We start from the raw sequence: 244,073 nt of genomic DNA, 5'->3' as shown, positions 1-244,073 counted from the left end.
TGATTCTCACGTTCAAATTGAAATCATCTGATGCGTAGGATATCCAGGAGCATTATCTAATAGAAGTAAAATCTTGAAAGAAACGTCGTTATCTTTACAATATTTTTAAACCTGGGGAATGAAGCTGCATTTAAACCAATCCTGAAAGAGAAATATTGTTATCCATGCTCTCTGGTTCGATCGGAAATGCACGGGAAGGGTGGCTTTATCGATGCCCTTAAATGCACGAGGATTTCCAGAATGGTACACAAGCAGTGGTATTAATGTGTAATCTCCCGCTGCCCCAACCAAGAGCGTGGCCCTGTCTTTTGACGCCTTGAAACCTGGCTTTGTATTTTCCACTTTGGCAGTGTATGTTCGATCCGGCATTTTTTTCCAATACAGAGCAGTCTCGTCAACGATAAAAATTTGCTGCATTGAATAGCCGCCTTCATCAATAATATTTTCCAACACATCACAAAATTTCTCTGCAGCTGCAGAATCGACACTGGCGACTTTACCACATACTTTAACATTGTGGAAACCAGCGCGATACTTGAACCTATTAAACCCCCGTTGCTTGCCACGAACTTCGGTTGGGGTTCGCAGTACTTATCTTTATAAATACTTGTTGCTTTTGCTTGTATGGTCATTAGACTCTGGGGCACTCGCTTGTGAATATGATTTTCCATCCATATTATTAACAGCTGTTCCATCTTCGATATAGCACCTGAACGCTGTTTTGTGATCAGTGTTGATCTTAAGTGCGTTGATCCTTTGACATGTTCTTTTACACGTGCACTGTTCTTTAAAATAGCATTCACTGTTGAAACAGCGAGAGATCTAATTCTCGTGCAATAGATGACAAACTTTGTCCTGCTTCTTGCTTAATCATTTTCATCTTCGTTTCTAAATCAATTTTGTTTCGTTTCGTGGCACTTCCACCACTTGCACTTTTCTTTGGTTGCTTTCCCATCATCATTGGTTGGGGTTAATATGTAAATAGAAATGAAGAGAAGTTTCTGAGCGCTAATTTATTATCACGCAACCAAGTTTGTAAATGTATTACATCCTCCTGTAAATCTTTAGTCATTTTTGTTAACTTCTTTCCAATTGTATATAAGATTATATCATCTGCATAATTTTTTATAAAGGAGTTCTTAATTACTTCGAACATGTAATTTATATAGATATTGAACATGATTGGCCCTGCATGAGTGCCCTGAGGTACTCTTCTCTTTACATTATATGATTTTCCTTTTGTATTTTCTACTTCAACTTATTTTTCTTTTGGTTAAATAACATGCTAAGAGTTGATTGATTCTTCCCCTAATAATAATAAAAAATAATATTAAGCGAGGAGTCTCCCCCCACCCAGGAGGCACGTACGAAGCTAGAAGGATGGGCAGAGAAGACACTCCGTGGCAGACACTACAATGATATCCATTAAGATCACATAGATAAAATTGCTTCCAATGCATGGCTCACGAGCGGGACGCGCTTCCCCGAGACTGAAGGATTCATGCTCGCCATCCAAGACTAGGTAATCAACACCAGGAACTATAGAAAATACATCGCCAAGGAGCCTGGAGTGTTCTATGGCACTTGTCGACGATGCCACCTGGCCTGAGAAACGATCCAACACATCACCGCGGGATGCAAGGTGATCACTCAGACTGAGTACACTCATAGACACGACCAGGTAGCCAGGATAATACATCAGAAGCTAGCAAGGAAATACCAGTTGATCTAAGAAAGCGTCATCATCATCAGCCATTTTCAATCCACTGCAGGATGAAGGCCTCTCCAGCAACTTTCCAGTTCCTTCTGTTTTGAGCACTGGCCATCCATTTACTACTCAAAAACTCATGAATTTCATCTATCCCTCTCCGCCTTTGTCTTCCAGGTTTTCTTCTAGCTCCTCTTGGGTACCATTCTGTTATTTTCTTAGTCCATCTGTCATCATGTCTTCGAGCTATGTGTCCTGCCCAAGACCATTTTAATTCTTTAGTTTTGATAAGAATGTCCTTTACTTGAGTTTGCTGCCTAATCCATGTGTTTCTCTTCTTATCTAACAGTCTGATTCCCAATATGATTCGTTCCATTCTTCGCTGTGTAGTTCTCAGCTTCTCTTCCATTCTTTTGGTGAGTGCCAAAGTTTCACTTCCATAAGTCATGGTGGGGAGTATACATTGATTCATTATTTTACGTTTCAGACAAACTGCGATATTGCTCTTCAGTATGTGACTATATTTCCTGAATGCTATCCATCCAAAATTTATTCTTCTCTTGATTTCCAGCCATTTATCATTATTACAGCTAATAACTTGTCCCAGATAAGTATATGATTCCACCTTTTCAATTACTGCTCCTTCAATCATTATTTCCCTTTCCGTGGCATACTTGTTCATCATTACTTTTGTTTTAGCCATATTCATCTTTAGTCCAAAATCCTTACTAACTGTGCATAACTGATTAAGATTTTCCTCTAATTCTTTGGGATCGTGGCTTATGACCACAATGTCATCTGCAAATCGTAAATGGTTTAGGTACTCTCCGTTCACATTGACTCCTTTCTGCGACCAGTCTAATCTTCTGAAAGCTTCCTCAAGGGCAGCAGTAAACAGCTTCGGAGATATTGTGTCTCCTTGTCGAACTCCTTTCTCGATTTTAAATTTGCTACTGTCTTTGTCTAGTCTAATAAGGGATGTAGCACTCTCATATATTTTCTTCAAAATCATAATATATGGAGTATCTATGCCTTGTCTTTCCAGTGCCCGAAACATTGCCTTATGCTGTATGGAGTCAAATGCCTTTTCATAATCCACAAATGCCAGACATAATGGTGTTTTATATTCACTTGCTTTCTCCATTAGCTGTGATATTACGTGAAGGTGATCCATAGTTGAGAATCCTGTCCTAAAGCCAGCTTGCTCTTTCGATTGATTCTCATCAAGTATTCTTTCTAATCTGTTAGTAATGACCCTTGTGAACAACTTGTAGATATGGGATAACAAGCTAATTGGTCTATAATTTCCAATTTCTGATTTATCTCCTTTCTTATGCAGCAAAACTATGATTGCATTATTCCACTGCTTAGGCATCACACCTTTTCTAATGCACTTTGTGAAGAGCCTTGCCAGTTTTTGTGTTATGTCTCTTCCTCCCAATTTTAACAACTCTACAGTAACTTCATCTTCCCCCGGGGCTTTCCGATTCTTCATTTTCTTCAATGCATGTTCTACCTCATCAGGAAAAATATCGGGTATGTCGTATGTGTTGCTACTTTGCAATCCATCTTCCCCACTGCTGGTATCATTCCCTCGCTCCTTGTATAATTCTCTATAGTAGTCTTCTGCTACTTGAATCATGCCTTCTCTGCTGTTTATAAGTACACCATCGCTATTCTTCAGTTTCAGTATCATTTGTCTTTCTGTATTACTGCTCATGGCTGCTGATTTAAATCCTTTGTTTTCCCTTCATGCTTGTTCTACTTTTCTTGTGTTAAATCTTCTTATGTCCTCTCTGAGTCTCTTTCTAATGGCTTTGCATAACTCAGTATACTCAATTTTCTCCCTGTCAGTGTTTTTCTTGCTCTTCATTTGTCGTCTTTGGTTCATCATGACAAGTGTTTCTTGACTAATTTTTTCTTCTTTGGATTTCTGTTTCCCTATAGGTTTCTTGGGCTTTATCACTTTCAGAAAGTTGTAATATTCCTCGTCGATATCTTGGTCCTGAGCAGTCTGCAGAAGCTCAAACTTGTTCTTAAGTTCCAGTACATACTGCTTTTTCTCCTCCTCTGTTATTTCAAAGACCTTTGTATTATTTACTCGAGTCAGTTTTTTCCTTTCCTTTCCTACATCTATATCAAGTGTACATCTTACCATTCTGTGATCACTTCCAACATTTACCTTATTCAGGACGGTAACATCATTCACAATATATCTTCTGTTAGTGAGGATGAAGTCGATTTCATTAGTTGTTAATCCATTTGGACTCTTCCATGTCCACTTTCTGTTCACCCTTTTCTTGAAAAAAGTGTTCATTACTGACATTCTTTGAGATTCTGCAAATTCCACAAGTCTTTCACCTCATTTATTTCTTTCACCAATTCCAAAATTTCCTATAGTTCCTCTTTCTGCACTGTTTTGCTTTTTTCCAACCTTAGCATTGAAGTCCCCCATAATAATAGTGTAGTGGGTTTTCTGCTCATCTAGAAGACTCAATTTCGGTGTACATTTCTTCAACCTCTTCATCATCATGGCTCGATGTTGGTGCATAAATCATTATAATCTTTAGCTTGTACCTCTTAGAAATCTTGAGTATTAGTCTTGACACCCTTGGTGATGTACTTTTGAATTCCAAAATGTTGTTTTTAAAATCTTTATGGACCAGAAACCCAACTCCACCTTCACTCCTTTCACTGTTTCCATTGGTGTACAGCAGATTTCCACTTGATAAACTTATAAGTGATTAATTTCTTCTTCTTGTTTCAGCCAAACCGATGATATTCCAATTCACATTTTCTAATTCCTTTTCCAGCTCTAATATCCTGTCTTCACCGATGAGTGATCTTACGTTATAACAGGCCAAGTTCAATTTCCGTGCATGGCAGCCTGGTCGTACCCAGAGATTCTTAGCACCCTCTGCTTCCACTCTGATCCTCTCGCTGCCGTAAGAGGGAGAGTGAAAGCTGCTGGGGACTGAGGGCCATTTGTATTGTTGTGCTCTCATTGCTGGAGGGTTTGGTCTTTTCCTCTTCACGCTGACCAGGCGTCTTGAAGAGAACCACTCTACACGTTCGTTGCCACCTAAGTGACGTAACAGGGCTTACCATCGAGAAGGTGTGCATGAGTGGATTTTAGGGAGGCAGGCCAACCGGACTTCTCCTAAATCTTCTGTAATAGAGAGATATTGGATCCATCAGTGTTTTAGGCTGAATGTCTGATAACACACAGGATACCTGTTCCCCTCTAAGCCCCTAAGAAAGTGTACCGTTTACCGTACTACAAGTACGAACCCCAGGCAGTTCTAGAGACCCCAACCCACAAGCTGTACTGGAACCGCCCCATAATAACGGACAGGACAATCCCTCACAACAGACTGGACATAACCCTTGTGGACAAGAAGGAAAAGGCTACCTATCTGATTGACATAGCGGTACCCAACACTGGCAACCTGCAGAAAACCCATGGGGAAAAAATCAGGAAGTACACGAACCTATCTTAGGTTCGTGTACGATCAAAGAGATGTGGTATACGAAAGAAATAATGACCATCCAGATCATCGTGTCAACCACAGGTATGGTGCCAAAGACCCCATAGTAGCAATAGACTACATAGTAGTAATAATCACCACCACCACTGGGATGTGAAGACACTGGACTACCAGCCAGATGGCCTCGAGTTCGGATCCCGCCTTGGTGGAAACAAACGCGGCTCTATTACGCTGGGGGACCGATATAATAATAATAAAATGATAATAATAATAATAATAAACATCGCGAAAGTTGCTCCATTGGGTTTACCCCCAAGGTCTAAGTGATGGCTGAGTTAGATAGTGGCGCCATCTAGTGTCACTCGTGAGCACTAAAACCCACTGGACATATGCCGAAGCTAAACAAAACCCCAAAGCATGAAGTGGGGCATCGAAATGAATACGTACCCCATGCGAGCATATTATGAAATAACCAGGCTAGAGACAGATATGACAATGTACAGATCACGACTACATAGATGGATGATGTCGCAGAGAAATATTAATCATATTGCATCGAGTGTGGTGCACGATAAAGTCACTCGCGTTCAGGCCTTAGGTAGAAGGGCCGGTTCGAAAAGTTGGATACAGTGTCCTGAGCAAGAAAATGGAGCAAGTGGCGCTGTCCCCCATAAGGCTACCACAAGAGAAGGGCAAGACCATCCAGCCGCACCAACTGGAAGTGCTTCCTGCACAACTGAGCTAGTGACCACCCAGGACGGAACAAGATGCCGACGCATGAAGTGGAGCATCGAAATGAATAGGTACATCGTGCAAGCATAATGTGAAATAACCAGGCTAGAGACCGATATGACAATGTACAGGTCACGACTACATACAAAGTGGTTAGAATGATTCCCGGATATTCACGTCACCGTGTGGGGGTGGAATTCAAGAGAATGATTATGTATTTTTTTATTTTTATTTTATTTATTATTTTGTTTTTATTGTTCCCTTATATGAGTTGTTGTCCACCTTATTTCAATTTCCCCACTTACACATCTGACTTTACTTTACAGGAGAATTCCAGATTCAAGGGAACTTCTTAATTATTTAAGAATATTTACACTTATTATAATTCCCTTCGGACAGGCTGAGTGTTCAAGAATGACAAACAACACACACATTAATATATAACATAACATTTTATTTACACTTATATACACAATATAAAAATTAACAATTCTCAAGCACATATTATTATTACTCAAATTTGCCTATGTATTATCAGTTATATATGGCAATTAAATACATTGGTTTTACACTAGAAAGGTTATTTCTTTATACACAACAAACTTAGTATCTTTACAAAAACTGCTATAGCTTCTTCTTCACACATGAACAATAATTACTTAAGAGGATTAGGTACCCTTTTCTCCTATTTAAATCAAATCCTTACCTTATAAATTGATTTAGGAATTTCACTCTTAACTTCCGTTTAATTAGTACCCCATTTTGTCTTGGGGAATATAACTTCACAACTTTCTTTAATCAAGACAGATAGTACATTTGACACCAATTGCTGGACTAATGCTGGTCCCAAGGGTTAGCTACATTCATAAGGCTATTTCTTTCTCTGTATTTCTCTACCCTTCCCTTCCAAAATATATCATACCTATATGTTAGACAATAACAAATATCAAATTTCTCTCCTTTGCCTTTTTACATATGTCTAATTATACATTAATCAAAACCCAAAACTATCATCTGACTTATCTCTATATTTATGTATATATTTATACCTTTGTATATCCTTCCCTTAACATCTTTCTAAACATTATGCTAATCTGATATTAGAGTTCCAACAGTCCTTTATTTGTGAGGGAGAATACTATATAACTAGTCACTTACTTAATTTTACGAATCGGATTTCTCCGTTTTGGGGCCTTCAGCTCCTTGTCTGGGGATGGCATCATCGTTTACCAACTGCATTCATCTCAGAACTTCAAGTTCCTCCATGGGCTGTAGTCTACGTCTGGATAGGGCATCATTGTGTCTTTTAGGAAATCATGGGCTCGTCTTCGATACTGCTGCTTAACCTTCGGTTCAGCTATTCTGGCGGACTAGGAATTAACTTTATCTTCTCAGCTCACTTATCTGCGCCTTGCCTTTATCACTGCCTTCAGATGATGGACTAGGGTTATTTCTTTCCTTGGCCTTTATCACTGCCTTCTTATGATGGGCTAGGGTTATTTTTCTCCTTACACTACTTATTTTCACGCTGGCCACTTTCACTACCTTCCTATAACGGACAGGTTTATCTCTCCATACACTTCAGTCGTTTGCATACGGGCTACTACCCTTGCCTTTAGACGACGGACAGGCTTATTCTCCTTACACTTCATTCATCTGCATACGGGCCACTACCCTTGCCTTCCGACGACGGACTGACTCGACTGTTCTCTTCTATTATGAAACTCCACTAACTTTTCTTAACCTACTGACTGCACTTAACTTATCTAACCCTTCACTACTCCATCTTACCTTGTCAGATCTTTCCTAACTGGCTGACAGGACAGGACAGGACTTATCTAACGCCACACAACTTATTACTCAATTTTCCCACTAACACTGTCAAAAAACTCACGTCTGTCTTTCCTAACTCATCTCCACAAACCGCCAACAAAAGCCCAACTCTGTGTTCTTTTTAACCCATTTTCACAAAACACTAACAAAAACTGAACTCAGTAACTTTTAACTCGTTCTTTCCCTAACACCGTCAAAAACTCAACTCTATGTTTTTACTAACCCATTTCCACAAACACCAACGAAATCTCAACTGTGTGTCTCCCTTGTCTCTCCCCGTTCACTCACTTTTGTCATCTTAATTCAGCAACGCCCCTCATAATTCCTGGTCGCCTTTTTTTCTGAGTTTACCCAATCTTCTCATTTTGTCAACCTTCATCATTTCCTATTCGTCCTTTAAAATTTATCAAGCTGTATATTCAGAGCTCATTTTAATAAATTTCCAAATTTTTCCCAGGCAATCCGCTGCTTTGAAGTTCGCCGTCACCTTCGCCACCCCTCGTTAAACTTAGCAGATTTATTTTACATGCTCTAACAACCTTGCCATCGCCAACAGTCAGACGCCAATAGATTGCTAGCCTGAGTAATTTGACCTTTTTACTACCAGGCCGATATTTAGGTGTCACCGGACAAATGGATGTCCCACAATGTTCAGTCTACAGCCCTTCTGGCCATAGTTATTCGCACCTGCACGCCAGTAATCGCTGCCACCATTCCCGTTGTTATTGTTTGTTCTTTGCCAATGGTGGGAACTGAAATGTACCCCTAATTGCTAATAGCTTACCGCTCCCTTCTCTAATTCAACCTTGTCTAATTTTAATTCCTTGTGAGTGACTTAGAATAATATTAGTGACTGGTAATGTTTACTGTCTTATTTTGCCATTTCCTAAGCTTTATTTTAAATAAATCTCATTTTTTTTTTTTAAAATAATAACATGTAAGATTTTACATCTTACAACCGAACAGTGATTAGCGGACCAAAGAAGGACCATCGTCACGAAGAATCTAATAGCTCCTGCCATCTTGGAAAAAGTCGAGCAGGATGTGAGCGATCAACTACAAAGCACAAAGAATGGGATCAATATGGAACCAGAGGAGGAACAGCATACCACGGAACCAGAGGAGGAAGAGCAAGAAGAAATCTAACCCAGAGTAGGTGAAATGGAAAGAGACGAAGTCGTGATATCCAGAATAGAAGACGAGTGGAAGAAAGCCCTAAGAGTATTCGAAGGAATGGACCCAACAAGAATCCACGTGATACCTAAGTAGAGGCCAAATAAAACCTGTGGAGAGTAACAGACCGCCTCAATTGGCAAATAATGCCACATTACCTTGACAACAATGGTGCAACGCTGGAGGCTATCCACCCAGCCATAGTAGCCACTAGGATTAATGGAAAAGAAACAAGAGACCAGCAGCAGAAGAACCGAAAACAGAAGGATCTGCCAGCTTGGGAAAGAAGACGTCAGCAGAAGATAGAAGAATTAAGAGTCAAGATAGGTCAGTTGACCCAGTACCAACAGGGTAATAGAAGTAAGAAATTGATTGGAACGGTGAAGAGCATCCTCAAGAGAGACAGCGTCCACAGCAAACACGAGACCATAAATCAGAGAATATATGAGAATACTTGGACACACTGAAGCAGAACCTACTCACACTCAGCAAGAGACTACACCGATACAAAGAGAGCTCCCAGAGCAAAATAAACAACCGAATTTTTGATGAGGAACAAAGAGCCTTCTACAGGAAACTGGGAGAAGATGAGAAAGCAGGAAACGGACCACCCGAGAAGAAGATGATCGAAGAGCTCTGGAGAAATATCTGGAGCAGTGAAGTAAGACATAACAGCAGGGCCCCCTGCATAGAAGTAGAACGGAAGAAAACCAAGGACATACAAGAAATGAGAGAGTGGGAAATTCGAGAAGTAAAACGGGCGTTCAGGAACAACCACAACTGGCGAACCCCAGGAATTGATAACATCCACAACTATTGGTACAAGAAGTGTGTGCAGGTGAGCACACAACTGTTGTGTGTGCTCACCTGCCCATGCAAGCATCTAGCAGAGCAGTTCACTCGAATGTTAAGGCACCCGGAGACAGTTCCGAAGTTTCTCACTCAAGGAGTCACATATCTGAAGCCTAAAGACGAAGATACAAGAAACCAAGCGAAATACAGACCAATCACCTTCCTGACAACAATGTTCAAGATCCTGGCCAGCTGCATAATCAAGAAGATATCAGACCACTTAGAGAGTCAGAACATAATGGCCGAACAGCAGAAAGGATGCAAGTGGAGGAGCAAAGGATTCAAGGAGCAGTTAATCATAGATGCCGCAGTTAGGGAACAAGCCTACAAGAAGAACTGCAACCTATACATGGCTTACTTCGATTACCGCAAGGCCTTCAACTCCGTACCTCATAGTTGGCTAATAGAGACCCTGAAGATCTACAAGGTCAATCCAATAGTCACAAACTTCCTAGGAGCAACAATGGCGAAATGGAGTAACACCACTAAGATCGAGAACATCACAACCAGACCAATCCCCATCAGAAGAGGAATCTTTCAGGGAGATGCTCTGAGCCCACTGTGGTTCTGTCTAGCACTCAACCTACTATCCGCCATGCTTAACGGCAGCAAGTATGGATATAACCTCAAAGGAGGAAGAAAAAACCTGTACATCCTGATGTCTTATATAGACATGTATAGCGGCTCCAGGAACATAAGTTCATCTCCGCTCTGCGATGATATAAAACTCTGAAGAGCGGCCAGAAACGTGTAGTGTTATGTTTGTGTATATTATGTGTTGTTTAGTTGTTTCTAGCCTCTTTGCCACCGGGCAGGCGATCTCCTGAAAGCGTTCTCGATGCCCGTCTACACCACGAGGAGGTGGGCCACAACTAGATATGTCCTTAGTCAGGTGGAGATAGACCATTACAATCTTTGTCTGCCCCGAAGAGGGCAAAGTGCCGCACCCACTGGAGATAGTGCTATACCAGTGGGCGCCAGCAAATCCGGTACCCATAGAGGAAAAAATTAATAAATAAAATCATAATTATAAAAAAAAGTTAGTTAAAAAACAAAAAAGTAAAATAAAATAAATAAATATATAGATACAAAGTAAAAAAAAAAAAAAAAAAGGAAATTTGTAATAAAATAAATAATAAATAGATGGTGAAGTAAAATTATATAAGATAAATAAATAAAAAAAACAGTTGCCCAGACTTCCTTCTATTTTCTCTAGCTGGTACGACTAAAGAAAATAGAAGAAAAGAAAAAAAATTACGCAAAAGTAAAAATAAAAAATATATATAAAAAAAAAATAAATAAAATAAAAAAAAAAGAAGAGAGAAAGAAAAAAAAAGAAAGGAGAAAAAAAATATAAATAAATTTAAAAGAATTTAAAATAGATAAAAAAAATTAAAGTGAATTGTCTAAGATTGGACAAATCCCGCACCCACTGGAGGCAGTGCAATACCAGCGGGTGCCGGCTTCCTCAGGTTGCCCAGGCCTGAGGGGATGAAAGTAAAAAAAAAATAAAAATAAAAAATTTAAAAAAAATTATAAAAATAATAATAATAAAAAAAAACTGGATCTATGTGATCTAAGAGCTATTCAAGGTGACAATATTTTATCTTTGCAAGACACTGTTCACTGTTGAGGCTGACATTATTGAAGGTGCTGGAGGTACCGTAGGAGGTGAAGCTGAAGCAGGATTGGCCAACATAAGTTTTCTTCTAGCAAATAAATCAGAAGCGAATTGTTGTAGGATTCGAAGGTGTGAGGCAGATTCTACTAGATGTTTTTCGTTGCCAGGTGAGAAGGTGTTTATACAGTCTTGTAGGGATTTCCGTAGGTCAGCATAAAGAGGGCAGTGATAAAGCAGGTGGTTCCAGTCATCCAGTTGGAGACAAAGGCAAGAATCGGTATTGCTTATTCTGAACTGAAAGAGTTTGGAGTTGAAAGAGCCGTGTCCAGTTATTATAAATGATGTGTAGAGATTTGGAGGGAACCATAGGGAATTTTTCTTGTTGGCAGTAAAGGAGACATCTGGTATACATTTATATGTAGTTCTGCCTTTAGGGGTTGTATTCCAACGATCTTGCCAAATTTTTGTTAAAGCAGACCAAATCCGGGTTTTTTCAACTTTGGTGTCTACAACGACGTCATTCTGTATTTCATAGAATTCCATGGAGGTCTGATGTTTTTGAGAGTAGCAGAAGGCACGATGTAAAATGTGGAAGTCCAGAGGTAATACTCCAGCTATGACCTGCAGGGCATCAGTTGAGACAGTTGTGCAGGCACGGAGCGTTGTAAGAATCACGGATCTTCGCAAGGAGAGTGGTTTTGATTTCAGTTTGACCTTCTTAATTATGACGTTCTTAATAATGACGTTCCAAACCGGAGCAGCATAGGTTGCAATAGGTATGAATACTGCCTTTTAATATAAGAGAAGAATTGTCTTATATACAAAGTACAAAGTATGTTGAGGGTCAAACGGCACCGGGACAGTTACATAATTTCCCCTACTTGCTCAGGTCCTTTGATCTATCATAGACAGAACACCATGAGTCTTCCTAGCTAACCGCCTGTTTACACTGCGTGGAAAATTGTCTTACTGAATCGAAATACCTTAATCTGAATCACTCTTAACAATATACCCTTTGGCTTATAGATTTCTATTCTCTAAGTGTAAAGTCTTACATTTAGATGCAAGAAAGTTTAGTTGACATTTTTCAAACCATTTTTGCGATCGATCTTTTTAAAATTTGAAGCAAAATGACCTGGTTCTGGTCTTTTACCAATCTTTAAAGCTTCGTCAAACTGTCAACTTCCCCTACACTCCATCAGTTTCATTGAAGAAAATAGGAAACAATTGGCGGCAGCACTGATCCTTGAGCCATTCCACTTGCTGCACTGATCCACCCTGAGATATGGCCATTTATAGCCACTACTTTGTGACCCATCTTCAATTAATTGCCATTAATCCCAATTTGCTCCAGTTTATAAAATAGCCTTTCATGGGGAACTATATTGAAGTCAGAATAATGAATATGACGGTTGTTTCTTGCATCCAAGTGTTTTTTGACTTCGTCATAATAATTAACTATTTTGGTCAGGAAAGATTTTTAATTTGTGAACCCATGCTGTAATCTGTTAAGGAAATCATTCCTGTCGAGGTCCTGTACTGTATCCTTAATCAGAGACTATATGATCTGACTCGGCACTGAAATGAAATTCACTGGTCTGTAGTTGTCCATCACGTAATCTAGTCCAGGAAGATATTTCCAGAGTCTAATAATGATCTCATTAGCAACATCCCCAATGGGATGATGCACTTATCTGCAGCCTTTTTAGTATAACAGATGTATATTGTCAGCTCCTGGAACTTAAAATTCGTTCAGTGTCAGTATTTTTCCCCATGTACTCTTCCCCGAGATTAATATGTCACTGAATTTTACAGCATTTAACTCCTATGTCACTGATCCCTTCTGATTCGAACGGTCTTTCAACAGTAAAGATGGTAGTAAAGCACCTGTTCAACTCGTCTGCCATTCTGCTCGGCTTTCTGTGACTTTTCAAATTCGATCAAGTAAGGGACCTATCTGATTCACAAACAAAAAGGACTCTTTTTTTTTTTTTTTTTTTGTATTCTCACACGAAAAGAACCCTATCTCCATTTTTTAGCTCTTTCTTAGTAGTTTCTTGCCTGTCTTAATTTAGTGGTTTCTAACATACTGTATTTGCTTATAATACTCATAAATCAGCATCTTGAGATAGACTGCAACTGCGCCGTGCTTAATTTTTCTTTTGTTCCATTGAACTTTAATCTCTTTTGTCTTTCTTTTGCAAAACTTCCCCACTGGAACAGTCGCATTATAGCTTCTAGAATAAATCCCTTGAGTCCCACTTCCCATAATGAATTTGTATCCAGCAGCTTATAGTTGTCTCTCCTGTTAATAGAACCGAAAAAAAATACTTTAATCCATTATAGTCACCTCTCATAAAACTGAAGTTCTCCCCTTTCCCTTGACCACAGAAATCTCTTTGGACACACCCATTTTGTGACATTGTGGTTACTACCCACTATTAGTTTCTAGGCTACGACGTAGCCGAGTGGTCATGTCCTCGAATGCAGTGGCACGCGCTCTTTGAATGGACCGGGTTTCAAGCCCGTGACTACTAAATACGATAAACGTTTGCATTGACGTTGGATGAATGAAACACTAAAATAAAACCAAGAGCGTTAGGCCTGGCCAGCCGGCTTGTAAAAATTCGGCTGGATATGTCAACATGGAGGAACGTCAAGCGTTCCATCCATGTCGCTGATCCCTAACCGGGACAAACAGCGCGGATAATTTTCTTTTTTTACCCGCTATTGATTTCTCCACTGCGAAATTTTGGATATAGTTGATGAGAACTAAGTCGAGAATATTAGAGTCCTTTGTACTTTCACATGTAATAAATAATAGTCATCCGTATGGTTTAGAAATCTGTTTCCACGAGTATTTATATTACCCGTCCAGGATTTACAGTCTATAAGCGATAGATTAAAGTTGCCCTTATGGAGACAGTCATACTTGGCTGCCCATTCACGTTGCTTGTAAAGATTTTTTGTCATACTCCTCAGAATCTTGGTGTGTAACATACTCCTACTGTCATCTTCCCCTTTACCGCATGTCATCTTAAACCACCCAGATTCCACGTCTATCTGAACCTGACTCTGGCTACAGTCTAATCGTTTTCGGAGGGCTTTTCATCAGAAGCATAACCCCCGCCTTCCTTTCCAACCTCTATAAAAAGGTAAACTGCAGCCATTATCAACCCACTGCAGGATGGAAGCCTCAACAATTCATGTTGAGAGAAATGGACCATAATCTGCCATGCTGGTCCAGTTCGTGTTGGCAGATTGACATTTATCCGTAGCAGTCAGGGGCTTGAACCCCGGTCTACTCAAGGAGCACTCCCGCTCCTGACCACTCGACTACGGAGGCATTTTAGCCCTCCTGAACTCGCTCTACTCACTATAATGTCCATGTGGATAGCACAATGGTTATAATCACCATCCTTCCACGGGCTGAAAAATGCCCAGGATTTTAATCCTGTCAGTGACGCGAAGAACGTTTACGACATTTTTTGTGCTATTTTGCTAACGTTTCTGCGCAATAGCACAGTGGCATCGTCACTTTGTTCTTACACTGGGTGGAAAAGGGCTGAGTTCGAGTCCTGTCAATGACGCAAGGAACGTTTATGGGCTTTTTCTCGGTAGCTGAGTTAGTCGGTCATAGGCTTAAATAGCTACGTCCCCCCCAGAAACTCGGTTTTTTTTTGTCCAGCAAAACAGGAAAATCGACCAGTGAACACACGCAGTTCACGAACATAATACACTTGGGTAGCTAAATTAATATTTCCAGTGACCTTGGTGGGACATTTATATCTTCTGGCGTCTCTATCGTAAGTCTCTTACTGTTGCTAACTGCAGTAATCAGTTATATCAAGATATTAGAAATTACTTCCATAACCTTGATCGAGGTGATTTCAGAATAACACTTTTACTAAATCTCTCACAAGGGGGTATCCGCGGGGCACTATTCTGCTGTTCCCTCTTCTGAAATATTTGTAATCAAAGTTAACTCGTAGCTTTATTACAATCGTAATATTGCTTACCGACGTTCTCGTCATTTGTATCTACGGCAGATCTAGGAGGATAATAGAAGACCGAGCTTGTCTAATTAATTCGAATTTAACTTCATGTGCTTCTTTTCATTTCTTTTGAATCAACAAGCTAAATATTTGAGAATCTAAGACTAAAATTATGATTTTTAAAGGAAAATTAAATTATTCCTAAGCCCCGAGTATTAAAATCAATAAGCAAATTCCTCTAGTAAATTAAATATTTTGGAGTTATTACAGAGGATAAATTAAGCTTTTTACCACACATTAATAGTGTGGCGTCAAGATCAATTACGTTAATTAAGATTACGTTAATAGACAACAAAGCCTGAAATATTAAATTGCAGGCTTTGTGGTAAGATAAATTGGCTCTTCAAAAGTACTGAAGAATTTTGGGAAATGCCTTATGGTCTCAAATTCAGTGAAGGGAAAATCCCTACCTGTACCTCCAAGTGTGAGAAGCATTCTCCGGCGAAGAGTGGGCAACGTCTGTGGACGGTTAATGCAGGAGGGGACCGAGGGAAGGCCGGAATAAACTTTCAATTCTATCCTTGCGAGAGAACAGGGCACTCTCTTGTCCTCGGGGTGGGAAAGATGGATGACCCAGAGGTAAATGGTCAACGGCATAGAATGTGGAAGAGATGAGGGACCTCACCACGTTACACCTCCCGTAGTAAGAAGATAAATTGAAAAACATATCCACTTAGGGACCCATAACAAAGAACTTTCGACCCGAACAAACCTATTTTTGTCACGTTAGCGATACAGTTTATGTGATTACTTGTATGGAATGTAGGGCAAAGTACACTCCTGCCTAAAGGTTTGGAAGCACAGCATATGACAACAGTGTTAGGTAATTTTTTTGAAATTAGTTATGAAAATGTAAGGTTTAATATAATAAACAACGCACTACAAGGTATTTTAAGATTTTTATGAAGTTTTCGAAAAATTTACAGCAAAAATATTGAAATGATTAATATTAACAACTATACTGATTTTTCATCAAATTTTTCTCTACGAGATTTTATCACGGCCTTACACAGACGAGGCATTCTGGCAATTAATTTTATACTAGTCTTACCTAACATTATTCCAAGCGATCTGCAAGGTTTCTCATAAATTTTGTGAAAATGGAGTCTTCACGGACTTGGCGGTCGCTGAGTTAGTCGGTCTCAGGCGTAGATAGCAAAGTTTTTCCCCCAGAAACTGGGGTTTTTCGCCCAGCAAACAGACAAATCGACCATAGAACACACGCAATTAACAGACATAAGACACAGCACGGCAGATGAATTTAATTATTCGGGTAGCCTAATATAATATAATAGTTTGGTAGTTTAGTTTATTTAGTTAGTGCATAAATCATAACTCAGTAAGGGTAATTATTCCTGTTAACAATATGTATTCATCCTGGAGAGGACATCTCAACCATGCAGACGGCTCTTCAGACTCTCCGGGAGGGGGCGACTGTTAATAGCCATGGATGCAAACTACAGATCTGTGCTCTGGCAAGTCGCACTCCTGACAGATCTGCCTAAAGAAATGGTGCAAAACTAGAATTCGTCTTAGCCACAGGCCTCCAAGTAATAAACCGCCTAGATCAACTTCCAACTTACAGTAGCCCCCTTTGGGAGAACACCATAGATGTTACAACAGCCACCCCAGATATTGCCAACAAACTGGCCAAATGGACCATACAAGAAGCCTGGACCACGTCGGACCACAGAGTGATATCATTTTCTCTGGTTCGCTCTGTGGAACGGATCCCTCCGATCCCACGAGATGTGATACGATACAATTCAAAAAAGGCGGACTGGAAACGCTTTCGGACTGAGCTAGCAAGCAGACTCTCTGAAGACACTCCACTCCCCTGAAGCAATCCCTTCAGATGACTGCGCACGGATTATTACCACTGCCATAAGATCTGCATGTGATCTCTCCGTCCCACGCAGAAGGCCCTACCGATATGCAATTCTCTTTTGGAATCCCCAACTACAGGATCTCAGATGAAGAGTTCACCATGCAAGAAAAATATTCCAGCAGGCTCGATCAAGGCTGCCTCCCCATGAGATAGATGTCGCCAGGGAAGCTTGCCGCATTGTCAGAAATGAACACACAAAGGTAATACGCAAAAGTAAAAAGCAAACGTGGCAAACCCTGGTATCCACTTCTGGGAATAAGGACCCCTAGGGCATCGTTTTCAGGATCATAACAAACAAGCTTCCGCGAGAAGAGGTACTCGACACAACACTAAAGATGGAGGGGCTCCTTTACTTACACCTGTGAGGATAGCATTAACAATATTCTAGATACCATTTATCCCATTGAAGCTGCAGCTATGACTCAACAACAACAACAACAACAAGAAATAGTTGATGAAAACCACAACTACCATCCTGCCTCTGTGCAATCTCTCTACACTAACATTGAGATGGACTTGGGAATAAACAAAATGAAAGAAGCAAAAACACCCGGCGCAGACCTGCTGGAAGTGGATGTGGTTAAAAAATTTGCAGAATACTACCCTGTTACTCTCCTAAGCCTTCTAAATAGGTGCCTGACAGAAGGCACCTTTCCAACATTCTGGAAAACGGCAACCCTGAAGTTTATATTGAAAAATCCTGACAAGCCACCACAAATTCCAACCTCCTACCGCCCCACTGCATTGCTCTCTGTAATGGCCAAGTTACAAGAACGCCTTCTCCTATTTCGCTTAACCGCCAGATATTAAGAACAAAAACTTCCAAGTGACAAGCAATTTGGATTCAAAGCAGGTTGCAGCCCAGAAGATGCCATCAACAGATTAATCACTCAAGCAACCCACACAGCCTTTAAGTACTCTCTTGCAATCATGGTAGACTTCGCTGGGATCTTTGATCGACTATGGTGGCCCAGCGCTCTTCGGAGGCTTCGGCAGTCAAATGTTTCTAACAACCTTTACAACAGCTTAAGGTCATATCTAACTGGTAGAAAAGTCCAAGTTATCAATAGATTCCAGAGAGTGAGTAGGTACATTGATCGAGGCTGTCCGCAGGGCTCTGTGCTTGGCCTGTTCCCCTGGTCTGTTGTCCTGGACGAGTTCTTGGGCATGAACCTGGGGGGGGGGGTTGAGCCCTTGGCATTCGCAGATGATTTTGTCCTTTTGGTATATGCTGATACCCTGGAGACAATGGCAAACTGGTGAAACTCCAGAACTGAGCAGCCCTGCACAACCTTACCATTTCATGAGAGAAAACAAAATCCATACTCGTTAAAGGCAGGCTACAAATCAGGAGACCACCTACAATAAAATTAATCTTTATACCCATACGACTGCACACTGAAGTCAAGCTCCGAGGTATCTTCCTAGACTCGGGGCTTACCTTCCACCACCACCTAAAGTATCTAGCCAATAAAATTCAAAGGTACACTGCTATGATAAGGCTGGTCAGCAGGCCAGATTGGGGGCTTAAACACAAGGCTCTTACTCTCATATACCAAGCGGTATATGTGCCAATTGTGTGTTATGGTGCCTCCATCTTATACCGAAAAGCCAAACTAGCAAGAAACAAACGTAAGCTGGATTCAATCCAGAGGTTCATAATCCTTTCAGTTTGCAGGGCGTGCCGTACCGTCAGCACCGCTGTTCTGTTTAATCTTCAACTTGACATCGCAAACGGCCCCAGGCAGGAAGACAACAGATGACCCAACATCTACAATAGATATGGCAGCATGACTGGGACACTACAACAAAGAGGGCCATCACAAAACAATTCCTTCTATCTATAACTACAACTCACCCAGAACCTCCACCCTGGTTTTCCACTGGTCTCCATGTGACCTTTATCATCACCGGGCATGGATCCTTCCAACAAAAACTGACGGCCATGGGAATCTAGAATGATCCACGTTGCTACTGTGGCGAAGAGGAGTCCTGGGGGAACCTCATGTACGAGTGCCCCAGCTACGATAACATTAGGCTTAAATTCCTCATCACAATGCAGAGGAATCCTCCAATTAAGAATTCACTCTGCTACTCGACGAAGATACCTATACGGCATTAACCACCTACGCGCAGGAAACGTTTGCGCTTAGGCGAGCTAAAATTGGAGAACTCATAGCGGAAAAACTAAACCAGACCGCCGTGGAATAACTCTCCATCCTCCCAGAATAACACAGACAGGACCATGCTAACTCGAATTGGGTAAGATTTATTGCAGGCACCATCCAAGGTGCGGGAAGCTGGCACTCCTCGGAGTGCGGGATTTAAAAGTTATTGTAAACCCGAAATGGGCAGGATGTATTGCTGGCACCGATCTAGGTGCGGGATTGCGGATTGCTGGCACTCACCACAGTGCGGGATCTACAAGTACTATGCCAATGGCAATTACACAGGGGCGCCTGTTCCCTGTGACTATTAAACTCTCACCCTTTCCCTTACTTCGCCTAACCTAAGGTGGATTAATTCTTCCCTGTCAGTCCAGCCAAATTCATTTACCCCTTTCAGTCCTCTCTTCTAGCTCTGTTTTTTTTTTTTTTTTTTTTTTTTAAACTTGGTCTCCGTCAGGAAGCTCAGGCAACCCTGGCGGAGGCCAGCCAGAGTATAATGGGCAGCCTGGCTCATTTCCCAGTTGTGATGGTAGGCAACGAGGGGGGGTTCCCTTAGGGGCCCTGCGGCCAAGCAGCCAGAGACAACAACAGAACATAGCACTACTCTGCCACAAACCAGACACCACACGTTTTCTGCCTTTTACAGATTCTGTAATTCTTCACAAAGTACCATGGCGAAGATGTGGGAAACTACCGGTGGCGCCTTGCACAAAACACTATGCCACTATGTTTAGTAGAGGGCGCCTCCGTAGCCAGGTGGGAAGGAGCAGCAGTGCGTAGCACACGCTTCTTGATTAGACCGGGGTTCGAACCTGTCACCACCAAATACGGAGGATGCGGAAAGGTCAGGGAATGACCACCGCATATTCCCGGAGCAATATGGCCTTAGTTGCTAATGCTCCTAAAAACCAAATAACAACATAACAAAAAATAACAACTATGTTTAGTTAGTAGAAAGTCCCTGCACAGCTTGGAGCTGTACTTAAGCTGTGCTTTGGGTCATTGTCTTGTAATATAAAATTTCTTCCACAAAGTCGAAGTCCAGAGGTATTGCATTATGTTCAAAAATGTTTTTATAGCCTTCCTTTCTTAAAATTTCTTCAATTCTGACGATGTCACCTGCTCCAGAAAAACAAGCAAACCCAGTCCATGATGACACCACCAGCGTGCTTGGCGGTAGGCACTTGTGTTTCAAGGACTTACAACTTATAAATCGTGTTCTTTAAACAATTGAGTATATTGTTATTTGTGCAAATATCATCATCATTTATGTCTTATCGCATAAAGGTCGTACAGTCTTACTTGCCATAAAGGATAATTATCAAAACGAGAGATAGAAATGTGCAGAAGTGGACTGTTTTATCATTACCACCAATTCCCACTTTTTCCTTGTAGTTTGATAAAGAGCTTGGCTGGTATGTTTCTATAAAAAGGTAAACTGCAGACATTATCAATCCACTGCAGGATGATAGCTTCCTCAGCAATTCTGTTCAGGGAATGGACCATAATCTGCCGCGCTGGCAGATCGACGGTATTTAGCAGTCAGGAGCTTGAACCCCGGTCTACTCAAAGAGCGTGTGCTACTGCACTCCTGCCCCTGACCACTCGGCTATGGAGGCCGTTATGTTTCTATATAGGACTATAACTACCTTATTTACGAGTAATTTAGTTGAATATTTAATTATTTAAAAATGTTTTATCAGTTGGTCGACGTTTCCCAATATTGGGAAATTTACTAGTTGTTCTTTTATTAGTGTGAAAGAATTATCTGGCAGGCAAGTTTTTCATGCCTGTCAGATAATTGTTACATTATAATATCTTAGCAGCTTGTAAATCGTGCACGTCAAACAGTGAATGTTGCTATTTATGCCAATATTATTTGTCTTGTCACAAAGGTGATACCCTCATACTTGCCATAAAGAATATTTATCAAAACTAGAGATAGAAATATGTAGTTGGAATGTTTATCATTGCTACCAGTTCTGTTCTTTCTTCCTTAAGTTTCCTTGATGAGAAAAAAAAATATGGTGGTATGGAGACATTTTGTGCTGGAAATTACTACAAATTTTGTTGTAATTTCAGTTCAACGGAGATTTAGTAAAATTATTTCTGGTATCTATTTCTCATCTGTTTATAAAAGCCTGTTTAAAATATTGACGGGAAAAGTAAAAGGAACTATAGCTGCGACTGTATCTTTAAATAACTGAAACAAAATTAACATGGCCGTCCGTATTTTTTGTAATTTTTAACCCAAATAAAACTATAATTCATATCGAGGTCGAGATAGAGAGGGAGAGAGAGAGATGTTCATTTTCGTAACCATATTTTTCATGACTTACTATTCAAAAATCTGTGCATTGCGGAAGTGTTGGCTCTTGCTTGGCAGACGTTGGGTTTAAAGTTACATTTTGGAAAGTGACAAACTAGAACGCGGATGAAACAAAGCTCGCTCACGCACAGATTCCTTGAACCTCACTCCGAAGGTAAGGGAGCCACGGCATTGGATGTGATGGATGGGATTTGGCCGAGATAAATAAACATTCTGGGATGTGAAGAGTCACTAATGTGATATGAGCATCACCTCAGCGAATAGTGATGCATCTCAGGAAACGGTGCTTGGACACTTGGAGACAGGTGTCAGGTAGTTAGCAGTTGTTTCCCTGTTAGTACATGTGCACTTTAGCAACATCTCCCTATATATGGGTAAAGCAGCATGGGGTGGCGATAATATTAGGGGTTCATATGCGTTGGACGGGGTGTTATTGTATGATTACCTAATGAATTAATAAGCTAAACGTATTAGAACCTATACTTAATAGGTTCTATTACCTTTAGTGTTACTTGATTCAGTGCATGGGTTGAAGGCTGTGAAAACTGAGGATACTTGTTGACAATTAGACGCGAATTTCTATACTTGTCAATGTCAGGAAATACATGTGAAGGAAATATATGCCAGAAAACGGAAGGTGAAGGGATAAATGAGAAGAAAAGTTATTATTATTATTATTATTATTATCGTTATTATTATCATCATCAGTTTATTTCTCTTAGGAGAACACCCGGTTACAGCCACTGGCTAGAGGGTGATCATACATATACAACTACAGTATGTTACAATTATAAAATACATGAAATACATAATATCTGATTTATAAGTACACTTTATCTGGAATATAGAATATTTGAGTTATTAATTACTCGCAAAGGCTTTTACTACTGTAAACTGGTAAGAACATAATTGCGTTCAGTTGGGGTGATTCCGCATTCGACTGCCATTTCTTGTAAACACAAAGGCGAATAGTGCATAAGCGAATTCGGTTCGTGTTATATAAGATATCGTTCCCCTATTTATAAATCGTGTATGATCGAATTCGTGTAATGTAAACACGTGTTATACGAGGATTGACTGTATGTTACAATTATAAAATACATGAAATACATAATATCTGATTTATAAGTACACTTTATCTGGAATATAGAATATTGGAGTTATTAATTACTCGCAAAGGCTTTTACTACTGTAAACTGGTAAGAACATAATTGCGTTCAGTTGGGGTGATTCCGCATTCGACTGCCATTTCTTGTAAACACAAAGGCGAATAGTGCATAAGCGAATTCGGTTCGTGTTATATAAGATATCGTTCCCCTATTTATAAATCGTGTATGATCGAATTCGTGTAATGTAAACACGTGTTATACGAGGATTGACTGTATGTTACAATTATAAAATACATGAAATACATAATATCTGATTTATAAGTACACTTTATCTGGAATATAGAATATTGGAGTTATTAATTACTCGCAAAGGCTTTTACTACTGTAAACTTGTAAGAACATAATACCATGACAATTGAAGCATACCTTCTGCTTAAACACACACAAGTGGGAGTTTCGCCATATTTACATAAACACAAATATTTACAGCCAAACAACGTACAGCATACGAAACAACAGGAATGACCGCGACACAGCAAAATAAAAATTTGAAAGTTCTATTTTCCAGCAGTTGTCTTCTTCTGTAGGGATTAGAATTGTGTAGGTAGGACAATCCTGACACTTATTTCTTGATGAGGTCGGGTTTCCTAAAGCCCAGTGGCTCGTGCCTGGCCGAACGAGGTGCTGAAACTGTATCCTTACATCTGTATTTGCAAGTAAGAGTTTTCTGAGAACTTCCTTTCTGTAGGATTTCCAATTGCAGAGCTTTTCAGGATTGATGTTGAGGTTGTTAAATAGCTGGATGGTGTTTGCTGGAAAGAATCTTCCGAGGCTATCCAACTGCGTAAATGCCGCTTTCAGTTGTGGTTCCTTATCTGCAACTCGTCTTGGTTTTTTGCCGGGTATTATTATCCACTCTCGGGCTTTCGGTGCATCCAGTCGTCCCGTTAAAAGCTGAGCGAGGGTCATTATGTTTCTTGACATGATTATTTGTCTCCAGGGTGTGACCTCTAAATTATAGTCTAGTATAGCTCTTGTGATGGTAAAAGGCTTAGCTGAAATTCTGTTCAGCCATCTCAAGAGCCAGTATTCGAGTCCTAGAAAGGCTTTGATACTGCATTCGGGAGCTGAAGACCAGATTTGTGCCGCGTATAGGGGAATAGGAGTAACACATCTGTTGATGTATTGCTTCATCAGACCGGGGTCTTTAATACCGGTGAGCTCCTGCCTGGTTGCTCAAAGCGCCGCATATGTTTTGTTACGGATGTATGCGAAGTGCGGGCGGAAGGTCAGGCCTTCGTCCCACTTGAGTCCAAGATCAATGTGTGACTGCACCTTTTGAACGAGGATGCCGTTCACAAATATTTCCATTTTGTTTGGCTTTATTTTATTTGTGAATGTCATTTGTGCCGTCTTTTTTTCATTCAACTGCAGCCCGATACAATCTAGATACCCTTGAAGTTGTTTTATTTTAGTATTAGTCACTTGGTTGTGGTAGTCAGCTGATTTCTGATCTCCTGAGGTAGTAAAAAATTTTATATCATCGGCGTATGTGATGAAGTTCTTCTTATTCTGGGCTAAGAAGGGTTCGAGGGCTGTGGCAAAAAGTGTGGCAGACAAGATTCCGCCTTGCGGGACACCTTTATCAACCTCATACGTTGCGCACATGTTTTCGTTTGTTACCGCAATTTGTCTGCGCCGAAGAGTGCTCTTTAATAAATGGAGGGCATTTCCTGTAATGTGAAAGTAGTCCCGTAGAATGACTATGACAGCTGGGATGGATATGTTATCATACGCGGCTGCCACATCTAAAAAGACTACGTCCACCTGCTGCTTGCTGGATCCTTAGCAGTGTCCCCATGAGGTTGGTGATGGTCGATCTCTGTGGAAGTACTGAGTGCAGGTATTCTGGCCTGTGCTTAAAGCAATGCTCGATAATGGTGTGCAGGATTGTTTTTTCAAAGATTTTTTGCAAAGAGCATCCGATAGCGATTGGTCTGAAGTCTTTTACAGATTTTGGGTTTTTTATTTTGGGGATAGGTTTTACAAAATAGCTTTTCCACAGCTTCGGGAAGTTCGCCTCCATCAAAATTCTCTGGAATATGTGTAGTAGTAAATCGATGGTGTAACAGCTACAGATTTTGAACATAAATAGTGGGAAATTATTTGGCCCAATCATTGCTTTATTTGAGAGGCTGTTGATTGCACTTTTTAAGTTGTCTCTGCTAATATTGATTTCCTTTAGATGTTCATTGTTAGTGACAATTAGGGCATGCATAAAACCGAGAAATTTCAAAACCGAGTTTAACCGAAGTTTTCTCTTAAACCGGTTTTAAAACCGATTTTCTCAGACTTAAGGGTTTGGTTTGTATTGAGGTTTAATGGCGCATGGACTACTCGAGTCATAATGCGCCATCAGACTTAGGGAAAATAATTAAAAGCTACACAGGTATTTATTTTATCTTGGGTAGATTGTACAAATCATAATCAAATCTTATAAACAAAATCTATCACCTCTTATAGTAAAAAAAATAAAAAATTAAAATGCTCCAAAAAAGTAACCAGCTTGAGATTATACAAAATTACAAATTGTATTCAAATCCTTTGAATAAAAACTATCTTCTCGTATAGTAAACAAAAAAATAATAAGCCCTATAATAATAATAATAATAATAAATAAAATAATGTGAAAAAAAAAAAAAAAAAACAGCTTGGGGAAATTACTTTACTACTTATTGCTCAGCTTTTTTCTAAAAATGATCCTTTAAAAAACACAGTATATTGACCATTTTTTCTGATAGACTTGACCTTATTTTCGTGTTAAAGAGACCAGTGATCGAAAACACTCTCTCAGATTGGACACTTGTTGGTTTAATGGTCAGCAGTGCTCTATAAACTTTCTCCAGCTTTTCACTTCTACTGCTAGTTGCCTCCAAAATTTTAAATTCTTTGCTGATTTCCAATTCACTCGGATATTTTGAAGGCTCTTCAGTTAATCTCTTTATTACGCTATCATACTCTCGCATGAGTGTATCTCCAACATCGGAACTAGACGAGTTTTGCTTTCTTCTAAAAGAACAGTTCGTTTATTTTCAGTTTCTTCATTCAACGCTAAGACTCCTTCGGAATGTTTTGCAAATAATCTCTGATAAATCTCTTCAGCATGCTTTTTCAAAACTTGCTTACTTGGAAAATCAAAAGTTCTTGAACCTGAATCTTCTTTGCTAAACTTTTTGGGGTTGTGTAGATAGCTCAGAAAAGCCACAGTTTGGCAATTTCGTCTTGCATTGTAACGTTGCAAAACGCTTTGGTGAAACTTTAAAGCAAATGGGTTTTTTGCTGTATCAAGCAGAAATTCTATTGAAGACTCTGCTTTAAGTAAGTGTGTCTTCTGAAGTATAGCCTTCAGAATCATTTCAACTGGTCGCAAAGTTTCACATAGCAATTCAAGTGTTTTCCAGTCATCGTCAGACACAGATTCAGTTGACAGTACTGCACATAGAGCATTTGGAATGCAGTTTTTCAATTTCAAAAATCTCTCAATCATATAGAATGTCCATTCCCATCTAGTCTTGCAATCTAATATAAGTTTATATTCTTTCCCATTAATTTTGCTTTAACAATATTTTGTAATGTTATTTTTGGTAGGCGATTTTTGAAAAAGCTTGCAAATTTTTCTGACTTTGTTAATAGTTTGTGCAATATTGGCCATTGGATTGAAGAAACAAATGAGCTCATCGGTAAAGTCGATTTGATAAAACATGCCTTGCTGTCTTTCTTCAACTTCTTCATCATCACTACTTTCTTCATTTTCTTTGGGAGCCTCAGAGACTGTGGCACCATAATTGATTGCTTTTTCATAAAGTACATCTATAACTGACAGATGTATATAATGGGATATACATTGCTGATGATTAGGCGTAATTTGCTTGCCAAACTTAATCATCTTTGCTGCTCCATCGGTGGTGCAGGCAACAATATCCTCATCTAAGTTCAAATCAAATTCCTTCAAGTGTCCATTCACAATTTGCTCAGTTCTCCTGCTATCAAGTGAACCATTAATCTCAATAAGACCTAACGACCAATGATTGTGTTTTGAATGCATATTTATATTCATATACCTTTTATTTTGTATAGACGTATATTCGTCTAGAGTCAATGAATACCGTGCACCCAAAACCAATGAATTTTTGAAATGCTGAATGAGTTCTTCTTTCTTAGTTTTATAATAATTCAGAACCATATTTTTAATTTCATTCACTGAGGCTGGTGGTAATTTATCGTATTTATTCCTCTGAAGGTGAAGGCTTGATTGTATAAACTCACTCTTGGCAATTGAATTAAAAGAAAATCCATCCAAAGCAGCTAATTTTGAAATCTCTTCTTCCATAGATTTTTTAACGATAAAGTTTTCTAATGTTCTTACCATTTTTATGGGAGGTTCACTGTTATCTTGTTTAATGTCAATCTGATGCATTTTCTTTCAATGCAACATCAAAGATGATGTAGATCCTCCAGACGACTTCATTATCTTCTGACATTCCGAACATTGTGCTTCATCTTTGCTTTTTCGAGCAAAATAATTCCATACATTCGATTTCATCTTAGTCATATTAAGAGTAATAAATATTAATTAGTAGGAATTTATATCACCGACAATTTTAAATAAAAATATTGAAGACAACAAAGACACAATACTATGCGTCACTCCCGCAAGCACTGAATGAAGAGTCTAAACGAGGCAAGTTTCAAAATTTTCACGATAGAAATTTTTATTTTATTTACTTGCAATTTTTTTCCCCAATTAAATCTGTTGTATTTTCAAAATTACATAAAAACTAAATTTGGTGAAGCTGCTTTTTGGAGAGCATTTGATCGCAAATTTAATAGGAATAAAGAAGCAAGAAACTTTCTACGATTGAAATTTGATGCAATATTCAGCGAATCTGTTTCTAGTGGGTAACCATCAATAAGGCGCGTTCCATAACTTGCCCGGCGAACAAGATAGATGGAACGGAGAAATGTTGAGCATTTTCTTTTGCGCTATCGCTCCGACTCACTCAGTCGTAAATGAGTACATCTGCATCGTGCCATGATACAGGTGGGAAGATAAAAGGTACCCCTCCTAGATTTGGGCCACTTGCCCGTGAGATTCGTACCTAAACATAAAATAAAATAAAATAAAATAAAAAACATGTTTAAAACATAAAGCAGTTCAACGATCCAGACAAACGATTAAACAAAAGAAAATATGCGTAACAAAAACCTATATTCGAGAGCTAACTAAGAAAATATTCGAGGGCTAACTAAGAAAATATTCGAATCCGGTTTTAGAAGCTCGGTTTCGGTTTTAACAACTCAATATGAAAACCGATTTAACCGGTTTTATAAAACCGGTTTGCAAGCCCTAGTGACAATCCGATTACTATTGATAGCTGTCAATTTGGTTTTCCTTGAGGGGTGTTCCGAAAGTGGCTTCGGTCCATTCCTTAAAGGATGTCTCAGTCATTTTATGCGCGAGGCTTTTTTTTGCTGACAATTCTTTTGCCTTTTTTTAGTTTTGCTTTAGCCATATACAGTATATGTGTGCCCGTTTCTTCCCCTTCGTGAAACGTGCTCTTTCATGTTTGTACCGGGTGTGGCCAGTTCTTTTCCATTTCCTGAACAATTTTTGCTTATTTTTGAAGATTACTTTCAACTGTGAGTTGAACCAGGGCTTTGCCCTGTCTGATAATTTTATTTCCTTAGAAGCTCCTTCTTCAGCCATATGCATGAGTGATTGTGAGAGCGCTGATAAGGCATCATCAGTGCCCAAAAGGTATAGGTTTTCCAATTATATGCCATCAGATGTTTCAGAATGACGTCACTTTTAATATATTTTGATGAAAAAATTATCTTTGTATTACTTTTTGGATGCGGTTCAGTTTGACGGATGTCCCGGATTCTTCTTAAAGTGGCTTCACACGTGAGTGGTTGGTGATCCGAAGTGAATTTCATGTAGCTATTCCTCAACTTTATAACTGGGGTATTGTAGTATATGAGATCTAGGCACTGAGTTCCTCTTGTTGCTGGTGTTTTCAATTGGATCATGTTTAAAGCTTTCGTTGTATCGTCCAACTCGCTTTTTGCCTCCCAATGTTTTGGTAGTGGCATATTTAGGTCCCCCATTATGATTGTGTCTGTGTTCGTGCTCAGATTTGAGATGAGCCACGTAAGAAGCTCGGCCCTGTTTTCTTTAGTGTGCTCCGGTGGTAGGTATATTACGCATAATTGCAATCTCCTCGTTTCCGTACCAAAAGTGGCAATGATAGCCTCGAAATTTTCCGATTGCGCCGCGAGTTCTTTGACTACTGAGAATCCTTTCTTGAAAAGAATCATTACAACGCCTCCTCTTTTACCCTCTCTTCCATTTGCGATGCAGTTGTAACTGGAGGGGTGTGCAAGGGCGTCCAGGTGTCTGTTATTATGGAGCCATGTTCCAGGCCAGATGTTACGTTTTGCAAGAAGATAATAATCTGGTTCGATTCTTTTGCGAGAGAAAAATTGACTGTTGATTGCTATTGGGCTCTTCGTAGGTTCGCGGTGCTGTTCCTAATTGTGGGCCTCCCAGCCCTTTCTCTGTATGTCTTCACTAGCGTTCCTACTGGCCAGATATTTCTGTCCAAGAGCCGTCCTTCACTATTTAGTGGGCAGGAGAGTATGAAAGAGGAATATGCAGGATGTCTTGTGCGTATTTGCTTGACCTCTACGTCAATCCCTAATCCTCTGTCGCACATTTCTTTAATAAGATTTGGACCTGTCTGCGGGTTGAGTCTTGAAATAAATATTTTTCCTCTGGTTTGTACAGAGGATATGTTAAATCTATCGGCAAGCCTCTGACTGTGTCCCGCGACACGTTTCGTTGTGGTCTCGGTTCTATTATGCTCATCATTGATTTGATTTGTTTTTCAAACCCTATAGTCCGCGAGATTGTTCTCAAACATGGATTGATTTGCGTGGGAGGGTATCGATGGGGCAGATTCACTCGTCTTGTTTTGCTGCGATGCCTTCGGGCTAATGGCCGCAATCTGCGCAAAGGTAGGTTGTCTAGTAAACCCAGTACTTATTTCAGTCGTCAATGTGCTCTGGGGATTGTCATGGGTTGATAGGGAGAGGGGACTAGCTTTGGCGGGGTCTATTCTTGTTTCTGGCCTAGTCGTGTAGTTTTTCTCAGTGGAGATTTCAGATCCTGACACTCTTAGACGCAGTAGTGACTCACCTCCCTCATTTTTAAAGTTATTATTCTTATCATTCCTTGCTTTTCCCTTCGTATCCCTCTGTAATTTGGATGTCTGTGTATGCTGATCTGTCCGTGCCTTATCCGCATCCTTGTATTGGGCCCTATTATCTTGTTTTTTCATAGCTAGTACAGCAGTGTCAATTCTTCTATCCGTTAGTTGTAACTGCACTAATAGTGTGTTCAATTTTTCTTCTAATAACTTTTGACTTCTACTAATTTTAATGTTTTGCTCCCTTAACTCATTGTTCTCCTCTTGGAACTCCCGTAGGGCCCTGTACATCGCAGAGAGGAGCTCTGTTAAGTAATATTCATGATTGCTCGTGTAGGGTTCCGAGCCGCAGTGTTGGTTTTTCCCAGTTCCATTGTAATGAGGGCTTTCTGCAACACGCTGTACAACGAGGTTTGAAATTTTTTCAGTGTCTTGGGTTCCGCTGAGAATTCTCCGATGTTCGCAGTCATCTGGACATGCGTCGCACCCGAGGATTTCCCTTATCGAGTCACCAATGACATTAATTGGTTCTTCGGGTGTCCCAGAGCAGATACCCTGAGAGGAGTCCGTAGGCTCGCGTTCGCTGCAGGCGTCATCGACGACCCGCCTTCCCTAGACTCTTCTTTAGATGGCTTATTTACCTGTTCACCCCCGTCGTTCTCGTTCTTGGATTTACAAGTTAGACAAAGAAATTTCTTCTTTCTAGATCGATTAAGTCGAGATATGTCAACCGAGGAGCAACACCTCCCAATAACCGCCTTGCATCCGGTGCATTTAATAGTGTATTTGTTCACTTTTTTGGCATATATTACATATTTGATCAGTTGCTTCTGATCCCTGTTTTTCCATATTTTATAATCCAGACATGTGTTTTCCTTTGGCTTTTAATTAAGGTCGCTCTTTCCCTGAGGGCAAAAGAAGTCTAGTGAGCTACTGTAACTTTACTAAGGCCTTTCTGTCCACCTAATGACCTTGTAGTGATTTCGAAAGACTACCCTCGGTAAGCGGACACGTTGCGAATATAGAACTAGAAAATGTCCGATCAGGTATTCTCAGTTTTAATCTTTAGAAATAATATTTAACTGCATGCTTTAGTCTTCTGTTGGCACTTGTTTGAGAAGCTGGAGAAGAAAGCTACCCACTGATACCAAATACACTTAGTTTAACACTTTTAATCCATACTAAATTAAGGTAAAAAGCGGAGCACATAATTGCTCAGTTAGTCAACTTCTGCCACCAATTGGTTCTGTGGGTTTGGAATTGGACAGTATATGAATGCTGACTGATTACAGCAGGTGTGCGGATGGTTGGGAAGAGACTAGGGGAATTATAAATGCCAATACAGAAGAAAAATGCCACGGAAGTATCTATATAAAAGGCACGCATCAGAAACAGAATGTCTATGGGACAGACAGTGTAAGAGGCGGGTCGTTAGTTGACCTCACTACCCGGTGTTGAACGGAGTCTAGAAGCATGAGAGGTTTTGGGGGCCACTAGCCCAGATGTGGCAACAATGTTCTATGGGAGGGGGTTTTAGATTTGTGTAGCGTAGCGTGAGTAGTTTAGAAGAATAATAACGCCAAGAGCGAAAGACAAAATCCAGTGCAGAGGAAGCAATATTAGAGAGAGAGAGAGAGAGAATCTTTAATGCCCTTCACGGCCAAAAAGCCAGGGGTGTTTACATTTTTATGTGCTTGCCAAGAGAGATTAGAAATCAAGTTAATCCCTAACAAAGATATGTGATTTTGGCTAGAAATTTGAGTGTCAATCAAGATAAGCATAGGAGCAGTAAACTTTTTTGCGAGATACAAGACAGGACTTGGCTTTATATTTATGTCAGAGCCCATGGTAATGTGCACCTTCAGCATTGTTTTAGTGGTATAACAAATTTATTTTTGTCATATGGGTAAATTTGCATTTCTTTGACAGTTTCTGTGAAGGAAAAAAAAAAAAATCTCTTTAATGACGTAAGCTTGACCAGTCAATTATCTCTCTGCGAGCGTTGATTCGTTTTAGCCAGAGGCGCCGAGCTGACGCGCGAATTTTTGAACTAATGAAGTAACGCGTTTTATTTTCAAAGCTTGGATCTTGTTTTGCCGACATCAAAATTTAATAAATTGAAATGTGATCGTACATTTTTGCTGTTTTAGAGTGAATTAATAGTTTTTGCTGAGCGCTAAAGGTAGGAAATCAAAGAATATACTTCTGTTTATGTATATTGAGAGTTTCAATTTGGAAAATTGAGTAGAAATTATGAAAATTATTAGTTTTCTTCGGGGGGGAGCAACTTTCGAGTTAGGGTTAAAAATTAGACAAAAACAGTGCGGACTTTGACCGGGATAATCTTGCCCTAGAAACTGGAGGCTCGGTTGATCAGCATATCGAGAAACACATAAAGGTGTGCTCAACTTTTGTTGTCAACCAAAATTGAGAATTTCTTTAGAAAGGAGTAACTTTATGGGTTTTTATCACATAATAGAGTTTAGTCGGCAGATTTCTCATTCTCAAAACAGGCATAAGCTACTATATACTATACTGACGCCTTTTGGCCTTAGGTGCCTCAGTGAAAATTATAAACAGCAGCCGTGCTTCAAGTCATTTTTGCTGATCCTTGTCACTCAACTCACTGATATAATACATGAAGGCTTTCAGTTGAAGATCAACCTTCATGTGCTTTCTCATAGTCATTTCTTGGTAACCGAGTTCTGCTGACCTTTTGCAGAATGACTTCATTGGCGATCTCCCAATCGAAGCGGAAACAATGACGCATAGTGTTCCGTTATTTTAAAGGGTCGTCTAGTTGTCGAAAGTAATGTCTGTGGACATCAGCTGACGTACCCATCGTAATACGTGTATTATCATTTTTGGAGATGCTTAACGAAAGATGTTTGGTCATGTTTTATTGTCTTATCCTTTTGTTCTCTTTCATGGTTCCACGTGCTCACCACAACTTGTTTTTCGATGTTATATGGATATTGCAGCCACCTGCAGTAGGTTGCATATGAGTGATAAATGCCGATAAAGTAGAGGGGAGCAAGACGTCTGGTGCATCTGTGTAATTCATTTTCTGTTCAAAGCTCGCCATCGTTCGGAAAGATGTCATACGTACTTGGAAAAACAAAATTTAAAATTTAACAGATATTTATTTAAAGTATACCCAGTATAAAATAAAATAAAATAAAATATTTCCAGTAGCTTTCGGAACTCGTGTCCCTTCGTCAACTGACAAATTTGAATACATTACAAGCAAAGTGTGGCACGTTACTCATTCGTCATTGTTGTAGCACGGACGTGTGCTGCCTTGCGCCAGTGATCATCTATCAATAAAACGGTTGTCTCCAGGATTGGATGTATACGCATGCCTTTCTGGCGATTTAATGCCTTAGGGTTGTTCATTATGTTTAGTGACTCTAGCCATAGGCGGTGGCGAAAGTGTCGCGCGTGGTCCACTATCTCAAAGTCGCGCTTGGGGTCAAGATCGTGGTTGGTAGCCCAAAAATGTTCTGCAAGCGCGGACTGGTCAGTTTCGGCAAGCCGGATTGCTCTGTCGTGTTCCGTGAGGCGATCCTGGAGACGTCTCGATGTCTCACCTACGTAGCAACTGTTACAGGCCCTACAGGTGATACGGTACACTACATTGCTGCGTAAGACAGGTGTGACAGGGGTCTTCACACTGGAGACAAGTGAACGTAGGTTCCTACCTGGTAATTGTACACATTTTATGTTGTAACTTCTCAGGATCTTCGAGATACGTCCTGACACTCCTGGATAGTACGGAATGTAGGCGGATGATATGCCGACTTGCTTCGGAGGTCTTGGGTTGGAAGTAAGTTCTTGTGCCTGTAACAAGCATCTGTTTAGTACATGGGATGGATAACCGCATCTGGTTAGGTCCGCCTTCACACGGGAGATCTCGTTACGTCTAATTGTGTCGGTGCTGGAATGGCTCCAGGCCCTGGAGAACAGGGTGCGGGCAGTGCTATTGAGATGGCTTGGAGCGTGGCCGGACCCGTAGTTGGTGAATTGACCGCACCACATGGGTTTGCGGTATACTGAGGTCTCTAGATGTGGGCCTACGCGATGCACTAGCACGTCCAGAAACGGGAGCGAACCGTCCACCTCTGATTCTACGGTAAACTTGATGAAATTGGATAGAGAGTTGAGGTATTCTAGTAGTACGGTTTCAGAACCACGTGGTATTATGGTAAAAATATCGTCGACATATCTACACCACGTTGTAATAGGTGTAGGTGGGTTCTGGTGTATCTGCTTCTCCAGATCTTCCATGGCGATGTTAGCTACTACGGAACTGACAGGGGCACCCATAGCAGTGCCATGTACTTGTTTGTAGAGTGAGTCTTCAAAGGTGAAGATGCTGCTAGAGAGGCATAGGTTGAGGGCGGTACAGATGTCATCAGTGGATAGTGACGTAAGGCTTAAGTCGCTCTCAAGGAGCCTTCTGGCGCAGTGCACGGCCTGTTGGACGGGAATCGAGGTGAATAAAGAAACCACGTCAAATGATGCCATGACAGAGTTATCAGGGATTGAAATGTCCTTAATGGTGTTAATGAATTCACTGCTGTTTTTAACGGTGTGAGATGTATTACCTATAAGAGGCGAGAGGAGGCTCGCGATGTGTTTTAAAGTCTTGAAACGTCTGGAAGCAAATGTTAATAAACTTGTCCACGCATGGCTTAAAGATAAGAAGATCCCGACCGCGACTCACCATCTTCTGCGTGGTACTGGCTGCCAACTACCACAATTCTACGGATTACCAAAGATCCATAAACCGGGTATTCCTCTCAGACCTATAGTGTCTTGCTGCAGTGCCCCAACGTATGAACTGTCCAAACACATCGCGAGCCTCCTCTCGCCTCTTATAGGTAATACATCTCACACCGTTAAAAACAGCAGTGAATTCATTAACACCATTAAGGACATTTCAATCCCTGATAACTCTGTCATGGCATCATTTGACGTGGTTTCTTTATTCACCTCGATTCCCGTCCAACAGGCCGTGCACTGCGCCAGAAGGCTCCTTGAGAGCGACTTAAGCCTCCAATCCAGGACGTCACTATCCACTGATGACATCTGTACCGCCCTCAACCTATGCCTCTCTAGCAGCATCTTCACCTTTGAAGACTCACTCTACAAACAAGTACATGGCACTGCTATGGGTGCCCCTGTCAGTTCCGTAGTAGCTAACATCGCCATGGAAGATCTGGAGAAGCAGATACACCAGAACCCACCTACACCTATTACAACGTGGTGTAGATATGTCGACGATATTTTTACCATAATACCACGTGGTTCTGAAACCGTACTACTAGAATACCTCAACTCTCTATCCAATTTCATCAAGTTTACCGTAGAATCAGAGGTGGACGGTTCGCTCCCGTTTCTGGACGTGCTAGTGCATCGCGTAGGCCCACATCTAGAGACCTCAGTATACCGCAAACCCATGTGGTGCGGTCAATTCACCAACTACGGGTCCGGCCACGCTCCAAGCCATCTCAATAGCACTGCCCGCACCCTGTTCTCCAGGGCCTGGAGCCATTCCAGCACCGACACAATTAGACGTAACGAGATCTCCCGTGTGAAGGCGGACCTAACCAGATGCGGTTATCCATCCCATGTACTAAACAGATGCTTGTTACAGGCACAAGAACTTACTTCCAACCCAAGACCTCCGAAGCAAGTCGGCATATCATCCGCCTACATTCCGTACTATCCAGGAGTGTCAGGACGTATCTCGAAGATCCTGAGAAGTTACAACATAAAATGTGTACAATTACCAGGTAGGAACCTACGTTCACTTGTCTCCAGTGTGAAGACCCCTGTAACAGTTGCTACGTAGGTGAGACATCGAGACGTCTCCAGGATCGCCTCACGGAACACGACAGAGCAATCCGGCTTGCCGAAACTGACCAGTCCGCGCTTGCAGAACATTTTTGGGCTACCAACCACGATCTTGACCCCAAGCGCGACTTTGAGATAGTGGACCACGCGCGACACTTTCGCCACCGCCTATGGCTAGAGTTACTAAACATAATGAACAACCCTAAGGCATTAAATCGCCAGAAAGGCATGCGTATACATCCAATCCTGGAGACAACCGTTTTATTGATGGATGATCACTGGCGCAAGGCAGCACACGTCCGTGCTACAACAATGACGAATGAGTAACGTGCCACACTTTGCTTGTAATGTATTCAAATTTGTCAGTTGACGAAGGGACACGAGTTCCGAAAGCTACTGGAAATATTTTATTTTATTTTATTTTATACTGGGTATACTTTAAATAAATATCTGTTAAACTATGGACCCCAGTACTCCAGGCCCATTTGTCAAAATTTAAAATGTTGCGTGCGAAGGCATCTCTCTCTCGCCAGGTTTATCTCCTTTTTTTTTCTTCTTCTTTGAGAGAGGACAAATGCAGTTAGAGAATGTTGTACCAAAAAAGGATGTAATTCCCCATATGACTTTGAATTGATCCTCCCAGACTGTTCTATGCGGTTGTGTTAGTACTAGGGAAAATAAAGCTTGTACAGTATTAGCCAAAAAAAAAAAAAAAAACACCTTATTCATATATATTATTTTTAAACGTTTCTACTTCTTACGTGGAAGTTTATTCCAACAAATAATTACCCTCTGACTAAAGGCAAATTTCCGTATATATATCTCTTGCATTAGCCCCCATACTTTTTCTATTCACATTTATGTTAATCTTTTTAAAGAATCAGTGCCATTCTCTTTACCCTCAAAAAATACACCTTAATTCAGCTAAAGAATGTAGCAATTGCATTAGTAAGGAATCTGATGTGCGATTCAGTTTGTGCATGAATGGATTCTTATTTCCTCCTCATCAGCCTTCAAACAGCGTATACTTAGTTACCTTAGTGAAACGTGTAGTATATACGAAGCGAAGAATGAATTCGCGTTTCTTTCTCAGCGTTTAACAGGGTACAATTTCCCTAGTGAAAGAACTTGCTGCTGTAGATTCAGGGTAAGATATGTCCGTCTAATAGATCACTGCCAAGCGAAAAAAATAAACAAGGCGACATTTATAGGTTGCAACAATTTCTGACTTCCTCGAATAGGTTCCAAAAGCTACCGGACTAACAATAGACTAAGTAGCGTCTCTATATGTTGAAGTTTAAAAACGGCTTGCAAGTCTAGAGTTACATGATATATTTTCGTATTACACAAGTTGTAAAGGTTAACCTTGTACCTCAGGATTTTGACACATGCCTAAAAAGCGTTGGGTAAACAAAATCCCTTGTCGTGATTTTATTATATTATGGAAGTTACGTATGGTATTAGAGCAGTTACAATATGTAAGGGATTTTTTGCAGTTGGAAGATTTTGGGAATTTAATAAAATTCGGGCCAATTAAATATAAATGTTAATAGTCCCTTTAAGCGTAAATTTCAATTTGCATTTATGATTCTACTCTAATAACTACTTCGGTTTGATATGTACACTCCTAAAAGTGGTAAAGAGAAGTGATATTAGTCACATTCATAGCCTAAGTAATAATTTGATGTTATATTTATTAACTGGGTCTGTTAAATTCTAGCAGTTATTATTATCTTAATTGAATGGACTTTAAAGGAGTGGAATTCGTATTAAGAAGATGCCAATACAAGCTTTTTACAAAGAAGAAAGGTGGCTGTTAAAATAAATATTAGCGCATGCTGCCTCCACTAATGCAAATCTCGGGGAGTTCCGTTCTAATAATAGTCATGTTTGACATTGCATTTGTGGAAATGTTCCAGCCCACCGAATTCATGATCTTATCCACGCACCTCTCAAAAGCTTTATTCAAAAAAGAGCAGTGTATTTGACTCACACTGTGGGTCTTTGTACTACCCTTGCATCACTTAATTGCTCATGTTTCCGAAATAGCTTGAAATATGGGAGAATATTGATGAGAGAAAGAGGGAGCGAGAGAGTGGCAGGCACGTTTCTGACTGCTAAGAGGGCTTAGAGAAGAAAATTAATTCCTTGTGTTAGTATGGTAACAACATTTTGTGAATCTGTTTCCCATCGGTACTTTTTACAATTCGAGTAAATGTAAACATCTTTCAAAAATTTCTCATTGATCGTATATTGAGAACCCATCCATTTATTTGATGCACAAATCTTTTATACTTAAATTTTAACTTTTTTCTTTTTTAAGCATATTAACAAATATCCATAAAGCGCCTATTGTTTTCATTATGTCCGTCCGCATGTAGCAACTCGACTTCTAATTTGGCTCTTTTAGACAGATTTTCGGAGCCATTCCAGATTTCATTAAAATCGGTAGCAGTTAATAGAAATTAATAGAAATCCAGAAATTATTATTTCTTTGTTCGCCCGTCCATTTGTCTCCCTCGGGTAATAACTCGACTCTCAGTTGATGGATTTTCGTAACAACATTTTAGATTTGGCTCTTTTAGAACAATTTGTCGGACCTTTCCAAATTTCATTAAAAAAAGACCAGTAGAAATATGACAATCATTAATTCTTTCTTTTTCCCCCCAAAAAAATTTCATGTAGCCCATCCATATACCTCATATATTGTAGCTGAAGCACTAGATATTTGCTGCGGTGCGCAGATTGGAGGAATGTACAGTGCAGCGAATGCGCCGAAACGAAATTTTCTCGGTTTGCCCACAGAAGTCGTTGTTTTTTGCTCATTTTTTGTTATCAATCTACTAAATATATGGATCATGAATTGGTACTATTTCTAACGCTCCTGAATGTAACGCATTTCGTACATTAACTTGTTAGAGGGACATATTCAGGGGTGGGCAGAGGGGCCATATGCTTCTCCTTAACCAAAAATTTGAAATTAAAGAAAAAGAACGCAGGGCGTTCTAAAAAAAAAAAAAATAACTTATAAGCCTGGTCGCCGTGCCCCCACTTATTATGATACCTGGATACGCCACTGACTTGTTATAAACATTTTGTACGTACATTCGCAGTGCTTAAATCCGTCCTACATGCATGTTATATTTGAGTTAATACATGAAAACAGAACTCATATACAAGTTTTTTTTGGTAGTTGTTGGCGCATCGGCTTCTGTGGCCATAATGCACCTCCCAAGATTTTTGCAGTACTTTTAATCCAAGCCCGAAGTGGGATTCGAACCCGCGACCTTTGGGTTGCCAGGAAGGCACTTTACCCATCCTGCTAGCCAGGTCGGCGATATACAAGTTATGAGAGTGTATCTTTCAGTTCGAACCAAATGGCAGGACAGCTTAAAAATAAATAAATCTTCATTTATTGAAAAATATACAGGCAAGACTGTACTCAGCCTTGTGGCTCGAAGCAGTGTTGGAAAAATAAATATGTATGTGTTGTAAACAATGTACACTGAGTGGCTACGTTTATTAGCCACACCTACCTAGCAATTACCGCAGATACTCGAATATAAGTCGACTCCTAGTTTTATGACTCGGAAAGTTAGAAAATGTTCTGAGCACGTAATGGACTCTGTCCGGTTTTGATTGTCTTCTAGCCTGGTCCACAGCACCGTGCTAACCCTAGCTTCGCTAGGATGGGATGCTGACCCTGATTCTCAGGTTGGGATTTCTACCGATAACTTAGCTTGGTTGGGTAGGATTACATTCCGCCATATGCCACTGCTGTAGCCGAGTGGTCAAGCGCGAGGATGCACAAGTACACGTGCTTGAGTAAACCGGGATTCAAGCCATTGACTGCTAAATACGGTGCTGTTTCTCGTATTCTCTGTATCTTGTGAACTCCTCTGACCGTGGGGGTCGCCCCAGAGTATAAACAGAAAACTTAAACTCATATGGCGATCTCACAGGTCTCCCTTGGTGTGTGACTTTTCTTCCATCCTCTCCCATGCTCGCCTATGGGTGGAAATAATTATCACCTTTCAGGGGATGCCTTCCTGTACATCCCCTGACACTCCCCACTTTACCCTACTCTATGCTAATCTGATCCTAGGTTCGCCTGCTAACTCAGCCCCCGGCTGAGTTGGAATCTGCTCAAGTCAGAGTAGTCGCTAATGATCTACCAACTGCTACCTCCGATCTTTATTGGGGCAGGATTTGTTAACCCTGTCTTTTGACAGAGTATGATTCTAGTGGTGTTGGACCACTACCACGCCCTTGGCGATCACCACCCGGCTCTCTTACCGTGTGACTTACTTTCCTTTTTTGGGGCTTGTTTCCCTCTCCTCTTTTTCTCCTGGAGAATGTTATGGAGGCAGTTGACTTGCAATGTGCCGAACTTTTGCATGCGTCCCACATACGCGATCTACATTATCAACAGCAAGTGTCTGATTTTGCCCAGTAACCCATTTGTGTTCCTTTCATTTAATGTTCACCATGCTCGTGCACGTGCTTCACTGTCTAATATATGACCACGCCCGGCATCATTTGATGTTCCATTGTAATGTTTTTTGTATATTAATGTCAGCCGATGAAGGAACCCATCGTCCCGATATAGTAAAGGAATGATTGTAAATAGTTTAGTATTTTGTAAATATTTGTATATATGTTTGTTGTTTTCATCCGTTCAGTCGCAGCCGACTTTCGGAGACTGTGGGCGTGCTGCCTCCTTGCTGTCCGGTCTTCAACAGCTTCTTCAAGTCCTTCATGCTCGTGCCAGTGTCGCTCTTGATGGTGTCGAGCCAGTGTGTTCTTTGCTGACCTCTTCTTGTTCCACTGACCTTTCCTAGCATTACCGATTTTTCTAATGAATTAGATCGCATTACCTGACCGAAATACGTCAATCGTAGCTTGGTGATCTTCACTTCACGTGATGTTTCCGAGATTCTTGGGTTCGTTCATAAAATTTTCCGGTGAAAAATACTGGAGTAGGTCACCATGTTTTTCTCCAGCGGTGGCGCTATTATATGGCTGAATAAGGCTTTACTAATTAAAACTCAGAGTCTTTAAAAATCTATATATTTTCCGATAAGGCGATATTTTGTCCCAGAATTATATACAACTAATGAATGTGACAAATCCCTTCACCTAATTAAAGGTCTCTGCATTCGTAACTTGTAGAATTTAAAAAGCACCACTTTAAACTTTCAAATACCAGTGCTATGCTTAAGCATAGGCAGCTGGGATTGACAGTTAATTATAAAGTGATATTTAAAGATAATTATTATTATCTTTAAATATCATTATTATCTCTAAATATCACTAGGAGAAAAATTTTTTTTTTCTCCTAGTGATATTTAGAGATAATAATAATAATTAAATACATAGTTTGTTCGAGTTGGCTCAGTTTTATAACACTTCTGGTATCTTTAAAATCGAATAGGACAGTTGAGGTTAATGGAGGACAATATATTTGGTGTTGTCAAAGTAATAGTTTTAATATTTTGTCATTTAATTCTTTTGTATAGCAGAGGTTAATCTTTTGCTGTAATTTTCAAGTATAATTATGAATTACACCAATCACTTTATGGGAATCACAGTTTAATCCTCGTCTATAGTAGGTATTTGATAAAAACCTTTTTGAATTCTTTTGACTCTTGGCCAGCTACACGGGATGCCCAAATTTGAGATGCATATTCAATTATTGGAAGAACAGCCAAATAATATATTTTGACTATAGAGTTGTTATCATGAATTTGGTTAAATATGTATTGTATTTGTATGTATTTATTTGTCTTGGGCGGCACCTGGAACTTTAGTTCATCTCCGCCTCGTTAACTTATACAACTATACAAAGATTAAATACTGTACAAAAGAAAACCTCAACAGATTGAGGTAAACACAGATAATTTCAAAGTAAACAATGAAAGTAATCTTATGCATATTAACATAAAAAAAATAAATAAATAACAAAAAATAAAAAAAAAACAAGTTCAAAGAAAATAATTAAGGATAACAGTACCATTCAACCGATAAAACTTTACACAAGCCCAGAAGCAGGCGCAAACCTTATAAACAGTTGAGGTTAAATCCAGTAAGTCCTGCTGTCATTAGTAGCAAAGTCACAGTCAATCACCAATAACAAAGTCATAGTCAGTTAACAGCCATCCGAGCAAAGGAGCACAGGAATTTTCATCGCCTAATTGAGTTATAGTTGTAGGACACTTGTAGAGTTTCAAAAAAAACCAAAAAAAAAAAAAAAACCACAACACACAGAGCAAAAGTCAAGAATTGTAGATCTTGTTGAGAAAATAGACGTCATTGCAGTGAAGGTGAAGAGTTTTGAGCTGAATTTGAAACATTCGCATGTGTAGTCATTGCAGAAAGGATTGCGAGCCTTTTATTGAAGGTTGCCTTAGCAAAATCCTGAAGAGCGCGGTAACTCGTGGCATTTGATACAAAATTAGGTTCCAATCCTGATGAAAAGTTGGGAATTGCATTCTGCAGAATTACTCGAAATTCATTGTATGAGGGATAAGAGTACAACACGTGCTGCCAATCTTCCACACCGCCACAATGGCAGAGTTCCGTAGTAGACAAGTGAAATTTAAACAATTTCTTATTTAATGATCCGTGTCCTGATATCAAATAGGAGGTAAACAAGTCAAGGCTAAACCAGACTGTAGATTTTTTATCCGAAAGAGAGTCAACTTCAGGAAAAAAACTTACGTGTTACACTGCCCAGTGTTGTGTCATCCCACCTACCCTGCCACAAGTTGATCAACTCTTGCCAAATTCTTTGTCGTTCGGCTTTAACATCGACTTGAGTGTTAATAGAAATACCAAGGATCTGAGTGGGAATCTGACGTTTCAGGCGATAACATAAGCCTCTGAAAATTACGTAGAGATCGAGTGGTAACGTACCGGCTAAAACCCGTAAAGCAGGTGTTGAAACTGTTCGACAAATCTTCAAAATACAAAGTAACATTGTACGCTGGATTGTCATCAATTTTGATTGAAATTGTACAGTCCGCACCCTATGGAACCAAGCGCCAGCAGCATAGGTAACCATAGGGAGAAACACAGAGTTATAGTAGATTCTTAAACATCTTCTAGAAAGACCCCACTCAGTTCTAGAAACTCTGACTTGGTTAAAACTTGGTTAAATATGCGTTTAGTTAGTCCCAATACTAGAGCAGCAATTCTCAAACTGTAGACTCTAGAGCAGCAATTCTCAAACTGTACGTCGCGACGCCCTGGGGAGGCGCCATAATTTACCAGGGACGGCGCGGACGATTTAATAGTTGTAATAAATGTAAGATTTCCATGGCAAATATTAAAAATGTATTAAGAATGATTTTTTTTTTTTTTTTTTTTACTATTAGATATTTACTACATTTGTAGGCGCCTCCATAGCCAGGTGGGCAGGAGCAGTAGTGCATAGCACACGCTTCTTGATTAGACCGGGGTTCGAGCCCGTACCCACCAAATACGGAGGATGCGGCAGGTCACTGAATGACCACCGCATATTCCCAGCCCGGATAAAGGGTGAGGGTTGGCGTCAGGAAGGGCATCCGGCCTTAAAAATTGCATGCCAAAACAATAAAAACGCTGACCCCATATAATAATGGGAAAAGGCGAGGATAAAAAAAAAAGGAAAGATATCTACTACATTTCGAGAAATATTTTACAAAACATTTTGAAGCGTACATATGGATTAGAAAGCCCTTCAATAAAAAGTTCCCCTCAAATTTATCTACTGTCGAAGGAGAACAATTTATTGATCTCACATTCAGAGCAAAGTTTTCGTCGTTATCTTTATTTGAATTTTGGTGTTCAGCAAAATACGAATACGGAACGCAGCAATGTTGTTGTTTGTTATTTAGGAGCATTAGCAACCAAGGCCATATTGCTCCGGGGATATGCGGTGGCCATTCCCCGACCTTTCCGCATCCTTCGTATTTGGTGGTCACGGGCTCGAACCCCTCTAATCAAGAAGCGTGTGCTACGCACTGCTGCTGCTGGCTACGGAGGAACCAATGCAGCAATAAAGCTTTGCGAATACTTGTGCCATTTGCAAGTTCTTACCTTTGTGAAGTTGGATTTTCGGAATTGACAGTCATTAAATCTAAAGTACAGATCAAAATGACGCCTAAGTTTGATAAATTATGCAATAAAAAGCAAGCACAAACATTACATTTAATGTTTTCTAATAATAAAATAATAGCCCGATTATTATTTCATCTATTAATAATTATTGTATTAACATATTAAAAATAAGAAATTGCACAATTATAGGTGTTTTATTTCAGGGGAGGCAATGGGAAGATTTTACAGGTCAAGGGAGGCGGCGGGAAAAATTTATAGGCCAAGGGAGGCGCCTGGAAAATTTTACAGGTCAAGGGAGGTGTGGGGTCAGAAAGTTTGAGAACCGCTGCTCTAGAGTATTAACTGCCGAAGTAGATAATTGTCATTGACAATATGAGATACAATTAAAACGATCCCAATTATCTAATTCGGCAGTTCACTACGAAAAAAAAAACATGATGTATTGGCACTAACCCATTCACTAGAAGATCACTTTGTATACTGATGTTATTAATTTTATTTTTAGTAAAAAGAACCGAGGTTTCCTGAACTACAGTTATTTTATTAATCATATTTCAGCAAGTTCACAACTCATTGTCTTAAAAACAATAGCAGTAAAAGCCGAATAGCAATTTCCTACAAAATGGGAGAGCACATGGATGACGATGGATAAATATAGGTTAGTAGTCTTTAAAAAAAAAAAAAAAAACCTCTACCTTCACGGCTCCTGGCACTGTAGGGGAAAACAAGGAAAAATTCGATTTTTCCATTTGTTTTTTCTTGCTCAGTAATTTCTGAAGATTAAAAAAGTAATTTCAGAGAGACTTGTGAGTTGTTCGGCACGTGTTTTCGAGAGCCAAAAAAAAAAAAAAAAAGAAAAAAATCTTGCTAAAAATATCGTGTTTGTCAGGGTTAGGCGTGAGGTTTCCCTTCCTAGTAAAAGTGTCGCTTGTCACTCTCTTTCAGTGTGAACTGCAAACAGCTTGTTAAGCACCCAAAAGGAGTTTGATATTTAGTTATATATGGCTACAACAATCTATAAACAGAAACATAGATATAGCGCACCAGTAACACTGTTTCCATTGCAAGTTACAAAGTTACCTTAACAAAGTTTCAGAATGTTTTTCCTTTCTTTCTCTCCCCCACCCCAGTACGCCTTAGGGAAAGCAAGAGCTCTGACTTTGGCCAAATGGTCACTCCAAAGACGATTACGTTTAGATGTAGAAATACCAGAAATACTTCAGCATAATTTTGGAGTGAAATATGTTAAAAACACTATCTAAAAAGTGTATGTATAGTTAATTTGAATATTCATTTATATTGAACTGAATGTTAAATATAAATAGCTCAGCCCAAAATAATTGTCGGGGATGTGAGTACAACTATCGTAATGACTGTGTAAATAGGTCAATTTTGTCATGCTGTGTAAAACATGTAGCAGCGTTAGCATGAATGAAATATATATTCCCATTCATTAATTTCCGGATAAATTTTATGCAGGTCACATCCCCTTCTGATAAATGAGCGAAGTCACATTGAATGCTTAGTCTGTAAGATTTTCGTGCCATTGTAAAGGTGCTTGTGACCTCCTTTACATGTTCAGTATAGGTATGTTGAGGGTCAGACGCCTCCGGGGATTTCTCCCATCTCCGTGTATGTGCTATGTATCGAGTGACAGTACCCTGTCTGTGCCAGAGGTTTAAAATAATGTATGGCTCATGTGGTATATAGTTTGTTGTGCCCATTGTTCATCCGGCCTGTTGGCCCCCGGGCCCCTAGTGGGACCCGGCGTTACCATGCCTAGCGACGGGGACGCCAGCCGGGTGTACCAAGACACTAATTATACTCTGGTAGGTCCTGCCACTTACTTTCCTGGGATTTCGGTGACTAGGACCTAAATGTTCAGTATGGAGAGCTGAACGGGTGCATTACTTTATCAATTGTTTCAGTGCAGTGATGCTACATGAGAGATTTGTTTGTTTTGAGATAAAGCGCCAAGGCGGCTGAGGTCAGTTTTGACACTACTGGCTGAAAAATATGGGTTTCCGGGAGAAAGAAAGAAAACACTTAACCGCTTGAGACCAACTATCTCGGCGGGGAAAAAAAAAAAAAAAAAAAAAAAAATCTTCCCTTTTCTATAGGTTTCGAACTCGGTCATTTTCTATACGTTTGGGAGACAGCAATAATAACATAATCATTGTGCTTTCATCTGCCCTCCTGGCTGTCAGAGTGGTTTCGATAGCTCTGTGAACCATAGGCGATTATGAACTCCTATGGACATCTGAAGATTGAGTGTAACGTTTTCGAAGGAGGAGCGCCTCCGTAGCCAGGTGGGAAGGAGCAGCAGTGCGTAGCACACGCTTCTTGATTAGACCGGGGTTCGAGCCCGTCACCACCAAATACGGAGGATGCGGAAAGGTCAGGGAATGACCACCGCATATCCCCGAGCAATATGGCCTTAGTTGCTAATGCTCCTAAAAACCAAATAACAACAACAACATCGAAGGAGGATGTTCTGTTTGCTGTCACTAGTTTCTTCAGCGATTTCTACCGTCGTTTTTTTTTTTTTTTTTTTTTTTTTATTGTCTACTGGCACCTTTGTGTACACCCACATCACCCTCTTTCCATATTTTCGCTGAATTAGCTACAGTTGATTTTACAAACTTCAAACGTGTGTCTCAAATGTGTTTCTCACACATTAACAAATTGTTGATATTTTGTCGGACTTGAAGCTTGTTTGAAACGCTGTGAGCACCTTACGCGACTCATTTTGCTTGTCTGATATAGTGATGAGCATAATCAAATGATAGCATTCGAATGATATGAGTATGATCGAAAAATCTTTAAATATCAGTTTAGATGTACAGAATTTAAAATAGAAAAAATTACCAAATTTAAAATAAATTAAACTACTAAAAAAAAATTGTGGAACTTGCACTAAACTGTATGGCTAATCGAAATACCTTGTGCTTCCATAAACCATAGTAATATTGTGGCTTCTTGATAAGGTAATATGTACCTTGATTTATGATTATTTATTTTTATATTCTTTCTGTGTTTTCTATGTTATTAGTTGTGATTAATTAACCTCGTATTATCACATTAATTTTTAATTAAATCACTGAGCATTCGAAAAATATTTAAAAATTTTTACTTAATTAAATTTTACTTAATTAAAATCTTTACTTAATTTTTACTATTCGCTAAAAGTGTTTTATTTTACTGTCCCCTCTCGGCTATAGCTACTTAATGCTGGTCGCAGTACGGTCCTATACGTTTTACATATTCGCTATATTTTCATAACCAATCCAACTGTTAGCCATACTTTGTTTTTCCAATTAAAAGGTTTTCGTAGAAAGCCCTCCCAGGCCTTTGACCACCTTACCCAACGGTTCTTTACATTGAGGTAAGTGCATATGTGTCTCACTGTACTGAAACTGTAACTATTCCCCATTCTGAACCCATAAATTCTAAAAAAAATTAAAGTAGCAAGAAGGGAAAAAAAAGAGAAAAGAAGGGTAGGGGGAAAAAAACATATATAAAGAAATAAGTCAATATTATTATACATTTCTGAAGATTAAAAAAGTAATTTCAGAGAGACATGATTATACTGTCATATATCGCACAATCCTGGTGTAATTTTCAAGTAGCAACCGTTCATTTTCTAATTATGTGACTTTTTTTCAGATATGTTGATTACATGCGTGTTGAACTATCCTAATTTTCTCGAAGAATGCAGTTACCTATAACCCCAGAAACAGTTGTTAGAAAAAACCAATTCCTGTGACTTTTGGACTTGGATGTAAATGCGATAACTACAGTCTGGCTATTAACAGTTTCAGACAATTCTGTCTCAAATTGGATAATTTATTTCCTCTACCTTACCTCACACAAAATGCACTTTCATTTTCATGAAGCTATTAATATTACCATAAAAAAACTATTTTCAGATCAGTTTAGTCTTAATCAAATCATTAACTAACCCATCAGGTTCATTGACTACCTTTCCTATTCCTTCTTGTCCCTTTTGTTTGGTTATGTACACTGTGCTGCCACTTTATTAGGTACACCTACCTAGTAGCGTGTTGAGCCTCCTTTAGCCTTCAAAACAGCCTAAATTCGTCTAGGCATGGACTGAACAAGATGCTGAAAACGTTGTGCAGGATTGGAGTACCATGTACACATGAGTGTGTCACGCAGTTCCTTGAGATTCGACGGAGATGTAGGCCTGCAGCGAACAGCCCTTTCCAACTCATCCCAAAAGATGTTCAATAAATAAATTTACTGTTGATACTCCTGGACGACCAAACGGTCAGAGGAGTTCACAAGATAGACAGAATACAAGAAACAGCACCGTATTCAGCAGTAGGATTGAGATCCGTGGACTGAGCGGGCCACTGCAGCAAAGAAAAGTCATTATGTTCCTGGAACGATTCCATAGTGATTCGGGCTTTGTGCACCGGCGCATTATCCTGATGGAAGTAACCATCTGACTGAGGATAAACTGTCAACATGAACGGATGCACTTGGTCAACAACGATGTTTAGGTACGATGTGGCATTCAGACGTGAATCTATAGCTATCACTGGACCCAACGTGTGTCAAGAAAACGTTCCCCACACCATAACACTGCCCCCACCACCTTGCACAGTAGTCGTCAGACATGACGGGTCTATGGATTCATGTTGTTTTCGCCAAATTCTGAGCCTTCCATCAACATGATGCACCAGGAACTTCGACTCATCATACCAAGCAATTGTTTTCCAATCCTCAATAGTCCAGTGCTGGTGTTGCAGTGCCCACAGCAGGCTTGTTCTCTTGTTCTTCATTGATGACAAATGTACGCGATGTGGGCGTCGGCTGTTGTTGCCCATTCGCGACAAAGTGCGACTAGTGGTCCGTTGCGACATTTTATTCTGCGCACCAAGGCGCCTCCGTAGCCAGGTGGGCAAGAGCAGCAGTGCGTAGCACACGCTTCTTGATTAGATCGGGGTTCGAGCCCGTGACCACCAAATACGGAGGATGCGGAAATTTCAGGGAATGCCCACCGCATATCCCAGGAGCAATATGGCCTTAGTTGCTAATGCTTCTAAAAACCAAATAACAAACATCTGCGCAGCAAGGTTTGTATTCTGACGTAATGTGCGACATTGTGGCCCGTCTGTTTGCTTGCACAATTCTAGACATCCTCCTCTGACCTCTCTCATCAACAAACGATTTTCTTCCACAGGAGTGCCGTTGAGAGGATGTTTTCTGTTCATTGCACCATTCTCGATACACCCTTGAAACTGTGGTGCGTGAAAAGTTCAGGAGGACTGCCGTTTCAGAAATGCTTTATTCAGCACGTCTTGCACCTACTAACATGCCACGTTCGAAGTCCGTTAGATCACTCCTTTTCCCCATTCTTGCTACGGTTTGAACGCTTAACTGACACTAGAAAGGTTGTTCTGCTGCATTTATATCCACAACTGTGGCCATGTGACTTGCAATGTTGTGGGACAGACCATTTGTGCGCACAGCAGGGGTGTATCTAATAAAGTGGCAGCTCAGTATATTTCTATATATATATATATATATTTCCCACCTACCCTTCTTTTCTTTTGTTTCTTCTTTTTCACGGTTTACTTCTCTTATCTCTACAACGTTTATTTACTTATTTCTCTTATATCTACTATTGTTATTTAGAGATACAGCTTGCTTGGGTTTAATGAAAGTCCTAGAAGGAATGCTGTATTCAAACAACTATGTAGACTATTTCTTGATTTCGCAGTAAAATGAATGACACTTTAGTAAAATAAATGATAAATTAATTCTAATTACATACTAAGAAACATTGCACACCACGTAATTTTTTGGAAAAAAAATTATCGAATTTATAGTAAAAAAAACTTTTAAGAAAACAATTCAATAATTGTACCCTTCCGTTTTATACACCACTTTTGACGATGTTTCGAAATCCTTATGCATCTCGCTCTCAAGAGTAGAACTAATAAAGTTGTTACTTTCTTGCTCCTTCTAGCATGGAAGAAGTAATAAAATCCAGCACAGCATTTATCACAACTACTCTTTAATTTTCAGGGAAATAATCATAGGATCTACTTGGCTTTTCATACCAAATAAGAAATACTGTTCAAGGCTTAGACCTAAATGGATGTCAGGTGAACTGATGTCCCTGTGACAGAGAAGAAAAATGAGTGGGATGCATATAAATTATCAGGTGAAACAGAAGCCTACGGTAGATATAAACTACTCTGTAATCAAGTCACAAAGGAAGCTAGGCATGCTAAGGCACATTTAAGAAGTCTCTGGCAAACAATGACAAGAAAAGCAGCAAAGACGTTCTTATAATAACAGTAGAGGAAAGGATTCAATCATATTGGGCCACTTGATCTCAATGGTTTAAATGTTGTGATCCTGCTGCTAAGGTTGCTGACAAACCAGATATTTTGCATCTACATTCACACATGAAAAGTTCTTTAGGGGAGGGAATGCCAGAAGTTTATCAAACTCTAATCGAGAGCTAAATGATTTTGTGATAACTACAAGGAAAGTGGAAGAGAATTTGTAAAAGCTAAACATAAAAAAGGCGCCTGACATGGATGGGATCCGTCCAGTTATATTAAGGGAGGCAGCAAAGGAGGTAAGCAAACCTTTAGTCATAATTACGAGAACATCCTTGGATTTAGGGGAGACCCCCCTATGGACTGGGGATGTGCGAATGTATCCCGAATTCACAAGGGGGGGGGGAATCAGAAGGTGACATGAGTAATAATTTTGATATATAATATACTTGGACTTCAGGAATTATTTTGATATTGTTACACATAAAAGACTTCCTGGTTATTCCACTAATAATATTAGTCCACAAAGAGGAATAAAGGGATGGTTGAGTGGCAGAAGACAGAGTGGTTACCAGTGCGCTGAGCTCTGCTCTTTTTGGACTGATGTTATTAGTGGAATTCCCCAACGTTTAGTGCTGGGCCTACTGTTTTTTCAATATTTATTAATGACATTTTAGGAGGATAATAACCAGGCTCTTTTGTTTCATAACGAGCTTTTCTCATTGTGAAACAAAAACGGAAATCCTGTTATTTGAATTAAAATTGCAATTTGTATGAAATTTTTAAGAAAAGTATACACACATATATATATAAAAAAATGATATTAGGGTTCAACGTAAATGATTACATCTACCTATGTATTTATTTTGTCTGTAAATTGTATGTGTTTTCTGGTCGATTTGCCTGTTTGCTGGACGAAAAAAAAAAAACCTCAATTTCTGTGGGGGGGGGGAGAGAAACCTTGCTATGTACGCCTGAAATCGATTAACTCAGCCACGGAGTGAAAAAAAAAAAGCCCACTAAAGTTCCTGGCGTCATCGATGGGATTCGAACCCGGCGTTTTTCACTCGGCGTGGGGAGAATGGTAATGATACCACGCAGTTAAGAAAAGTATATAGTTTTTTTTTGTTTAAGTTGTTTTAAACGTCGAATGCTCAAAAATCGTAATTCTGAGAAAATCGATGAGAAAAATTTGACTTTAAAAATTAGTTTTTTCTTTAGAATCGAAGAAATTATATGTTTACTGAAATATATTGTGATTCATCTCAAAAATTAGGCTGGCTTGATCAACATTCCCTTATGGGTAACCAGAATTTCGAAATTTTAACCCCCTTTTGAGTTGTGCCCCTATTGCCCCAACAAACACAAAAAATTCGTGACTTGATTCTCCTAAAGATCGAAGGTAATTAGGATGAAGAAGAAGGGGGGGGGGAAATTAAACAAGAACTTTATTTATATTCATAAACTCAGGAACATGTATGACTACATTTTAATCTTTGAGAACATAATTATGGTAAAGCATAAATAAGAACAAGAAGTTAGTACGAAATTATTGGTATACAAACAAGCAAAATTTTGGAAAAATTTAGTCATTCTTAGAAAAATTTAATTCCTCGCAAATTAGCTTTTAGACTGTTATAAAAACCGGCATGGCATTTGGAATTGTGTTATTGTTCAACAAACATTGGAGGTCACTGTGCTTCTTTTTCGAAGTCGGATTGGAACTCTTGTAGGCTTTTTCAATTCGAAATTTACAAATGACTCCAAAGGTTTCTTGTTTTACTAGCTTTAACGTTAACTGATTTATAATCGTCCTGTTTGTACGATGTTTTATAAAAGAGTCTAAATGCTGATTTTTCTACTTTTAAATATAGAAATGTCATCAAATCTTTCAGGTCATAAAAATTGTAATGTCTTATTTCTGTCACCTTGAAAGGGTTTCTTGTCCTTCTGGCAGTTCTAGCTAATGTAACGTATTGTGATGGGACGAATACAGGACCAGACTTTAGCGATCTTTTAATACTGTATTTTTCCATATTAATGAGTGTGTACAGTCATACTCGTTTTGCGTATGATCTACAACAAGAAATTTGTGTGTAACGGTTTTGATTCGAAAGTGCGCCACAGCATACAAATCGGTTGTTATAATAAATTTTGAGTACAATAGCGGCTCAACCAAAATAATGCCAGCTGATATTAAAAACAAGAAGGTGTTGCATTACACTCCAATACTGGCACAACTCAAAAAGGGTCACTGTTACGTATTGACCGCGCCCCATTCACTCCCAAGGTTGGGGCACACTGAAGAAGTGCAACTGTTGACGCTTCTCGATGCAGTAAAAACTCAAATGGCATAACGACACTTGTGCTAGCTAGCGAAGAAAGATTGAACTAACTTTTTACTGTTATTGCGTAAATGTAGAGTCCACTATCTCAACCTTATTAGTTGTATTAACTCAAGAATTAAGAATTTTGCCACTATTGCAGCCAGTGAGCGATGTAATCAGCGTTTCTCCCATCGCAGGACTCCGCAACTGAAATGTTATATAATAATTAAATACGGAATACCACTATGGTAAATGACATAATTGAATATTTGCGATGTTTTCTTTATGCAACTAAATGCATTATGCTTAGCCATCCAAGTTTAGCTACATTCTAAGTAATAGAGGAGAAAAACTAATTAACTTTTTGCGTTAAAATGAAGAAAGTCAAATCTTGAAGGGCACACAATTTTTTCTTCTTCTCCCCATCGTGTTAAATATACAGCTGTCGTATGGCTCGATCGAGATGGTTGGCAATAACTGTTGGATATTTGGCGTGCCAGCTATACTCCCAAGAATATGGCGTGACTCAGCTTTCTGTGCGGTATTCACGTGGCTACGTCGACAGAGACAGACCGGGAAATTGATGGTGTACGGAAGATACTTGATGGGTGGGTTGGTAGGCTGTTAGGTAGGTAGCTAGCTAGCTGGGCTCTTTGAGTCACCTTTATCTGGGTTGTTAGCTGCACCAGGAAACTTCTAAACTGAACTTGGTATCATCCTCAGATAAGCGCCATCTGGCTGTTAAAAATGGGAGATAACTAATTTTTAAGGTCATAAACACTTGTCGTTTATTCTGAAGTGTGGATAAGCTAAGCTGGTAGGAGATAATAATACAATTTTCGTTTTGTTTCCTATAGAAAGGGCAAATTACAAAAAATTGTTAAGTAGTAATACCACTTATCAATCAACAAACAGTAGGTAACTAGGATTTTTGGCACCTATAGATATCAGAAATGTTTTTTCTTTTCATTATTTTATATTTAATAATTATTTAATTTATTTAATTATTAAATAACGATTTAATAAAAGTATTGCATATTATCATATTATTTAATTAATGTTGTGTTTATTAATAGATTAATTATAATATTAATATGACAAAACAATGAAAAGAAGTCAGCAAAGAAGGTTTTTGATCCAACAGCTGGGGAAAAAAAAAAGTTTTCTTCCAACTGTAGGTTTCGATGCAGCTAGCCACCGAATTTTTCTAAGTTATTGTCACAGCTGTTTATGGAGGAAACTCATATATATGATTAACAGTTTGCTGGCTAAAACAAAACTTCCTAACATCCACTCTGTACATCATCCCACTTAATTTGAATTTGTCTGCTGGTTCAAGCGTAATTTAATACCGTGAAAACTTCACCCTCATATTCTCTGAACTTATAAATGTCAATCATATAATCACTCAATCAACTGCCCAGGGGCTCACATCTAGTGAGTATGGGCTTGGCACACCCAGGGTCCTGAGCTGGATACCATCATTCTTCTCTTTCTTGGTGATTCCATTCTCTCTCTCTCTCTCAGGGTAACTCAGGAATTTTTTTTTTTTTGCTGGTGCAGCATAAGCCTCAGGCTTCCTTGCACTATATGGCTAGTAATAATAATAATAATATACAGTGGCAAACAAAAAAATTACAGCACCTTAAAAAAGTGACATTTGTAGTGAAGCGTATAAGATATTGATTACAGTCATTTTGTTTGTTGCAAAGTAAAGGTATTGCATCAGATAATGCTTCTATTGCATCAGACAGTAATTGCAAGGTATTGCTTCAGCTGTTTCTATAAATATGGCGTTGAAAAGGTATACACGCTCATTAGTATCCCGTTTTGCAGAGGTATAAGCATTGCTCCATATGTTCAGTTGACACCAAGAAAAAAAAAAGTGTACAGTAGCTGTTGCTCTGTCCCAGGAAGGGCTTTCTGTGTGTGCTATCGCTGATAAAATAGGCTGCTACAAGTCAACAGTATCCCGAGTGTTGAAAATTAAGCATGAAACCGGTGATGTGAAGAGAAGACCTGGATCAGGCTGTAAGAATGTGCCTATGCCTTCACAAGATTGATATTTGAAAAATGGCTATGCCTTCGTGATCGCCGTGCTAGTGCTCCTGATCTAAAACTGGACTCTGAGATGGCCTATGGTGTAGAAACAACTGCACGAACTATCCAAAGATGGCTTTCGGAATGTGGTCTGCATTCCTGTTGGCCCAAGAAGTCTTTGTTGACCCAACAAATGAGGAAGAAGCGACTTGCTTGGGCTAAAAAGCATGTTTCATGGACAAATGAGCAATGGGACACTGTCATCTTTTCTGGCGAATTGAAATTCAACCTGCATGGCTTGGATGGGAAGTGATATGTGAGAAGACAAAAATTGGAGGCATACCATTCTGACTGCATAACATCGACTGTAAAGTTCCACGCCAATGGTCTGGGAATGCATAACAAGCAAAGGGGTGGGGCGAATTAAGTTTATTAATGGAATGGTGAATGCAGAAACCTACACTGCTATCTGGAGGAGTGCCTGAAATCCGTTACTAGGGTTCACCACACAGACGTCCAAAACTGCATTTTTCAACAGGACTCGGCACCTTGCCACACAGCAAAATTGGTAAGTTTTATGCTGTCAGATTTAATGATTAGTTTGTCTTCTTGTCTTACAAGGCTTAAAACATATTTACATCGATGTTTTCAATCGTTTTTCTCCCTTAAGGTGCAGTCATACCCCAGAAATGCTGGCATTACAGTGTTGGACTGGCCTGGCAACAGTGCAGATTTGAACCCTATTGAAAATTGCTGGTACATAATGTCATCTAAAGTTGTTCAGAAGAAGCTAACAAGTAAGATTCAGCTTCAGGAGAGCATTGTAAGGTTGTAGTACCATGAAATTGGGCAACCATATATCCAGAAGTTGATTAACTCTATGTCAGATCATTGCAAGGCTGTAATTGTAGCTCAAAGAGGAACAACAAAATATTGAGGACTTATTTTGCTGATTTACAGTACATAATACTGTTACGTTAACATTTCAGTTTGTACACGTAAATGCAATAAAGTGTGTTTGGTTGTCATGATTACCTTTTGCATGATTTCTCATATTTCCATTAATTACGCATTTTACCCTTTGGGAAGATATTTATGGCAATTAAGTATATCAGGTGTAGTCTTTTTATTGGATTTTATTCACAGAGATATATATCCCATCTAACAAATGCATTTCGAACGTTTCTGCAACCCACAATGCAGTGCAAAACACATTATTTTCAAAATTAAAAGGCCTCCATAGCCGAGTGGGCAGGAGCGGGAGTGCAGTAGCACACGCTCTTTGAGTAGACCGGGGTTCAAGCCCATGACTGCTGAATACGGTCGATCCGCCAACCCTCACTGGACCATCGTGGCAGATTATGGTCCATTTCTCTCAGCATGAATTGTTGAGGAGTCTTCCATCCTGCAGTGGGTTTATAATGGCTGCACTTTACTTTTTTTTTTGCAAAATTCACAAGTGATGCAGTTTTTTGTCCCCCATTGTATATATAAAATAAAATGTGCATGCGCCGAGCGTGCATAGCGGAAGTTAAGTCAAACTTCTTTAGAATCTTTGTAAATTTAATTTTCTGTAGAAATATTTTGGTTTTTGAATTTTTAAAATCGAACTTCTAGAAGCGGAGATATAGCGATTTAAAAAGTAAACGTGACACACGTGCGAGTTACGCCATTGCCACTGCGTACGATGCTGGGTCGCTCGTGCCTGGTACTGAGTGTTATATATAATGGTTGGGAGCGAGAATCATTTCGTGTTGCCTCTTCAAGCACAATGCATGTGGCCAGTTAGTAGGCACATATTTCGGGAATACTATCTCTCTCCTACTGCAGATCTCAGTCTTATAATGGAACATGCATTCATGTAATAGCTCACTAACACTTAACAATGACTGAATCTCAGCTATTATACATAACAATGCTATAGGTTCAGAGCCATCTGTGAATCAGTTCATGTTATCACCATAGCAAGCTTCTACCAGCAAAACATTAGATTCATTTGCCTATGGGAAATGTTTTTCTCAGTTCCTTCATATATACTGTCTGTAAATTGCATGTGTTCTGTGGTCAATTTGCTGTTTGCTTGACAAAATACCCAATTTTCCAGGAGAAAAACCATGCTACCTTTGTCTGAGATGAACTTACTCATCCACGTTGTGAAAAGGGGCCATTAAAAATTCTCACTTCATCGACGAGACTCGAAATCAGGTCTTTTCCACACGGTGTAGGGTGGCTGGCGATTCTACCAACTGTGTTACCCACGATGGCGAACCTGTATTTGAACTTACTGGAAGTCCATACAGACATAAAGAAACAAAAGGCTTAAGCTAAACCTATTAGTTGAAAATGGCTGTTTCAACAAAAGATAAAGGGAAAAAAAAAAAAAAAAACAAATAGTACATTGATATTACACATCTACCAAATCTCTGGATTTACAACAGGGTCTTGTCTTTCTGATTTGTTTGCAAGGTGGATACATCCCTTGCACCTTAGTCTTCTTCCTTTTTTATCCCTGTCTGTAACTCCTAGTACACTCTCACAACTGTAGGTGGAAACAGTCCACTAGATGCACTGTCTTGGAGATGGATACACCTCCTGCCTTTTATTTACAGTCTCACCTCACTTAGTCCATCATACATGGCCTCTTTCTCTTACCACATGTAACATTACTTTCCAGTTAGAGAACCTTATTGATTCAATTCTTCTGGCCGAGCATTTACTTCATTCAAAGAATAGTCCATATGCTCCCATTAGGGTATTTGGGCCTATTTGGTGTCCTTTTAATGGAAGTATATGATCTGTCCTTAATGCAAAATATTTCAGTGCATTCAAATATTCAAAATATATTACAAGAGCAAGCATTCATCTCTGTGCAATTTCACAACTGGCATTATTGTAACCCTTGTAACGGTCTTCACCCACATTAATTTAGTGTGTTATTTTTAATTATTGCTAGGCTGTTGTCATCAATGCACTTTTTCTTTGCTTTAAAGTCTATAACATGTCATTTGTTATAGATTTTTACCAATCAGATATGCACTACCTGCCACTCCTCAAATTGCATGAAATTGTGTAACGAAATGTGCAGATATTTTGATTAATAAAAGTGGTCAACTGTTAGCAGGCATGGGTGATAGTGAGAAGTATATTATGCTGAATGGAGCTGAGCTTTCTTTGATTATGAACAATGAGTGCATGATGATACCAGATGCTTGCATAGTAGGTTATAGTGGGAATGAATATAGCTTTGTATAGCATTTGCAGCAAGCAGTATAATGCACTATATAAGGCAACTGTTAGATCACATTTGGAACTCTGTGTTCAAGTGTGGAGACCTCATCAGAAAAAAGGCAATGAGCTTCTTGAAAGGGTCCAAAGATGGGCAACTTTAAGGACAGATCGGCAGAAGGACAACTATATGAGGAAAGAATGTGTGGGCTACATAGCTTGGCAACCAGGCACCTCAGAGATGACCTGATTGAGGTTTATAATGCTCTGAAAGAGAGAGAGAGAGAGATTAGTAAAATGAATGAAGGTGGAATTCTCAGTTATAAAGAATTGCAGAACTAGGGGTCATAAATTCAAATTGCAGGGCTAGAGGTTTACATTAGTTTGTAGGACGTTTTTTTTTAGCCAGCAAGTCATTGATGGCTGGAACAAGTTGCCCTTACAGGTAGTTGAGGCTGACAGTTTGAATAAATTCAAAGGTCAACTTGTGTGAGGAGGGATGCATATAGTTTTTATTTTCTTATCTACTTGTTTTTTTTTGTTTTTTTTTACCAGTGCAGCAAAAGGCTGTGACTTCTTGCACTATATAGCAAATACTATTACTTATTACAGTTATATTTAACTGTATTAAGTAAGAGTATTTCTATATACTTTCTGTTAAAACCACATAGAGTCAGAGGTGTTCATAAGATTGAAAGAATACAAAACAGCACTGTGTTTACATTTACATGAGCTAAGACCACAGTTAACTCAAACACTTAACCATTACCCTCGTATTTAACAATTTCTAGAGCAGCTAGTTAACAGCAGTATACCTTTCTGAAACAGAAGTCCTCTTATTGAATCTACAACATGCAGATCTTGCAATTCTGTAGTTTACTGTTTAGAAACTTGCTTTGCTTTCCACAGTAAAGATTTAAAGTAAACTATTTTCAGAGTTATTCAAGAATTTCATGCTGTTATCTTGTTCTTCTTAGCCTTCTGTAATGACTTTTACAGGCACACTATAGCCAGTGTAGCTTATGCACCATTAAACACCCATAACGCACACACACATATGACTATTTTACATGGTTCATTTTGGAATATCACAGTAATAACTGATCTTGGTTTACTTTTTAATTTAATATCTGAAAGTATATAAAATCCTCTTTTTATTTAGATAATTTGTGACTTATCACTGATTGCTTGGATAATTGTTTCAAGATTACCAATGTTTGCAACAGGTAGGTCTGAATTTTCAGTAATTCTTAATCATTGTACTCAAATTTTCCATTCCAATTAATGCAGTCTATTATCATGTGATTTTAAAAATACATCCAAAGAAGATGTTTCAAAATAGACATCTTTGAACACTTGTAAAGGCATATAATAGTAGATTGCACATGATGATAATTGAATATTATTTGATTTATTTTAGCAATATTCTTCTGAATTTTGTCAAATGCATCTGAACTAAAATTCAAAAAGACTTTCATTTCCTCCTTGAATTTTTTAATAGGCATAATTTTAACAAATACCTCTAGCAAGTGCATCTCATTAAGATAATATAGAAAATTTTATTTTAATTTTGTTTTATATATACTTGACTGGATGATTTTTATCGACTTTCATATTATTATCATATAATTAATCTCCTGTAATGAGTGCATGATGATATTCATTAAGGTAGGTTTGGCATATTACCAGGGCCAAGCCAATTGGCAAGGCATAGAGAGGCAACAACTCCAGTTGCATATCTTATCGTTTCAGATACTTATTATTAATAAATTTGTTTATTGCAACATAAAGAAAGGTATATACTCATAAAAGCTGAAACATACACATCCCCCTTCATCCCATTATATTCAAGTGCATTCAGTCTAGCATTCAGTCCATAGGGTTAATGAATACAGGCTACGCTGTGTAAAATTCTACCCAGCGAGTCTTGCAATAATATCTCCAGGGCAGAATTCATTGACAAAGCATTCATTGTGAATTTCCTTCTGTCACACCTTGTCAAAATTCCAGAGACTTTAAAATGCAGCCTTATTATTGTTTGAACTGAGATATTTTATATAATTTGATTTGATGATATTGAAGATATTATATAATGTAATTTGATTTAATGATATTAGAGACATTGTTTAATGTGATATGAAATGTGAAAAGTAACTTTATTTAGTTATTATTATCTCTTTCTTCTTCTGACCAGAAAAAAGACTGAGCTTCTTGAAAGGGCCCAAAGATAGGCAATTTGAATGGTGAAATCAGCAGAAAGAAAGACTCGGATTATGTGGAAACTCGAACCATGAGGAAAGACTCGGATTATGTGGGCTACCTAATTTGGCAACCAGGCACCTCAGAGGTGACCTGATTGATGTTTATAAGGCTCTGAGAGGGATTAGTAAAATAATTGAAAGTGGAATTCTCACTGTTATAAGGAATTCTAGAACTAGGGGCCATAAATTCAAATTACAGGGATTGAGGTTTACATTAGATTGTAGGAAGTTTTCTTTTAGCCAGTGAGTATTTGATTGTTGGAAGAAGTTGCCCTTACAGGTAGATGAGGCTGATAGTTTGAATAAATTCAAAGGTCAACTAGATAGTTACCTGCGTGAGGATAGAAGCATATAATTTGTATTTTCGTATCTACTTGCAGGAGTTTTTTTTTTTTTTTGCCAGTGCAGCAAAAGCGTGTGGCTTTTGCTGCACTCTATGGTTCTTGCACTCTACGGCAAATACTATTACTAATATTTCACTCGATTCCAAGGACATTTTACAGCAATTTACTAAGAAAATGATAAAGGACATAATCTTTGCAGGAATTATCACCTTTCACAAAGCAAGAATTAACTATTGATTCTCAAATCAAGGAGGATGATAAAAAATTACAGGAGGTTAATGGAAAATTGGATCGAAAAAAACAGACGTTTTTAATTAATTATATTGAAGTATCTTGTTTTAAGTTATCAAACTGTACTGATGAAGACCATCTTTTACATCAAACAAATTTATTATTATAATTAATTTTGAAAGAAGGAAACATTATTAATTCTTACATCTGGAAAACAGAAGATTTCCAAATAAATCAACTTTTATAATACCGTTTTCGAGTTATATTATTAAGAAACCTTGGATGTATAGAGCCAAAATTGTAAAAGTAACTTCAGTTGATTACTTTCAAAATAATTCTTATAGCCTAATCTTCTTTAATTAATGATCATCTCATTGGAAAAATTGATTCTCTGTTTTGGAAGACCAAAACAGAGAATATAAACAGAGTTTATATGCCAAAAAAATAATAATAATAAATAAAATAAAGCATAAGTTTTTCAATAAGCAATAGCAGAATCTATATCAGGAAAGATCACACAATAAACATAATAAGAATTAATTGTGAAGAAGATCTTACCAAAATTAACTGAAATTTATTGAAAATCTGATGCTACTTTGTTAATTTTTTGTTAACTAATGGAAACAAATAACACTGAGTCAAATTCAATCTAGAGAATTACTAAACAAGACTTAAATAAGAGAATAGGAATCTGTCAATAAGTCCTTTTCTATTTTTTTTACTTAGTATCAGATTACTCAGACAAAATTGGTTTCATTTTCTGGAGTTAGTAGCAATTTGGAAAAAGTATGTGATATGTTTTGTTTTATTAGAAGTTAATATAAAATGTAATGAAATACTCAATGCCAGTTTTGTAAAGTAAGAGATAGTAAGGGGGGGGAAATGATTTTTTATTCACTCTTGTTGCAACATCAGGAGATTAATATTGCTTCTTAATTTATTGAAATTTGTTGCAACTAACAGTCAGAATAGAATTTCTTTGTATGTGCTTTTTATTGATCACCATCATTGTTAGTAAATAATTTCTTGAATGAATTCCAAAATTTATTATCTTCTCATTCTGAACTTACCATTAATAAATATTTTGTTGTTTGAGATTTAAATATTAACTTACTGAATGGTCATTTAGATCCTGCTATTTTAAATTACGTGTTCTATGTTAAATGAAAATGGCTCTGACCATACAATTTTTGGTGTTCCAAGGCAGCATTATTTGTCTGATGTATTGGTGAAATAAATCTTGCTTTAGAATATCTCAACCATTGCTAAACTTTCCATCACTTTCAGGACATTCAGTTATATTAGAATAAATAGTGGCTAATGATCCAAAAAAGCCAGCTTGTACACACAGCCAAAAAAAAAAAAAAAAAAAAAGTCCCAATATTTCCCATATCACCTGGCCATCGCTCTAACAGTTAGCCTAACTCTTCCTTGAATTTATTCAAACTACCTACTTCTGTAACATCAGATGGAAGTTTGTTCCAGAAATCAACTACCAGCTGGTTGAAGGCAAACTTCTGCATATCTATCCTACAACCCTTCTTCAATCTGAATTTATGACCCCTCACATGCATAGCCTGAGCAAGAGGAAAGATTTCATTGGCATTAAGTTTACTCAATCCATACAGAGCCATAAACATCTCAACTATATATCTTCACAGGAGCCTAGTCTCCAGATTCTGCAATTTACAGAACTGAAGCCTTTGTGTTCCTCTCGCTAATTTTGTTGCTCCTCTCTGCACTTCCAACACATCGACATCTAGAAGCAGACTGGGTCAAAAATTCTTACCGAGGAAAACCAGTAGCAGCCTCATACTTGTGTTTATGGCCAAAATCATATGGCCTTCAGCTCACTGGGGTTTCCCAGGTAAGTGTTATGGCCAGTCCACATCCTTCTACAAATGAAGCTTACAGACCTGTATGCAGTAATCAATATGTTGCCTAATGATTGTCTTATATAATGGGATAGACACCTCCTTATCTGTACTGGCAAAATTCCTGTACATCAATGACAAATTCCCATGGGCAGCCCTGGCTGTGTTTGCACTGCTCAAAAAACTTTGTATCTCACTGCACAATTACCACCAATCTTTTTCATTCTCCACTGCCCTAGTATGGTACCACACAGTTGGTATGTTAACTGAAAACATTATACTGAAAATAACAATGGGCTCAGCACTGAACCCTGTAGAATTCATTCCCCTAATAACATTTGCATAAAAGCAGTGCCCATTGATAACAACTGTCTTCTTCCACTCAGCTACTCCAATTTGTATAGCAGTCCTTTATGTGCAGTGGTATCAAAAGCTTTTTTGAAATCTAAGTATATGATGTCAAGATTATTTTTTATATCAAGTTCCTTTTGTCACCATGCTATAGTGTCCAATGAAATTGGCCAGACAAGATTATCCCTCAACAAATGCATGCTGTGACTGCAGTATAAGGCATTCCTGTCTAGATGGTCCTGCATTACCTATTATTTTTCCTGGAAAAGAAATCAAGCTAACAGGTCTGCAATTACCCATGTCATCCTCATCCTTTGAACTCCCTTGGTGAATTAGCAATACATTTGCTCATATTCAGTCGACAAAGACCTTCAATTTTTATCTAAGGGTGCTTTCATAATTATGTCTAAAGGTGTACTGAACACATTCTCCCTTAATGTACTTGGATAGACCCCAACCACTCCAGGCATCTTTTTTTATGTTTATTTTCCACATTTCTTCTCAGTTATTACAACGTTGTTCAACTCCCTGTTTGAATTTGATACACTTGCAACATCCCCTTCCAAAAAAATATTCTTTGTGTGCATATGAAGATGCAAAATATCTATTCAGTTTACCTCAAAAGAATTAACAGTAAAACCACTATATCTAATGGACCAGTGTGGTTAATTCATTCCCATCCTTCTATTGTTTGGCATTAGCATTGACAAATGATGCAAGAAAGTAAGCTTATACTGCATCAGCAAAAAAGAAAAAAAATAATAAATAAAAACAGATACCTCCCATTTCACCTATTCATTCTCTCCAATCATTTGTCTAGTTCTACCTTGAATTTATAACAGCTGTCAACTTCCACAACAACAGATGGATGTTTGTTCCAGCAAACAACCACCTGCTGGCTTAAGGCAAACTTCCACACATGTATTCTGCAATTGCCCTTTCTCGTTTTCAATTTGTGCCCCCTCATGTGTGTGGTCTGAGCAGCAAGAGGAAGAATTTCATCAGCATTAAACTTCTCAATCCATTCAAAGCCTTAAACACCTCAATCAGATCACCTTGAAGGTGCCCAGTCTCCAGACATGGCAATCTGCAGAACTGAAGCCTTTGTTACGAGCGCCCCTTTGCTTCCCCACACCAATCTCATTGCCCTTCTCTGTACTTATTCCAGCAGCTCCACATCCTAAAATGAGGCTTCCAGACCTGTATGCAATACTCAAGATGTGGCCTGACATTGCCTTGTACAATGGCCTTGTACATAATCACCTCCTTATCCCTGTTAGCAATATTCCTGTATATCATTGACAAAACCCCATGGGCTGTCCTGGCAACCTGTCTACATTACTCAGAGAACTTCATATCTGACCACACAATTATCCCCATGTCCTTTTCACTTTCCACTACCCTGATTGTAGTATCACATGGTTGTTATATTACTTTTTTTTTTTATTTTTATTTTTGGAAGTATCTGTAGAAGAGGCATGCAGCAGAAACAGTACGTCTATGAGAAAGCGAGTGGAGAGACTCTGGTAGTGGTAATGAATGAGCCTGGAGTACTGGGGTCCATAGTTAAATACATTTATAGTTATTACCCAGTTTATTAACAAAAACAAATTTTAATAAAATATAATAAGATAAAACCAGTAGCTTTCGGGACGCGTGTCCCTTTGTCAACTGACAAGTTAATACCAATTTTGAATACAATACAACGAGCAAAGTGGCACGTTAATCATGCATCATTGTTGTTGCACGGACGTGGGCTGCTTCTACGCCACTGATCATCCAGCAATAAAACAGTAGTTTCCAGGATGGGATGTAGACGCATGCCTTTCTGGCGATTTAATGCCTTAGGATTGTTTATTATGTTGAGTGACTCTAGCCATAGGCGGTGGTGAAAGTGTCGTGAGTGGTCCACTATCTCAAAGTCGCGTTTGGGGTCAAGATCGTGGTTGGTGGCCCAAAAATGTTCTGCGACCGCGGACTGGTCAGTTTCGGCAAGCCGGATTGCTCTGTCGTGTTCCGTGAGGCGATCTTGGAGATGTCTTGATGTCTCCCCTATGTAGCAACTGTTACAGTCTCTGCAGGTGATACGATACACCACATTGCTGCGTAAGACAGGTGTGACAGTGGTCTTCACATTGGAGACAAGTGACCGTAGGTTCCTGCAGGGTGATTGCACACATTTGATGTTGTAGCTTCTAAGGACCTTCGAGATGTGTCCTGACACTCCTGGATAATACGGAATGTAGGCGGACGATATACCGACCTGCTTCGGAGGTCTTGGGTTGGATGTGAGTTCTTCTGCCTGTAATAGGCATCTGCTTAGAACATGGGGTGGATAACCGCATTTGGTTAGGTCCGTCTTCACACGGGAGATCTCGTTACGCCTAATTGTGTCGCCTAATTTGTTTTTGTTAATAAACTGGGTAATAACTATAACTATATATGTATTTGTGGAGAGAGACTCTGTTAGAGATAAATCATTAATTAACCTAACTTGCCCTCTTCTGAATGGAATCAAGAAGCCTGAGAGAGGTTTTGGGTTGTTGTTGTTGTTCTTTGGTTTTTAGGAGCATTAGCAACTAAGGCCATATTGCTCCAGGATATGCGGTGGTCATTCCCTGACCTTTCTGCATCCTCCGTATTTGGTGGTGAAGGGCTCGAACCCCGGTCTAATCAAGAAGCGTGTGCTACGCACTGCTGCTCCTTCCCACCTGGCTACGGAGGCGCCTGAGGTTTTGGGGGCACCACCCAAGATGTGGGAACAATATTCCATGGCAGGGCGGATTTGCGATTTATACAGAGTGAGCAGCTGTTTGGAAGAAAAGTAACGCTGAGAGCGAAAGAGAAAACCAAGTTTTTTAGATGCAGAGGAAGCAATATTTGCAATGTGCTTGTGCCAAGAGAGATTAGAAGTCAGGGTAATCCCCAAAAGAGATATATCATTTTGCCTAGAAATCGGAGTGTCACTAAAGATAAGCATAGGAGCAGAAGAATCCTTTTTGCGAGATATAAGACAAGACTGAGTTTTAGACGGGTTGAAATCAACTAAGTTGTCTTTGCCCCACTGGAGAATTACCTGAAGATCGGCATTTAAGGAATTGGTAGCAGATTTTCGAGAAGTTGAAGCTGATTGAGCAGGACAAGGTTTCTCAAAATGGAAAGTTGAATGCAATGTGCTATCATCGGCAAAACTATGGATAGGATTTCCAGTCAATGGAAGAAGGTCATTAATATACAAGAGGAAAAGAGTGGGGGAAAGAACTGAACCTTGGGGGACACCGGCATTAGTGGAGAAGTTAGAAGACAGAGAGCCATCTACCATCACCCTCAGTGAGCAATCAGAGAGAAAACTGGATAACCAATTACTAAAAACAGTTGACAAACCATAAGGTGGAAGCTTGTTTAGAAGGCATTTATGCCAAACACGATCAAAAGCCTTTGAGATGTCAAGAGCAACTACTTGTGTTTCACCGAACCTTTCCACTGAATTAGTCCATAAATGGGTAACATAAGCCAGAATATCACCAGTGGATCAACACTAACGGAATCCATACTGGCGATCGTTGATCAGATGGAAGGTTTCTACGTAGTTTAAGAGTTGGCAGTTAATTGATTTCTCCATTACTTTAGAAAGAGTAGAAGTTTCAGGTGGTAGATGACTTTCATCAACCGGTGAAATACCACCACTTTGCTTATTGGAGGCTTGAAGTGGTGAAACCCATGTTTAGTCTCTAGAGCAAAGTTTCCGGCATCCCCCCCCCCATACTTCTCCTTCAACCCATGCACAGTACTAAGTACTATAGGTTTTTGATACCTTTCGTGTTTGGGGTTTTCATAAAAAAAAAAAAAAAGTAATTGCAATGGGACGATAATTGGATGGGAGGGATTTGTCACCCTTTTTACGAACTGGCTGGATATGAGCAAATTTCCAAGCAGAAGGAAAAACACCTTTGGAATAAGAAAGTGAAAAAAGGTGGCAAAGAATAGGAGTAAGTTCAGGAGCACAGGTTTTGAGAACAAGTGGAGAAATACCATCAGAACCTGGAGCTTTCTTAGCATCAAAATTCATCAAAATCCTTCTGATATCCTTTTGATGGAAGACCACAGGAGGCATTGAATGGAGTGTGTTGGGAATGGTGGGAGGTGTTTTACCAAGATCATTAATACATGAGCTGGAAAAAAATGGGATGCTAGCAGGTCAGCTTTATCCTTGGCTGAAGTGACAACAGAACCATCTGGTTTGGACAGAGGTGGGAGCAGAGATGGGCAAAAGTTGCGGCCAATAGCTTTGGCAAGAGACCAGAATGCTCGGCTACCATTAGGGCAAGAAGCAAGTTTTCTACTCTTAGCCTGTTCACACTCTAGTTTGGACTGATTAATAACTGCTTTACAATTGTTGCAAGCTTTGGTGTAGGCAGAAAATGAAACTGAAGAATTAGAAACAAGCCAATTATGATATGCAACATTCTTCTCTTGATGAGCCTTAGCACATTTATTGGAAAACCAAGGTTTAGATAAAGGATGAGATTTTAAAGTGGAGTGTGTGATAAAGGATTCCATTCCTGCAAGAATAATTTCACTGACATGATCTAAGCAAACGCTGACATCAGAAGTTTTGAAACAGTAATCCGACCAAGGAAAAGAAGAAAAGAAGTCTCGCAGGTCGTCCCATTTTGCATTCTTGTAATGCCAAACAACACAAGGTTGGGAATAACCATGAGATAAAGGTTCCATTGGAGAAGAGACAATCACCAAGTTGTGATCTGAAATGCCTAAAGGACCTCTCACTTCGACCGTGCACTTAGAAGAGTTGTTTGTGAGAAAAAGATCAAACGTATTGGCTGTATGATTAGGACTGTCCAGCATTCTTGTAGGTAAATGAACAATCTGTGCTAGGTTATTAGTAATTGCAAAAGCCTCAGCATGTCGACCTGCTGGGTCGGTGTGACTATAAAATGGAAGCCAGCTGGAGTTGTGAACATTAAAATCACCAAGGAAAATTACCTCACTGTTAGGAAAGTTGGACTGGAGAAAGTCAAGTTGCAAAGAGAGGAAGTCAAAGAGCTCCAAGTGATTAGTGAAGTTGGGAGAACGGTAGAAACAACAGATGAATTTGACACAATGAGGTAGAGAGATTTTAAGCCAGAGAAGATCAAAGAGAGGAGATTCCAAATTGCCAAGTCTCTGACAGGGAATATCAGAACGGACATATGGGTTACTTTGCATTTATCAGTGTTAAACTTTAGTTGTCACTTCTCTGCCCATCTGCCTAACACTCTTTTAGATCCTGTTGCTGTAACATACTGTCATTAACCATCCTTCCAACCTTTGTATCATCTGCAAACTTGGACTTTAAGGCCTCATATGGCTCATCAGTATCATTGATAAATATAAAAATCAACAATAGACCCAGTATTGAACCCTGGAGAATTCACTAATAACATTAATCCACAAAGAGCAGTGTCCATTGATTACCACCCTCTATCTTCTAACACTCAGCCATCCCTTTACCAATAGCAGCAACTTGCCCTTAATGAAGTACTGATGCTCCAATTTGTGCAGCAGTCTTTTATGTGCAACAGTATCAAAAGCTTTTCTGAAATCCAAGCATACGATGTCAAAATTATTTTTTTGAATTGAGTTCTTTTATGATCACATCGTGGTATCCAAACAAATTGGTCGAACGAGATTTCGATTTCCCCTGAACAAACGCATGCTGTGTCTGAAGTATAATTGCAGTCTTGTCTTGATGATCCTGCATTACTTCTTTTACCAATTGACTCTATTATTTTCCCTGGAACAGAAGTTAAACTCACAGGTCTCTAATTACTCCTGTCACCCTTTCATCCCCCTTTGTGAAATGGGGATGCATTTGCACATCACCAGTCCACAGGGACCTCCTCTGAATCCAAGGATGCTCCATAATTATGGCTCAGGGCAGGGCAGGCGCTAGATTAGCCGTCAGCAACTGGTGCCCTAGGCAAATCATGAAGTCAGCACCCCCAGACTCCAAGGGAAGTATAGGCTGAGGACAGTAGGCTGCTGCCTAGTTGGCCTAATGATAGCACCGGTCCTCTCTAAGGGTCTGTTAGGGGTGTGCTGCCTCCCTTCCACCCCAGGTGCCTCTCTTATGTTTAACTTCAACAATTTATTTTCCACTTTGCTCTCAGTTTAAGGAGCTCTCAGTCTAATAAGGAGCAAAATAATTTTGCTCCTTATTAGAGTTTGATAAACGTCCGGCATCCACTTCTCAGAAAAATTCTTAATCTTCATATGTTCATGCGCGTGAAGAATAATAACTTCATGATAGTTATTATTTGAGTGAATATTAACTTCATGATAGTTATTATTTGAATGCACGTTAACTTTATGATAGTTATCATTCATTCATTGAATGACCGCTATTCATATGTGAATGAAAGACCACTGAATTTGGCTCATTCACTCACACATGAAGAATTCCTCATGTGTGAATGTAAGATGCAAAATGCTCATTCAGTTTGGCAGCAACCTGAGCAGGACCAATTTGATTCATTCCCTTCCTTCAAGTGTTTACAGTGTTTCATTGCATCCTTTGCCAAAGATTTCTCATAATTTGCCTTCACTTCCTTGACCCCCCCCCCCTCTCTCTCTCTCTCTCTCTCTCTCTCTCTCTCTCTCTCTCTCTCTCTCTCTCTCTCTCTCTCTCTCAGTTTAGTTTACTATAGACTTCTGCATTGCCTGATAATTTATATGCATCCCATACCTTTTTATTCTCTGCCACACGTTTATTCAGTTCATGTGACATCCATTAGGCCAATTCCTTGAAGAGTATTTCCTAGTTGGTAGGAAAAGCCTATTAGCTTCTATGATTATTTTCTTGAATGTTTGCCATTTAGAACTTGCTGGTGGTAACACCATCAGTTGGTCCCACTGTATAGAATTTAAAAACTGTCTGAGACCATTGTAATCACTTTTATGAAAACAAAACCCATTCCCTTTACTCTTGATGGTGGTTACATCCCACAAATCCCACATGCATGAATTATCACTGCTATGAAATCAAGAGTATTACCTAGTCTTGTTGCCTCTGTAATGTGCTGGTGTAGAAAACATTCATCCGATAAATCCACAAAACTCTTGCCTGGCTGTGAGTGACCAACCCACAAATTACAGTTAATATTTGGAAAGTTAAAATCCCCCCCATTATAAAACATTCTGATATAGTGGCCCACTTCATTTCTCTGTACCGTTGTTCATTGTACTCATCAGAGTCATTAGGATTATAACACTTTAGGGATTTCAGGGACTGGGGAGGGGAGTCATCATGGATCAGGTAAATACATGGGCTGTGTTTGGGTAACTAACAGTAAGAACAGATGCATATACACCAATACTAGGAGTATAGTAGATGAATTTGAAGTGGTGGTCAAGACATCAAAGGCTGATATTTTTGGTATATCAGCGATGTGGTTTCACAAAGATATAAGTAGTGCAGAACTGGAATTTACAGAGTACAGTGGTACAGAAAGGATAGACAGGATAGGAAGGGAGGTGGGGTTATGCTCTCAGTTAAGAAGCACATAAAATCTAAGGCAGTGCATCCAGTTCACATGGGTGGGAAGTAGTGCTGTACAGTGTTCAGTCAGTTTGGTGTGACATAATCACTGGGAAAGTAAAAATTAGAGTAGAAGTGTGTTATAGGCCTAACAGCTGTACAGTGAAATAGAGTGGGCCAGTAAATCAGAATGCCTTATAATAAGGGATTTTAACTTTCCAGATACTGACTGGAACTTGTGGGTTGGTCACACACACACACACACACACACACACACACACACACACACACACACACACACACACACTAGCAAGGTTTTTGTGGATTTATTGGATGATTGTTTTCTACAGCAGCATGTTTGAGAGGCAACCAGAGGGAGTAATAGTCTTAACCCGATTATCAGCAGTGATTATTCGTGCATTAAGAATTTGTAGATAAAATAACCACAGTGTACTGGTGTGGTATTTACTTAAAGATGTAAATATGATCAGGGGTAAAGGGAACGGTTTTTGCTTTCGTAAAGGTTACTACATTGGTCTCTAACAGTTTTTAAATTCTATAAAGTGGGACCAACTGATGATATTACCAACAGCAAATTCTAAATGGGAATCATTCAGGGAATTAAGCATGGATCCTACTAGACTTTTTATACCCGCTAAGATATACTGTTCAAGGTTTAGGTCTAAATGGATGTTAGATGAACTAATGACACTCGTGGCAGAGAAGAAAAATGCATGGGATTCATATAAGTTATAAGGTGACATAGAAGCCTATGGTATATGGTAAATATAAGCTAGTCTGTAATAAAGTTACAAAGGAGATTAGGCAAACAAAGGCAGATTATGAGAAATCTTTGTCAAACAATGCAAATAAAAACAGTAAAGACTTCTTTACTTATGTAAATTCTAGAAGGAAGGGGTTGAATCAGATTGGTCCACTTGACATTGACGGTTCGATTGTTGATGAACCTGCCGAGGTAGCTGTAATTGAATGAGTATTTTGCATCTACATTCACACATGAGGAGGTCTGTAGGGAAGTGGAGGCCAGAAGCTTATCAAACTCTGGCAGGGAACTAAATAATTTTGTAATAACTGAAGAGTCAAGTGGAGGAGAGATCGTTGAAATTGAACACAAGAAAGGCACCTGGGGGTGAATAGGATCTATCCAGTTATATCTATCTAGGAAGCAGCAAAGGAAGAAAGCAAGCCCTTAGCTATAACCATGAAACCTTCCTTGGCCTCTGGGGAGGTCTTCATGGACTGGACGTGTGCAAATGTGTCCCCAGTTCACAAGAGGGGGATGAAAGGGTGACACGGGTAATTACAGACCTGTTAGTCTAACTTCTATTCCGGGGAAAATAATGGAGTCACTGGTTAAAGAAGCATTGCATGATTATCTACACAAGACTACAGTAATACATCAGACACAACATGGATTTGTTAAGGTGAAGGTTACTGGTCTTGTCTGACCAGTTTGATTGGATACTTTAATTTTGTCACAAAGGAACTGGATGCAAAAAGCAATTTTGCACTTAGATTTCAAGAAGGTTTTGATACTATTGCACATGGAAGACTACTGTACAAATTGGAGCAGTACGACATTAAGGGCAAGTTGCTACAATGGATAAAAGGTGGTTGAGTGAGAGAAGACAGAGAGTGGTAATCAGTGGACACTGCTCTTTGTGGACTTGTGGGGGGGGGGAAATAAATGTTTATACTTATATTTTTTTATCTTATTTATATTATTATATCTTTTGTAATAAACCCCTCCCCACTTGCGCATCTGACTACTATTTTACAGAAAATTCCAAGTTCAAGGGGAAAGCTCCTTAATGTGTTTAATTCCCTTTGGATAGACTTTTACTCAGAACAACAAAGAAACCACACAAATGTTGTATATACAAATCAGTTTATTAAACATATTTACATGAGCATAATGAAAACCAAATATTAATTGAATTTATACACATGACAACATGATTAGGTCTCACCTACATGTGTATATATATATATCATGTTCATACATTAGTAAAAATCATTTACAAGCTAATATCAATCCCATTCCATTCTAGAAATACTTAATGCTGCCTCAATTAAACAAGAAATATCATAATCCTTTCCATTCCTTCCTACATATACTTAATACTGCATTCTTTAAACACTATTAACAAGGGTTATCAATTCCATTTGCCTTTCATCCTACATATATTTAATACTGCATCAATTAAACAAGAAATATCAATTCTATTCCATTCCTTCTTACCTATATTTGATACTGCATCAATTAAACAAGAAATATCAATTCCATTCCATTCACTCCTTTCATATACTAATAACTCTTTTAGGAAATTTTGTTAATGTTACACCTTCAATACCAATCATTCTTACTCTGAAGATCAATTTGAGTGTCTATACTCGTATCCTCTGATTTATATAATACTTTCTTCTTGCCTAGAGATATAATTGACAGACTTTCTCTAATCAAAGTTAACTTATACAATTGAAATTATCTTTCAAACTAGCGTTTGTCCATTTGGTCATGACAACAACAACGTTAGGTCATTAAACTCTTACTGGACCCTTACATTACAACAGGGCCTACATACAGTAATATAATTATTCCTAATGTCTCTCCTATTCTTCCCTTCCAAAATTTCTTTAATTATACATCATCTAAAACAATACGATTATCATACAAAATTTGTATATCTATCTATTCCCTTTTGTTTAACGTCTTCCAACACTAATTCTTCACTAACCTATCCTTACATTATGTACTTTGTATATTTCTCACATTATCTTTCTTAAATTTCTTTTAATTCATTATCAGTGTCCTTACAGTCCTTTATATATGTATGAGGGTACTAATATAATCTAGCCACTTACTTATTGAACTCGGCGTGACGTTGCCCTATGTCTTTCCGTCTTTCCCGTCAGGTTCTGCTTATCTTTTTCTATCAGGGGCGACGTCTTACTTTTCTTGAAGAATTAGGCACTGGTAATTGTGCTGCGAGGTGGTTCCAGCTCCATTTTATTCGGCCCGCTTGATGCTCCTCTCCTGTTTCGGAATGGCTTTATCTCCTTACTCTTCCTAACACTCAGAAACTCAGGTGCTGCTACACATAATTTCCAAGACGACGTAACCCTCAATTTTTAACTGTTGCTCACTTCTTTTATTTACCCTGACCAAAATCTTAACTGCTGTGTCCGCTGACTATTTCCATTTCTAAAAAAAAACATCACAAAAACAACCCACACAACCACATAGCTCCACACAGGTCTTTCCTCGTCCTTCTCCTTTTTCCCAACACTAATCTTTACTACAACTCCTCAACTTACTCACACTGACTCACTATCTCATCTTCAACTGGTCAGCACTTGCTCAACTCTGACCGACTAAAACATTTCTCCCCTTCTTCCTCACACCGACAAAATTTTTACTTTTTCTTAGACCATTTTAGTTCACACCGCCAAAACTCAACTTAGTGTCTTAAACCATGTTTTCTCACCCCACAAAAAAATCTCAACTTTTTGTCTCTTGCCACACTTTCACTGCCTTTTTCCTACATCTTAGTGCCGATTTCGTCACGCCCATTTCCTAGTGACTTCACCAATCTAACATTTACTTTCGCTTTCATCTCATTTCATTTGTTGAAAAAACCCCTTATTCCGCCGGCCCAGTAGCACGTGATTCACAATACCCCTCTCCTTTTTTATTTCTTTGTTGACATCCGTTGAGCTCTTTCATGTAGGCCGAATGTATCAAAACAACTCCTCCTGTGTCATCACAGCTTGTCTCTATAGCACTTCAGAAAAACCACAAAATGTGACACTGCGTCTATTTTTAGAAACTACTGTGTGCGTTTTGCCGAATGCGTTTCCGGTGCGTGACCTCTCATAAACCTAAGTTGATTGTCGCACCGTACCCCCTGCTGGGTATTGCCATAGTATTTTCTGACAGTTCTCAGTTTTAACGGATGTAAAGCTAATTTTTCTGTTTACATTCCTACTACCTTTTAATTTTACAATTCTTAATGAATAATTCTTGTTATTGAAACTGATGCTATTACCATATTATTCTACCAACGGCAAGAATCCAAAAAGGAAAACTGACTTCCAAGGTCTAAAAAAATATTTTATTTTTGTAAGATTTTCAGATCTTACAATTGCCACTCCTTTCCCAAAAAAATTTATACCTGTGTAAATTTTTTCACTATACTCCATCACTTTCCCTGGAATTTAACCACCTACATCTATTTATTCACTCCTTAATATACATTAACTCTTCATTAACTTCTAACACCAAAAGGACTTACTCATTTTGATTACCCTTTGGAATGTACAAATATTTATAATTAAATCATAACAAAACTCACTGAGAATGCAACCTTTTATCTCCTTATTTTAATACTACTATTCTTACTAAAAATAATTTTGACTTTCTCATTTTAATAATAACCACTGTCCCACTATTATCCCACTCATTACCCTATTCCAAATCAGTGCTTAAACTCACCATATTTTCCTTAGAGTAGATTTAACCCTTACTTCTTAGAGTAGATTTAACCCTTACTTCTTAGAGTAGATTTAGAATAGATCTTTCTCCTTGAGTTCCCTTAATATCGTACTACAGTTTTTTTTTTTTTTTTTTTTTTTTTTTGTTAACCTACAGTATGTTCAAAAAATAAATTTCACTTAATTTAGATACCATGATTAGGTGTCTTCAAAAGGGGAACCTTCATCCAGTGTCTTCATTTGGACTCTTCCCTACTGCATTCCCAGGACTCAGCTCTACAAGGCTGCTACTTTTGGGCTCAACAAGGCTCCTACCTATCCGGGCCACTGCTTTCCATTCTCAGCTTCTTGGCTCCATTCGGGCCACTGGTATCCAGTCTCAGCTTGGCTCCATCTTGCGGGCCACTGGTTTCCAGTCTCAACTTGGCTCCACCTATTCGGGCCATTGGTTTCCATTCTCAACTTCTTGGCTCCATCTTTGGGCCACTGGTTTCCAGTCTCAACTTGGCTCCATCTTGCGGGCCACTGGTTTCCAGTCTCAACTTGGCTCCACCTATTCGGGCCATTGGTTTCCATTCTCAACTTGCTATAACCAGCTACTCAACTGACATGACAGACCTCCTGCTACATCTTAACTTAACATTTTAACTCTGCTCTGCCTAACCTTCTCCTTCCACTTTCTGGAGTTTGTCTCACTCCCTTACATTTTTTCGACCGCTCGCTACAACTTTTTTCTGCCTGATTCTCCTTCATACCCTTCCTTGTGCCCTTTTTTTTCGCCCCTTTTATTTTTGTTATAGCCCTTCTCTTATCACTAGCAGTTTGCTTAGGAAGTACTGTAGTCCACACTTTCCGATGCTTCTCCCCTAAAGACTTAAAAAAATTTACTCACTTTAAAAGATCTCATACTGTAGCTCTCTATACCGGGATTGGTTTCCACTGATTCTTCCCTTCCATTATTTTCTGTTCCTTCCGTATCTCTACTGGAATGTGCCCTTCTAGTAGCCATCTTTAATTTAATTGACAACTTAATTAATTTTACTATTAATAGTAATATAATTTACCTATTAAGTTTAATCTGTCGTAAAATGCTTCATCTCTTAGCTTAATAATCAATTCCTTTACATTTAAATATTCCTAATACTTCAATATTTCTCTCTTTATATTCACATTTATCTACTCAATTCAATTATCTATCTATTCATTTATCTACCTATTCATTTACCTATTCATTTATCTACTTATTCAATCTCTGATCAATTCACTAATTCATAATTAACTGTACTTCAGTGTTTAACTCTTTAAATCTACAATTTTCTATCTTAGAAAATTTACCTGATGATCAATTCAATAACACATAAATAATCATAACTTAATGCTTAGCTTTTATCTCCACAGTTATTTACCTTAATAAAATCTATCCTTTTCAACCAATACTCAATTTTATATTACACAACAATTCTCAATCAATATGATATGTATTCTGGCTCGCCAGCTGAATTTTTTCTCAGTTTCAGCAACTGGGCTTAACTTATTTCTTTGCTATTCTGGTACACTGCCTTCCGTTGGGAATTATATTCTGGCTGGCATTTCGCCAATTGTGGGGGGGGGGAAATAAATGTTTATACTTATATTTTTTTATCTTATTTATATTATTATATCTTTTGTAATAAACCCCTCCCCACTTGCGCATCTGACTACTATTTTACAGAAAATTCCAAGTTCAAGGGGAAAGCTCCTTAATGTGTTTAATTCCCTTTGGATAGACTTTTACTCAGAACAACAAAGAAACCACACAAATGTTGTATATACAAATCAGTTTATTAAACATATTTACATGAGCATAATGAAAACCAAATATTAATTGAATTTATACACATGACAACATGATTAGGTCTCACCTACATGTGTATATATATATATCATGTTCATACATTAGTAAAAATCATTTACAAGCTAATATCAATCCCATTCCATTCTAGAAATACTTAATGCTGCCTCAATTAAACAAGAAATATCATAATCCTTTCCATTCCTTCCTACATATACTTAATACTGCATTCTTTAAACACTATTAACAAGGGTTATCAATTCCATTTGCCTTTCATCCTACATATATTTAATACTGCATCAATTAAACAAGAAATATCAATTCTATTCCATTCCTTCTTACCTATATTTGATACTGCATCAATTAAACAAGAAATATCAATTCCATTCCATTCACTCCTTTCATATACTAATAACTCTTTTAGGAAATTTTGTTAATGTTACACCTTCAATACCAATCATTCTTACTCTGAAGATCAATTTGAGTGTCTATACTCGTATCCTCTGATTTATATAATACTTTCTTCTTGCCTAGAGATATAATTGACAGACTTTCTCTAATCAAAGTTAACTTATACAATTGAAATTATCTTTCAAACTAGCGTTTGTCCATTTGGTCATGACAACAACAACGTTAGGTCATTAAACTCTTACTGGACCCTTACATTACAACAGGGCCTACATACAGTAATATAATTATTCCTAATGTCTCTCCTATTCTTCCCTTCCAAAATTTCTTTAATTATACATCATCTAAAACAATACGATTATCATACAAAATTTGTATATCTATCTATTCCCTTTTGTTTAACGTCTTCCAACACTAATTCTTCACTAACCTATCCTTACATTATGTACTTTGTATATTTCTCACATTATCTTTCTTAAATTTCTTTTAATTCATTATCAGTGTCCTTACAGTCCTTTATATATGTATGAGGGTACTAATATAATCTAGCCACTTACTTATTGAACTCGGCGTGACGTTGCCCTATGTCTTTCCGTCTTTCCCGTCAGGTTCTGCTTATCTTTTTCTATCAGGGGCGACGTCTTACTTTTCTTGAAGAATTAGGCACTGGTAATTGTGCTGCGAGGTGGTTCCAGCTCCATTTTATTCGGCCTGCTTGATGCTCCTCTCCTGTTTCGGAATGGCTTTATCTCCTTACTCTTCCTAACACTCAGAAACTCAGGTGCTGCTACACATAATTTCCAAGACGACGTAACCCTCAATTTTTAACTGTTGCTCACTTCTTTTATTTACCCTGACCAAAATCTTAACTGCTGTGTCCGCTGACTATTTCCATTTCTAAAAAAAAACATCACAAAAACAACCCACACAACCACATAGCTCCACACAGGTCTTTCCTCGTCCTTCTCCTTTTTCCCAACACTAATCTTTACTACAACTCCTCAACTTACTCACACTGACTCACTATCTCATCTTCAACTGGTCAGCACTTGCTCAACTCTGACCGACTAAAACATTTCTCCCCTTCTTCCTCACACCGACAAAATTTTTACTTTTTCTTAGACCATTTTAGTTCACACCGCCAAAACTCAACTTAGTGTCTTAAACCATGTTTTCTCACCCCACAAAAAAATCTCAACTTTTTGTCTCTTGCCACACTTTCACTGCCTTTTTCCTACATCTTAGTGCCGATTTCGTCACGCCCATTTCCTAGTGACTTCACCAATCTAACATTTACTTTCGCTTTCATCTCATTTCATTTGTTGAAAAAACCCCTTATTCCGCCGGCCCAGTAGCACGTGATTCACAATACCCCTCTCCTTTTTTATTTCTTTGTTGACATCCGTTGAGCTCTTTCATGTAGGCCGAATGTATCAAAACAACTCCTCCTGTGTCATCACAGCTTGTCTCTATAGCACTTCAGAAAAACCACAAAATGTGACACTGCGTCTATTTTTAGAAACTACTGTGTGCGTTTTGCCGAATGCGTTTCCGGTGCGTGACCTCTCATAAACCTAAGTTGATTGTCGCACCGTACCCCCTGCTGGGTATTGCCATAGTATTTTCTGACAGTTTTCAGTTTTAACGGATGTAAAGCTAATTTTTCTGTTTACATTCCTACTACCTTTTAATTTTACAATTCTTAATGAATAATTCTTGTTATTGAAACTGATGCTATTACCATATTATTCTACCAACGGCAAGAATCCAAAAAGGAAAACTGACTTCCAAGGTCTAAAAAAATATTTTATTTTTGTAAGATTTTCAGATCTTACAGACTAATGTTATTCGTGGAGTCCCTCGGGGTTTGGTGTTGAGCCCATTGTTTTGTATAATTATCAGTGATATTGATGAAGATATATATCAGGCTTAATGTCAAAGTTTGCAGATGATATGAAGGTCGGCAAGTTTGTTAATGATAATAATGACAGTGTGCTACTGCAATATGATCTAGAAAAGTTGGGCAGATTGGCTGAGAAGTTGCAAGTGGAGTTTAAATTTGACAAATGCTAAGTACTGCATATGCGTAGCAGTAACACCAGAGAAATGTACTAGCTGTGTGATACTACACTTAGGGTGGTAGAGAATGGAAAAGACTTGGGGGACAGTAGTGTAGCCAGGATTTTCTGTCAGCAGGTGCATTCATATAAAAAGGTGCCAATTGCCTAATGCGAAAATGTGTCACGATACGAGATTTTAGCATTGGGGGTACAATGTACCTGCTAATCCTACCCTTGCTAACCCACTGCCTGGGGGTAATTGTGCAGTCAGATATGATGCTTTCTGAGCACTGCAGACAGGCTGCCCTAGCAGGTCATGGGACCTTGTCAGTGATATACAGGAATTTTCTAGTAAGGAAAAGGAGGTGATTATCCCTTAGGTTCAGGCCATGCTTTGAGTATTGCATACAGGTCTGGAGGCCTCATTTTAGGAAGGATGTTGAGTTGCTAGAACAAGTACGAGAAGGGAAATGAGATTGTTGAGGGCAACAAATGGGTCTTCTTACCAAGAAATGCTTAATTTTTGCAAATTGCAACATGTAGAGGCTAAGTACCTGCGAGGTGATCTGATTGAGGTGTATAAGGCCTTGAATGGCTTGAGCAGGCTCAGTACTGATGGGATTCTTCCTCTTGCTCAGATTACGCACCTGAGAGGGTATAAATTCAAATTGAGGAAATACAGTTTCCCCTCGATTTCACAGACCTCAGTTTCCCAGATTTTGGATTTTCCGGGCAAAATTCTGAATAATCGAAATTCCACTATACCACCATTTTCCGGACAGCGACAGTAATTCATGGGACATCCGCAAGTTAGCACGCACAGCGGCAGTATAGTTTTTGTTGTGCCTGGCCATGAACGTGAGAACAATGCACTATGTATCAATATTTATCCATTGTTAGTATTATTTCAAGTCATTTTTTTGACCAGCAATGGCTTCAAAACAAACAAGTGTTAAAAGAAAGAGTGTACATTTGAGTGTTGGTAAAAAGCTTGAGAGTGGTGCCTCGGTGGCCAGTGTTTATCAGCAGTATGGAGTTAAAAATCAAACTGTTTCTGATATTTGCATGCAAGGCCAAAGGAAAGATCCAAAGCTCTGCATTAAAGTATAATATTGAACGTATGGGTTCAGTGTGTGACAGAAAGCACATGAAAGTTAACAAAGATAAAGATCTAGAAGAAGCTATTTACAAATGATACATGCAGGAGCGATCATGTGGAGTGAATGTTACTGGTGTTACCTTACATACTGCAGCTGAGAAACTGGCTAAACGTATGGGCATTAACAATTTCAAAGCTAATGATTTGTGGCTGTGATGTTTTAGAAATCGCCATGGCATGTGTAACAGGAAAGAGCACGGTGAAGCTGAGTCTGCTGCAACACATTTAGTCGAGCCTTTCAGACTCCAACTCAATGACTGATAAAGAAGGAAGGCCTGCTGTTATCCCAGGTGTATAATAGAGATGAGACTGTATTATTCTGGTGGTCCCTACCAAAAAACGTAACTGACTGGCTAGAGGAAAGTAATTTAGATCCGTGCTACCAGATCTTGACACCAAAGGAGATTGCTGATGAAGTGAGAGCAGGTGTAGTTGAGGATGCTTCCTGTGATGAAGAAGAAGAAATTATTAACAAATCAAACAGGTCAGCAGTACAAGAGGCATTTGATCTTGTCATCCAGTATGTCAGCCTCTCAGACAACAGTGAAATCCAGCCTCACTACCACCATTTATGTACATTAAGAGAGGCTGTGATAAGGGAGGTAAACAGATGAATCTGGACACATTCTTCAAACCCGTTGCTGCTCCTGCCTGCCTCATCACAGCAGGCCATTTCAGTGGAGCTAGGGAGCTCCACTGACACAGAATAAATTATTCTGAGTCCCACTGTACGATCAAGGCACAACAAACTCAGTTTTATCTCCATCAAGGTAAGAGAAAATAGTTTTTGATTTTTGTTATATTATTTATTTATTCTAGTATATTTTTAATTTTACATATTGTACTACTTACGTTGCTTATAAGTAATGTATGTGCCTTGTGTGTACACTACCTATTATATTAATCATGTTTACTATGGGTACTATGCAGTTGAACGTTTCGTTAAATATTCATTCGGAAAATTCGGACGATCCTTTCCCCTATTAGTCCGCGAAATCAAGGGTTATTTGTACAGTTGTATAATAGATGTGTGGAAATTTGCCTTTAGCCAGTGGGTAATTGATTGCTGGAACAAACTTCCATCTGTCGTTGTGGAAGTTAATGAAATGGAAGGACTATACAAAGTTTTGGATTGAATGGATGGATGAAATGGGAAGGTTTTTACTCTCATTTTTGCTTTCTCCCAGTTCTTCTATCACACCAAACTGTCTTAACATTGCACTCTCCACCCATATTAACTTCATGCACTGCTGTAGATTTTATGTGCTTCTTAACTAACAGCATAACCCCTCCTCCCTGTCTATCTTGTCTGTTCTTTCTGTATACCTTGTACTCCCTATATTCAAATTCTGCATCACTTAAAACCAGTGGTGAGCTGTGAATATTTTAACAATGGGCTTGCACTTTTGCCAATGTTTTAATGTGAAACACCTTTGGGGGGGGGGTGTACCTACCGAGTAAATCTGATAGGTCACGGAAGTGACGTCATCTGAGGTGTCTGCCAGAGACGCTTCCCACGCTCAGACCACTAGTCTGTGTGGACACTCACTAGTAGTATGATTAGAGCGCATGACGCATTTTTCGTGACCAGTATGATGTCTTGAGTTCTAATTTGGAATTTTTGAATAGAATGACTTTACAATCATACTTCCTTCAGTTACTACTGCAGTAAGTATGATTGCAAGTATTTGTCATATGACTGCAACAATACAAAGATTTGTCAACAATTTCTTATTTCGTCTCACATTTTTGCATACGCAGCTGTTCAGCTAACATTCCATTGTTAGGTGCCCCGACATTTAGATATGTTGCAGTAGGAAATATATGTCTCTTACTTTAGTTAAAAGTTTACGAAGTTTTCACAAGCCCTCTTCACAAGATGGAACACCCTATTGCCAACACAAAATAGGAACAACCCAAACATCTGATCCTTACCTAACTGGCCAACCGATCTTAACCTGGATAGGATCAATTGGCGTATGGGCCACCTGATTCCTCAGTGGCAACTAACACGCAGCTCTCTTTCTGTGTCCTGATTATCCTCTTTCCTGGGTTCCCCTTTCACCTGATGGCGCTTATTGCTCCATTGATAATCTGGAGGATGCCATCGCCTACACCCTCCATATTTCTAGCTATATCCTTCTTTCTTGGGTACACTGTACTTCCCCGACTCTACCTTTTTTTTTTTTTTTTTGTCTCTGTCCAGGAAGCCCTGGCGGAGACAAGCCAGAATAATGGGCAGCCTGGCTACCTCCAAGTGGTGTGTGTGGGCAACGTGGAGTCCCACCAAGGGCCCTGCGGCCAAATTCCAGGACACACAACAGAACCTAATGCAATATATCATATACAACACACAACACTTTTTCTGGCATTTACAATAGTACCATATTCTTTACAGTGAAAATATGGCGCAGATGTGGGAAACCACAAGTGGCGCCTGACCCTAATACTATGCACACTATGTATATTGTCTTCCAGAAAATATGGAAATTTGTGAATGATCAATAAAATATTTACAATACAAAATCTCCTTTATTTCGTAATCAATATATACAAATCAAAATATCTTAATGAAATGCGAACCATGTTTCACATAAAACCATCTACGTACTTGGCAGATGCGAAACTTTTTTATTCTTTTTTTACAACTAGGGAAATATAATGGATACAATTTTTTAATGATAAAATTTTAATATTGCGAATAAAAAATAACATGAAAATATTTCCCATATCACAAATAACGAATTATCATAAAACACCACAGGGTTTGGTGTTGGGTCCACTGTTGTTTTGTATATTTATCAATGATATTGATGAAGGTCTTTCAGGCTTAGTGTCGAAGTTTGCAGATGATACAAAGGTTGGCAGGGTTGTTAATGACAGTAATGGCAGTGTGCTACTGCAACAGGATCTAGATAATTTATTTGCAGATGGGCTAAGAAGTGGCAACTGAAGTTTAACCTTGACAAATGCAAAGTACTGCATATGGGTAGAAGTAACTCCAGAGAAATGTACCAACTGTGTGGTACTACACTTAAGGTGGTAGAAAATGAGAAAGACCTGGGAGTCATTGTGCAGTCAGATATGAAGTTTTCTGAGCAATGCAGACAGGCTGCCAGGGCAGGTCATGGGGTTTTGTCAATGATATATAGGAATTTTGCTAGCAGGGAAAAGGAGGTGATTATCCCTCTGTATAAGGCAATGGTCAGGCCACGCCTTGAGTACTGCGTACAGGTCTGGAGGCCTCATTTTAGGAAGGATGTAGATTTACTTGAGCATGTGCAGAGAGAGAAGGGCAACAAGATTGGTGAGGGGAATGAAGGGATCCTCTTATCAAGAGAGGCTTAAGTTCTGCAAATTGCAGTGGCTGGAGACTAGGCACCTGCACGGTGATCTGATTGAGGTGTATAAGGCCTTGAATAGGTTCAGCACGCTGAATTCTGATGGGATCCTTCCACTTGTTCAGATTACGAACCTAAGGGGGCATAAATTCAAATTAAGAAAGGACAGATGTAGAATAGATGTGCGGAAATTTGCCTTTAGCCAGCGGGTGGTTAATTGCTGGAACAAACTTCCATCTGTTGTTGTGGAAGTTGATAGGTTGAATAAATTTAAGGAAGAACTGGACAGGCATTTGGAGGGAATGGTGTGATTTTTTTTTTTTGGCTGATGCTGCATAAGCTCATACATTTGCTTTCTTGCATCACATGCCACTACTACTACTACTTGGCAGATGCGCAACTTTTTTATTCTTTTTTTACAACTAGGGAAATATAATGGATACAATTTTTTCATGATAAAATTTTAATATTGCGAATAAAAAATAACATGAAAATATTTCCCATATCACAAATAACGAATTATCATAAAGCATTCTAGAATATAAAAACAAATATTGCATAACACAACAAACTGTTCTAGAAAAGGTACACAAAAATCACAGATTACATGAAAAAAATTATTTCACAAATTCAAGAAAAATTTATTCTAAAAATTGCCGTATGCAATTTACTTCTCTTTATTAATATTTGTTTTCGATCTTCTTTGCTCAATAGCTGAGCTATTATTACAGAGGAATGATTTGACATAATGATCCGGATCAAATTGAAGCAATGGTTTTCCGTTTAGATTTATGGTCATCATAATCTGCAACATGTTTAATTGTCACTATATTATTCATTCATTTATTCACACAATATTATTCATTATGCTGAAAGCTCGCTCAGCTTCAGCACTGCTAATCGCAGTGGTTTCAAAGATATTTCTGGCTTTCTTAATTGAAAAGGGAATTTCACTTGATTTTAAAGATAAATTGTCTTCGACAAAATCTCTAAAATCATTAATTTTTATTTCTTATTTTATCAGAAAACAAATTGCTTATTCGGTTTTCACCATCTTGCCACCAAGACAAAAGTTCTTTCATATTCCATGATTTCCGGTAGCATATGTTTAAAATTTCTTTCAGTTGGTGTAACTGCACAGACTTCTTTGCTACCATTTGGATGACCAACCCATAAGTTCCAGTTAATATGTTGAAAGTTAAAATCTCCCATTAGAAAATATTCTGATTTACTGACCCACTTTATATGTCTGTACATTTGCTTATTGTACCCTTCATAGTCATGATGCCTATAACACCCCCCCCTCCCCACTCTGTTTTGTTTTCTCGCTTGTTATGTCACACCATACTGACTCTACATTGCACTCATGTTGTGGCCACTTGTGTCAACTGGATGCACAGGCTTAGAATTTATGCTTTTTAACTAAGTGCATAACCCCTTGCCCTGTTGTGTCCTGTCTCTCCTATCCATACACATTGTACTCCCCATATTTAAATTCTGCATCCCTTATATTCTGCATCCCTTATATCTGAGTGACACCATGTCTCGAGTATCTCCAAAGTTTGCATTTTTGGTGTATATGCAGGTATACATTCACCTGTTTTTACTGTTGGTAACCCTAACATAACCTGTTTTATTTTCTTGTTCTATGTTTTAAAGACAAACTTTTCAGATTATTACACATACCTATGCTTTTTGCTCTCATACCGTTGATTTTTTTCACCCTAACTCTTCTTACAAATCATGTTGACTTATTTTTAAATCGGGGAGCAGTAAATCCAGCACAAGACAAACTGCTTTTATAACAAAATAATTTACCTAGTAAATAATTCAAGATTCAAAAATAAAGATAACCTAAGAAGACAGATTTTGGAAAAATGTTTCTGGCAAAATTAGGAAGCAAGATAAACCATGGATGACTGTGAAATCAGAACTTTAATTCTGAGATAAGTTCTTTAAATAATTCAAGAATTGCCCAAATAGGATTTCATATTTTTATGATTACAAGGTTTTAAGAAAAAGAAATAATAGTTTAATAGAAAAATAGAATATATATTGCAGAAATACTATTGGCAATAAGGATTTATAAATGAAAGACAAATGGTCAGTAATTAATACCTTAATAATAATAAAAAAAAACATATTAATTTAAGAATAATGATCTTAACCAATTAAATATGTGATACAGTAAGTACTAATAGACATCTTCAGATTGCTAACAATTTTGTAGATATATTTACTAATTCTTTAATGTGTAACAGTTGTTATTGTACATACACACTTTGTATTATTATTGCTCTTATATTATTTCTCCCTGATTGGGGGTTCCACCTCATGACAGGTATTGCTACCACGTACACAGGGTGGTTGTTGTTACGTCTGGTGTTACTGTTGGTCAAGGAACTTTGTAGGTGTTCACTGGGAGAACTATTGTTGCTAGGCAGTTATGTTAAGGTCTTTGGCACCATACCTGTGGTTGACATGATGATTGGGTTGTTCGTTTTTTGTTGCATATGCCACATTTCTTTGATCTCCTGTCTTAGGTTTGTGTACTTCCTGATTTTTTCCCCATGGGAAAAAATTATTATTATTAGCCATATGGTGGAAGGAAGCTTGAGGCTTTTGCTGCACCAGCTAAAAAAAAAAGAGAGAGAGAGAGCGAGAGCGCATCCGTGCACACATAAGCATATTTACAAGAAAAATTCAAATTTGCATTAAGGAAATGAATCCACACAAACACTTACTTGCATTACTTTAATTGCCAGAATGTTGGGAAAGGGAATATATATTCATCTTCTTTAATCACCTTCAGAATAACATCATTATATAAGACAGGGCAAAGCAATTATTGTAGAAATTATAGACCTAGGATGCTGAAAATTTCTGTTTCTTATTTGGGTAACTGTTCCTTCATGTAATCACTTTTGAGCAGAGATATATTCATATCAGAAAAATAAAGGTACAGTTATTGGAGAGTTAAGTGTCTCCTTCAGTGAAAATCTTAACTTGAATAATTTCAGTTTGGTGTTATTTTTTGGATATGTTAAAAGGATATGGTTTGATGGAATAAGAGGCAATACCAACACACCAATCTGTTCAATTTATTCCTGTAATCAAGCTATATACATGATTGTGTATATTCAAGAACTTTTGTAATATAATGATTTCTCCATTCTGATGTTAAATAACTTAAAATATGGTTAGATGTGCATTAACAAAGGGAAAACATATTTCTTAAGCCATAAGTAAATTAAGATTTTATTTATGCTTGTTTTAACATATACAAAACATTTATGTAGTCATTATTTCTGCCAAAGCTAATAAGTCATAACTTGACTCCTTTGATAAGTTATTAAGAAGAATATTGGTTTTGATCTTGGATACTCCCCTCCTCCACTATATTGTTAACAATGTATTAGGAAATATTGAATTTTTTTTATTACAAACACTACCCCAGGGGCTCGTATGGGCTTGGCACACCCAGGGTCCTGAGATGGATATCATGTCTCTTGGTGATTCCCTTCTACTTTGACTGACTGACACACACACACACACACACACACACACACACACACACACACACACACACACACACACACACACACACACACACACACTCGCTCGACTTCTTTTTTTTTTTTTTTTTTTGCTGGTGCAGCATAAGCCTCAGGTTTCCTTGCACCATATAGCAAATAATAATAATAATTTATTTTGTGTTTAACGAAATAGACTGTTAACCTCATTTTGTTTTGAGTTTTAGGGTTTTTTTTTTTTTTTTTTTTTTTTTTGGAATCAGTAAATTAGTTGAAGACCGTTTCCCCCCACTTCCGTGGGAGACAAAGTGGAATATAATTAAATTGGTTATTTGAATTATTGTAATTCAGAAACTTGTTGACAAGGGTTTACTGATCCTTAACAAGTTGTAAATGTAATGATGAAATGATAACAAATAAAGCATTGTATTATATTAACCCCAGGGCAGGAGCGGATTAATGTCGGTTGAGGCCCCGGGCGCAGAAGAAAATATTGAGTCCCTTAAAAAAAAAAGAGAGAGACAGGGAAAATAAAGATACATGTTAACCATTTTTTTAAATAAATAAAAAATATTATGTACTATTAATGTTTTATTTCCGATAAAATTTGAATATAATATAATTAATAATAGCATAATAATAATCACAAAGTTTTGAACTAATAGTTGAACATATTAGTTTAACTATTAGTTGAACTAATATGTTCAACTAATTTGTTGGGGTTTTTCGTGGGCCCTTCAGAAGTTGGGGCCCAGGGCGTGCGCCCGGTGCACCCGCCGTTGAATCCGCCTCTGCCCCAGGGGCTCACATCTGGTGAGTATGGGCTTGGTGCACCCAGGGTTCTCAGCTGGATATCATCATCCTTCTCTTTCTTGGTGATTCCCCTCTACTTCTGACTCTTGTTTTCTCTCTCTTAGGGTAACTCAGAAATTTTTTTTTGGCTGGTGCAGCATGAGCCTCATAAGGCTTCCTTGCACCATATGGCTAATAATAATAATAATAATAATAATAATCTCCACCCCTAATCAGTCCATTGTATTGTGTTTTATGATTAGTATTAAATTAGTTTCAGAGGTTAATGTAATATATATTTGTGAAGGTGAAATGCATGAAAGCATAAACAGCAAATAAGTTAAGCCATAAATTAGTTTTTTTTTTTTTTTTTTTATGTGAGCCCCAAACACGAGAGGTATTAGAACCTATAGTACTTTAGTACCGTGCTTGGGTTGGAGGTTGAGAAGACGAAAGAAGATATTTGTTGACATTGGTCTTGAACTTCTGTAGATTGTAATTTTCAGGAAATACGTATGAAGGAAGGTTGTTCCAGAAAACGGCAGTTGAATGAATAAATGAGGAACAGAGGCGGATTTAACAGCGGGCGCACTGGGCACGCGCCCTGGGCCCTGACTTCTGAAGGGCCCACGCAAAACCCAACAAATTAGTTGAACATATTAGTTCAAAACTTTGTGATTATTATTATGCTATTATTAATTATATTATATTCAAATTTTATTGGAAATAAAACATTAATAGTACATAATATTTTTTATTTATTTAAAAAATTGGTTAACATGTATTTTTATTTTCCCTGTCTCTCTCTTTTTTTTTTAAGGGGCCCAATATTTTCTTCTGCGCCCGGGGCCTCAACCGATCTTAATCCGCTCCTGATGAGGAAGATGAAAAATTGGTTCTGTGGGTTTGAAGTTGGACAGTAAATGGATGTTGGCTGGTGGCGACACGTGTTCGGACTGTTTTGAAAGAGAGAGCGGGAATTATAGAAGCCAATTCAGAAGAACAGTGCCTATGGAAGTATCTGTAGAAGAGGCATGCAGCAGAAACAGTACGTCTATGAGAAAGCGAGTGGAGAGACAGTACGTCTATGAGAAAGCGAGTGGAGAGACTGTTAGAGATGAATCATTAATTAACCTAACTGCCCTCTTCTGAATGGAATCGAGATGCCTGAGAGAGGTTTTGGGGGCACCACCCCAGATGTGGGAACAATATTCCATGGCAGGGCAGATTTGCGATTTATACAGAATGAGCAGCTGTTTGGAAGAAAAGTAACGCCGAGAGCGAAAGAGAAAACCAAGTTTTTTAGATGCAGAGGAAGCAATATTTGTAATGTGCTTGTGCCAAGAGAGATTAGACGTCAGGGTAATCCCCAAAAGAGATATATCATTTTGCCTAGAAATCAGAGTGTCACTAAAGATAAGCATAGGAGCAGAAGAATCCTTTTTGCGAGATATAAGACAAGACTGAGTTTTAGAAGGGTTGAAATCAACTAAGTTGTCTTTGCCCCACTGGAGAATTACCTGAAGATCGGCATTTAAGGAATTGGTAGCAGATTTTCAAGAAGTTGAAGCTGATTGAGCAGGACAAGGTTTCTCAAAATGGAAAGTGGAATGCAATGTGCTATCATCGGCAAAACTATGGATAGGATTTCCAGTCAATGGAAGAAGGTCATTAATAAACAAGAGGAAAAGAGTGGGGGAAAGAACTGAACCTTGGGGGACACCGGCATTAGTGGAGAAGTTAGAAGACCTTACATTATTAATCATGTTTTAAAAAAAATGTATAATAAAAAATCTCTAAATTCTAAAATGAATAAATTTCATTATATATATTCATGCTTAAAATATCAAAATAATACAAACGAATAAATATCAATGTTTAATCAGTAATATATTGCTATGTCTCACAGATTAACCACCACTTCCTCCTCTCTGGTCAATCCAAAAATTAGCATTAGCATTAGTAGAGGCATATGATGCAAGAAAACAAGCTTATATAGCATCAGCCAAAAAAAAAAACCCTTACATTTCACCCATCTATTTACTTCAAATGTTTGTCTAGTTCTGCCTGGAACTTATTCTACACTTGTCTTTCCTCAAATGTAATTTATGTCCCTTTCAGGTGAGTAATCTGAGCAAGAGGAAGAATCCAATTAGCATTGGGCTTGCTCAAACCATTCAATGCCATATACACCTCAATTAGATCACCTTGCAGGTTCTGAGTCTCCAGAAGCTGCAATTTGTACAACATAAGCCTTTCTTGAAACACCAACCCTTTGTTCCACTCACCAATTCCATTGCACTTCTCTGTACTCATTCCAGCTGCTTTACATCTTTCCTAAAGCCGCCGTAGCCTAGTGGTCAGGCGTGCGGGTGCATAAGTACACGTGTCTTGAGTGACCGGGGTTCAAGCCTGTGACTACTGAATATGGTGCTGTTTCTTGTATTCTGTCTATCTTGTGAACTCCTCTGACCGTTTGGTCGTCCCGGAGTATAAACAGAAAATTTATTTATTTGTTATTTTATTTAAAATGAAGCCTCCAGACCTATATACAGTACTCAAGGTGTGGCCTGACCATTGCCTTATACATGGGGACAGTCAACCCCTTATCCCTGCTAGCCAAATTCGTGTATATCATTGACAAGACATCATTAGCTACTCTTGCAGCCTGTCTGCACTGCTCAGAAAACTTCATATCTGACTGCACAATTACCCCCAGGTCTTTTCATTCTCCACTACCCTGAGTGTAGTGCCACCCACTTAATATATTACTCTGGGGTTACTGCTACCTATATGCAGTACTTTGTATTTGTCAATGTTAAACTTCAGTTGCCACTTCTGAGCCCATCTGCTCAACTTTTCCAGATCCTGTTGCAGTAGTGCACCATCATTGCTGTCATTAACAACCAGAGGCAGACTAGGTCAAAAATTCTTACTGGGAAAACTTATAGTGGCCTCATACTAGGGTTTATGGCCATAAACATTGCCAAACTTCGTATCGTCTGCAAACTTAGACATGTTAACGTTGCTATTGTTGTTATTTTGGTTTTTTAGGAGCATTAGCAACTAAGGTCATATTGCTCCGGGATATGCGGTGGTCATTTCCTGACCTTCTGTCCGCATCCTCCGTATTTGGTGGTGACGGGCTCGAATCACCGGTCTAATCAAGAAGCGTGTGCTACACTCTGCTGCTCCTTCCACCTGGCTACGGAGGCGCCGTATTAATGTTGACCATATGGCCAATAATAACAACAATGGGTTCAACACCAAACTCAGGGGGACTGAGTTTGGTGTTGAGCCATTGATTACCACTCTCTATCTTCTCCACTCAACCATCGTTTTATCCATTGTGGCAACTTGTTCATAATGCCATACTGCTCCAATTTATATAGAAGTCTTCCATGTGCCAGAGTATCAAAGGCTTTCGTAAAATCCGAGTATGTGATATAAAAATTATTTTTGCATCCAGTTCTTTTGTGACGACATCTTAGTATCCAATCAGATTTGTCACACAAGCCTTACTCATGCTGTGTGTGAACTATAACTGCAGTCTTGTCTAGATGATCCTACATCGCTTCCTTATTTTTTCTGGAACAGAAGTTAGACTAATTCTGTAATTACTTCTGTCACCCTTTTATCCACCTTTGTGAATTGGGGACACATTTGCAAAGCTCCGGTCCATGGGGATAAACCCCGAGTCCCAGGAAGCTTTCATAATTATGGCTAAGAGATTACTTACTTCCTTTACGCTTCCTACAACTTAAAATTTAATTTAATTATTTTTAAATTAAATTTTAAGTTTGTAGGAAGCGTAATATGAACTGTTTCCAGTGGGTACTTTTTTCTAGTTATGGCCCGGGTCCCAAACTATGTATCAGTGTATCCAATGATTCAGAGTGTTTCAAAGAACGTTTGGAAATAAGGCATTTTTAATGAAATCGTTAATTATTGCATATTTTTAAAGCTTTTATTGATATATTCTGTGCTTCGAAAATAAAATAAATATGTAAAATACTCCGTATAATCTCGGTTCATTCTCATTTAGCAAACCGAATAAAATATTGAACTGTTTGCCACCAGATGGCAGCACATAAAGTGAAGTATTTCATACATATAAGTAAATAATATATTATACATTTGGAGTAGATCATAGATCAGGAGAAAAACTAATAGCTTGATAATGAGGGATCCCCTCCCTCCTCTAGTCCCTATTTTGCATTAGGGTTATTTTTATCCTGAATCAATCATTCAGTATAATAAAAAGTAATAACAAGAGATACTGTGTGCCATTTTGATTTCTCAAAAGTAATATTAGTGTTGTGAGCAGTTGAAAGAAAATTTACATGAAATATGCAGTTTTTGCATTCAAATTTCGTTAATAAATTACTGTGTTTTAGTAAAAGAAAGGTTTGCACAGTGACATAATTCTGTGGGTCAGGTGGCGCATTAGCACATTATAGTAACTGACTTTTATGCGATTTTTAATCACATAAAAGTCAGTTACTATATACAGGGTAATTCAGGAGAAACAGTAAATATTTTGAGGTTATAGTATCGATTATTCTGAGTAAAGAAGTTCATATAAACATGTGTTCAATTCTCAGTGGGTACGGAGATACAGCTGTTTGAAACTGTCGCGAACTTTCACTACTATTGGAGGATGTTCCCTTGGTTATAAGAATTGGTATGAAATTTCAGCATAACGGAGCTCCTGCACATTCTGCTAATAAAACATTCTAACTTTATCTGAAAGTTCGATTTAGATATTGCTGTAGTGGTCCCGTTCATTGGCCATCAAGGTCTCCAGACCTCACCCCTTTAGATTTTTACTTGTGGGGGTGGATGAAAAGCGCAGTATACAAAGAAAATGTGAATACGAGACGAATTGCTCGCTCGCATTTTGGATACTGCTGCCCTCATAAAGGAACGTCAAGACGACCTCAGAATATTACCACAAGAGTCGCAAAGTGCATTGATCAATTTATTATTTATAAATAAAACCTATTCCATATTCCAAACCTATTTCGAAAAGGTTTTTCGAATAGCTTGGCAAATTTTCACCGCACAGTAACATTATATACTGAAACTGCAACAACCTAACGTAATAGCCAATGTGTAGTTGAAATGCTGCATTTTCTTGCTGTTAGCCGTAAAAGTAAGGGGCCATATTCACAATAAATGTTCGAAAAACATTTATTGTGAACTGTTAAGAAATTTATCATTTATTTGGTTTTGTATCATTCAAAAAGTTCAATAAATACAAATAATAAGTTATTTATCGTTCTTTAATACCTCCCAAAATGGCTTTGTGCGCACCAGTTTCAAACAGCTGTATCTCCGTATCTATTGAGAATTCGACACATGTTTATATGAATTTTATTACTCAGAATAATCGATGCTATAACCTCCCAAAATATTTACTATTCCTCCTGAATCACCCTGCATACGCAAGTGTGAGCTTTTCTATATTTCTTGAGAAAACTACATTTGGACTTTTAATATTTATTAAATTAATAAATATTATCCAATCATCAAGCCAAAACCTCGTTTTGGCTTGATGATTGGATTCCAAAAAGAATTCAGAAACACAGTGAAACTTCAGACTGTTTAGTAATTTTATTGCCTACCGGGCTAGCCGGGCGGGTAAAGTGCCTGCCTGGCAGCTGCGGGTTCGAATCCCGCCTCGGGCTTGGATCAAAATATAGCAAAAAACCTTGGGAGGTGCATTATGGCCACAGAAGCCGATGCGCCAACAACTACTACCAAAAAAAAAAAAAAAAAGAAAGTAATTTTATTCTACTTGACAGTTAAAATTAGCATTTAGTCATCAAATTTTGTCAGCACACATACCATTTGGTCGAAAAGAACTTTATACATTTACTTTCACTTCGCTGTGTTGGTTATTTGTGTAATTGACCAAGCATTGCAAATGAACTGAACTTTTTTTCATATACGTGGTTCGTTTAAATTAATTGTTAACTTTTTTTTTATGGAAAAAGTTAATAATCGCTTTGATGCTTTGTTTGATTCATTATTGCTTTGATTATTTTATTATTGTGTTATTACTTCAACAACAATACTCTGGCAATGAAATTTAGCTTAAATATTCATTGTGTTTTCTAATCATTAAAATAAAAAAGACGTTTTATTTTTCGCGCTAATGGATTATTTTACTTATAAAGGAATATGGAATTGGAATTTGACTCCCTGAATTAAACGACTCATGAGGTTTCCGGTAGTTTCATACAGAAATATACATATGGCATTGCTGATCGTTTGTCAAATTCCAAGTTTATTTATAAAAATAAACTTGGAATTTGACAAACTATTTATCAAACTATTATACTATTTGGAACCTTTTTTTTTTTTTTTTTTTTTAATTCTCGTAGCAGCATAACGGATTCGACGTAATATGAGCATTGATGACCACATAAGGAAATTCCCGAAATTTTTATGAATGCAGCAAGGGGCGGACTGGCCATAAGACTTATTTGGCCGGAGGCCGGTGTGATTTTGGCCATAAACACTTGTGTGAGGCAGCTCCCAAGTTTTCCCAGGTAAGAATTTTTGACGCAGTCCGCCTCTGCATGCAGCACTGAAAATTGACGGCAGATGTACATATTTTTGTTCTGTGAGTGCATATAATTAATTTGTAAGAAGTATGGCGTAATGCACTGTACCGGATCAAAATCCACGTATGCCAGACTTTAAATTTTTTGGCTCATATGCAGCTCTCACAGAACTTTTGTATGTCATGCTGTACTTGTGTGTGCCACAACGTAAAAAAAAAAAAGGTGGCAAAAAATATTCAAAAATGTGAGAAGCTTGCTACGAAAGTTGCAAATTGCGAGTTTAAATCTGATCTAGCGTGTCTAGAATCTATTGCAGTAGAAGATAACACAAGGTTGAGTTTGGCCCCACACAGCGAAATTTTCTCTTACTTTCTTTTACAAAATTTGACAACCTCATTTATAGAGTATTTATTTTTTTGGATGGCATTTCCACTGGCGCCTTTTTTTTTTTTTTTTTTATTATTCATAAAATCGATATCATTAATTTCATTGGCCGAACATGGTCTATTACGGTGTGTTGTGTCGAATATTCAAATTAAGATAATCTTGTGCTTTATTTTTGGATTAAAAAAAAAAATCGTGGTTTAAAATACGAATAGTATTTGTTTTATATGCTGAATAAAGTAAATGTTGAGGAGTTACTTCGTTAATCGTTACAATTAATTAAAATAGAGGTTGCACCCTGTGTATAAAACACACACACACACAAAAAAAAAAAAAAAAAACATGGCCCGTGTGGGGATCGAACCCACGACCTTCGCGTTATTAGCACGACGCTCTAACCAACTGAGCTAACGGGCCATGGAACGGCTGTTTCCATTTATTATTTATGAATTGTAAATTCCAAACCTATTTCGAAAAGGTTTTTCGAATAGCCTGCCAAATTTTCACCGCACAGTAACATTATATACCGAAACTGCAACAACCTAACGTAATGGCTAATGTGTAGTTGAAATGCTGCATTTTCTTGCTGTTAGCCGTAAAAGTAAGGGGGTAGAAGGGGAATCGGAAATACTATTCATACTGACAAGTGGTTACAAAAGGGGTTACATTGGGGAAAAAAATAATTAGGATATCATATACAGTACAGTAGTACAGTACTTGGATTTCAGGAAAGCTCTTGACACTGTTGCGTATGGAAGACTACTGTACAAATTGGAGCAGAATGGTATTAAGGTTAAGTTGCTGCAATGGATAAAACCGTGGTTGAGTGGGAGAAGAAAGAGGGGTGGTAATCAATGAACGCTGCTCTTCGAGGACTAATGTTATTAGTAGATTCGGTGTTGAGCCTACTGTTGTTTTGTATAAATATATATATTTTTTATGAAAACCCCAAACACGAAAGGTATGAAAACCTATAGTACTTAGTAACGTGCATGGGTTGAAGGAGAAATATGGGGGGAGGGGGATGCCGGAAACTTTGCTCTAGAGACTAAACATGGGTTTCACCACTTCAAGCCTCCAATAAACAAACTGGTGGTATTTCACCGGTTAATGAAAGTCATCTACCACCTTTATCATTTATCAATGATATTGATGAAGCCATATCAGGCTTAGTGTCGAAGTTTGCAGATGTTACAAAGGTTTGCAGGGTTGTTGTTAATGGCAGTGTGCCACTGCAACAAGATCTAGAAAATTTGAGCAGATGGGCTGAGAAGTGGCAACTGAAGTTTAACATTGACAAATGCAAAGTACTGCATATGGGTAGAAGTAATCCCCAGAGAAACGTACCAACTGTGTGGTACTACACTTAGGGTGGTAGAAAATGAAAAAGACCTGGGAATAATTGTGCAGTCAGATATGAAGTTTTCTGAGCAATGTAGACATGCTGCAAGAGCAGGTCATGGGGTTTTGACAATGGTATACAGGAATTTTGCTAACAGGGAAAAGGAGGTGATTATCCCTTTGTATAAGGCAATGGTCAGGCCACACCTTGAGTACTGCGTACAGGTCTGGAGGCCTCATTTTAGGAAGGATGTAGATTTGCTTGAGCGTGTACAGAGAAGGGCAACAAGGTTGGTGAGGGGAATGAATCCCCCTACCAAGAGAGGCTTAGGTTCTGCAAATTGCAGCGGCTGGAGAGTAGGCACCTGCGAGGTGATCTGATTGTGGCGTATAAGGCCTTGAATGTGCTGAGCACCCTGAATTCTGATGGGACTCTTCCACTTGCTCAGATTACGAATCTAAGGAGGCATAGATTCAAATTGAGGAAAGACAGTTGTAGAATAGATGTATGGAAATTTGGCTTTAGCCAGCGGGTGGGTAATTGCTGGAATAAACTTCCATCTGTCGTTGTGGAAGTTGATAGCTTAAATAAATTCAAGGAGGAACTGGATAAATTTTTAAGAGGGAATGGTTGTGCGAATTTATTATTATTTTTTATTTTATTTATTTATTTTTATTTTTTTTTTTTTGCTGATGCTACATAAGCTCATATACTTGCTTTCTTGCATCACATGCCTCTGTTACTATTACTATTAATTTGAATATGTTAAACTGAAGAGAACAGAAGAATACATCATTATTTATTACATAATTTATTTTCATTACTTCCCCGCTGTGGTAAAGTATTAGATCAGTGGCTGAACCAAGAAATGGGGGGGCCCATTCAGCAAACGAAAAGTGGGGCAACTGTTCCAACATAATACCAAAACGTGTAGTTTTTGTTAGGATAGATTATAATAATGAATGAAATTATCAATACAATATATCAAAGACTAGTAATTTACATTCAAAGAAGCAATTTTACATTTAGTATAACAACATAAAAAGTAGCATGTAGTACGAGGGGGCTTCAAAAAAGATTTGTATTTATCCATAAGTTGTTCTCATAGAAGATTGAAACAAACACCATCTTTTACACTTTTTTTTACATAGTCACCGAACAAAATGACACATTTTTACACCTTTCAACACTTCTACAGGCCAGTTTTGTAGAAGTCCTCTGATTATCCTTACGACTCGGCAGTAGAAATCACATTAGCAGCAGCGAAGTGTTTTCCAAGAAGAAAGGACTTTAGGACAGGAAAGAGGAAGAAATCCGAGGATGCAAGGGTAGGGGAATATGCAGGATGTGGTAGTATTTCAGTTTTTTCTGTCGCGTCGACAATATTGCATGTACGCATTGTGCCCTTTCTTTCTTCTGGTAAGGGGTCAGAAGTCTGAGAACCTATGTAGAAGACACTACTCATATGCAACTGTTGATGGATGATGTTCTCCACAGACCCTACATAGTGTTTTGGGGAAGGCGCCACCTGCGGTTGCCCAAATCTGTGCAATGGTGCTTTGTGGAGAAGTAGTGAACCTCTGTAAAAGCCAGAAAAAGTGTAATGTTTGGGTTTGTGTCAGAGTAGTGTTATGTTCTGTTGTTGTGCTTCGGCTACTTGGTCACAGGGCTGCTAATGTGAGCCTACGTTGCCCGCCACCACAACTGATATGTCAGCCAGGCTGCCCATTATACTCTGACTGGCTGGCCGCCGTCAGGGTCGCCTTAATTCCTGATAGAGGCAAAAAAAAAAAAAAACGTTTGGAAGGAGTGAGTAAGGAAATAGTGAAGAAAGATGGGTCAGAATGTACTTAAATAAGAGTGGGCCATGGAGAAGTGAGGAATGGAACTGTTTCCCCCGAGGGGTGAGAAAGTCCTAGGAGACATGCTCCCATATGAGCGCCATATGAAGCCCACATGGCAGGTATCAGTCTTGCCTCCAGAAGGGGTTAGCACGACAACATATAAATCGCACGACGGCGAGTTCTTCGTCAGCAGATGCTATTCGAGAGAGACAGCTCTAGTTTGCATTTAAATCCCACCAGGATGAGAAGAGTGTACCAGCTCAGCGAGGAGAAGAGAAATTGCAGGGAGCAGTGTAGGCTCCCTGCAATTTCTCTTTAGCAAAGGAGAAAGTACTGTCCTGAAGCTCAGAAATCCCACTACAGGGAAGCCATTGTCAGCAAAATCTTATCCATAAGTCAAGTCAAATACAGTTTAGTAGGAGCACACAGATGGCGTAGTTGGATGCCATCTGTGTGCTTCTGAATCCAGTGTTGAAGAGGTGACTCTGGAATGGGAACACATCGAGTAATGACTTAGTGAGGCAGGCTAAAACGTTATAGATGACTGGGAGCTGGTTGTGGGATGGTTTGTGGAGGAGTTGATGCCAGGATATGGCCTCTTGGCTTGAAACGAGAAGTAACAAATATGGAAAAAAGCTATGAAAGCATATTTGGAATTGATTAGGGCACTAACAGGTTGCATAGTAGTCAAGTTAAGTTCTGTGAGTAGTTGTTGCCAGAGAGCAAGGTAGATAGTGCGTGCAAGAAGAGATTAAATGTTCTGTAAGACACAAAATTTTACAAAGACTTCTGAATAAGAATAGCAATCGGAAAGAAAGTAAGTTTACAAAGAAAACATTTCAAAACAATTTCAGTTTAGTAGGAGTGGGCTGTTGGTACAGCACATAAAGCATCAGTGGCGTATCCAGGTATCATTGTAGGGGGCGGGGTTATGGCAACTAGGTCCAGGTAACATCGTAAGGGGAGCATGGCGAACAGGCTTTTGAGTTTTTTTTATAGAACGCCTCCTGTATAGTCCGTAGAGGGTCTAACGGTAGAAGATGAAAGGGTTTCGTTGTGGGGGGAGTAATGTATGAGAAAAATAAAGTTTGGAATCTGCCTAATGATTGGGTCTGTGTAAATTGATTAGACGGGAATATGTAAATTACAGGGAAGTGTATAGGGTTTTGGCACGCAGAAAAAGGTGGAGATAAAAGAAAAAGGATAACAAAGAAATTCTTTCCAAATGTAGGTAGATTCCAACCTGGTACGCACCTGGTCTGTTTGTGACGTACCTACTCCCAGGACATGGTGCCTTAAACGCCAAACTAACAACTCTGGGAATAATTGAAAATCCAAATTGCACTTGTGGCGCTCCATAAACTTGGTCGCACCTAATGTATGACTGCCACCAATACGACATCCGCTGCCAGCTGGTGACAAGACTACAACATTCACCCAAGGACCAGGAGCAATTCATCCTGGACGATAAAGAACCATATATGGCATTAACCGAATTTGCACCGAAAAAAAAATTTAACAGACGCCGAGCCACACTAGCCCAACAAGCAAATAACACAACTGGAAACTAAATGGAGTGAAAAATGCAGAAGGACCTGCAGACCAAAACGGTAGGAACAACTAACAAAAGGCAACTAAGAATGAAACAAGCAACATAACGACAATATAAAATGGGACAAGCTACTATTCCCACGACAAATTCCATACCTCCAACGAGAATAAAATTACATAGTCTACAACTCTGTGACTGACTGAACCCTGAATCTGCAAAAGGGCCACACGGACCTGAAACATGCAGCTTCGCTGCCATCAAGCCTTGTTGGGGATCAGAATCGAGCACCTGACTCGATTCCTTTCCAACCCTACCACGGCGGGGAAGAGACACCTTGTCTCCCCACACCGAACCTCCCTCTTTCTTCTCTGGTGAGGCATGGGCATGCCTCGCCGATCGGGCTAGCGGGGTGGGTAAAGTACCTGCCTAGCAACCCAAAGGTCGCGGGTTCGAATCCCGCCTCGGGCTTGGATCAAAGTACTGCAAAAACCTTGGGAGGTGCATTATGGCCACAGAAGCCGATGCGCCAACAACTACCAAAAAAAAAAAAAAAAAAAAAAATGGGCATGCCTCACTGACCAATTGGGGACACCTCCTCTATCGCTCCCGTACTTCTATCTTTACCCCCCAGTCTTCTGTCTCCCCTCCTATCTATATACAACGCAAACGCCCCACACACTAAATTTAACAACACTCAAAATAATCTTCGGCCAGTCTCAGCCTATCCATCTACATAATATCAAACCCCCGAGGGGTATGTACGGGCATACAACGTATGTTGTATGCCCTTAGATGACTTTCATCAACCGGTGAAATTCCACCACTTTGCTTATTGGAAGCTTGAAGTGGTGAAACCCATGTTTAGTCTCTAGAGCAAAGTTTCCAGCATCTCCCTCCCCCCATACTTCTCCTTCAACCCATGCACGGTACTAAGTACTATAGGTTTTCATACCTTTTGTGTTTGGGGTTTTCATAAAAAAAAAAAAAAAAAAAAGAGACAAACGAAATGAGTATATCCATATTATGATTTTTTTTTTTTTTTTTTTTTGAGGTCCTAGTCGCCGAAATCTCAGGAAACTAAGCGGCAGGACCTGCCAGGACCTATAGCCTGCAAATGACTCTACTTGTGTGGAGTCATTTTTGCACGCTATAGGTTGGACTTTTCTTTGGTAGTCGTTTCTCCGTGGGCCCTATGGCCTGTCAGGGAGTGAAAGTCAGGATGTTTGGATTCAGTCACAATGGGGAGATAGGGATTCGAGACTCCTATTTTGTTGTGCTGGTTATTCCGTAGGTCAGTACGGCTTGGTGTGGTCGTGCAAGTAGTCAGCTATGTTGGTTCTAGTTGCCCAGGGTTTACTGATAGTGGGAGGGTTTGCCGTCTGCCGTAGAGGCTCTGGGCAAATTTAAAGAATAGCTTGTAATTTGCTTCATTCGATAATGCCCCTGGTTTTTGGGGTTGAATTGTTTCTGTGTAATCAGGTGTCCACGTAGATCTTCATAGTGCTCACATTCATGCATTATGTGGTCCCATGTACCAGGGAGCCACACGTGCACATGGGATTATCTGTGATGCCAAGGAGGGTCAGTTTGTTGCGGATCGCTCCGTGTGGGGAGGTAAGTAGTGTATAATCTAGGGTTGAACCATTATGGATATTGTGGGTAGAGCTGTTGAAGATTAGGTAGAAACTTTCGAGTTATATCGCCTTTGGTCGAGTCAGTCCAACGTTGCTGCCAGATTGTTTGTAGATATGTTTCCAGTCTTTTCTTCTCTGCGTGTCTTATTTGTCGGATCTGTGGTGTGGTCTAGATACGTTGTGGCTTTTCTACGCCTGAGTTGCTCTGCATTCCTGTGCAGATTGCTTCCAAGTCGAGAGGCAGGGTTCCCGTGATAACTTGCAGTGCATGTGTCGATACTGTAGTTGTGGGACACTGGGTATGTTCGTGTCAGATGGCATCTGGGATTTCTCCCATCTCAGCATGTGTTCGCTGTATCGAGGAGAGTACACTGTCATGCCAGAGACTTGAAAGTGTGTGGGCCATTTCTGTGCAGTGTGATGTGTTGTGCCCATTGTTTGTCTGGCTTATTGGCTGCCAGGCCCTTGTGAGGCCGCGACGTTGCCCATACCTCGCCACGTGGAGGCTAGCCGGGGGTGTCCAGTATCACAACAAGTTGCTCTGGCAGGTCCTGCCCTCCACCTAGTTTCCTGGGATTTCAGTGGCTAGGACCTTAAAAAAAATCATGTGTTTTACATTAATGCTTAATGGGATTGCTGTTTGGAAATTGCTGGTTGGGGTTGAACGCTAGAGAGAGATGTGTTAAAAGGCCTAATAGGTCGGGCAACATTTTGATGTTATTAAATTTAGACGTGAGGCTATACGCTAAATGAAAGATAATAGTGTTAGTTGTCATTGGGACCACAAAAAAAAAAAAAAGTGTGTGTGTGGGGGGGGGGGGTGTACACTAGAATTTGGCCGAAAGATATTTACATGAAAGCTGTAGAATTTCGACGTTGATCACAATTTGGCGGGTTGAGGGGTGTACTTAGTCGTTTTAGTGAGAGAGGGGGAGACTGAAGACTGGGCGGGAAAACAGATAGAAGAATAGGGACGATAGAGTAGGCATCCCCTAAGAGGAGGTCAGTGGAGACGGGCCCCGCCAGGCGAAGTATGGGGGGGAGGCAGGGGATGAGGTATGAGGTATATTGAGGGTCTAGCAACTCCTGGGATTTCTACCATCCTTGCGAATGTTCAGTGTATCGGTGACAGTACCCTGTCAAAGCCAGAGATTTAGAAGTGTGTGGGTAATGAGTAGTATTATATGTTGTGCCCACTGTTTATCCGGCTTATTGGCTGCCAGGCCCTTAATGGGACCCGACGTTGCCCATACCTCGCCACGTGGAGGTTAGCCGGGTGTTGCCAGTGAGTCAATTGTACTCTGGCAGGTCCTGCCACTTACTTTCCTGGGATTTTAGTGGCTAGGACTTAAAATAAAATTGGAACGAGCGCGATTGATTTTAGTTCAGTTACATTAAAATGCTAATGTGGGGTTTGGTGCAGAAGGCCTGTTTCTGAAGTGCCTAAAAGGTCGAGGGCAAAAATTTTATGGTGTATTTTAAATTTGGACGTGAAGGGCTATATGCTGTGCAAGAGAAAGTGCTGGGAGGGGAGAGGGAAGGCTGGGGAGTGAAATAGGAAGACGAGGTCGAGAGGTTAGGCGACCCCCAATTATTCAATGAGGCATGCCCATGCCCCACTAGAGGAATGGTGTGGCAAGAGAGAGAGAGAGGAGACAGTGAGCCGTCACCTCCCCCCCCCCTGCCGGGTGTAGGAGAAAAAAGGGTTGCACTGTACAAGAGAGTGCAGAGCCTTGAGCCAGTATGGCTCCGTCAAGGCGGCAACTTGGAGTTTCTATATCTTTGTCGATCTTCTGTGCCATCAGTTTTAGTATCCAGGTTTGTCCTCCTCAGCTAAGAAAACTGGTCAGGTCCGTTGTCAGTCCGTTATCAATGGCTGCGGTTCTGTTCTTCATGGGAAGATCCGCATCTCCGTGGGGTTATTCTTCCATTTGCTAGGTATTAGATTATTAGTAATGAGCAGGTTCCTGAGGGAGGTTCACCTTGAGTCCTCTCCATGCGTGCTCTGTCTCTTTTTTTAAATTTTTTTTTTTATATTATTTATCTGTTTTTTCTGTTGATGGCTATCAGCGTTTTACGTCTAGCAAATAGTTTTTGGGCATATTCCTTTAGCTCCCTATATTCCTCTAGTGAGTCCAATAGATGTGATTCCAGGTTCTTGGGAAGGTAGTGTATTGCGGTGATCAGTCTGCACCTGAGGTCCTCATAATGTGTGCAGTCGTACATAATGTGCTCCCAGCACTCCAGCTCCCCACAGGTGCAGCTCGGATCCTCCTTAATTCCCAGCGCTGTCAGCTTGGCTTTAAAGGCACCGTGTCCAGTCAGTAAATAGTTGGTGTATAAGCCAGGTTGAAACCAAGTTGGGGGACTGGGACACATGCTGTCGATGTTCGGAATGAATTTCCTGGTGATATTTCCCTTATTTGAGTTGGCCCAGCGCTCCTGCCAAACTTGCATCAGGTGTTTTTGCGGTCTTATTTTTTCATTTTTGCGTGGTGCATTAACGTCCACAGTGTAACGTGTGTTTAGGGTCTAACGGCACCAGGGGTTACCCCCATCACCGTGTAGTCTACATTGTCACGTGTTACAGAACACTATAAAGGCCAGAGATTTAAAAGTGTATGGATATTGTTGGATGTAGTGTCGTGTACCGTTGTTCATCTGGCTATTTAGCCGCTGGACCCCTACTGAGGCCCAACGTTGCCCACACTTAGCCCCGTGGAGGCAAGCCAGGTACACCAGTATTTTTAAACAAGTACTCTGGCAGGTCCTGCCACCTAATTTCCTGGGATTTCAGTGGCTAGGACAAAAAAAAAAAAAAAAAGGTGGGGGGTGCGCTAGAGGTTGGGTCAGGCCAAGGAGTTTTAAGTTATACAGTGTGGAATTTAGAATTTTGGGTGTAGGGCTAGGATAATTTTGACATGGGATGAACGCTAGTTGGAAAGCTAGAGGGGGAGGGGAGACTAAAGGCTGGGGGTTGAGAGACAGAAGTATAGGGTCGATAGAGTAGATGACCCCAAAATCAGTGAGGCAAGCCCATGCCACACCAGAAGGAAAGAGGGGGTGGCAGGGAGGAGACAAGGGGACCTTCACCTCCTCCCGGCCAGCACAGGGGAGAAACAGGGCCGTGCAAGGGAGCACGGGTTCAGGATCGCCACGTGGCATTGGCAGCAATGCTGCGTGAAGTCATAGTTGGCAGAGTCCAGTCCGAGAAGGTAAGATTCGAGTAGTGCAGTCCTGGGACAGACAGGTCCCGTCCAGGTGGTGAAGTCATTTCAGTAGTGAGCTGCATGAAGATATATTGGGTAGAGTCAATCAGAGAGGATCAAATCCGAGTAGTGTCAATCCTGAGACAAAGAAGTCCCGTCCAGATAGTGGAGTCATTTCAGTGGTGAGTCAACTTGGTGGGAGGCGAAGCCGGAGCGGCAGTCATGGTAGATGAAGCTGATGTTGAGACTGCATTGTAAAGGCACAATTATTGTGCAGGTTGAAAGGCTTCACGGGGATTGCAGTATGCTGAAGCAAGTAGTGGTCTTTACACATGGCTGATTAGGCCGTTTCATTGTCTGGTTGGGTCTGATTCTGTGGTTGTGGTAGGGTTTTCCACCTCGTGAAGAGGCTCTGAGCAAAGTTCGAAAAGGCTGTGTAGGTATGGTGGTCTTCCAGGAGATGTTGCTCCTGATCTCTAGGGATGAAATGAATTTGTGTGATGAGAGAAGATCTGAGGTCATCATATAGTAGGCAGTCATGCATCAAGTGATCCCAGGTTTCCTGGGCACCACAGGTGCAAAGGGGGCTGTCGGAAAGTCCAAGAAGGTTCAGTTTACTGCGAAAGGCACCATGCCCTGTTAGGAGGTATGTGGTTAGACGGCCTGGGGAGAACCAGGATGGTGATTGGGATATACTTTGCATATGTCTGGTATAAATTTGCGGGTGATGGCCCCTTTGGTGGATTCAGACCATCTGGCTTGCCAGGTCTGTTGTAAGTAGGTTAGGAGTCTGCTTTTTTCGCTGGAATAGGTGTTAGCAGGATCCGTGGTAAAATCAATAAAGGTGGTAGACTTTCCTCTGCTGAGCTGATACAGCATCCCCACATGGGCCACCTCAAGGTCTAGGGGCAGTACACCGGCAAGGACCTGTAGGGCGTGCCTGCTGGAGGTGCAACATGCTCTGGTTATTGTAAGGAGAATTGGCCGTTGAATGATGTTCAGCTTTCTTCGTCCTACCACAGTGGAGGCTTTGTTGAACCATATGCCAGAACCGTAGGTGATAGCTGGTATGAATATGGCTTTGTACAGTAAAGCTAGAGTGCGTTTTTTGAGCCCCCAATCTCGGCGGGTCACCCTGGCAACCAGTGCAGTGTAATTTCTAATTTTCGTCCACAGTATAGCCACAGTATATCTACAGAGTATTCCTTTCTCTATTTGGTAGTTCATTCCCCTGCGCTTGATCTCTAAGTCAAGGGGGAGAGCGCCAGTCAAGACCTGCAGTGCGTGAGTACTGGTTGTTCTACAAGCACGTGCAACTGTCAGTAGGATGGTTCTTTCCGTTGCATCAAGGATGCGTTGGTTTACTACAGTTGCTGTTTTGGGAAACCCTATCGCTGAGGCGTAAGTGATGATCGGTAGAAAGGCTGTTTTATAAAACAATGACAGAGTGCGTCGGTTTAACCCCCAGTCCTGCCTGGCGATCCTAGCCACCAATCCAGAGTATCTTTTAATTTTGGCTCTGATATAAGTTAGATGGTGTTTAAAGGAAAGATTACCATCCAGTATAACCCCTAAATAGTTTACTGGGTCACTAGTTTTATTGTGGTAGGTCCCACCTTTATTTGTGGCGGCCTAGGTATATCAAGCTTGCCTTTTAGTAGGATGGAGGACGTCTTTGTTGTTGATATCGTCAGGCAGTGGGTTCTGGTCCAGTTTTGCAATATCAGCATTGCTTGGTTGGTCTTTTCCTCTAGCTGGGCCCTCCTATCCGCAGCAATGGTGAGGACCAAATCATCGGCAAAGGTCTGGGAGTGCACATCGCCGAGGTCCAAAGCCAAGAACCTGTCCAGAACCATGTTCCACAGGAGTGGCCCCAGAACAGAACCGTGGGGTCAGCCCCTGCGGACACCACGATTCACTCTACCATAAGGTGCTTCCACGATGATGCATCTCTCAGAGATATATGACCTAATTATGGAGTATAAGTTGATGGGCACGTGGGCCTGCCTTAGCCTTGCCAGGACACTCGGCCAACAAATGGTGTCGAACGCCCCAGCGAAATCAATGGAGATGACTAGAAAATATTTATTATTACAGTTTGTTGCTGATTACGATAGGCTACGCAAGGCCTCAGTAGAGGAACCCTGCTTGAATCCGTATTGCGATGTCTCTGTGAGTTTCGCTGCCTGGTAATGCTGGTATATCCTTGTGTAGAGTAATCTTTCTAGCAGTTTGCTTGAAACCGCAGTAGGGCTATTGGCCAATAGGAGTTTGGCCGGTGGGGTAGTTTGTTCGAATTTTTGAGGATTAATTTTACCTTTGCTGTCTTCCAGTTTTTAGGGAACATGCCCTTAGCCAAGCAGATGTTATAGAGGTTTAAGAGGAGGTCTGGAACGATCTCCACAGTCTTCTTAATAATTTCGGGTTCTAAGTAGTCCAGGCCTGGACATTTATTGTTTCTTATCTGGGTTGCCATTGTTGTAGTTCATCCTGTGTGAAGGGTGGCTCCTGAGTGTCTGTTGAGTAAGCTTTATTATCTTGACAGACGTTAAGTTGCTCTGGCAGTGTTGGCTATATAGGTTCCGGGAAGATGGCATCCAATATATTGTTTATAGATTGTTGCCACGTGGTGGTATAACCACCTTGTGGTGTCTGAGTGGTTGAAATGACTTCCTCCCCTGGGAAGTTTACTCGTTACAATCTTGTATACCACTTCCCAGGGTTCGGTGTTTCCTGTTGTGCTGACAAAAGTCTCCCAGACCTTGCGTTTGCTCTTAACGATCGCATTTGTGTAGCTGTTTCTAGCTTCTCTATATCTTTCCCTTAAAGCTTCAACCTCATGGGCCGGCCACGTGCGCCTTGCCCGTTGGAATTGTTTTCTTCTTTTAATTGTTTCCCGTCTGAACTGTTGAATTTCCAGGGTTCACCAGGGGATAGCCCCGCGGATCGGGCTTCTCCTTTTTATTGCTGCATTGCTGGCTTCTGTTATTATCTTGGTTACCTTAGTTTAGGTTTTATTAGGTTCCTCGAGCTGATTTATCTCAGTTAGGTGTTGGGCCGTCGATTTCCTTAAAACGTTCACAATTTGCTTGGCGAATGGCATAGCGACTTTGTATTTGCTTGGATACTGGGACTCTGTCAAGTGACCTTGCTATCTAATAGTTAATCACTCTGTGATCGCACACGCTTCTTGATTAGACCGGGGTTTGAGCCCGTCACCACCAAATACGGAGGGTGCGGAAAGGTCAAGGGAATGACCGACGCATATTCCCGGAGCAATATGGCCTTAGTTGCTAATGCTCCTAAAAACCAAACAACAACTCTGTTATCGGACATTGTCCACGAATCCCGAACAAGCCAGTCCTTTATATAGCTGCAACGTTCCTAGTGGACAGAGTGACGTCGATCGTGGCCTCCCACAGTGTGTTACAGAACGTGGGCAGTTGGTGCGGCCTATATAGTACCACGATTGGGGAGTGCGAAAGGTATTTGCCCCTTCCGAGTTCCACTTCTGTCTGGAGTCAGGCTGTGCCAGGTGGGGGAATTGACAATTGACATCCCCTCCTATGATTATTTTCTGGTTCAGGAGCATGTCCACTAAAGCTTCAAGGTATTGTGTAGCTGGAGTAATGTCCTCCCCGGTCTACAGTAAAGTGCTACTATGTAGAACTGGCATAGTGGCGTAAATACATGGGCACAAGCTGCCCATGACGAGCACAGCGGTTTAACTTTCGTGACTGTAGTCTGGGTTGCTCACCACTACCGCCGCCCAAGGGGTATCTTCCTCTTCGTGAACTATTTTATATGTGGTTGGGTATCCGCACACCCGTTTAGAGTGGGTGTACGGCTCCTGGAGTATGAGAATGTCTGCATTGATTTCGTCAGCTTTTATCCTTAGTTGTTCAGTCACTGCTCTGGCTCTTTGTGCGTTTTGTTGGATGATCTCTATTTTGGATGTATTATATTTCTTATTGTTTGTCTCCCTAGTCGGTTCTCTTTTGGTATTGACCCTTTGCTTTGATATAGACCAGGCAGTTCGGATCTCTGATCGAATGTGTGTATTCCATTTTGGCTGCTTTACAATTGGCACAGGTTGAATCCTGTTCCCTATTGGGACAAGTTTTGTACTCATGGCCCTTGCCAGAGCAGTGGCTGCAGGTAGGCATTGTCTGAGTAGAGGTGTGGGTTGTGTGTCCGAACTTGCAGCACCGGGAGCATTTCGGCACTGCTGCATGTTCCTGTAACCGGTGGGATCCCCATTCTATATATATATTTATTCTGTTTCAGTTTTTCAGCTGTTGCCATGCAGATGGGGCTATTTAAACCACCCAGTTCCTATTGGTTCCCGATCTGGTACCGGTTGAATACCTTGGTGTTACCGTGCATTTTTCTTGTGCTTCATGTGCTAAATTCCTTAGATTTCTGGTGACAATTTCATTGCTAGTTGTTCAGGCGTTGTCTTTGTCTACATTAAATATTATAATTGCAGGCCACGCTTTTTTGGCGGCTCTGCTGTTAACCCTAACTTGGCAAGTTTTAGGTTTTCCATTATTGTCTGTATATCTTCCTTATTTTCTGTTTCTATTATTAATCCTGTGCTTGTTTTTCTTATTGCTTTAATTCTGGTATTCCTCAAGTCACCTTTCATCTCTTTCATAAATTTAGCCTTTAATTATTCGCTGGATTGGACATTTTCAGTGCATTCCAGGGCTGCGGCCTGAGAACAACCAAGTTTGGTGTTTCCAAGTGTAGCCTTTTTTCTTGTTGTCCTTCTTGGTTTGGTTGTAACTGGTTTGACCCATTCCTCAGCGTCTTGGCATATATGGGGGGCACTCTGTTGCATTTGATTTGCCCCACTTTGTTCGTAGAGTTGTATCTTAACGTTTGCCTTTTCATTTTCTAGGAAGGTTTCTATCAGCATGGCTTCCATCGTACTGAAAATGTTTGCAATCTGTGATCTAATACCTGTTGTAATTCTGTTTGATGGTTTTTTGAAAATATTCTATAATGCCGTCTTCAAGGCTAGAGATTTTTCATACACTGTGCCTTCAGGCAAGGTAGGATCTAGGGGAACCTCTGGTGGGTTCTCTTCTCCGGTGTCCTTTGTAGATGCGGTACTCTCTGGTTGTTCCCTTGCTTCAGTTTGGGAACGTGTTCCCCGCTTTATTTTTGTACCAGTCGACTTGTCGACTTTTATTTTTCCCTCCATTCTCCTTAGATTTCGGATAAACGGCGTTTACGGTTAATCGGGAGTGTGTTATTTTTGGTCAGCTTGTGGCTGTAAGAGCAGCAAAACGATACCCGCTACAAGTCCATAGCCATTTTGGTTCACGTACAGTTCACTGTTTAGGTCATTGGGGGGGGATGAACAGCCGGATGTGTAAATGCTCCAATAGACCCAGGAGTACTGAAACGGTGCAGTTTGTTTGAGCTGGAGTGACACCGATCACAGAAATTATAGTTATTTCGGTGTGGGAGCAACGGAAGAAAAGTTGCAGCTCGCCCATGTAATGACTGTTGGTGGGGAGAGAACTTGAAGACACATTTACTTCTCTGGGAAGCAGGAGATATACAGGGTGTCTCAAAAATATTGGTACAAACTACGAAGTAGCATCCATTAATTTAGTTACCGGTACTTCACGACAGCAAGTTTAAAATAACGGGATTAGAAGGCGACACGTCAGTGACAGTCACTTACACAGGATGTCTCAAAAATATTAGTACAAACGTTTAGGGGAGGAAGGTAACATCTAAAGGAATGTGAATCGCATAGGAACCCATAACCGGAAACGTCACCGTAAGTCAGTATACGGCGCTGTTCATCAGTTCGCGAGAGGGAAAATTTCTGGTTTACTCATTCAAGCAGTAGTCGCCGCACGAAGAGCATGCATCGATATACGAACTGTGAGCTGGCAGACATGCACCTAGAGTATGGATTAGCATGAGCAAGGGACAAGCCGCTCAACGAACTTATGGAGAACTCTTCCCACACAGACATGTATCAGACCACCGTTTGTTTGCGCGTGTGCATCAAAGTTTGTGCGATTATGGGTCATTTAGAGGTAATAGGAGTAATGCGGGCAGACCACGTTCGACACGAACTCCCACCATGGAACAAAGTGTGTTGAATGCCATCCAGAATAATCCTACTACCAGCACACGTGCCGTTGCCTCTGCCTTAGGAGTGTCTCGTTGCAGTGTACAGAGTGTCTGGCATGACGATTCCTTACACTCCTTTCATCTCCAAAGGGTTCAGTTACTGCTCCCCCCAAGATCATCCTGCAAGTGTGGCTTTTGCGCATTGGTTTCTCCAAGAAAGCGTTCAAGACTTGAATTTTCCTGCGTATGTTTTGGTCACGAATGAGGCTTATTTCACTCGGGAATGCTTATTAAATCAGCACAATGCTCAGGTGTGGGCTCACGACAACGGTGTGCGTCCCCATGCGGAACATGATTATTATTATGTCTAAGGTGGCACCTAGACTTCCGTCTATCTCCACCTGATAAAGTTGACTTTGTGCAGAACCTCTGCAAAATAGACCTGTATGGAAGGTCTCTTCGCCATCAGGGAGAAGCTGTCACCTGCACAGCCGCTCCCCGTTGGCGAATAGACCCTAATGGCTGCCCATATTCACTTGGTGCTGGACCTGGTCTTCTATTTTAAGTGCCTCATGCACAAAAATCCCGCACCCACCGGAAGTAGTGCTATACCGGTGGGTGCCAGCAATCCCGCTCCCAAGGCTGCCCACACCTGAGAGCCAGCAAAAAAAAAAAAATAATAATAATAAATAAATAAATAAAATACATATATACACACACATAATATAAACAAACTAAAAGGGGGAAAAAAAAAACACAAATAATCAAAATGTATATAACCAAATCTTAATTAGTAATCATTAGATTATTCCAATGTCTTCTCCGTTGAAAAACAGTTACACAGAACTCTTGCAGTGCTTGAAATTTATCCTGATTAGCAATAAGGTCACTTTCACAGCCTCTAACTAAATTACCAATCTTCACTTTTAGCCTTTCTCTGTGTTCAACGTACAAACTACAATCATATAATAAATGACTCCAAGTCTCAGGTTGACCGCAAGTGCATAAAGGAGAGCTGACTAGACCAAAGTAATGTAGTTTAAAATTTAATGAGCCATGGCCAGTTAAAATAAACGATGTTACCATAGAAGGAAAAAACCATTTGTTGTTACTATCATAAGTAAATTTAACTGTTGGAATAAACAATCTAGTCACCTCCCCAGTTGCACTAAGATCCCATCTCTGTTGTCACATACCAATCAACTGTGTTAGAACATTTTTCTTAGCTTTAGCTATCTCTATAGTGACATCAGATGTAATATTCATGAAAGAAACCACTATGCCTTTTTTTAAGTAATAACAAAGGGCCCGATACACAATGTACAAGTCTAGAGGCAAATGCCCGGCCAAAACCTGCATAGCATTCGTTGAGACTGTTCTGCACAAATTAGAAATAACATAAAGCATTGAGCGCTGAATCTATAACAATTTCTGTTTAAATTTAACGTTAGTAACTGTGAAGTACCACACTGATGCTCCGTACGCAACTATGGGTAAGAAGACTGCCTTGTAGTATAAATTTAAAACTTTCCTTTTCAACCCCCAATCTGACCGTGTTAATCGAATTATTGCTGCACTAAATTTTTTAATTTTTTCGTGTAAGTAATTTAAATGTGGGAAAAACGATAATCTATCATCAATTCTTATACCTAGATATTTCACCTCAGATACTGGGGGAATCTGCCTCCCCTTATTAAAGCTTTTGGCGGTCGCGCATAATTTAGTTTCCCCTTAAGAAGCATCATAACAGTTTTAGTTGTAGATATCAATAGTTTGTGCAGATCAGCCACGACACTAGACTTTCTAATACCTGGGCCACTCTTATTTCAAGAACAGTCCTGGATTTACCAGTAATACATAAAACCAAATCATCTGCATAAGCAATCTTATGCAGATTTTCAATTGATTGTTCTAGCCATAAATTAAGTACTAAGTTCCAAAAAAGTGGGCCCAATACAGACCCCTGAGGACACCCTCTCGAAAGATTCCTATTAAACTGTAGATGCTTAGCTTTCAGTATAATTTTCCTACAATACAAATAACTCTGTATCGTCCTATACAATAAGTCTGGACATTGCATACCCCTTAATGCAGACAGAATACTCATGCCACACCATGTCAAAAGCCCCAGTAAAATCTATAAAGATGGCTAACACATACTTATCCTCTGCCTGGTTGGTGAAATTCATGAGATCATTAATGGCATCCTCCGTAGAATGCCCTCTCTTGAAACCATACTGATAAGGCAGGGTCAAACCATTTTTATCCATGTCTTGGTTCAATCTTAAAAATAACAATCTTTCAAAAACTTTGCCAAGATTGGCCAATAACGAAATTGGTCTATACCCTCTTGGGTCATTTGGTTTTTTACCCGGCTTAACTAACGGCTTGATCAAACCAACTTTCCAGATCCCAGGAAAGGTACCTTGAAGTAAGCATTTATTATACAAGTTTAACAAGATGTTAGGATAAAGCTCAATCATTTTAAGAACAGCGATATTCTCTACTAAATCGATTCCTGGGGCTTTGGAAATGTTAATTTTCTTAGAAACGGCTTTCAATTCCTCTAAAGTAAATAAGCTAATATCAACAGACCCAAGGTATGTTACATTAGAGTCCTTGATGCCTTCTTGGATAATTCCGCATTCCACCAATTAACAACGCTTCTTAACTGGTTGTCTTCTTGAGGCACAACTGAGGGCTCTAAGCAATGAAGACTGAACGAAAGCAGCATACTCACAAGCATTTAAAAAATTCAAATTAACCATATTGTCTCCTGAAAAATCTAAAGCCACTGACCGTGCAAAACTAGACCAGTTAATCTTCTTATAAGTAAATCTAGTTAATTCAAAATTATCAAAATCTAAAGAAGTATTTAAATCAGCCAAATTAATATGAAAAACCAAAGATCTGTGATCACTATTCGTATAGTCCGTTTTCACAAGTCAATGACAGATTCGTCTGGATAACCCCTGAGTAACTATAGTCAAATCAATATTCGACCTGCCATGAACATTATTAAAAGTATAAGGCTGACCTGATATATTGACTACACACAAATTATTCATTAAAATAAAGTCCTCCATTAAGCGACCTCTCTGATCAGTCATGCCGCTAAACCATAAGTTAGACTTTGCATTGGAATCCAATGCAATAATTAAATTACTACAACCAATTTCACTGAAAACAGTTTCCATATAATGGATAGAATTAACAATTTCGTGACTTGGAGGACAATAAAGAGATATTAAATTAAAAGTCAACCTAGGAGTACTAATGTTCACACGTTGAGTTCTGACTACACAGCCCAGAGAGGACAGTTACCTGCAATAACTTATTAAAGACCACAATTGCTGTTTTAGGTTTCATATCAACTACACTTATAACTCTGGCATCAGCAGGAAAACCAACAATTTTATGTCCATGTGCAAAGGAACCAACATACGGCTCCTGCATACACAAAATGTCAACACTTTCTTGCACGGCCACCGATTGAACTCAACTTTGTGTTTAGTGTTACAGGTTAAACGGAACCGGGGGTTCCCTGCAATTCCACATTGTGCATTTTGTGTCGCAGAACAAACTACCCAATTGTGTCTACCCAGGCTTTACAGATTGTAATTGGCAAATTAATTATCTATTGATTTATATTTGGTGTACCATGGGTTAGCTTATTCTGTTCGCAGTGTATTACGAGCTCTACCTTGAATATACAAGTGGATATCACGGCAGGTCCGCAAAGAGGAAAGGTATGAAAATCGGACGCTCTGATAAATGTTTGGCAGGAGCACTGGCCAGAATGTGATAAAAGACTGATTACTCAAAACATTTTTATGGATATAAAACATGCAGCATAGAATGTGATAAAGGACTGATTACTCAAAATTTTTTTATGGATATAAAACATGCAGCATCGATACAATCTAAATGGTTTACACCCAACGTACAGGCGATATTCTTATTAATTGGTCATGATTTGATTAACGCAATGTTACATGACTTAGGAATCACTGAAAGAACTAGTTGCCATTGTGGTGAAACGGAGTGAAGGAAAAATATTATTTTTAACTGTGAAGACTATAACGATCTAAGAGCTGAATAACAGATCCAAGGCGAGTAATCTCAGTGTTATGGTAGACTGCTGTAAAGCAATTCTAGTGGAAGCGCAAGATAACTGCTCGGCTTTTCGCAACTGCTGTATTTGATAGGTGAAGGATGCTTCTGCGTCTGGATGCCTTGGATTGGTAGTGTAGTATAGTGGGTGCATGACATGGCTTAGCTAGAGTTCTGTGACCTCTGCTTGCGCTGCTTTGCATTAATGGAGTCACATTCAAATCCGTATCTCTTCTGGCATGAGTAGGTCTACTAATCCGGAAAGTTGGGGTCCATCGTGGTGGAATAGGACACTGCGTAGATCATGCTCTTAAGATCTGGAGGTGAGGATCTTGAAATACTTTGGAATTCAGCTGCGAATGCGGTACTCGAATGAAGGATTGGGCTGTGTAGCGGAACAGAATATTCATTCTGTTCCGTCACACAGAATGAATGAATGAATTCGTTTTAGTGGGAGTAGGCAAGGATGTGGTATTCTGTTTCTGAATTCGGGTGAATGTACACTCCCACTTCCGCATCCACATGAACAACGTCTTCCATTTGACATCCTCTGGCAGCTCATGGTGCTGTCAGTATCGTTGCGATTGTCATGGCCAGCTCTTTGTGCTGGTTCGTGATACCACAAAGGTCCAGCTCCTTGTGCTGCTCGTTCTGTCCTAGATAGCTACTTGTGGTACAGGCTTTTCTTAGCGGAGTACCTGGTGACTGCAGACTCCGAGATGTAGATTCTTGAATAATTCCTTGAGGTAGTGAGGATTTCCTTATTTAGCGTCTTTGGAAAACGGTCCCTCGTGCTGCTGAGATAAAATGTGTAGATTGAGCTACACACCAATGTTGGAAGATTCATTTTCATGTTTTTTTACTGTGGTTTGCTTTTGATTTGTGGTTTGCTGTGGCTATCTTAATTGATGACACAGTGGACTTTGAAATGGGCTGACAATTATTTATAAGCTATACTTGGACAATTTAACCTGGACTTTGAACTGTTTTCTATATGAATCTATTTTTGTGTTGTTTTAATTTGTCGCCTTAGGGTACATTGGCGGGCTAGCGTCAGCGATGTTTTACTGCACGTTAGTTTGAATGAGAGCCTTCACATTGCCAGCGAGCTACAAAGCGATGTTGCTGATTCTCGAGTGAGAAACGTTTAACGTATGCATGCTGAACTGTCTCTCCCTGACTTGTGCAAGCGTTGCTCTTGTGAACAGGTTGACCTTGTGAAAGATGGAAAAATTAAGTAAAAAGACAAATTTTAATAAGTGAGTGTTTTAGACACTTCTCCTTTTAAGTAAAGCGCCTACATGTCTTTTCCCTGTCCCTCCGTCCACATGCAACAACTCAACTCCTAGTAGTAGTAATAATAATAATAAACGTCATCTTATTATTATTAATAGTAGTATTTTATTTACAGTATAATAGTAGTATTAGCATATTTTTATCTGTTTTATTTTTATCTATTTATTTTTATTTATAATAGTAGTATTTAATAGGAAAATATGTCTTCTGTTTTATTATTATTAATAAAATATGAATTTTTTGTTTCGCACTAATAAACGAGTGTCTAGAATGCCCAACGATTGTCATCCATAATCAATCATCGTCAAAAGCTCATCATCCTCGGAGACTTTAAACCTTCCACTGCCACAAAGAAATTCCTAGATACACTGTCATTGAACATGTCGGAAATGGGCATTGATCTTATTGATGTTCCTCCCTCACATGGCGATGCCACCCTACAGCGCATCTTCTCAAACTGTTCCGTAAAAGAAACCCTGATCATAACCGATAACCTCCTCCTGTCCGATCACGATCCGACAGCTGCCATAATATTATTGCAGGCACCTAAGGAGGAACATTCTCCAGTACAAGCTACAAACACTGTAGCTTGAAACACAACATTGAAAATGTTACTACCCTTTTCCAACTTTACCCATGGAACGTACTGGCAGAGCTTAACATCATTGAGGCTGCCTACTAGCTTTCGAGATGAATGGGATTCGTTGCAAATCCAGCAGTGTCCAAAACTTGCATCCTTAGTCCCCATTCGAAGCCATGGTGGAATGACCTCCTGACTAAGGCCTCCTAAGGCCTTCAAGAAAAAACAGGCAGCCTACGCCTCCTGCAAGAGGTCGCCTTCGGAAGGCGACTTCTTGTAAGAGGCGTGGGCGAATATTCCAAATTCTCCAAAGCAAGGATGGATTTCCAGAATAGCAATCAGCTATTGACACGTTTGCCTCTGGACAGCCGGCCGGAGGCAAACGTGTGTGGTCAACAAGTCATACCTGCACCCCCATTGCTGTGGATGTCGAGGAACGGTGTGAAGATGTGCTGCATGTTAAGATAGATCACAGCGTGTCTGAAGTATATCCTTGGAATGAGGCACTCAACCTTTCTTCAACTACCAGTAATATCGAAATTTCCGAAGAACAGCTAATAAAAATAATAAACTCACTACCTGACAAGTGCTCCATAGGAACCGACGCAGTACCTCTTTTTAGTCTCAAAATTTGCTTCCTATTTCATCAGCAGAGACCTTCCCCGCCTCTACAACAAAATACTCAAACAGGCACAGGCGCCTGCAAGCTGGTGTGGCAGTTCCAAAGAAGCCTCATGGAAAATACCTACGGACTTCAGGCCAATATCAATCGCCTCTCCCGTCCTGAAATGCCTGAAGAAGTGCATCTTTAATGACGTTGCACTCACAATCTTTGCGCACAGACCCGATCATACCCATTATGTCATGCCGAAGGCCGCCGTAGCCTAGTGATCAGGCGCGCGGGTGCATAAGTACACGTGCCTTGAGTGACCGGGGTTCAAGCCCGTGACTGCTGAATACGGTGCTGTTTCTTCTATTCTGTCTATCTTGTTAACTCCTCTGACTGTTTGGTCGTCCCCGAGTATAAACAGAAAATTTATTTATTATTTTACTATAACCTGTCTACAGTTCTTATCACAGAAAATACTTCATGTCTGGAATGACAATGAGAACCTCCACACCATTTTTCTGGACATAAAATCTGCATTCGACTCAGTCCAAATCACACCCCTTCTTGCCTTACTTAATGGGTTCTACTGGATATCCGGCAATATACTCGAACTCCTCAAAAGTCTTTTACTTAGGAGAATGCTTCACTTAACATGTAATCAGAGTACAGTCCGGAAAAGCGCAGATGTAGGAATCCCACGAGGTGGTTCTCTCTCAGCTCTGCTATTCGCTGCAATATTCATTCCACTTATGGATCAAGTTCCAGCGTTCTTGTCGTATGCTGATGATATCGTGTGTTACTTGCCGTGCAAACGCCAGGTTGTTGATCCTCAAGCAAGACACCTTCTCAGAATACATTCTGTGAATATGCCAAATTTTTTGGTCAGTCATTTAATCCCGAAAAGTCACTCTATCTCATAATTTCTCCAAGTCCGATGACGTCCGCTGATACCTTAATTCCGGAATTAGCAGGAAAGGTTCTGGCTCCCACTGACAGTGTCAAATTTCTAGGAGTAATCCTTGATGCGAACCTCATCTATAAACAACAAATCCAAGCTCAGTATTCCAAAGCCTTGCGAGCCTTCTGGGGAATGAAAATAGATTTATGCAGAATTCACAATAAACAAATAATCATTTGAAACGTACTTCAGTAGCGTGATCTCCTATGCCGTGGAAGTTTGGTCGGCCGCACCTCCCACCAGCCTCAAGAAACTATGTAGTTTAGAATTCTGGGTGCTGAAGTGGGCCAACTTGTGGTATCACCAGATCTACACGACAACCAAATCTGCACTGTTCTCCTACCTGCAGTACACGCCCACAGTTCACAGAACCCATGTGCGGAAAATGAAGGTTTCCTTCATCTGCGTTCATCTAAGCATGATCATATGAACATCTGGTTGGTTGGCGTTTGCCAGGATGACGGCTACACAGTATCCCCCTCTTTGCTCTCAAGGCTCCAGAGTCTACAGAGTTTCAATAAACACGTCCTAAATGTGACTTTGGACACACTCAACTCGCTCAACATCGACATTGATCTATGGTCCATTGCAGTTGCTGATCCAGAAAAATATCACAAGAGGGCCACCATTTTATGCCTTGTTTGTGCACAAACAACGCACAAAATAATGCACAGAACAAAAATACAACACTCAGACATATGTGACTGGCGGACACAGGCACACAGCCTGAATTACTTTCAGGACATGGACACAGTCTGAATTACTTTGAAAAAAATAAATAAATAAAAAAATAATTCAGACTGTAGTCTGAATTACAGCTTGGAGAACCATGAGGGCTTGCATAACCACCAGTCTGTCCGTTAAAGAGACTAAGATAGAACATGCGATTAATAATAACTTCCATTCACGCAATTTTACTTTTTATAGTTTTTTTCTTACACTTTCTATTTTATTTTATATATTAGATTAGATATCGATCAGTGCATTTCAACAGGTGTTTCTTTTACGTAGAAAAGATTTGACTTACTCCGTCATACCTCTACATATTAGGTAGAAAAGCGTGTGCGGGGGTTGGCGGGCAAAGCGAGCAGGGGACGGAGCCCCCTAGTTATTGTTATTATTATTATTTTGTAAAATGTTTTTAGTGTTTGCGAACTACAGTTTGTTTATTCCAGCGATGGAAAAGGATTCGAAAAGCTTTGGGGTTGCTTTTCCCATACAGTATTTAAATGAGAAAAAATAAATCTGGAACAGAGATTGCTACATTTCCCTCACCCTAATACAAATATACGAGGTGAACAAGTATATTAAATGATGACGCCTGTGATCAGTAGCGAGGTGGAATTTACATTAGATAAAATACCAAAGTGTTAGTCATACTAGTTAGAGATTATGTAAAAAGTGATAGAAATAAATTACATATCGATTCCGTACAAATACAGTTTTATAATGACAGTGGCTCTGCAAAGCCGCTGTCAAATGTTGTCAAATGGAAGGAAAAGCAAACTGTATGAAGGGTAACAAATGAAGCATATGACATGACCTGAAAGTTACAAACACTTGAAGAACAATAAAGAACGCATAAGCTAGCAACCACATAAGAAATTATCAATATCATGATATAAATACTGAAAAAGCTAAAGAACACTTGAAAAAGAACGGGACTCTTGTTAGTCAAATAGGAATTATGGATATTTATAAAATATGACGGAAATCCTTTCGTTAGTAATAACCGCAGATTTCGTAATGAAGAAAAAAAAAAATGCCCTGTCGCATGTCGAGAAGAGAGTGATATCGTTGGAGGAGTGTGTATATATATATATATATATATATATATATATATATATATATATATAAAGAAAAGAAAGAAAAACAGGTGGTGACAAGGAAAGCGTCTCTTCTCAACACCATCATAGTTAGGAGAACAATAGATCGTGGAGAATAATAGTCCACTGCTAGTTTCATCCTACTAAGGATATGGATGAAGTATTTTAGAACCTGTTCTTCCAGTTGCTGAGTTGAGTAGCTGACTTTAAAATTTGCAATTCATCTCTTTTTATTGGTAAACCATTTCATTTTTTTCAAAGTATGTAAAAGTGTGACATTGTAAGCCTTTGCCGTGTGAATTAATGTAAACTGGGATGACAAGAAACTCTGGTACTTAGAAGCATATCTTCTCGGCGGTAAGCATTTTTAACTTATCTGTTGTAGCAAATATAATACTGTAATATTTTAAATATAAATTTATTGTGCGTGATGTCATCTTAGTTATGCTTTTCATTCTCTTCGTTATTTGTGAACAGGCCACAGAACACACTTTCTCTTTTAATTATCCCCACCATATCCATTTTATTTTTGAACACTAAGCTTGCTATTTACCTTTTTTAATCGTTATTACGTTATCTGTAATTTATATATTCATTAGAACTTTTTTCATTTTATAAAACTCGGTGATATTCTGCAGATATATTGCAAATTTATGTCATGCATTATGTGCTGAGATAAATCCCTTGCCAGCCGCGGATTTGAGATTTTTCCCCCCACGTATATATATATATATATATATATATATATATATATATGTGTGTGTGTGTGTGTGTGTGTGTGTGTGTGTGTGTGTGTGTGTGTGTGTGTGTGTGTGTAGTGTATTCGTGTCTAACGGCACCAGGGGTTTCCCCCATCTCCGCGTTGCTTTCATTGTGGGTGTAACAGTTCACTGTAAAGGCCAGAGATTTAAAAGTGTATGGATATTGTATGAGTGTAGTGTTGTGATCGTTGTTCTTCTGGCCATTTAGCCGCTAGCCCCTGCTGGGGCCCAACGTTGTGCACATTATGCCTCGTGGAGGCAGACCAGGTACACTAGTATTGAAATATTTACTCTGGCAGGTCCTGCCACCTAATTTCCTGAGATTTCAGTGGCTAGGACCTTAAAAAAAAAAAAAAAAAAAAAAAAATATATATATATATATATATATATATAATAAAATAAAATAAAATTTTTGCTCAGTGGGAGTTAAGAAAATTGTGTAGAAAGGCCAAATGAGTTTAGTGTGAACGCAATTAAATTTTAAGTTATGTGGGGTATACACTTGCGTATTAGGTAGATTGGGGGGAGACAGAACGCTGGGGGAAAAGACAGAAATATAGAGACGATAGAGAAGGCGACCACAGATAATCAGTGGGGCAGGCCCATGCCCCACCAGGCGAAGAGGGGAGTGGCAAGGAGGTGAGGGGACGGAAGATACCGTCCCCTCCCCCTGGGGGTTTCAAATATGGCGGCCTTAGTGTCCGGACACGTTTTATCGCGCTCCTGATTTTTAATGGAATTTAGTAGTTTAAAATGTGCATATAGTTCAAAAAAGTGTTCAAGCTGAAAGAACTTAATCGGAGGATTGCCTAGGTGAGACTATTTTTATATTCTACTGGGAATTTAGTAAACTACCAGCATTTTTTATCTGTGTCCTTTGTTGCCAGACCTGCAATGGTCACCATGTGGCTGGCGGCAAGGCCATAGAGAGGCACTGATATAAAGCAGTGGCCACGTCGGTAGTTTGCACTTGACTGGGGAGGTTCCCAAACCGTGTTAAAACCGAGCAGGAAGTTTGTTCCACCAAACTGTGCTGATAACTGCTGTATGTTATATTATGTGTGTATTAACTGCTTTATGTGTCCCTTAAACCAGAAGCAATGAATTCAGTGACCCCCCCCCCTCTTGCCATAAACTTTGCCTGGTTGACTGTGAACTCCTTACCTATGCATTTCACGGAATTACTAATGACACTATCGCCTCCGGCGCCCCAGGAAGCCCCTATGAGAAGTGATCCTGCTCTTCTGGGAGCATTTTCATACTAGGCTATCCCCCCCCCCTTAGTGACCGAAGGGGATAGCACAAAACTTCAATAACCACCTGTGTGCCTCCAAATTCAACCACAGATTTGTGGAGGACATCGTCCGACAGCATTTTCAGTGCCCTGCCAGATCATCCCAACATACGCCCGATAAACCGAACTGTCCTGGTTATCCAGAATTCGCTAAATGGAAGGGAAAACAGAAAAAATTACCGAATCCTTGATGCAGTCACAAAGTGACCACCTCGACATTATTGACGAGACAGAAGATATGGAGGACACCCGATCAGGGGCGTCTCAAGCCAAGCGAAAAAATAAGCGAGTGACCCGCTCCCAGAACGAGTCTAGAGAGCAGCCCGACCACACATAATATTTCAAAAATGTAATTTTTTTTTAATAAAACACCTTCCCACTCTATTCCATTTCTTAAAAAACTCTCCCCTCCTCCCAGCTTGAGCTGAGGTGCGGCTCTTCGGATTCTTTTTTTTTTCTTCTTTTTCTTTTTTTTAATTAGATCAAAAATGGCTCTTCACTCAAAAAAGATTGCCGACTCATGTAGCACAGGAATTGCAGACGGTGATTCGTTATATGCCGAAATTGATTGAGTGTAATAACATTGCTTTCGAATACAGAATGGTCTTCGTCTTCACAAGTAGCCTTACTGTTGCCCTACTTCAATATCGAAACAAGAAGGTTCGTGTATTTGAATTAATACATTTTGTTTTCCATTAGAAAAGGGGTAAAAAGGTATATCTTGAATAACAGCGATCATTAACACGAAATACTTCCATTCTGACCATGAGTTGCCTCGGTATTGTATTATTTTTATTTTTAATATTTTATAACAATCTCATGTGGAATTTTGAAATATCAGTAAGTGGTCTGGTTGTCGATTGAGAGGGAAAAAAATTAATATGAAAATTTGAGTCTTGTCATTTTGTCGGGTAATTTTTTGATTCTTATTTGTATATTCACAAATACGTATATCGATAAATAGTTTATCGATATACATCCCTGTCTTCCAAATTTAGGAAGACAGGGATGTTTTAGTATTTAGAAGAATTTTGGAAATTTTTTGTTCTGTACAGCAAAATTAAATTACCTAATAAAAGTTAATATTAAGTAGAATTGATTACTAGAACTAATTACTTCCTAATTTGATGATAATCTGCTTTAATTGATTTATCTAATTTACCCTCGGAAGTTCACTAATTTTCTCTGTGCTGAACGGAAATATATCAGAGATAATAGTAACAAATAAGAAATTCCGTTCTCAGTAATTCTTAATCATAAAACGCTTTTAATTCTCATTCAAGGCAGTGTTCTCCTTAGAAAATTTTGCCAGCCATTATGAAGTAGCCGGGTGGGGAGGTTTAATACTTCGCAATATTATAAAATTTTCTGTTATTTATAAATGTGACTTAAGCGATCCAGAGCAAAAATCGATTGTATAATTTAATATTATATGATCCTGTCGCATTGACCTCGATCGCATAGTGTGATCGAATTAATATTGATCGAGATCAGTGAGCAGTACCATAGGGTACCGCGAGAATCGTTTAAATTTTAGCCGGGCGGTCAGTTAAATTCACCGGGCGGTGCGCCCATTCAGTAGGTCCTGGAGAGAACAATGCAAGGATTATGGTTAACTGTAGCATTAGCATTAGTAGAGGCATATGATGCAAGAAAGCAAGCTTATGCAGCATCAGCCAAAAAAAAAAAAAAAAAAAAAACCCTTCCACTTCACCCCTCTGTTCATTCGAAATACCTGTCCAGCTGAGCCTTAAATTTATTTAGGCTATCAACTTCCACAACAAGGGATGGAAGTCTGTTCCACCAACCAACTACCCGCTGGCTAAAGGCAAATTTCCGCACATCTATCCTACATCTGTCTTTCCTCAATTTGAATTTATGCCCTCTCAGGTGATTATTCTGAGCAAGAGGCAGTATCCCATCAGCATTGAGCATGCTCAAACCATTCAAGGCTTTGTACACCTCTATCAGATCACCTGGCCAGTGCCTAGTCTCCAGACACTGTAATATGCAAAACTTCAGCCTTTCTTCGTAACAGCAACCCTTCGTTCCGTTCACTAACCTTGTTGCCCTTCTCTGTACTCGTTCCAGCAGCTCTACATCCTTCTTGAAATGAGGCCTCCAGACCTGTATACAGTACTCAAGGTGCGGCCTGACCATTGCCTTATACAAGGGAATAATCACCTCCCTATCCCTGCTAGAAAAATTCCTGTATATCATTGATAAGACACCATGAGCTACCCTTGCAGCCCGTCTGCACTGCTCAGAGAACTTCATATCTGCCTGCACAATTACCCCCAGGTCCTTTTCATTCTCTACCACTGTCAGTGTAGTACCACAGAATTGATACGTTGCTCTGGGGTTGCTGTTTCCCATATGTAGTACTTTACATTTGTCAATGTTAAACTTCATTTGCCACCTCTCAGCCCATCTGCTGAACCTTTCCAGATCCTGTTGCAGCAGCAGCATAGCGTCAGTAGCGTCCTTAACACCCCTGCCAACCTTTGTATCGTCTGCAAACTTGGACATTAAGCTTGATATACCATCATCAATATTATTTATAAATACAGAAAACAACAATGGACCCAACACTGAACCCTGAGGGACTCCACTAATAACATTAGTCCACGATGAGCAGTGTCCATTAATTACCACTCTCTCTCTTCTGCCACTCAACCATCCCTTTATCCATAGCAACAATTTGCCACCACTGCCACACTGCTCCAATTTGTGCAGCAGTCTTCCATGTGCAACAAAAGCCTTTCTAAGATCCAAATATATAATATTAAAGTTATTCCCTGCATCCAATTCTTTTGTGACTACATCATAGTATCCAATCAAATTGGTCAGACAAGACCTTCCCTTAACAAAACCATGCTGAGTCTGAGCTATAACTGAATTCTTGTCAAGATGATCCTGCAGTGCTTCTTTAACCAGTGCTTCCATTAATTTTCCTGGAACAGAAGTTAAACTCACAGGTCTATAATTACTTGTGTTAGCCTTTCATCCTCCTTTGTGAATTGGGGTTACATTTGCACATCTCCAGTCTGTGGGTACCTCCCCTGAGTCCAAGGAAGCTCTCATAATTATGGCTAACGGATTGCTTACTTCCTTTGCTGCCTCCTTTAATATAACTGGATAGATCCCATCCACCCCAGGTGCCTTTCTTGTATTTATCTTCAACAATTTCTCCTCCACTTTACTCTCAATTATTACAAGATCATCTAGCTCACTGCCAGTGTTTACTTCATCTATGGCATTCCCCTTACTGAATAACTCCTCATGTGTGAATGTAGATGCACAATATTGATTTAGTTTGTTAGCTACCTGAGCAGGATCATGAACAGTTGAACCATCGATATCAAGTGGACAAATCTGATTCATCCCCTTCCTTCTAGAGTTTACATAAGTAAAGAACTCCTTGCTGTTTTTCTTTGCATCCCTTGCCAAAGATTTCTCGAAATCTGCCTTCGCCTGACTAACCTCCTTTGTAATTTGGTTACAGATCAACTTATATACTGTATATCATAGGCTTCTGTGTTACATGTTAATTTATATGTATCCCATGCATTTCTCTTCTCTGCTATATGTCTCATTAGTTCATCTGACATCCATTTAGACCTGAACCTTGAATTAGTTGGTATGTAAAGCCTAGTAGCTTCCAAGGTAAGTTCTTTGAATGCTTCCCATTTTGAGTTTGCTGTTGGTAACATCATCAGTTGGTCCCACTGTATAGAATTTAAATACTGTCTCAGACTATCATAGTCACCTTTACGAAACCAATAACCCTTCCCTTTACCCCTGATGGTAGTTACCTCCTTGAGTAAATCCCATTGTAGCACACTGTGATCACTGCCACCTAGTGGTTCCTGTATCTGTAGATTCTTAATGCATGAAGAATCACTACTGATAATCAAATCAAGAGTATTGCTCCCTCTAGTTGCCTCCCGAACATGCTGATTTAGAAAACAATCATCCAATAAATCCACGAAAGCCTTGCTAGCGTGTGAGTGACCAACCCACAAATTCCAGTCAGTATCTGGGAAATTAAAATCCCCCCATTATAAGACTCTCTGATTTACTGGCCCACTCTATTTCCCTGTACAGTTTCTTATTATACTCATCAGAGTCATTAGGCCTATAGCACACTCCTACTCTCAATTTTGATCTCCCAATGCTTATTTCACACCAAACTGACTCGACAGTGCACTGTCCAGCGATGTCGACTGGCTTCACTTCCTTGGATTTTATGTGTTTCTTAACTAATAGCATAACCCCTCCTCCCTTCCTATCCTGTCTATCCTTTCTGTAGACGTTGTACTTCCCAAATTGCAGTTCTGCATTACTTATTTCTATGTGACACCACGTCTGTGATATCCCAACATTATCCGCCTTTGATGCTTTGAGCAATACTTCAAATTCATTAAATTTATTTACCAAACTCCTAGCATTGGTGTACACGCAAGTATACATGTACCTGTTCTTTTTCTTAGTTACCCTAACATAACCCATGTGTTTACTTGTACCCGAATGACTCCCCGCAGTCTCTGAAATATCCTGCATCTTATTTTCCAGGCTGCTGCTCATTCTAATAGAAGCAGTACAAGAATCACTTTCACCTCTGCCAGTGGCTACTGTTAATCTATTAGTTCTTGTATCCCCCACAATCTAGTAGTTTCCCGACCCGCCTAACACTGCCTCGATAGCATCAGCAAACATTCTTGCACCATTTCTATTTAAGTGTATCCCATCCCTGTAGAAGCAGTCTCTCCTGTTAACAAGTACAGACTATGCTGAAAAAAATTCTACCCCTTGAGCCTTGCACAATCTTTCCAGGGCCGAATTGATCGACAGGGCTCTCATCATATACTCCTTCCTATCGTGTCTGGGCAGAATTGCAGACACTTTCAAATTCAACCCTAATTCACGGCTTATTTTCAACAGTGACCTGTACTTGTTAAGTAATTCAGCCGGTCTCGTACTCTTAATATCATTAGTGCCAACGTGTACAACTATATCACCTTTTGTGCCCTTAAAAGATGATATCCGCTCTACAACGTCATCAACCTTTGCCCTTGGCAGACATACCCTGGTGCTGTTCCACCTATCCTTTTTACAAAACATGATTCCCGTTTCCCTGACAATAGAGTCACCAACAACTACTAGTTCCTTTGGGACCAGCGCATTCTGCCTTGGGGGTTGCCGCTGTGTTGCGTGATGCCCAAGTGCAAGCTCTGGCGTTGGTGTGGGCAGCTAAGAGCTTGATGGGCCCTCACTTTTAATCCTTCGAGGGCATCCACCCTGTCCTTCAAGCTCTCATATAGGCCCATCACAACGCTGAGTTGTCGCTTGATTTCCTTACACTCCTTGCATCGCGCACATACAAAGACATCCCCCATGGCAGTATCATGTCCGGTACGTGACTGTCCACAAACATCAAGCAAATAGTGCATTTTAAAAGGCTGTGATTCAGAGGGCAACTGCCCCCCTCAGTTCTACCCGGAGCCACAGCAGTTCCATTAGCTTGAGCCTTTTGCTTTGTTGCTCTGGTCTGAGTCATGATTTCGATTTAATTTCAATAAAATTTCAATTTCAGTACAAAATTAAAACCCTAAACTTGTGTCCCAATACAGTTATAACGCTATATTTATGTTTCAGTATCGAGTGTTATCTACGAAATCCCTTTATATAACTTCCGTATCAAGTTAAGTATTAATTATTAATTTTTGCTAATTATTTATGTTACGTAATCTAAGTCGTTATATGTATATAGTTAAAAGTACAATTTAATTGACAATGAAATTCAACAAGATTAATAGATTTACTGATTAATTGACAATATTATATTATGTACTATACTATACTAAGCTTATGCTATCTAGTTCGAGATATTTTTTCGCATAACAATGGCGGCAACTTACGAACGGTAAATCTGCGGACACTTAAGTATCGATTAACTTCCAAATCTCGCTGTCTCAATTCAGAATAAACTAAGGATCCTGACTAGCTTCTTACAGAAAATAATTTGATATACAATTGGTTAATAAATCGGCTAAATATGGTTAAAAAAAAAAAAAACCCTCTCGTTCAACGGAGCTGCAACTTGTAACACGTGGATTTGATACCCTTACCGATACTAAGTAATACCTACAAAATCTCTATCTAAGTTAAACTTTAAACTAGGTATCGTAACTAGGAACATAAAGCTACTCTAGGAAATAAGTTAATATGCCAATTTAAGCTAATAAAGCAGAAAATAAATCAGAAAAAACTTCTCTGTTCCAGGAGCGGCAATAAGCCACGTCCGCACAGATTACCCTCGTACTCAAAAACTCTCGTTCTGTAGAAACTTTAAGTATTAATAAACCCAAGATTTTGACCTCCAGAAATATCTTCTTTAATAAATTCGCTAATTGCTCTTTTTCAGGGTGTAGAAAATTGCTTACCAAGTAAACCGACAAAAATTTCACTTTCTTAATTCTTATACATGTACAGAAAGAAGTTGTGCCCGACATGTAAGGTGAACATTTTATAGTTTTTGCCCTGAACTTAAATATATTTAATTTTTAATACTTGATACAATGCTTAATTTAGCTAACAGCTAATTTGCCTTCACCTCTTGAAGGGATGGCGGAAAAGGGTACCGGTGTATGCCTAATCTTTTAAATTTTTTCACCATCATCTTTCCATGTGTGGTAAGGTAATGGTGTAACTGTGTTATGGTAGACTCTCGATTATTCGGGGCGAAATAAATGGGGTCTCTACTGATCACGGTTGTCTAAGTCTAAGTCTAAATCAAATAACAGAAGGAAAGACGTGGAATCCGTTACGGGGGCGGTTCGTTTACATATTGTATTTCTGTGGAGGCTGCTCGTGAATATCTCAGAAATTGCACTTTTGTTTTGTGCTTGCTAGCTCTCTCTACTCGAACATATTTCAGTAATTCTCCAGTACAGTTTTACTACTGTACAATTAATGTTAAGATTCTTCTCGGAGGTTTTTTTTTATTGTTTAGAAATTATCATTTCTTTCATCCAGAATACAGGCAGAGGGATCGAAGAATATAAGGAAGATCCAATATATTGACGCTTCATGGCCTTAGTTCCTTTGGCGTTAACGACACCACCGTTTTTCTTGGAATTCTTGCATATCTTGTTCGTAAATCTGCTACTGAACTCAACCGATTCAGTGCCTCTCGTTTGGTTTCTCGATTAAAAGAGATTAGAAGAATTCTGAACAATCGTGATGGCAAAACATTTTCCAGGTCTCGATGATATATCTACATTTGTCCTTGAAACCTGTGTTCCGAAGTTAATACCTGTGTTGCGTCCCCATTTTTACTTTCTCTTATTCCATTGATATTTTCCTCCTTAAATATTGACCAGTTTTCAACTCACTCCCCTACAAATTACAAAGTGCATCAGTTCTTACTTTGCAGAAACTCAAAAACATTCAGATTCCTAGATCACTCAGAAACACTGATTCCTAGATAATACAGTATATCTCTACTGGAAATAATCTAAACTGTTGACCTTTCTCGGCTTAAGCATATGCTAATTTTTTTCCCTCTCTCCATCGAAAAGACTAGGTCATCTTCTTTCAGCTTTCCTTTCTTGTAAACAGCTACTGACTGTACACATCACAAATCCACCGTATCATGGAAGGTTTTCAAACCCATCTTAAATTCTTAGACCAAGCAATGGCAAACCAGTGGCATGCATGCCACGATCGACATTCATGAAAAAATATACTGGCACGCGGCCACCCATAAATAGTTCATATTACAAAAAAGCATGTTTTTATTTGAAGACAAATTTATTTTAAATCTATCAGTACACCTTGCTGCGAAAACCTTAAGTGCAATTGTGTACAGAATTACACAGCAATGAAATTCTGATTAGAAACTTTTTATAAGTATTGTTACCTTTTTATAATAACAATAAAAAGTAGTTACTAACTTTAGTCAGTTTTGAATGGCTGGCAAAAATTGTTATATTTTGTCCTGTGGCACGTGAAATTGTTATATTTTTGTTTCAGCTTATTTTTAGCTCGTAGAGCGGAAAAGGTGCGTATCGCTGCCTTAGGTGCTATCCAAAAGAAGGTAGTCAGGTTAACTTAATAACATACTCACTAACAAACAAAGAAACTTTTTTGTTTGTTTGTTAACTCACTAACAAATAAGGCCGACCGGGCTAGCCAGGTAGGTAAAGTGCATGCCTCGCAACCCAAAGGCCGCGGGTTCGATTCCCGCATCGGGCTTGGATCACAGTAAAATGCAAAAACTTGGGGATGTGCATTATGGCCATAGAAGCTGATGCGCTAACAAGGAAAAAAAAAAAAAAAAAACTAACAAATAAACTCACTCCATTCACTTTTGCAATAGCAAATTTCTGTTCCACTTTGAAATTGTGGCAAAAGCTGTCACAGGCTTTTCTAAATTACGACAGCCTTTGCAACAAACTTAAAAATTCATGCTAGTTTATTACATCATGTCTAACAATTTGTGGTTTTAAGTTGTTTTGCCATAAAAAAAATGCGTTTGAGTTTCATCACGTTTTTGAGGTTACTCATCATGTCAATTGACACAATGTGTAAACTGATACTTATCTTTGAATTCAATCAGAAATTTAAAGAAAAAAAAATTCAATTTGAAATAAAAAAAAAAACAACAGGAGATCTGACTCTTAAAAGAAATATAAAGATGTGCAAAAATTGAAGCTAATGAAAAGGGAAATTCAGAGACAAGCTGAAGCATCCAGCAGTTGGAGCGGTTCAAGTGGAAGTTCGTACCGTTGCTCTTTAATATGCCACATGTTTTAAATATTAATAATTACATATGATTTATTTTAACTCGTGACTAGCTCAATGGCGTTTCGATCGTTAAAAAAAGTTAAGAACAGTTTTGCTGAAACGAAAAAATTCCGTTTTAGTTGTTGTTTACTGTCAATTGTGATTTATATCTAATACAGTATTTAAAAAAAAAATTTGCTATATCTCTTGGAAACTAAGAACTGCTGTATCTCTTGGAAACTAAGAACAGCTATATCTTGTGCTGTAACTAGAAGCGTCTCTTACTCAGATATCTAAAATGGAATCACTCTGACTGTCATATTAATCATCTATGCATTAATCACGTGCAAGGAAATAAATTCATCGGTTGTGTGTGTGGGGGGAGGGAGGAATGAACTTAAAATTAAGGAAGATCGAAAAGATGTTAGCAAAGCTGACAAAAATGTTAAAAGGAAATTAATGTTAAGCCCTGGTTGTTTTAAGCTGGAAGAAGATTGACAGCAAAGAGAATATCTTCTCTTTGTGCACAATTACTAGCAACACATTATTTTGCAGTTCAGCGATGATACATATTAAGATTCCATTAATGCTAAAGGCCACTCCCTAGCCGCAACCTATCCGTGGCTATATGTAATGTATTGTCGAACATTTCTATAATTTCAGTTCTGCTTCATAGCATAATGCTTACTGCTAGGTTTAAGACTTGCATTTGACCTCACCATGCTGTTTCCTAATTGGACAATGACAAATGATGCTGAATATCACGAGTTACATTGACGAAACAGGAAACAGCAGCCAACGAACAATACTACCCATTTATAATGGGAATAGTGTGCAAATGAAAGTCTTAATGTCTCGTGCAGGGTGTTCAATTCCAGGTTTTACAGGATGAACTTCGATTATGTGTTTCCATTTGAGATAGCATCGTCAGATACGAAAAGTTTAAGCTCAGATTGTTAGCTCCAAATCAGGTGAAAATGTACTCTCTATGTAAATAATAGTTCATTTGCATAATTCTGTATATATATAGTTTTTTTTTCCGTTTTTAGTTTATGATGCTCGACAGTGTGCTGGCTTTAAACTATATGCTTCAAATATGCATTACATAATGCATTTTGATAGAACAAGTGCAGTATTTATAGGGTGGACTATAAGCACTGTAAGTGACCTTGCTATAAACACAAAAAGTGCATAGGAAAAGCAACTGACGGAGCAAGAGATTGCTCTGTCAAATTTATATAAACTACACGTGTCTTACAGTAATGCTGAGACATCAAGTCCTCGATCTCTTAGTGTTAGTTCTTGCCTCTTCACATCGTTCAACACCATGTTTGCGCCAAGGTCGAAGATGGGAGGAAACTTTAGTTTCTTATTGAACTCATCTTTCTTTTGACTATTATCAAAGTCATGATTGGAGTAGCATTCATAAACCGTTTATGCAAAAGCAGCAGACGTTTCTTTTTTTGCTCTGAGATATCTTATTTCCCTGATATCTCAACATTTTCAAAGCTTCCTACTTATATAAACAGAAGGTTTTGAGGTCATGAGGTTATGACTGCTTACAAAAGATAACCATCTTTCCGTGAGAAGACACACGCCAAATATTGCAGATTGTAATTATTTTTCTTTTAATTTGATTTCTTTTCTCATTAGTGCCATTTTTTCTCCTCTGGCGATTTGCATGTCTTTCTCTATTCATGGCAAGCAGTTTAACGTTGTCCTTTATTTTTTACATTTGTTTATATATCCCTAAAACAGTGTGCAGTATACGTGTTGAAAATGGACATTGAAAAAACACATGGCAAATACATTAATAGAAATAATCCCACGCTATTTAAAAAGTCATATTTATTAATGATTGATTTAATGATTATTTAATTCAGGAAATGCCAATAACATTGCGCAATGACTTTACCGACGACACTGAAGCTGCAACGAATTTGCAAGTAACGTCGAATTAAAATAGATAATACCCGTTAATGTTAAACACCCATAACATAGAAAATATACAATGAGAAAAAAATTAAGAAAACATTAATAAAAATTAAAAATTTAAGCAAGAATAACAGTATTAATGCCCATATAAGGATCCAGTCTAGTTCATTAATTCGTTTTAATAGTTTCTTAAGGGATTAAATTTGCCATAGTTGGTTCTAAAAGAATTGATCTAAAAAGATGTTTGAGACAAGTTTGTCTACAAGGAACATGTAAACTAGGTGGGTGAAGATATAATATCAGGAGAGTAAGTCTGATTAACAAGTTCCTTATAGGGGGGAAAATAGAAGGAAAGTAAATGGTATCTTGGTGAAATAATGAGCTTCAACCTAGCTGTCTCCAAATTAAGGTTGAAATGCTCATTACTTATTTCTAATTTCCATTTCTTGATATACTTGCTCACCATGCCGCTAAAAAATATTAAAAAAAAAAAAAAAAAAATTTCTACGATTCAGAGCGAAATCGAGGTAGGGAGTAGTGTGTGTGTGTGTGTGTGTGTGTGTGTGTGTGTGTGTGTGTGAGAGAGAGAGAGAGAGAGAGAGAGAGAGAGAGAGAGAAGGGGGGTGTGGCCATTGCACTTCAGTTCAATGTAATTATCTTTTTTGATTCTTTAGTCCGAGAAGCTGATTACAATGTTTAACGATAGATGAGATATGAGGAGAAAAACTGTTATGTGAGGTAGGGAAACCATCTAAATCATTAAAGTTATTAACCCTTGAAATTAATTTACTATAATAGTGTAATTAGGGAAAGTATGTCGAGCACGGGGATCCCCGAACGTCATGATATAACATTTGAATATTAACTGATAAGTTATTATTGAAGGCCAACAACAAAAAAAAGGTTTGAGATTACATTGCGATAAAAGTACACCATTTTCTGTTTTTACGGTCCTACTAAAGTTTAATCATCTGCATATGTCGAGAATTTTGTCTTAGTACAACTGTGATAAGTCATTAATATATAGGTGCATTATAATCCACCTATATATATTAATGAGTTATCATTTCAAATAGCGTTGAAGTAGAAGTTGTTCTATAATCAAATTAAGCGCTATTATATTACGTGCGAGAATTGCTGCAACTGTAACGTTATGCTTGTAAGGTGCTACTCCTACGAGTGTTCAAGCAGTTAATAAAACAAATTAACAAGCAGGACACTCACTCTGGGAAGCACAGAATTCTGCTATGATATGCACAATTACAGTCCAGAATAACGCAGTGAAACTACCACCATGCAACTCAAAAGGAAATACTGGTGGCCATTATTATACAAATAAAAATAGACGAAAAGAAAGTTTGGGAGAACCAAAGTGATAGTGGGTGGGTATCTTCCGCTTTGAATTCCTAAAGGTGGGCATTCCTGTCATGGCCTGTTTATTGAAAGCAACAAATCGTGGATGCTCCTGTTCTAACGTCAATAAACAGGACATGATAGAGATCTAATCCTTTGGGAATTAATATTAGCAGGCATCTCCCGATTGAGTTGTCATTGTGGTCCTTCCAACCTTTCTTTTCGTTCTTGTCATTATTTGTCTAACAGTGGGTATTAGCATTTGCTTTTGGGTTTTTACATACAGTAGGTGTAGTTTGCTGGAGTCGTTCTGGCTTCTGTTTATAAATTTCTGGTAATTTTATTTAATTGTCCAATTTACTTTGTTATATTAACTGCTTGGACATTGAAATCAACTGCAGTAATTCTCCAACTTATATTAATGTTTAATTGAAATAATCATTACTTGGTAACATCACATACAATTACTGTTTTCTTTATTTCATTTCCGATAAAATAATAATAAAACATTGTGAAATGTTAAGGTATGAGCGGCAAACTTGCAGTAATTTACGACATAATTGGTGCAAATAGAGGAAATTTGACACACTAGTACATCATGTTGTGGAAAAACAGTAGGCTGTCGTACATGAACTTATAGGTAAATATACGATTTCTGTGTTCGAATTTCTGAAACTATAGCGATACAGATACTTCTCTGTAAAAGAAATCCATTGTCCATAAATTGTTTTCTAATATTTATATAGCTCTCGAAATTCTTCTGACTTTTCCTGTCGCTGTAGCATCTGGAGAAGGAAGTTATTCGAAACCAAAATTTATAAAAATTTACATTCAGTTAATGATGCTACAAGAACCGATTAAAAGTTGCATATTTTGACAAATGTAAAGGACGTTGCGATTAAATTGGACTATAGTGAAATTACAGTCGATTTTGTATTAAGTTTATTTGTTTGTTATTAAGTTGTTTTTTGTAAGTTTGTTTATAAGTTATTAAGTTAGAATACCAATTCTTCAGATTTTGATACATTTTAAGAAATCTTAAGTTATTGCTTAATAGTTTTTAACTTAATAAATATTGTTTTGTAATTATTAATTCATTATTCTGCTATGCCCTTGGCTACTAAAAAAAGTAAAGAATTTTTATAGTTTTTTCCTCATATACAATCTGCCTGAGTTAGTATTAGTAGTTGCAAATGATACAAGAAATCAAGCTTATACCGCATCAGCCAAAAGAAGGGGGGGAATCCACCACCCTTCTCATTTTATCTATCCATTCCCTCCAATAGTTTGCTAGTTCTTCCTTTAATTTATTTAAGCTATCCACTTTCACAACCACAGATGGAAGTTTGTCACAGTAATCAACCACCCTCTGGCTAAAGCCAAAGTTCTATATATCTGTTCTGCACCATCCTTCCTCAGTTCGAATTTATAACCCCTCGTGTGGATAGTCTGGGCAAGAGGAAAATCTTATGGGCATTAAGCTGTCTCAATCAAATCCCCTTAGGGTAACTCACAGGCGTCTAGTCTCCAGACGCTGAAATTTGCAGAACTGAAGCCTTTCTTCTTGGCAAGAGCACCCCTTCGTTCCTCACTCATCTCGTTGCCCTTCTCTGCACCTGTTCCAGAAGCTTCACATTGTTGCTTAAATAATGCCTCCAGACCCGTATTCGCTACTCAAGATGTTTCCTATACAATGGAATAATCGCCACCATATCCCTGCTAGCAAAATTCCTGTATACTATTGACAAAATCCTATGAGCTATCCTGGCTCCACAGCCCAGAGAAATTCATATCTGACGACACGATTACCTCCAGGTCTGTTTTTTTTTCATTTTCTACTACCCTGAGCGTAATACCACACATTTGGTACGTTATTCTGAGGCTACTGCTCATTGCCCTTCTCTGTTCCAGAAGTTCTACATCGTTGCTTAAATGAGGCCTCCAGACCTGTATTCACTACTCAAGATGTGGCCTGTACAATGGAATAATCATCACCTTGTCCCCTGCTAGCAAAATTCCTGTAATTATTCCTGTAATATTTTTTATTATGTCCTGGTGCTGATGCTGTTCTGGCATCCTGTCTCCACCGCCCAGAGAACTTCATATCTGACTACACGATTACCTCCAGGTCTTTTTCATTTTCTACTACCCTGAGTGTAGTACCATACAGTTTGTACGTTACTGCTACCCATATGCAGTAATTTGAATTTGTCAGTTTGAAATTTCAGTTGCCATTTTTCAACCTGTCTGCCTAATTTTGCTAGATCATGTTGCAGTAGCATACCATTATTACTGTCATTAACAATTAATCATTAATGACATTAATCCTGCCAAACTTTGTATCATCTGCAAACTTCGACATCAAGCCTGATATGCTCTCATGAAATCATTAAGAAATACAGAAAACAACAAAGGGCCCACCACTGCACTCTTGGGGGACTCCGCGAATAACATTAGTCCACGAAGAGCAGTGCCCATTAATAACCACTGTGTTCTATCACTCAACCATCCCTTTATCCATAGCAGTAATTTGCCCTTAATGCCACACTGCTCCAGTTTGTACAGCAATCTTTTATGTACAACAGTATTAGGGGGGATCCAAAAATTTTATTTTGGATCTAGTTCTTTTGTTACTGCATCATAGTATCCAATCAATTTGGTCATTCCATTCCATTTTAGCCTCCATAAGGGGAGTCCACTACCTGGGCCGTAGCCCATCCGTGGATTTTACCTAATGGGATTATAATTCTTACTCAATTAGAGTTCACTTTTATTTTAATTTATAACGCAATTTAAAACCCACAAATTCACAACAACAACAAATTAACACGAAAATTCGGCCACTTAGCCTCCCATCAGAAAAATTAAACTTTGGCCTTTAACTTTATCCTGTCAATCTTAATGATGGGAGTTGACGCCCCTGCCCCGTGGAGGCGGGCCTCCACTATCTAGCATCAAACGGAACCGTCTTTTGAATACAGCCTCAACATATTTATTAAAATAAGCAAATAGTCTTCTGTCTTCAAACAGGACCCATAGTCCATCTCTCACCGGTATGCCAACTGAATTTTCTAGATCAAATCTTAAATCAGCATAATTTGGGGAATCAAGCATAACATGTTCAGATGTCTCCGAAATTCCACACTCGCACAATCCACTATCCCACAACCACAACTGATGCAACCTCAAGGCAAGTCCATGGCCTGTTATTAAAAATGTTGCGTTCAAACCGAACTGCAACCAATTTTTATTACTATGGTTTATCAAATCTACTTTAGGAAGAAATTTATAGGTTGGTCTACCCTTAGTACTGCAATCCCACTGTTCTTACCACTTATCAGTTATCATTTTCAATATTCTTTTCTTTTCTTCTTTAATATCACATCTCTGATAAGTTCGATTTTCAGGGCAAGATTGTATCCCAAAAAGCGTACTTTTTATATTATTTTTAGTATAGTAGACCAACCCATAAAACAAAACCATATATTGGGCCGGTATCTTGCCTGAGAGCACTTGTAAGGCTTCAGAGGAGACGGTTCGACATGCTCTAGTAATACTCAATAAAGCAAATCTCTGAGCCTGAATTAAGTACAGTACTTTATAATTATAGAATTTTGTACAATCAATTTGGTCAGACAAGAATTCCCCTTCACAAACCAATGTTGTGTCTGAAGTATAACTACAGTCCTGCCTAGATAGTCCTGCATTGCTTTTAACCAGCGGCTCAATTATTTTTCCTGGAACGAAAGGTAAGCTAACAGGTCTTTAATTGCTCATCTCACTCTTTGTTCCCCTTTGTGAATTTGGATACATTGGCACATCTCCAGTCTGCAGGGATTTTCCCTGAATCCAAAGATGCCCTCATAATTGTGGTTAACGGTTTGCTTACCTCCTTACACTGCTCGACAAAATTAACAGAACACGTAAAAAACGTGATGCAACTCGTGCAGCTTGCGATGAAGCGAGAAAAAAAATGGTATGGTGACGAAACATAAAATGACGGTGAAATGAGGAGAAAGCGAGAAATTTCGGATAGGTATAAGGGACATTTATAGGGATTGTACAAGAATGACCAAAAAGGTCACATTACAGAATTCGATACAAGATGCTCAAAAATATGGTCACACAACATTAGGACGGCGTATGATCCCCTCCAACGAATAACCAGGCCGGAGGCCGGACAGCGGTGAACCATGCTCGATATAAGGGTGTCGATATAATATTCCGTTGCAACAAATCTCATTCTTCTACCAGCGCAGACCTTAGCTCAGCAAGTGACCGAAGAGTTGGTTGTCGGCGTGCAATGCGACGGGCGTCCCACACATATTCGATCTGATTTAAGTTTGGTGATCGTGCTGGCCACAGTAGTCGTTGGATATTTTCAGTTTCAAGATATTCCTCCACCACTTGAGCTCCATGTGCAGTGGCGTTGTCGTGCATGAAAAGAAAATCTGGGCCAACCGCACCCTTAAAATGTCGTACATAGGGTTCGAAGATTTGCTCTTGGTACATCTACGTAGTAACGGTACTCCTATCAAAAACATGAAGAGGGGGTACGGCCATTGATCATTTTTCCATCCCACACTAGAACACTGCATCCACCTTAAGTGGCCCTTTCTCTGATGTTGGAGTGATGGTGCCCCATTCCTGGTTGTCTCCAGATGAAATAACATCTAGAATCTGTCACTATGTATTTCTCTTTCAACGACCGACAAAACTGAATTAAAATAAATTTTTTAAAATAAAATAAAAAAATAAAAATATAAGTTTAAACTGATATAAAATAAAAACGTTAAAATACTTATAATAAAAGTAAATTGCAAAATATATGTAAAAAAATAGTATAAAATAACAGTAGCTTTCGGGGAGAGGTGTCCCTTCAGGGCTGAAGAAGGTTGTTGTTATTTGGTTTTTTAGGAGCATTATCAACTAAAGCCATATTGCTCCGGGGATATGCGGTGGTCATTCCCTGACTTTTCCGCATCCTCCGTATTTCGTGGTCACGGGCTCGAACTCCGGTCTAATCAAGAAGCGTGTGCTACGCACTACTGTTCCTGCCCACCTGGCTACGGAGGCGCCTCGCTGAAGAAGGGACACCTCGCCCAGAAAGCTACCTCGATTCACCCAAGTGCCTTTTTTATGATTAACTTCAACAGTTTCTCCTCCATTTCCTTTCAGTTATTACAAAATCCTTTACCTCCCAATTAGAGTTTGATAAACTTCTGGCATCCACTTCATATTCCTCAAGAATTCCTCATGTGTGAATGTAGATGCAAAATACTTATTAATTTTTTCAGCAACCTGAGCAGGATCATCAGTTGCACCATCCATAACAAAAAGACCAATGTGATTCATCCTTCGTGTTTACATAAGTAAAGAAGTCTTTGCTCTTTTTCTTTGCGTCCTTTTTCCAGAGACTTCTCTTAATCTGCCTTAGCTTGCTTAACCTCCTTTGTGAGTTGATTGCAGACTAATTTATATCTACCATATGCTTCTGTATCACCTGATGCTTTATATGCATCCCATGCATCATTCCTCTCTTTTGCGAGTCCCGTTAGTTCATCTGACATCCATTTATATCTAAGCCCTGAACGGTATTTCTTAGTTGGTATGAAAAGCCTTTAGCTTTTATGATTATATCCTTAATGTTTCCCCATTTAGAACTTGCTGATGGTAACATTATCGGTTGGTCTCACTGTATACAATTTAAAAACTGTCTGAGACTACTGTACTTTAGTCATCTTTATGAAAGCAAAACCCATTTCCTTTACTCTTGATGGGAGTTACATCCCTAAGTAAATCCCACATCAGTACACTGTGATGACTGCCACCTTTTATCTATAGATTCTTAATGTATGAATTGTCACTGCTAATAATCAGATCAGTATTACTCTCTCTCTTGTTGCATTTCTAAAAGATTGCTGTAGAAAACAGCGTCGAATTATTCTACAAAAGTATTGCTTGTTTGTGCGTGACCAACCCACAGTTAGCAGGTGCAGGCAAGAGTTTCATAGTTTTTGTCCTGGAAACTCAGGTATTTCTTACAGAAAAAAGACAAACTCACCGGGGGTACACGCAGTTACAGAGACAATGTATTTACGCCTCACAGCCTTAATTGCTTTGGTGCTGATGACACATCACGTTAGCGTAGGAAACTGTCTTAATTTTCTTTGTACAGAACATGATTAGTTTAATTACATTAAGCGGAATTTTGATTAAATGTTTTTAATCTGATTAATGTTTTTCTTGATACTAAAGTACTAAACCGTTGAGGAAATGTGTAATTTATAGAATAGATCTGATTTACATGTAGAAAGCTGCGTATTCTCATTTCCATCTGCTAAAGCATATATATATATATATACCACATGTTTTTACAATTTTTTTCAGTGGATTGGGTTTCTCTTTAAATGCATGGATGTGTATTATTGTGTGGATGTCTGAAAAGGAAGTTTATAAGCGATTAATTAGTAAACCGCTGCTGGTTATGTTGATGATTGACATATTCAGTATGTAACTGGCTGTATTCCAATCAGTTTGCTTTGCTGGAGGAGAAACAGAAATTTTCTTTTCGAAAAAAAATTTCCTGCGGCCACTGATGAAATTCCAATTGGCACCATTGTAAACGGAATGCGTGTTGTGTAATAATCATGTTAATTATTACAGAACAATATAATTACCATAATTTACTGATTTAGAGCCTTGTATGTTATGTACATAGGAGACGCTTTGCTTTCTTGGTGACTTACGGCTTAGAAAACTTGTACCCACCGGCTTGCAAATTATAGTGTATCATTTATTTTTTTTTTATTTCGTTATTTTATATTACTTTATTTTTTTATAATAACACTGTATATACTTAAGTTAACGCTAAGGTGACATGCAAATTCAGCTCAAGGTCCTACTTTAGGAACGGGTTTGGGATCCTGGGCATAACCGAGCTACAACTTATATCTTGCATCGTCTTTAAGCTGTCCTACACTCTTTATTCTTATTTCTCCGAAATTATTAGGGTAAACTGAGGATGTAGCAGAAACTACTTCTTATTTGTACTACTATATTTTCGCCTTCACGGAGTTCAGGTACTATTATTCCTACTCTGTTAGTTTTCCTTTGCGTTAACTTAAATAATTGGCTATTTACCACAATCATCACATAGGGGTCACCACATGCGTATTAACTCACTAGAGGGATTTGGATTTCGTTCATGACAACTATTGTTGTTACTACATGGCGTCTTGGATACGGTAGATATGCCTTATGCTTTACATTTATTCTTATTTTAATTATTTTAATTATTAAATTATTCTCTGTCGGGTAAACGATGTTCAATATGTGCTTGTATAATTACTTTATATTATCTTTTTTTTTATTCTAAAATTTTTAACTACCTTTTATTGGTTTCGATTCAAATTACTTAATCTCTAAATTTATTATTATTATTTCATATAACTTAGCAGATATTGACCATTACAGAAACAGAGAACTCCTTGTCGTTTTTTGCCTTCAGTTGGCCCCAGACGAAGTCACCTAGATTGTGGGTAAATAGCGATAAATTTTGTGTATATATTTTAATTTATATTCAATTCTCCCTTCTCCCCCCCCTTTTTTTTTACTAACCTTACTTTATCCCTAGCGTTTTCTGTAAATCTATCTTCCTATATATATCACAGTGGTTATAATTACCGCTCTTCCAACACTCGTTTTAAAGACTCGTGTTTGAATTATTTAGTCAGTGACGCGGGTAACTTTTATGGGCTTTTTTCACTCCGTGGCTGAGTTAGTCGGTTTCAGGCATGAATAGCAAGGCTTCACCCAGGAAACTCTAGTTTTTCGCCCAGCAAAACAGACAAATCGAACAGAGAACACCTGAAATTTATAGACATATTACAATGAGCAGAGAAATTGGTTATCGATTGGCTCTAATATAATTGTTTTTGTTAAGAAAAATTAAGCTTAATGTAGGATTCATACCTCTTTAAACAGCACATATATATATATATATATATATATATGAAGAGATTAAGTTAAAAGAATTCTAAATTGGGAATAATTTACAATCAACTTTGTAATAATTATGTTAAGATTCTTAATTGCCCTTTGATTTCATTGTTTTTAAATGTAAGTGGATTGCTGAATTTAGAAAAATTAGAAAATTACTAATTTGCATCCATACCTATAAATTGTTGCCTTCATTGATTATTTATTTATCATTTTTGTAGGTTTCACTGAGTTCTAATATTGCCAATATTTTTTTCTTAAACACTTAATTATTAAATTTCTTCTAGAAGATATAGATGTATATCATTTTATACATGTGAACATTTGAAAATATAAGTAATTACACGTTTATCTGCAGATAGGCCACCCTGCTATCTAACTCGTTGAGTTTAGATGCGTGTCCTCATAACCTTAAAGTACGAAAGGTCAGTTAGTGCCAAAAACAAAACTCCACAAAGGTCGGAGGGTATCCAGGCTTTATTATGACCTTGGAATGATTACATCATACAGCTGATATAAAGACTGGATTGCAAGAATAAGTTAGAACACCTATTATAAGGGATGGCTGTAACTGAATGGTATCCCCCATGACTCTCATTATATGCGTTTTCCAAATAATTTAGGAAGGAAAATTAGGATGGTGCCGCATCAAACGTTTATTGTTGGGCGTCACCGAATCTGCTTGAGAAGCATCACATAAATAGTTCGCCATGAAAGGTAAGAACCAAAAGGTAAGGTAAAGGAAAGATAATTCCCCACATGGATCCATTCGCTTGTGAGATTATCACAACTGATAGGGGAATGTGTATTCCTTGTGTGAATTTTGTGAATTTTGTATCTTTGTTGTTGACTTGAAGCATATTAAATAAAATTCAAAGAGTATATTTAGTCTCTCTCTCTCTCTCTCTCTCTCTCTCTCTCTCTCTCTCTCTCTCTCTCTCTCTCTCTCTCTCTCCCCCCCCACTTATCTAACTTATCACCCTACGAAGACACCATTAAGAAATACTATTTTTACTTAACTTAGACGAACTGGATCGAGTTTTATGCTAAATCTGATGCCCGCTGCATGTTTTGGCCCCAGTGCCCCATCAGTATGATTGATCTCTCGACTGAATCGAAAGTATTCGATATAAGTTCTTTTATTTAGTCCTAATGTCAGAGCTCGTTTCAGATTTGATCTCGTACTCGAACCTATACCATGTTTTTGGGTTAGAGACACAAAGGGAGTGTAGGTATAATTAATTAATTAACGCACTTTTATTTTTGAATGCCAAACGCCTATACATAAATTTTAGCGGACTGAAAATGTAATAAACATTTAGAATTACTTAAAATATTTAAATAATATATCTGAACCTCTTTAGAAACTAAGGTGTATTGTATTTTATTTTTTATTGTATATATTTTTTTCGCAGTCGCTATCGTCTGGGAGGTGTCGTTTGTTTTGGAACCACAATACCAAAAGCAAGTTACACTCAGAAATGTTCGGCAGTACTTCTCTTTCGGTACAGAAGAGAAATTGCACGATAGCAGTGGATTTTGACACATTTGGATCCAAAGTTGTAATGGGGCACCGTATTGTATGTAGCAATACATGATTATATATACACTTACTTGTACAATACGTAGGGGAAGTGTATTTTTTAATGAATTAATTGACTCTGAAATACATTGCATGTCTCAATTTATATTATCCTTTTGAACTATTTTTATGCTTATAATTGAAGGAAATGGAATATTCCACTGAGAAAGATAATTATCATTATGATTATATATAAGCGAAAAATTGTATTTGAAACAATCCGAGTTCTGTAGTGAATTCTGCTTTACAAAGACATAATAATGCCAAAATACATTTTGCGGACTTAAGGTTAAAACGGTGAATAATTATCATTTTTAATTGGTGTTAGAAACATATTTGAGCAGATAAGCATGCTTATGACGCCGTAAAAGAATACTTTTTAAAAACACCTCTGAACAAAGAAGCTTTCTTTATTAAACCTTACCCTCAGTGATCCAGTGAGTTTCTGCGTATCGGAAATATAATCACACTGAAACATCGATTAGTCTGCCACTCAGTCTTGTCAAAAGGTCAAAAGACAAATATCTTCAGTTTCATCACACCCGTTACGATGTTTGGCGCATAATGGCCTATAGCTGCCGTTGCGCCGTAAAACATACAACAACATACAACAACAACCCGTTACGAAACAGATTCTTTACCTTTCCCTTCTACGTAATGAATCCCAAAGTAGCTCTGCCTTTTCTCTACAGTCTGAAACACTTCCCGGGATGTTCAGAAACGCATTCTTTAGTTCTGTTCTGTCTTCTTACTATTCTCCCACTTTAAAGTTCCTATTTAATGTGATTGCAGAGTGTTATTTCGACTTTTATCACTTGCTTAATTATCACTGATATCTCTCCCTTTTCTGTCTTTCTTGCCAACAGCAAGTTATGAAACCTTTAAGCCTGTAGGTATATGTCTGCTAGCTGGTCGGTTTCTACAGCTATACTACCAAGGTTGCTACTTCTTAGGTGAGTAACGCTCGGTTCAGTTCAAAAAATTTTCCGATTTCAAAATTTAAAAATAAGATTCATTATACTTGGATGACCATATGGGACCAGTGAAAAAAAAAATTATTTTTTCATGATTTCGAAGTGTTCCTTGGGGAAAGCAAGGAACGAGTGAGAGGACGGGGGGAAAAAGTCCGAAAGAATTTTGTGATATACGTGTGGAACGCCTACCACTGATGAAGTTGTTTTTTTCTACGTGCAAGTCTTCTATTTTTGTGGCAGGTCGACAACCTTCGAATATGAGATGTATGTATCACTTACTCATGGTATATATACAAATTCCTAGTTCATGCAGCCATCCTTTAAGGGATTTTTAAAAATTTACACAACACTACGGTAATGATAAAAAAAAGAAAAGAAAAGAAAAAAAAAAAAACATATTTTACCATTATCGCATTCTAGTCTGACGTCATCCCTGAAAATGTGCCAATAGTCACATTCGTTTTATTGCTATAAGCCAAGAAAATAGCTTCAGGCGTCGTGCGCAATAGTAACGTTGAATATATTCTTGGTATTGTACTTCATTTTGTCAAATGGAATAATTTTCGGAGAGTTTTAATACTTCGATATTCTTAAAAATGAAACAGAATAGATATAAACAAGTATCATAATTGTTGTATATAATTTCAAATTGATATTTTTGCAGTCAGTAAATTTATTTTTAAGAAACTCTGATCTGAAACTCGTTGTTTTCTTTAAGAAAATATGCATTTAGGATGCGATGGTAAAAATTTTTCACTCGTCTGTAAATACATAATGGAAACTTACACTTTTGTTTTCACTAAAAATAAATATAAGTAGAGAGTTTGTGAATTCTCTTTAATTAAAAGTGCTAAATTTTAAGTTTCGAAATAGGTATAATGATAGGTAAGTAGGATAGAATTTTTAAAACAGCAATTTTAAGAACAGCAAAGAATCTCAGACGAGCGAAAATTTTTAAATTCCAATATTACATAAGTGTTTTGATATTTTGCAGCGTATTAAAATTTGCAAGCGTGTTGCGTGATGTTATAAATATTGTACATTATAGCATTTTATTAATGTATGTTCTTGTAATAGTATAACAGAAAACATTCATGATCAGATATTGCATTTTAGAAATCTTATTTTAACTTTAGAATCTCCATTGAACAATTTACATAGCATAATAATAATGCCACACTAATGTTTAATTTAAAATATTACTGAAATCATCCTTACTTTCATTTTCTTTTCTAGCTAATTTCTGTATTATTGTGGAGACGTCCATCCGACTGAACCATGAAGTCAAAGAAGGAATCCGACCAGATAACGGATTACACTCAGATCACTGGTGGCTGTGGCCCATGGCAAAGGGAGGTATTCATGATCCTTTTTTTTGCTTCAGTTCCTGTTGCATGGAACCATTTAGGAATTGCATTCTTGTCTTATGACGTGGACCACTGGTGTGCACGGCCTACGTTGTACAACAATTGGACTGCAGAACAGTGGAAGAATTTCACAATACCACTGGAACTAAGAGATGGATTGACAGAATATAGCCACTGTAAGATGTACGATGTCATCAATGGTTCTAATCATGCGAATTTAACAGTCTCATGCCAGTCTTGGGAGTTCGATACATCTTTCTATCGGTCAACACTTGTTACCCAGGTAAGAGAGAGGGGCACTCCGTTTTGCTATTATTAAGGATTTTAAGCGTAGATAAAGAATGACACACTTAAGTGTTATCAATTGAAGTTCAAGAGGACGTTTTTTCGGTATTTACGACTAAGAACTTCGAAAGATTTTAGTATTTATTAATTTTTGCAACATTGCTGCTTATTTTATTTTATTCAGTTTTTTGTCCTGTACCAGTACAGTTGCATTCCTAAACGCGAACAGCTTCACTGCATAATCGAATTTAGGTGGTTGGATTGGTTACAATTTTACAAAATAATTAAATAGAGCTATATAATTAAGAACAACTTAGTTGATTCTGTGAGATTAATATACAGGGTGATTCTAAATTATTGTCGGGATTTCCGTGGCCTATAATATTCAAACCGGAAACAACAAAATAAAACTGCCTACGGAATATGAAAGTGTAACTCAAAACGTTTTATTTGGCAACGCTGTACTCGCCGCATTGATGTCTGGGAGATATTGACGGCACTACTTCAAAATGGCGACTGTTCAAGAGAAGGCAATGTGCGTACTTTGGTTTTTCGAAACAAAGTCCGTTATCACAACGCAACGTCGTTACAAAACTCAGTATGGAAAAGATCCACCTTCAGCTAATACTATCCGACGTTGGTTAAAGCAATTTCAAGAGACTGGTAGTGTTCTGCACCGAAAAGGAGCGGGAAGACCGAGCACTTCGCAGGAAGATGTTGATCGAATCCACGAAGCGTTTTCTCGAAGCCCACAAAAAATCAACCAGATGAGCTTCTTTGCAGTTAGGTATACCACAAACGACTGTTTGGAGAGTTGTTCATAACCGCCTTCACCTACAAACTGCAGATTGTGCAGGCTTTAAAGCCGAAACGATAAACCCCGCCGTTTCCAGTTTGCCCAAGACATTTTGTCAAACGTCGAAGCTGATGAAAATTACCTTCGGAGATGGAGATTTAGTGATGAAGCAACGTTTTACGTATCAGGGAGGGTAAATCGTCATAACTGCCGAATATGGGGATCAGAAAACCCTCACGCCATTCGAGAATTCGAAAGAGATAGTCCAATGTCTGGTGCGCTTTGTCATGTTTGGAAATTTTGGGGCTCTTTCTTTGTGGAAAAAACAGTGACCTATCTGTTACCCCAGTTGGAAAATCATCAGCCAAATGTGGTGTTCCAGCAAGATGGTGCACCGCCATATTGGGCTCTTATTGTCCGAGAATTTCTTCACATGCATATTCCTGGACGCTGGGTTGGGCGTGGTGGACCGATTCCATGGCCTCCGCGCTCAACCGATATTACGCCGCTTGATTTCTTCCCGTGGGGATACGTGAAGGACATTGGGTACAAGACCCCTGTGACCTCCCTCGATGAACTGAAGCTCAGAATTGTTGCTGCGATCGAAACAGTTACACCGCAAATGCTGGAGAACAATGGGAGGGAAATTGAATATCGCTTGGATATCTTACCATGGCACGAAAGGCGCGCATGTTGAAGTTGTTTAGCATTCTGCAGTATTGATTGTATAGGTAATAAAACTTTGAGTTACACTTTCATATTCCGTAAGTAGTTTTATTTTGTTGTTTCCGGTTTGAAAATTATAGGCCACGGAAACCCCGACAATAATTTAGAATCACCCTGTATATTTCGAATACTGCTGTTTCAAGGGGCATACTTTTAAAATTAATAATTTTAAGTCTTCCGCCTAAAGTCACCAGTATTGTGCTATATCTAAATTTGTCGACAGAATTATATTATTTCCAAACTGATGTTAAATGTGACGATAATGAGTCTTGCATTCTGTATATTCTGAATAATATCCAACTAATATTAATAGCGAAACAAGTAACCTAGCTCACGTTATCGTGGTTGCCTGTACAAGTCCATGAGGTATGAATAAATCTTATATTTCGAGAAGCTCAGTTACAGAACATACCATGTCAAGCAGTGGGTCATAAATCTCTTCCCTTGTCAGCGACAAGAACTCTCGTCTGGTGGTTGCCGTGATTGAATCCACCAGTCGAAAGTTCTGGTGGCGGATATGGTGGAACATATCTTCTTTCTAACCAGACAGGTATTATTCAGCATAATAGTAAGTTTAGTAATAAGAATAATAATAATAATAATGATAACTGAAACCTGATTAGACTGCGCTTACAAGTTACTCTTTCTAGTGAAAACACTGCATAAAATAAATTTAGCAGATAAACCACATAAATAAAGTATTAAGAAAATTTAGTTTAATTTACAAAATATATTCAGAAGTTAAAAATAGTTTTATTTTAAATAAATGAAGAAAATTGTAAAAATGGAAGTAATCATTTCACTGGGTTTAGTGTATTAAAGTTGTCACTGCCAATCCTTTGTGACATTCTATACAAATTATTAACCATCTCGTTGCATGTAGAATCCTCAAGAAGGATGAAGAAAGCTTGAGGTTTAAACATATAGCTTAAAGTATCTTTAACTTCATTTATTGGCCCACGCAGCGTGAAGCAGCAACTTGTCTCACCCATAACAAAGTACATTGTACAAGAGTACATTCACCCCCCCCCCCAAAGTATCCAATATATGCGTAAGGAAAAGTGAAACAACGTGTACTTGTTAGTAAATACATAAATAATATACAAGATAAACAAATATAATGTAAAAAGCAGTAAAGGTAACGGTCTGCTACTAGATGCACAGAGGAGTCCAGCCAAAAGGAGGAGTCCAGCCAAACCTTGAATGGAGTAACAATTAGTAATTGGTAAGTTCAGTTTAAACTTACTTATAAAGTCATGCCTGGAGTTTACTTCTAAAGTCCGACCTTGTACTTCAAGATAAAATGGACAAACAAAACACTAGCATTATTATAAACACATTTCCATTATTACGAAATATTCAGTTTAGGAAGAAATATATGTAATACTAATTTTGAAGGAGACTACCATAGACTCCATTTGTAGAAAATATTAAAATTTAAAATTATCTTTTTAATGTAGATAATTGCATAATTCCCAAACATGAAATTACTAAAAAAATATCTGTCACAGTGAATGAATTTGAATACCAGTAACACTGATTAAACCATGTGAATTGTTATCCAGTGACCCTTATTGTGTGTGCAAGGTATTAGATTAAGTAATTTAAATTCCCACGCAGTTGGACTACTTAATACTTGGCGACATTCTAGATTTCGTATTGGATCCTGTCGCGTCAGGCCTAATCAGAAAAGATATGGCGGCTCTTCCTAATTTTACAGTTCCTGATATGGATGCATTTTGACGCTTCAGCTGCTCACTATACTAAACTGAAATTGCATAAATTATATTGTACTTATTTATTTTACTTAGTAAGACACTCCTGATTTTTAAAAGTGTGATATATTCTGATTTGCAATAAATTTCTTTTCCTTTCACATCGACACTGGTGTATCCATTTCTGACAGAATATGATATAATCTAGTTTTTGCTACTAAATACACTGAAATTCTTAAACTGTTGTGAACAAATGAATACCATGCAACTTTTCCACACAAATATGGTATCGAATTAAAACTTATGAAAGACAGATGTTACAAAAAAAAAAAAAAAAAAATCCCCTCAGAGCCATCAGAAATTTTTTACAAATTTAATCGTAACTGGTCTGAAAAATGCGTAGGAATATACTTTAAAATTAAACTATATATAACAACATGAACCTACGTATATGAGTATTACTGTATTCTCTCATGTCGTCTTGAGTCCGTTTTATCACAGTCCTAATGATAATAGAGCAATCACAGTCCTAATGATAATAGAGCAATCACAGTCCTAATGATAATAGAGGAATATCATAGAGGAACATCAGTGAAATCTTATACGTCCTTTGTAGTTTGCGCTTATTTCTTCTCTTTAACGGGTTTTTCAGCTGCCAGTCAGTTTTTATGCCCATGTTCCTCAATTAAAATGGGCAAGATTTGTTCTTAATTTATGAACTTACCTGCAGTATTCTCATTATTTCTAGAAGTATGTTCTATAAATTTTCATTTGTTTGTTAATTTCAGGAGCTTATTCCTAAACAGTACCCTAAATGGGTACTGTTGATTTTACTTTTTTAAAATTGCGTTCCAGCATGGAGGACAAGGCACCTGCCTGAGCTATAGGCTGGAAGGGAAACAAAAGTTAAGCGATTTAATTGTGTAAGTTCATAATGATATAATTTGTTGAGAAGGGAGGGAGCTCACTATCTAATAGTTTCCTCAGGTGAAGGAATGCCTCGTCCGAACTCAGAATTAACCCAAAATATTTCTGTTTTTAAATTTCCAAGCAGAATTTTCTTAGTTATAAAGGTGGTAATTCTGATTGTTTGCGCACATTTGCAATTTACTGTAGTTTCAAACTGTCACAATCCACGAAAACTGCTGCATAATGTTGGCAAAACATAAACAAAAATATATATTTAAGCTACTGTTTTTTGTCGACAAGTGTCAGCGTTTTGTTTTCAATAGTTCCAGTTCGAGTACAACCACTAATCAGAAACTTTCGATGAACATGGGTTCAATTCTCAATGGTTACGAAATTATCGATAGTCTAAGCTCAACTGCTTTCAGCGTGAACATGCATGCGAACCCCATATATTGTCTTTATGCGATTCGATTTGTGCTTACGTATTATTTGTGGGTGCTTATACAGTTTCTGATTACGCTTTGTAAAAGGGTCGTGAGTGTTAAAAAAAAAAAAAAATACTATATTAGGGTTACCCGTAAATGATTACATTAACCCGTATTCGTGACTGTAAATTGCGTGTGTTCTCTGGTCGATTTGCCTGTTTTACTGGACGAAAAAACCCCAGTTTCTGAGGGGAAAAACCTTGCTATCTACGCCTGAGACCGACTAACTCAGCTACGGAGTGAAAAAAGCCCACTAAAGTTCCTCGCGTCATCGACGGGATTCGAACCCGGGCCTTTTCCACCCAGTGTGGGTCGTGAGTGTTAAGTCGGAAATATCATTATAAACATGCATTTTACATAAACGAAGATTATGCTGATATGTACTTCGTTTACAAGTTTGTGACGGAAACGCGAACGCTTCGGTTTAAAAGTATCAGCCACAATTTCCAATTAGACAAATTCAAATTTTTTTTAGCTGTTCATTAGACAGTTCCGAGCAAGTATTTCTTCGCCAGCTGAATATCCTGTGAGATGGACTGTGGTTGAGAAGAAAAACATTATTGGTATAGAACAACGCAGTTCATATAGATAATCGAAGAATTTCAAACCGGCGCCTCCGTAGCCAGGTGGAAAGGAGCAGCAGTGTGTAACACACGCTTCTTGATTAGACCGGGGTTCGAGCCCGTCACCACCAAATACTGAGGATGCGGTAAGGTCAGAGAATGACCACCGCATATTCCCGGAGCAATATGGCCTTAGTTGCCAATGCTCCTAAAAACCAAATAACAACAACAATTTCCAACCACTTCTGTGTCACAGACAAGAATCTAGCAGATGTTACACAATGAATATATCTATCCGTACATAAAGTTGTTAAAGTTCCTGGAGACTCTGCTTAGCCGTTGGAATTCTTTTGTGGGTTTAATGCGTACCCACAGCTGCATTACTACATGTTATTAACCGATGGAGTCATTATTGCGCCCAACTCTCATTTTTGGTAATTTTTTGTCGAGTCCTCGCGTAACAGAGGAATGTAATTTTCAACGTTGGTTTTCTCTGAATGTAAGACGTGGTATCGTTGGTAGTCAGCTTATTGGGCCATTAATTTTCAAGGACTGTCTTACAGGTGATTTTATTCCAGGTTTTTTGCCGAATGAACTGTAGCCCTTTTTAAATATTCTCCTGAAAACACGGTTGTATAAGTTTCTACAGCATGATGGGGCGCTTCCACATTTAAATCGACCAGTGATGGCATAACTTAATTAGTACCTTAATAAGCGGATTGATGTGCCACCAATGTGACCAATACCTCAACCGGCCAGATTTCTCTGTGAAGTCACATTAAAACTACGATATGGAAACAAAAAGTGTGTGTGTAGAGAGAGAGAGAGAGACTTATTTGGGGAAAGTGCGAAAAAATCCCTCGTCTTTTTGACTACTCGCGAGGTCTGAATATAGAAAGAAAATGTTGTTAATCTATACTGACATTTCGTGATGAGTATAATTTTCAACTGCTTCGTCAGAGTGGGAACAGCAATTTCCACGGATCATTTATTGTAAATTTAACTGCGTAATCTACAAACTACTTTCGATAAAATGATTATGTACAAATCATTGTGCATAATTATAGTTGAAGATTGACTACAAAAACCAGTCAATATTTCTTGAACTTCAAATATCTAGTCTCTGTAACCATCGACAATAGGACCCCCCCCCTCATATTTATAGAACATTTCTAATGAGTGATATCGGGATTAAGCTCCTGCTTAATCCCGATATCACTCATTAGAAATGTCATTAAAAACCAGTCAATATTTCTTGAACTTCAAATATCTAGTCTCTGTAACCATCGACAATAGGACCCCCCCCTCATATTTATAGAACATTTCTAATGAGTGATATCGGGATTAAGCTCCTGCGGTTTGACTAAAAATCATCAGTAACCTGCATATATTGAAGATTTATTATACGAGCGTTTTTTTCGTATGCATATGTTTTCTAAAATAAAATGAACACTGTTCCATATACTACAAATAGATAATTAATTAGTATACCCCTTGATAGATATTTCTAGTGGAGTTTACACAGTATGACAAGTAATAAAAATTAAATAAACATAAATTATATAAAAAATAGTATTCAGTCCAAGCTCATCATCAATACAAATAGATCAACACATTTATATATGACGCACATGAGCATTGTTTACCTAGGCATCTGAAAACCAAATCATTGATATCACGGATCTTGATTCCACAAATCATTTCTAGGGAGCTTATTTATCGATTTAAACACCTGATCGGTGAAGAAAGCACTGGATTCTTTTGAGTCGTCGAAGAGACATCAGCGTAGAGGCAACAAAGAACTTGTGACGGAAATTTCCATTGTATAAACTCTCATATGTCGATATGTAAGTTTTGTCATGTCAACTGATTAATCACAGTACGGATTGCTTACGACAGCTAAATTTGTCCACCTTTACGGAGTTAATCGGTCTCGGGCGGAGATGCATGCCTTTTATTATCTTTAGAAAACTAGAGTTTTTCATCCAATAGAATAGACAAACCGACCATAGAATGCATGCAATTTACAGACATTATATACTAACGCTTCACAGCCAGAATTATTTTGATATAAAAACAACAAAGACATATATAAAGAATTATATACATTGGACTAAAGGACAGAAAAAACTGAGTTATAGATGAGTGCTTGAAATAATCTAAGGACGGTGCGCTTTAATAGAAGCAGCATTTAACTATTCAGGTACAGACATCCTGGGACGGAAAAATTGTACTTTGCTAGCAAAATTTCAAACTAGTGGTTATTCCTGGAACATCCAGACGGCCAGAAGGATGCACATTGATTAGTATTTCTAGAAAAACAATATATAACAAAGCAAACAGCAAAATGCGAAAATGCAAGTTGTTAATTTACACATACATGCTCGATGATTCATCGTTAAAAATCACAGTTTTAAAAAATAGTTCAAAATACAATCTTTAAGAAAATCTGGTTTTGGTGATTTGTGCAGATGCTGATTACTACCGCAGGTAAACGAAAGTCAGCATACTGATGGTCATCTCTGCTCTGGCGAGAAATAACCCAAATAATCAATACTCTTGATTTCCCCCTCCTGCAGATATGAACACTATACAAGTGAATCTTAAATATTTAAGAGAGAAAACAGTTTTGATAAATAATAATAGGACTGTGGTGGTGGTGGTTTTATTGAACTGTAACATTATGAAATATTACTAGATTACAAATGAAGCAATTTGAAAAAAGTCCTATACATACATCTGGTCTGACTGGGTGATAAGGGCAAATTGGGGGACCTTTCAGGATAGCCAGTTCTTGAACAAGATTTGACCATATTAATTGATTCGTAGGTCAAACTGAAATCCTCAATTAAAACAGTTCTATTAGATCAGTAAAACAGTAGACAGTCTATAAGACAAAATCAAGCTCTGCATGTTTTTGCTTACTGTAGATGAAAAATAAACTGTTACAAATAGAAGCTTTAAAAATCTTTGCATCTAATAGCAAATCTAATGAAGGACTGGACCTGTGAATTATTAAGCGATGTTTTTTTCAAAATTCGTAGGGGAAATAATGCGTAACACAGTATAAAGAATAAACATTGAAAATTATGAAATTCAGAAAAATCATGCCTCTGTAGAGTTCGGGAGTTATTTGGAATATCACTCGAAATTTGATAAAAGCAATTAACTTGGAGATCTCAAAGTAGTGAAATTGTACTACATAAACTCACAGAACAAGAAATTCAGACTAAAATTGAAAACGTGTTTTTTTTTTTTTTTCCTTCCTAGTGCTATTTCTCTATTTGAAACGCAGTAATAGGTTATAGCTTATCGTATATCTTATTGGATTCTACTTTAAGTTCTGCTGTTTGTTCTAATTACTGGAGTTTTCATTGGAACTAGGACAGATTTCAGTAATTCGAACAAATTCTTCTGTAATTCTTCAGTTAATTATAATTTTTGCTTTAATCAGTTATAAATGCTGAGGTTCGGGAGAGTGGGCATTATTTATAGGCGTGACGCTGCTGTTTGTTCATTATTCGAGTTCAGTAATACTCGTCTTAACTAAATTCGTTCACTTTTAGCGAAATTTTTCATTCGAACTTTTGTGCCGACACTATGATACATCCTTGCCGGAAGTACAATGGTTGCGATCGCTGCCCTTTCAATTCATGTGGAAAAGGTGTGAGATCAAATCTCCTCAAGACGGGTGGAATTTTTGTGCACTTCTTTGATATCATGGTCAACTTAATCAGTCTCAAGCGACGGCAGCACGATTTTCCCCTTGAAAACTCGAATGTTACATCCAATAAAATGACCGTACATCACACCCCCATTTTTTGACAGAATACGCTGGCACTGCACAGCCGCGGTTGTTTGGTGCAAAAAAAGGCAAAACCGTGCAACCTAATTTACTTTTTATAACTAGGTACCTTAATATCGTTCCTATATGAATAGTTATGATAAACATTATGCAAATAGCGAAACATGAAAAATGTGAAGAAATTATTCATTATTCCTTTTTATCGCGTAACAACACAGTTCAGTTGCACAGAAGTAAACCAACAAGTCCAGTCCAATTTAACATTGGATTCTCACAATTCGTCACGATTCGTTTAAATAATGACACTTTAACTAATTTCTTTTAATAAAACAGAAATTAACTAAAAGGGCCTTAATCCTCACAAACAGATCTCTTCTGATATAATCAAATGAGTACAGCCCATTTACTATATTGTTGGTGAACAGTGTTGTGGTTCTACGGTACTATACATATATGACAGTAAAATGATGGTTTAATTAAACAATCCTTTGTACATCATTTCACATTTCCCTAGTAGGCAACTGAGTTTTATTCACAAATGAATAAAACATTCTAGTTGTATTACAACAGAAAAACATTTTTGCTGGTGTAACAATGACACAATGGTTAGATCTCATTTGATAATCTGCACTTGAAGCGAAACAGAACATTTAACGTGGATTCAAAGAAAATCTACTAAATTTGGTGATGAGTACTAATCGATATTCATGCAAAACACAAAAGGTATCAGAACCTATAATAAAGTGTATGCGTTGAAGACTGAGAAGACAGAAGATACTTGTTAATATTACACTTAAATTTCGGAAGGCACAGACACTGAAAAGCTCGGAAACTAGACATCTTATGGGGAGACCTGATTGAGATATATAAGGCCCTTGAGGGGGAATCAGTAAAATGAGCGAGGGCGATATGTTTTCACTTATAGGAGAAACTAGAACCAGGAGACAAAAATGTAACATTTTGGGGATCAACAGAAGGCTGGACCTCCTGTAGCTTTCGGGCCACGTGTTGAATATCATGGGAATAAATTACAAGCCATAGTCGTCGAAGCATACAGATTGCTAAAGTTCAAAGCTGACTTGGATAGCCACTTTTTGGCGACGAAGAAGGTATTATTGATAGAAATTTTTACTTTCTTTGGCAGATGCAGAAAAAGTCTGCTTTCTTGCATAATTTAGCCATTACAATACTAAATAAATACTGAGGATTACGAATTTAGTTAATGATTTTAATATTATAAAGAAATGGTTAGCTAAGTACATCAGCTCTCAAATTACATGCTGTCGTATAAGAAACTGCATCTCAAATCCTGCGAAATAATTTCGTTAATTTCTCAAAATGTACGAAAATGTTTGAAAAACATAAATGGATTTGGTCAACTACAGAAAGATCAACCATTGGAGTCATTTGCATCGACTATTATTAAATTTAACGAAATAAAATTAAGAAATAAAATGATTGAGTTTTGTGATACATTCCTAGTGTCAGCAGAATTTTGATCAAGAGGTAAATTTGATGAAACATGCAGTTTGAACTAAAATGGTGTTCAAAGTTTCGATTTGCTTCAATGATTTCAATTACATAATTTCAGGAAGATTCACTGTACGACGCTTACCCAGATATTTTGGATGATCCCGTTTTCTACACGAGTATATTGGCAGCACATATCTAGGGCAAGAATTCTCAGGATTCCGAAATGAAACAATAAAACTAGAAACAGCGGAAAGCAAGAACTTTTGAACTATTTTGTATACAACGCAACATCTAAGTCACCAATATTGGTGACCTAGATGTTGTGTTGCTGATATATGGAATCCATTGTTATCCATTACATACTACTTCAAGAAACTGTCATTAATTTTGAAGTAAACTTTTATTATTTTTTTATTTTTATTGCGTTTGTTCTGTGATCGATTAACCTGTTTGCTAGGGGAAAAACCCAAGTTTATTGGAGAAAGAAACTACGCTACCCATGCTTGAGGTTGACTCACTCAGCCTATAACTTTTAACATCTAAAAACATACATGGGAGCATAATAAAAACGCAGTGCTTAAGAATTCTAAATAGTGTATATGTAATAGGGATAATTATATAAAAAGCGAATATATTAAGTCAATCAGTAATCTTAATCATAATGGGGTACCCTTAAACTTCTCAAATTACCATATTAACAGAACGCTACATATATACAGACGGCCGGAAGATTTTCCTGCTACCTCGTTTTTTTTTTTTTTTTTTTTTACTGATATGTGGGCAGCAGCAATATAATGTATTCCAAAAGCTCAGAGATTGTTTAACCATGTATTTCGTAAACTTGTTCTTATTGGGCATACCAGTAGCGTTCTCTATACACACTGAGTGATCACTGAATTATGTCCACCCACCTAATATTTCGTAGGTCCTCCTTTTGCCCTCAGTACAGCAGCTATCCGACGTGGCATTGATTCAGTAAGATGTGGGAAGCGTTCGGGAGGTATGGCCAAACAAGCTGTGTGTAATTCGGTCAGCAATGCAGATATGGAGGTGATTGGTGTGTCCAGACCCCTGATATATTCCTTTCCATAGTGTCCACAAGTGCTCTATGGGATTGATATCGGAGGAGTTCGGAGGCCAATCGATATGCTGACAATGACGTGTCTTCCAAGATGACAATGCGCCGATGGCTCGGCGCATTGTCATCTTGGAAGACACCATCGCATTCGGGAAAAAATGTAACATAGCGGGGTGTACACAGTCAGCAAGCATTTGACGATAGAGGAGACCACTGATATGTTGTGCCACATATCAGTGGTCTCGTCTTACACCATACAATCGCCTCCACTTTTGATACCATGCATGATGGATCAAGAGCCTCTAGTTGTTGACGCCAAATCCGTACACAAGCATCCACAGTGTGGAGTAAATAATATGACTCATCCGATCAGCACACTTCTTCCAGTCTTATAATGTCCAACTTGCATGCTCTTTGCACCAGGCGAGTCTTTTACGCCGATGAACCTTGGATAGGAGAGGATGCCGTAGGGTTCGTCTGCTGGTATAGCCCATACGTGCGAGCATGCGACGCATGGTCATGCCAGATATTGTTCCGGGTTGGCCCATGTTGTTTTGGGTAGTCAACTCTTCAACAGTGCTGTGGCTGTTCGCCTGTAAGAGTCGTCGGACCCGGCGCTCACCTCTAACATCAACCTTTCGCAAACTTTTGTAGTTTCGCCATCGGGTCGTTGTTTGACCATTTTGACGCCAGTTCTGGTACACTTTTAACTACGGCGGCCTTCGAATACCCCACCAGTTCAACTGTTTGGGAAATCGAGGCACCAGCTCGTCCAGCACCCACAATTTGTCCTTTATCAAAGTCCGATAAATCCTTCCTTTTACCCATCACGATCAGAATTTTACTACGTACTGAACCACTGACACCTTATCTATGCTACGTAGGCCGACCAACTCCGCACATCATAACTTAGTGTATATCTTACAGTGTTGGAGCCACGGTATACATATCGACCTGGTAATGATACTTATTCGCCTGCATGGTATGACGAATGACCTTTGGTGATGTCTGCTATACTAGCAAGCGTTACTTACACTCAGATTTTATTTTATTTTATTTTATTTCGTTTTTTTTTTTTTTATTTCATTTTCATTTCCCTTTATATCACATAATACTAACATAAACACAAATATAGTTAGAGGGCGCTCAAACAACATACGCATATCGGCAAGACGGTAAATGTACATGGTCTTTTCTTCAGCTGCCAAGCGGTAAGAACAACTTCAGGATTAATTCTATAATTTTAATACCCCACTATCTATCGAACCATTATTCCCAGTTTACACGTAAATTGACCCCATTATTTCTAGTTAACATCTAAACCAGCTCCCCAGTTGACATCATTTCACCAGATTTTCCTATAAAATGTTATATCTATTAAAAAAAACAGATGTTAAAGTTGAATATGGATCATAGAAACAGATAGTTTATTGCTTATTGCTTATTGCTTTAACTTGTACATTGATGGGTGTTGGTCCCTGCTGAGTACCCATCATTGTATACAGTCAGTAATTAGCAGCTGATAAATTTAAATATTAATAATTTTAATCTGGTACTTATTTTGTTAATGTTAGTTTTAAAAAACTTTTTCCCTTCTTCACTATTACCATTAGTTGCATACAAGTAATTAGTACTTTAGACATGCTAGTGCATGAACACGATTTATATATTAGCTATGGCACGTATTATCGGTTATTACTTAAATAATTTTAACAGCATAATAGTTTTAATTATATCAATAAATATGCTACGATCACGTAATGTTTAATTATTTTAATGGCATTAGCGATCGTTACTGTACCTATATGAATAACGTTTGAAATAGTTCGAAACTGAATCTTTCATATTAAAAATAGTAAAATAAAAAGGTAAAGCAAACATCTGAGGCAGCAAAAAGCATATTCCTCTACATGATGTCTTGAAATATAACAATAAAAATAAATTAGAATAAGAATTAAAAAAAATAAATAATAAATAATGCCAGCAGCATGGCAAGACAGAAGAGCGAAAATAGTCGAAATTAAACATAACGATCAAACCAAGATGGAGGGAAGAGAGGGGTAAAAAGAGTAAAAATATTGCAGCAGAAACTCTCCAAGATAATTTAGAACATCTAAATGTAAAGATAATAAAATAATAATCCATTAAATTTCGAATGCCAATTAAATAGAAATTTAACGGCGCCCCCTCTGACGGGCACCAGGTCCAAATTTATGTGAAATATCACCAACAGAGATGTAAACCACTACAATATAATAAAATAAAAATTAACCAAAAATAAGCCAATGCAGAGAACTTGAATAGCGGTGGTCCTGATGCAGTGAAAATTAAAAATAGAACAGATACGAGCACTCCAATGCAAAGCCACACTACTGACAAAAAGTAATCTTAACCAGATTATATAGACGAGTGATGAACGAGTCCACTGCATTGGCGGTTCGATCTGGGGATCGGATGGCGGACTGATCTTTCGATCGACTCGCCTTTGCGGCGATTTGTATAGCGATCGAAATGCAGCGATTCCCTGACCATTATTGGCCTTGTGGTCTCTGTTGAGATGGGGTGTAATGGTTAGTCTGTTTTGTTTATTTTTGTTTTATTTTATTGTAGTGGTTTACATCTCTGTTGGTGATATTTCACATAAATTTGGACCTGGTGCCCGTCAGAGGGGGCGCCGTTAAATTTCTGTTTAATTGCATTCGAAATTTAATGGATTATTATTTTATTATCTTTACATTTAGATATTCTAAATTATCTTAGAGAGTTTCTGCTGCAATATTTTTACTCTTGTTACCCCTCTCTTCCCTCCCTCTTGGTTTGATCGTTATGTTTAATTTCGACTATTTTCGCTCTTCTGTCTTGCCATGCTGCTGGCATTATTATTATTATTATTATTTATTTTTTAAAATTCCTATTCTAATTTATTTTTATTGCTATATATATATATGACGCTGGTGACGGCTCAAAGTCGGGAATGGCTAATACAGTATAAGATTGTAGTTCGCCCACGTGGCGATCAGCTTTTAAGTTTCTGCGAGGAATAATGGGTTGGTATCGAGATCTTTCAGTCTTCGAACATGGAATGATTCTGGGAGAAAGACGGTGGCAGTATCTCGGCAACTGCCAATATGGTTAAGTTCTCCCGTTTTGTGGTGTCACGAGTCTACCGTGACTGGCTTAACAGAGTTTGAACAAACAGCGAAAGGTTACCGTGGGACAGCCAGGTTTTGGTCGAAGCCAGTGGTGACGTCGTGTCTCGTCTTGTAACAGCACAGTGGCTCAGCTAACCACACGATGCAGTGTAGGAATAGCAACACCAATATCCACATGGATTATCTGCCGGTCATTACCTCGTATAGGCTACGAGAGTCGATGGCTGTCATTGGTACCCATGCTCATTGCGAGACGCAAGAAACTGCGCTTTGCATGAACATGTCAACACCAGCACTGGACCACCGACATGTGGAAATCTGTTGCGTGGTCTGATGAATCCCGTTTCTAACCCTATCATGCTGATGGGCATATCCACATTTGGAGAAGGTAACATGAGGTCATGGCACATGTGTATACTGTTGGTGTTCTGCAGGCTAGAGGTGGTGGTGTTAAGGTTTGGGGACTGTTTTCGTAGGCACCTCCGTAGCCAGGTGGGAAGGAGCAGCAGTGCGTAGCACACGCTTCTTGATTAGACCGGGGTTCGAGCCCGTCACCACCAAATACGGAGGATGCGGAAAGGTCATTCAGGGAATGACCACCGCATATCCCCGAGCAATATGGCCTTAGTTGCTAATGCTCCTAAAAACCAAATAACATAACATAACATAACATAACTGTTTTCGTGGCACACCCTGGGTCCTTTGATCACCGTTAATCAATAGCTCGATGGGAACATCTCTCTTTCGTTTTCACCAATCAAGTGCTCTCCCCCACCCTCTTTATCATCACAGTGTATTCATGGCGTCTATCAACGTGCCATGCTGTAAGGCCCGTAAAGTTTTTAACTGATATTCAGGAATATGACAGTGAATTCTCCGTCATTGTATTGTCGCCCAATTCAGCGGATCCCAACCCACTTGAGCCGCCATAGCCGAGTGATCTAGTGCGAGGTTGCATAAGTACCCGTGCTTTGAGTGACCGGGATTCAAGCCCGCGATTGCTAAATATGGTGCTGTTTCTCGTATTCTCTAGCTTGTGAACTTCTCTGGTCGTCTCGGAGTATAAACAAAAAATTCATTTATATTTGAGACCAATCGAAATCGGACATTCGATGCTACGACTGTCCATCTGACGACGTGTGGGCATTGCTGGATCCATTGTGCAACACATGGGTAGCACCACAGAACTTCCACTTACATTTTACCTACGTGGGGGGGGGTGAAATGGATCAAAATGAACATTATAAAACCTCCTAAAGAAATTATAATTATTAATATTTAATGCTTAAAATTGTTTGTAACGGAGCAATTATACATACAGTTGATATTAACTTTTTTGTACGTAATCAATATTTAGTAACAATTATTTTTCGTGAAACGTTGCAATTCACCCACACGTACCCTAGTTTTGAAATGCTTCTCATTTTCACAAATTTGTTAATATTTATGTATCTTATGCGATAAATAAACATTTGGGATTTCTAACCTTTGGGTAATCCTTTAGAAGATGATTGCGTAGATTTGTATACTAGCTTCACTAGACAGATAGATTGCTCATTCTGTTATATGGTTTCTTTTATGTTATGGCCGAGAACATCTGGAGTACTGATACTCGAATTCTTCGTGTGACGAAGATGCTAATTTAAGAAAACAGCTAGTGAAACCGCCATTTTGACGTTTCCCCATGACTGCATTAGCAGATGGCGGTGCTCCAAGAAATTGGATATACTAGTATACTAATGGAAATGAACGTTTTAAGTAGCCCTTTATAAGCAATAGGTAGATAATACTTTGTAAAAAAAGTAACGAAATATTGTATTACTTTTTTTTCAGTAAAGCGTTTAAGTGCAGGTTATAAAATACGGTATAAGCTCGTACAATAAAATATAGATTCGAATTGTAAAAAATATTTTAGTTTGGTGTGGAACGCCGTGAAAATAACTCACCTTTCAGCCCTCTCTCAGCGACTGTAGAGAATGTAGGTTAATATATAAATATTTTGGATGGTGACTGATGATGTATTAAAACTTTTTTACATAACTTAAAATTCTGTCACGTTCTGTACCACCCAGAAAGTTATATTTTAAGTGATACAGTGCAATTATTAGTAACTTCGAAGGATCCTCAACACACAGCAGACAGTAGCAATAAACGAACAAGTATCTAGCATCCAGCTGACTACATAGGGATGATAGGATTAGAACTTAATCACTCCAAATTCGCCCACATGTCAATCATAAAGCGGCGAACGAGGAATGATATCCAAATAATCCTTAATGGGAAACAAATATAAAGGGTTTCGGTCCTCTCTGACCTGGGTGTTATTTGAGATGAAAACCTCACCTTCCAAGATCACGTCATGCACACTAAAAAGAAAACTTACGCTGCCTTCTGGGCCATTCGCCAAGAACTAACTGACTGCCAGAACTGGATCTGATAAGCCAGTATATGGAGAGATACCTCACATCCATACCACTGTATACCTCCGTGATTTGGTCCTCAGCATGATTCACTACCAAAACAAATTCCTAGCCATGGAATACTGGATCCTACGATGGATGAACCGCAGAGCGGGAAAGCCACTCACCATTTTTCGATCCATCTTACAAACAAAATCAAATATGTCATCCTGAAGGCACATTGTTCTTATCAAGAATATGTCCACCTGGCGAAACTTCTGTCTGGCCGAATTGATTCCTCCATCTGTTAATGAGATTATTTCTGGACGATGAACCAGAGAGACTGAGCAACCAAAATGGCACCGCCCTCTCAAAATGACACTCACAAACCTCTCAGGTCTAAAGAATATGTTCACAGCCAATACCCTACAGTCCTTCAACATCCTTGAAATAAACTCTGATAGCTTTGTCAATGATAGGTCTTACAGACCCCGGATGCTTGAAGAAACGCTGCCATCAAGCTGCCTTGTAAAGCCTGATGAGCTCCGTCCTTTGCTCTGCTGCTCCCACAGTTCAAAATAAGACTGTCCTCCATGAACATTGAAAAATTGTATATAGATGTACAAATTTGTATATAGACTATTGTATTATAAACTACACTGCGTAATAGTATCGATATTGCTCATGGAACTATGCATATGTTAATTGGTTATATATTACTGCATTATTGTGTAATTTTTTTCTGTTGCATTATTGCAAAATATTATTGCAATATTTTGTAATTTGATCTGTTTGTAATTTTGAAATTTGTTTTTGCTCATACTTTATGTAATGTTTGACTTTTGTTATTTGATCTGTCGGTGGTACATACCCCTCTAGCCTGCAGACTGTTCAGGGGTTGAACCAGTAAGGTAATAAAGCAGATTTTAATAATGATAAATAATATATAGTTTTCCATGAGCTTGTGTTGCATATTTTGATCTGTTATGTATTTTGTGTATAAAAATGTTTACACAGTTCCTTTATATACATATAACCTTGCCCCTCGTAATGTAAACAATGAAATAAAAATGAAACTTAACTGATGGATTCCATAAAAGCTATAAATTGTCCTTACTTACTCCGTTTTCAAAATCTTTACTTTTATCAATACAATACATATTACGCTGTGATTGGTAAATGACATATTAGAACTTAAAGTTTGTTAATTAAAAATAAAAAATATTGAAATAAAACATACATGAGCAATATTGTTTTGTTTTTGATGATTAATTTTTCAATCATAAGAAAGTGTTTGGTTGCGAATCTTTTACTTTTTAAAAGAAAGAATATAAGGTCGGTTGCCCAGCTTGCTTTTTTGTTCTCTCCGACTATCCTCCTTTGGAGAGCTTAAGAGAAATTTTGGGGCACCACCTCAGAATTTAGGCACAATGTTCCGTGGTAGGACATTGTACAAATCACAAAAATTACAAATTTGTGTGATCTGTATTGTCAGGAATTGTTTAGGGCGACCGAAAGTGAAAGAGAAAATCTGATTTGTCCGATTCAAAGGAAGCAGTATTTGTGATGCCTTCGTGTCAAGAAGGCTTAGTAGTTAGGATTCTCTTTAATAATGACACCTTGTCTAAAGATCCAAGCTTTTTGCTGAAGGTGACCATAGGAGCCGTAGACCACTGTTGTGGGAAAAGTAACACAGGGCTGCGTTTTAGGAGGATCAGAGTATTAAGGAATTAATGGTGGATATTCGAGTGGTTGCAGCTGTTTGTGTAGAGAAGCTCTTGCCGAACAGGCAAGTTCAGTGTAATGTACTATCATCAGAAAATTATGAATAGTATTTCCAGTCAATGGAAGGTCATATACAGGAAACAACAGATAAAGGAACAGAAACCCGTAGAAGCGTAGCATTTGTAGAAAGAAGACAGATAGTCATCTGCTATTATACAGAGTGAGCAGTCAAAGAGAAACCTGCTCCTCAGCTGCAAATATTGGAGGGCAGGCCATAAGATGGAAGCTTACTTAGAAGACGTTTATCCTCAAAGCGATCTAAAGCCTAAGAAATGTCGAGAGCAACTGCTCGGGTTCTGAAAAGATGAGTTACAAAAGCCAAAATATCGATCAATGGATCGATATTAAAGGAATCCATATTATTAATATTATTATTAAATCAATTTTTATTAATTGAAAATTGCCAAATAAGTTTAACAATCTCATTGTAATATAATGGTTGATAGTTGATTTTTTCTTTATTACTTAAAATTAATTAAAGTAAGTCATAAACGTAATAGGACGTTAATTTGAAGGGACGAATTTGTCACTTTTTTTTTAGGAATTGGGATTATTTTGTTCTTCCCACAGAAACCTACTCAAGCACGTTCCCTGGGCCCCGATTCTAGGCAACAGGCTCCTCAAAAGTGAGGTAGATACTGTAATTGAGAGTTGAGCGGGCTAACTAGTCTAGCGATCGTCTGGAGGGTAGGCGTTTTGGTGATCGACTTAGGAAAATTTAGAGGATAAATAATTTTAATCATAATTCATAATTTATCCTTTAAACATCTCTATATATCACATCTAGTTGAACAGTTAGGATACAATGAAATTATTATTTATTTATTAGTATTACTTGTTGTTTGTATTAGTTGCGAAAATTGTACAGTACTAAAATTGTATTAAATTAGTATTAAAAATAGTAAAATAATTCGTATTAAATATAGTAAAAAGAATTAGTATTAAAAAATTAGTAAAAAGAATTTTCAGGGAGCAGAAATGAGAATTGTGAGGAGCATAGCCGGAAAGACAAGATGCGACAAAATCAGAAATAATGTGATTAGGGAGAGAATTCAGGCTGAAAAACTCCAGAATAGGATTGAAAGGTCCCGTTTGAAATGGTTTTAACAAGTCAAGAGGATAAACGAGAGGTGTTTGCCAAGAAGAATGTTTGATTTACAATTAAGGGACAAAATACCAAGGGGGAGACCAAGAATGAGGTGGCAGGACATGATAAAGACTGAATAATTAAGAGAGGAGGAAACTGGAGTGAAATCAACGACGGAGAGAAGTACGCGGACAGGGCATGGTGACGAGGCTTTATACGTCGACCCGTGGAATAGTGGAATGATGACAGATGATGATGATGAGTAAAAAGAATTAATATTAAAAATTAGTAAAAAGAATTAGTATTAAAATATTAGTAAAAAGAATTAGTAATAAATTAGTATTACTAGTTATTTGTTGTAGGGTTTTAGGCGCATCAGCGACTGAGTCCATATTGCGCCTATATATTGTCTGCAAATTTCGTGTGTTCTGTGGTCGATTTTCTGTTTTCTGGCTGAAAAACCTCAGTTTATGTGAGGAAAACCATACTACCCTCGCCTCAGACCGACAGTTTTTTTTTATTCTCGAAGGGATTCAAGATGGCGCTGAATACTACTATAGAAAAAAATGCGATGTCCCTGTTGGTTATGGGGAAGGGGATCGGACCCGTTACTTCCGATAGTTGTGTTTGGTTATGGAAGATGCGTGGAGAACGCTTGCTATTGGAGTGTGTTGTCCCAACTATGAATTTCGGAGGAGTAGGAATAAGAATCTTTGCTGAGAGATGGTTCTCGTGATGTAGACCACGCCCGCCCACTGGTCGTAATGCATGAAACCATGAATGCTGCGCCGTGCACTGGCGCCTTCGTAGCCAGGTGGGCAGGAGCAGCAGTGCGTAGCACACGCTTCTTGATTAGACCGGGTTCGAGCCCGTGACCACCAAATACGGAGGATGCGGAAAGGTCAGGGAATGACCACCGCATATCCCCGGAGCAATATGGCCTTAGTTGCTAATGCTCCTAAAAACCAAATAACAAACAAACATCGTCCTGCACTGGTCTTCTGGAGAATACTACGTGCCATACATTATGCTAATTTAATGGAAGCGACCCATATACCTTCCAACGCAACAACGCCCGTGTAACAAAGAAAGGACTGGACGTGTTGCAGTGGCCAACAAAGAGCGATGATCTCAACCCAGTTGGACATCTAGTGGAAGCCCAGACACCAATGTCTTTCTTCATTAATGAAACTCTCTTCATTAGTGGATCATACAAAGAGAGCTTCATTACAAACTTTCTTCATTAGTAGAGCATAATACTGCGAGCTTTCTACACTCTTTGACAAAATTAACAGAACAAAATGTTTCTCATGAATATTTTGTCGTCGCCGAAGACACTGTTCACAATAAAATAGGAGTCTCGTTTTAGCCTACAAACAGATTCTAGATGTTATTTCATCTGGAGACAACGAGGAGTGCAGTACCATCCCTCCAACATCGGAGTAAGCGATACGCGGTGCGGTGTTCTCGTATGGGGCGGAATAATGATCAACGCCCGCACCCCTCTTCATGTTTTTGATATGGGCGGTAGCGGCCCGAGCACTAGCCGCCGAATTTTGGGGAACGTCATGTGACTGTTAAATTCGCCGGCTAAAAATTAACCCACGAGCGTGTCCTGTCATAGAGTACGCCAAGCTCGGTACTTATCGGAAATCTCCGAAACGTGCCGCATAAAAGTCTTTCCTCTCCCAGGGCGCCTAAATGCTTTGGGCCTGCACTGGATATGGGTACAGTAACTGCGCAGAGGTACCGAAAACAGATCCTTGAACCCTGTGTACGACTTTTCAGGGTTATGGTTGGCCCAGATTTTCTTTTCATGTACGACAACGCCACTGCACACAGAGCTCAAGTGGTGGAAAAATATCTGAAAATTCTGAAGATATCCATCGACTGGCGGGCACGATCAGCAGACTTAAAACTGATCGAACGCCGTTAGGCGTCGCACTGCACGCGGACAACGAACTCTTCGGTCACTTGGGAAGCTGAGGTTTGCGCTGGTGGAAGAATGGGACTTGTTGCCACAGAATCTTATAGACATTTATATAGAGCACGGTTCACCGCTCTCAGGCCTGTTTAGCCCTTGGGGGGGGGGCATCATACGCCGTACTAATGTCATGTGACCATATTTTCGAGCATCTTGTATCGACTACTGTAATGTGACCTTTTTGATAATTCTTATACAACCCCGATAAATATCCCCGATACCTGTCCGAAGTGTCTCGCTGTCTCCTCATTTCATCGTTATTCTGTAGTACACCACTATACCCAATTTTGTCCCGCTTCATCGCAAGCTCTATGACTACACCACGTTTATACGTATTCTGTTAATTTGGTCGAGCAGTGTACTAGAAATTATTGCAGTCTTCCACGACTTGTTGTGGCAGTCTTCAAATTTGCTATTAACTTGTTTTTTTTAAATAAGTACATTCTTTATTCATAACTAGAACATTGTGGTGTAACTGTAGCAGGATAGCGTATGCTTTTGCACATTTTGAAAAAATTTTAGGTTATATTTCTCTAGCAGAAATTCCAGCGGCATCTTTACACATAACTGAAATAAAAATTTTTATATTAATAAAATTTCCTGTGGCACTGACCTCACTGTTATTCCTCAAAATTGCTAATTGTTATTATATTAGATGTTGGCAATAAAATTGACAATAAGAATGGTAGTAAATACTGTTACTGGTCGACTAGTAACATTATTTATGACCTTCTGTCGAGACTGGAAGAGTTGTCTTGTAGGTTGTGGTTTTTCCACCTTGCAGACAAGAAAACTGATAAGAGATTGCACACATTTTACCTACTGTGTACATATTTTACAGACGCCACAAGCAGACTCCTCATGACCTTAGCTGTTCTTAACTTATTCCAAACAATCCAGCTGAAATACATAATGTATATTAAAAGTTTCAAGTGTGGAATGTAATAAATATTTAAAACTTTTTAACATATAATAACTTTAATACAGGATCATTTCATTACGGTATCCCTATTCAGAACGATCTAGAATACTAGCTAATGATCGGATTGAACTGGAATGTGTTGCGCATAAATTCTTTAATATAGTGAAGAGAATGGTAGAAAAAAAAATACTTCACATAACCTTCTACAAGAGGCAGAAATGGCGCTATTGCCTTGAGAGGAAGGAACAAATATATGTTTCTGATGGATATCATTAAAATGTGTTCATGGCTATTAGTAAACATGTTGCTTTCTAAACTCCATTGAATAGTCGGGGGTGATACTACCCTTTAGCTCGGTGAAGTTGCAGATCATATAAGAACACACCGTGCTCTTAGCTACTCCTATGGCCAGAAATCGAGATAAGATCACGCGAACGGGATGACCACTATATGGGCCAGGATTGACTGATCATTTCGTGATCGGCGAAATGCCTTCGGAATAGGTCTTGCATAGATGGAACAATGTGAGGTGGCACTCCATCGTGAATAAACACTGGATTCTAGCATCCCCATTGGGGGAGCTGAGGAATGATGAAAATTTTCAGCATATTCCGATGGCCTATCATTTGTAAAGAAGCAGGTGACAGGCTCTCCAAGCTGAATGTTCTCAGAGAGCAGTGGCGGATTAAAGATGGTTGAGGCCCCGGGCGCCGAAGAAAATACTGGGCCCCTTAAAAAAAAGAGAGAGATAGGGAAAATAAAAATACATGTTAATACATGTATTTTTAATTACATGTATTAACATGTACAGTTATTGTCCAATGCTCCTTTCTGTTGGTTGGCAACTTCCTCGCGTCTTTTTTTAATTTGTCTTTTTTCAGCCCCTGATAGATGTCGTTTCATTTTTCTAGCTACCATTGGTAGCCTACCAATGAAAAGAAAAATATAAAATTTAATAGTCTGAATGATTAGAATACTAGAGAAGAGATTTTTCGTTATAGCGCAATAAATTAATGATTAATTAAAATTCAAAAATTATTCATAAACTACGAAAATTCAGGCGCTGATGCAACAACAGGAATTAATTTTATCTTAATATAATTTCAACAATATACAATACACACGTATTTGCGTATATCGTAAGTCTGCACTGCAGGAGAACCTTTGTAAGTACAAAGTAGCAAATACGATTCTATTGCTCCGATGAGCGGTAGCACAGCCGCGCGGGGCCTATGCAGCGTAGTAATGAAAATAAGCGAATATAAACATACTATCAGATTTTACCGCCGATTGTAAACTTGTACGTAATTAAAATTGCACATATGAAACCAAACTTGGTGTCATTAGAAAAAAGTGTAAAGTTGGGGTTTTGCGGGGCCCGGGGCGCGCGCCCGGTGCGCCCGCCATTAAATCCGCCTCTGTCAGAGAGGAATAGTCTAATGATGTAAGAAACCACCTAAATAGTTACTTATGGTGAGAATGGCCCAACTGCTTGATTCACAGGGGGTTTTCCAATGCTCAAATGTGGCAGTTTTGAGAATTCACACTACCTTTAAAAAAGAGTAAAGTGAAGTGAACATTGCCTTCGCAGAGGATGTACCATTGCTACTGATTTTCCACCTGTATTCATGCCAGAAAAGAGAGGGCGAAGGGTCTTTCCGTTCCCTATATCATCCACATTTAGCTCTAATGAAAATTTTGTACAGGTAATACCGGAGCAACTTCTGTAACATGAAATGACGCCATTTCTGTCCATTGTGCATTGTGGTGGTTGGGAATACATGACCTTTTTTTTTTTTTTCTTTTTTTTTTACCCAAGTTCTGGACTGTAGATACACCAAATTTCACGTCAGTCCGACCACTGAATGGTGCTCCAAACATCTCTGAATAAGAATACATTAATTATAAGAGTTTGCATATACTGTACATACTATGAAAGTCTTGTGAAGGCGTTAAATATTGTTTTTTCTTCAGTTCAACCTGGTGTGTGACAACGAATGGCTAATTTCGCTGAGCCAGTCGGTATACATGGCTGGTTTTCTGCTTGCTGTTTTGCTCTTTGGGCAGCTTTCGGACAGGTATGTAATTTCTGTAATTGTTCTAAATATCCTAACAATACTGTTTCTTACCCTGTGTATTAATAGTTGGTTTAATAGATAGATCATTCTGGATGGTAACATTACAATTCTCTGTTAAATACCTTAGTTCATATTATATTTTACTTTTCGGATTCATATCATAACTGTTAAGAGTTTGTTTTCATTTGTGATACTTTCGTTTAGTAGTCTTTCGTCATTTGTTTCATATTTAGGTACGGAAGACGACCTATTATCATTCTGAATATCGTGATCCTCCTCATCAGCGGAATGGCAACTGCCTTCTCAAATTCCTTCGTGATGTTTGTCATCATGAGATTTTTCGTGGCAATGGGAGCTTCCGGAATGTATACTACAGGATTTGTTCTATGTATGTATCGTGCGAGTGCTTCGTGATACACGAAACCCCGCAAAATTACACCAGTGCATAATATGTGTTCCAAATCAAAGAAGGAAAAAAATATATATTTTATTGCTGAATTAAATGCCAATGCTGGAGACTACTTTCAAGTTAGAGTGTGAAACTTTTCTCTGGATAGTACACCTATTGTTTAATGGAAAAATATGTGTATATACCGATATTTCCGGATCCTTAAGCGAATACACTAAGTTGCCACTTCATTTGATATATCTACCCTTCCCACGTAATACAGCACTCCTTCAATAACAGAATCACGTGTTGTACCATGATCAATATAAAGCAGATATATAGATACTGTATATGTAAAATTTAGTAATAGAATGGGACGGACGAAAGATGTGATTTTGAACGTTGCATAGTAGTCGGCACTAAACGCGCCGGTATGAGTATCTCTGATACTGCAACCCCGCTGGGTTTTCGAGTGTACGAGATTGGTCCAATACCAGATAACATCCAGCTAAGGCGATGCTGTAGTCGGAAGGAGCTCGTTGATGCGAGAGGCCAATGGAGACTGAGAAGACTTGTGCAGTGTCACAGAAAGGCAAAAGTTAGGCCAATAACAATCAAGTACCTTACACATTTCAAGGCACGATTTCTACCTTGACGCGGATAAGGTATCATCGAGCTTGACCGAATTGGGTTACACTCCTGCCACCAAAAAAAAAACAAGATGGTACAGTTACACTGCCCTCAAGAACATCAACTCTAGATAGTTTGTTGGTTTTTGGTTTTTTACGGCACAAAAACGACAAGGTTATATTGCGCCCTGACAGACTCTGGATAGCAGATGATTGTAAAAACGTTACCTGGTCTGATGAATCCTGGTTCTGTTATTTCAGGCTGATTGGAGAACGATAATGTGGCGGAAACAGCATGAGCGCGTGAACCATCCTGACGAGAGGCAACAGTGCAGGCTGGTGGTGGGAGTAATGGTGTTGGTAGTGTTTTCGTGGTTAATACTATGATCCTTGATAGCAGCCTTGAAAGGGCAACATTTGAATAATATAGAAATAGAAATTTCTGTGGCATTCAGATGTCATAGAAATTTCAAATACCTAATCGCAGTGTATCCATCTGCAGTTAGGCTCAACAAGGTGGTTATGTAGGCAAAGGCAGATTACGAGAAATATTTGGCAAAGGATGCAAAGAAAAACAAACAGCAAGGAGTTCTTTACTTATGTAAACTCTAAAAGGAAGGGAATGAATCAGATTGGCCCACTTGATATCGATGGTTCAACTGTTGATGATCCTGCTCCGGTAGCGACCAAACTAAATGAGTATTTTACCTCTACATTCATACACGAGGAGTTATTGAGGGAGGGTAATGCCAGAGGTGTCTTAAACTCTGGCAGTGAGCTAGGTGATTTTATAATAACTGAGAGCAAAGTGGAGGAGAAATTGTTGAAGATAAACATAAGAAAGGCACCTGGGGTGGTGGGATCTATCCAGTTATATTAAAGGAAGCAGCAAAGGAAGGAAGTAAACCTTAGCCATAATTATGAGAGCTTCTTTGGACTCAGGGGAGGTACTCATTGACTGGAGATGTACAAATGTGACCCCAGTTCACAAAGGATCAAAGGCCGACACAAGTAATTATAGACCTGCTGGTTTAACTTCTGTTCCAGGAAAATTAATGGAGGCACTAGTTAAAGATGCATTGCAGGTTCATCTAGAGAAGACTTCAGTTATAGCTCGGACACAGCATGGGATTGTTAAGGGGAAGCCTTGTCTGACCAATTTGATTGGATACTATGATGTGATCACAAAGGAACTGGATGCAAAGAATAATTTTGATATCATATATTTGAATCTTAGAAAGGCTTTCGACACTGTTGCACGTGGAAGACTGCTGCACAAATTGGAGCAGTGCGGCATTGGAGGCAAATTGCTGTTATGGATAAAGGGATGGTTGAGTGGGAGAAGACAGAGAGTGGTAACCAATGGACACTGCTCTTCTTGGATTAATGTTATTAGTGGAGTACCCCAGGGTTCAGTGTTGAGTCCATTGTTGTTTTCTGTATCCATTAATGATATTGATGATGGTATATCAGGCTTAATGTCCAAGTTTGCAGACTCTGCCAGAGTAGCTCATGGTGTCTTGTCAATGAATGATATACACGAATTTTTCTAGTAGGGATAAGGAAGTGATTATCCTATTGTATAAGGCAATGGTCAGGCCACACCTTGAATACTGTATACAGGTCTGGTCTGAAGGCCTTGTTTTAAGAAGGATGTAGAGTTGCTGGATCGAGTACAGAGAAGGGCAACAAGATTAGTGAATCTTGTTGCTCTCAAGAAGAAAGGCTAAAGTTTTGCAAATTACAGTGTCTGGAGACTGGGCACCTGCGAGGTAATCTGATTGAGGCGTAAAAACCCTTTGATGGTTTGAGCATGTTGAATGCTGTTGGAATTGTTCCTATTGCTCAGAATAATCGCCTCAGAGGGCATAAAGTCATAGTGAGGGAAGACACTTGTAGTATAGATGTGCTGAAGTTTGCCTTTAACGAGCGGGTGGTTGATTGCTGGAACAAACTTCCATCTGTCGTTGTAGAAGTGGATTGCTTAAATAGATTCAAGGCAGAACTAGAAAAATATTTGGAGCGAGTGGTGGGTGAAAAATGAGAAAATTTATTTTTTTGGCTGATGCTGTATAAGCCCTTTCTTGCATGCTTGTACTAATGCTAACATGTTAATGCACCATAAAACGAGGTCAAAATTGATTGTACATAACTGGTTCGAGAGTGAATTCACCAGATATTAATTCAATTCTGCATCTCTGGGATGAGGTGGAACGAGCCTTTCGGAGTAGGAAACTGCAACCGTCTAGTTTGGTACATCTGTGGGAAGCAATTGAGTCAACATGGGCTATCATTCTTGTGGCAGGGTTTGGCCACCTCTTTAAACCCACGACTAGTCCAGGTTTTTCGTGTGGGTAAAGGGGTTGGTGAGGGGGACCTATCCGCTATTAGGTAATTGTATCAAATAAAGTGGCCACATAATAATTAAATGCAGACTTCGCTTATTGTCAGATTTCACATAATGACGCTTGACGTAATCAGGCTGAATTTAGTAAAAGCAGAAGTTAATATAATTCTGTAGCGTCTGAGAAATGCTTTTCATTCCATTTTATATATTCAGAAAGTTTCAAAATGCATTTGATAATTTCTTTTATTCTTATACGTATCTTTTATTCATATTGAATCTTGTGAAAGTAAACGTTTTTATAAATATGATCTGGAAAAAAAATGCTAGAAATAGTTGGATACTATGTGTTTGTTAGCTCTGTTCTTCAAAGATCAGTTATTTTAAACCAGTTTCGTTTTCATTTATAAAGTTATTCAGTTCCGAAAGTAAGGTGTCCAATGTTTTCTTTTCAAAAATACTGAGGTATAGAAATTATCTGCAGTTACAAAGAGATATTTGTTAACATAATCTCAATGAATATTCAAGTACCTATCCCGACGTGTCATGCCATTATGGAAACCTTGTCTAATTTTTTTCCTCCAAGATATGGCTTAATGTGAGGAAACAGACGGAAATCTGAAGATGCTAAATCAGGTTAGGCAATAGAGGAAGGCTGCAAAGTGGTTTTGTCCAGTCTATTCTAACCAGTCTGCTGACAAATCCGTGGTTTGTGGTGCATTGTCATGGAAGATGATTACCCCATCATTAGTGAAGAAGCTGTCATATCGCTAGGTCCGCCATCGCAGAGACCGCAGGAGTCACTCACTGCCTGACGACTGGTTCGATATTGTTGTTAAAGATGGGGCCCGTACGGTAAATTACAGGAGCAACTCAGAATTTATAATTTTGCTACCAAGTAGTTGAGGTTGCTGTTTTCTTAAGACAGTTACACGACAGTTCACTTTAATTATGCATATAGCTTCAATAACATTAAGAGCAGTGACTGGTGTTCTTGAGTATCAAAGTCTGTTTTCATTTTCTAATTTCCGTTGCCCTTCGTTAAATAATCGACACTGCTTATGAACATATTTGCAGATACTGCTTATTCACACCCAACCTTAATTTTTTTACTTTCTATTGATTTCTTTCCTTTAGTCCATAAGAAACGGATAGTGCTTTACTTTCTTCTGTTGTGAACTGGTTATGATCGTTTGTAATGCATAACTGCAAAGTCATATTTGGAAGGAAGTCAGTCAGATTAGCTTCCTCCAGTTAGTCACATAGCACTATAAATGTTCAGAGTTAAATTTCTATACCTCATCAGTGTAGTTTTTAAATTACAATACCGGCGACTTTTCAATTGGCCCTATTAATTTTTGTTTTGATGCTGCTGTATCAAGATCATTAATCAATTTTCATTTTTATTCAGAATATTAAAATAAGTCAGTAACTTTAACTGACATATTAAATGGAAAATTATATATTTTTTTTTTTTTTTTTTTTTTGATTTGGTAGTTGTTGGCGCATCGGCTTCTGTGGCCATATTGCACCTCCCAAGGTTTTTGCAGTACTTTGATCCAAGCCCGAGGCGGGAATCGAACCCGCGACCTTTGGGTTGCCGGGCAGGTACTTTACCCACTCGGCTAGCCCGGTCGGCGAAAATTATATCTAATTAAGTATAGTAATTGATATATAGGATAGTGTGAACCTTACATACAGTTTCTTCGACTTATAATGGTCCCACTCAAGACAAGTCGACCAATTAAGGAATATGCTGTGGAGTTAACGCACCTCTTCACAAATTTTATATGCTGGGCGGATTGGGCCGATATATAAAATGGCTTCTTGTGTTGATTATTATTATTTTTATTTATTTGAAAAAATATATTAATATGTGTGCTTGCGTAATTCAGCTTTCCGCAGCTGTACAGTTAAATCCGTGAGAAACGGTGATTGAAATCCATCAAGACTTACTATCTCAGATTTTATGGTTTATGGTTATGGTCCATATATAATATGGAACAATATAATATTGTTCTATATTATATATGGAACAATAATGGCCTAAGTTGCTGATGCGCTTAAAACCTTACAACCAGCTTCTCTTTGCTGTTCCATTGTTCCAGTTTTGCCTCTTTTCCTTTTATTTTGTTTATCATTCTTTTTGCTATCATAGCCATCATCCTTTATTGTCAGCTGCTCCATTGGACCATGTTTTCAACTAGTAATAATAACAATAATAATAATAATTATTATTATTCAATTTGTTGCATATGCTGCACCCCTGAATAGCCTTCAGCTAGGAGAGTGCGAATAATATCCAATACGAGTAAATAAAGCACTTACAGCGACACAAGCAAAAGGTAGAGACGTATAAATACACACACGTATCGTAATATATGCAGCTAACCTACATATACGTACAAACAAATAATAATTTAAAACAAAATTAATTCTTCTCAGTAGAGGAGCAAAGTAGGATTCAACGGAGATTCCAGCCTGAAGGGGATAATTAGGAAAATACTACAGCTGTACGTGATGGTAAATGTCCTGTATCTTATGAGATCTGTACGTTTTCTCATCACAGAACTTGGGGGGGGGGGGGGGTCAGTCTTCAGGGTGTTGTACGTTTGGAGAATGTTAGCTGTATCTTCTAAGCATGGTTAATAATGACTGCAATTTTCCGTTGAATGACATATTTTGAATGAAATTTTTTTTACTGCTTTACCATTACATTTTATCTTATAAATGTCTAATTCCACTTATTGGGTGTGATGATCATCAGTACTATAATTTTGTTTTCTTCTTCAGTTATCGAGATTATAGGTGCTCAGTATCGCTCAACCCTGGGTATCACTTTGGGATTTGGATGGTCTGTCGGTTTCATCATTCTTCCTGGAATTGCCTGGATACTGCGAGACTGGTTTTATATACAGCTAGCTATCACCATCCCATCTATAGCCTTAATCACTGCTTGGTGGTAAGTGACATTCATAAGCAACTCTGTAAGATGTTGAGATAATAATTTGTTAATGTTCAAATACTTCTGGCTGGTGTAGCATGAGCCCTAGGCTTCATTGCACCACGTGGCCATTCCTAATACTAATTTCAGTTTTAAAACAAGTGTTTTCTTTTTATGTGGTCCCATAAGGTTCATACCAGAATCTCCCCGATGGTTACTGACTCATGGGAAGTTTGAGGATGCCCTTAAGGTGATAAAAATAGCAGTTAAAAAGAATCACAAAGACGTGAATGACTTGGAAACCGAAGTGAAAAAGCTCTGCTGTCAGGCTGAAAAGGTGAGGCGTCTTACTGTTATTGCAACATAAGGAACAAAGTTTGGCTAAGGAACTATTGAATTATAGAAGTTTTTTGCATTACTAAATATGACTCAGTAATAGATGAGTAAGCGCTTTGCTGCAGAACGATTAATTTGATTTATTTAATTTTTTTTTACGCCATAGTTCGTAAATAGGCGTACTGTTTTTTATTTTATAAATTTTTTTTTTGATATAAGAGATGCATAATTCATTAAAACCGTATCGATGTAGTTGAAAACATTTCAGAATTGATAACTTAGCGCAGATAACCGTAACTTAAAATAGTTTTTTTTTTTTTTTTTTTTCTTTGTATGTTGATCTCCCATACTTCCACTTGTCGGAGTATATTTACGTAATTGGTAGTTGCTCGTAGATCTCGTCTTTGGAATAAGTAATTTAATATATAAAGAATTTCCACATTTTTATTATAAGCCATTCAGTTTATATTTCATTATTCTCCATGAACTTTAAGAATACGAACTTTCCTCAACTTATGTCGATTCGATATATGTCAGTCTGCACTACATTAGCGAATGATCACTCTTGTTAATATTTAAGTATTAACAACAGTGACCCGACCTGTACTTTTTAACTACATTTCATTGAAAACAATACACATGCAGCACCAGTATCCAAAATAAGATAACCTGTCGCGGACCGGTACTTTTGTAAAATACAAATTTCGCGTGGACCGATAACGGATGAATCGTCGGGGACCGGCACCGGTCCGCTGACCACACTTTGAGTAGCACTGCTATAGAGTTTTAGGCGTATGCAACTTAGGCCATATTGCACAGTAAATAATATGTCTGTAAATTTGCGTGTGTTCTGTGGTTAATTTGCTGTTTGCTGCTCGAAAAACCCGAGTCCTTGGAGGGATCTCCATGCTGCCTTCAGTTGAGACCGACCAACTCAGCGACGCATTGTGAAAATGCCCATAAAAATTCCTCCCATCATTGACCCTATTCGAACTGATGTCTTTTCCCCCGGTGTCGGGAGAATGGTGATTATACCAACTGTGCTACGCATGAGGGCAGTGGCGTAGGAACGCCTTGGCATTGGGGCAGGTGCCAAGGGCGCCGACAGGAGAAGGGCGCCACTGACAGGCCACATCAGTACAGTGTCAAGCTATTTCGACACCCGAGGCTAGCTGACGAAATGTCGCCCCTCGATGATGGCGAATCAAGATGACAGCACAGGGAGGGTGAAAATTAATTTTCACACGGCGAATCAAGCTTGCATGCATCCTTACATCTGAGTACATAATATCCGCTACCAATTCCTTAAATGCTGACCTGCCGACCTCCAGGTAATTCTCCAGTGGGGCAAAGACAACTTAGTTGATTTTTTTTTTAAAGTCCTAGCCGCCGAAATCCCAGGAAATTAAGCGGCAGGACTTGCCAGAGTGAATCTACAGCTACTGGGTTCCTGGTCTGCCTCCACGGGGCGTAAGTGGGACAGCGTTGGGCCTCAATGGGGGAACGGCTAAATGACCAGATGAGCAACGGTACAGAACATTACACATGAACAATTCCCACACACTTTTAAATCTCTGGCATTTCCCAGTGAACTGGTTCACCACAATGAAAGCAACGCGGAACCCCTGGTGCCGTATGACAACAACACACACTTTCACTTACACTGCATAGTATCATAGATCTATTTGCTGTCCAGAATGTAACTTTGAAGGGATCAATCAGGCGATCGCTTTATCAGCACATGCTCGAATGCACAGTAGTTCGCAATTCACGCATTGTGTACAAACTGAATAAGTTCTAGTGTTTTTGTTATTGCTATATAAACAGGTAATCATGAATATTGTGATTTATAATTTAAATAAAACAATAAATTTGATGAATTTGAGGTATTGCTCAAAACCTCAAAGGCAGATATTGTTGGGATATCAGAGACGTGGTGTCACACAGATATAAGGAATGCAGAACTGGAATTTGGGGAGTACAACGTCTACAGAAAGGATAGACAGGATAGGAAGGGAGGAGGGGTTATGCTATTAGTTAAGAAACACATAAAATCCAAGGAAGTGAAGCCAGTCGACATCGCTGGACAATGCAGTGTCGAGTCAGTTTGGTGTGACATAAGCATTGGGAGATAAAAATTGAGAGTAGGAGTGTGTTATAGGCCTAATGACTCTGATGAGCATAATAAGAAACTGTACAGGGAAATAGAGTGGGTCAGTAAATCAGAGAGTCTTATAATGGTGGATTTTAATTTCCCAGATATTGACTGGAATTTGTGGGTTGGTCACACACACTAGCAAGCCTTTTGTGCATGTATTGGATGATTGTTTTCTACATCAGCATGTTCAGGAGGCAACTAGAGGGAGTAATACTCTTGATCTGGTTATCAGTAGTGATTCTTCATGGATTAAGAATCTGCAGATAAAGGAACCACTAGGTGGCAGTGATCACAGTGTGCTGAAGTCGGATGTACTCCAAGAGGTAACTACCATCAAGTAAAGGTAAAGGGAAGGGTTTTTGCTTCTGTAAAGGCGACTACAGTGGTCTCAGAAAATTTTTAAGTTCTATATAGTGGGACCAACTGATGATGTTACCAACAGCAAATTCAAAATGGGAAGCATTCAAAGAATTTATCTTGGAAGCTACTAGGCTTTACATGCCAACTAAGAAATATTGTTCAAGATCTAAGCTTAATTGGATGTCAGATGAACTAATGAGACATATGGCAGAGAAGAAAAATGCATGGGATATATATAAATTAATGCGTGACAAGGAAGCCTATGATAGATATAAGCTGGTCTGTAACCAAGTAACAAAGGAGATTAGGCAGGCAAAGGCAGATTATGAGAAATCTTTGGCAAAGGATGCAAAGAAAAACAACAAAGAGTTCTTTACCTGTGTAAACTCTAGAAGGGATGAATCAGATTGGTCCACTGGATATTGATGGTTGAACTGTTGATGATCCTGCTCATATGGCTAACAAACTAAATGAGTATTTTGCTTCTACATTCACACATGAGGAGTTATTCAGGGAGGGGAATGCCAGAGGCGAGTTAAACTCTGGCAGTGAGCTAGATGATCTTGTAATAATTGAGAGGAAAGTGGAGGAGAAATTGTTGAAGATAAACACTAGAAAGGCACCCGGGGTGGATAGGATCTATCCAGTTATATTAAAGGAGGCAGCAAAGGAATTAAGCAAACCCTTAGTTATTATTATGAGAGCTAATTTGGACTCAGGGGAGGTACCCATGGGCTGGAGTTGTGCAAATGTGACCCTAATTCACAAAAGAGGATCAAAGGGCGACACAAGTAATTATAGACCTGTTAGTTAAACCCTGTTCATGTGAATGAAGTTCGAATGAAGATGAAACAAATGATGATGCCACTGAAATGGAAGTCCAAGAAAAGGCTCAAACAGTTGAAGTTCTTTTAAAAGAATTAGAAAGTATGGACAATAACCAGCAACAGTTGTCAGAAGAAAATGATGGCAGCAATAATATTAACATGGAACATGTAAGTCTGAATTTTAATGATCCGACCACATGGAACTTTAATACCCACAAAAACAGATCTCTTAGGTTAGGTTATACGGAGATGGGAGAAATTCCGGATGCCGTCTGACACGAACATACCTTATATACCGAAGAAAAAAATTGTGGCGTATTTTTAAAGTTGATAAAATTTGTCAGCAATTTGACTTTGGTATGAAACATTCTCTGGAATCGCATATTAAACACCACACTAATTATTTATCTCCAGAAATTCAGCATGAATTTATTAATTTGTTAGCAACAAAAGTACGAAGTGAGATAAATTAAAATAACTAAATGCAACAAGGCATAATATGTTAAGAGCAAGAGTTTTATATCTATATAATATCGGTGTGACTACATCATAGATAACTCGAAAAGACCAAGATAGTAATGTGGGAGGCATCATTTCCTCTGTATTTCATATTGTGCTCGATGACAGCCCAATAGCTTTGAAACGGTGCCTTTTCACTTCCACGAAACAACTTATCGGGATAAAGGGAACCCACTCTCTTCTAAATCTCTATCAGGGTGCTTACAATAGAAAGTTAACCAGAGCCTAATGCCCGAATGTTTAATACACTTTGGTGTGCCCACTGGCTATGGGTACACAAAAAGTAGTTGACCAGCTCGACTTCTCGGTATGTGGGACAGGTAGACGGATAGGTTTTACGGGTCCCACTGAGTTGCAGATGGTAATCTCTTTATCTTTTAATTCGAGCGTAACAACAGCACTATTGCTTGCTTGAAGGCCATGGGTGCGAACGATGGGAACCCAGTTAAGTCTCGTAATGCAGTCGTTATATGGAAAATTTTCTTCGTTCATAGAACGAAGAAAATTTTCGTTTCCATAAAACGAAGAAATAAAAAAATTCTAAAAAAATTCGGTAAAAAGAAAACATTTATCTCTAAATAGAAAAATTCGCTATAAATAACTTATTATTTTTTATGATTTTACCAATTACCGAAAAAAGGCACGTAGCCACGAATTTGCCAAGGGCCCCGAAAACCTAGTTACGCCTCTGCATGAGGGTATTACAAGTAAGAAATAGTAATAATATATGATTGGATCCTGTAGTATACCACTTCATAAAGTTTATTTGAGTGCATTAAAATCTGTTAATGTGGGAATTTTTTATTGTTAAATTAAATTTTCTGCCCACCATATGGTATTAAACAGTAGTTAATGTGAGATAATTTCGGATTTTAAAATAAATATTTATATTTTTAAATTTATGTCAAACGTCCAATTTTTTTTCTTGGTTTTTATATACCATTAATATATTTATTTTACAGGAAGTAGCTCAAAGAAAGGTATCCCATGCAACAATTTTAGATCTTTTACGAACTCCGAATATGAGGAAGAAAACTCTTAATCTCTACTTTTGTTGGTAAGTAATATTTACAAAGGAAACTTTCATTTGAAATTGAATATCATGATTCGTATATTAAACCGCTTATGAGAAACGAATGCTTTTAGTATTAGTATTAGTATTAGTAGTGTCAAATTGAACGGTGATTATAACCAATGTGAGCACATTGGTTATAATCACCGTTCTCCCAAACCTGTCATGATTCTGGAAAAGTGTGAGTTCGAATCCTGTCAGGAACGTGAAGAATTTTTATGGACTTTTCTTAATTTGTCTGAATTAATCATTCTCGCAACAGTTTGCATGTTTTTTTTTTTTTTTTTTTTTTCCAGAAACGTGTTTTTGCCCAGAAAACCGACCGAAGTATAGACGCAATTATAGAAAGTATACCGACTCTTTATAGTCTTAGTTGCTCTGGCACTTCACAGACACACACATACACTGGTGTTCAAAGAAAGTGCATCATCTGGTTATTTCACACTTCTAACCCTTTTTCGCGATGGTATGTTACATTAATGACCAGCATCACAAAGAGAAATATAAACAAAAGATATTTATTAAAAGTTAAGGGCAAAGCTAAGTAATATTTGACAGATGCTCTCAAAATATTCCAAAATGAGCATTTGCAACCTTTATATAACAGTTTTTAGTAAACACGACAATTACGGTTGAAATGTTATCAGAAGCCCTCAATTTGCTTCAGTTTATTATTTTAAATGGAAAAAAAAAATGAAAAGTTCACCAGGTGCAAACTATTATTTAGTTGAACCGCCTCTGGCCCTGATGACAGCAGCACGCCATGGAGGCATTGGCAAGATCAGTTTCTGAAGATAATCAACTGATAGTTCGTGGTCCCAAACACGAATTATGGCTTCCCGAAGTTCACGAAGGGTCTTTGGTTTCGTTCTGGCAACTGCAGATTCCACACGATGCCAATAGTTCTCTATAAATTTCAGGTCCGGGCTGTTTCCTGGCCACCTAAGAGTTGTAATGGACCGTTCTTCCAACCATTTTTTTTTACCTGTAACAAATGTAAACACATTACTGTCGAACCTATATTACAGAATTGTCTACTTACACTTTTCGCCCGATGACAAGGAGCAGAGTCGTCCTGAAAGATGCAGTTACTTGGCAGGTTGAAATGGTCTCTAATGGTTAGCAGCACTGCCTTCCAATATAGCTAGGTATCCATTGGCATTTACGAAACCTTTTATAAACTGCAGGTGACCTACCCCGCGATACGAAATGCACCTCCATATCATTTGGCTGGTGGGGAATTTCAGTGTAGACTTCATACAGTCTGGATGTTATTCTTCATCACGTCTACGGCGAATCGTTTGTTTCCCATCAGAGCCATGCAGGTTGAATTTCTTCTCATCTGAGAAAATAACTGACTTCAACTGCCCGGGGTCCATTTGCCATGCTTCTTACACCAAATTAATCGGGCCCTTTTCATTTTTTTTTGTGAGGAGGGACTTCTTCTTCTTCTTGGGACGACGAGCTACATGCCCAATTTTGAAGTGGCGTGTTCTGACTGTTACTGCACTTGCTACCACTCATGTATGTTTTTCCCATTCTCTTTTCAGCTCAGACGAAGAAACTTTACTGTTTTTAAGGCACAAGCGCTTCAAAATGCAGTCCTTTTGGCGTAGAGATTTGTTTGCGTCCGGTTCTTTTTTTCCTATTAGCAGAACCAGTGTTCTTGAGTTTGGAAAGAAATCTACTCACTGTCGATTGATTACGAGACACTCTATAAGCAATATGACGAGAAGAACATCCTTCCTCACGGAAAGCAATAGTAGCACACTTTCTTCATGGCGTCAACTGCTCGCAACTCGCCATCCTGACACAAGCAAGGAATGACTGCAACTCTTGCAGAGCGTGCTTATATAGCTGTAACAGCTGATGCAATATTACGTCATCACCTACGCGTGTAAATCTTATCTGATGCAATCTGTAAAAAATATTGCCATATACTCTTACGTTATTCGGACGCCAATTACAATTTTAAGGGATGATGCATTTTCTTTCAACACCAGTGTACTTAACTGAACTGAGTTTGAGCCCTGAACAAGTTATAGTGCTGTTAAGAGCATCTTTTTTGATCTTCCCTGGGTTAAAATTTCTCTATCCCATTCTTTAAAATTAATATATTCCCTCTATTGTTCTCCCAACTACACTTATCACTTAGAACTGTTTGGCTTCCTGTCTCTGAAACTGAACTTTCTCCAGTGTAAGTTTCCTAATAGTAATGTCGCAGTTCCGGTTTTCTCCAGTGTTCGGATTACATGGATCTAGCTGGTTGAGATGCCCAGGCATTTGTGATTACTAATGAACTCATACAGCATGATCATGTACCCACAAGAAAACCCGATAATCCAAACCTCACACACACACACACACACACACACACACACACACACACACACACACACACACACACACACACACACACACGAGCGCGCACGCACGCACGCACGCACGCACGACAATCTTCAGTTTTTATCACCAACGATCTTTCAGATTACCTGGTCAATGTTAGTAGTTCTCTTGGTACCGCAGATCATAATTTGGTGATGGTTTTTTCTCCAACGTAATCTTTCTATCATGTCCATTCATTCCTAGCATTTGTCGTTTGACATTACAAAAATGCGAAATGGAATGATCTGCATCACTTCTATTCTAATTTTCCTTGGCTTTAAAACTTCTGTTTGCTGAAATAATGTCAGTGAAGGTATTCTTGTAGGGGCGTAAACATTCATTCACCATTTCTGGCGCACTATGGTCATAGTTGCCGATGCCCCTAATAAATCCCTAAACCAACAACAACAAAGCCGTAGCCTAGTGGTTAGGCGCGCGGGTGCATAAGTACACGTGCCTTGAGTGACCGGGGTTCAAGCCCGTGACTACTGAATACGGTGCTGTTTCTTGTATTCTGTCTATCTTGTGAACTCCTCTGACCGTTTGGTCGTCCCGGAGTATAAACAGAAAATTTATTATTTATTATTAATTCCATATTTCACCCTGAAATCTCGTCCTTTTTCTAAATCTTGTTGTCTCAAGGAATGTGCTGAAGCTATTCAAAGTAAGAATGTTGCATATTGAAATTGGCTTGTAGCGAAATTTCCAGATTTATTCTCTATGTTTTTCTCAAAACTTGTGCTCTGAGCTTTCTCCTGTTCTGTGTCACCATTTTACACTTTCTTATTCCACTGGTAGTTTTCCTTCTACATGGAAGTTTGCTTATATCCAGCCAGTTCCTAAAAAAGGTGGCAAATCCCCCCCCCTCTCCCGGTTATTCTCTCATTGTACTTACCTCAGTTCTTTTCAAAGTAATGGAGAAATCCGTCAACCGCCAATTCTTGAGCGTAAAACTTCCCTCTGATTAATTATTGCCATTATGGATTCCTTCAGTATCGATCTATTGGTGATATATTTACGTATGTTTCACATATTTGGACAAGTTTGATGGAAAATATTCGTGAAACGTGCTGCTGTTAACATTTCTAAAGTTCGTGATGGGCTCTAAGGTCTTCTAAACACGCTCCCATCTTATGAATATAAGATGAGAGCTTGTTTATAAGACCTTAACATCGCGGATTGTTTTTCCCAGTTGGGTATCCAATTTTTTTATGGCCACTCGCTGCGGATAATGGTAGATGTATTTTTATCTTTTAACTTCTCAATTAACACTGATGTTTCCCCAAGATTCAGTTCTTTCTCCCACTGTTGTATAGTGGGAGAAATGACCTTCTTCCACTAACTGGAAATCCTGTTGTTTTTGATAAAAATCTCCCCTTTAATGCCCACTATTTATATGTTGCTCAGAAAATTCAAAAAGCAAAATGGTTAATCAAACAAGAAACAGCAGCGATTCAAGACAGAAAAACAGTTATTAAGCATGTTCAAAGATGCATCTTTCCCATTCTGTCCTATGCTTCCGAAATCTGGTCTGGTGCTCCTCAAGTAACCGTCAAGAAATTCCTTGCCCTAGAATATTGGGTTCTTAGATGGCTCAATAGTAAGCTTCGTTTTCCCCATACAATATCCAGGCAACAGCTTTATAAAAACTTAAAAACAAAGCCTCTGCAACAGGTGATCGACGAGTCTGGGATCATTGCTTCTTGCAAAGTTAATCATCTCTGCATGCGATTCACCAAACTTAGCCAATATAATAGCTGCCCCCAACAGTGAAAATTCAAGAAACCAGCGATTCAAATCCAGCCTCTCCAGGCTCAAACAAATGGACAGAATGTTCCCCAATGTATCTCTTCACCTCATAAATCATCACAACATTGATTGCAACAGGTTAATCAACTCTGAAGCCTACAGGAGTTAGATCACCGATAAAATGAAGAAACATAATCCAACCCAGTAATTGAAACTGAAAGCCAAATGTCCTGTTCTGCAATTTTTTTAAATTCATAACTAAAATTCCTAGCCATTGTTAATATCTATATTAAATCTTCTATGTACATATACTCGATTATTTTATGTCATTCCCTTTGTATTTTTACCTGCCCCTAGCCATGTGCTGTGATGGGCTTGCTGTATTTGCAATAAATGAATATTTATTTATTTATTTTATCCATAGGTTTGCTGATGATAGCACAGTTCATTCCACCTTCCAGTTTGAGAAACTTGGCTCTGCACAAAGAACTCCAGCTTCTGGAATATTCAGCACCAATTCCTTAAATATCCATATTCAAGCAACCTGCGATCCTGAGCTTACTTCTATTCTTTGCCTCCTTTTTTCACTTTCTTATTACAAAGGTATTTTTCCTTCTGCTTGGAAATTTGCTCACATCGAGCCAGTTCCAAAAAAGGTGACAAATCCCTCCCATCCAATTATCGCCCACATTGCAACTACTTGTACTCTTTCTAAAGTAATGGAGAAATCAATTAACCGCCAACGCTTAAACTATCTAGAAACCTTCCGTCTGATCAACGATCGCCAGTATGGATTCCGTCAGTGTCGATCCACTGGTTATATTCTGGCTTATGTTACCCATCTATGGACAAATTCAGTGGAAAAGTTCGGTGAAACACAAGCAGTTGCTCTTAACATCTCAAAAGCTTTCGATCGTTTTTGGCATAAAGGTCTTCTAAATAAGCTTCCATCTATGGTTTGCCAACTGTTTATTGTAATTGATTATTCAGTTTTTTCTCTGACCGCTCACTGAGAGTGATGATAGATGGCTCTCTATCTTCTAACTTTTCCACTAATGCTGGTGTCCCCCAAGATTCAGTTCTTTCCCCCCACTCTTTTCTTCTTGTATATTAATGACCTTCTTCGATTGACCGGAAATCCTATCCATAGTTTTGTAGATGATAGCACATTGCATTCCACTTTCCAGTTTGAGAAACCTCGCCCTGCTCAATCAGCTTCAACTTCTCGAATATCTGCTACCAATTCCTTAAATGCCGATCTCCAGGTAAGGCTCCAGTGGGGCAAAGTCAACTCAGTTAATTTCAATCCTTCTAAAACTCAGTCTTGTCTTATATCTCGCAAAAAAGATTCTTCTGCTCCTATGCTTATCTTTGGTGACACTCCGATTTCTAGGCAAAATGCTATATCTCTTTTGGGGATCACCCTGACTTCTAATCTCTTGGCACAAGCACATTACAAATATTTCTTTCTCTGCATCTAAAAAACTTGGTTTTCTCTTTCACTCTCGGCGTTAACTTTTCTTCCAAACAGCTGTTCACTCTGTAGAAATCGCAAATCTGTCCTGCCATGGAATATTGTTCCCACATCTAGGTGCCCTCAAAACCTCTCTCAGGCTTCTAGATTCCATTCAGAAGGGGGCAGTTAGGTTAATTAATGACTCATCTGTAACAGAGTCTCTCCACTCTCTGCTCATAGACGTACTGTTTCTGTTTCATGCCTTTTCTACAGATACTTCTATGGGCACTGTTCTTCTGAATTGGCTTCTATAATTCCCGCTCTCTCTTTCAAAACAGTCCGAACACATGCCGCCACCAGCCAACATCCATTTACTGTCCAACTTCAAACTCACAGAACCAACTTTTCATCTTCCTCATTTATTCATTCAGCTGCCGTTTTCTGGAACAACCTTCCTTCATACGTATTTCCTGAAATTTACAGTTTACAGAAGTTCAAGTGTAATGTCAATAAATATCTTCTTTCGTCTTCTCAATCTCCAACCGTCAAATCCAAGCACGGTACTAAGTACTATAGGTTCTAATACCTCTCTTGTTTGGGATTTTTCATTAAAAAAAATTCTTAAATGGGGCAAAGAAAATTTAGTTAACTTTAAACCTTCAGAAACTCAGCCCTGTCTTATATTTCTCAAAACGAATCTACCGTTCCACTGATTAGCTTTAATGACAATCAGACTGCCAGACAACAACACATCTCTCTTTGCGATTGGCATGACTTAAAATCTCTGGATAAGAATATGACAAATAGTGCTTCTTCTGCTTCAAAGAAAGCGGGTTTTGTTTTTGGCTACCTTCTTCTGAAAAGAATATAGAAGAGACTGTTCAGAAGATGGTACGCAGGTTAATTGATTACCCATCTCTTACAAAGCCTGTTCATTTCCTGTCTCATAGGCGTTGGATTCCTGTTGCATGCTTTTTCTCTAGATACTTTCATAGGCGAAGTTCTTCCTTTTTTTTTTTTTTTTTTTTTTTTTATGTAAACCCCAAAAACGAGAGGTATTAGAACCTATAGTACTTAGTACCGTGATTAGGTTGGAGGTTGAGAAGACGAAAGAAGATATTTGTTGACATTGGAACTTGAACTTCTGTAGACTGTAATTTTCAGGAAATACGTATGAAGGAAGGTTGTTCCAGAATACGCCAGTTGAATGAATAGACGAGGAAGATGAAAAGTTAGTTCTGTGAGTTAGTTCTGGATTAGCAAATGTAATTCCCCACTCTCTTCCAAAACAAGTCGAACACATGCCGCCCTAAGTCAGCCTCCATTCACCGTTCAACACAAATATGGAACCAACTTTTCCTCTCGCTCACCTATCCCTCCGTCTTCTGTTTTCGGGAACAAACGTCCTTCACGTGTATTTTCCGAAAATTACAATATCTAGAAAATTCGAGGATAATGTCAATTATCTTCTTTCTTATTAGCCTTCAATTCGCACACGGCACTATGTAATATAGGTTAATGCGTTTTATGTTTTTACAATAAAAAATTCCCAGAAACAACAAAGATGTGTTTACGACTTGATGCTGCACCAAGTCGTAACCTTAGCTTGCGAATTCTACTGGAAATTACGTTTTAAGTAAAAGGAAAATCACAAAATTCATAGGATTTCAAAAACACTCACTTCCTGTTTTCTGCAATGGCTAGAAGAAAGACTATATAAACAAAATTTATTCTAAAAAATGCTAGAACAGCTCTGTTAATTCTTCATTATCATGAGTAATTGTCAGAGCCGCTAATGCACCAGTTCATCCTTATATAGGTGAATTGCAAAGTGATGACAATAATGCAACTAATTACCAAATTGTGATTTTGAATAGTAGCAGTAGAAGCAGCACATGTTGCAGATATCACAACTATATTAATAAAATTAAGTTTAAAAGATGTACCGTTTTTCTTGCTGAAATATAGGATTCTGTATTACCGAAGTTATTGAAACATCGTGTCTGAATTAGAATGATTTTCTAAAAGATTTATAAACCAGGGAAGTGAAGTTGAAGGACGAAAACATGATACCGCTTGTTGACATGGTAAATCGAATGAGCTAAGAAGGTGAAATATGAGGTAAATATTTTACAGATCAATTCATGGCGACAAGGTTATTTTTAATTTCAGACCGTTCGTTAGATATATACAATAGAGTTATAGCAAGATGAAGAAAAAGAAAGTGAACGACGCTCCGCAAGAAACCATTTAAAGGAATTTGGTGAAGCATTAGTATTAGTACAGGCATATATAAAAACCATTCATTCGCTCCCAAAGTTTGCCCAATTCTTCCTTGAATTTATTTAAGCTAACAACTTTCACAACGACCGATGGAAATTTGCTCCAGCATTCAACCACCCACTGACTAAAGTCAAATTTCTGCACATCTGTTCTACAATTATCTTTCCTCAGTTTGAATTTATATCTCCTGAGGTGTGTAATCTGAGCAAGAGGAAGAATCCCCTCAGCATTGAGCTTGCTCAAACCATTCAAGGCTTTATACACCTTAATCAGGTGACCGCGCAGGTGCCTAGTCTCTAGACGATGCAATTTGCAGAACTTAAGCCTTTCTTGCTAAGTGTAACCCCTTTGTTCCCCTCACCAATCTCTTTGCCCATCTCTGTACTCGTTTCAGTTCTACATCCTTCCTAAATTGATGCCTCCAGACCTGTTTGCAGTACTCAAGATGTGGCCTGACCATTGCTTTATACAAAGCGATAATTAATCATCTCCTTATCAAGGCCTTATACACCTCAATCAGGTGACCGCGCAAGTGCCTAGTCTCCAGACGATTAACCCTGCTAGAAAAATTCCTGTATATCATTGACATGACACCATTGATTACTCTGGCAACCTGTCCGCACTGATCAGAAACTTCATATCTGACTGCACAATTACCCGCAGATCTTTTTTCATTCTCCACTAACCTGAGTGCAGTACCGCACAGTTGCTACGTTACTGCTACCCATATGCAGTACTTTGCATTTTACAATGTTAAACTTCAGTTGCCACTTCTCAGTCCATCTGCCCAACTTTTCTAGATCCTGTTGCAATTGCGTACTGTCATTAACAATCCTGCCAACCTTCGTATCGTCTGCAAATTTGGACATTAATCCTGATATACCTTCATCAATATCATTGATAAATATAGAAAACAACAATGGCCCAACACTGAACCTTGGTGGGCTGCACTAATAACATTATTCCACACTGCTCCAGTTTGTACAGCAGTCTTTTATGTGGAACAGTTTGAAAAACTTTCCTGAAATCCAAGTGTATGATATCAGAATTATTTTTAGTGTTGAGTTCTTTGTGACCTCATCGTAGTATCCAGTCAGATAAGATTTCCGCTTACAAACAAATGTTGTCTGAAGTATAATTACAACCTTGTGTAAATGATCCTGCGTTACTTCTTTAACCAGTAACTCCGTTATTTTCCCTTAAACAGAAAGACTAACAGGTCTGTAATTACTCGTTTCAGCCCCCTTTGAGTGGGGATATATTCACACATCTCCAGTCCACAGAGACCTCTCCTGAATCCAAGCATGCCTCATAATTATGACTAAGAGTTTGTTTACTTCCTTCATTCCCTCCCTTAATATAATTGAATAGATCCCATCCACCCCGGCTGCCTTTCTTATATTTAACTTCCTTCGTCCTCCACTTAATATAATTGGATAGATCCCATCCACCCCGGCTGCCTTTCTTATATTTAACTTCCTTCGTTTTCCACTTAATATAATTGGATAGATCCCATCCACCCCGGCTGCCTTTCTTATGTTTAACTTCAACAATTTCTCTTCCACTTTTCTCTCAGTTATTACAGAATCATTTTGCTTCCTGTTAGGGGTTTGATAAACTTCTGGCTGCCACTTTTCTACAGAATTCCTCATGTGTGAATGTAGATGTAAAATACTCATTCAGCTTGTCCTCTCCTCTTCCTCCTTGAGTACACATAAGCAAAGAAGTCTTTGCTGTTTTCTTTGCATCCTTTGTCAAAGATTTCTCATAATCTGTCTTCGCTTGCCTAACCTCCTTTGTGATTTGATTACAGACTAGTTTATATCTACCATAGGCTTCTTTGTCTTCTGATAATTTATATGCATCCCTTGCATTTTTCTTTTCTTCTCTGCCACGAGTCTCATTAGTTCATCTGACACCCATTTAGGCCTATACCTTGAATAGTATTTCTTCGTTGGTATGAAAAGTCTATTTGCTTCCAATATTAATTCCTTGAATGCTTGCTATTTAGAATTTGCTGTTGGTACCGTCATCAGTTGATTCCACTGTATAGAATTTAAAAACTGTCTGATACACTGTAGTTACCTTTAAGAAAACAAGAACCATTCCCTTTATTCCTGATGGTAGTTACATCTTTAAGTAAATTCCACACCAGCACGCTGTGTTCACTGCCATCTAGCGGTACCTTTATTTGAAAATTCTTAATGCACAAATAATCACTGCTGATAATCAGATCAAGAGTATTACTCTCTTTGGTTGCCTCTCGAACATGCTGCTGCAGAAAATAATCATCCAATAAATCCACAAAAGTCTTGCTAGTGCGCGAGTGACCAACCGACAAGTTCCAGTCAGTATATGGCAAGTGGAGATCTCCCGTTATAAGACATTCTAATGTACTGGCCCACTATTTCTCTGTACAATTGTTTGTTGTACTCATTAAAGTTATTAGGCCTATAACACACTCCTACTCTCTACTTGATTTTTCCAGTGCTTATGTGACTCAACATTGCACTGTCCAGCCATGTCAACTGGATGCACTTCGTTTGATTTTATGTGTTTCTTAATTATCAACCTAACGCCTCTTCCCTTCCTATCCTGTCTATCCTTTCTGTACAGCTGTACGCCCCAAATTCCAATTCTGCACTGCCTGCGCAGAATTGTGACACCACTTCTCTTATATCCCAGCAGTATCCGCCTTCCATGTCTTGACCAGCATTTCACATTCATCAAATTTATTTGCTATACTCCTAGCATTGGTGTACATGCAAGTGTACATGCACCTGTTGTTACTCTTAGGTACCCTAACACTGCCCATGTATTTACTTGTTTCATGATGACTCCCAGTAGTTCTTGAAATCCCCAGCAACTGGCCTTCCAGGCTGTTGCTAATTCCAGTAGAAGCAGTGCAAGAATCACTTCCACCTGTAACATAAAAGATGAATGCGCTACAAAAAATAACATTCTAACTCAATTAAATGCTTTAGGCCACTCCATTTATTGAGGATGAAATCATTGACCGAGATATTCAACTTCAATAGATTATTGAGGATGAAATCACTGACCGAGCTAAGTGCTGCCGACAGAGCAATGTGAATAATATCCACTTGGAAAATCTCGTGTATTGCAGTTTGTATTTTTTATTTTATTGATCGTAAGATATATACAAAGGGTACTAGGAAAGTTTTGCAATATGACGCAACAATGAATCACAGGAAGCTGCTTGTTGCTGCATGTTGAGACATGTTCATACGTGCATAGTAGCCACCGCGCCAAGTCGATGGGCTCAGTTATTCATTAGTAGTGAGAGTGTAAAGTGCTTGCGATGGCATCGTGGTCACGAAATGAGATAAGGACAGTTTTGCGGTATAATTTCGTGCGTGGTTTAACCATAGACCTGTGCTTAGAAGAAATGACTCTTGCACTAGATGATGATTGTCCACATCGTACAACGATATTCAGGTGGTATAGAGAATTCCAAAGGGGAAATTTCACTCTGGAGGATTCTGAGAGGCCGGGAAGGCCACGAAGTCAGTTACGGAGGAAAACGTTACTGCTGTGAGGAAAATGCTTGACGAAAGCAGACGAGTGACCTACCAACAGATAGAGGATACTTTGGGCCTAAATGCACCAGCAATTCGTTCGATTCTGCAAGATCATTTGCACGTGAAGAAACTTTGTTCTCTCTGGGTGCCGCATCAACTGACTGAAGAGCAGATGACACGACGTGTGACTTGGTGCCGGGAGATGTTAAAAAAGTTTGATAAGGGACAATCTCGGTATGTGAACAACATCGTGACAGGTGACGAGACTTGGCTGTACTATTACGATCTGCCGACCAAGGCTCAAAACAAAGTTTGGGTCTTTGATGATGACGACACACCCGTAATTGTCAGAAAATCCCGATCTGTAAAGAAGAAAATGATAGCTGTATTTTTCAAATCGAGTGGAATTGTGGAACGTGTCGTTTTGGACACGCAGAAGACAGTCACAGCTAAGTGGTATACTGAACAATGCCTGCCTAAAGTCACTGGATCTATGAAGAACCTGCGGCCAAAGTCAAGAATGGACACCTGGTACCTCCATCACGAAAATGCTCCAGCTCACCGCGCCAAAGCCTGCACCGAATATTTGACCACGACAGGACTGAAACTTCTCGAGCACCCTCCCTACAGGCCAGACCTTGCTCCCTGCGACTTTGCACTGTTCCCGCATGTGAAAATGAAGCTAAAAGGGAGGTGGTTTTCCAGTGATGAGGACCTTCTACGGGCTTGGGACAACGAGTGTGCTTTACTCCCTAGTGAAACTTGGCAGAACTGGTTTAAAGATTGGTTTCGGAGGATGGAGAGGTGTATTGAATGTAGAGGAAATTACTTTGAAAAAATTAAATAAACAAAGCTGTATTGCAAAACTTTCCTAGTACCCTTTGTACTACAGGTAACTAATGAGAACAGAACGGTAAACTTAGTTGAGACATTTTATGAACAGCGAAATCCAGCAAGAATAGAATAACCATTAAGAGCGGTTCCAAAACAGAAAAATTACTTGCACAACTAGAAGGCTTCGCTCCCTTTACGTTTTTCAGTTAACTTTGTGACTGTATTTTGATTCTTAGTCAGCAGAGGTTCCCAAAATTTCTCGGTTCACGGCGCCCTTAGTGTCTCAGTAATTTTTTCACGGCGCCCCTATGGCAAAAGAAATACCTAATAGTTCCGTTTATTAAGTACTGTAGTTTCAATCAACTTGATAAGTAATGTTGAAACTGTGAACTACCTCGAGCTAGTAGTTCGCGCGGTGTGCGACAGATGTCGAATATCGCTGTTTCCCTCGAAAATTTAAAATATCACGCAGCGCCCCTGTGAGTTCGCTGAGGCCGCCCAGGATGCCGCGGCCCACAGTTTGGGAACCGTTGTGTTGGTGAATGAACAGCTTACAGATTTGTATTCAGTAGGGATCTGTCAAAGTAAAAATATATATTGACATATTTCTTATCCTGTGAAGGCATTAATGAAAACAGCTTTGTGCACAGTATCGCCAATCTTATTGGGCCCTGCGCGATCTCTACCAGCCGGAATATTAATTTTGATGCCAGCCATGGTTCTACATCCAGACAGGACCATATACAAATAGAAGAAACATGCGTTTCTTTTGCGTTTGTCGCCTTAAGTCGGTCTGTGGAGGTAAATATGTTGTGCATGTTTTTCCTGTAGTCTATAACTTCAAAAAATTCGCTGTTGAAGGCCGTGACACATGACCGTAACGTACCTACTTTAATAACTTTATTTCAGTGTTCTACTGATGTATATAGTGTTGTCGTATTCGGTTTCTTTTTTCAAAGAGATGGTACTGCCGTTTAATAAATTATATTATCCTAGAATGTATGCAGTGTAGTGATATATATCTTTTATACTTCTTACATCATGTTACCTGCGTGTCGAACATTGTCTTTAAAGAACTGTTTCATTTATAGTCATTAAAGTTGTTTACCGAAACGGATTAATTCGGGAAAACCCTTCAAAGGCAAGGACAGATACCTTGTAAATTTAGTATATGGTAATTACAGTGATTAAGTCAATCAAAAAATAAAATAAAATAAAATGCTATTGAAAAACCTTTTCTTCATTTCGTCCGTGCTAACCGACGATGGCGCAATAAAACATAAGCTACCACAGTACCTCATGGTACCCTAACAATGTTTAGCATGAAAACTGATATCTGATCTGATTTCTATTGTAATTTGTTTTTTCTTTGCAAATTACGAACGGTCATTAAATAAGTTACAGGGTAAGAATTAAAAAAAAAAAAAAATGAGCAGGAACCGATCTGAAAATAACACTTGTTTTCCAATTTAATCACCGAAAGCCTTCATAAACTTGTCTCGTCTCTTTATCAAATTGCGGACTCTCATTCAGTAAAAAGACGAAGGTTGCTGCTTTAACAAGCGACGTAGTTAATTTTCAACCTCCTCATCGTTAAAAAAACTTTTGTCGCCAAGCTGTTGTACAAGGAGTAATATCAGGTTGTAGGCAGATTGATCACGAATTTACCATCTAAAATTAGTCGTTTTAGCTGAATGCACTGTACACGCCTTTGGCTGTCATGCAATAGCAATATTCTACATCTTAAGTTTCTGTGAAATGAGTCCCTTATTAAGACTTTTCAGAAGTGTGCATTACAGCTGTGAGTTGCAGGCTCCGAAAAAACGATAAGTGTTTGCCTTTTTATTTACATAATTTTTATTTTATATTCTACTTAATACGTAGTCTTATAGTTATAGTTACGCTGGTTATTTTTATTTTAATTTAGATAAACAGTTTCTGTAGATATACGTAATACTTAATATACGTAAAACTGTTATTTCGTTCGAATCTTGCAGCCATTGTTTTTGTATATAGTTTTAGAGAATTCAAATTTTTAATTGAGATAGTTGGGTAGCTCTAACTTATAATTTATAGAGTAATACGCTTCACTGTTTCTATTAGATAGCGTAGTATTGACATTTAATTAATTTAATTTATTGATTTTATTAATTTAAAGTATCATGCTCCAAACTAGAGCAGCAAAGCAACGGGCACAAAGTGGCATGAGTGCTGTGACTCGGGGGAGAACTGAGGAGGGCGATTCTCTAACGCATCAGAGCCTAAAAAAATGTGCGACTTGTGAAATGTTTACCGACTATCTGGAACGGAACATGATATTGCCATGGGGGATGTCTTTGTGTGTGCGCGATGTAAGGAGTGTAAGGAAATCAGGCGACAACTCAGCGTTGTTATGGGCTTATATGAGAGTTTGGGTGGATGCCCTCGAAAGATAAAAATTGAGGGGCCCATCAAGCTCTCAGCTGCCCACATCAACGTCAGAGCTTGCAGTTGGTCATCACGCAACAGCGGCAACCCCCAAAGCAGAATGCGATGGTCCCACAGGAACTAGTAGTTGTTGGTGACTCTATTGTCAGGGAAACGGGAAACATGCTTTGTAAAAAGGATAGGTGGAACAGGACCAGGGTATGTCTGCCAGGGGCAAAGGTTGATGACGTAGAGCGGATATCATCTTTTAAGGGCACAAAAGGTGATATAGTTGTATACGTTGGCACTAATGATATTAAGAGTAGGAGACCGGCAGAATTACTTGACAAGTACAGGTCACTGTTGAACAAAAGCCGAGAATTAGGGTTGAATTTGAAAGTGTCTGCAATTCTGCCCAGACACGATAGGAGGGAGTATATGATGAGAGCCTTGTCGATCAATTCGGCCCTGAAAAGAATGTGCAAGGCTCAAGGGGTAGAACTTTTTTCAGCCTGGTCTGTACTTGTTAACAGGAGAGACTGCTTCTATAGGGATGGGATACACTTAAATAGAAAGGGTGCAAGAATATTTGCTGATGCTATCGAGGCAGTGTTAAGTGGGTCGGAAAACTGATAGCTTTTGGGGGATACAAGGACTAATAGTTTAACAGTAGCCGTAGGCAGAGGTGAAGGTGAATCTTGCACAGCTTCTATTAGAATAAGTACCGACCTGGAGCGTGGGGTGTTGGGGGTTTCAGGGACGGATGGCAGTCATCCTGAAATAGGTGGGTATATGGGATGTGTTAGGGTAACTAGGCATAGGAGTAGGAGCATGTATGCTTGAATGTATACCAATGCTAGAAGTATAGTTAATAAATTTGATGAATTTGAAGTGTTGGTCAAGACATCAAAGGCGGATATTGTTGGGATAGCAGAGACGTGGTGTCACACAGATATAAGGAATGCTGAACTGGAATTTGGGGAGTACAATGTGTACAGAAAGGATAGACAGGATAGAAAGGGAGGAGGTGTTATGCTGTTAATTAAGAAACACATAAAATCAAAAGAAGTGCATCCAGTTGATATAGATGAGCAGTGCACTGTTGAGTCAGTTTGGTGTGACATAAGCACTGCGAAAGCAAAAATAAGAGTAGGAGTGTGTTATAGGCCTAATGACTCGAATGAGTACAATGAACAATTGTACAGGGAAATAGAGTGGGCTAGTAAATCGGAATGTCTTATAATGGGGGATTTTAACTTCCCAGATATTCACTGTAACTTGTGGGTTGGTCATACACACACTAGTCAGACTTTTGTGGATTTATTGGATGATTGTTGTCTGCAGCAGCATGTTCTAGAGGCAACCAGAGAAAGTAATACTCTTGATCTGGTTATCAGCAGTAATTATTCGTGTATTAAGAATTTGCAGATAAAGGAACCACTAGGTGGCAGTGATCACAGTGTACTGATGTGGGATTTACTTAAAGATTTATTTACCATCAGGTGTAAAGGAAAGGGTTTTTGCTTCCGTAAGGGGGATTACAGTGGTCTCCGACAGTTTTTAAATTCTGTACAGTGGGATCAACTGACGATGTTATCAACAGTAAATTCTAAGTGGGAAGCATTCAAGGAATTAATCGTGGATGCTACTAAAAGTTTCATACCTATTAAGAAACATTGTTCAAGGTTTAGGCCTAAATGGTTATCAAATGAACTAATGAGACTCGTAAGAGAGAAGAAAAATGCATGGGATGCATATAAATCATCAAGCGACTCAGAAGCCTATGGCAGATATAAGCTAGTCTGTAATCAGGTCACAAAGGAGGTTAAGCAGGCGAAGGCACATTACGAGAAATCCTTGGCAAAAGATGCTAAGAAAAACAGCAAGGATTTCTTTACTTATATAAACTCTAAAAGGAATGGGATGAATCTGATTGGTCCACTTGACATCGATGGTTCGACTGTTGATGATCTTGCTCAGATAGCAAACAAACTGAATGAGTATTTTGCATCTACATTCACACATGAGGAATTATTAAGGTTTGAAAATGGCAGAAGGTTATCAAATTGTAGCAGGATACTTAATGATTTTGTAATAACTGAGAGCAAAGTGGACGAGAAATTGTTGAAGTTAAACATAAGAAAAGCACTTGGGGTGGATGGGATCTATCCAGTTATATTAAAGGAGGCGGCAAAGCAACTAAGCACACCCTTAGCCATAATTATGAGAGCATCCGTGGACTCAGGGGAGGTTCCCACGGACTGGAGATGTGCAAATGTATCCCCAATTCACAAAGGGGGATCGAAGGGTGACACGAGTAATTACAGACCAGTTAGTTTAACTTCTGTTCCGGGTAAAATAATGGAGTCACTGGTTAAAGATGCATTGCAGGATCATCTAGACAAGACTGCAGCAATAATTCAGACACAGCATGGGTTTGTTAAGGGAAAGTCTTGTCTGACAAATTTGATAGGATATTATGATGTGGTTACAAAGGAACTGGATGCAAAAAATAACTTTGATATCATATATTTGGAGTTCAGGAAAGCTTTTGACACTGTTGCGCAGTGAAGACTATTGTACAAATTGGAGCAGAATGATATTAAAGGTAAATTGCTACAATGGATAAAAGGATGATTGAGTGGGAGAGGACAGAGATTGGTAATCAATGGATGCTGCTCTTCATGGACTAATGTTATTAGTGGAGTCCCACAGGGTTCGGTGTTAGGTCCACTGTTGCTTTGTATATTTATCAATGATATTGATGAAGGTATATCAGGCTTAATGTCGAAGTTTGCAGATGATACAAAGGTTGGCAGGGTTGTTAATGACAGTAATGGCAGTGTGCTACTGCAACAGGATGTAGATAATTTGGGCAGATGGGCTAAGAAGTGGCAACTGAAGTTTAACCTTGACAAATGCAAAGTACTGCATATGGGTAGAAGTAACCCCAGAGAAACGTACCAACTGTGTGGTACTACGCTTAAGGTGGTAGAAAATGAAAAAGACCTGGAAGTAATTGTGCAGTCAGATATGAAGAGCAATGCAGACAGGCTTCTAGGGCAGGTCATGGGGTTTTGTCAATGATATATAGGAATTTTGCTAGCAGGGAGAAGGAGGTGATTGTACCTCTGTATAAGGCAATGGTCAGGCCACGCCTTGAGTACTGCGTACAGGTCTGGAGGCCTCATTTTAGGAAGGATGTAGATTTACTTGAGCGTGTACAGAGACGGGCAACAAGATTGGTGTGGGGAATGAAGGGATCATCTTACCAAGAGAGGCTTAAGTTCTGCAAATTGCAGTGGCTGGAGACTAGGCACCTGCGCGGTGATCTTATTGAGGTGTATAAGGCCTTGAATGGGTTGAGCACGCTGAATTCTGATGGGATCCTTCCACTTGTTCAGATTACGAACCTAAGGGGGCATAAATTAAAATTAAGAAATTTGCCTTTAGCCAGCGGGTGGTTAATTGGTGGAACAAACTTCCATCTGTTGTTGTGGAAGTTGACAGGTTAAATAAATTTAAGGAGGAACTGGACAGGCATTTGGAGGGAATGGTGTGATTTTTTTTTTTTTTGGCTGATGCTGCATAAGCTCATACACTTGCTTTCTTGCATCACATGCCACTACTACTACTACGATGGATCATTCACGATGTCTGCAGTCACGCTAATAGTGGTCCGCCAAATTTTAATTCGAACTACAGTACATATATTAATGTAGAAAAAATTACGTATATTAATATAGCTTGAAGTTCGGATTGATTTTAATCCAAACTTCATTCTGGCTGAATGAAGAAAACACGTAGTTTGAAAAAAAAAATCCCCTTCTGTTAAAACCCCCATTTCTCCATTAAAAAATCCATATTTTACTAATATAAACTGCTCAAACCATACATTTTAGCATCAATGCAATTTTTTTATATATTTTTAACAAGGTAAAGAAATTTACATTGGTGAAATAATCTTCTCGCTCATTGAAATTAAATACATTTGTTGCCCTTCCATACTTTGTTCCTCAAAATATATACATGAGTTTTATTTTTAGAAATTTAAATTTCGCATAAAATTAAATTCATATTTACACCATTATGGTATATGATTTTTCTTTGTTGAAGAAAATAAGGTAAAATCGTGAAGGTAAAATATAGGATAGCTTTAATAATGTACAGTATATTTCTTTTATGAAACTTCAAATGTTCAACAAAATGTGTCTAATGTTTTTTTTTTTTTTTTTTTCAACATTACTGTATTTACATGTAATACGAAAGCTGTAAGATTCATGATATTACCTATAGTAAAACTGAAGATACAGCTCAACGTTATATAGCAGATCAAGAACGTTATATTATATTAGATTTCAGTCAGTACGTAATGTAACCATTAACAGTTTTCTATTTTTATCCAGAGAATTTTAATGTGAAAATGCATCATGGAATGGCACTTGTATTTATGTGATTCCATTATGTTTTACCGTTCACTAGAAACCAAAATTAAACTTATGCTTAACTTCTTTACTTGTATTATTGCATTTCCCAAATTGAAATACACTTTTTTAAGTTTTGTAATCCAATTTTGCAATATTAACCCTTTATCTTGATCTTGCAGGTTTGTAAATTCTTTTATATACTACGGCCTTTCCTTGAATAGCGGCGACCTTGGTGGTAATCTATACATAAATTTCTTTATTGCCGGAGTGATCGAGTTTCCAGCTGGTCTCGTTTGTCTTATAGTTCTCAAGTATATAGGACGCAGAATTCCTCTGATGTGTATGATGGTAGCAGGTGGCGTCGCGTGCATCTCAACAATTCCCGTTTCAGATGGTAAGGTTTCTCTGCTGTATTTGCTAATAAGATACTATATATATATATATATACTAAAGTTTATACATTATATATATATATATATATATATATATATATAACACAGAATCGTAGCACCACAGAATCATTAAAGAATTACTAAATATCACTACTAAGAAATGTTAGTGGTGATTTTAGTAAACCTGGAGTAATTGTACTCAGTCTTGGTTTTCATGACCGGCCTCCGTAGCCGAGTGGGCAGGAGCGGGAGTGCAGTAGCACACGCTCTTTGAGTAAATCGGGGTTCAAGCCCCTGACTGCTGAATACGGTCGATCTGCCAACCCGCACTGTACCAGCGTGGCAGATTATGGTCCATTTTCCCTCAGCATGATTGTTGAGGAGGCTTCCATCCTGCAGTGGGTTGATAATGGCTGCACTTTACTTGGTTTTCATGAGACGGGAGTGCTACAGGGTGGCTTTCTCTTCCGCCGTTCTCCTTGCGGCAGCTTTTAGGACCATCTTTAGCTGCTAATCCAAAATCACAATTACAACGTGTCGCTGATCTAAAAGTACTTTGTGATATTCAATCACCCAAAGGCCACTCAATCTGTTAATCAACAAGTCGCGGTTATACTTAGTCTTGAAGAATACTCAAAAAGGATAGGACTCCAGTTCGATTACAAATGAGTCATGCACAAATGACCTTCGCTAAAATGTTTAAAAATGATATCTAAATTTTGGTGAAGAACAAAATAGTTCAAATGGTAACCTCCCACCTTACTTAGGTCTCATATGTGACGAGTGACTCGCATTTAGTTGCCATTTTCAAAAAATCATGAAGAAAGCATGCTATTCTATAATAAAATAAATATTACTTTTACCGACGAAACAGTCAAAATGACTAAAGTTTAAAAAAAAATAAATTAACTACACGGACGCTGATAAATAAAATAAAATATAAAATAAATACCCTGTATACAAATTAAAACTGAAATTGTGTACAGCCAATAACTAATAAAAGAATAAAAGCGATATCACTGAAGCAGTATTGTTAATCTAGATTCAGTTATAGGAAATGGCGCTCACTGGGTATGTTATTACAATACAAACCCAAAATATGTAAAACGTTTTGATTCATTTCGGTTTTCTCCACCAGAAGTTAAAACTATTTAAAAACTTCAAATAAATAAATAGTATATAACTCTGAAGTCAGATTCAAAAATCAGATTCAGTTTTATGCGGTTATTATTGTATGAAATACACTAAACTTAGAAATAAAAATAAATCACCTTATGATGTGTTGCATTCATTTGCTCAAACACTTAGTGATTTTAATGAGAAATTAGGTGATATAGTTAGTTAGTTGCAAGATAAGAGAGATTAGCTAGAAGAGGAGATAAAGGAATTAATAGAGTTGAAGAAAGCTGTAAGATACATGATATTGCCTATAGTAAAACTGACGATACAGCTGAACGTTATATAGCAGATCAAGAAATATTAAATGATTTAGATGCTATACAAAACCAAACTTTTAAGAATGGGTAGGTAGATGGATGATTAAGCCTATAATTAAAACAAAATAACGATTCGTGTTAATAATTGATAAAATTTCTTCTATTATAAATACAATGAATATTTGCTGCTTTAAGCGTAAAACTAAAACAAAAACTAATAATGTTATACAAACAAAAACAAAGGCTGTACCAGGACTGACGTCAAAATGGTCAAACAACGACCGGACGGCAAAACTGCAAAGGTCAGCGAAAGGTTGATGTTAGAGGTGAGCGCCGGGTCCGACGACTCGTACAGGCGAAGAGCCGCAGCACTGTTGAAGACATGGGCCAACTTGGAACAATGTCTGGCATAACCATGCGTCTCACGCTCGCACGTATGGGCTATACCAGCAGACGACCCCGACGGCATCTCTCCTAACCAAGGTTCATCGGCGTAAAAGACTCGCCTGGTGCAAAGAGCATGCAAGTTGGACTTTAGAAGACTGGAAGAAGGTGTGCTGGTCGGATGAGTCACGTTATTTACTCCACACCGTGGATGGTTGTGTACGGATTTGGTGCCAACAACATGAGGTTCTTGATTCATCATGCATGGTATCAAAAGTGCTAACCGGTGGAGGCGGCTTGCACTTTTGATACCATGCATGATGAATGGTGTGGGGCATGTTTCGCTGGCAGGAACTTGGACCCTTGGTGCATGTGGAACAACGTATCACTGATCTCCGCTATCGTCAACTCCTTGCTGACTGTGTACACCCCACTATGTTACACTTTTTCCCGAATGACGATGGTGTCTTCCAAGATGACAATGCGCCGAGCCATCGGGCACTTGTTGTGCAAGAATGGTTTGAGGAACACAGTTCTGACTTCCAGCTTACAGATTGGTCTTCGAACTCCACCGATATCAATCCCATAGAGCACTTGTGGGACACTATGGAAAGGCATATCAGGATACACCAATCACCTCCGTATTTGCATTGCTGGGCGCATTACGCACAGCTTGGTTGGCCATACCTCCCGAAAGCTTCCGACGTCTTGTTGAATCAATGCCACGTCGGATAGCTGCTGTACTGAGGGCAAAAGGAAGACCTACGAAGTATTACGTAGGTGGTCATGATTCAGTGATCACTCAGTGTATATCTGAAATACACATTCCAAAATAAATAAGTTTATCTAAAGTTACTAATAGTTTTTTCATATGAACTGCGCATAATTTTTCTGAAATCATGTCTCGTTTCATAAAGTTAGGTTTAGCTATTAATTTTTCAACTTTATTTCCATCACAACGTAATATAACATCAATTCGTTTTCTTATATTTTCCATAAACCGTATTATTCATTATCTTATAGAAATCTTTCTCAAATGCGTTATTAGCTTTAGTTCTTTTATCTGTATTAAAATCTATATATAATTTTAACCAGTTAGATTTCTTGAATTCTAATACTCTATGTATTTCTGTTATTTTTAGCCCTAATTCTAAATACTTCTTTAAGTTTCTATAATGTGGCATGTACTTTTCTTTATTATATAACATAGTCATTAATTTAGATATTTTTTATTACACTTACATGTTCAGGAGCTGAAGGTAAATCCTTATATTAATCACGTAATTCTTTACGATATTGCAAATCTACTTCTAAAATATATCTAGTTTCATAATCATGAGGTATTTGAGTTACCTCTATATATGTATCTACCAATTTTAATCCTCCATAAGGTAAATATTCACTCATCGCCCATCCATATAAGTTATTTTCGTCTAAGTACATTAAGAATGGTCATAATTCATTTTTATCAAAATGTTTTTGATGTTTATTATTTGTTGTTTTTTTTTTTTCATATCTAGTACAACATTGATTAATTACACCTCTAATACCTTTTACAATCATTAAGTACATATCGATATAAGTTAGCAACTGTAATTCAGTATTTGTTATTTTTAACATTGCATTCCAGGATAAACTAGGAGCTGTGTAATACCAAGCAAATGCGTTATTACTTAGATCTAATTTATAGGCATCTAGACAAACCATCTCTAAATTTTTAAACCAGTTTTTAAATACAAATCAGAATATTCATCCATGTTTTTATATTAAGTTGTTTTCAAACTTTTTGTGCGTATATAGAATGACATTATAAGGGTCCTTCGTTAGAAGGACCCTTATAATGTCACTCGGTTGTCTGTCTGTCTGTCCCAGCATTGTATCTCTGGAACCACTCAACCTATTGTCTTGAAATTTTGCATGGGTTTGTACATCATGGGTAAGTCATCATGATTTCTAACTCTCTGTAATAACTTTCCTTATTATTCGTTTTTGAATTCACTTCGAATTTCACATCCACAATTATGACATATTATACACCGTTGGAAAGAGCCCAACGAGTAGGTTTGAAGTATAATTTTTAAATATTTTTAAAATTAAAAATGGCGGCGCCAGACAGGAAAATGTGACTAATTTTCGTATCCCTTCCCCCTCTATTTCCGTCGCTAATGGAGCTAAAAATTTAAAAATCACAATAGCTATGCGTTATTCGATGCTTATCAAGAGAAAACTATTCCGATTGAAATCTATCATTTACTTTTTGTGTTAAAATTAAAAACCAATTTTTTATTGCACTTCGATAGCACGCTTCTTTGTACTAAGTAACTCTCCTTTTGGTGACAAAAAGATTGATAAATAGTTAGTTAATAATCCTATAAAGGTCATTTATAAATTTTGCGACGAGGAGTATTTTTTAATTTTCAAAGCTGGAGTTGTCCCGGCAAGGAGGAACTCAGAGAGCCAGTGTTGAGGCGACGGTGATGGGGAGGCGCCTGCGCGAAGTCTTGCACGGCCCTCACCTGCGAGTCGCTTCTTGCCCAAGACTTTAATCGCTTCTCCAGGAAGAAATCGGAGTCGCTTCTCCACCCTTGTCATTCACAACAACTGGAAAGACTCAAATAGACAACGTTTTCGTTAGTTCCTCAGTTTTAGGCCAAGCTGGGGTACTAGAAACTTTTTTTCAGTTACCATAAAGCTCTCTATTTGAGATACTACACTAACGACCATTCGTGACTACGGACCCTTCATCCTGAGTGAGAGGACCGATTTATTCTTTTTCGGGTAATTTACTTTCTTCACATTTTTCTGATGAATTTCATATAATCACAGAGTATACAACTTTTCTTATCGCTAAATTTAGCTTATTTTTTAAAAATTATTTCTTTATGGTTTTGAACTGATCTCTTTTAGCATTACTAGAAAGCTTATCTATATTAGTTCCCATAAATCTGAATGAATCTATACTCAATGTTTTGATAATTGTTGCTTCGAATTTTCTTCATCATCTACAAAATATTCATCTTCTTCGAATTTAATTTCTTTATCAAAACTGATATAGTTTTCTCCATATTTTGCAGTGGTGTTATATCACCACTATTAAATCCTAATTCCTTAATATGTACATATGATTGTAATTAACTATTTAATTATGTATAATTACTGGAATGAAATCTGAATTTTTATACTTCAAATTACAACTATGAGCTGCACCTCTAAATTTTCCAGTTAAGTCATCATGATTTCTAACTTTCTGTAATAACTTTCTTTGTTATTTGTTTTTGAATTCACTTCGAATTTCACATCCACAATTATGACATATTGTTACATTATCATAGTTCAATTGTTCTTCATCTGAAAGGGGTAGCATATCTACTTTTATATTGTAGAATCTAAATATTATTTTTACATCTTCAACCAACCATTCTATAAATACTCTTGTTGCCTCTGTATAATCTAGGTTAGTTATATTCACATTTGTTATCATTAACGTATTTAATATAACAAAAACTCTTAGGTTTATGTATGTTTTTGATAATTTATTGTATGAGCTGCATACAATACATACATACATACTGCTAGATCAAATCTTTAGGATTTGGTCTAGCAGTATGTTCTTTAATGGTATCATCAGTTTCAAGATGTTTCGTCATATAGAACAGATTCACAAGCTTATGTAATTACTTTCAGTTATCAGTAAAGTAAAGGGCAAATTGAACTTTTTTTTTTGGTAATGATAAACATTAATAAGAATATTGTTTTGCTTTTCGAACTTAAGAATATCATATAGTGAAACAGGAAAAGGAATAATTTTAAAATTTAATTCCTTTTCTTATTTTTTATACAGTAGACAATCGAAATAACGGCACCTTCGGGGTTCAGGGTGCCGTTATTTCGATTTTTCCGTTATCTAGAAAGTTTTATTTTTCATGTATTTAATGCAGAAATAATGAGGCCAAATAAAAAATAGAGAGATTAAAAATGCAGTTTTATTAATTGCACATAAAAAAAAAAACATAAATATGTTGCCGATCCAGTGTTATATTCTGCCATTAATACACTGCTTACGCTCCGTTCTTTTTCTTTATTATATCAAGTTTAGTTTGTGCGGTATCACAGTGGTATCATCACCGTTCTCCCCACACTGGGTGGAAAAGGCCTGGGTTCGAACCCGTCGACGACGCGAGGAACTTTTATAGGTTTTTCGCACCGTGGCTGAGTTAGTGGGTCTCAGGCATAGATGGCAAGGTTTTTTTTCCCCAGAAACCTTGGTGGTTTTTTCGTCCAGCAAAACAGGCAAATCAAGAGAGAACACACTCAATTTTCAGACACAATACACATGGGTATATGAATTAACATTCCGGATGACCCTAGTGATTAATGACCCTAATGTAATTAGGGTCATTAATCACTAAGTTTTAATGTTCTTCGTTTTTTCTTCTCTGTATGAGGTTTATGAACTTTAGGAGCCATAATGAGGGGTTTTTAATTTAAAATAAATGTAACACAGCGGTATAATCCGTGATATCAGTACAGAATTCACTTTGTGGAAATGGCGAACGTAAACAAATACAGTAATCACGTGACTTGCCGTTTTCTTTTTTTTTTTTTTTGGCACTGCAAGACATCTGCGCTGTATGTATCCGATCCGATCTCAGTGTGCTGTTATTTCGAATGTGCCATTATTTCGACAGTCTACTGTATTTTGAAATTCTTTTAGGATATTTTTCTACTGGGTGTAAAGCAGCTAATACACTCCATTTGAAACACTGAATATCTTGATTTTTCGCATTAACAATAGTTTTTTTTACTTTGAAGGGTTTGTGGTAAATCAATGTAAGATCTTCATCCCAAAGGATTATATATATAAATATTGAACACTGCATACAACTCAACCAGAATCATGAAACGTTACTTGCGTCATTTTTTTTTGCATTTCATTCAAAAGTAAATTTTAATCTTTCTATACATTAAAATAATTTTCCTTCAAGTGATATTTATTCAGCCAGTGGGAGAAGAGGGATGCGGGTTACATGGTAAACGTAACAAATACTAAAATACGTAACAGAAGCTTGTTTTACTGTGGTAAAAATAGCTTCTCTTTTATAGTAGTCATGCTAAATAAACTTTCTGCACGCGCTTTGTTTATCTAACATGACCACGTGGTACCATTCTTGTTTCCATATGTAACATATTTATGTATTCATAGCTGAGGAAGAGACACACAGTGTCGAAAGCTTTTTTAAGTATTTTATTTTATTTTATCAAAAGAAGCGAGCGCAGCGAGCAGGTGCTTCGTCCCCCCATAGTCATTAAGTTAGTTCCTTGTAGAATTCTACGATTTTTGCTTTGAAATGAATATGCATAACGTTGATCTTGTTTACAAATTTCAACTTTTAAGTTTATATTAACTTTAAACTAATTTGCTGTGAAATTGCTTTTATTTATTTAATAATAATCACTTTTATATTTTCTAAGAATATCATAGGATTTGATTCACATTTTGAATTTCTGATAAGTTTTTGATCTATCATAAGCTGATTCTATTTCTTGAATTTCATTAAAATTATTAACTGCGTAAAACTTTCATTGTGTTCATCATGTTTATCAGGCTTATAATATGTTTCACATGATATGAAAAGTGTTTGTTCTAGCAAATATTTATCTTTCTCTCTTATCACTTTCCTTTCTTTTTTTTTTCAATTTCATTCATTATAAATTCAATTAAAGCTTTTCTATTTCTTATTCTTACATAACTATGAAATTAATTTTTCCTGCAATAATTTTGCAGTTCCCTAATTCTCCAAGAATGTATTGAACTCTATTATTTCTGTGTAACTGTTTCTCACATTATAAAATTCATAAAATTTTCTCTATTTAAATTTGTATAACCTATATATTTGTAATATTTACAAATATCTCTTAAGTCTGTAACAGTTATTTGACGCACTACACGGTTTATTACCCATTTATTAGAATTTTTTTCCATAAAAATAAGTTAAAACTTATTTACACGTGGCTTCTCAAACTTTTTTAGGGTAAAAACACGATTAAAAATTTTCATTGATTACTTGTGATTTTCTAAAATTTTTATTAATTACTCAGATTTTTTTATGAATTTTGATTGCTTGTTGATATGATTTTCTATGATTATATACGCTTAATTTGCGAACTTTCATCCCACAGTCACAATCTACATCATAAATATACCTGTTAATGACATTATTTTTTGCACATTCTTAAATACATTTTGAAACATTCTTAAATTCATAAATATCATAACTTGAATATTTTGGAAATTCTGAAATAAGCTTTTCTTTTTCACATCACATTTTTTGCATATTTTTCCCGTAATAGAACTTCCCAGAATAAGAAATAGAACTTCTTATTTGTGTAAGATTTTATAACTATTCAGATAAGTTTGTACTTTTCTTCCACATTCACATTTTTCCATGTTCATCTAACTTCTTACAACTATAATATTCCTTTTGATATTTTTGATTACAGTCTTTACAAGAAGGATGAGAAATGTTAAATTCAGTTTTATTTTTTCCTTGATTATACAGTAATTACATTTCTTACAGAATATTGTTTCCAATTTTGAAAAAAAAAAAAAAAAAACAGGTTTTTTTAAACTGGAATTTTCTTTGAAACCAGTTAAAATTTCCAGTTAAATAAGGTGTAAAAGGTAAACAGATTCATAAGAATTCTGTAGTTGCCCTCAGCAGATACACTGAAATTTTTCCAACTCAATGAATATCAAATCGAAAAACATTTATTGCTGTGAGAGGACTTGATAAACAGGTACGCCAAAACCATTGTGAGTAAATTCTTGCAGGGAGAAAGCGATTTCGGTGAACTGCAAATGGTGAAGAGAAAATACCCCGTGCTGTACGAGTATCTCCTACCAGAAGGTTGCCAGATCAAGGACAATGTTTCATCGGAAAACCTATGAACACACACACACACGAGTGCACAGCTTATGTTACTGAAGTTCATCTTTGCAAGTGAGATCAAATTTAACTACATTATTATTATTATTTTCTCCAGTATTTACTTTTTTATATGATACCAGTTTGTCAAATTACGTTCTGCGAAATCTAATATTATACAAGCCATTTACAAATATGCTAATTAGTTTATTTATAATTGGTCTACATAATATTAGATTTTCTATTAAAATTACAAATTATTATTAATTATAATAATTACGAATACACTAATTAGTGTATTTGTAATTGGCATGTATAATGTTAAGGATGCTTGTCTTATAGTTCATAATGCCTGTTATAGCTGGTTCATTTACTATTTTAATATAAAATATTTTCTCTGATTGTTACATTACTTATAACAAATTTTGTTTTTAATTTAACAGATCTTTTGTGGGTCAAGATCGCTCTCGCTATGTTAGGCAAGTTCTGTATCACAGCGTCCTTCTGTACCATATACATATATTCGGCTGAGATCTACCCTACGGTTGCACGCAACATTGGAGTTGGATCTAGTTCTACGTGTGCAAGGTTGGGATCAATCTTAGCACCTTTTATGAAAGAAGTGGTAAGAACATTTGAAAAACATGTGTGCATATACACTGTCCACTCAAAACATTATGACCATCCCACTGTTTTAGCAATCGATCGTTACTGCCCCTTCCCCCCATGGCACACATTTTCGGTGAGTACGGGTAAGTGTGAAACTGCAAGTTCATGGCATACGATCCGTATAAATTACTTCATCGACATGGACAAGAGACCTGATCTGACAGACTTCGAAAAAAGAGTGGATATCGGTTACCGGCTCATGGGCGGCAATATTATGAAAACTGTGAATCTTGTGGGCTGTTCGCAAAGTGCTGGAGTTAAGGTGTTCCAAGAGTGAATGTATAGTGGACAAAATAGCAGTCGCCAGGCCTCATCGAAAGTGGTGATAAATGTAGGCAGGATCGCTATGTGCGGCCGATAGACCGAGAAACAGTGGAACAGCTGACCATGGACTTTAATAAGGGGACGGCCAGTGGTGATCCTAAGAATCCTCCTCCATATGGGACTTCCTGTAGGCGTCCAGTCATTATTCCATGCTTACTGTTACCCATCACCAACGACGCCAAAAGTTTGCATCTGAATGCCATCAACACTGTATATTGGACCTTTGACGACTGTAAAATGTTTCTTTTTTCCGATGAATCGCGTTTGCTGCTATTGTGTGTGTGGGCAGTAGATCGAGGATACGGCGAAAAACTGCGGAGAGGAAACATTCCAATGCTCTGGAATGGCGGCAGTGTTTTGGTAGGGGAATGTTTTCTTGGAAATCTCTTGGAGCCCTAAATTGCACCTTGAATGCTAATAACCATCTGTCCATTATGGTTGATCAGGAACAACCCCTTCATGGTGACTTTCTTCCTGGATGGCCCAGATGCGTTCCAGCAAGATAATGCGCTTTGATATGCTGCCGGTATTTAAGAGTGATTCACCGCACACCCACTATTAAGTCATAACGTTTTGAATGAACTTTAATATATATATATATATATATATATATATGTTAAGATAAAAGTAAATTAAACAGATGCCAATAGCATGGCAAATCAGTTAAGCGTTATTATATATTTATGTATATATCTATAAATATGTAACTATAAATATGTATAATCTATAAACTTGTATAAATGTAATCTATAAATATGTATATAATAAGTAAATAAGTAAATAGTGAAGAGCGATTGGAGTAAACAGTAAGATAATAATAGGTATTATGGATCGGGGACAATGCTTAAGCAACCGTACCCTACAACCATAATGTATAAATAGTGGAATGTAGAAAGTTTGAAGTAGAAGTTTGTTACTATTGAATCTACGGTATACACTAGAAGTGAACTAGAAGAAATGAATAAGAAATGTAGTGATATACGATAGGATAAAGTGACAAAATAAGATAGGATAAGGCGACTAAAATAATATGGAGGTAAAATAAGATCGCATTGCAGTGTTACTCACAGTTTCAGTGTCTTCGTCAGAGGTCGTCCACCGAAATTATGAGAAAGACGGCAATGCTCTTGCTTCTGTTTCTGATATGTTCTGTATGCTACATGAATGGCATGTTCTGTATGCTACTATTTATGGACGATTTTGAATTTTGTAGTAGTAATTATAGGGCCTAATAAGTTATACCAATAATTATAATTATAAGTGGAGCATATAGAACATGGATGACCTTACAGAAGCAAGAAAGGCCCAGAAAAATTGCAGTAATGATAAAAATTGATAATTAAAAAATAAGAATAAACTGGAGGGAGCTCAAGGTGCAATCTAGGGGTATTAGGGCCCCTGTTACCTTGTAGTACTGAAAATGGCTGAGATCTGCCATTCACGTGTATATTTGTGTGTGATGCACACAAGGGTGCCTGGTGTTAGCGATCGAAAAAAAAATGGTAATGATGAAATTGTTGTGGAATGATGATGGAAATGATTAAAGGTGTATGAATATGTGTGATGATGAGCACAATTAAATACATGCCGAACATCTAGTTCGGGGTTTTCAACCCCAAACTACCCAAGGCTATCTATTTATCTCTACCTAATTAATCTTTCGGCTTTTCTCCATTTCTGCATGTTCCTTATCGTGAACCATTAGTTTTACGAACGCAATATTGGAGATGCTACCTACCTCCTTTACCAAACCTATTTTTCGCCTTAACAAAGTTTTACCCTCTGTTCACTGTTGCTTTGTAAGCCATTATAATTCTTAACTATCCTGGGCAGTTTGTTTGGCATGTATTTAATTGCGCTCATCATCACACATATCCATATATCTTTTAATCATTTCCATCATCATCCCACAACAATTTTATCATTACCATTTTTTTTTCGATCGCTAACACCAGGCACCCTAGTGTGCATCACACACAAATATACACGTGGATGGCGCATCTCAGCCATTTTCAGTACTACAAGGTAACGAACAAGTCCCTCCAGTTTATTCCTCTTTTTTCATTATCAATTTTTATCATTACGGCAATTTTTCTGGCTCTTTCTTGCATCTGTAAGGTCATCCATGTTCTGTATGCTCCATTTATAATTATAATTCTTGGCATAACTTATTAGGCCCTATTCTTACCGCAAAATTCAAAATCGTTCGTAACACGTGTTCAATGGCATAAAGAACATGTCGGAACAGAAGCAAGCGCATTTCGGTCTTTCTTATAATTTTGGTAGATGACATTGAAATTGTGAGTAACTCCGCAATGTGATCTTATTTTACCTCCATATTATTTTAGCCGTCTTATCCTATCGTATTTTGTCACTTTATCCAATTGTATATCACTACATTTCTTATTCATTTCTTCTAGTTCACTTCTCGTGTATATTGTAGGTTTAGTAGTAATAAACTTCTACTTCACACTTTCTATATACCACTATATATATATTGTACTTAATTGTATTTCTCGTTTTAATTACTTTTCTCTCTCCATTCAGATGCCAATCCCAAATTCAGAGAAATGCAATAGAAACTTTCTAAAGTAGAGCCTTGATTATTCGAACTGATTTTCTCTTTAGTTTTCAGATTATTTTGTGTTTAGATTATCTGAGCAGTCTTATTTCCCAGCCAGCCCCAGAATGCGTAGGAAAAACACCTATACCATTGAAAAAATCGATTGATGGTAGTATACATCTATTTTCCCGTAATTACTTATGGCCTTATTACTTATATTATATGATTGTCGCATGCAACAATCATATTCACGACTATTTTCAAAAAAATCTGATTTATCCTATAACGAATAATACAACGCACTGGTTATTTCGAAATTCGTACTCTCCTCAACTGTCAATTCGAATTCTAAATGATTTGAAATTTAATGTTTTTTTTTTTTTTTATTATTATTATTTCAGTTAGGAGAACTGAAGCTCCATTACAGTTTATTCGCGGTATGTAATTCACTCTCGAGTTTCTTTGGCGAATGTATAATAAATATTTTCTCCTGGTTTGCATGTGCTTCTTTTAAGTCAGTGCTCCATCTGGAGTAATTCGCACACTGCTTTGTCATTTTACAAATTGTTTACAAATCGTAAACTTAATTAACTTCTTCATTACAGCAGTAAGTCGTAGATTAAAATGAATCTCTCTCCCCCTCCCTCCCTCCCTCCCTTCTTCTCCCCCCTTCTCTTTTGCTGTGAACAAAAACATTACTGTGTTCGTTTTTCTTTTAATATATTAGGGGAAATTCACTTATATAGGCGTAGCCTTAGGAATCTATGGAGGATTATCAGTGATTAGTGGACTTCTAGTTTTATTTTTACCAGAAACAAGAAATATGGATGTTCCTGATACTCTGGAGCAGGCCGAAAAGATTGTAAGGTAAATATCACTTCTGGTTATAATTTTTTTTCTCAATTGAGTAAACTTAGAATTTTTATCTGAAATGAAATGCATATAACCATAACTAATTCCATTAACCTTTTAATTGGTAGAAAGAAATTGATTAGTACTTTGCCACTCTTTTGACCGACATTATATTATCGACCTTTATTCTGGCAATATAAATGTGGAGATTGGCACTCTTAATGGTTTCGGTCTATAATATACATTATTTAAAAATTATTTGAAAAATATTTTTTTTTTGTTTATTTTATTTTATTTTTTATTTTGTTTTTTTATTTTGCGTTTAATTAATGGACTATCCAAAGGTGGTAGCAGGTCAGCCATTGACCCGCTAATCGTGGATCGTTAGTCACTGATCTAAAGCGACGCTGATCAAACTTTTAGATCAGAGTGCCATAGAAAGGTGTGTGGTGCGCTTAGGGAAGCATCAAGATAATTTGTATAATCGACATAATTTTTACCGGGAATTCGCGTTAATAACCCCCCCCCCCTTCCTTACCTACGGAAGGCATGAAAGAACTGATAAAAATTACCATAGCAATCTAGAAGCAGTTCACACACAAAAAAAAAATTTGCCCTTAATACTATTTCAAAAAGCAAGTCCTATTGACCCGTAAGTAGAAAACTAAACTTTACGCTGATATTATTTAATCTACAAAATGCAAATACCCACAGGATAATGGACATGCAATACAAAATAAGATTATCATAACTAACCTACCCGCCCATCTTGTCAGCTCGTAAGTTTCCTACAGGCAATGCCAAATTACACTAGGCACAGCGATGAAATACAATTGGTAAATAAAACTGGGATTGCACATTAAACCCTTTTATAATTAAAATTGTATATATACTAAGTGGCCATTTTAGCAGGTATTTACCCATATCATGAATTGGAGAGCTCCTTCAGTAACAGTGTTCTTACTATGCGATATAAAGCAAGTGGGTAGATAAATAGGGATGCTGTACGTATGCAGTTCTATGCAAGACTGAGCAGAACGAAAGATTTAAGTCACTGTAAACATGTATGATAGTCAGTGCCAGTAAGTATGGTAAATATTTAAAGGCGCTGACTATCATGGATCCACTGCCGGTAAATATCTCAGAAACTGCCATCCTGCTGGGATTCACTTAAGCTGTATATGGGGTTTATTGAAATAGGTCCAATAACTAAAAGTAACATCAGCCAACCGTGAGCCTACAGTCGGAAATAGCTCGTTAATGCGAGAACTCAACAGTGGCTGACAAGGCACGTTAACAGAAAGGCCAACCTCAGTCAAATAACAATTCAACCGAAAGTAAGTTAATACAACAGTGTTAACCAAAGAGGCATTTCAGAACGCACAACTCGTCGTACATTGACAAAAACATATCAGCTGACGACCGAACAGCGTTCCACTCCTGTTAGCGAAAAACGAAAAGGTGCGGTTATAGTGACGCGCGAACAGCAGAGGACAGCAAAGGATTGGAAAAATGTTGCCTGCTCTGGCGAATTCTAGTTTCTGCTGATTGGAAAACTAGAATATTGCGAAACCAACATGAGTCCATGCTTCTATCCTGACAGTTATCAATAGTGCACGTAGGTATTGGCGGTTTAATGGTGTGCAGGATGTTTTCATGATGCGCATTGGGCCTTTTAATACCAATGGAACAACGTTTGAATGCTGCCACATGTCATCTAGAAATTGCTTTTGACCTGGTTCATCCCTATATGGTGCAGCATATTCATCTGCGCATTGGGTCTTCCAACAAGATAACGCCGTATCACTAGACCAGGATTGTACAGAACTGGTCCCAGGAAAATGAGTGACCTACTGCGTTGGCCTCCCCGATCACCAGTTTTCACACAAAGAGCACCTGTGGGATGAGGTGTAACAAGCTCTTAGGAGCCAAGATCTGCAACATCCAATTTTTATTAACAACTGTTGGGAAACAATTGAGTAAACATGGACCAGCATTCTTGAGGCACGGTTTGGACACCTCATTGAGTCCGTACTACGAGGAATGCAGACTGCTCTAGAGGGCTAGAGGGTACCTACCCGCTATTAGGTTGGTGTACTTAATAAGGTGGCCACTTGCTGTAGATCTGTTCGCTATGCACAAACCTAGTTTCGTCACGTGGTAAACAAACTATTCTAAACTTTTAAATCAGCGTAAGTAAGTTAATATAAGTTATTAACAGTAGCGTATTGGAGCAGGAAAGAGGATGAGACCGCTACGGCTGCTAAAACAAAGAAAGTGCAAATGCCAAGTAGTACGGTAGCATCATCACACTAGTTTAACGATTTTTTCATTGAATTGCCTGCTTTGGATATTTAAGCGCGAATGCAGGATTCGGAGCTTGGAAATTTGCAGCATTAAAAAGTAGAAAAATGAATTTTTTTAATAGGTACTCTCTCATTTTATAACGTTTTATAATATTTTATAACTACATTTTATAACAGTGTATTCTTTGTTGTGTTGTACTTTATGTAAAAAAATATACATAATAATAAATACAATAGGGTTTTATATATCGCGCAGTGAACATGTATATTTTTAATAATTAAAGTTTGGAGAAGGTATTTTTCGGTTATATCGCGGGCGTAGAGGTACCTTACTGCGGCATTGCTTTTTAATAGTACTGTTATTTTTTGTTTCAGAGGAAGGAGGTCCAGCGTAAAAACACGTATTGAGCAAGGTTTCGAGAAACATAGTGAGTCATCTCAGATAGCTATCATTACTAAGACCTACCAGACTAATCCATCATTGTAAATAATATTATTTCGTTTCGATAGTTCACTGAAGGGCAAACAGCAGCCATTTTATCCGTGCATCTACAATTTCTGTAAATATGTAAATGAGTACTTTAAAATGAATGGGATACGTATGTTCTCATTACATATATACAGACTAACTGCTAGCTTTAATTTTTTATTCGATATCCCAACGAAAAAGGCTTGTGCCTTATTCGTAGCGAAGTAAAATTGTAGAATGAAAGTGACTGTACCCAACGATAACAAAATATTAGAATCTCTCTCTTTCCTTCTCTCTCTTTCTCACACACACTTCTGGAATAATACAGAATATTTTTTACTGTTTTTATATTTACCTTTTATATTTTTTTACCTTTTTTTTGCATGTTTCTCTCCCCCCCCCCCTTTTTTGTTCGAAGGAAACCAGGCTGTAGCCTGATTGTAAAGTGATGCCCTCCCCACTTCTTTTACCCTGTGCGTTGTTGGAAATAAAAATATAAGCATATTATATTATAGTAATAATATAATAATAACAGTGATTAATACTTCAAATGAACAGAGGTCAATTTCTAAGAGCTGTTCTGAGCACACTTTAGAAATAGTTCGGTTGTTCTAAGATTTATGATTTTCATTTTTAGATGTTGGAATAGATTAAATATTTAATTAGAATTTTAATTGTGTGACCATCATGGCAGCTATTTAACGTATTTTTTTTTAGCACGCTTCGTGTTAGACCGCATATAAGGTAAGTTGAATAGAGCATTATCTTCATGGTAGAGTTGCTATTAAATATAGTATATTCCTGATTATATACATACTCTCTGATTATATAAATATAATTTCAAAGTTCCCTATGTTGAAATCTGTATGCTCAAATCCAATCCATACTTGTAATTCTAAAAATATAAAAATTATTTGTTTCTTCAAGGTATTGACGTGCTTTGTAATACTTTGCCGAATGTGAAATGAGTTTTTAAAGGTTTTATCTTATGTTAAGATGTTACGGAACCTTTAATACAAATCGAAACTTCTGCTTTCGTATTTTTAGAAATGATCAAAAATTTTAAATTGAATTTAAAGTCATTTAAAAATGACTGCATATTTATTATGAAATAATTGTCGGTATTTTATATCAAATGGAAATCAGTTTGTATCTGGATGTACGCATTTTAATAAACAAGTCTAAATTTTTATATATGCACCATGCAAATGTATCTTTTATATATACATGTATATATATACAGTATTTTTTTCTTAATCGTTTTCTTTTTTTTTGAATATCGATCAATACGTAAACGTTGGTGGCTATTCAAAAACAATTCTATGAATAGTAATATATAATCGTTAGTCAAGTATTTCGAAAAACTGCAACGATATTTTCCACTGCTTGGAAACAATTGCCAAAATTTGTAGTAAGCATTTCAGTGTTAATGCATGCTCACAGATTTACCAAGCATAGTTTTTCAAATAAAAATAATGAAGAATAATGAAGCCAGAAATAATTGTTGATATTACAATCTGAAGATATTTAATTAAATCGTATATGAAGAAGGTAATATAATTAATGAAAAACCTGGAAGGAAAAAAAATAGTGGATGATAGCATAGAAAATAAAGGTTATAGAGCTACATCAGCAGCAAACATTGGGTTTTATATAATATTATATAATATAAATAAATGTCAGTTAAAACCAACAACAAAAAACATTGATTGTATTAGACTAGATATGAAATTTCAAATAGCGTAAATCCACTGTATCCAGAATATTTTGATAAAATAAGTTGTTGTTATAGTATTTTGATATAATGACAAGTTTCTTAAAGAAACACATTGTTATGATTATTCCAAAGAAGTATAGCACCAATGAAAGTGTTTCTCCAACACCTACAGCATTAATCCTTATCAACAATTCTTCTCAAATAATTATCTTGTACCGAGTGATAAATTCGTACAAGTATGAGTGCAAGTGAGTGCACTCGCTTGCACTCATACTTGCTCATACATTTCTTATACGAATTTCTGTATAAAGAACATCCAGAATAAAAGACAGGTTGTGGAACTTGTCAGTACTTGTAATGCTTACCATAAACTTTGACTTAAAATTCTGCAGGTATAAGTAATGAGAAAGAACTTTATAATGGCTGAACTCTTTGAACAATACAGCAAGCAATGACTTGATCTTAGCTTTCTGGAGTTAGATTATTATTATTAGTAGTAGTATTGGCTTATAATGCAAGAAAGCAAGCTTATAAAGCATCAGACAAAAAAAAAGATGATTAATGCAGCTTTGGTTACTTGACTGTCTGAAAACGTTTTACTGTGGCGCGATTCATTGTATATATTTGTACATTTTGGGCCGAAGAGTCGCCCTTCTTTATACGTACAAATGCTTTAAATTAGGTATTTCAAGGTGCCTTCTATGAACAAATAGCAATGGCTTAATGATATTTGAACATATTTATATCTCCTCAACAAAGGTGAAAAATAAGTAAAAGATAAGTTTACTTTTGTCCATGAATGTAAACATCAGTGTGCTTGGTATGTCTGAATTGAGTCTTTGACGAATATGCCGCCTTTGTGTAACAAATAACTTTTCCTCAACCCAGAAATTCTCTCTCTAAAACCCTTTTTCACTTAAATAATGAAAATTTTCAGCCAGCACTGCTGTTCCAGAAAATGAAAAACTGTTTCCATACAAAATCCTATTGAATAAATTTCTTAGATGAAGCACTGGAAATAGGAAAGGCAACTTCCCTGGTCAATTTGTACATTTTGGAGAATAATTCTAACCTTTCAACAAACTGTCTTTCTTGAGTAATGCAGCATTTTCAAAAACGATTACGAAACGTTTCGGATACCAATGGAGCACATATGGAAAATGTTTTCGTATAACTTCCACTCCTGCAAGAGTGATGATTTCAGAGATACAACAACACTGTTATGTACTTTGGTAAATATATACAAGTAAAATTGTAGACTTTGGAAAAAACCTTGTTAGTATTATACTTTATACTATCACTATAGCAGTTCTCAAACTTTGTGATACCGCAAACTCCTAAAGTGATAAATTCATTTGTGCGAACCCGTAAATAAATCTAATGATTTCATTTGAGTTACAGTTGGGAAAGAAATAAATATATATTTTTGATTTCAATGATTACGCTTTAATCAAGACAAATTACAAAAACCTTATGAACTACAAAAACCTTATGAACATTTTTGACACGATAGTGCATTTAAACAGTGCGCAAAATAAAAATATATGTAAGTATATATACTATATAGAGTATGTGCTCTACCTACCCGCACTGGTATAAAAACATGTTAATTCACAAAATTAAAGCTAAAGAATTCTATGGAACAAGTATAAACAATCAGGTGACAGTCAATACTATGAAATATTCAGTCACCTCCGCAAAGAAGTAGAAACGCTCATATTAAAATCTTACAATATGTATACTGAGTCAGTTCAGGATAGTCTAATTACTCACAGAGACGTTAAACCATTTTGGGATTTCATGAAGCACAAGAATAAAACCAGAAACAAGTTACAACTTTATAACTCATGGAATTCTCTTATCTGACGAATTCAGTATTGCCCAATAGTTTTCCAAATATTTTTCTAGAATTCAAACTAATGGTATATTGCGATCTGCCCCATTTTCAGACTTCACACCAGTTAAAAATGTTATCCTCTTTACCACAGAGGATAATTTAAACTCAGCATTATATAAAACATAAAAAATTGATTTAGCGAATGGATGGGTGAATTGGGAAGTTTCTTTTTTTGCTGATGCTGTATAAGCTTTCTTTCTTGCATCATGTGCCTCTAATAATGCTAATCCATCATACTTCGTATCTTCAACTTGTCTTTCAGACTGGGTAATAAGCACTTTAAGCAGGTCAACGTACTTCCCGTTTTCAAAAAAGGTGATAAATGTGCTGTATCTGATTACAGATCCGTATCCGTGCTAAACTCTTTGACACAGTAATACAAAAAAAGATCTCTTCCAATTCTTCAGGCCTTTCATTGATCAGAATCAACATGGTTTCTGCCGTGGAAAGTGTGTGGTTACAAATTTGCTTCCTTTCTGGCAGTATACACCGATGAGCCAAAACATTATGACCATTTTATTTGCATAACGAGTCGTTATGCAAATAAAAGCAACTGTAGGTGAACTACGTCGCGTGCGCGGGTCGGGACAATGTATAAAACACACCCTGATCCTGAGCTACGTTAATCAGTGTTACTCTTGATCTACAGATGGGAAAGGCAGCGGACTTAAGCGAGTTTGACAAAGGCCAAATTGTAATGGCCAGACGACTGGATCAGTGCATATAAAAAAAAATAATAATAAATAAATAAAAAAATAAAAAAACTATTATTTTAGTCCACCCGAATAATTAAATTCATCTGCCGTGCTGTATGTCATATGTCTGTTAATTGCGTGTGTTCTCTGGTCGATTTGTTTGTTTTGCTGGACGAAAAACCCCAGTTTCTGGGGGGGGAAACCTTGCTATCTACGCCTGAGACAGACTAACTTAGCCATGGAGTGAAAAGGTCTGAGCATATCCGAAACGGCACGACTTGTGGGCTGGTCACGGTCAGCCGTAGTTAGTACCTACCGAAAGTGATCCGAGGAGGGAAAACCCATGAACCGTCAGCGAGGTGTTGGACGACCATGTCTCATCGATGCTCGAGGTGAGCGAAGGCTCTCCCGGATGGCACGTGGCAAAAGAAAGGCGAATATGGCACAACTCGTTGGTAATTGGAATGCTGGTGATGGGAGTAATGTGTCACAACACACAGTACATCGAACCCTGCTAAAAATGGGGCTACATAGCCGCAGGCCGCTCCGAGTACCTATGCTAACCACGGTTCACCGACGACAGCGCCTACAGTGGGCACGCGAGCATCGGAACTGGACCTTGAGTAAGTGAAAGAAGGTCGTCTAGTGGGATGAATCATGTTTCCTGTTGCACCATGTGGACGGCCGGGTACGTGTGCGTCGTTTACCTGGGGAAGAGATGGCGCCTGGATGCACCGTGGGACGAATTCAAGCCGGTGGCGGTGGTATTATGCTTTGGGCGATGTTCTGCTGGGATACCCTGAACCCAGTCATCAGGGCACTCTGACATCTACTACCTTTTTTTTTTTTTTTACATACATTTTTATTACTTATATGCAAATATACACGGATACAAACACTTTTCTATCTACAATCATTGCATTCTGCATAAGAAACTATTTTAATTATACAGTTTCACTTTCACGCAATAAAACGCAATAAAAGATATACTATGTGTGTATGTGTATGTAGTTGTTTTGAGTGGCACATAGACGTTTAGTCAAACTCCACTTTGGAAAATCTCTGTTGAAAACTAACACTGTCTACAGTGATGAACATCCGGTCAGTCACTGCCTAGTGCCCATTTCTAAGCATAAGTAATTGTGCCCGGTTCTATTATCTAGTGCTACTGCATCAATTTGTAGAAGGAATGCAATACCAAAGGACAGGAGCCCTCAGGCTGCCCAAATCAAGGAAAAAAATAAATAAATAAAAAAAATAATAATAAATAAATAAAATAAATAAATAAATAAATAAATAAAAAAAGAAAGAAATAAATAAAAAAATTCAGTGTAAAAATAAATCTATATGTTTAGTTAATACCATTATATACATTCAATGTTATTACTAATTTAAGAAAACAATATTTAGTTTCTAAGTTAACAGCTGTTTGACCTAGTAAGGTAGAAATATAACTTAATGAATACATCAGTCTACTGTCCACTTCTAGAATTAGTAAACAAGCTGCGTCTGTTTACTAACGAGGTTGTCAGTCCTAATGGGTTGACTGTTGTTAAATAGTTCTTGTCTGAAGTCGTCATAAGCCGGACGTCAATAAAGCAGAACAAGGTCTCCAATCTTCTACTGCCTCACAAAAACACAAAGGGTCAAGTTCAAGTCCAAATTTACACAATTTATTCCGCAATGAACCATGTCCAGTAATTAAATATGACGTTGTCATTGAAGCATAAAACCACCCCATAACTTTCTTATTTACAGCAAATGTTGCATCTTCAATGAATTCCCTGGTAATGAGTCCTGTGTCACTGGGTTGCCATCTGTATTTCCACTTCTCGGTGAATTTTGTCCAAAGATTAATTTTCTCCTGCCGAATGTCCGTGGCCGGATTACTTACAATATCGAGGATTTGAGTTGCCAAACCTTTCTTTAAGTTAGAAATCATGCCTCGGTATCGGAATACAACCTGAGATCATTTGTAATGCATTGGTTGATGTTGTTCTGCAGTCTGTGGACATCGAAAAGTGTGACGAAGTCAGTGACTTGGGAATTCTCTTCTTTAGCAGTGCTAAATTTGATGCCCATGTCCTTAAAACCAATAGCAAAGCATTCAAAACACTGGGATTTATCAAAAGGAACATCTACAAGTTCAAAAACTACAGATATGCTGTTATCCTATATGAAGCCATTGTTCTGCCATTCCTTGAATTCAACAAAATTGCAGCAGTCCAAAAATATTTGTCCGATACCTTACGTTCCGTATCCCTCTATTTTATCACTCAGTATATATGAATCGCTGTGTGATTACTTTCTTCTGAAGCCTCTATGCACTAGAAGAGTTATTGCTGATATCATCATTCTAGCCAAAGTAATCACTGGAACCTATGAAGCATCTGATATCCTTAGTAAAATCAACTTCCATGCTACTCGTAGACAAGTCAGGAATCTTAAGTTGTTTCGACTTGACTCTGCCACCACTGACTTTATTAAGTCCAGTCCGCTAAACACAATCAGCAATTGACTCTCTAATCGACTTTTTTGACAATTCCCAATAATTGATGAACTCCATCCACAAGTAGGCCTATGTCTGTTCCCTTGAACTGCAAAGTGACTAGTTCCCTTTTAATTAATGTAGTTTATTTTTTTTCTTTAATTAATTTATTATTTGTTTTACCGGTAACACTTAATGCATACTTCTGCTCATTGTTCATCTCTCAGATACACTGTTAATGGTTACCTGTTTTGTATCTTATTATTTAAATAATATAAAAAAGTTGATTTCAAAATAACGTTTTGTAACATAAATAACACTTTAAAGAATACTGTACTGTTGGCGGTTCATAGAACACGTGCTTTTTTTTAATAAAAGTAGAGTAATACCAAAAGTTCAGCTCAACTACTATGCCTAAGGCAAATAAAAAAAAAATGCGACCTCCCCAGGGAAGTTGCGTAGGAGCTTCTTTGAAAAAGGAAAGGTATTCTTATACTAAGCTCTCAAACTGATTAACTGACATAAAAGACTGTATCAAACTGAATGAGTGGTGTATGAGACTTTTTGTTTACTTGAATTTCATGAGATTGTACTGATGATATAATATAGTACACAAAATAAAAAGTGCCTTTAAAATTTCAAGGACAATTGATTGAATTTTTTTTCTTTCAATTTATATATCCTATTTGTCTAATTAAAATATTGAATAACAGTGAACATTCACGTCACTGATCCTAGAAAGAATAGAAAGCAGCCAGAACCACAATTGCGCTACAGAAATTAAGCTTCTTCAGTAGCAAGCTACATTCAGTAGAATTTCCGTGCAGCAAGGACTTAACAGATTAAAAGGTGGTAAAAAAGTTATCAAAAACAGGAGTGAACGGCGAGTTTTTAAGCATAGAAAAATACTTCAGAATTTTGTATCCTTAACAGATAGTAGCGATATCATTTACCATCCATTTGAAAGGCTAGATTGCGCATTCCTGTTGTGTTTGTCCAAAGAGATCTTCGGAATACAGAAGTCATGATCGATATAATTATGTTTAATAATAATGGTATAAATTAATACTCAGAGAGAAATAAATAAATTTATAAACTAGTTGAACCCTTTTGCTATCTTTCCCGACATTTTTCCCATGCACAAGGTTTCGAAGGAAGCAAACTATCATGAGAATCTGATAAAATATCAATTTGAAGATATGAGATTCTGGTTAAAGAAAACCTAAACTAAAATCAGCAATCAAACATGCCGATCATACGCCACTACGTTGCCATGACCTACCTAAACTGTTGTTTGTTATTTGCTTACCTGCTCCGTGAATAAATATGACTAATACCTCTACGTGAAGAAAGTGTATATTCTAATTTATGGATATGAATATGGACATGTTCAGCAGAGTTCAGAGCGGTTCAGATGGATGATATTTCGGTTATTACTGCAATAGATTACTACAATGACATTTCGGTATTTCTTACAGTGATGCAAACATCAGTATAGTGGATTCGCAACTTGTCAGTCGTTTGGAGAGGGGATTCAATTCCCGTCTATAACAGGAGGAATTTCTAAAGGTCTTTTTCAATAGATGCCGTAATTAGTCGATCTCAAGTAAAGGGAGTAAGCCTCCCCCCATGAGCTATTCCGTGCTTTTCAGCCGCACAACATGCAAATCGGCCCGTGAGCACACACTTGTACAGAGAATAATATGCAACTGTACACTACGTTGTAACTCGTTGATGCGCCTAAAATTTCCTACAAAAACAACTTCTGTAACACAACTTTGTTGTTCATTATCAAGCGAAAACTAAATAATTTAAGATCATTGTAAAATACAATTTATAATTGTTTGAGATAAAAAAAAAAAAAATAAATATACAGGGTGTCTCAAAAAATACACGGCATAACTACAGGAATGAGTTCTCATATTTAGACAATCAAAATATTTTATATCAACATAATTCCGGAAGTGCTTGGTTTCCGAGTTTTGAAGGCCTGTCTATGACACTTAACTGTTCACATCACCTTATAGTAATTGTTCAAAATGTCCACCTTCTGCCTGCATACAGGCCTCACATCGACGTCTCATGGACTCACGAAGACGATGCCAAATTCTTGGCATGTTTCATATTGTCTCACAACCTGCCAAAATTCGATTGCGGAGAGTTTTCACATCAGCTACCGGAGTCGAATACACCAATGACTTTAAATGGTCCCATAAGAAGAAATCTAGTGGGTTTAAATCAAGTGAGCATGGAGGCCAGGCAGTTGGTCCATCTCTACCTATCCACCGACCAGGAAACCTTCGATTCGGGTAATTGCGGGCTAGGTGGCTGAAATGTGCGGGAGCGCCATTATGTATGAAGTGTGCTTGTTGACGAATGATCAGTGGCGTGTCGTCCAAGAAATCAGGCATGTTGTTGTTTTCCAGAAAGTTTCTGTACGCCTGCCCTGTGAGTTTGTTTGGAAGTACATGGGGCCCAAATAACTTATCACCAAAAACACCCGCCCAGATGTTGAGGCTGAACCGCTGTTGGTGATGTGATGGAAGAATTCCATGTGGGTTTTCCTCAGCCCTTACATGCTGATTGTAAAAGTTTTGGATTCCGTCTCATGTGAACTGTGCTTCATCTGTGAATATCACTAAGGCAGGAAAATGAGGAGTTGTACCACACTGCTGCAAGAACCACTGGCAGAATATTACTCGCGCAGAGTAATCTGCTGGTGACAAGGCCTGTACCCATTGCAGATGGTAAGGATATAGTTGGTGTTCACGCAACACTGCAAATAGTGGAACGTTGAACAGCCAGTTGCATTACTATTCTACGTGTGCTGATTCCAGGAGTGGCATGCACAACAACCAAAATCTCCTCCTCTACTTCAGGAGTCGTAGAACTTGGTCATCCTCTGTCGGCAGCACTAGGTGTAAAGGTCCCATGTTCACAAAGGCGGCAATGGATACCTTCAAATGTTTTCCTGTATGCACATCTTCGTTCTGGGAACCTTTCGTGGTAGAAACGACGAGCCTCCAGAGCATTGCCTCCCCCAAACTGTACATAAAGTGCATATCCTCTTGCTCCTGATTTGAGTACATGGTCAGAATGGAAAACCGCCAGATTCTGTCAGTACCTTGTGATGAAGGAAATCACTTGAGGGCGATATGACATTCCGGTTAATAACTCGGGAACCAAGCATTTCCGGAACTATGTTGATATAAAATATTTTTATTGTCTACATATGAGGAACTCATTCCTGAAGTTATGCCGTGTATTTATGAGACACCCTGTATATATATGATGCAAGAAAGCAAGCTTATACAGCATCAGGCAAAGAAAAAAAAACTTTCATTTCATCCATCCATTCGCTCAAACGTTTTTCCAGTTCTTCCTTGAATTTATTAAAGCTATCAACCTCCGCAAATACAGTTGAAATTTTGGTCCAGCAATCAACCACCCGCTGGTTAAAGGCAAATTTCCGCACATGTATTCTACAACTGACTTTTCCTCAATTTGAATTTATGCCCCCTCAGGTGCATAATCTCAGCCAGAGGAAGAATCCCATCAGCATTGAACTTGCTCAAACCATTCCAGGCCTTTTACACCTCAATCAGGTCACCACGCAGGTGCCTAGTCTCCAGACGATGCTATTTGCAGAATTTAAGTCGTTCTTGGTAAGAGCAACCCTTGTTCCCCTCACTAATCTCGTTGCCCTTCTCTGTACTCCTTCCAACAGTTCTGCATTCTTCCTAAAATGAGGCCCCCAGACCTGTACATGCAGAACTCAAGTTGTGGCCTGACCACTGCCTTATACAAGGGGATAATCATCTCCGTATCCCTACTAGCAAAATTCCTGTATATCATTGACAAGATCCCATGAGATGTCCTGGCAGCCTGTCTGCACTGCTCAGAAAACTTCATATCTGACTGCACAATTACCTCCAAGGTCTTTTTCATTCTCCACTACCCTGAGTGTAGGACCGCACACAGTTACTACTGCATATGAGGTTGCTAGCAGCAACTCCATATGCAGTACTTCGCATTTGCCAATGTTAAACTTCAATGTCACCTCAGCCCATCTGTTCAACTTTACCATATCCTGTTGCAGTAGCGTATCGTCCTTACTGTCATTGACATCCCTGCACACTTCGTATCGTCTGAAAACTTGGACATTAAGGCCTATATACCTTATTTGAATACAGAAAACGACAATGCGCCCAACATCGAACCCTGGGGTCTCCACTAATAACATTAGTCCACGAAGAGAAGTGTCCATTGATTACCACTCAACCATGCCTTTATCCATTAATGCTATACTACTCCAGTTGGTGCATCAGTCTTCCAAGTGCAACAGTATTAAAAGCTTTCCTGAAATCCAAGTATATATCAAAATTATTTTTTGCATCCAGTTTTTTCGTGACCTAGTAGTAGTAGTAGTAGTGGCATGTGATGCAAGAAAGCAAGCGTATGAGCGCATGCAGCATCAGCCAAAAAAAAATCACACCATTCCCTCCAAATGCCTGTCCAGTTCCTCCTTAAATTTATTTAACCTGTCAACTTCCACAACGACAGATGAAAGTTTGTTCCAGCAATTAACCACCCGCTGGCTAAAGGCAAATTTACGCACATCTATTCTACCTCAGTCTTTTCTTAATTTGAATTTATGACCCTTTAGGTTCGTAATCTGAACAAGTGGAAGAATCCCATCAGAATTCAGGTGCTCAATCCATTCAAGGCCTTATACACCTCAATCAGATAACCTCGCAGGTGCCTAGTCTCCAGCTGCTGCAATTTGCAGAACTTAAGCCTCTCCTGGTAAGAGGATCCCTTTATTCCCCTCACCAATCTTGTTGCCCTTCTCTGTACAACCTCAAGCAAATCTACATCCTTTCTAAAATGAGGGCCCCAGACTTGTACGCAGTACTCAAGGCGTGGCTTGACCATTGCCTTATACAGAGGGACAGTCACCTCTTCCCTGCTAACAAACTTCCTATAACTCATTGACAAAACCCCATGATCTCCCCTGGAAGCCTGTCTGCATTGCCCAGAAAACTTCATATCTGACTGCACAATTACTCCCAGGTCTTTTTCATTTTCTACCACCTTAAGTGTAGTACCACACAGTTGGTACGTTTCTCTGGGGTTACTTCTACCCATATGCAGTACTTTGCATTTGTCAAGGTTAAACTTCAGTTGCCACTTCTTAGCCCATCTGCCCAAATTATCTAGATCCTGTTGCAGTAGCACACTGCCATTACTGTCATTAACAACCCTGCCAACCTTTGGATCATCTGCAAACTTCGACACTAAGCCTGATATACCTTCATCAATATCATTGATAAATATACAAAACAACAGAGGACCCAACACCGAACCCTGTGGGACTCCACTAATCACATTAGTCCACGAAGAGCAGCACCCATTAATTACCACCCTCTCTCTTCTCCCACTCAACCATCCTTTTATCCATTGTAGCAATTTACCCTTAATACCATTCTGCTCCAATTTGTACAAGTCTTCCATGCGCAACAGTCAAAAGCTTTCCTGAAATCCAAATATATGATACCAAAATTATTTTTTCCTTTCACTTCCTTTGTAACCACATCATAATATCCTATAAAATTTGTCAGACTAGACTTTCCCTTAACAAACCCATACTGTGTCTGAAGTATTGTTGCAGTCTTGTCTAGATGATCCTGCATTGCATCTTTAACCAGTGACTCCATTATTTTACCCGGAACAGAAGTTAAACTAACTGGTCTGTAATTACTCGTGTCACCATTCGATCCCCCTTTGTGAATTGGGAATACATTTGCGCATCTTCAGTCCGTGGGGACCTCCCCTGAGTCCAAGGATGCTCTCATAATTATGGCTAAGGGTGTGCTTAGTTGCTTTGCCGCCTCCTTTAATATAAGTGGATAGATCCCATCCACCCCAGGTGCCTTTCTTATGTTTAACTTCAACAATTTCTCCTCCACTTTGCTCTCAGTTATTACAAAATCATTAAGCATCCTGCTACAATTTGATAACCTGCCATTTTCAAACCTTAATAACTCCTCATATGTGAATGTAGATGCAAAATACTCATTCAGTTTGTTTGCTCTCTGATCAGGATCATCAAACGAACCATGGATATCAAGTGGACCAATCAGATTCATCCCCTTCCTTTTAGAGTTTATATAAGTAAAGAAATGCTTGACCTCATCGTAGTATTCAAACAATTTGATCAGACAAGACTTTCCCTTAACAAACTCATGCTGTGTCTGAACTATAATTACAGGTTTTTCTAGATCATGCAATGCATTTTTAACCAGTGAGTCCGTTATTTTCTGCGGTACAGAAGTTAAACTAACATATGTGTAATTACTCATGTTACCCACTTTGTGAACTGGGGATACATTTGCACATCTCCAGTACGTGGGACCCCCCCCTGAATCGAAGGATGCTCTCATAATTATGGCTAAGGGTTTGCTTACTTATTTTGCTGCCTCCTCTCTGCCCAGGTGCCTTTCTTATGTTTAACTTCAGCAATTTCTCTTTCACTTTGCTCTCAGTTTTTACAAAATTATTTAGCTCCCTGTTAGAGTTTGATAAACGTCTGGCCTCTACTTCCCACAGAATTTCTTATGTGTAAAAATCGATGCAAAATAGTCATTCAGTTTATCCCCTACCTGAACAGCATCATCAACAGTCGAACCATCATTATCAAATAACTATTGCTACTGTATAATTAAATGAATAAAATATATTACTAAAATCATACTGGTTAAAAAATAAAATCATAATTTAAACTAAACAGTTTTCAGAAACAATGATTCCTTTTTTGTAATTGAAAAGAACCTGCTCCGTCCCTGTCACCCTTGGATATCCTTTTATCGTGATTCCACAATCTTCTTTAAATTGGCAAGAGGTAGTACTAACTTTGAGGACTGCTGATCTAAGAAAAGAACTTAACGTAAAAAATCCGATAATACTGTATAAAATGGATATTATAAAGCACTGAACGCAGATATAGTGGAACAAATAAAATGAAATTACTGTACTTCAATTAGAAAATGAAAATAGAAGACAATAACTGTCGCATGCTGGTGCCACTATTATACTCGTACAAATATAAAAGAGCTTAGTGGTGAATTAAAACAAATATAGGCTGGGAGGGCAATCTCGCCTTTAATGGCCTATTACCATCTCAACCTTATTAGAATCATCATTATCAGGAACCTTGCTATTATTGTTTTTGGGTATCTTTAGCACATCGATTATTTTGGTCACAGTTCTCATTGTACACTAGTTTCTATGTGGACATGATTTTGTGGAGGGCGGATCCTAGAACTTCAGTTCAACCCCGCCTTGTATCTCTGTGAAGAACAGTCATCATCATCAGCCATTTTCAATCCACTGCAGGATGAAGGCCTCTCCAGCAACTTTCCAGTTCCTTCTGTTTTGAGCACTGGCCATCCATTTTCTACCCGAAAACTCACGAATTTCATCTATCCATCTCCGCCTTTGTCTTCCAGGTTTTCTTCTAGCTCCTCTTGGGTACCATTCTGTTATTTTCTTAGTCCATCTGTCATCATGTCTTCGAGCTATGCATCCTGCCCAAGACCATTTTAGTTCTTTAGTTTTGATAAGAATGTCCTTTACTTGAGTTTGCTGCCTAATCCACGTGTTTCTCTTCTTATCTAACAGTCTGATTCCCAAATATAATTCGTTCCATTCTTCGCTGTGTAGTTCTCAGCTTCTCTTCCATTCTTTTAGTGAGTGCTCAAGTTTCACTTCCATAAGTCATGGTGGGGAGTATACATTGGTTCATTATTTTACGTTTCAGACAAACTGGGATATTGCTCTTCAGTATGTGACTATATTTCCTGAATGCTATCCATCCAAAATTTATTCTTCTCTTGACTTTCAGCCATTTATCATTATTACAGGTAATAACTTGTCCCAGATAAGTATATGACTCCACCTTTTCAATTACTGCTCCTTCAATCATTATTTCCCTTTCTGTGACATACTTGTTCATCATTACTTTTGTTTTAGCCATATTCATCTTTAGTCCAAAATCCTTACTAAATGTGCAAAACTGATTAAGATTTTCCTGTAATTCTTTGGGATCGTGGCTTATGACCACAATATCATCTGAAAATCGTAAATGGTTTAGGTACTCTCCGTTCACATTGACTCCTTTCTGCGACCAGTATAATCTTCTGAAAGCTTCCTCAAGGGCAGCAGTAAACAGCTTCGGAGATATTGTGTCTCCTTGTCGAACTCCTTTCTCGATTTTAAATTTGCTACTGTCTTCGTCTAGTCTAATAAAGGAGGTAGCACTCCCATATATTTTCTTCAAAATCATAATATATGGGGTGTCACTGCCTTGTCTTTCCAGTGCCCGAAACATTGCCTTATGCTGTATGGAGTCAAATGCCTTTTAATAATCCATAAATGCCAAGCATATTGGTGTTTTATATTCATTAGCTGTGATATTACGTGAAGGTGATCCATAGTTGAGAATCCTGTCCTAAAGCCAGTTTGCTCTTTCGGTTGATTCTCATCAAGTATTCTTTCTAATCTGTTAATAATCACCCCTGTGAACAACTTGTAGATGTGGGATAACAAGCCAATTGGTCTATAATTTCCAATTTCTGATTTATCCCCTTTCTTATGCAGCAAAACTATGATTGCATTATTCCACTGCTTAGGCGTCACACCTTTTCTAATGCACTTTGTGAAGAGCCTTGCCAGTTTTTGTGTTATGTCTCTGCCTCCCAAATTTAACAACTCTACAGTAACTTCATCTTCCCCCGGGGCTTTCTGATTCTTCATTTTCTTGAATGCATGTTCTACCTCATCAGGAGGAATATCGGGTATGTCGTATGTGTTGCTACTTTGCAATCCATCTTCCCCACTGCTGGCATCATTCCCCCGCTCCTTGTATAATTCTCTAGAGTAGTCTTCTGCTATTTGAATTATGCCTTCTCTGCTGTTTATAAGTACACCATCGCTATTCTTCAGTTTCTTGCTCTTCATTTGTCGTCTTCGGTTCATCATGACAAGTGTTTCTTGACTAATTTTTTCTTCTTTGGATTTCTTCTTCCCTATAGGTTTCTTGGTCTTTATCACTTTCAGAAAGTTGTAATATTCCTCCTCGATATCTTGGTCCTGAGCAGTCTGCAGAAGCTCAAACTTGTTCTTAAGTTCCAGTACATACTGCTTTTTCTCCTCCTCTGTTATCTCAAAGACCTTTGTATTATTTAAATAATAAATAAATAAATTTTTCAGTTTATACTCCGGGACGACCAAACGGTCAGAGGAGTTCACAAAATAGACAGATTACAATAAACAGCACCGTATTTAGCAGTCACGGGCTTGAACCGCGGTCACTCAAGGCACGTGTACTTATGCACCCGCGCGCCTGCCCACTAGGCTACGGCGGCCTCTACTCGAGTCAGTTTTTTCCTTTCCTTTCCTACATCTATATCAAGTGTACATCTGACATTCTGTGACCACTTCCAACATTTACCTTATTCAAGACGGTAAAATCATTCACAATATATCTTCTGTTAGTGAGGATGAAGTCGATTTCATTAGTTGTTGATCCATTTGGACTCTTCCATGTCCACTTTCTGTTCACCCTTTTCTTTAAAAAAGTGTTCATTACTGACAGTCCTTGAGATTCTGCAAATTCCACAAGTCTTTCACCTCTTCTCTCTCAAAAAGGCCAGATGCTCGAATAATGTAGGTCTGTTGCATTCCGAGTCCTTTTTTTTTTTTTTTTTTTTTTTTCGTTCTCGTACCCATAGTTTGGGTTTTTTTTTTTTCTTCTTTCTTTAGTTATTTTTGATATTACCATATATTTTTATATATTGATATTTTTAATTATTATATATATATATATATTTTTTTTTTTTTTTTTTTTTGCTGGTACTCATAATTGGGCATTCTGAGTGCGGGATTTGCTGGCATCCACCGGTAAAGTGTAAAGGGTGTTTAGGGTCAAACGGCACCAGGGGTTTCCCCCATCTCTACGTTGCTTTCATTGTGGGTGAACCAGTTCGCTGGGAAATGCCAGAGATTTAAAAGTGTATGGATATTGTATACGTGTAGTGTCATGTACCGTTGTTCATCTGGTCGTTTAGCCGCTAGACCCCTACTGAGGCCCAACGTTGCCCCACTTTCGCCCCGTGGAGGCAGACCAGGAAACGCCAGTATACTAAGATTTACTCTGGCAGGTCCTGCCGCTTAAATTGCTGAGATTTCGGCGGCTAGGACCTTAAAAAAAAAAAAAAAAAAAAAAGAAGAAGAAGAAGAAAGAAAAAGAAAAAAAAAAAAAAATATATATATATATATATATATATTTGGTAAATTCGAGGAATAATGCTAAATTTTTGAAAGGCCGAATGTATGGGCGAAAAACGTAATTTGGAGATGATTAAATCAATTCCGAAGTGTAGGGCATTCGCTTGCATATGTGTGGGTTGAGTGGGTGGGAAGACTGAAGCCTGGGGGAGAAAAGACAGAAGTATGGAGTCGAGAGAGGAGGCAACCCCAAGTCACAGTGGGACATGCCCATGCCCCACCAGAACAGAAAGTGGGAATGGCAAGGAGGGGAGGAGACAGTAAGACCGTCTCCTCCCCCCACCGGGGATAGGGATATTAAAGATGAAGGAGGCTAGGGCGCCCTCTTCAAGTCGCCAAATGGCGTTTGGCAGCTGTGCTGCGTCAAGTCTCTTTTCTTCAATGTCGAGTCGATTTCAGTCCAGTCGCTCATGGGGTAAGCCCCGTCCTTGTGTTTTTCACTTTCTTGTCTCAGGGTTTTCTCTGTAGTAACTCCACTGGATAGTATTTTATGGTCTTGTACAGTTTAACTTGTGGTGGTCTTTCGTCAGACACGATTTATGATAATTAGCAGTTTTCTCCTCTCGAAGAAGTCCTACGCATATTGAGAAAGTGCTCTGTATTCCTCTTCTGTGTCAATGAAGTGGGATTCCAGTCCTTTCGGAAGGTAGTGTATCTTTGTGATCAGGATGCCTCTGAGATCTTCATATTCTGGGCAGTCGTAGACCAAGTGATTCCAGTTCTCGACCTCTCCACACGTGCAGTTGGGGTCCTCAACAAGGCCGAATCCGAACAGCTTCTCCTTAAAGGCGTCATGACCAGTAAGGAGCGAAGTCAAGTGCTTCCTCGGAAAGTACCAGCCCGGTTGCTTGGGGTATATTTTGCTGAGGTCGGGAAGGAATTTTCTTGTAATTTCTCCTTTTGTTGTATCGGTCCATCTTTGTTGCCACTCCCGAAGTAGGTAGGCCTGTAATCGGACTTTTTCTGTTTTAGTACTACTCGCTGGGTCAATTATGAAATCCTGGAAGGTGGCAGCAACCCCCCTGGCGTGCAGGAAGAGCAAGCCAGCTTTTACAGTCTCCAAATCGAGGGGGAGAGCGCTCCAGCAAGCACCTGCAACGCCGGTGTGCTTACTGTTCTGCATGCTCGTGTGATTGTTAATAAAATGGTCCTTTGTATCATATTCAGAGTTCTCCTATTGACTGCAAGCGTTGTTTTGCTGTACCACACTGCAGCAGCAGCATAAGGTATCGCAGGGATGAAGGTTGCCTTATAATACAACATTAGTGCTGTTTTTTTTAATCCCCAGTCTTTTCTCGTAACCCTCGCCGCCAGTGCCGAGTAAGGTCTTATCTTCGTCCTTATATATTGTGGGTGAGGTTGGAAGGATAAGTTTTTGTCTAGGATTACTCCTAGATATTTCATTTGGTTGGCAAGTTTAATGGTCACACCTATTTTAATTTGGGGTGGGCGCCGTATTTGCAGGGTTCCTTTTAGTAGAATAGATGTGGTTTTTGTCGGTGAAATTTTTAACTGGTTTCTTGTAGCCCAGTTTTGTATTTTTTGTAGAACTTGGTCTGCGGTGGTTTCCAGTTGGGCTCTTGAGTCAGCCTCAATGGCATCCACTGGTATGACACACCCGCCGGTGGATGCGGGACTTTGTGCCATAGCACAGACTATTGGAACAGGCCCGGCTTTACATGACGTCCAACGTGCGCCGGGAAGTGGCTGTCCAGGAGGTCCAGGGACAGCTGTCCCTGGTGGCAAAATGGCCTGACATGGATAACACATACTGCAGAATTGTAGTGTATAGGTATATGTATATTTGGGTCTAATGGCTCCTGGGATTTCTCCCATCTCCGCATATGTACACTGTATCGGACAAGCCAGGGATTTAAAAGTATACGGGTCATGTGGTATGTAGCATGTTGTGCCCTTGTTCATCCGGCCTGTTAGCCGCCGGGCCCCTAATAGAACCCGACGTTACCATACCTCGCCACGGGGAGGCCGGCCGGGCGTTACCTATATAGTACTCTGTGTAGTATTCTGTGACGTATATTCAGGGCATATAGGACAATAACTTCACCTAGCATTTACCCTTCTTCGGCTCACATTCGCTCCCTTTTTCATACAGACAGCACCTTAAATATGGATACAATGTATAGTGTTTATTGTCAAGCGGCACCGGGGTCGCCCATAAATCTGCGTGGTATACTCTGTGTCGCAGCACAAACTATGTAAACTCCAGTGATAGTATAGTATAAGTTTTAGTGTTGGTCTGCGTAGTGTAGCGGTGGTCTGTTATTCCTCTGGCATTTATCCGCGGGATCCCTTGTGCCCGTCCACTGCCCCGAGGAGGTAGCCGGATATAGTAGAAGATAGATATAGTCTCTGGCGGGGCTAACACTGGTCTGCGCGGGTACGAAGACTTGAGACAACATTTAGTGACCACCATCCCAATATCAGAAAACCAATTAGACCAGTTACTCCAAACCCCTGAACGTTTATTTGCTCTTCACAACTTTGCTATGGAAGTCTTTTCTCGAAGGAGGAGATCATATAGAGTGGTCAACATCCCTGGCATTGGGCCTGAAGTGGATTAGACAATGGTGTTTTTTTTGTTTTTTTTTTTTCCTCTCCTGCTCCTCCTTGCATTCTGTTTGGAGTCAGCCACTCCACATTACTTTTATTATATATATATATATATTTTTTATTATTATTTTTCTTTATTTTATTTTATTATTTTTTTTGTTTAATTATTTATTATTATTTTTTTTATATATATATTTTCTTTTCTTTTCTTTTTTTTATTTTGGTTTTTTTTATGTTTTTTTATTTTTTTAATTTATTTTTTCCCCATTTCCAAACACCACGGGTGGTTTTTTTTTTTTTTTTCTTTTTCTTTCTTTTTGTCTGCCCCTCTGGAATGGGCCCAGGAGGATCCTGACTTACCTGCTGGCAACATCATTTGGGTCAAAGTCTCTTTTGAGACAGTACGTGTATTACTGGGACTGGTACACCTTCCCGTGGTGTGGACGAGTACCCAGAATCATCTGTCCAGGTGATTGATGCTTCTGGGTAGCCAAGTGGCCAGACACAACAACAGAACACCCACATAATACACACAAACCTACGTCACACACATCTGGCCCCATTGTAGTGACACTGTTCTTCACAGAGATACGAGGCGGAGTTGAACAGATGTTCTAGGTGCCGCCCTTTACAAAAACACATGTCCACATGTCCATGTCTGCGCGAGTAGCACAGTGGTATCGTCATCGTTCTCCGCACATCGGGTGGGAAAAGGCCCGGGTTCGAATCCCGTCGAACCCGGGCCTTTTCCACCGAGGAACTTTAATTGGCTTTTTTCACTCAGTGGCTGAGTTAGTCGGTCTCATGCGTAGACAGCAAGGTTTTACTCCCAGATAGGAAGAAAGACTGTTCACCTGGAAATAGGAAGTTAGAAGGGATAGATGGACTCCTCTGGCAGGAGTCCATCTACCACACGTAGGGAGGTCCATTGAGAAGAGTAAAACTTTTGTGGTTATAGAATCCACCAGGTGAAATGTTTTGGTTAAAAAGTGGGAGAGGGATATGGGATTGGTTGGGGGTAAAGTCATAGAGCCAGGTTGCCCTATGACTTTACACAGACTAGACCAGAATTATTTGCTACACACACACACACACACACACACACACACACACACACACACACACACACACACACACACACACACACACACACACACACACACACACACACACACAGGTAGGGGATTAAACGATTTGGCCCTGGGGACTACCAAAGGCACAGGGCACACGTCTTGTCAAATCGGGAGAATGAGGAATCACTGTCAGGATTACCTTACAGTTTTGTCATATGGCTATTGGTTGTGGTTTTGTTGCTGTGGAGGTAGATTTGGTTGTAGAGGGTGATCCCCTGGATGCTGTCCCTAAGCTTATTTCGCCTGCTTTCAAATATAGGCGTGTGTAAGTGGACCTATCCGAGAAATCAGCAGACGTCTCTGGTTGTTATAAATTAGGCACTCGTATAACAAGTGGCTCCAATTTCTGCAATACTGCAGGTGCAGTTAGGATCTTGATCTAGCACCAGTTCATGTAATTTGGCTCTAAATAGGCCATGTCCCATGAGGAAGAAAGTAATGAGAGAAGCCTCCACGTTGGGGAGGAACATCCTTCTCACCTCTCCCTTGGTCGATTGGTCCCATATTGTTTACCAGATTCATTGGAATTCTGTAAAAATTCTCTTCCTTTCCCTCTTTAGGTCCTTGATTATGTCTAAGGATTTGCCCAGAATTTCTGTTGGCATACCTTCCTGAGTTTATAGTGAAGACCACGGCGTATTACTTCTGCTAGATCGAGTGGTAAAGTGCCTGCCAAGACTTGCACGGTTGGGAGTACTTAACATACGGAAAGCTTTGATAGTAGCTAACAATATTATATATAAGCTGTACAAATTAAATTACTATATTAGGGTTACCCGTAAATGAATACATTAACCCGTATTCGTGTCTGTAAATTGCGTGTGCTCTCTGATCGATTTGCCTGTTTTGCTGGACGAAAAAACCTCAGTTTCTGAGGGAAAAAACCTTGCTATCTACGCCTGAGACCGACTAACTCAGCCACGGAGTGAAAAAAGCCCACTAAAGTTCCTCGCGTCATCGACGGGATTTGAACCCGGGCCTTTTCCACCCGGTGTGGGGAGGACGGTGACGATACCACTGCTACCCACGCAGACTATATAAGCTGTACAGTTTATGATTTTCTTTTTTGTCTTATTATTGCTGCACAGTGAAACCCAAGTGCTAGCTAGCATCATAAGTGATGACTGGGATGAAACCGCCTTATATATCAAAGCCAAGGTTTGTTTCTTAATCCCCGGTTGGCTCTGCTTATCCTGGAGATAATGGCAGCGTAAACTTTTAGTTCTTTTGGATAGAGTTTCCAGTTCAAACTAGTCTCATACGTTCTCTTTAGAATTCGAATCTAATGATTTGACTTGTCAATTGAAATGCACTACCATTCCCTCGTGTTCCTCATTCTAGTTTAAAACAGTAGAAGCGCTGTGAACATACAGTTATTATCCTGGAATACACGAGTATCGAAATCGTGAGTGTCACTGAAATATTCAACAGAAGGCACAACTTGACCATTCAAAACGTCTGTATAGCCAGCCGTATTCATCCTGATTCTTATTTATAGTAGGGGACCCACTTCATAATAGCTCAAACATCCTCAAAACATCACTGATCCACCACCAGCTTTTACAGCACCTTGCATACAGTATGGATGAAATGCCCATTGCTTCTTCAGTGAGCTCCTTGCCCAGCATCATTAGAGTATAAGAAAAATTTGAAATCGTCCGACCACACCACAGCTTTCCAATCAACAGTCCAGTTTTTATGCACTTCCTGTTTTGCCTTGATATCATTTTTCATTTATTAATGAATTAATGCCATTTTCGTCGCCGATTACGATCACTCGGCACGGGTCACAATTCTGCTGCTGACTCCTGATTGATTTCGAATCGCACCATTCCTTAAAACTCATTACTTTTATTGCTGAAACGTCAGCAAATTCAGCTACTTTAACGGGATATATTTTAGACCTGCCAAATGCTGTCACTCCTTTTTTATCAGTAACATCTTTTTCTCTCCCCATCTTTCCTGTTGGAAACCCTTGTTCATTCAGTTACAAGTGGTATACCTTTAAATAGAGAAAACGAGTTACGTTTACACTCTAATTCCATGTATCGGGAATTAGAGTGTAAGGTTAAATAAATGGAATTAGATACGCCACACCCCTGATTAAGTCAAGATGTCTTATAACAGGTATCTGGTGGTAATAGTTAAAAAATAGGGTATAAAAGGCCGTGGAGGGTATATTTTATTGATGTTTTTTTTTCCCCAATTATTTTGTTTATACCCGTTACCTTAACATTGTTAATAGTTAATAAAACAACCCTCTTTGGCCTCCTAACCTCGAATACAAGGCGACCGATGCCTAACTGTTCCTAAAGGGTTCTATTATTAGGCCTGACGTAGCCGAGTGGTCAGGAGCGAGAGTGCATAGCACGCGCTTCTTGAGTGATCGGGGTTCAAGCCCGTGACTACTAAATACGATAAATATTTGTATTGACGATTTATTGTAAACTCTACAATAAACGGTTGTCGTGCCGGAGTATAAATTTATTTTAAAAGCTTCCAAAGTGGGTTATACAAGTTTCTTCTGCGCTTAATTCCACGTGTCGCATTTTGGAAGTTCAAACGCGCCGTTTCGCTTTTTTTCAGTTCTTTACCCCACAGAAAAGTTAATCCTACCTATAAAATTAAAACTTGTAAGACGTCTGACAAAGCATCCATACACCTGCTCAGTGACAGATGAAAGATAAGTGAACGAGAATAGAATCCACCATATGAATAACATTCATAGGTGGAAAGCACAGCACTTCGAATCAGTTCAACTGATTATCTTTGGGGTGAGTTGGAACGCAGAATTATGGCGAGGCCAAGCGGCTCTCTTTATTCATGGAGTTCATAACAGCTTTAAAGGAGGAGGAAGAGCAGGAGCTCAGTGCCAACATTTTTTTGCCAGAAATTATCAGAATCTCTTCTACGGCGCATTAAACCTGTAATTATAGGCAAAGGCGAGCCAACACCTGTTAATTTCTTTGAATAAATACATTTAGTTCATAACCTCATGTGTTCAATGACTTTTGACAGGGCAGTGTAGATCCCTTAATCAGAGGTGATAGAATGCGGCATAGTGGGTATGTGCATTTGCCATTTATCAAAGTAAAGCGTGCAATACCCAAAATCAACTAGGAAAGGTCGTGTCCAATGGAAGAAGGCGATGCACGCATTCACACAAAGCCAGGTAAACTAAATTAATTCCCGAAACAGTTCGATAGTGCAAATAGAAGAAATTGCAAAGGAATTGAATAAGGAGCTCTACAATCTCGGGGTTTCGTGAAAGAGTGGCTGGTCATAAGCCAAACATCACGAACCACAATTGGCGGTGTAACCTTAAATGGTGCAAAGAATGCCTTCTTTGCTCCATAGAACAGTAGAAATATACCCTGTAGAGTGACGAATCTCGTTACATCCTATTGTGATCAAATAGGTATGCTTGGGTGCGGAGGATGCCTGGATGTATCTTCCGCACACACGTGCCAACAATGAAGTTCGGAGGCGGTGACGATATGGTGTAGAATTATTTCTCTTGGTAGGACCTTTGATGGCTGTGCAGGAACTGTGAGCTCCGATTCCTATCGTAACATTTTATAAATATAAATAAATATCGGTATTAGCGGCCCCAAGTGTATGTCCATAATCGTATGTATATTATACCTGTAGTAGCATGTATTTCGCGGGTCGAGTTACATGTTACGCGGGCTGATAAACGAGGAATAACCCTTGGAGAAAACTCCCTCCGCGCCAGACACGTTAACTACAGCCTCGATTGAAGAGGACTTTGAAAACTCTTTCACTCATCGACAGGAATCGAACTTAGACTTTCCAAAACGAATCTAGGCTCAGAGCGTCGATTGGAACCCTATGGAAACACCTATGGGATGAAGTGGTACGTCAGATGAGTGCGAGACTAATACTTTCTTCATGGATATGTCGATTTGTAACTTCTACAGGAAGGATGTACCACCTGCAGTCTATTAGTTGAAAGCATACTCAGGAGGGTAATGTGTATCATAGTGGCCAAAGGGAGATTGTCACGCTATTAACATGAGTGGCATTGACGTTACTTTTAAAAAAAGAAAGTTTGTCCGGATGCTTTCTGAAGGGTAGTGTGGAGTGTTTCCATATCAGCAGCTGAGCGCTGCTCTGAATTCTGAGATTTCTTCAGAGACTTCCTGAGATTTTCAAGTGTCGAAATATGTTGCCAAAGGATCTTCAGGAAATTAACGAAAAGTTTAAATTGGACTGTACTCGTATATATTTGTTCTCTAAAGAGACGGCGCTTGTAATTTAATTGACTGCCATCTTGTTTCAATGTGGCATATCGAAATAAAAGTACCCCTCATGTAATCCCAGAAACCTGATGTTTCTGGGATTATATGAGGATGGATATCATGCACATCAGGTTTCTAGAAGCATTGGCAAGAGGAGTCTGTGAGCAGCATGATCTGATGATGGGTATCGGTAAGGTGCCTGAAACCACACCTTAATGTATAATAGTTTAGGCGAATAGCTTAATCAACTATTGTGTATTATTAATTTCACGTGGTATATAAGTGGTATTAAATATAATAATAATTTTAATGGAAAACAACCAGGTAACGTCT

General features: G+C 38.5%; 1 protein-coding gene and 1 non-coding gene across 6 annotated transcripts; one reads left to right on the top strand and one right to left on the bottom strand.

Annotated features, from left to right (window-relative positions):
• The first annotated feature begins 53,428 nt into the window (after positions 1 to 53,428).
• On the top strand, positions 53,429 to 219,005 carry LOC150081550 (organic cation transporter protein-like). Of its 5 annotated transcripts, XM_090380096.1 has the most exons (13): positions 53,429 to 53,748; positions 59,258 to 59,321; positions 144,934 to 145,020; positions 146,278 to 146,691; positions 171,547 to 171,650; positions 171,884 to 172,038; positions 177,805 to 177,973; positions 178,145 to 178,292; positions 183,118 to 183,212; positions 202,489 to 202,703; positions 211,891 to 212,072; positions 215,731 to 215,870; positions 218,537 to 219,005. In XM_090380096.1, exons 4-13 carry the CDS (start codon positions 146,320 to 146,322, stop codon positions 218,646 to 218,648), a joined length of 1,692 nt encoding a protein of 563 aa, XP_090236222.1. In that variant the 5' UTR covers positions 53,429 to 53,748; positions 59,258 to 59,321; positions 144,934 to 145,020; positions 146,278 to 146,319; the 3' UTR covers positions 218,649 to 219,005. The 5 variants fall into 5 exon arrangements, with proteins under 5 accessions (XP_090236222.1, XP_090236224.1, XP_090236223.1 ...); XM_090380098.1 differs by lacking the exon at positions 144,934 to 145,020; XM_090380097.1 differs by lacking the exons at positions 53,429 to 53,748; positions 59,258 to 59,321; positions 144,934 to 145,020 and adding an exon at positions 132,058 to 132,167.
• On the bottom strand, positions 95,632 to 95,705 carry TRNAI-AAU (transfer RNA isoleucine (anticodon AAU)). The gene has a single exon. It is a non-coding gene; the product is annotated as a tRNA-Ile (tRNA).
• Positions 219,006 to 244,073: the final 25,068 nt, after the last annotated feature.

The sequence above is a fragment of the Mastigoproctus giganteus genome, chromosome 8, assembly GCF_048544385.1.
Source record: "Mastigoproctus giganteus isolate SK-2022 chromosome 8, ASM4854438v1, whole genome shotgun sequence".
In the NCBI taxonomy this organism is placed as follows: Eukaryota; Metazoa; Arthropoda; class Arachnida; order Uropygi; family Thelyphonidae; genus Mastigoproctus; species Mastigoproctus giganteus.
This window is presented reverse-complemented; position numbering and strand designations above follow the sequence as displayed.

What these genes read in the sequence shown, in the direction of transcription:
- LOC150081550 (XM_090380098.1), top strand. Translation starts at nt 146,320, where the DNA reads ATGAAGTCAAAGAAGGAATCCGACCAGATAACGGATTACACTCAGATC. An exon ending in CTTAATCTCTACTTTTGTTG is followed by an intron (nt 183,213 to 202,488) that starts GTAAGTAATATT and finishes TTGATCTTGCAG; the next exon opens with GTTTGTAAATTCTTTTATAT. An exon ending in AACAATTCCCGTTTCAGATG is followed by an intron (nt 202,704 to 211,890) that starts GTAAGGTTTCTC and finishes TTAATTTAACAG; the next exon opens with ATCTTTTGTGGGTCAAGATC.